Below are 288358 nucleotides of genomic sequence, written 5' to 3'. Positions count from 1 at the left end.
AGTGGTGGTTTTTTTTTTGGCTGATGCTGAATAAGCTTGCTTTCTTGCATCATATGCTAATGCTAATAAGACAGTTTTCATCCCGGCAGTACAATGTACTTAATAACAGGGCACGGATTTCAGTGCAAAGCTCACTGGCTTCAGACTCACAGAAAACCTACATTGCACTTGCGGAGAGATAGAAGACTGGAACCATCTTATGTTTTACTGTCCCGTCTACGAAGACCTAAGATGTATTCTGATTACAAAAGTGGGATATCTTCCAAGAGGACAAGAATTTCTCCTCCTTGAAACGGAAGATTATGAAGCATTGTCACGATTCGCCCAGGACCTCTTTGTGAGAAAAAGGGCACAAATTGCCATACACTTAGGAAAAGAGGAAATGCCACCCAACTATGACAAGACAAAACATATCACCAACCAGGACTTCTCCTTGGAATGGAAGATTATAACCAAAAACTTGATGACAGACTGCAAGAGCAACCTCAACAACCTGAAATGCAAGGACGGGATTTGTCCCAGGAATGACTCACAACCGTAGAAGTTGACGTCTTTTTAGAAGAACTAGAACTTACAAGACCTACCATGGACTTGACCTCATTGCAGCTCTGCTGCCAACACCACAGGAGATCCTATACCTGTGTGCTCTCTTGCATGGTACTTTCTTTCCACTTCCCTGGGGAGGGGAGGAGTGGTTTTACTGTCTTCTCCCCCCTTTTCCTCATGGACCTCTGCCCCACTGACCACAGGAGTCACATCCTCTATTGACCCCAGCCTTCTGCCTCTCCCCTACTCTGTTCACTTTCACAGTGTAACCCCACACAGTGTAAATTTAAAACTTTCAAATTCCATTGTAAAAGTATTCCTCTTGGCCTCTAACCTTTTCAGTGCTCAATCCTAGTGTTTTTTTTTTTTTTTTTTTTTAGGTCCTAGCCACTGAAATCTCAGGAAACTAGGTAGCAGGGCCTTCCAGAGTACTTACTTAAAATACTGGTGTACCTGGTCTGCCCTCCACAGGGCCAAGTGTGGGCCTCAACGGCTAAATGGCCAGATAAACAACAGTACATGACACTACACTTAACAATATCCATACACTTTTAAATCTCTGGCCTTTACAGTGTACTGTAACACACAACAATGCATACTACGCGGAGATGGCGGAAACCCCCGGTGCTGTCATACCCTAAACACACTTTACCGCTGCAGAGCTCGTCGAAACTGCTGCCATGAACATGTGACTTGGTGCCCTAACAAATGGCTTAGCTAAATAACGAATGGCACTTCTGTTCTCTGATGAGTCCTTTAGCCCACAAACAGATTCTAGATGTTATTTCATCTGAAGACAATGAGAATGCAGTATAATTACTCCTATGTCAGAGAAAGGAACGCTTATGGTGGAGGCAGTGTTCTCGTGATCAAGTTTGTTGAGCAGCGTATTAGTCTATGTATCCCCCCCCCCCACAAGCTGGCAGTTTTAGCAAGGATACATAGATTTGATCTGTTAACAGGAGAGGATCCTCCCAGTGCATACATTAACATGCAGCTAATCTCACAATACTTGAGCAACAACTGTGGAATCTGTAATGAACTTGCACAAGTTGATAATAAAAATAATGTAAACCTGACTAACTTTTTTAATTATTTAAAATAGATTCACTTATAAATTGCAAATTCATGTAGCACTCTTCAGAGAAGAAACCAGTTCTACTTGAACTGGTTTCTTCTCTGAACAAAATGAATTTTAACAGGTAAACTCTAAGCAAGCACATCTTGGTTATAGTATCCCTTGTACCGAAAAACAACTATACCAACAACAATTAACAGATTCAGCAGTTGCTGGAATGCTAGTGTCTAATGCTGATACTGAAAATTATTTGATATTCTGTCTAGGTTTTCACATAGCAACTCCAGATGAGTTTCAATTTGTCAAATTTGCAAATCTTTCAGATACCAAAAAGAAACAGTGAGGGTAACACCAAGTTGTACCACACTATTACGGAACTGAATTTAACAAAGTTTTCTAAACATTGAAACTTGCTTACAATTATACTTGTGACTGATGTTAACAAAGTAGTGGACATTATTAGAGTGAAAAATTTCTTGTGCTCTTCCATGTTTCTTTTTTGAGCATTGAAAACTTTAAGAGTGAATTTTGTTACAATTAAAGTTTGGGGGTGGGGGGAGTTGTTTCACAAAAGTGGTTGTTAAAATTGGATGCTGCCAGAAACCTGATGTGCATCAGGTTTCTGGCAGCATTGGCATGTAGGAGCCTGTCAGTAGCATGGTTTGATGATGGATGGAAGGCGCCTGAAATATCACCTTAAATGTATAGTGGTTTAGGCAATTAGCTTAATAAACTATATTATTAATTTCATGTGGTATATGAATGGTTGTTAAATATAATAATTAATCTTAATGTAAAACAACCATGTGACATCCTTCCCAAACTGTTGGTAGTAAGCATTATTACTCTTTTTTTTTTTTTTTTTTAATTCTATGTTATGTTTCTGGAATCTTGCCAACTCTACCTTATTGCATACAGAACTTTAACTACACTTTCAAATGATCAGACATATCTAGATCCAGCCCATAGCACTGTAATGCTTTTGCTAATGTGTAAAGAAATATTTAATATCTGTTTCAATATTGAAATAAGAATATGAGACCAACTCAAAAAAAGTATGAGGAATTTATTGACAATACATTTTAAAAATTATAATGTATTATGACTTGTTTAAATTACAAATGTACAAAGATTATTTATTATGTACACATATGCACAAATATGAATCACAGATATTGAAATGGAACATTCAAAATACATGAAATTTAATTTACTACCTTACAAAAAAAAAAAAAAAATTAAATACATTCCAATTAATAAAACGGCTATTTCAGCTTATGAGATTTCTATTTTGTAGTCAAATACATGTGTATAATATTCATCTCTTCTAAGGATGCTTCTAAACATTTAAAATTTATAAAAGTATGGTAAGGGATTATCTCTCTATCACACTGAAACAGAAATGGTTAATATACTGTATGTTTAAAAATTTTCCGAATTAAGATCGTATTTACCCCTTTCAAAATAGACTGATTTTTAACAGAGAAATGGGGAATATCTTTCTTAAAAACAAGAGGTGTGAATCAAAATTGAACTCCATACAGGTACAAAGCAGGTTAAAACATATTTACCAATATATACCATAGCATACATAGGGATACCAGCAAAGCATAGCTAGCAAAAGCTTCAACTATCACTATTTCCCGGCTCATGATGAGTCACCAACAGTAACTCTTTAATAGAATCACTTGGAAATATATACATTTAAGATTTTCTAGTACAGATAAGATGTGTTAACTTCATTGTCTAATGAAGCTGAGCACTGGTATTTTTGTGCATATAGGAATTAAACATTCCTTAATGGTTCTTTAGGTAAGTCATTGCTATTTTTCAGTACTAATGGTTTAAAGTAGGTAACTGCTTCAGAAATGAAACAGAACAAATGGATATTACAGATTTGTGAAATGTGACAATGCTAAAGTATGTACACAGCAATGTGAAATTTATGATAATTATTTCATATTTAGTTAAAAATGAGCTTTTATGACAAAGTTGTTAATTTTTAGCTAAATATGAAATAATTAGCTTAAATTTTGCATTGTTGTGTATATAAAAACTTTAACTATAAATAAATTAAGTACAATGACTTGCTAATTTTCATACATAATCATTATCAAAAAAGCAGCTTTAATATGTACATAATAAAAATACTATTTATATGAATTGCTTTCTTTAAGTCTGATTAATGTCTCCCTCACAAAAAAAGAAAGCAGGACTAGTACATATTAATTTATGTGGAATGAGTGAATGTCCTTTGAGCTATCCACTTCACACCCATTAGCTAAGTGCCTTTCTTAGGAATACAACCAATCTGTTGATGTCTTTCTCCAAAGTGTACAGCAGTTATAAATATTCATAGAAGATATCTTGTTAAAGATGCAGATTATGGTTTAGTTTCTGTGGTTATCTGTTTATGTTCGATTAACAACATCCTAAAAGGATATCAATATTAGCTTATTACTGAATATTGGAAAAACAGGTAGCAACTAATACGCATTCCATATTTTGAGTGTAATTTCAATTTGTAGTAACACACTTAAAGATAAAGTTCAACTGGTTTTTATTTTAAAACTAAACTTGAAAAATTTATTCCCTTATTGAATAATGATAGTTTTCATTAGAAAACAGTACAGGGAAGAAATTTATGCAACACAATTTATTTCCTTGCACAATCAGTAGATAGTTATAAGAAAGGGTTTTTATCTGAAACTTTTTTAAAAAACAGTGCATTAAATTTGTTGAAACAAAGTTTTCTGGCAAAAAAGTGACCTGTTGTTGCTTTGTAATTAATATTAATTGTAAATGATCTAATTTTAATTACTCCCATATTATTTAAAGTAGAAACTTTTTCAGAAATGACTATTACCTTAGTACAAAATTTTTCAGCTATAAGAAACTTTATCATTCTTCAATACAGCTTATAAAATTACTCATTTTCAAATTTTATATATCTGAAAGTGGTGTAATATTTCCAATATGCTTGGCTAGTGCACATTACCTATAATTAATACCAGAATTTTGCAAATAGCATATTTAAGTTTAAAATTAATAATCAATTAAATATACATTAATTAAAATTAAGTTTATATTTTAAATTATGGGATAATTGAGATGTGAATATTAAGACATTATTTGCAGATAATACAATTAATAATAAAAAAATTATTGGTACAAGCATTTTTTTTCTTATACTATTTAATCTCGGTTCATAAACTGATAAAAGCAGAATATTCTTATTTTTTTCTAATTGTAGCTTTAATTTATTAACCAAGGAGGATCAAAAATAAATTTGTTCAGACTATTCAAAACCAAGAAGACAGTTTGCCTACAAATACAGTTAATGTTATATTTAGAGTATGCAAACAACAATAATAAAAAGTATGTCTGAAACACGGTTACCATTACAGGCTTAATTATACATTAATAGATAAATGAGTTTTCAGCCCAGTGAGAATTGGAGATATGAGACCATATTTGCACATTTTCAAATTTACATTTGAGGTGAGGGGTACTAGGAAACTGGTCTGCTTGTTTGTTTAGAATTTAAGAAGGATATAGAGCTGTTGGAACGAGTACAGAGAAAGGCAACAAGATTAGTGAATGGAACAAAGGGTTGCTCTTACAAAGAAAGAGTTTAAGTTTTGCAAATTACAGCGTCTGGAGACTAGGCACATGCAAGGTGATCTGACTGAGGTGTATAAAGCCTTGAATGATTTGAGCATGCCCAATGCTGATGGGATTCTTCCTCTTGCTCAGAATAATCACCTGAGAGGGCATAGATTAAAATTCAGGAAAGACTGTTGTAGGATGGATGTGCGGAAGTTTGTCTTTATCCAGCAGGTGGTTGATTGCTGGAACAAACTTCCATCTGTCGTTTTAGAAGTGTTTTTTTTTTTTTTTTTTATGAAAACCCCAAACACGAGAGATATTAGTACCTATATTACTTAGTACTGTGCTTGGGTTGAAGGTTGAGAAGACGAAAGAAGATATTTGTTGACATTGGACTTGAACTTCTGTAGACTGTCATTTTCAGAAAATACATATGAAGGAAGGTTGTTCCAGAAAACGGCAGTTGAATGAATAAACGAGGAAGATGAAAAGTTGGTTCTGTGAGTTTGAAGTTGGACAGTAAATGGATGTTGACGGCACGTGTTCGGACTGTTTTGAAAGAGAGAGCGGGAATTATAGAAACCAATTCAGAAGAACAATGCCCATGGAAGTATCTGTAGAAGAGGCTTGCAGCAGAAACAGTGCATCTATGACAAAGTGGGTGGAGAGACTCTGTTAGAGATGAATCATTAATTAACTTAACTGCCCTCTTCTGAATGGAATCAAGAAGCCTGAGAGAGGTTTTGGGGGCACCACCCCAGATGTGGGAACAATATTCCATGGCAGGGTGGATTTGCGATTTATACAGAGTGAGCAGCTGTTTGGAAGAAAAGTAATGGCGAGAGCGAAAGAGAAAACCAAGTTTTTTAGATGCAGAGGAAGCAATATTTGTAATGTGCTTGTGCCAAGAGAGATTAGAAGTTAGGGTAATCCCCAAAAGCGATATATCATTTTGCCTAGAAATCAGAGTGTCACCAAAGATAAGCATGGGAGCAGAAGAATCCTTTTTGCGAGATATAAGGCGAGATATAAGACAAGACTGAGTTTTAGAAGGATTGAAATCAACTAAGTTGTCTTTGCCCCACTGGAGAATTACCTGGAGGTCGGCATTTATAAGTTGAAGCTGATTGAGCGGGGCAAGGTTTCTCAAGCGTTAGTGGAGAAGTTAGAAGACAGATAGCCATCTACCATCACCCTCAGTGAGTGATCAGAGAGAAAACTGGATAACCAATTACAAAAAACAGTTGGCAAACCATAAGATGGAAGCTTGTTTATAATACCTTTATGCCAAACATGATTGAAAGCCTTTGAGATGTCAACAGCAACTGCTTGTGTTTCACCGAACTTTTCCATTGAATTAGTCCATAAATGGGTAACACATAAGCCAGAATATCACCAGTGGATATTCTGGCTTATGTTATCACCACTGACGGAATCCATACTGGTGATCATTGATCAGACGGAAGATTTATAGGTAGTTTAAGAGTTGGCGGTTAATTGATTTCTACATTACTTTAGAAAGAGTAGAAGTAATTGCAATGGGACGATAAATGGACTGGAGGGATTTGTCACCCTTTTTAGGAATTGGCTGGATATGAGCAAATTTTCAAGCAGAAGGAAAAACACTTTGAAATAAAAAAGTGAAAAAAGGCAGCAAAGAACAGGAGTAAGTTCAGGAGCACAGGTTTTGAGAACAAGTGGAGAAATACCATCGGGACCTGGAGCTTTCTTAGCATCAAGATTCGTAAAAATCCTTTTGATGGAAGACCACAGGAGGCATTGAATGGAGCGTGTTGGGAATGGTGGGAGGTGTTTTACCAAGATCATTGATACATGAGTTGGAAGAGAAATGGGATGCTAGAAGGTCAGCTTTATCCTTGGCTGAAGTGATAACAGAACCATCTGGTTTTGACAGAGGAGGGAGCAGAGATGGGAAAAAGTTGCGGCCAATAGTTTTGGCAAGAGACCAGAATGCTCGGCTACCATTAGGGCAAGAAGCAAGTTTTCTACTCTTAGCCTGTTCAAACTCTAGTTTGGACTGATTAATAACTGCTTTACAATTGTTGCGAGCTTTGGTGTAGACAGAAAATGAAACTGAAGAATTAGAAACAAGCCAATTACGATATGCAACATTCTTCTCTTGAACAGCCTTAGCACATTTATTGGAAAACCAAGGTTTAGATAAAGGACGAGGTTTTAAAGTGGAGTGTGGGATAAAGGATTCCATTCCTACAAGAATAATTTCACTGATGCGATCTGAGCAAACGTTGCCATCAGAAGTTTTGAAACAGTAATCCGACCAAGGAAAGAAGAAAAGAAACCTTGCAGGTCATCCAATTTTGCATTCTTGTAATGCCAAACAGCACGAGGTTGGGAACAGCCATGAGATAAAGGCTTGAAGAAGAGACAATCACCAAGTTGTGATCTGAGGTGCCTAAAGCACATCTCACTTTGTACTTAGAAGGGTTGTTTGTGAGAAAAAGATCAAGCATGTTGGCTGTATGGTTAGAATTGTCCGGTATTCTTGTAGGTAAATGAACAATCTGTGCAAGATCATTAGTAATTGCAAAAGCCTCAGCATCTCGACGAGCTGGGTCGGTGTGACTAGAAAACAGAAGCCAGGTGGAGTTGTGAACATTAAAATCACCAAGGAAAATTACCTCACTGTAGGGAAGGTTTGACTGGAGAAAGTCAAATTGCAAAGAGAGAAAGTCAAAGAGCTCCAAGTGATTAGTGGAGTTGGGAGAACAATAGAGACAACAGATGAATTTGACACAATGAGGTAGAGAGATTTTAAGCCAGAGAAGATCGAAAAGAGGAGATTCCAAATTACGAAGTCTCTGACAGGAAATATCAGAACGGACACATGCATAAGTATCACCTTTGAGGCCAAAGGAATCATACAGCGAATAATTTCGGCAACTGAGATGAGCAGTAGTTGAATCAACCGATAACTGAGATTCTGTCAGAAAAAGTACAGGGGGTTTGGCAGACTGCAAGTGGAAATGGACATCGTTGAGATTAGAATTGAGACCGCGTATATTTGTGAAATGAATTAGGAAGTGTTTGGGAGGTTTAGATCTTTTCGCAGATACGCTTGCTCTATTAGTTTGACAATGCATGGTGTATTCAATAGTCGATAGCTTAAATAGATTCAGGGCAGAACTTGACAAACATTTGGAGTGGGTGGATGGGTAAAATAAGGGTGTTTTTTTTTTTTTTTTTTTTGGCTGATGCTGTATAAGCTTGCTTTCTTGCATCATGTGCTTTCTAATGCTAATTTGTACTGAAGCAACCAAGGTCATGGGACATTATCTCCCTGTATGTTTTCTATGTCAATTTTGTGGTATGATAAAACATGCAAGCTTTTCCGAAGACATGGCCATTGTGTGAAAAAACTCATGACAATTCCTCCTATCACTATTTTCCACAGTGTGTAAGAACAAAGATAAGATTACTCTCAAATGATATGCACTATCCGTGGAGAGCTTTTGTTTAAAGTACAGTAGGCTCTTGTTATAACATGGTTCACTTTACGCTGATTCGCTATTGTGATATTATAATCTGTATCTCACTGTAACACTTTTACCAGTGTACAGATTGAATATTTGGTGTTTAACAAAAACATTTCATCTAATGTAGTTGATAGCATGAGAATGAATAACAAAACAGCATTAAAAAGTTTCCCACACGTTTCCATCTGACTTGAGAAATTTTCCCATGCTTGAAATTTTCTCCCGCACTAATTTAATTGCAGTACATTGATAAGGTAGTTCAGAGATCAACATTTGAAAAAAAAAAACTATCAGGTTAAGAAATATGCAGTATTGCTTGTAATATTTGCATTATATGCATTTATCCAGTCTAGTCATCATTCAGTACAGAGTAGGACTTCTTCCATAATGCGCATTTTACTCAAAACATTGTATCCTAATTAATGCAATGCAGCTACATTTTTGAAGAGTTAATAATGGCAAATAAGAAGAATGAAAAAAAAAAAAAAAAACAATGTGAACCCTGTACACACGAAAGATGTTTTATTTTATGTGAAAACATCTATGGCAGCACTAGAGTAAAACCGTTTAAATTTTTTAATGGTTACTTTTTTAATTTACTTACTTATGCCACTTAGAAAGTTGATGTTGATCAAAATCTTGAGTAGCAGATTTTATTAAAGTCTGCATTTTTTCGTTCTCCATGCTTTTGAACTCATTCATTTTCAACACGAGAGGCTTCTTCAATGGCTTTGAAGCTTTTATTCTTCCATAATATTACTACCCACTGCTTACTCTATTGAATCAATGTTAGTGACTGAGTTGGCATCATTTAGGAAGTGACGTCATTTTCTTATCTTAGTATGAACGTACTCTACTGAATCAACTATTTACTCTACTAAATCAATGTTACTGACAGAGTTAGCATTGTTAGCACCATTTAGGAAGTGACGTCAATTGCATCATTTCCTTAAAAAATTTCGTTAACAATCAGTTTTACTCCAGTGCTGCCATAGATGTTTTCACATTGAAAGCAACAATGTCTGGACACAGTACAAAGACTACAAAGGTAAGAAAATGACTGAGTTTGAAAATTAAATTAGGCATTTTGAAGCCAATCGATTCCAGGCAATGACAAGTGGATGCATGCAATAATTTAGGAAGGATAGGTTCAACTGTAAGAACAATTATAAAAAATAAAGAATTAATTTTAGTGGCAGAAAAGACAGCTGTTACACTGCAGGCAACTAAACTGACTAGGGCTAGACTGGCTATTATGATTGAAATGGAGACTTCTAAATAGTTTTATTGAAGATAATATCCAATGCAGAATTCCATCAAGTTCAATTATTAAAGAAAAAGCAATTAGCCTATATGAAGATCCGAAGAAAGCTCACCTCAAAAAAAATGTGGAACCATTTAACGCTAGTAAGGGTTGGTTTGATAGATTTAACAAGCACTATAACCTACTTAACATAGCAATTCAGGGAGAGGCTGCAAGTGCAGATCAGGGAGCCAAAAATTTCAAAAAAGAACTTGTTAAAACTATTGAAGAGGAGTGTTATACTGCTCAACAAGTTTTTAACATAGATGAAACAGGACTTTTTTGTAAATGAATGCCTAAAAGAAGTTTCATATTGTAAGAAGAAAAAACATTTCAGGTTTCAAGGCTGCAAAGGATATGTTGATTTTGTTGGGTGGTAATGCTGTGGGGATTTTAAATTAAAACCCTTTTTAGTGTACTATTCAGAAAATCCAAGGGCTTTTAAAGGTTTTGCTAAATCAAACCTGCCTGTAATTTGGAAGGCTAATAGAAAAGCTTAGGTAACCAGACTTCTTTTTGTTGATTGGTACGCTGAATTGTTCTGTCCCGCAGAGGAAAGATAGTGTGAAAAATAAATCTTGATTACAAAGCAATTCTGATCATGGACAAAGCACCAGGACATACAAGCAAAGAGAGCTTAGAAGACTTGAACAATCATATAAAAATGTTTACAAGTCTCCAAGCACTACATCTCTGATCCAACCAATGGACCAGGGTGTTATTGCCACACTTAAAGCTTACTACATAAGGAATGCTTATAACTTTAATGAATCACTTATAAGTTTATCAAGTGGAAATCTGCAGTGTACTGATGGAAACAGTGAAAAGAGTGAAGGTGGAGTTGGGGGTTTGGTCCACAAGGTTATAAAAAAAAATGTTTGGAATTAAAAAGCACATCATATGGGTGTCAAGATTACTACTCAAGATTTCTAAGAGGTATAAACTAAAGGTTATAATGATATATGCACCAACATCAAGTTACGACGATGAAGAGGTTGAAGAAATGTACAATGAAATTGAGAGACTTCTAGATGAACACAAAACTCACTACACCATCATTATGCGGGACTTCAAGGCTAAGGTTGGAAAGAGACAAAACAGCACAGAAAGGGAAACTATAGGAAATTTTGGAATTGGTGAAAGTTGCAGAATCTCAAGGAATGTCAGTAATGAACACTTTTTTTTCAAGGAAAGGGTGAACATCAATTGGACATGAAAAAACCCAAATGGATTAACAACTAATGAAATTGATGTCATCCTCACTAACAGAAGAAATATTGTGAATGATGTTACCGTCCTGAATAAGGTAAATGCTGGAAGTTATCACAGAAGGGTAAGATGCACACTTCATATAGATAAAAGAAAGGAAAGGAAAAACTGGCTCGAGTAAATAATACGAAGGTCTTGGAGATAACAGAAGTGGTGAAAAAGCAGTATGTATTGTAACTTAAGAACAAGTTGGAGCTTCTGCAGACATTTCAGGCCAAGGAATGCAACAACATTCTGAAAGTAATAAAACCCGAGAAACGTATAGGTAAAAAGAAATCCAAAGAAGAAAAAATTAGTCAAGAAACACTTGTCATAATGAACCAAAGCCAACAGATGAAGAGTAAGATAAACATGACAAGGACAAAATTGAGTATCAGGCCTGACGTAGCCCTGTGGTCAGGAGCGAGAGTGCATAGCACGCGTTCCTTGAGTAGACCGGGGTTCAAGCCCGTGACTACTAAATACGATAAATATTTGTATTGACGATTTATTGTAAACTCTACTGACTTGGTTGTCATGCTGGAGTATAAACAGAAAAATTTATTTTTATTTAGAGTATACCGAGTGATGCAAAGCGATTAGAAAAAGACTTGGAAGGATACAAGAAAAGTAAAACAGGCATTAAGGGAAAACAAAGGACTTAAATCAGCAGTAATACAGAAAGACAAATGATACTGAAACTGACGAATAGTGATTATTATCAGCCATATGGTGCAAGGAAGCCTGAGGCTTATGCTGCACCGGCCAAAAAAAAATTCCCTATTACCCTGAGAGAGAAAGAAGTAGCAGGAGCGGATTAAGGTCGATTGAGGCCCCGGGCGCAGAAGAAAATATTGGACCCCTTAAAAAAAAGAGAGACAGGGAAAATAAAAATACATGTTAACCATTTTTTTTTAAATAAATAAAAAATATTATGTACTATTAATGTTTTATTTCCAATAAAATTTGAATATAATATATGTATAATATAATTAATAATAGCATAATAATAATCCCAAAGTTTTGAACTATATGTTCAACTAATTTGTTGGGGTTTTGCGTGGGCCCTTCAGAAGTCGGGGCCCAGGGCGCGCGCCCGGTGCGCCCGCCGTTAAATCCGCCTCTGAGAAGTAGAAAGGAATCACCAAGAAAGAGAAGAATGATGATATCCAGCTCAGGACCCTGGGTGTGCCAAGCCCATACCAGATGTGAGCCCCTGGTGGTGTACTTATATATAGCAGAGAAGGCATAATTCAAATATCAGAAGCAGTGGCGTAGCTACCCTTTTTCGGGCCCGGAGGCAAAGAACACGTTCGGGCCCCTACTTAATGAAAATTGCAAAAACAGGAGTAAAAAATATAAACACGAGAAGATTTTAAAAAATTGAAACCATCATAATTCCTCCTCTGCCTCTGTAGACACTGTAATAAAAATATAATGAATACATTTTTGAAGGTACTGTATAAATGATGTATTAAAAAACAAATATCGAATTTATATCAAACCCTATTTTTTATTATTGTAAAACAAAACCCAATAGCTTTAATTACAGATTAAGATCAACAGAAATACATACAAAACGATCGATGAAAAAAAATTTACTGTATATCTACGAAGTAAATAAAGCTAACTAGGTAGTAAGCAATTTTTATTCACATTAACAAAAATTCAAGCCTTAAGTAAATGAATAATATCTATAAATAAGATTTGAATTAAAATATGCATGAACATAAAACCTAAGTAACAATAATAAATATATACATGACATGTATTACATGCAGATATAAATGACAAAAAAAAAAAAATATAATAATACTGTACGTAAAAAAAAAATACATAAAAGGTAAATAAACACCGCAGGAAAAAAATACACATACACACATAATAGTTTTGGAGTAATTTTAAAACAAATCATTGTAATACGTAACCAACTGTATATGTTAAATCTAGTCTATATACACAAAAAAAAAGTTTTATAACAAATATTTTAAACTTTAATGAAAATTTTGTCTCCTAGCCTTTTTAGTCGAAAAAATATCTATAATTTCGTTGAAATCGACAGAATTCGCTACACCGTTTTCTATGCTTAATTAAGACGGACAAATCGCTAAGTCGATATTGGCCTATTGTGTTCCTTACATATGTTTTAATTTTGAAGAACTTTTGAGCACCAGCCACAGTAACCGGTAAGTCAAGAATATAAAACATGCCGTTATAACGTCTGTAACGAATGCAGATAACGACATGTTTTTAATTAAAATAATGCTGCACAAGTCCCGAATTGAATTAATTTTTGAAATTTCTTGTCCTAAAGATGATCTTAAATTTAATAGCTGCTGTGGAAAGTAATCAGAAATATCTTTATTGTATCAGTTTTGAAATTCTACAGCCGCTTGTTGCAGAGCTTCGTCACTAAAAGGTAAGTGTTTCTGGTTGCAAAATTTTAAAACTATCTACGACATTTTTTGTATTAAGAAATCTAGATTTTAATTGATGTATCACAATGTCTATTGTTGCATAGTATATATCAACTTTAAACCGTCTGAAAGACGGTTTAAAGTTGATATATACTTTAAACCGTCTGAATTAGCATAGTATATAACTTTAATATAACTTTGATATATACTTTAAACCGTCTGAATTAGCATAGAAAATGCATAGTATATATCAACTTTAAACCGTCTGAAAGACGGTTTAAAGTTGATATATACTATGCATTTTAGTTCGTCTTGAGTTAAATCTTCAAACTTTTTTTTAACTTTCCTATTGCGGTTGTTACTAAAATTTAAATTTATTCCCCAAGATCTTGCTAAAGAAAACGCAAAACGTTTACTTTCTTCATAATTATCTCTTAGCAAAACCATAGAATTTAAAGACGCCTCTAAATGACACATTGCCTGACCGAGATCTAGATTTTTTTTGTTGCAGTAACTTTGAAGTGAAATTAATTGATTCCAATATTTTGTAATTTAATACCAAAAGGAAAACAAATTCTAACGTTTCCATTTTTTTTGCAAACCAATTGCTTGGCATATTTCGTCTTTTTTTTAGACACTAATATTATTTTTGCTAACGTTTTTAGGACATCTATAAATCTATAGCGCAATGCTAGTAAACAATGAAATCTTGATGACCAACGCGTTGGACATAATTTCTTTAGAGTAATTGCTGATATAGCGCTGCCGACCGGGCTAGCTGGTTGGGTAAAGCGCCTGCCTGGCAACCCAAAGGTCGCGGGTTCGAATCCCGCCTCGGGCTTGGATCAAAAGTACTGCAAAAAACCTTGGGAGGTGCATTATGGCCACAGAAGCTGATGCACCAACAACTATCAATATATATATATAGCGCTATCATTTGCATCTACATACTGTTTCAGATTTAATAGATCCCATCGTACAATACCATCCGCAAAAAATGAGTAAATATTTTCAATTGTGTCATAAAATAAAGACACGTCAGCTACTTTTTTCACAGCATCATTAATTACTAAGTTTAAGTTATGTGCCGCGCAATGAACATAGTAGGCATTTGGAACTTTTTGTAATATTCTTGATTGCACACCGCTATATGCCCCACTCATTGTTGCGGCACCATCATATCCTTGACCTCGGGAGTTCTGTAAATCTAGCCCTTTGGATTCTATACAGTAAATAATATATCACTTTCAATTTTGCTAGCTGATTGATCTTTTATACTATAAAATCCCAAAAATCGCTCATTTATAATGATTTCTGATGGTATATTATTTTCTGTTTTTACAGTAACATAACGAAATGTTTGACTCATCTGATCAGTTTTTGTGACATCCAGGATAGTGTCTAAAATTATGTCTTCTGCATTTTGTTTAATTGTTTCGGTGGTTTCCCTTACTTTTTTTCGTTTTTCTGCACCGCTAAAGTATTTAAATACATGGCCAGACATCTGCAATTTATGGAGTAAAGTAAAAAAAAAGAACGATAACTGTAAAAGTATGTTACCATAAAAGTTTCAGCCGTATTTTAAACACTAAGAATAAAATACTTTATTGAAAATTCGGTAACCCCCGCAGAACGAAACCACTACAAAAAATTATTTAACATCCCTTTAATAAAAAATAATTAAATTTTTGTTCTATAAATAAAAATGATTTAACAACCCACCCCCCCCCCCCCCCCTTTAAAAAAAAAAACTGTAAAATTTTTATGATCACCCGGTATCTCCCGGGGGAAGGGCTTACCGAAAATTCAAATGAATAAAATAAATATTGTTATTTTTGATACACGTACAGTGTTACAGTGAAACTAGGGTAAATAATTACTATTTCAATAATTATAAATCAACAGGTATTACCTTTATTTTAGATATAGGAAGCTTCTTTTCCAACTCGCTAATAATTCTTGAGGATGGCGATATCAATTTTGCGAAACAGGTGGGACAACTTCCCCACTGTCAGAACCGTAGTATTCAGACCGTGCGGTCTCAACAATGAGCACTCAAGACTTCTGTCTTCAAACACCTCTATTCCTGTAATATCCCCCCCCCCAATATCCAATTTTATTAAACACCTAAATTTAACTTTAAATTCTAGCTACAGGACCAAAAGAAATAATCGGTCCATATTTCTTAAACAGTTTAGACCTTCAAAATCTAATTTTATGCCAATCCACGTAATGGTTTCCTTGTTGCCAGAGGTATGGTGTTTGAAGACAGAAGTCTTGAGCGCTCACTGTTGAGACCGCAAGGTCTGAACACTACGGTTCTGACAGTGGGGAAGATGTCCCACCTGTTTCGCAAAATTGATATCGCCATCCTCAAGAATTATTAGCGAGTTGGACTAGGCGAGTTGGAAAAAAAGCTTCCTATATCTAAAATAAAGGTAATCCCTGTTGATTTATAATATAATCGAATATAGGAATTATCGAGCACTTAATAGCTCTCAATTAACAAGTATATAATAATATAATATATGTATAATGCATGGTGTATCAAACTACATTGACCAAGTGATCTTTAAATATTTAAATTATAGGGGGAAAAAATGCTTTCAGGCGTAAATTGATTAAAATGGCCGGTTGCACCAATGTAACTTAATTTTAAGTGTTCCTGGGCCAACACTGGACCCGAGGAGATAAAAATTGACAATATCATATCGAAACGGCAAATGAGTTATTGAGTGTTAAAGTCAAAATTTTGATGTGCAGATGATTTTTGTTTAAGTCTAGCTTAAAATTTAAGTCTCATTGGTGCAGCTGAGCATAAAAAATAATAACTTATCCTGTTAAGCGTGGTGTTTCGAAAACAGCTTCATAAGGATGAATAATAATAATTTAAATCATATAAGATAAGATTCAATAGCGTCGCTAAAGCCTATTCAGTTTAAAGTGTAGCGTAGCTTGGTATAGGGTGCAAATTTGACGGCTTGTGATTGGTGCAGACGGGAGACAGGTGCAGACTATCCTAATGTTTATATTTATGTTAACCATTGTTGGCACTGATCAATCCGACTTACGTCCTTCGCTTACTGCACACGATTTATGGTTATGACATATTGGTCTTCTTTCCTGAATACGAGTATCTGTTTACGTCCGCCCCCTAAGCTCTAATTTTTAACCCTAACTTGAAAGTTGTCCCTCCCCTGAAATAAACTAATAATTTCTACTCAATTTACAAAATTGAAACTTTCAATACAGTAACCCCCCGCTATTCGAGGGGGTTACGTTCCTGAGAAATACCGAAAACGCGAATACTGAGTTATGGCTCCCATAGTAATAAAGGGGTTCCGTTCCAAAGTATGAAATATATAAGAAAAACTAGTCTAAAATTTTTTCTATGTATGTATTATATGTACCTTCATAATATGACTATGTACATAGTGAAATGCAAGTATATGGCATCGAAATGAAAATAAGAAACGATTTAATATTAAAAGTAATATTTATTAGAAATTTCAAACAAATCTTTCAAACCAGCGCCTTTGCTAGCTAAAAAACTTATCCCGTCAGTGCTATCACCAGTTTCGCTAAAGTGTTGATAAAGGAGTTTTGCCTTTTCACGAATGATAAGTGAACTTAACGGAATTTTATTTTGAGTTCGGTCTTCTATCCACAGATTTAAAGCCTTTTCCATTTTTTCTAATTTAACATCACGAGTTACAGAGCAAATTTTTGAAGCAATTAGCGCGTTTTCACCGACACTACGCGGGATTTTTTCTTCCGATTTCTTGATTGATCGTATCGTTGATTCATTGATTTTATAATGTTTTGCCACTGAGGAGACACTTTCACCATTAGAAATTTTATCTAATAACTCAATTTTATTCGCTAATGTCATCACCTTCTTTGATCTTTTCACATATCCCTTGTTATTCGTAGGCATATTTTTGTACGGGTTAGAAAGAACTTGTCCACAATAAAGTCACTTTCTTCCATTAACACTCGAAAAAGTCTGTTCTACACCGCAAAAAGGTAGATTTATCACTTTTGTAGCATATAAATTTATAAATTGATAAATTTATTCAATTTATAAGCATATAAATTAAAAGCAAACGACGAAACCTTCCATGAGAAGAGCATAACACATATTGAACAAGGATTAGCGAGAAACATCCACGCTCGCGATTTTGTGACCCCCCCACCCCACCCATCGGGCGCTTTTTTGACCTGTGAAGGTAATTTTAGCCACGCCCATGTTTTTTTATGGCGGAAAATGTTCACGGCGCTTTAAAATTCACATTTTTTTAGGTTTCATTTTATATTAAATCAGAAACCGCGAATCCTACGCCCAAGCGCTGAGGACAACTCCAAATACAACCGCAAACATCAAACCACCATCAACAAAAAGAAAACACTACTCAGCACGCCACATCTGGTCATAATAAAGCCAGTGGAAAACTCGACTATAGACAGTAGCGAAGCAGTAAAAACTACCGTTGTCCAGAAACTGGCCAAGGACTTTAAAACCACAATAATAAAGTCCATCCGAAAAACAAGAAATGTTGGAGTAATCATTGAAACAACCAAGCAAGAGGCTCACTCTATCATCACTAATCCAACAGTCAGTACCCTAGGTCTTACAGCAGAAATCCCTAAAAAGAGAGGCCCATCCATACATATATTTGATGTGGGCAAGGATATCATCACAGATGAACTCTTCAACAGAAACTTCCAAGAATTAACTGACATAAGTAATGCCAAGGAACACATCAAACCAAAATATCACATTAGCTCCAAGTCTCCCCAGCTATACAATTGGGTGGTGGAGCTTTCTCCACAGGCATGGAACATCCTCAAACTACAGGACAGAGTCTTTATGGGTTGGAGCAGTCACCGCTTCAAGGAGCACGTGCCTGTTCCAAAGTGCTTCCAATGCTGCCGTTTTGGGCACACCACCCACACATGCATGCAAACCGTGTCTACCTGTGGGCACTGTGCCCAAAAAGGGCATGACTATAATTCTTGCCCAAACAGATCCACAGATGCAGTTTGTGCAAACTGCAAAGCTCGATGCAGTACATTCTCTCAGGGACAGTAAGTGCCCTGTTTATCTAAAAGCTAAGAGGAACCAACAAATAAAGACCGATTATGGCAGCACGCCCTAAATCATTCAACAGCAATATCATAAAGTTTATCCAACTAAACGCCCAGCGAGCCCGTGCAGTAAGTGCCCAGATTAGAATCAGGGCCGAAGAGGAAAATGCTGACATATTAATTCTACAGGAACCATATACCCATTCAAAGCTAGTCAGGGGATACCCCCTGACTTTCAAAATCATACATACAGATGAAGACACGCCCTGGGCTGCCATAGCTGTCCGTAACCCTAACATCATGGTTACAAGGATTTCCTCCCTATGCACTGAATGGGCGGTGTGTGCCCATGTAATTTGCTCGTTGGGAGCCTTCTACCTCATCTCCCTCTACTGCAGACCTGGCCAAGATATCACTCCAACAATAAATTATCTACGCACAGTCCTTGCTACACTTCCCAACAGCAAGATGATCCTTGGGGCAGATGTAAATTGCCACTCTCCTACCTGGTACAGCCTGACCACTGATCGCTCTGGGTGCCACAATGGGCAGCTTCTTGAAGATTTCCTGGCCACTTCTCCCTTCCTGGTTCTGAACAAGCCCAATAACCTGCCTACCTATTCCAGCACTGTGGGAATCCACAATAGATATCTTCATAGCTACACGATCCATTTCCAGCAAAATTTCTGGGTGGCAGGTCAATGAGGCCTGGACCACCTCAGATCACAGAGCTATTACATTTCAACTCACAAGATCCATTGATCCAACTCCACCACAATATTAGTATTAGATCCACTACAATATTAGTCGCTATGCCATTAACAAGGCCAATTGGGAAATCTTTTGCTCGACGCAGCAGACCATGATCCAGAACCACAACTCTTCTGATCTTCCAGCACTGGACCCCGACCAACATCAAAAGCTCACAACAGAAATCATCATCCAGGCCTACAATCAATCAATTAGAAAGAAAAGACCAATGCCTAATGCCGTCCCATGGTGGTCCCCAGAGCTGGAGCACCTTCGCCGAATTGTACACTTCAAAAGAAAAGCCTTTCAGAGAGCTCGTACCTCTTGGCCCCCCACATGAAGTCAACACCATCCGTGAAGAATATCGAAGAGTGAGAAACGACTACACCTCCCTTATAAGGCAGCGTAAAAGATCATCTTGGGAACAACTCGTGAAAACGACTGGCAATACTGAACCCTGGGGGAGGGGGTGGTGTACCGCATCACCACCAACAAGCTCCCGAGGGGCGAAGTTATCCAATGGAACGAATTATATTGGGAATCAGACTGTTAGATAAGAAGAGAAACACATGGATTAAGCAGCAAACTCAAGTAAAGGACATTCTTATCAAAACTAAAGAACTAAAATGGTCTTGGGCAGGACACATAGCTCGAAGACATGATGACAGATGGACTAAGAAAATAACAGAATGGTTACCAAGAGGAGCTAGAAGAAAACCTGGAAGACAAAGGCGGAGATGGATAGATGAAATTCATGAGTTTTTGGGTAGTAAATGGATGGCCAGTGCTCAAAACAGAAGGAGCTGGAAAGTTGCTGGAGAGGCCTTCATCCTGCAGTGGATTGAAAATGGCTGATGATGTATTCCTTCACAGCGAACATATGGCGCAGATGTGGGAAACCACAGGTGGCGCCTGACCCTAATACTATGCACACTATACCGCGAATAGCGGGGTTTACTGTATACATAAACCGAAGTACATTCTTTGATTTCCTATCTTTAAATTGCAGCAAAAACTATTAATTCACTCGAGCTTACGTCATTAGCGTTACCAAGGTGATCCAAGGAGAAAATAAAAATGTAAGCAACTTTCTTCTGAAAAGCATCATTATTTGCGAACAATATTTTGCATTGTCGTTCTGTCACAACATTTTGCTTTTACTGCTTTTCGTAATTGTTGTACGAAAGAATTGCAACGAATTGTTTTTGAAAAACAAAAATATCGCATTTCCTTTCTTCAGTATATATTGTATCTACTAACAAAAAAATCAAGGAAATTCATCTATTGGAAACCACAGCGGAAACGGAAGGGGGGAAAAAACTGTCGTAAAACTGATCACCACAATGAGCATTTCATAAAAAAAAAAAGTTCGCTTTATTGTAATTGTTTTTAGAGGGCTAAATCGGAACAGCAGTTTCATGGATGTATATTTGATCTTACGAAATTTCAAGAAAATATTTCTATTGATAGCTGCGTTATTAACTTCGAAAACTGATGTCGAAGGAACTTCGCATGCATCTCACCTGGTGTGCAAACGAAAAAAAAAAATAAATAATAAATAAATATATATATATATGCTATGTAACGAGTAACAGATTGTTTCCACAATCCGTTACTCGTAGTGACGGTTGGAAAATTGTAATTGTTACCGAATACTTCGATATTTCCTTGATATGCATTTGATACAATCAAAAAATTTCAAGAGAAAAATTTAATTTTCATTATCACACACACGCCGAAAAAATTCACCATAAAGTGTCATGTTTGGATGCCTGCATTTCATTCTGAGCTGCAAATGTAATTTCACTTCTCTTGCGCTGACAGAGTACTGTAGCTGTTTACCGAATGAAAGAAAACAGGGTTAATTTTCCTGAAATTTGCAGTTCCTTTCATTCACTTGGGGGAAAAAACTCCTTAGGGGAGGGAGTTCGCCCTTTCTAGTCCGACCTTAGGGGGTGTGAGAGAGAGAGAGAGAGAGAGAGAGAAATAAAAATACCCTTTTGGTGGGGAGACGGCCAAAAGGTTGTCAAAGCTCCAGAGCTCTAACTTTCATCAGAGATGCTGAAGTTCTAATAAATCAGAATCATCGCGGATGCGGAAGTTCTGTCTATTTCTTTATTGCATTCAGTTTCACAACAGATGCTAAAAGTTTTAATAAGTCAGCTTCATCCTAGCATTAGGCTGTGGCTCCCCAGACCAGGCCAGCTCCTCTCTCACCCTATATGTTTTATTTATTTATTTTTTGCTTGTTGTTGTTGTTCTAGCAATTCATCCTGGATTGGGACTTCTCTGGGCCGAGATAGTCCTTCTCCTCTTTTCTTCTTCCCTCTCTTCATCTTATACAAGTTTTTCTTTCCTCCTCCCTGGGAAACTCGTTCCCCAGGGAGGAGGGCAATGACCACTGCTTCCAGGTAGCCAAAAGGCCAAAACATAACATCACACTACAGAACACGCACACATAAGCTCACAAACACGGTTTTTCTTTCCTGTCACTTTCTCCCGTGCGGGATGAAAAATTTTTTTTTTTTTTTTTTCTCTCTCTCACCTTCCTTTTCGTCTGTTTTCATCTAGCATGGGATATTCCTATGTGCTATATGGAATGATTTTTTTTTTTTTTTTTTACACGACACACTGACCTTATCTTGAAAGAGTCTGTAAAAACTGAACAGAGCAACGAAGCAGAGATGAACTTTTGTTCTAGGAGCCGCCCATACAAAGACAAAAATAAAAATAAAAAAAATTAGCATTATTGCTCTAAGTCAGCTTCATCCTAGGATGCCGAGGTTCTAAGGCCGATTTTAGTCCGGTGCGAATTTGAGAGAAAAATCCACTTTGCTTTACTGTAATTGTTTCAGGAACAATATTTAGTATTTTTACTTTCTAACAATATTTTACATTATTGCTCTGTTACAATGTTTTGCTTTGTTCCTTTACGTAATTGCTGTAGCCAACAATGTCGGTGTGCAGGATGTTTCATCACAGATGCTGAAGTTCTAATTAGTCAGTTCATTCTAGGATGCGGAAGTACTAATAAGTCCGATTTCGGTCTGGTGCGAATTTGAATGCAAATGACTACGGTTACTTTCTTTCGAGTGACCACATGTTTTCGTCTTGTGGATACTTCCAGTAAAATCATTAGTACATACAAATCATTAGTACATCATTAGAAAATACAGCTGCAAGTTACAGGCTCCGAAAAAAACGATAAGTTTTTGCTTTTTATTTACATAATTCTTATTTTATATTGTACTTAATACGTAGTCTTATAGTTGTAATTACGCTGGTTATTTTTATTTAAATTTGTATAAACAGTTTTGGTAGATATACGTAATACTTTATAAAACCGTTATTTCATTCGAATATTGCAGACATTGTTTTTGTATATAGTGATAGGGAATTCAAATTTTAATTGAGGTAGTTAGGTAGCTCTAACGTATAATTATAGAAACAGTAATACGCTTCACTGTTTCTATTAGACAGCGTAGTATTGACATTTAATTTAATTTATTGATCTTATTAATTTAAAATATCATGCCCCAAACTAGAGCAGCAAAGCAACGGTCACAAAGTGGCAGGAGTGCTGTGACTCGGGGAAGAACTGCGGGGGGCGATTCTCCAACGCATCACAGCCTAAAAAAATGTGCAACTTGTGAAATGTTTGCCGAACTATCTGGAACGGAACATGATATTGCCATGGGGGATGTCTTTGTGTGTGCGCGATGTAAGAAGTGTAAGGAAATCAGGCGACAACTCAGCGTTGTTATGGGCCTATATGAGAGTTTGAAGGACAGGGTGGATGCCCTCGAAAGATCTAAATTGAGGGGCCAATCAGGCTCTCAGCTGCCCACATCAACGCCAGAGCTTGCACTTGGTCATCACGCAACACAGCGGCAGCCCCCAAGGCAGATTGCGCTGGTCCCAAAGGAACTAGTAGTTGTTGGTGGCTCTATTGTCAGGGAAACGGGAAATATATTGTGTAAAAAGAATAGGTGGAACAGGACCAGGGTATGTCTGCCAGGGGCAAAGGTTGATGACGTTGTAGAGCAGATATCATCTTTTAAGGGCACAAAAGGTGATATAGTTGTACACGTTGGCACTAATGATATCAAGAGTAGGAGACCGGCAGAATTACTTAACAACTACAGGTCACTGTTGAAAAAAAGCCGTGAAGTAGGGTTGAATTTGAAAGTGTCTGCAATTCTGCCCAGACACGATAGGAGGGAGTATATGATGAGAGCCTTGTCGATCAATTCGGCCCTGGAAAGATTGTGCAATGCTCAAGGGGTAGAATTTTTTTCAGCCTGGACTGTACTTGTTAACAGGAGAGATTGCTTCTACAGGGACAGGATACACTTAAATAGAAAGGGTGCAAGAATATTTGCTGATGCTATCGAGGCAGTGTTAGGTGGGTCGGAAAACTGATAGCTTGGGGGGATACAAGGACTAATAGTTTAACAGTAGCTGTAGGCAGAGGTGAAGGTGATTCTTGCACAACATCTATTAGAATAAGTAGCGACCTGGAGCGAGGGGTGTTGGGGGTTTCAGGGACGGATGTCAGTCATCGTGAAACAGGTGGGCATATGGGATGTGTTAGAGTGGCTGGGAATAGGAATACGTGCATGTATACCAATGCTAGAAGTATAGTAAATAAATTTGATGAATTTCAGGTATTGCTCAAAGCATCAAAGGCGGAGCGGATATTGTTGGGATATCAGAGGCGTGGTGTCACCCTGATATAAGGAATGCCGAACTGGAATTTGGGGAGTACAATGTGTACAGAAAGGATAGAAAGGGAGGAGGTGTTATGCTGTTAATAAAGAAAAATATATAGCATCAAAGGCGGAGCGGATATTGTTGGGATATCAGAGGCGTGGTGTCACCCTGATATAAGGAATGCCGAACTGGAATTTGGGGAGTACAATGTGTACAGAAAGGATAGACAGGATAGGAAGGGAGGAGGTGTTATGCTGTTAATAAAGAAAAATATAAAATCAAAAGAAGTGCATCCAGTTGATATAGATGAACAGTGCACTGTCGAGTCAGTTTGGTGTGACATGAGCACTGCGAAAGCAAAAATTAGAGTAGGAGTGTGTTATAGGCCTAATGACTCGAATGAGTACAATGAACAATTGTACAAAGAAATAGAGTGGGCTAGTAAATCGGAATGTCTTATAATGGGGGATTTTAACTTCCCAGATATTCACTGGAACTTGTGGGCTGGGCGCTCACACACTAGTCAGACTTTTGTGGATTTATTGGATGATTCTGTTTCTGCAGCAGCATGTTCGAGAGGCAACCAGAGAAAGTAATACTCTTGATCTGGTTATCAGCAGTGATCATTCATGTATTAGGAGTTTGCAGATTAAAGAACCACTAGGAGGCAGTGATCACAGTGTACTGACGTGGGATTTACTTAAAGATTTAATTACCATCAGGGGTAAAGGAAAGGGTTTTTGCTTCCGTAAAGGCGAGTACAGTGGTCTCCGACAGTTTTTAAATTCTGTACAGTGGGATCAACTGACGATGTTACCAACAGTAAATTCTAAGTGGGAAGCATTCAAGGAATTAATCGTGGAAGCTACTAAAAGTTTCATACCTATTAAGAAATATTGTTCAAGGTTTAGGCCTAAATGGTTGTCAAATGAACTAATGAGACTCGTAACAGAGAAGAAAAATGCATGGGATGCATATAAATTTTCAAGCGACTCAGAAGCCTATGGCAGATATAAGTTAATCTGTAATCAGGTCACAAAGGAGGTTCGGCAGGCGAAGGCAGATTACGAGAAATCCTTGGCAAAAGATGCTAAGAAAAACAGCAAGGATTTCTTTACTTATATAAACTCTAAAAGGAAGGGGATGAATCTGATTGGTCCACTTGACATCGATGGTTCGACTGTTGATGATCCTGCTCAGATAGCAAACAAACTGAATGAGTATTTTGCATCTACATTCACACGTGAGGAATTATTAAGGTTTGAAAATGGCAGGTTATCAAATTGTAGCAGGGTGCTTAATGATCTTGTAATAACTGAGAGCAAAGTGGAAGAGAAATTGTTGAAGTTAAACGTAAGAAAAGCACCTGGGGTGGATGGGATCTATCCAGTTATATTAAAGGAGGCGGCAAGGCAACTAAGCAAAACCTTAGCCATAATTATGAGAGCATCCTTGGACTCAGGGGAGGTTCCCACGGACTGGAGATGTGCAAATGTATCCCCAATTCACAAAGGAGGTTCGAAGGGTGACACGAGTAATTACAGACCAGTTAGTTGAACTTCTGTTCCGGGTAAAATAATGGAGTCGCTGGTTAAAGATGCATTGCATGATCATCTAGACAAGACTGCAGCAATAATTCAGACACAGCATGGGTTTGTTCAGGGAAAGTCTTGTCTGACAAATTTGATAGGATATTATGATGTGGTTACAAAGGAACTGGATGCAAAAAACAATTTTGATATCATATATTTGGATTTCAGGAAAGCTTTTTACACTGTTGCGCATGGAAGACTATTGTACAAATTGGAGCAGAATGGTATTAAGGGTAAGTTGCTACAATGGATAAAAGGATGGTTAAGTGCAAGAAGACAGAGGGTGGTAATCAATGGGTGCTGCTCTTCTTGGACTAATGTTATTAGTGGAGTCCCACAGGGTTCGGTGTTAGGTCCACTGTTGTTTTGTATATTTATCAATGATATTGATGAAGGTATATCAGGCTTAATGTCGAAGTTTGCAGATGATACAAAGGTTGGCAGGGTTGTTAATGACAGTAATGGCAGTCTGCTACTGCAACAGGATCTAGATAATTTGGGCAGATGGGCTAAGAAGTGGCAACTGAAGTTTAACCTTGACAAATGCAAAGTACTGCATATGGGTAGAAATAACCCCAGAGAAACGTACCAACTGTGTGGTACTACACTTAAGGTGGTAGAAAATGAAAAAGACCTGGGAGTAATTGTGCAGTCAGATATGAAGTTCTCTGAGCAATGCAGACAGGCTGCCAGGGCAGGTCATGGGGTTTTGTCAATGATATATAGGAATTTTGCTAGCAGGGAAAAGGAGGTGATTATCCCTCTGTATAAGGCAATAGTCAGGCCACGCCTTGAGTACTGCGTACAGGTCAGGGGGCCTCATTTTAGGAAGGATGTAGATTTACTTGAGCGGGTACAGAGAAGGGCAACAAGATTGGTGAGGGGAATGAAGGGATCCTCTTACCAAGAGAGGCTTAAGTTCTGCAAATTGCAGTGGCTGGAGACTAGGCACCTGCGCGGTGATCTGATTGAGGTATATAAGGCCTTGAATGGATTGAGCACGCTGAATTCTGATGGGATCCTTCCACTTGTTCAGATTACGAACCTAAGGGGGCATAAATTCAAATTAAGAAAAGACAGATGTAGAATAGATGTGCGGAAATTTGCCTTTAGCCAGCGGGTGGTTAATTGCTGGAACAAACTTCCATCTGTCGTTGTGGAAGTTGATAGCTTGAATAAATTTAAGGAGGAACTGGACAGGCATTTGGAGGGAATGGTGTGATTTTTTTTTTTTTTTGGCTGATGCTGCATAAGCTCATACATTTGCTTTCTTGCATCACATGCCACTACTTCTACTACTACTACTACTACTACTTTATTGTACTAAAGTAATTCGTTATGTTGGGGGAAACGGTTTTTGCTCCTAATTGATGTAACACTTTAATTTTCGCAAAGTGGGCGGCTCCGTAGCCAGGTGGGGAAGAGCAGCAGTGCGTAGCACACGCTTCTTGATTAGACCGGGGTTCGAGCCCGTGACCACCAAATACGGAGAAAGCGGAAAGATCAGGGAATAACCACCGCATATCCCAGGAGCAATATGGCCTTAGTTGCTAATGCTCCTAAAAACTCAACAACAACTTTCGAATTTTCGCAAAGTGGATCATCTGAACACAATGTAAATTAGAAGGCAGTAAAAGAGTTGATAATTGGTACCATTGGTGGGCAGCATTCCGACAAATTTTCTGTTTATACTCCGGAACGTCCCCGGTCAGAGGATATCCCAAAATAGGGAGAGAATACAAGAAACCGCACCGTGTTTAGCAGTCACAGATTGATTGTGTGAAATTACACAATCTGCCAAAAATCACAGTAAAACAAGAGAAGTGATGGGGAGAAAATCTATTTTTCAGCAGGGTTTTTCTTTTTATTTCAGCTCAGAACCGCATATGACCGTGGATTTATTCGGCTTCTGTACTAAAACTGAATTTCCCCCTTTGCGATGACATCAAAGCGTAACAAGCAAATATCTTCTAACAATACGTTTTGAGCAGCCGTTAGTCGCAATCTATTAGTTTTGTATTGTTAGAAATCTTGCAGTTTTGTGAAGATGACACATTTCAAGAAACAATCCGTTATTCAGAGCGGATGATTTTTTCTTCTTCTTTTGCACACCAGTTTATAACGCAGCTATAAATAAAAATATTAAATATTTTCTTGAAATTTTGTTAGAAGATCAAATATACATCCAAGGAAACTGCCGTTCCGATATTGTTCCTTAAAAACAATCACAATAAAGCAAACTTTTTTTTTTGATCAAATGGGCATTGCAGTGTTATCAGTTTTACACCACTTTTTCCCGTTTCCAGTGTGGCTTCACTGGAAACGGGAAAAAGAATTTACTTGATTTTCTGTTAAATACCTTTCCTATTTGTTTCCACACATAACTAAGGAGGTCACAAATTAATATGAAAACAATTAAATAAAATTAGCCAAAGACGCTGTACCCCTAAACAGCCCAGGCCCAGAGGCAATTGCCTTGCCTGCCTACATGGTAGCTACGCCACTGATCAGAAGATTACTATAAAGTATTATATAAGGAGCAAGAGAATGATGCCAGCAGTGGGGAAGATGGATCACATATTTGCAACACATACGACATACCCGATATCCTTCCTGAGGTAGAAAGTGCATTGAAGAAAATGAAGAATCAAAAAGGCCCTGTAAGGAAGACGAAGTTACTGTAGAGTTTTTAAAATTAGGAGGAAGAGACGTGACAGAAACTAGCACGACTCTTCACAAAATACATTAGGAAAGGCATGATGCCTAAGGAGTGGAATAATTTTGCTGCAAAAGAAAGGAAACAAATCAGAAATTGGAAATTATAACCCAATTAGCTTGTTGTCCCACATCTACAAGTTGTTCACAAGGGTCATCACTAACAAATTAGAAAGAATACTTGATGAGAATCAGCTGAAAGAGCAAGCTGGCTTTAGGACAGGATTCTCAACTATGGATCACCTTCACATAATATCACAACTAATGGAAAAAGCAAATGAATATAAAACAACATTATGCCTGGCCTTTGTGGATTATGAAAAGGCACTAGACTCTATACAGCATAAAGTAAATGTTTCAGGCACTGGAAAGACAAGGCATACACACCCCATCATGATTTTGAAGAAAATATATGAGAATGCTAACTCCTTTATTAGACTAGACAAAGACAGTAGCAAATTTAAAATTGAGAAAGGAGTTCAACAAGGAGCACAATATCTCCGAATTTGTTCACTGTTGCCCTCGAGGAAACTATCAGAAGATTCGACTGGTTGCAGAAAGGAGTCAATGCGAATGGAGAGTACCCAAACCATTTACAATTTGCAGATGACAATGTGATCATAAGCCACGATCCCAAAGAATTAGAGGAAAACCTTAATCAGTTTTGAAGAGATAGTAAGGATTTTGGACTAAAGATGAATATGGCTAAAACAAAAGTAATTAACAAGTGTGCCACAGAAAGGACATAATTATTGAAGGAATAGAAATCGAAAAGGTGGATTCATATACTTAGATGGATTCATATTCATATACTTCCAGCCATTTAGCATTGTTACAACAATGATAAATGGCTGGAAGTCAATTTTGGATAGATAGCATTCAGGAAATATAGTCACATATGGAGGAGCAATATCTCAATTTGTCTGAAACGTAAAATAATCAACTAATGTACATCATGACTTATGGAAGAGAAGCTGAGAACGAAACGGTGAAGAATGGAACGAATTATATTGGGAATCAGACTGTTAGATAAGAAGAGAAACACATGAATTAGGCAGCAACCTCAAGTAAAAGACATTCTTATCAAAACTAAAGAACTAAAATAGTCTTGGGCAGGACACATTGCTAAAATACATGATGACAGATGGACTAAGAAAATAACAGAATGGTACCCAAGAGGAGCTAGAAGAAACCTGGAAGACAACGGAGGAGGACAGATGAAATTCAAGATTTAGTGGGTAGTAAATGGATGGGCATTGCACAAAACAGAAGGAGCTGGAAAGTTGCTGGAGAGGCCTTCATCCTGCAGTGGATTGAAAATGGATGATGATGATGACATAAGGAACACCTTTTCCTAAGCTATTAAATAAATTAAAGGAGAAACTGGAGAAACTTTTAGAGGGAATGGATGTGTGAAATTGTTTTTTTTATTATTTTTTATTTTTTGGGCTGAAGCTACATAAGCTCATACGCTAATATTCTATGGCATAGACAGCAACTCACGATTATATGTTACCTTATGGGGAAACAGTCCTCACCATTTCACTTAGCACTCTGTTTTTCACTTAGCACTCTGTTTGATTCACTTAGCACTCTGTTTGATTCACTTAGCACTCTGTTTTTCCAGAACGAATTATCAGCATCAGAAAAAAAAAAAACAATTTCATACATCCATTCCCTCTAAAAGTTTGCCCTGTTCCTCCTTGAATTTATTTAAACTATCATCTTTCACAATGACAGATGGAAGTTTGTTCCACCAATTAACCACCTGCTGTCTAAAGGCAAATTTCCACACATCTATTCTACAACTGTCTTTCCTCAATTTGAATCTATGCCCCCCCCCCCTCAGGTTCGTAATTTGAGCAAGCTGAAGAATCCCATCAGAATTCGGCATGCTCAATCCTTGAATGGATTGAGAAGCCTTAAACATGCCTTAAACACCTCAATCAGATCACCTCACATGTGCCTAGTCTCTGGCAGCTGCAATTTGCAGAACTTAAGCCTTTCTTGGTAAGAGGACCCCTTCGTTCACCTCACCAATCTTGTTGCCCTTCTCTGTACAAGCTCAAGCAACTCTACATCCTTCCTAAAATGAGGCCTCCAGACCTGTGTGCAGTACTTGAGGCGTGACCTGACAATTGCCTTATACAAAGGGATAATTACTTCCTTTTCCCTTACAGAAAAATTCCTGTATTAGTATTGGTAATGGCTGCATGGTGCAAGAGAGCCTATGGTTTATGCTGCACTGGACAAAAAAAAAAAAAAAAAAAAAAAAACCCCGAATAAAACAATGATAAAAAAAATAATAAAATAAATAAATAATAATAATTAGTAAAAGAAAAGGAAATTAAACCTATCATACTATGTGCTTCCCTCACCCGAAGGTACTATCCAGATGACCTTTGAATTTCTCCAAAAACTGTCAGCCTCTACCACCTATGTAGGCAACTTATTCCAGTAATTTATAACTCGCTGGCTAAAATAAAACTTCCTGCAGTGCAATCTAAGCATTTCCCCCCGTAACTTGAATTTATGTCTCCTAGTTCATTTATAACCTTGAAAATTTTGTCCTCATTCATTTTACTGATGCCTCTCAGAGCATTAAACACCTCAATCAAATCTCCTCTAAGGTGTCTAGTTTCCAAACTCTGCAACCCACATATTCGAAGTCTTTCTTCATAAGGACACCCTTTTGCCGATCTCACCAGGCGAGTTACTCGTCTTTGCACCCTTTCAGGAAGCTCGATGTCTTTCTTTAGGTGCGGTCTCCATACTTGAACACAGTATTCCAAGTGTGGTCTAACAAAAGCCTTATATAATGGGATTATCACGTCCCTATCTCTACTTGCAAAAGTTCCATAGATCATCGATAGAACACCATGGGCCTTCCTTGCAACCTGTTTACAATGCTCAGAGAATTTCATGTCTGACCCTATCGTAACACCTAAGTCCCTTTCTTCCAGTACCGCGTTTAGTTGAACTCCACCAAGTGAATAAGTTATTTTAGGATTACTATTTACCAGGTGTAATACCTTACACTTTGTTGGATTAAAGCATAGCTGCCATTTTCTAACTATTCCTGAAGTCTATCTAGTTCTGTCTTAAGAAGCTCAGCTTGACAGTGATCATTAACTACTCTACCAATTTTAACATCATCTGCAAATTTAGACATCATGCCCTCTATCCCGTCATCGATGTCGTTTATGAAAATTAAAAACAACAGTGGTCCTAATACTGATCCTTGGGGAACTCCACTTCTTATATCAACCCAATCTGAGGAATAGTCATTTATCACAACCCTCTGCCTCCTGCCCTGAAGCCATCCTGCTTCACAGGATTCTATCTTCACAGGATGCTATCCATCTAAGGATTTTATATTTTTCAACTTCGCTCCCACAATTTCCCATTGCCACAAAAGGTTTTTCATTTGTAAATATTGAAGCAAAATAACTGTTGAGTTCATCTGCAACGGCCGCTGGTGTATTTAATACTATCCCCTTTCCCTTACGTAAACATCTGATCTGGTTTGTCCTGCTCTTCTTGGCATTTATATACGTGAAGAATTCCTTATCCCCCCCCCTGTTTGCTCTGTTTGCTAGTGATTTCTCATAAACTGCCTTTGCCTGTCTAACCTTTTCTGTGGCTCTATTCCAGATCACCTTCTAGCTGTTATAGGCTTCAGTACTTTTTATTGCTCTGTAACTTTTCCATGCCACCTTTTTCTGCTCAAATAATATGGCAACTTCACTATTCTTCCAACTTGGAACCCTGCTCGTGGAGTAATTTTTAATGGTATATACGCATTCAAGGCATCTGTGATTAATGTTTTAAAAGCATACCACAGTTCAAATGTATTCATTCTCTGCACGATATCTACCCAGTTAATAGAGGCCATGTAGTATCTTAAGGCATTGTAATTTCCTTTTCTGAAATTAAAACCCATTCCTTTGCCTTTTACTGCTGCTACCTCTCTCATCATCATCCACCGTAGAACTCCGTGATCACTTCCTGGTACTGGTTCCTCTACTGTCAGCCCTGTTATGTCATCTGATTCATGGGTGATGATGAGGTCTAGGATATTTTTTTTTCTCTGGTACTTTCCATGACATGTTGATACAAATAACAGTCTAGTTGATTTAAAAATTTTTTTCCCCATGTCGAGTTTCCTTCCCATCTCCTCTAATCAATTAGAGGCAAATCGAAATCACCCACAATAAGATATTGACGCTTACTTGCCCATTCCATTTGCAAGTAGAGGCTTTCGTCATAATCTTCACAATCACCTGGTCTGTAGATTACTGCTACTCGCATTGTACCTGTTTCCTACTATCTCACACCATATAGATTTTATACTAGCATGTGAAAGTCTGAATCCGGGAAAGCTATCTTCGCACTCAGGCTGCTTCTGATAAGAAGCATTATCCCACCACCCCTTCTATCTACCCTATCTTTCCTAAATACATTATACAAGCCGCAATGAAACTCATCATCCCCAATTTCTGGGTGGCCCCACGTCTCCGTAAGCCCTATTATGTCCGCGTTACTTGTTTTAACCAGTAGTTTGAATTCGCTCATTTTATTGACGACACTTCTAACATTACTGTATAAACAATTAAGACTTACTGTTCTTGTATATTTAACAACCCTAACACAACCCTTGAAGTTTTTTAGGCTCTCTTCCCTGGCATTAGCTACCTACTCACTTGAAACGTTTCTGCCCCCAGAACATCTAGATAATATGTCCAGTTGGGGTAATAGATAAGAACTCTTGAGGTATGTGCAAGAGTTACTGTGACCAATATTATCAGATAAATGCATGTCAGTATTACCCACATCCCCCCTAACTAGCAGTTCCCCTGAACCTTTAAGGTATCCTCAATAATACTGGCAAAAACGTTTGCACTACCTTTGTTTAAGTGTATCCCGTGTCTACAAAACAAATTCCTTCTACCTACAAGTGTGGGCCAAGCTGATAGAAATTTCCCCCCTAAAGCCTTGCAGAGTTCTTCAAGTCTTGAGTTAATCCACAAGGCTTTTAACATATAATCCTTCCTATCGTGTCTGGGCAGAATTGCAGACACATAGACATTGTGGCCTAGCTCGCAGCATTTCATCAGCATGGTCCTGTATTTTTCCAACAAATCGTCAGATCGTGTGTGTTTAATGAATAATAATATTCTCTTTACCCCCCCATAAAATCTGACAATCTGTTGGGCACATCATTAATAGTTGCTCCCGGCAGACATACCCTGGTTCTACCCCACCTATCCTTATTACAAAAAATATTCCCCATTTTCCCGACAATGGAGTCTCCTAATAAAACAATGTCCTTTTGAACCAGAGTAGTTTGCACTTGGTTTTTCTGTTTTGCGGCCCGAATCGGGTGTGCATCACTTGGTAGATTGCTGGAGTCTTGAGTCCCTGACGAGCTCCCAGATGCATTATTCTCGAGGGCAAGCACCCGTTTTTTCAGGGACTCAAATTGTTCCATCACTGCACCAAATTGTAATTTAAGAACAGTGCACTCCTTACATCGATCACAAAGAAAAGAATCTCCAGGTGAGCTATGATTAGTCACCAGGTCGACCTTGGAAAACATTCCACAGGTTCCGCAACAGATTAAATCATGAATCACCCGTAAATCGACATCGGTTATTTCTGTGTGAGTCACGATACCCTGTGACATGTTTAAGTCAGATCTCGTAACTACCATTATAAAATTAGCTAAATATCAATGAAAATTAACTTTAAAAAATCATATCTATAATATTATTAAAATCAAACTGTTACAGGAAAACCTATAACAAAATAATCCAACAATATCTAAATAAATCAAATATTTAAAAGCACTAATCAACAATCCACTTAACTGAGGAGCCCTGACAAAGCGTGTCCGCTCACCTCGAATGCCAACACTGGAATCATTGACAATACTCCATGACCTGCACTGCTCAGAAAACTTCATATCTGACTGCACAATTCTCCCAGATCTTTTTCATTTTTCATCACCCTAAGTGTAGTACTACACAGCTGGTATGTTTCTCTGGGGGTATTTCTACCCATATGCAGTACTCTGCATTTGTCAATGTTAAAACTTCAGTTGCCACTTCTCAGCCAATCTGCCAAACTATTCTAGATGTTGTTGCATTAGCACACTGTCATTAACAACTCTGCCAACATTTGTATCATCTACAAACCGGAACATTAAGCTTGATATACCTTCATGAACATCATTAACAAATATAGAAAACAACAATCGGCCCAACACTGAACCTGGGGGATTCCACTAATAATAGTCCATGAAAAGCAGCATCCATTGATAACCACTGACTGTCATCTTCCACTTAACCATCCTTTATCCATTGTAGTAATTTGCTCTTAATGCCACAATGCTCTGCTCCAGTTTGTATAGCAGTCTTCTCTGTGGAACAGTATCAAACTTTTTCCTGAAATCCAAGTATATAATATCAAAATTATTTTTTGCATCCAGTTCTGCTGTGACCACATTGTAGTACCCAATAAAATTGGTCAGACAAGACTTCCCCTTAAAAAGAGTCATGCTGTATCTGAACTATAACTGCACATCTCATGTAGATAATCATGCGTTGCTTCTTTAACCAAGTAAACTAATAGGTGTATAATTACTTATGTGACCCTTTGAATCCACTTGTGAATGTGGAATACATTTGTAAATCTCCAGTTTGTGGAGACATCCCCAGAATCAAAGTATGCTCTTATAATTATGGCTAAGGGTTTGCATACCTCCTTTGCTGCCCCCCCTATAACTGGATAGATCCAATCCACCCAAGGCACCTTCCTTATATTGAACTTCAACAATTTCTCCTTCACTGGGCTCTTAGACATTACAAAATCATTTAGCTCAATGTTACAGTTTGATCTCTACTTCCCTCATGTGTGAATGCAGATGCAAAATACTCATTGAGTTTGTCAGCAACCAGAGCAGGATCGTCACCAGTTGAACCATCAATATCAAGTGGACCAATTCCATTCATCCCCCTCCTTCTAGTTTACACAAGTAAAGAAGACTTTTCTGTTTTTCTTTGCATCCTTTACTAAAGATTTCTCGTAATCTGCCTTCGCTTGCCCAACCTCTTTTGTGAATTAATTACAGACTAGCTTATATCTACCATATGCTTATGTGTCGACTGATAATTTATATGCATCCTGTACATTTTTCTTCTCTGCCACAACTCTAATCAGTTCATCTGTCATCCATTTAGGCCTACACCTTGAAGAAGATGTCTTAGTTGGTATGAATGTATGTGAATACAATGAAGAAGAAAGCTTATCAGATTGGAACATTTTCTACTGGTTCTGGAAAAGTCTTAAATAACCTAGCTCATATTGCAAATCAAATGAATACATTATTTGCATTAGTCTTTACTGACAAAAGACCCTTTATGCTGAGAAGAGACTCTGTGAGTGAGGCTGAGCCATGTGAAATTAGTGATTTTGTAATTACAGATGACTGTTTATTAGAAAAACTTTTGAGCATAAACAAGTAAGGCTCCTGGAGTTGATGGCATATACCCAGTAGTTTTGAGGGAGACTGCCAGAAGAGATTCCTTTGGCTTGGAGAGTTGTGGATGTATCGCCAATACATAAATGCAGTTCTAAGAGTAAAGTTGGTAACTACAGACTGATTAACCTGCTTTGATGGTAGGAAAAATCTTAGAGGCAGTGATTAAGAGTGCAATCCAGGACTATTTCAATAGAAATGGCATTTTGAAGAACACACAATATGGTTTTGTTAATGGAAAATCGTGTTTAACTAACTTAGTAGCACAATTTTTGCACAGTTACTCATGAACTGAATGTAATGAATTGAACAATTTTTATAGGGTTTTTTTTTTTTTTTTTTGGATTTTAGTAAAGCATTGGACTAGGTACCTTATGAGAGGTTACTGTATAAGCTGGAACAGGTTGGGATTACTGGGTGGCTGCAGGGCAGAAAGTTGTGAATAATGGATATTCTTCAGATTGGTCTAATGTCAGGGTGTGGTCCCCAAGGATTGATTCTTGGAACATTGTTGTTTCTCATTTTTATAAATGGCATTGACGAATAGATAGAAAGCGTGATGTCAAAATTTGCAGAAAGCATAAAGATTGGTAGAGTCATTAATGATCAGTGCCAAGCAGCACTCCTTCAGGATGACTTCAAAGATGGTCAGAGAAGTTGCAGCTAAATGCAAGGTCTTACACTTCGGAAATAGCAACCCAAAAATAAATTATACACTTGGTGGGGTTGAATTAAAAACAGTGGAGGAAGAAACAGATCCAAGAGTTACGATAATGGCAGATATGAAGTTTTCTGAAGAGTGTAAACAGGCAGTCAGGAAAGCCCATGGTGTCCTAATGATTTATCAAATGTTATCCTGTAGAGATAGGTATTTATCATAATCTCACTGTATAATACAATTGTAAGACCAAATTTGGAATACTGTGTTCAAGTATGGAGACCTCATCCAAAGGGTCTTTGGACCCTTTCAAGAATCAAATGGTAAGGTCGACAAAAGGACAACCATATGAGGAAGGACTGATTATGTGGGCTACAGAGCTTAGTAACCAGGCACCTCAGAGGTGATCTGATTGAGGTTTATAAAGCTCTGAAAAGGATTAGTAAAATTAATGAAGGTGGAATTTTCACTGTTATAAAGGATTCCAGAACTAGGGGCCATAAATTCAAATTACAGAGGTTCAGGTTTAGATTAGATTGCAGAAAGTTTTATTTTAGCCGGTAAGTTTGATTTGCTGGAACAAGTTGCCCTTGCAGGTAGTTGAGGCTGACAGTTTGAATAAATTCAAAGGTCAACAGGATAGTTATCTATATGAGGAGGGAAGCATATAATTTGTATTTTCTTATCTACTTGATGTTTTTTTTTTTTGCCAGTGCAATCAAAGCTTGTGGCTTCCTTGCAATATATGGCAAATACTGTTGTTATTATTATTAAAATGAAAAATTTAAGTAAATAAAAGAAGGCTAGATCTCATGAAGTTTACCTTTGAGCAGTATGTTGTAGCTCATTGCAATTGCCTGTCACAGTGGTCATGCTTATATGTACACTGATCAAAAAAACATAGCGGATCAGAGCATGTGCAAATGATGTTATACAAATGCAACATAGTTCAAACTATGTTCCAGTCAGTGTATGATGAAAACATTCAATGCAACTATGAACAATAATTGCAAAGCAAAGAACAAACAAAAACAAAGAACAGTTTTTGTCAATGTTGTGGATAGCATGTGCACAAACAACTTTAGGGTTTTACTCCAAGAGGTATTCTGAGATTCCAGCCTGCACTAAGTGCATATCAGCTTGTAAACATACACTTCTGGGCCATTAATAATAATAATATACCCCCTTCCATGACAGGGTCTATTGCACTGTGCATTCTGATATACCCCTTTGCATACTGCACTGTCATTTGACTGATTATGGCCTGTCTGTTTGCCTGGCTACTTTAACTTTCATCCAGTGTGTGGTCTTAGAGAACCAACATGAACTTCAGTAATGTCATGCCCTTTGTTTACTCAGTCCACACGGCTAAAGTTCCCAATATCTTTAAAACAAACCTGTTTCCCTCAATTTCGCCACTGAAAATTCTAGAAATTTCAGTTATTTATCATGCGAACAGAAAAATGCAGGATCAAGTTAAACATTCATCAATAATTATATGCACGCACTGAGAAACATGAATTTAAAAATAGTGGCATCTAGTCATTACATTCTCCAGCTTTGCATCATGGAAGAGTCTGGCTGGCACCCAGTTGTTAAAGCATGAGATTTTGACTGACATCTTGTTCACTTTCAATTAAGATAAGGCAAATAATATTCAAAACTCAAAAATATCCTATGTGAAACTGGTAAGGGAGATGAAGTATGTCTTGACAGGTTTGCGAAATATTTTGCTAACATTTTCAATAAAGTTAATAAATTTTCATAGTATTTTCATTTTGGCTTTTCAAGATCCTTTCAAGTCTGACAATGATATGGTATAAAAACTAAACAGCTATACGATATATTTTCAGAGTAAGTGGTAAAGAAAGTCATGAAATTTTGTTAGTGGAAAGTGAAAAAAAAACAAAAAAAAAAAAAAACACATTTGGGAACCACTAATCTACAGCACTGATTGTGCCATATGCTATTCAGAAATAAAATTTAAAATACAAAAACAAAAAACAAGCAGGCTGAAAATGAAAACAAAATTAATACAAAACCAAATGATAAAAGTAATGTTTTAGTAAAAATTTATAAAAATGTCAAATAACATGGGAACCAAATATTCTGATACTAACCTCTATCATTATTTATTTCTTTATTGGCTTGGTCCTGTGTATTGGTTATTTATTTTTTTTGTGGAGTGTTTTCACCAGATCTTTTGACTTGATCTTCTGCACTGGTTTCTGCATTTGAGGTGGGTGCATCGGTTGCAGGATTTTCGACCACTTTCATAGTCTATGGTATATTTGAAACTTAAGAGTTGGGTAAAATTTTATTTCAGGTAAAAAGCTCTGTACCACTAATCATCAATCAAATATTTAATCCACTAGCAGGTGCATGAAAACTTGCATGTCCATAAGGGTAATTTTGACTATCTTGAAATTTTGACTATCTTTGACTAATCTTGAAAAGTACTATGAGTTGCTGCTGGGCATGAAAAGGAGTGCAAAAACAAAAGGAATCAAAATGGCCCCATGCACCTGCCAATTGATTAAAACATTAAATATTTATTTTATAGTTTTGTTGATTAACATGTTTTCTAAGCTCAATTAATACCAAATAAGATGTTACATAAAATATCTATTTATCTGACAAAAACAGCACAACATGGAGTCTAACAAATCTCAGACACCAAACCACCATTGTCATCTAAAATTTTGTCTTGCAGCCTTACAACATTTTGTCTACACTTTGTTTTAACTTCTAATACACAATAAAAAAAAATACCCCCATGTGCAAATGATCAGCATCTGTAACATCCATAGATACAGGTAACACAGTAAAAGTTAGTCTAATTAATGTTTTATTTATCAGCTCAAATTTTTCACTAGAATCCATATGTGCTTGTAGTTATAGTATAAGTTTAGCAAGTAAAGACTTACCCAATCTTCTATTATTACGTAATAGAGAATAGAAAGATTGTCTTTGAAATAATGACTTCGAAAAACATCATAAAAAGTTGAAAGTTTAAAAAATTATTGAAGAAATGGAAAGTATGTACCATTAGGATACCTTCCCCCCCTCCTTGTTTATAATGCTCATAAAGATAGACCTCTGGCCTTTTCTCGAATTATTGCTAAACTCAAGGTTAAAATGGTAAGAAGTTTTTCAACATTGGCAATAAGCCTTACTCACTGCTCAGTTAAAACTGTTGCTTACATTGAAACAGATTCCTTAACATAATCCTTAATTTATCTTTTATTATTGTCACCACTGACATACAAGGGACATCCAGAGTCCAATTGATGTTGCAGGTGTCTCACTTTTATCAGAATATTTTATTATATCAATCTTCTATGTTTTCTTTATTTAAAACATTTTCAGTATTTAATTTTCTCTTATCAGCCATTTATACGGGGCAGATATATTTAAAAAAATTAGATAATAAAGCAAACAGTTTTCCATGATCACACTAATATCACACAACACAGACTAAATGACTTATGGTTGAGAACTGCAAATAAAAAAAAGTAGCCATTTAGTAATTAATCACTGTTATCTAATCACAACTTTCCATAGATTTAACCCTAAAGCTGCAAAAAGCTAAATTATGCATGCACAACTATTAAAATATTTTGTCTAATGAATAAATAATAGAGAAAAGAAAATATTTTATGTATCGGCTAGCCAACTGACCAAGCCCTGTAAGTGTGGAGCGACACCTAAACTCCCAAATAAGTTACTTAACCCTGACTCAGGCACAAGAGGGAGGTCTCCAAGACCCCACACAACCTTCAGCAATGTTGTTCTTTTTGTCTAATCAGTCCACACAGCTGAAACTATTACCTTCCAATGAAAGTTCTTTCTTTGATTTTCCATTGAAAATTCTAGAAATCTTTGTTATTTATCATGCAAAAAAGTAAAAATGCAGAAAAAAAAATCAAGCCTAGTTTTGATAATTATATGCATGTGCTGAAAAACAAATTTAAAATTAGCACATGCCTCAGATCTAATCAATACAATTCTTAATGCTTTAAAGCATTAAAGTTCTTAATGCTTTATGGCAGAAAGTCTAGTTGTTATGCTCTCTTGCTTTGTGTCATGGATGACTGGCTATCACCAAATGTTTGAAGCATGCAAGTTTTTTGATTGACATTTTGTTTGCTGTTAGTCAAAGATAATAATGGAGATAACATACAAATAAGAGAAGGAAAATATGTCTAAAGCATTGGAGAGGTATTTCATTTTAAAAAAATAATTAAGAATATTTGTTTTAATATAAAAAATTAATTTTATTTTTTTCAGTTGTGTTCATAACAGATTAAAAAATTTTTAATCAAAAATTTTCAATTATTATCACCAATTTTAAACACACACACCAACCGTTTATGACTGATTGAATAATGAAATAAAATAAAATAAAATGATAGAAAAGACTGTAAAATAATATTTGCAAAAAACTTTTAATTATTTACAAAAAACTAAACTATAACAAAAGTAAAAAAGTTAAAATGCATTAAAATATAAATATAAAAGCGATAAAAAACACTACTAGAGCTTTCGGAGGTGTCTTCCTCCTTCCTCAGTAATAGTGAGACTTGAACGACACATCCTTAAATACCAGGTTCACGGCACACGTGGATGACCAGGCGCATACTCAGCATTCTTTTTACTTGTACCAGAACCGGAAGTGGTCTGGACACGTGGAAAATTAAAACGTTTATCTCTTGTCAAAACCACCGCCTCAAAAAGGGGGTGAAGCCTAACTCCCCTGTCTCTGTTTATACTATTGTTACCAGAGGATCCAATCCACAGACTTTCCAGCCACTTGCGGTCCCAGAATCTATGCGCCCGGTCAAGGATGACAGCATTGTCGGGGGAGATCTGGTGTTGTTTTCCCAATAGTGCTCGGCAATGGTGGATTTATTGAGCTCTGCGGTCCGTATCGCTCGTGAATGTTCCCCCAGACGGTCCTTGAGACGCCGTCCTGTCTCCCCCACGTAACATTCCCCACAATCCGGGCATGTGATCTCATATACGACCCCACTACTAGAATCCCTAGTAATGGGGTCTTTGACTTGTGACACTACTGTGTGCAACCTCTGGCCCGGAAGCTGCACACAGCGTGTCTGAAAGTCGCGAAGCATCCTCGCAATGCGATCTGACAGGCCCGGATAGTAGGGAACATACACTGTGGTAAGCGGTACAGGCGGAACTACCCGATTGGGCTCTTCCTCTCTGTTGTATTCATCAATGACCCTCTGGGGGTTACCGCACCTCATAAGATCCGTCGTGATATGCCTAATTTCCTTCTACCCCTCCTCAGGGGTACTGCAATGTGTTCTCACCCTACCCAAAAGTGCTCTGGCCACACTATTTTTATGTTGGACAGTCTGTGCCGTCCTATAATGTGTGTACTGGCCCCTACACATTGGTTTCCTAAAAGCCTTAGTTCTAAGTCTGGGGCCTTCCCTATATACCATTATGTCCAGAAATGGGACTGTCCAACATAAAAATAGTGTGGCCAGAGCACTTTTGGGTAGGGTGAGAACACATTGCAGTACCCCTGAGGAGGGGGAGAAGGAAATTAGGCATATCACGACGGATCTTATGAGGTGCGGTAACCCCCAGAGGGTCATTGATGAATACAACAGAGAGGAAGAGCCCAATCGGGTAGTTCCGCCTGTACCGCTTACCACAGTGTATGTTCCCTACTATCCGGGCCTGTTAGATCGCATTGCGAGGATGCTTCGCGACTTTCAGACACGCTGTGTGCAGCTTCCGGGCCAGAGGTTGCACACAGTAGTGTCACAAGTCAAAGACCCCATTACTAGGGATTCTAGTAGTGGGGTCGTATATGAGATCACATGCCCGGATTGTGGGGAATGTTACGTGGGGGAGACAGGACGGCGTCTCAAGGACCGTCTGGGGGAACATTCACGAGCGATACGGACCGCAGAGCTCAATAAATCCACCATTGCCGAGCACTATTGGGAAAACAACACCAGATCTCCCCCGACAATGCTGTCATCCTTGACCGGGCGCATAGATTCTGGGACCGCAAGTGGCTGGAAAGTCTGTGGATTGGATCCTCTGGTAACAATAGTATAAACAGAGACAGGGGAGTTAGGCTTCACCCCCTTTTTGAGGCGGTGGTTTTGACAAGAGATAAACGTTTTAATTTTCCACGTGTCCAGACCACTTCCGGTTCTGGTACAAGTAAAAAGAATGCTGAGTATGCGCCTGGTCATCCACGTGTGCCGTGAACCTGGTATTTAAGGATGTGTCGTTCAAGTCTCACTATTACTGAGGAAGGAGGAAGACACCTCCGAAAGCTCTAGTAGTGTTTTTTATCGCTTTTATATTTATATTTTAATGCATTTTAACTTTTTTACTTTTGTTATAGTTTAGTTTTTTGTAAATAATTAAAAGTTTTTTGCAAATATTATTTTACAGTCTTTTTCTATCATTTTATTTTATTTTATTTCATTATTCAATCAGTCATAAACGGTTGGTGTGTGTGTTTAAAATTGGTGGTATGAATAATCCCAACCTCAGAGGCCTTATTGCCGATTCAATTATTATTATTAGCCATATGGTACAAGGAAGCCTGAGGCTTATGCTGCACCAGCCAAAAAAAAAAAAAAAATCCCGAGTTACCCCGAGAGAGAGAGAGAGAAAGTACAAAGGAATCACCAAGAAAGAGAAGAATGATGATATCCAGCTCAGGACCCTGGGTTTGCCAAGCCCATACTCACCAGATGTGAGCCCCCGGGGTTAGATCTTTGGTATCAAAAAAGTGAACAATTATGAATCATTTTTTTGCAAAAAATTGCTCACTCAACAACCAAAGCTAGGTTATTTAGTAAATGTTATAAGAATGGAATATCATAAGTGGGACTGCTGCAAGTTGAGGACTGGCTATATATTTCCATGTTTCTTCAGAATTTATAATTGTTTGTAGTGATAACTAGTTTTATTTTAATTTGTTTACTATGTAAACAATCATGAAACAAAGTAACAAGTGATATGAAGAAAAAGAAGTTTATATAAAGGGTAACTGGAAGAATGCACTTGAAATACTGTATCCATGTATGGAGACTGCATTAAAAAAAATAGAGAGAAAAAAAAAAAAAAGATAGCAAGCTTCTTTAAAAAGGTCCAAAGATTAGCAGTCCACTTGGTGAGATCTTCAAAAGAGCAACCATATGAGAAGTCTTCATATAAATGGACAACAAAGCACATTAAACAGGCACCTTAGAGGGACCTGACTGAAGTCTGTAAGGCTCTAAGAGGGGGAAAGCAAATGAACGTAGGAAAAATTTCTTACAGAACCAGGGGCCATTGATGCAAATTATCGGGAGAAAGAGGTTTAAATTGGATTGTAGGAAGTTTTCTTTTAACTAGTGAGATGCTAATTATGGAATAAGTTACCTCTGTAAGTTGAGGCTGACAGCTTGGAAAAATTCACAAGTCGGCTGGATAGGTACCTAATAGGAGGAGGGAAATATAGGTAATTTCCCTATGATGTGAAGCAAATTACTACAAGTTGCTTCAATATTGCATCTGCACTTCAAATAAGAAGCACTGTTCTCAAAGAAGTATGGAAATACATTCATTTTTTGAATATTTCTGGGTTATCAGATCTTTCACTGACTGATCCAGACTCACCAAATAAGTACCAATAAGCATCAAAATGGCTGTATGGGGAAATGAAATACATTTCAAATAAATAACAGTCTATGTATCTTCAGGGCAGCACTTTTTATTTGAAGTGCAAATTGCCATGCAAAGTAATATGTGATTATTTGATTCTTGCAATATGAATAAATCATCACCTATTAATGATTAAATGGTATGACATCTGCTTTTTTTTTTATTTTACTGCTATTAATAATGTATAACAGTAGTATAATAATGCATATAATAATACATTAATGTACTTCTACTTGAACTTTTTCTAAGCATGAACTTTTGAGTTTTTTTATCATAAAGATTTTTTAAAAAAATAGTGGTAAAATTTATGCTCGTACTTTCTTGAAAACATCCCTGACCCTTCCTTTGTGGAACCATCAATTTATAGTTTGCTCTAGAAGTACAGTAATTACTGATAAGATTCATCATCATAAGGAAAAAATTTTCACATTTACTCTCCTCCAACATAAAGTTGAAAAGTAACAATGGCATTCATGCTTATTAAATGATATGGGCTTAGTTTTCTTTATTTCATGAGGCCTTGTGGTTCCTTACAAGATGGAACCCTTGCTTTACATAATTTTTGGCTTGCATGTAGATTTATTACTTTCATTAAGTTTGGCTTTTACACTTCCCAGGGTTTCCTAAGTAACTAGCAAGATAGGTAAATGTCTTGACAAGTAGGTAGAACCGTCTTTTGGTTTTCATTTGACTTATTTTATTTTATTTTACAAATATCTGCACTCTTATGCTAGTTAAAAGGGCAAAAAATTAGCCTAAGAGCAAATGCATTTGTCCTTTTGGTGGTGCTTACCAAAATGTAATTTTGACAATCGAGAGCTATTAAATGCTCAATTATTCGTATATTCTATTATCTTACAAAATGCAACAGGAATTACCTTTATTTTTTGCTACAGGATTGCTTCTTTCGACCAACTCTCCTAGTCCAATGTGTTAACGATTAATTTGTAACAATGATATAATTATAAGATTAATTAAACTTCTTCCCCACTGTCAGAACAGTAGCGGGACAACCCCATGGTATCAATATTGGATGCCCAACTCAATCCATGGTTCCAACCACCACCTCCCTGCCAGTAAGAAAAACATCAGGTTCAACATCATTAAAACTAAATATAAAATTTTAAATTAAAATTAAAATTGATATAAAAAAGCTTAACTGCGTATAGAACAATATTCTCTTCATTCCTTAAGTTGGACTAAGTCTTTTTGAAACTACTATAAACTACTTATTGCGGAAACCCTCGAGATGAAGGTATGTATAAATTCAATTAATAGTAAAAAAGGCCTACGTGCTCTGGATTCATTACGAAAACTTTTTTATTTTTGTTGCTCAGAGCAAAACTGTAAATACAACTAATGAGCTTTCGGCTGGGAGGCAGCCTTCTTCAGATTGAATACATGAATGGCAGTTGGAATAGAGATGTGCACTGCCAGGATGGTGCGTGAGGCGCGTGGTTAATTGTTTGATGCTTGTGGCTGTGACATATTGTGGTGACGTGGCCAGCGTTTGTCTATGGATAGAATTACTGCCTCTGTGATGGGGTTAACTTGGCAACCACTGTTCCTGTTCAAGGAGGCATCCGAGCATTTTATATTTAACGATTCCAACCAGGTGCACTTTAGATAATGGTGGGACCTGTCCACAACCACGACATCGCGGTGTGGGTTGATGTCGTGGCGGGTTGTCCAGACATGCTCGGCGATAGCTGAGTGTTCTATATCTGCCAAGCGGATCGCCCTTTTATGTTCTGAGAGACGTTTCTCGAGTCGACGTCCAGTCTCTCCAAAGTAGCAGCTGGTGCAGTCACGGCAAGAGATGCGGTAGACCAAACCGCTCTGTAGAAGAGTGGGGACGGGTGTTTCAATTAATACGGGTGTTTCAATTCAATTAATATTCGTAGACCATTCCTACAATCTGATGATTGGTCATTTATGCACATGCGTGAAGAACAAAAAAGTACTACATAAGACAAATTTTTCTGGTTTTTTTTTTGGGTTGCTCTTATTCTTGTGAACATGTAGTTTCAAAAAGCCTTAGTCCAACTTAATTAATGAAGAGAATACTTCTCTATATGCAGTTAAGCTTTGTTATATCAATTTTAATTTTAATGATGTTGGACCTGATGTTTTCCTTACTGGCAGGAAGGTGGTGGTTGGAACCCTGGGTTGAGTTGGGCATCCAATATTGATACCATGGGGTTGTCCCACTACTGTTCTGACAGTGGGGAAGATGTATAATTAATCTTATAATTATATCGTCATTAACGCATTGGACTAGGAGAATTGGTCGAAAGAAGCAATCCTAAAGTAAAAAAATAAAGGTAATCCCTGTTGCATTTCATTACCAAAATGTAATATATTGCACAGAGTAAAAATGTAAATTTATATTTTCAGCATTTATTACCCTTTGCCTATGTATTTTTGCATAAAAAATTTTCATAATAAACTCACGAAAAACTGAAAAAAGATATTTTAAAATTTGTTTAATCATTAATAATTAGATTTGCTGCAGAAAGATTCTATAAAAATTGAAATGAACTGCTGAAAGTATAGTATGTGCATACACAGTAATCTGTAACTTTTATGCAATTAAATGGAATTTTTTTTTTTGAATTACAATAAATATTATGCATACCATGGCAATCTCAAATAAAACAGTAATTTTCACATATATGGGATAAATATGTGCAAATTTGTATATTGATTCCAATAAGACCTTCCACACACAGGGGGGGGGAGCTACAGAAAAGCTACCATCAGGAGGGAAGTGAGAAAGCCAAAAACTAGGTTATCTTGCCTACCTACATCCGGAGAGTTGGCAGAGCTAGTTTTTTTAAATCCTGGTTCCATTCATATGATTACAATGAGAAACATCAATAATAAATGGCATGTAAAAAATAAGGAAAAATATATAAAATATATTATAATTTAGTTTTATGGAATTATTAATTAATAGATAACAAAAGATACAATATATAATTTCTGATTTCACCATAATATACTTATATAATTTGTATCAAGTCATTCATAATAACTGGTAAATCATATTAAAATAATAACTTTCAATAATCATATTGGGCAAAGATTTTGCAGTAGATTTCACATTCAGATGTTTCATTTTTGAGTTATATAAATTATAAGAACACAATGTTATTTGTTTTATGGGTAAAAAAGGTTTTAGGACTATACAAATAATTCACATTACAGTAAAACCTGGTTAATTCAAAGTTTACAATTTAAATGGGTTCAAAGTATCCAACAAAGTTCAGAACATGTTAGTACTAATTAATCAAGAGAAATTTTGAGTCAGATACTCAAATTTTGCAGTGTTACTTCTTAACACTGCAAAATTTTTATAATTCTCATTTAAAATATTTTAGTTTTGTTGTTTTGACATTCATGAATACGGTTAACACATTAATTTAGTCAATATAAGGATAACAATTGTGCTGTGGTGTTCTAGGGGAAGAATTTACACCTTGGTATATTATGTGCTGTTTAATACTTGTAATTCAGACAGAGAAAGTAACATATATTTTTTTTCCCTCTCTCTCTCTCTCTCTTTGCATTATCATTTTCAGTAAACTTCCTAACTAAGCACAAATCTAAGTACTCTTGCTATGTAAGTTGGTGATCAGCTTGACATCACTTTAGAACAGCTAAAATGGGTACATAGAAAATGCCCCAGTGCAGCTGAAAAAATGATTGCAATATTTTAAATTGGTTGTGGCATTAGCATTAGTAGAGGCATTTGATGCAAGAAAGAAAGCTTATGCAGCATCAGCCAAAAAAAAAAAAAATAAATAAAATAAAATAAATAAATAAAAAATAACCACTGCCACTTCACCCCTCTGTTCATTCAAAATACCTGTCCAACTGAGCCTTAAACTTATTTAGGCTATCAACTTCCACGACAAGGGATGGAAGTCTGTTCCACCAACCAACCACCCGCTAGCTAAAGGCAAATTTCCTCACGTCTATCCTACATCCGTCTTTCCTCAATTTGAATTTATGCCCTCTCAGGTGATTATTCTGAGCAAGAGGAAGAATCCCATCAGCATTGAGCATGCTCAAACCATTCAAGGCTTTATACACCTCTATCAGATCACCTCGCTGGTGCCTAGTCTCCAGACACTGTAATTTGCAAAACTTAAGCCTTTCTTCATAAGAGCACCCCTTTGTTCCATTCACCAATCTTGTTGCACCTTTTCTGTACTCGTTCCAGCATCTCTACATCCTTCTTGAAATGAGGCCTCCAGACCTGTATACAGTACTCTAGGTGTGGCCTGACCATTGCCTTATACAAGGGAATAATCACCTCCTTATCCCTGCTAGAAAACTTCCTATATATCATCGACAATACACCATGAACTACTCTTGCAGCCCGTCTGCACTGCTCAGAAAACTTCATATCTGCCTGCACAACCACCCCCGGGTCCCTTTCATTCTCTACCACTGTCAGTGTAGTACCACAGAGTTGATATGTTGCTCTGGACATGCTGTTTCCCATATGTAGTACTTTACATTTGTCAATGTTAAACTTCATTTGCCACCTCTCAGCCCATCTACTCAACCTTTCCAGATTCTGTTGCAGTAGCATAGTGTCAGTAGTGTCCTTGACAACCCTGCCAACCTTCGTATCGTCTGCAAACTTGGACATTAAGCTTGATATACCATCATCAATATCATTTATAAATACAGAAAACAATAATGGACCCAATACTGAACCCTGAGGGACTCCCCTAATAACATTAGTCCACAATGAGCAGTGTCCATTGATTACCACTCTCTGTCTTCTCCCCCTCAACCACCCCTTTATCCATAGCAGCAATTTGCCTCCAATGCCACACTGCTCCAATTTGTGCAGCAGTCTTCCATGTGCAACAGTATCAAAAGCCTTTCTAAGATCCAAGTATATAATATCAAAGTTATTCCCTGCATCCAGTTCTTTTGTGACTGCATCATAGTATCCAATCAAATTGGTCAGGCAAGACTTCCCCTTAACAAAACCATGCTGTGTCTGAGCTATAACTGAAGTCTTGTCTAGATGATCCTGCAGTGCTTCTTTAACCAGTGCCTCCATTAATTTTCCAGGAACAGAAGTTAAACTAACAGGTCTATAATTACTTGTGTCGCCCTTTGATCCTCCTTTGTGAACTGGGGTCACATTTGCACATCTCCAGTCCATGGGTACTTCCTGAGTCCAAGGAAGCTCTCATAATTATGGCTAAGGGTTTGCTTACTTCCTTTGCTACCTCCTTTAATATAACTGGATAGATCCCATCCACCCCAGGTGCCGTTCTTGTATTTTTCTTCAAAATACAAGAACTAGCTCAGAGTAAAGTTGAGAATTTCTTCTCCACTTTACTCTCAGTTATTACAAGATTCTCTAGCTTACTGCCAGAGTTTAATACACCTCTGGCATTCCCCTTGCTGAATAACTCCTCATGTGTGAATGTCAATGCAAAATATTCATTTAGTTTGTTAGCTACCTGAGCAGGATCATCAACACTTGACCCATCGATATCAAGTGGACCAATCTGATTCATCCACTTCCTTCTAGAGTTTACATAAGTAAAGAACTCTTTGCTGTTTTTCTTTGCATCCCTTGCCAAAGATTCCTCGTAATCTGCCTTCACCTGCCTAACCTCCTTTGTAACTTGGTTACAGATCAACTTGTAACTATCATAGGCTTCTGTGTCACATGTTAATTTGTATGTATCCCATGCATTTTTCTTCTCTGCCATATGTCTCATTAGTTCATCTGACATCCACTTAGGCCTAAACCTTGAACAATATTTCTTAGTTGGTATGTAAAACCTAGTAGCTTCCAAGATAAGTTCTTTGAATGCTTCCCATTTTGAATTTGCTGTTGGTAACATCATCAGTTGGTCCCACTGTATAGAATTTAAATACTGTCTCAGTCCATCATAGTCACCTTTACCCCTAATGGCAGTTACCTCTTTGAGTAAATCCCACTTCAGCACACTGTGATCACTGCCACCTAGTGGTTCATTTACCTGCAGATTCTTAATGCATGAAGAATCACTACTGATAATCAAATCAAGAGTATTACTCCCTCTAGTTGCCTCCCGAACATGCTGATGTAGAAAACAATCATCCAATAAATCCACAAAAACCTTGCTAGTGTGTGAGTGACCAGCCCCCAAATTCCAGTCAATATCTGGGAAATTAAAATCCCCCATTATAAGACTCTCTGATTTACTGGCCCACTCTATTTCCCTGTACAGTTTCTTATTATACTCATCAGAGTCATTAGGCCTATACCACACTCCTACTCTCAATTTTGATCTCCCAATGCTTATGTCACACCAAACTGACTCGACACTGCACTGTCCAGCAATGTCGACTGGCTTCACTTCCTTAGATTTTATGTATTTCTTAACTAATAGCATAACCCCTCCTCGCTTCCTATCCTGTCTATCCTTTCTGTAGACATTGTACTCCCCAAATTCCAGTTCTGCATTCCTTATATCTGTGTGACACCACGTCTCTGAAATCCCCACAATATCTGCCTTTGATGTTTTGAGAAATACCTCAAATTCATCAAATTTATTTACTAAACTCCTAGCATTGGTGTACATGCAAGTATACATGCACCTGTTCTTTTTCTTAGCTATCCTAACACAACCCATGTGTTTACTTGTACTCCAATGATTCCCAGCAGTCTCTGAAATATCCTGCATCTTATTTTCCAGGCTGTGGCTCATTCCAATAGAAGCAGTGCAAGAATCACTTTCACCTCTGCCAGTGGCTACTGTTAATCTATTAGTCCTTGTATCCCCCCAATCTAGCAATTTTCCGACCCACCTAACACTGCCTCGATAGCATCAGCAAACATTCTTGCACCCTTTCTATTTAAGTGTATCCCATCCCTGTAGAAGCAGTCTCTCCTGTTAACAAGTACAGACCAGGCTGAAAAAAATTCTACCCCTCTTTTTGTGCATGTAAATAAATCCCAAGTATAGAAAAGACTAACATGAGTCCAACTCTTACATCCTGAGGACAGATTTCCATCTTTTGAAAATTTTTCTGTCCTGAAAATTTCAAATGATTTTTTTAAAATAAATACAAAGAATTCTTATTTTTCCATTGCTGAAAATTGGCAATTGGGGACTTGCTTCGTAGCAGTAGTTATGCAAAATACTCTTGGCAGTTCTGAAATATGCAATGTTCATTAAGTGCCAAAATAAAAAGAAATCAGTGTATTTTGGTTGCAGCAGGCCTGAAGAAGCATGCTGCTCGTGATGCTGAGTGCAGTTTCAGCTGTAAGCTCATTTGTGATGTCATGTAATGCTGAATGTCCCGCATACACCTTGCATTGAATTAATTGGTCCTGTAGCTTTCTCCTGGCAGACTGCAAAATACGACTCAGAGAAGTCAGTGGCATCAGCTGGAACAAAATTCACACTTGATTAGCATTCATTCTTTGTTCTTCACCTTAAGAACTGGAATTTAAATAATGTGGTGAATCTGCCAAGTGTATGACAAACTTTTAACCTTGTTAGCCAATAGCAAACTTAACATAACTTTTTCATTTCACTGCTTTTCGTGGCTGAGCTTATAATGAACTTGGCACATCTTTTTGATATCAATGCTTTTCGTGATCTCAAACTTAATCACAGTGGAGGTATTTTTAGAGCTTGCGAAAGAACTTGGCTCACATTTTTTTACAAGTTTTTTCCTGTTGAGATATAAAATATTTTTTCAGAGTTATTAAATTTTTAACACATTAACATGCTAAGCTATATTGGCAAATAATAATTAGCTGGATACCATTTCTTCTCTGGGCCGTGCAAACAAATAATCCACGTTTAAACAATGGCAGGTACAATAGTAATGCAGAGTCGCAATCGCAAATAATGTTCTGCAGAGTCACAAATAATAGTCTGCAGTGTATCAAGGTGCACACAAACTAACTGCACACTTAGTTTTTAATTAATGCAAATGGATCATTTGTATCACTCTGCTGTTATTTTAATGCACTCAGCCCCTCGATAACTTGTCGTAGTTTTACTAATTTTCCATTACCAGGAAAGACTATCCTATAACTGTACCAAATTTCATATCTCTAACTTAATCAGAAATATGTTAGAATATTGATGAGTCAATTAGTCAGACAGCAGAAACTACCATCTTTGAAGCCCTCTGGAAGAACAGTAGTTCATCCCAGAGAAATAAACTTTTGGTATATTTTGTCTCAAGAGTAAATTCTTTCAGAAATCCAAGATTTCAATCTTTTGACTTTTTCAAGCTCAGAGATTTTAATCTTCTGGCTTTTTCATGTTCATACAGAGGCATGAAAACAGGTATTTGTTGGTTCGAATAAAGGTGCAAGCAGCTAGGTGTGCTGCTGCACACCTTGATCTTTCAAAAGGAAAAACTAAGTGAGCTCTTAAAAGAAAATGGACTCGAATTCACTCAAGTTATCAGTTGCCTTTTTTGATAACTGTGCAACTATGAGCAAAAATGGAATTGAAACTCTCATTAGAATAAAAATATAAATTTTCTGAACATAGATGGAGGTACAGTTCAAAATTATATAATTCAACCAAACTTTTCTTTAATTACTTCAACAAAGTTATTGAAAACTTTGCAAATGATGGATTCTATGATATAAATGAGTTGTTCAAAACTAAGCAGTTGTTTTCTGAAGTACAAAGTATATTAAATTTCTTTGAAATTTAACATACTTTCAGACTATCAAATAATTACAGAAATTTCTTAAGGTACCGAATTGATTTGACTCAAATTTAATAGCAATGCTTAATTTAGCGGTACTCACTTTAGTATGATCTGCAATGGATGCTTAGGGTAGGAAATTAAATAAATTGGGGTTGGGGTAATGAATTGAAATTAAAATAATTTCAAAACTATTGTTTCTAAATTCTAAAACTATTGTAATGATAATATGCTCGTGTATTAGGAGTTTTTGTGGAACCGTATTTGGTGGTGGTACTTTCGATATAACAGGTATTGCAATTTTGTTGACATTTTATTAGGTATATGATGTTATTCATGTCATTAATTTGAACAGGACAATCAAATACCGAACTCACACAACACGTACATTCCAATAATCACAACCCCCTAATCGACTCAGCCATTACTATCATTAAATTAAGAATTAAAAATCTTAATTACTGTGTTGCTGAAGAAATGTTGGATGTTCCTGGTAATGTTCTGGATGATGAATCAATAAGAAAGACCATAAATAAAACAATAATCAAGCAGCAAGGTGGGAAACATGTAAGAAATCCAAATGACTGGTTATGTAACAAATGCAAAGAAAACTATGTTGCAGGGAAAGCTTACTTCAGTAAAAAAGGCAAGACTGTATCAGCCAGAGTTATAAAACCACCATGTTTTTGCCTGATGAAATGCCATTAAAAACTTTCTGAGAACGAAAGAATTTTTAATACATACTGGAATGCATAGAAAAGTAATGTTAAAAAACAGCTTTTGTTCATGTGTGAAAACCAAACCAACAACACATTCCAGGAGCAGAGAAAATACTAAACCAAAAGTAAATTCTTTAATATACAAATTTACTGTTAATAAGAGGGTAGTAAGAGTATGTATGTGATGTTTCTGAATGCACTGTATTTCCAAAACAGTGTTAATACTCTGAATAAAGACAAGCAAGATGGGTTGGTAAAAGCAGATCAGAGAAGGAAGCATACACCAAGTAACAAAACTGCAAAAGTGGTAATTGACTATGTTATAAGTTACATTGCTTTTTTCCCAACATTTAATAGCCATTATAGCAGGGAAGGGGCTGGGAAAAAATTCTTAGGACCAGAGCTGACTACTGAGAAAATGTATTCGATCTACTTATTGCTCTGTTCTGAAAATAATATTGAATCTGAGAATGTGGTGGCTATATGTTGGCTTTTTCTGCCTACACCAAAGCCCGCAACAATTGTAAAGCAGTTATTAATCAGTCCAAACTAGGTTTAGAACAAGCTAAAAGTAGAAAACTTGCTTCTTGTCCTAATATAGCCGGCCATTCTGGTCTCTTGCCAAAGCTATTGGCCACAACTTTTGCCCATCTCTGCTCCCACCTCTGTCAAAACCAGATGGTTCTGTTGTCACTTCAGCCAAGGATAAAGCTGACCTTCTAGCATCCCATTTTTCTTCCAACTCCTGTATTAATGATCTTGGTAAAACACCTCCCACCATTCCCAACATGCTCCATTCAATGCCTCTTGTGGTCTTCCATCAAAAGGATGTCAGAAGGATTTTGAAGAATCTTGATACTAAGACAGCTCCAGGTCCTGATGGTATTTCTCCACATGTTCTCAAAACCTGTGCTTCTGAACTTACTGCTGTTCCTTGCCGCCTTTTTTCACTTTCTTATTCCCAAGGTATTTTTCCTTCTGCTTGGAAATTTCCTAATATCCAGCCAGCTCCTAAAAAGGGTGATAAATCCCTCCCACTCAATTATTTCTACTCTTTCTAAAGGGTTTTTTTTTTTTTTTTTTTTTTGTTCTTTGAAGCATTAGCAACTAAGGCCATATTGCTCCAGGGATATACGGTGGTCATTCCCTGACCTTTCCGCATCCTCCGTATTTGGTGGTTACGGGCTCAAACCTCGGTCTAATCAAGAAGCGTGTGCACACACTGCTGTTCCTGCCCACCTGGCTATGGAGGGGCCTCTTTCTAAAGTAATGGAGAAATCAATTAACCGCCAAATCAAACTACCTCGAAACCTTCCGTCTGATCAATGATCGCCAGTATGGATTCCGACATAAGCCAGTGATATTCTGGCTTATGTTACCCATTTATGGACAAATTCAATGGAAAAGTTCGGGTAAACACAAGCAGTTGCTTTTGACATCTCAAAGGCTTTCGATCGTGTTTGGCATAAAGGTCTCCTAAACAAGCTCCCATCTTATGGTTTGCTAACTGTTCTTCTCTCTGTGGCTCTCTGTCTTCTAACTGGTGTTCCCCAAGGTTCAGTTCTTTACCCCACTCTTTTTCTCTTGTATATTAATGACCTTCTTCCATTGACTGGAAATCCTATCCATAGTTTTGCCGATGATAGCACATTGCATTCCACTTTCTATTTTGAGAAACCTTGTCCTGCTCAATCAGCATCAATTTCTCGAAAATCTGCTACCAATTCCTTAAATGCTGATCTCCAGGTAATTCTCCAGTGGGGCAAAGACAACTTAGTTGATTTCAATCCTTCTAAAACTCAGTCTTGTCTCATATCTCGCAAAAAGGATTCTTCTGCTTCTATGCTTATCTTTGGTGACACTCCAATTTCTAGGCAAAATGATATATCTCTTTTGGGGATTACTCTGACTTCTAATCTCTCTCTCTCTCTTGGCACAAGCATATTACAAATATTGCCACCTCTGCATCTAAAAAACCTGGTTTTCTCTTTCGCTCTCGGTGTTACTTCTCTTCCAAACAGCTGTTCACTCTGTACAAATCGCAAATCTGCCCTACCACGGGATATTGTTCCCACATCTGGGGCGATGCCCTCAAAACCTCTTTCAGGCTTCTAGATTCCATTCAGATCAGGGCAGTTAGTTAATTAATGACTCCTCTCTAACAGAGTCTCTTCACTCGCTGTCTCATAGACATACTGTTTCTGCTGCATGCCTCTTCTACAGATACTTCCATGGGTACTGTTCTTCTGAATTGGCTTCTATAATTCCCACTCTCTCTTTCAAAACAGTCAGAACACATGCTGCCACCAGCCAACATCCATTTACTGTCCAACTTCAAACTCACAGAACCAACTTTTCATCTTCCTCGTTTATTCATTCAACTGCTGTTTTCTGGAACAACTTTCCTTCGTACGTATTTCCTGAAAATTACAGTCTGCAGAAGTTCAAGTCTAATGTGAACAAATATCTTCTTTCGTCTTCTCAACCTCCAACTGAAAAAAAATTTACATATTTTTTTTCTTTTTTTTTTTTATGAAAACCCCAAACATGAGAGGTATTAGAACCTATAGTACTTAGTACCGTGCTTGGGTTGGAGGTTGAGAAGATGAAAGAAGATATTTGTTGACATTGGACTTGAACTTCTGTAGATTGTAATTTTCAGAAAATACGTATGAAGGAAGGTTGTTCCAGAAAACGGCAGTTGAATGAATAAATGAGGAAGATGAAAAGTTGGTTCTGTGGGTTTGATGTTGAACAGTAAATGGATGTTGGCTGGCGGTCGCACGTGTTCGGACTGTTTTGAAAGAGAGAGCGGGAATTATAGAAGCCAATTCAGAAGAACAGTGCCCATGGAAGTATCTGTAGAAGAGGCATGCAGCAGAAACAGTACGTCTATGAGACAGCGAGTGGAGAGACTCTGTTACAGATGAATCATTAATTAACCTAACTGTCCTCTTCTGAATGGAATCAAGAAGCCTTAGAGAAGTTTTGGGGGCACCACCCCAGATGTGGGAACAATATTCCATGGCAGGGCGCATTTGCGATTTATACAGAGTAAGCAACTGTTTGGAAGAAAAGTAACACCGAGAGTGAAAGAGAAAACCAAGTTTTTTAGATGCAGAGGAAGCAATATTTGTAATGTGCTTGTGCCAAGAGAGATTAGAAGTCAGGGTAATCCCCACAAGAGATATATCATTTTGCCTAGAAATCGGAGTGTCACTAAAGATAAGCATAGGAGCAGAAGAATCCTTTTTGCGAGATATGAGTTTTAGAAGGGTTGAAATCAACTAAGTTGTCTTTGCTCCACTGGAGAATTATCTAAAGATCAGCATTTAAGGAATTGGTAGCAGATTTTCGAGAAATTGATGCTGATTGAGCAGGACAAGGTTTCTCAAAATAGAAAGTCGAATGCAATGCTATCATCGGCAAAACTATGGATAGGATTTCCAGTCAATGGAAGAAGGTCATTAATATACAAGAGGAAAAGAGTAGGGGAAAGAACTGAACCCTGGGGGACACTGGCATTAGTGGAGAAGTTAGAAGACAGAGAGCCATCTACCGTCACCCTCAGTGAACGATCAGAGAGAAAACTGGATAATCAATTACTAAAAACAGTTGGCAAACCATAAGATGGAAGCTTGTTTAGAAGACCTTTATGCCAAACATGATCGAAAGCCTTTGAAATGTCAAGAGCAACTACTTGTGTTTCCCCGAACCTTTCCATTGAATTAGTCCATAAATGGGCCAGAATATCACCAGTGGATCGACAATGATGGAAGGTTTCTAGGTAGTTTAAGAGTTGGCGGTTAATTGATTTCTCCATTACTTTAGAAAGAGTAGAAGTAATTGCAATGGGACGATAATTGGATGGGAGTGATTTGTCACCCTTTTTAGGAACTGGCTGGATATGAGCAAATTTCCAAGCAGAAGGAAAAACACCTTTGGAATAAGAAAGTGAAAAAAGGCGGCAAAGAATAGGAGTAAGTTCAGTTTTGAGAACAAGTGGAGAAATACCATCGGGACCTGGAGCTTTCTTAGCATCAAGATTCTTCAAAATCCTTCTGACATCCTTTTGACGAAGACCACAGGAGGCATTTAATGGAGCGTGTTGGGAATGGTGGGAGGTGTTTTACCAAGATCATTAATACACGAGTTGGAAGAAAAATGGGATGCTAGCAGGTCAGCTTTATCCTTGGCTGAAGTGACAACAGAACCATCTGGTTTGGACAGAGGTGGGAGCAGAGAGATGGGCAAAAGTTCGTGGCCAATAGCTTTGGCAAGAGACCAGAATGCTTGGCTACCATTAGGGCAAGAAGCAAGTTTTCTACTCTTAGCCTGTTCAAACTAGTTTGGACTGATTAATAACTGCTTTACAATTGTTGCGAGCTTTGGTGTAGGCAGAAAATGAAACTGGAGAATTAGAAACAAGCCAATTACGATATGCAACGTTCTTCTCTTGAACAGCCTTAGCACATTTATTGGAAAACCAAGGTATAGATAAAGGACAAGATTTTAAAGTGGAGTGTGGGATAAAGGATTCCATTCCTGCAAGAATAATTTCACTGACACAATCTGAGCAAACGTTGACATCAGAAGTTTTGAAACAGTAATCCGACCAAGGAAAAGAAGTCTCGCAGGTCATCCCATTTTACATTCTTGTAATGCCAAACAACATGAGGTTGGGAATAGCCATGAGATAAAGATTCCATTGGAGAAGAGACAATCACCAAGTTGTGATCTGAAATGCCTAAAGGACCTCTCGCTTCAACCGTGTACTTAGAAGGGTTGTTTGTGAGAAAAAGATCAAGCGTATTGGCTGTATGATTAGGATTGTCCGGTATTCTTTTAGGTAAATGAACAATCTGTGCAAGGTCAATAGTAATTGCAAAAGCCTCAGCATCTCGACCTGCTGGGTCAGTGTGACTAGAAAACGGAAGCCAGCTGGAGTTGTGAACATTTAAAATCACCAAGGAAAATTACCTCACTGTTAGGAAAGTTGGACTTGAGAAAGTCAAGTTGCAAAGAGGAAGTCAAAGAGTGCCAAGTGATTAGCGGAATTGGGAGAACGGTAGAGACAACAGATGAATTTGACACAATGAGGTAGAGAGATTTTAAGCCAGAGAAGATCAAAGAGAGGAGATTCCAAATTGCCAAGTCTCTAACAGGGAATATCAGAACGGACATATGCACAAGTACCACCTTTGAGGCGAAAGGAATCATACAGCAAATAATTTGGGCATCTGAGATGAGCAGTAGCTGAATCAACCGATAACTGAGATTCTGTCAGAAAAAGTACATGGAGTTTGGCAGACTGCAAGTGGAAATGGACATCGTTGAGATTAGAATTGAGACCACGTATATTCAATAAAAAGTTTATATTTCAAACTGCCAGAAATAGACACCTGTGATACCTGCAACTCATACACAACTGAAGGGTAACTTAACCCAACTGGAAAAAGAGCATTAAACCTGATTACAATTTACATTTTTTGGAATCAAAGCCAAGTATGAAATAAAAAGCAGAGACATGAAAAATAGCAAAAGATAATCCAAAACAGTTTTGATAGCTGTCCCTCAAGTGTCTACCTTCTCCCCTTTTGCCTAACAACTTAAGTTTTTAAAACTAAAAGCTTTGAACCCTCAATTTTGCTATGCAATGTTTCTTCTGATTAGCCTGCTCATTGTATGATGTGGGATGAGTCCAAAGAAAGCCAAGGTGGCAATGAAATAGCTTAAACTATATTGAAATTTTTATTCAGAACATTACATAACTATATTCAGAACATTACAAACTCAAAAGTGGCAGAAATAACTATGGTCTGATAGTTATGGGCAAAATAAGAAAGTGTCAGTGATAATGTGCTTTTTTGAGATTCTACTTAAGTATCCTCAAATTAAAATTTATAATCAAAAATTTTTACTCAAGGGGCACACATATGGAGGCTGACACTGTGCATGCAATGATTAAAAGAAAAAGAAAGAAAATCAAAGCTATGACTATTTTAACACCTTGGGACTGGCAGCAATTAGTTTGCCAATGTTCCATCAGATATTATGTGTACAATATAAAACTACAGGATTTCAAATACTTTAAATCTCGTGATACTCTGCCACATACATCACCTCTTTTATTTAGAAAGGTGGATATGCATAAACAACCAGTCTTGCTTTCCAAGTGTGTTCACCTGTAAGTCCAACAGGACTTACAGGTCTTGCACTTCAAGATATCTTTTGATGAAAACTGCAATTTTAGGGAAGTAAATCTTAACAGAAATGTAAGATGACATGAGGTTGAATTCCCAGTAGCTTTAAAAATAATTAATGAATCGCCAAAACCAATTTCCAACAAGAAATATAATGATATTATGTCACTCCTACTTTTTGTACCTACAGATTGCTATGCTTTTTACAAAAGCCTGGGACATGCAAGTATTACTCTGGACTACCCATGTGATGATGATATTGATGGAGACTGACTGAATTTTGTTGCATAATGTCATAATGTTTAATTTACTTAGAAATATTATGGCTTGGATGATACCATTTTATCATAATCCACTGAAGGATTAATTTTGTTGTTTATTTTTAGTTTTCATTGCAATGTTTTGTATTATTAAACATAATTTTTGTAAGTTTTGATTTATAAGGTAGTTTGGATGATGTGATATTTTCATTATAATACAGATTTAAAAAAAAAAAAATGGCAATTTTCCATTGTAATGTTTTTGTGTTATTAAACATAATTTTTGTAATTATAGTTTAGTAATAAACAATAAATTTCAAGTCTCAGTAATTTATCTGATTGTTAAATCACAATCAGAAAAAATTTAACAATTGTTAATTGTTACATTTTTATTTTATTTCAGAGGTACAAAACAGCAAGTCCATTTTTAAAAATATAAACACAATTCCCATTTAATTTTTTAAACCTGTATTTCTATGTTGACCAAAATACAGGAAGGCCTCGCATAATGCGAGTTCGATTAACGCGATTTTCAGTTAATGCTATTTGAAAAATTATACCACTTTTCACTTTACATGATGCAAATTTCCAGTTAACGCGATCTTTTTTTTTTTTTTTTTTTTTTATGCAATAGTTGAAAAAGATTTGAATTGTGTATTTAGCTTACCGTGAGTAGTAACGGTCAATAAATAAACGTTTGCCTGCTGTCTGCCTCGATGTGTTCCATTGGAAGGAGACGTGTTACTTGTTTGTCTCCTGCTAATAAAGTCAATGCACACTTGCATAAAAATTCAAATTTTTAAATGAGCCAGATGAAAATGTTACTGCGAAGGAGTTAACGGTAAAAGAATTAGATGAAATCTTTCATATCGTGTAGAACCTCAAACAAAAGGTTTTATGTTCTCTGCGATATTTATTTCGCCAGGGCCCAGAGAAGATTGTTGTCGGTTATCGGAAATTGATTGATGAAAAGAGAAAGTCAACACTGTTCAAATATTTCTGCAACAGTCATTTCTTCATTGTGTATTTTATGTCAGAGGTCCCCAAACTTTTTCAGTTCATGCCGCTCTTAGGGTCTCAGTAATTTTTTCAAGGCGCACTCAGACCAAAAGAAATACCTAACAGTTCCGCTTAGTAGTTAGGTCCAAACAACTTAATAAGAAATGTTGAAACTGTGAACTACCTCAAGCTAGTAGTTCGCGCGGTGTCCGACAGATGTCGAGTATCGCTGTGTTTCCCTCAAAAATTTAAAATATTCCGCGGAGCGCAGTTTGGGAACCGCTGTTTTATGCAATAAACATTTAATTCCATAATTATTTTCATTATCTTTTACATTGTATACAGTCAAAAAGTTATTTAAAAGGTATTTTTAAAATTCTTTATGGACATTCCAGAAGGTCAAGGACCAATTATAATTTTTCGTATTGGTTATTATATTTGATTAACGCATTTCCGTTTTGCGCGATGCGCTCGCGGGACGAATTAATCGCATTAATCGAGGCCCTCCTGTATTATACTTAAAAAAAAGTAGTGAAATAATTTAAGTGTACAATTGAGAAAAAATAGTTTTAAAAAAATCTTCATTCAGCTGACCACAAATTTCATATTTGTGATATGGTGTGTATGCCTCCAAGGTACAAATATTTATCTGCATTGGACCCAAAAGCACCAGGAATGAGATTAGTTGTGTAAGAAAGTAAGTTAAGTAAAAAGATAAAAACCTATGTCGTATCTGAAAATTCTGATTAAGCAAAATCTGAAAAAGAGAACTGTTCAGAAAAAGAAATTGTAAAATTATATCAAGGGAAAATAACAAGATTTTTCCCGAAAAAAGCTGTTTTATGTTAGATTTAAAAACAGACTTTGTTATTGTTATATTGACTTGTTTTCCACAACGTTCAACTGATTTCAAGAGAATTTTTGTGATACTTTTCTGTTTTATCCTCTGACAATTTCTTATCCAAAGTAAATTTTTACAACTACTAATATATTGATATATTTTGTTTAAAACAGTGTAAATATATTACCATGATATTTTGTTTAAAACTGCAAAATTTATTCAAAAATAAGTGATGAATCCGCAGGTTTTGTTTATCTGTGATATTTTCTTTTATCTCATAAAAATAAATTAGTTAGTGAGAAACAAATTGGGTAAAATAAATTTTATGTTAAGAAGGTTAAATTTACTTTGCTGCTTTAAATATTCTGATTTATTTTAAACAGTACTATTGAAATAATACATTGTTGATTATATTTATAACTGAAATGTAATTCTACTGGCTAAACATACTCTGTGTCACTTTTGAGAGGGAGGGAGGGAGGGAGGGATTTTTTCATTTATTCAAGTGCTGATGATGGTGAAAATTGGTTGGATATTTTTCAGTCTTGGTGAATTTCTGAGAGTGGCACGCATAAAAACTAATCATGAAACACACATGAAAGAAAATATCACACGTAACTACTGTACATACCAAAATAAATAACACGTAACAAAAAAAAAAAAAGAGAAAAAGACATTAGAACTGTTCAATTCAAATGTAAAGCTTCTATATCCTTTTAACCGACTTGGCAAAGTAGTATCAAAAATGAAAGAAAAGTTCCCGAAGCAGCTTTAAGGTTAATCTCTTAGCAGACCTAATTTACACACATAAAAATAGATTTAATTCCACACAACCGAGTTAAAATTTGACAACTATAATTAAATGTGTATTTTTAAAGCTTCACCCACACATTAGACACCCATGCTTGCTCGCTCGCTCGCTCGCTCTCTCTCTCTCTCTCTCTCTCTCTCTCTCTCAACTACTCTAAAAAAAGTTTGCCAGCGGGTGGTTGGTTGGTGGAACAGACTGCCATCCCTTGTGGTGGAGGTTGATAGCCTAAATAAGTTTAAGGCTCAGCTGGACAGGTATTTTGAACGAACAGAGGGGTGAAGTGGAAGTGGGTTTTTTTTTTTTTTTTTTGGCTGATGCTGCATAAGCTTGCTTTCTTGCATCAAATGCCTCTACTAATGCTAATGCTAAAAACATCAAACTGATCAGAGTTCATGCAAGTGCTCTATGACCAGTTTATGTAGCTGTAATTAGCAAGAGTAGTTTTGCACTATGTTACAAAGTTTATTCAATGATTGGCAGTTCTGGAGAAGAGAAATGTCACCCTTATTTGTATGGATTAAAGAATTAAATAGCAATAACATTCCAAAATTGGATACTCTTTCATTAGAGGGCATGTACAATTGCATATGATAAATGACACAGTGGTTTTAATGGCAGCAAAAACAAAATGCAATGATCTTTTTTTATTACATGCAGAAAAATTATTTCTGCATACTCTGTTGCAAATTCCTTAAGAAGAATTGCTAATTTCTTCAAAAACTCCAATGTAGAAGTATATTTATTATCTTTCGCTCTCAAATTGAGTGCATACATGGGAACACTTGAAGATTCACTGCAATTGCATTGGGAAATCATTTTTTTATTATTAATTAATGATCAATATATTTTTTTCTCCCAAAGCGTGTAGACAAAATAAGTCTCGTGCACCCATAATGCAAATTATCGTTACATAAATTCTCTGTGATTCTGAATGCCGTTTTTGAGGAAGTGAACAGAAATTAAAAAAAAAGTCATACTTGTATAATGATACTACAATTGAAGCTCTATATAATGACCCTTCCCCCAGGGAATAAGAGAAACAGTCGTTATACCAGAAAGACATTATATTGATCGTTCATAAAATCAGCAATAAAAAAATAGAAGCTTGAACATTTAACATAATTCTACTAATACAATATAGTATGATCTTATTTATAATATGTACTACAGCATTAAACAAGACAATTATGATTGTAAATTCTGCCAGATTGTAGGGTGCAATAAAGTTACAATTAAATAGTAAATTTCACTACAAGACCTATCAACAGATTTGCTTCATACTTTAAAATAATCTGTCAAAACATGCTGTTTCAATGGTAGAGCATATTTTAAAAGAGAATTATGAAGGCGTAAGACAGCAGTTATTTCACTTTTGCAGTTAGGCTGCACTTGAAAAAAAAATCGACATACAAGTTCTAATCCTTGATGAGCACCTCTCACTAAAACTTCTTGTTCAACCACAGTAGGTTCCTCATCTTCATCACTACAAATTTCAAAAGAATTCCATTACTTCCGCAATGAGTTTTTCTTCATTCGAGCATATCCTGAAACATTCAATGTCCGTATCCACTTCTGCATAATCTTTGAAGATTAAGTTTACCTGTAAGTTTAGGTGATGAAGCACACGCTCAAATATTTCTTCCATATTATCACACCGTTCTTCACAATTAATAGAGGAAAACGCATGCAAACTTCACACATTGCATCATCCAAGGCAGTAAATCCAGCACTTTTGAAGCAGTTAGCGATCACTTAAATTCTATACAGTGGGACCAACTGATGATGTTACCAACAGCAAATTCTAAATGGGAAGCATTCAAGGAAGTAATCTTGGAAGCTACTAGGCTTTTTGTTCCAACTAAGAAATACTGTTCAAGGATTAGGCCTAAATGGATATCAGATGAACAAATGAGACTTGTGGCAGAGAAGAAAAATGCACGGGATGCATATAAATTATCAGGCAACACAGAAGCCTATGGTAGATATAAGCTAGTCTGTAATCAAGGCACAAAGGAGGTTAGGCAAGCAAAGGCACATTACAAGAAATCTTTGGCAAAGGATGCAAAGAAAAACAGCAAAGGATTTCTTTACTTATATAACCTCTAGAAGGAAGGGGATGAATCAGATTGGTCCACTTGATAACGATGGTTCAACTGTTGGTGATCCTGCTCAGATAGCTGACAAACTGAATGAGTATTTTGCATCTACATTCACACATGAGGAATTCTTTAGAGAAGTGGAGGACAGAAGCTTATTAAACTCTAACAGTGGGCTTAATGATTTTGTAATAACTGAGAGCAAAGTGGGGAGAAATTTTTAAAGTTAAACACAAGAAAGGTACCTGGGGTGGATGGGATCTATCCAGTTATATTAAAGGAGGCAGCAAAGGAAGTAAGCAAACCCTTAGCCATAATTATGAGAGCATCCTTGGACTCAGGGGAAGTTCCCACTGACTGGAGATGTGCAAATGTATCCCAAATTCACAAAGAGGGATCAAAGAGTGAAGAGTAATTACAGACCTGTTAGTTTAACTTCTGTTCTGGGGAAAATAATGGAGCCACTGTTAAAGAAGCATTGCAGCAGCATCTAGACAAGACTGCAGTAATAATTCAGACACAGCATGGGTTTGTTAAGGGAAAGTCTTTTGACACTGTTGTGCATGGAAGACTACTGTACAAACTGGAGCAGTATGGTATTAAGGGCAAGTTGCTACAATGGATAAAAGGGTGGTTGAGTGTGCGATGACAGTTGAGTGTGAGATGACAGCCTTTCTTGGTAAGAGCTCCTCTTACCAAGAAAGGCTCAAGTTCTGCAAATTGCAGCAGCTGGAGACTAGGCACCTGCGAGGCGATCTGAATGAGGTGTATAAGGCTTTGAATGGGTTGGGCAGGTTCAATTCTGATGGGATTCTTCCACTTGCTCAGATTACAAACCTGAGGGGCATAAATTGAAATTGACGAAAGACAGTTGTGTAGAACAGATGTGCAGAAATTTGCCTTTATCCAGAAGGTATTTGATTGCTGGAACAAAGTTCCATCTGTTGTTGCAGAAAGTTGATAGCTTAAATAAATTCAAGGAGGAACTGGACAAACTTTTAGAAGGAATGAACGTGTGATTTTTTAATTGTTTTATTTTGGATGATAAGCTCATTCACTTGCTTTCTTGCATCACATGCCTGTACTACTACTACTTTTTCATCAACTCCGTTCCATGCTGAAACATATAAATACATTGCCTGCAGGATGTCGATTTTGCGCTGAATTTTTTTTTCAAGGCATAACACAATTTTCTTTAATAGCATTCTTCTGTAGTTTTTCTTAAAACTCTGGATTATACCTTGATCAAGTGGCTGAAGAATTGATGCCTTATTTGGTGGCAAGTACTGAACAGTGACTGCACATAAGTTATTTACTTGACAATGAGGGGTGCAGTTATCCACAAACAGCAAAATCTTTCTATTCTTCTCACTCATCCTATGATCTAAGTCTCTGATCTATTCTTTGTAGATTTGTGATGTCATTCATGGCTTTTGGTTTGCATGATACATAGTTGGTAATGTCTACAAACCTTTAAAGCATTGAAGTTTCTGGGCTTTCCCACTGATTAAAAGAGGAAGCTTCTCTGTGCCAGACACGTTTGCTGCTAGGAGAATGGTAATCTATTGTTTGGCCTTTTTCACTTTTAAATGTGTTTTATCTGGTAGAAAATTTAAAATAAAAGAGTCCAGTTTCATCAGCATTGAAGACGTCATTGTGGTCAGCAAAACATTTTTTAAACGATTTTCCTTCCATTCCTTTGTAGTGTCAATGTCTATGGCTGCACTTTCACCACATACATTTTTGAAAGACAGGCCAATCCAAGTCTTAAATTTCTGGAACCATCCATCTGAACTTTTTAAATTCTTCAATATCCTTTCAATGCAAAAACAATTCAGCCTTAGCTGTTAAAAAAAATTACCATCTACGGGAACATATTTTGCAAACATCATCATTAGCCATTCTAAAAGTACCTTTTCAAGATCCAGATATTTTGTCTTTCGTGCTCGAGTGCTGGTGCAGCAGATTTCTCTAAACTTTCAATCTTTTTCCGATCTTTCAGAATAGTGAACACAGTAGTCTTAGGAATGGCAAACTGTTTGGCAATGTCAGTCTTAGAATGCACACCATTATCTACAGCTTGCAAAATCTTAATTTTATCTGTGATTGGCAAAGCTTTCTGCTTTCTTGGGGCCATGCCAATAAACATACACTCTAACTAATGAAATTAACTTCTAGACAATGTTCATTTCATTACCGCACTGCAAGAAAAGACCATGGGAGATCTTAACAAATGATTTCTCATAGTCAGGCTGCTAGCTCATCAATTACCTCAATATACATGAAGCGTTCTGTCATTTTTAAATGTGAATATTGTAATAAAAAAGTAAAAACTCAGATAAAGAAGTAAAAATTTATGGTCACTATAGAGAGATCCTTTTATTTTTAATGTTATTATACCGAATGTAAAATAGCATTAGGTTAATGCTATTTTACATATTTATTTTCAAATTATACAATCCATTCACAAGTCCAGGACCCAAATTCAGAATTTCATTGTAGACGTATTTCGACTAATCCATACAAAAATGTTTAAAAAACCCTATATTTAGTTGGGAAATGGTAATGACTTTGAAATGCATCATATATGAATAATCTGATATCGAATTAACGAGAATACACTGTATTATAGCTATACATGATCAAGTAAACCAACTAAAACTTATTTTTACATAAAACAGCATATGACATCACAGATACAAACATTCACTGACATTAACATTTAAAAAAAAATAATAAAAAACTTCACAGTCCATGGTGACACTTTATATTGCTTCGCTTTGTTTTTTTAATCTTCAGACTGTTTTGAAGACATTAACGCAGACAGTAACAAACATACAGAATTATTGAAACAAACCCACAACAGAATTTTCTAGCATACAGGTGTTCAGGCACAATGATTGTTAATTAAACAAACCACAAAATTAGTAGACAATCTACTTTGTAGGCAGAAGCTGGTAGACAGCAGTCCGTGATCTTACATTATACTTCCAGAGCAAAACTGAGAGGGATACAACCAAGAAGATCACAACAATTGCCAGTACACTTATGACGGCAATAGCTGAAAAGAGAGAATAACTCTTTAATATACTAATCAAAGACTTTTCCTTGGTATTAATATACTAAAAGAACATAACAGAAAAATATATAAATACAAAATTTCTTAGAAAATCTAAATGTTTCATTGTAAGCAATATACTTCAGATAACTGAATACTTAGTTAATATCCAATACTCTATTTTTTATCTTGGTCCTTGCCAAAATATCTAGAGAGTTGTTAAACATTTTATAATGAAAAGGGAACTTGCATCAAATTAAGTTAATAAATATGCTGCACCTACAAATACAGTAAATTACAGTGGACCCGCACTTTATGATATTAATCCATTCCAGAGACAAATAAACACAACACAAAAAATCACTTCAACTAAGGGTTCCAAAAACAAAACATGTGCCGACATGGTTACAAATGCTGCTGTTGGCTGAGAAGAAGGACTATGTGATCCAGTTGGAAACAACTGTAAGCCCATTGTAAAGTGAAATAAGTAGATGCCAGTTAACATGATCACTAGTTATTATTATTAGCTATATGGTGCAAGGAAGCCTGAGGCTTATGCTGCACCAGCCAAAAAAAAAAATTCCTGAGCCACCGAGAGAGAGAGAGAGAGAGAGAGAATCACCAAGAAAGAGAAGAAGCTCAGGACCCTGGGTGTGTCATGCCATACTCACCAGATGTGAGCCCCTGGGGTAGTAGAATCAGTCGCTTTATAGAATCAAATTTCAAAAAACCAATTCAAATCATTTAAATGAACAACACTTTCATTATCATATGTTCGGTTATAAGAATCAATTTTGAATGCCTTTGTGATATTTTTATAAAGCACATTTCTGGAGGTCAATACCAATATGGTATTGACCTCCACAGATTAGACAATAAAAACAATTTGCAGTTTCTGGTTTATTGAACTTTTCTGATAGTGCAATCAGAAAAGTGGTATTATAAATGGGTAGTAAACGTGGTCTTATTGCATTTGTGATAATACCAATAGCTGGAATTCTGTGGATTTTTACGTCATTATGGTGAAATGTGTTTCCCCTTCGTGAAATAATCAATCATATAAAAACATAAATAACTTTTCAGAATCTTCTCTTCATTCCTATTTTTTAAGCTTCATAAACTCGTTACTCCATATCTCACTTGAGCATATTGTGTTAGTTGCAATTTGTGTGTGCCATGTTCTTTCTTACTGATTGCTTATCTTTTTTAAATTTTAAATTTTACAACCAAAAAAAAGAAAGAAAGAAAAAAGTTAGTGAACATAAATATAAATTAGTTAGTATGTACATATTAAACTACATATTAATTAAGTTATGTACGTAAGCATACGTACATAACTTAATCGCCACGAACGTTGTGGCGAGATCCAATATTCTTTACATTTCGAGGGTACAGCTCTAAAACTGTGTTCGCAGGCCAGCCGCTAGTTAGTACACCGGACCGAACCTATTGGTAACTCTCTAGGAGGCTTCCAGATCAGCTAGTGTATAATCTTGCTACCTCTACTCTGCCAGATAGTGACTGGAGGGAGTCCGAGTAGTGTGTATGCGGGGAGCATTGTCGAGGCCACGTTATGTATAGGATCTGGGCATATTCTTACCAAGTGCACGCCATATCCAAAAATTTCATTACTTCATACAGCATGTCCTACCCACTTTTTCTTACTATTGAATACACAATGAATTGTGTATTCAAGGTGAGGTCGAGGATTTCCTGTGCGGACGTGCCTTTCTGCCGCTCTTGGAATAGAGAAGTTTTTTCTGATTTATTTTCTGCTTTATTAGTTTAAATTGACATATTAACTTATTTCTAGAGTAGCTTTATATTCCTATTTACGGTACTTAAAGTTAAAATAACTTAGATAGAGATTTTGTAGGTATTACTTAGTATCGGAAAGGGTATCAAATCCACGTGTTTACCGTTCATAAACGGCCGCCATTGCTACGTGAAAATTAATCAGTAAAATCTATTAATCTTGTCGAACTTCATTGGCAATTAAATTGTAATTTTAACTATACATATAACCACTTAGGTTACGGAACATAAATAATTAGTAAAAATAAATAATTAATACATAACTTGATACAGAAGTTATATAAAGGGATTTCGTAGATAACACTCGTTACTGAAGCGCGATACAGCATATCCGGAATTCGATAGCATTAGCTTCGTATAGTATAGTGCATAATATAATATTGTCAATTAATCAGTACATCTATTAATCTTGTTAAACTTCATTGTCAATTAAATTGTACTTTTAACTATATATATATAACGACTTAGAGTACAAACGTAGCAAATAATTAATACATACTTGATACGGAAGTTATATAAAGGGAACTCGTAGATAACACTCGATACCGAAAAATAAATATAGCGTTATAACTGTGTTAAGATACAAGTTTAAGGTTTTAATTTTGTTCTGAAATTGTAATTTTATTGACATTTAAATCGAAATCATGACTCTGACCAGAGCAGCAAAGCAAAAGGCTCAAGCTAATGGGAGTGCTGTGACTCAGGGGAGAACTGAGGGGGGCGGTTGCCCCCTGAATCATGGCCTTTTAAGATGCACTGTTTGCTTGATGTTTGCGGAGCAATCGGGTACGGGACATGATACTGCCATGGGGGATGTCTTTGTGTGTGCACGATGCAAGGAGTGCAAGGAAATTAGGCGACAACTCGGCGTTGTTATGGGCCTATATGAGACCTTGAAGGACAGGGTGGATGCCCTCGAAGGAAATAAATTGAGGGGCCCATCAAGCTCTCAGCTGCCCACATCAACACCAGAGCTGGGACTTGGTCATCTTGCAACACAGAGGCAGCCCCCAAGGCAGAATGCGCTGGTCCAACAGGAACTAGTAGTTGTTGGTGACTCAATTGTCAGGGAAACGGGGAACATGCTTTGTAAAAAGGATAGGTGGAACAGGACCAGGGTATGTCTGCCAGGGGCAAAGGTTGATGACGTTGTAGAGCAGATATCATCTTTTAAGGGCACAAAAGGTGATATAGTTGTACACGTTGGCACTAATGATATTAAGAGTAGGAGACCAGCGGAATTACTTAACAAGTACAGGTCACTGTTGAAAAAAAGCCGTGAAGTAGGGTTGAATTTGAAAGTGTCTGCAATTCTGCCCAGACACGATAGGAGGGAGTATATGATGAGAGCCTTGTCGATCAATTCGGCCCTATAAAGATTGTGCAAGGCTGAAGGGGTAGAATTTTTTTCAGCCTGGACTGTACTTGTTAACAGGAGAGATTGCTTCTACAGGGATGGGATACACTTAAATAGAAAGGGTGCAAGAATATTTGCTGATGCTATCGAGGCAGTGTTAGGTGGGTCGGAAAACTGCTAGCTTGGGGGGAGACAAAGACTAATGGATTAACAGTAGCCACGGGCAGAGGTGAAAGAGATTCTTGCACTGCTTCTATTGGAATGAGCAGAAGCCTGAAAAACAAGATGCAGGATATTTCAGAGACTGCTGGAAATCATTGCGGTACAAGTAAACACATGGGTTGTGTTAGGGTAGCTAAGAATAGAAACAGGTGCATGTATACTTGCGTGTACACTAATGCTAGGAGTTTAGTAAATAAATTTGATGAATTTGAGGTATTACTCAAAACATCAAAGGCAGATATTGTTGGGATATCAGAGACGTGGTGTCACAAAGATATAAGGAATGCAGAACTGGAATTTGGGGAGTACAACGTCTACAGAAAGGATAGACAGGATAGGAAGGGAGGAGGGGTTATGCTATTAGTTAAAAAACACATAAAATCCAAGGAAGTGAAGCCAGTTGACATCGCTGGACAGTGCAGTGTTGAGTCAGTTTGGTGTGACATAAGCATAGGTAAATCAAAATTGAGAGTAGGAGTGTGCTATAGGCCTAATGACTCTGATGAGTATAATAAGATACTGTACAGGGAAATAGAGTGGGCCAGTAAATCAGAGAGTCTTATAATGGGGGATTTTAATTTCCCAGATATTGACTGGAATTTGTGGGTTGGTCACTCACACACTAGCAAGGCTTTTGTGGATTTATTGGATGATTGTTTTCTACACCAGCATGTTCGGGAGGCAACTAGAGGGAGTAATACTCTTGATCTGATTATCAGTAGTGATTCTTCATGCATTAGGAATCTGCAGATAAATGAACCACTGGGTGGCAGTGATCACAGTGTGCTGAAGTGGGATTTACTCAAGGAGGTAACTACCATCAGAGGTAAAGGGAAGGGTTTTTGCTTTCGTAAAGGAGACTATGCTGGTCTGAGACAGTATTTAAATTCTATACAGTGGGACCAACTGATGATGTTACCAACAGCAAATTCAAAATGGGAAGCATTCAAGGAACTAATCTTGGAAGCTACCAGGCTTTACATACCAACCAAGAAATATTGTTCAAGGTTCAGGCCTAAATGGTTGTCAGATGAACTAATGAGACATATGGCAGAGAAGAAAAATGCATGGGATACATACAAATTAATGGGTGACGTGGAAGCCTATGATAGATATAAGTTGGTCTGTAACCAAGTCACAAAGGAGATTAGGCAGGCAAAGGCAGATTATGAGAAATCCTTGGCAAAGGATGCAAAGAAAAACAGAAAAGAGTTCTTTACCTATTTAAACTCAAGAAGGAAAGGGATGAATCAGATTGGTCCACTGGATGTTGATGATTCAACAGTTGAGGATCCAGCTCAGGTGGCTAACAATCTAAACGAGTATTTTGCATCTACATTCACACATGAGGAGTTATTCAGGAAGGGGAATGTCGTAGGTGAAGTAAACATTGGCAGTGAGCTAGATGATTTTCTAATAACTGAGAGGAAAGTGGAGGAGAAATTGTTGAGGATAAACATAAAAAAGGCACCCGGGGTGGATGGGATCTATCCAGTTATATTAAAGGAGGCAGCAAAGGAAGTAAGCAAACCCCTAGCCATAATTATGAGAGCTTCTTTGGACTCAGGGGAGGTACCCATGGACTGGAGATGTGCAAATGTAACCCCAATTCACAAAGGAGGATCAAAGGCTGACACAAGTAATTATAGACCTGTTAGTTTAACTTCGGTTCCAGGAAAATTAATGGAGGCACTGGTTAAAGAAGCACTGCAGGATCATCTGGACAAGAATTCAGTTATAGCTCAGACACAGCATGGGTTTGTTAAGGGCAGGTCTTGTCTGACCAATTTGATTGGATACTATGATGTAGTCACAAAAGAACTGGATGCAGGGAATAACTTTGATATTATATATTTGGATCTTAGAAAGGCTTTTGATACTGTTGCGCATGGAAGACTGCTGCACAAATTGGAGAAGTGTGGCATTCGAGGCAAATTGCTGCTATGGATAAAGGGATGGTTGAGTGGCAGAAGACAGAGAGTGGTAATCAATGGACACTGCTCAACGTGGACTAATGTTATTAGTGGAGTTCCTCAGGGTTCAGTGTTGGGTCCATTGTTGTTTTCTGTATTTATAAATGATATTGATGATGGTGTATCAGGCTTAATGTCCAAGTTTGCAGACGATACAAAGGTTGGCAGGGTTGTTAAGGACACTACTGATACTATGCTGCTGCAACAGGATCTGGAAAGGTTGAGCAGATGGGCTGAGAGGTGGCAAATGAAGTTTAACATTGACAAATGTAAAGTACTACATATGGGAAACAGTAACCCCAGATCAACGTATCAACTCTGTGGTACTACGCTGACAGTGGTAGAGAATGAAAAGGACCTGGGGGTAATTGTGCAGGCAGATATGAAGTTCTCTGAGCAGTGCAGATGAGCTGCAAGAGTAGCTCATGGTGCCTTGTCAATGATATACAGGAATTTTTCTAGCAGGGACAGGGATGTGATTATTCCCTTGTATAAGGCATTGGTCAGGCCACACCTTGAGTACTGTATACAGGTCTGGAGGCCTCATTTCAAGAAGGATGTAGAGCTGCTGGAACGAGTACAGAGAAGGGCAACAAGATTAGTGAATGGAACAAAGGGTTGCTCTTACGAAGAAAGGCTTAAGTTTTGCAAATTACAGAGCCTGGAGACTAGGCATCGCCGAGGTGATCTGATAGAGGTGTACAAGGCTTTGAATGGATTGAGCATGCTCAATGCCGATGGAATTCTTCCTCTTGCTCAGAATAATCACCTGAGAGGGCATAAATTCAAATTGAGGAAGGACGGATGTCGGATAGATGTGCGGAAATTCGCCTTTAGCCAGCGGGCAGTTGGTTTGTGGAATACACTTCCATCGCTTGTTGTTGAAGTTGATAGCCTAAACAAATTTAAGGCTCAGCTGGACAGGTATTTCGAACGAATTGAGGGGTGAAATGGGAGTAGTGGTTGTTTTTTTTTTTTTTTTTTTTTTTTCTTTTTTTTTTGGTTGATGCTGAATAAGCTTGCTTTCTTGCATCATATGCCTCTACTAATGCTAATGCTAATTGTCAAACTAATAGAGCAAGCTTATCTGCGAAAAGATCTAAACCTCCCAAGCACTTCCTAATTCATTTCACAAATATACGTGCTCTAAATTCTAATCTCAACGATGTCCATTTCCACTTGCAGTCTACCAAACCCCATGTACTTTTTCTGACAGAATCTCAGTTATCGGTTGATTCAACTACTGCTCATCTCAGATGCCCAAATTATTCGCTGTATGATTCCTTTCACCTCAAAGGTGGTACTTGTGCATATGTCCGTTCTGATATTCCCTGTTAGAGACTTGGCAATTTGGAATCTTCTCTCATTGATCTTCTCTAGCCTAAAATCTCTCTACCTCATTGTGTCAAATTCATCTGTTGTCTCTACCGTTCTCCCAACTCCACTAATCACTTGAAGCTCTTTGACTTCCTCTCTTTGCAACTTAACTTTCTCCAGTCCAACTTTCCTAACAGTGAGGTAATTTTCCTTGGTGATTTTAATGTTCACAACTCCAGCTGGCTTCCGTTTTCTAGTCACACCGACCCAGCAGGTCGAGATGCTGAGGCTTTTGCAATTACTATTGACCTTGCACAGATTGTTCATTTACCTAAAAGAATACCGGACAATCCTAATCATACAGCCAATATGCTTGATCTTTTTCTCACAAACAACCCTTCTAAGTACACGGTTGAAGCGAGAGGTCCTTTAGGCACTTCAGATCACAACTTGGTGATTGTCTCTTCTCCAATGGAACCTTTATCTCATGGCTATTCCCAACCTAGTGTTGTTTGGCATTACAAGAATGCAAAATGGGATGACCTGCGAGACTTCTTTTCTTCTTTTCCTTGGTCGGATTACTGTTTCAAAACTTCTGATGTCAACATTTGCTCAGATCGTGTCAGTGAAATTATTCTTGCAGGAATGGAATCCTTTATCCCACACTCCACTCTAAAATCTCGTCCTTTATCTAAACCTTGGTTTTCCAATAAATGTGCTAAGGCTGTCCAAGAGAAGAATGTTGCATATCATGATTGGCTTGTTTCTAATTCTTCAGTTTCATTTTCTGCCTACACCAAAGCTCGCAACAATTGTAAAGCAGTTATTAATCAGTCCAAACTAGAGTTTGAACAGGCTGAGTAGAAAACTTGCTTCTTGCCCTAATGGTAGCCGAGCATTCTGTTCTCTTGCCAAAGCTATTGGCCGCAACTTTTGCCCATCTCTGCTCCCACCTCTGTCCAAACCAGATGGTTCCGTTGTCACTTCAGCCAAGGATAAAGTTGACCTGCTAGCATCCCATTTTTCTTCCAGCTCATGCATTAATGATCTTGGAAAAACACCTCCCACCATTCCCAACACGCTCCATTCAATGCCTCCTGTGGTTTTCCGTCAAAAGGATATCAGAAGGATTTTGATGAATCTTGATGCTAAGAAAGCTCCAGGTCCTGATGGTATTTCTCCACTAGTTTTCACCTGTGCTCTTGAACGTACTCCTATTCTTTGCCGCCTTTTTTCACTTTCTTATTCCAAAGGTGTTTTTCCTTCTGCTTGGAAATTTGCTCATATCCAGCCAGTTCCTAAAAAGGGTGACAAATCCCTCCTATCCAATTATCGTCCCATTGCAATTACTTCTACTTTTTCTAAAGTAATGGAGAAATCAATTAACCGCCAACTCTTAAACTACCTAGAAACCTTCCGTCTGATCAACGATCGCCAGTATGGATTCCGTTAGTGTCGATCCACTAGTGATATTCTGGCTTATGTTACCCATTTATGGCCTAATTCAATGGAAAGGTTCGGTGAAACACAAGTAGTTGCTCTTGACATCTCAAAGGCTTTTGGTCGTGTTTGGCATAAAGGTCTTCTAAACAAGCTTCCATCTTATTGTTTGCCAACTGTTTTTAGTAATTGGTTATCCAGTTTTCTCTCTGATCGCTCGCTGTGGGTGATGGTAGATGGCTCTCTGTCTTCTAACTTCTCCACTAATGCCGGTGTCCCCCAAGGTTCAGTTCTTTCCCCCCACTCTTTTCCTCTTGTATATTAATGACCTTCTTCCATTGACTGGAAATCCTATCCATAGTTTTGCCGATGATAGCACATTGCATTCCACTTTCCATTTTGAGAAACCTTGTCCTGCTCAATCAACTTCAACTTTTCGAAAATCTGCTACCAGTTCCTTAAATGCCGATCTTCAGGTAATTCTCCAGTGGGGCGAAGACAACTTAGTTGATTTCAACCCTTCTAAAACTCAGTCTTGTCTTATATCTCGGAAAAAGGATTCTTCTGCTGTTATGCTTATCTTAGTAACACTCCGATTTCTAGACAAAATGATATCTCTCTTTTGGGGATTACCCTGACTTCTAATCTCTCTCTTGACACAAGCACATTACAAATGTTGCTTCCTCTGCATCTAAAAAACTTGGTTTTCTCTTTCGCTCTCGGCGTTACTTTTCTTCCAAACAGCTGCCCACTCTGTATAAATCGCAAATCCGCCCTGCCATGGAATATTGTTCCCACATCTGGGGTGGTGCCCCCAAAACCTCTCTCAGGCTTCTTGATTCCATTCAGAAGAGGGCAGTTAGGGGTTCACATAAAAAAAAAAAATATATATATATATATATATATATATTTTTATTTTGCTAACATGTGAAAAATATTCTTCTGATTTTTCACATATCATTTACTTTTGTTAATTGGTAAGGTAATAAAGTGTAAATTTGTGCTTTATACTTTAATAGAATTAAAATTCAATTCGCAAACATGATCACAATGAATGGCGATTACTTTTTTTTTTTTTTTTTAATGAGAACCCCAAACACGAGAGGTATTAGAACCTATAGTACTTAGTACCGTGCTTGGGTTGGAGGTTGAGAAGATGAAAGAAGATATTTGTTGACATTGGACTTGAACTTCTGTAGATTGTAATTTTCAGAAAAGATGTATGAAGGAAGGTTGTTCCAGAAAACGGCAGTTGAATGAATAAATGAGGAAGATGAAAAGTTGGTTCTGTGGGTTTGATGTTGAACAGTAAATGGATGTTGGCTGGCGGTCGCACATGTTCGGACTGTTTTGAAAGAGAGAGCGGGAATTATCGAAGCCAATTCAGAAGAACAGTGCCCATGGAAGTATCTGTAGAAGAGGCATGCAGCAGAAACAGTACGTCTATGAGAAAGCGAGTGGACAGGCTCTGTTAGAGATGAATCATTAATTAACCTAACTGCCCTCTCTGAATGGAATCAAGAAGCCTGAGAGAGGTTTTGGGGGCACCACCCCAGATGTGGAAACAATATTCCATTGCAGGGCGGATTTGCGATTTATACAGAGTGAGCAGCTGTTTGGAAAAAAAGTAACGCTGAGAGCAAAAGAAAAAATCAAGTTTTTTAGATGCAGAGGAAGCAATATTTGTAATGTGCTTGTGCCAAGAGAGATTAGAAGTCAAGGTAATCCCCAAAAGAGATATATCATTTTGCCTAGAAATCGGAGTGTCACTAAAGATAAGCATAGGAGCAGAAGAATCCTTTTTGCGAGATATGAGTTTTAGAAGGGTTGAAATCAACTAAGTTGTCTTTGCCTCACTGGAGAATTACCTAAAGATCGGCATTTAAGGAATTGGTAGCAGATTTTTTTTCGAGAAGTTGAAGCTGATTGAGCAGGACAAGGTTTCTCAAAATGGAAAGTGGAATGCAATGTGCTATCATCAGCCAAACTATGGGTAGGATTTCCAGTCAATGGAAGAAGGTCATTAATATACAAGAGGAAAAGAGTGGGGGAAAGAACTGAACCTTGGGGGACACCGGCATTAGTGGAGAAGTTAGAAGACAGAGAGCCATCTACCATCACCCTCAGTGAGCGATCAGAGAGAAAACTGGATAACTAATTGGTAAACCATAAGATGGAAACTTGTTTAGAAGGCCTTTATGCCAAACTAATATCGTATAGTAAAATCTCAATAATAAAACGGTATTTTATTATTGAGAGTCTATCGTAAAGTGAACCAATCAGAGAGTGGGGGTCCATTGTATAAGGATTTTTCAAATGAAAAGAAAATATGTATACTTTCTTTTCATTTGAAAATAAATTATACATATTTTGACACTAAATTATATATTTAGAGTATAATTATACATTATATCTCATATATTTTGACACTTATAAAAGATTCTACAAAACTGTTTAAGGCTTTAAATGGGTTGCGTAAATTGCTGTTATGCCTTTTTAGACAACAAACAAACATAACAGGACATAAATTTAATCTGAAAAGGGATGGATGTGGATAGATGTGAAAAAATATACTTTCAGAGAGTGATTGATTGTTGGATCAAACTTCCATCTGGTGTTCTTGAAGTGAGTACTTCGAATAGATTTAAGGGAAATGTTTTTTTTTTTTTTTAATTATTATTATTACTGTTATTTTATTCATTTATTTTTTTTGGATCATGCTGTAATTGAAGCTTCATTGCAATGACACATTGCATAGACAAATCCACTCTCTTGACATTGAATTCATGTAACTGCTGTTTAAATCACTTTGTTTCTATAGTTTTCAGATAACTATAATTACAGCACATATATTTTATTATTATTTAAGAAACCCTTTATTAAATTTTTAAAAAATCTTGTTATTGTTAATAAAAAAAATTAAAATGAATGCATTTTGTTAAAATGCAATGCTTTTACTTGCATATTTACAGGAGTCAACAGTTCTTGGGGGAAATTTAATTCTGATTTTTTTTTTACTATACTTGTACATAAAATTGTTGTTTTTATAAGAAAGCAAGTACATACAGCATCAGCCCAAAAAAAAAAAAAAGGAAACCCTCCCATTTCACCCATCCATTCCCTCCAATAGTTAGTCCAGTTCTTTCCCGAATTTATTTAATTTATCAACTTCCACAACAACAGTTGGAAGTTTGTTCCAGCAATCAACCACCCACTGGCTAAAGGCAAATTTCTGCACATCTATTATGCAAACATACTTCCTCAATTTGAATTTGTGCCTCTTCATATGCATAGTCTGGGCAAAAGGAAAAGGGCCATCAGCACTGAGCTTGCTTAATCTGTTCAAAGCCCTAAACACCTCAATCAGATCACTTCACAGGTGCCTACTCTCAAGGTACTGATATTGCAGAACTGAAACCATTCTTGGTAAAAGCACTCCTTTGTTCCCCTTACCAATCTCGCTGTCTTTCTCTGTACTCACTCAAACAAACTTACATCCTTCTTAAAATGAGGCCTCCAAGACCTGTATGCAGTACTCAAGATGTGGCCTGACCATTGCCTTATACAAGGGGACAATCACTTCCTTATCCCTGCTAGCAAAATTGCTGTATGTCATTGACAAGACACAATGAACTACTCTTGCAAACTGTCTGCACTGCTCAGAAAACTTCATATCTGATTGCTCAATTATCCCCAAGTCTTTTTCATTTTCCACTACTCTGAGTAGTACCACACAGCTGGTATGTTACTCTGGGGTTACTGCTACCCATATGCAGTCCTTTTTCATTTGTCAATGTTAAACTTCAATTGCATTTCTCAGCTCTTCTGCCTAACTTTTCTAGATGCTGTTGCACAAGCATACTATCATTCCTATTATTAACCACCCTGCCGACCTTTGTATCATCTGCAAACTAGGACATTAAGCCTCATATGCTTGTGCAACTTGTGCTTGCTAATAGGAAAGACTACTTCTACAGGTTTGGGATACACTTAAACAAAAGGATGCAAGCATATTTGCTGATGCTATCAAGGCAGTGTTAGGTTGGGTTGGAAAACTGCTAGCTGGGGTGGGGGGGGATTCACAGACTAAAAGATTAACAGTAGCTGCAGGCAGAGGCGAAAGTGATTCTTGCACTGCTTCTATTGTAATGAGCAGCAGCCTGGAGAACATGTTGCTGAGGATTTCCAGAACTGCTGGGAGTCATAGTGAAACAAGTAAATACATGGGCTGTGTTAGGGTAACTAAAAGTAGGAACAGGTGCATGTATACTTGCATGTGCACCAATGCTAGAAGTATCAGAGCCAGATTTTAATGTTTGCCAGCCCTAGGCACTTTTATTCTGAAAAGTGGGAAAAGAGGAATAAAATATTTCTTATTATAAATTATACTGTATTAACACACTGACTGCGAATTAAATCTTTTGATGTATTGCAAGTATGAGCAATTGATCAGCGCAGCAACGCATGCATGTGTATAAATGTCTATGACTGTTGTCTCATGCTTATCTTGTTAAACTGACTTGTTTTGCAGAGAGTTAAATGTGCATTCTCCTGTTAAAAACAGTTGTATTCACAAATATGTACATGTCAGTTATATGTAAAGAGAGAGGTAGTAAATAGCGGAATAAGTTTGTGGTCTGACAATTTAAGAAAATAGTCTGAATTTTAAAAGACAACTGGTGAGCTATATTTTCAATTTTTCATATTCTGATCCTAGAAAAATTTGTGTTAACTGTGTTTGATGTGATTTAAAATGTCTGAGAGATATATGCGAAAAGAGGAATCTGGTTATGAAAAAAGAAAAAGCTTTCCATAAAAAATGAAGATTCAACTCCTGATATAAGTCACACAGATCAGTTGTTGGTCATTATTCATTATGTATCAAAAGATGAAGTACATGAACGTTTCTTGATGTTTGTTCCCATTGAAAAGCATGATGCAAAATATCTTTTTGACATGGTGGCATTTGTTCTTGATAAAAATGGAACAGATGTAGCAAACTGAAGATCTCAGCCACATGACAATGCTGCTAATATGAGTGGGATGTATTCTGGAGTCCAAGCCAGATTCAAGTCCACAAACTAGTAGTATGGGTTCCATGTGCTTCAACACACTCTTAATTTAGTAGGGATCACATCCACAGAAAACTGTTTGGCTTCCGTTAATTTTTTCGGCATTTTATAGTGGTTCTATACATTCTTTGCAACCTCACCACAAAGATGGTCTGAATTGAGTATGATGGAGAATACAATCTCAGTCAAAAATCTATCAGACACAAGATGGTCATCACGTTACGATGCTGCGAGATCATCAAAAAAAAAATATTTCAGTAAAATTCGTGCAGCACTGGTTGATATCTCAGAATGCAAAGAACAAAAACCGGCAGTGGTTCATGAAGCAAAAGCTTTGATAAATAAACTGAACAGGTTAGAAACAGCATTAATGACTGTCATTTGGAAGATCTAAAAAAATATAGATAGAGCAAATAAAGCAATTAAAGAACCTGGAATTGAGTATGCATAATTGTGAAATTATACGATGCTCTTCTGGATTATTTGATTGATGCTCGAGACGAAGACAAATTTGATGATTTTGAAAAAAATGGCAAAAGAATTCATTCCAAATTCTGATTACAGACAATATGAAGACCGAATGTGGAAAAGGAAGAACCATTTGATGAAACATCGGAGGAATTGGTACCAGCAGAACTGAGTGCAAAAGATACATTTCGAATTCAAATTTTTTATCGTATTGTAGATGTACTAACCTCCATAGCCGAGTGGTCAGGAGCGGGAGTGCAGTAGCAGAAACTTTTGTGATCTTAAGAAATGTTACAAGTAATCTAGATATTGATGATATTGTAGATTTTGTTTCCTTTTAATTTCAAGTATAATGTTGGAATTTTATAACTGCATTATTTTTAAATCTGAAAACCTTTTCCTCCCTATTTTTTTTACTTTTTTCCTCTTCCTTTGTAGGACCTAGGCACAGTGCCTACAGTGCCTAAAGAGAAATCCAGCCCTGAGAAGTATAGTTAATAAATTTGATGAGTTTAAAGTGCTGGTCAAGACAACAAAGGCAGATACAGATGGGATATCAGAGACCTGGTGTCACACAGATATAAGCAATGTAGAACTGGAATTTCGGGAGTAAAATGTGTACAGAAAGGATAGACAGGACAGGAGGGGAGGAGAGGTTATGCTGTTGGTTAAGAAATACAAAATCTAAGTAAGTGCATCCAATTGAAATTGGTGGACAATGCAATGCTGAGTCAGTGTGGTGTGACATGAGCACTGGGAAAGGGAAAATGAGAGTAAGTGCGTGTTACAGGCCTAATAAGTCTGATGAGTACAATGAGCAATTATGCAGAGAAATAGAGCGGGCTAGTAAATCAGAATGTCTTGTAGTGGGGGATTTTAACTTTCCAGATATTGACTGGAACTTATGGGTTAGTCACAGGCCCGCTAGCAAGACTTTTGTGGATTAATTGGATGACTGTTTTCTACATCTATTGGATGACTGTTTGAGGGCAACCAGGGAGAGTAATCACTACTGATTATCAGTAGTGTTACTTAATATTGGAGGCTACTAAGCTTTTCATACCAACTAAGAAATACTGTTCAAGGTTTAGGCCTAAACGGATGTCAGATGAATTAATAAGGCTCGTGGCAGAGAGGAAAAATGCATGAGATGCATATAAATTATCAGGTGACAAAGAAACCTATGGCAGATATAAACTAAACTGTAATCAAGTCACGAAGGAGGTCAGGCAGGCAAAAGCAGATTACAAGAAAGCTTCGGCAAAAGATGCAAAGAAAAACAGCAAAGAGTTCTTTACTTAAGTAAACAAACTCTAGAAGGAAAGGAATGAATCAGATTGGTCCACTTAACATAAATGGTTTGACTATTCATAATCATGCTCAGGTAGCTGATAAACTGAATGAGTATTTTGCATCTACATTCACATAAGGAGTTATTCAAAGAGGGCAATGCCAGAAGCTTATCAAACTCTAACAGGGAGCCAAGTGATTTTGAAATAACACAGAAAAGTGGAGGAGAAATTGTTGAAGTTAAATATACGGAAGGCACCTATCCAGTTATATTAAAGGAGGCAGCAAAGGAAGTAAGGAAACCCTTGGACTCAGGGGAGGTCCCCATGGACTGGAGGTGTACAAATATATTCCCAATTCACAAAGGGGGTTGAACATGTGACAGAAGTAACAATAGGCCTGTTAGTATAACTTGTGTTCTGGGGAAAATAATGGAGTCGCTGGATAAAGAAGCATTGCAGGATCATCTAGACAAGCATTAGCATTAGCAGAGGTGTTTGATGCAAGAAAGCAAGCTTATGCAGCATCAGCCAAAAAAAACCACTTCCACTTCACCCCTCTTTTCGTTCAAAATACCTGTCAAGCTGAGCCTTAAACTTATTTAGGCTATCAATTTCCACAACAAGGGATGGAGGTCTGTTCCACCAGCCAACCTCCCACTGGCTAAAGGCAAATTTCCGCATGTCTATCCTACATCTGTCTTTCCTCAATTTGAATTTATGCCCTCTCAGGTGATTATTCTGAGCAAGAGGAAGAATGCCATTAGCATTGAGCATGCTCAAACCATTCAAGGCTTTATACACCTCTATCAGATCACCTCGCTGGTGTCTAGTCTCCAGACACCGTAATTTGCAAAACTTAAGCCTTTCTTCATAAGAGCACCCCTTTGTTCCATTCACTAATCTTGTTGCCCTTCTCTGTACTCGTTCCAGCAGCTCTACATCCTTCTTGAAATGAGAACTCCAGACCTGTATACAGTACTCTAGGTGTGGCCTGACCATTGCCTTATACAAGGGAATAATCACCTCCTTATCCTTGCTAGAAAAATTCCAATATATCATTGACAATACACCATGATCTACTCTTGCAGCCCATCTGCACTGCTCAGAGAATTTCATATCTGCCTGCACAACCACCCCCAGGTCCCTTTCATTCTCTGCCACTGTCAGTGTAGTACCAGAGAGTTGATACGTTGCTCTGGGGTTGCTGTTTCCCATATGTAGTACTTTACATTTGTCAATGATAAACTTCATTTGCCACCTCTCAGCCCATCTGCTCAACCTTTCCAGATCCTGTTGCAGCAGCATAGTGTCCTTGACAACCCGGCCAACCTTCATATCGTCTGCAAACTTGGACATTAAGCTTGATATACCATCATCAATATCATTTATAAATACAGAAAACAATAATGGACCCAACACTGAACCCTAAGGGATTCCACTGATAACAATAGTCCACAATGAGCAGTGTCCATTGATTACCACTCTCTGTCTTCTCCCCCTCAACCAACCCTTTATCCACAGCAGCAATTTGCCTCCAATGCTACACCACTGCTCCAATTTGTGCAGCAGTCTTCCATGTGCAACAGTATCAAAAGCCTTTCTAAGATCCATGTATATAATATCAAAATTATTCCCTGCATCCAGTTCTTTTGTGACTGCATCATAGTATCCAATCAAATTGGTCAGGAAAGACTCTCCCTTAACAAAACCATGCTGTGTCCGAACTATAACTGAAGTCTTGTTTAGATGATCCTACAGTGCTTCTTTAACCAGTACCTCCATTAATTTTCCTGGAACAGAAGTTAAACTAACAGGTCTATAATTACTTGTGTCAGCCTTTGATCCTCCTTTGTGAACTGGGGTCACATTTGCACATCTCCAGTCTGTGGGTACATCCCCTGAGTCCAAGGAAGCTCTCATAATTATGGCTAAGGGATTGCTTACTTCCTTTGCTGCCTCCTTTAATATAACTGGATAGATCCCATCCACCCCAGGTGCCTTTCTTGTCTTTATCTTCAACAATTTCTCCTCCGCTTTACTCTCAGTTATTACAAGATTCTCTAGCTTACTGCCAGAGTTGAATACACCTCTGGCATTCCCCTCGCTGAATAACTTCCCATGTGTGAATGTCGATGCAAAATATTCATTTAGTTTGTTAGCTACCTGAGCAGGATCATCAACAGTTGACCCATCGATATCAAGGGGACCAATCTGATTCATCCCCTTCCTTCTAGAGTTTACATAAGTAAAGAACTCTTTGCTGTTTTTCTTTGCATCCCTTGCCAAAGATTCCTCGTAATCTGCCTTCGCCTGCCTAACCTCCTTTGTAACTTGGTTACAGATCAACTTGTATCTATCATAGGCATCTGTGTCATGTGTTAATTTGTATGTATCCCATGAATTTTTCTTCTCTGCCATATGTCTCATTAGTTCATCTGACATCCATTTAGGCCTAAACCTTGAACAATACTTCTTAGTTGGTAGGTAAAGCCTATTAGCTTCCAAGATCAGTTCTTTGAATGCTTCCCATTTTGAATTTGCTGTTGGTAACATCATCAGTTGGTCCCACTGTATAGAATTTAAATACTGTCTCAGTCCATCGTAGTCGCCTTTACGAAAGCAATAACCCTTCCCTTTACCCCTAATGGTAGTTAACTCTTTGAGTAAATTCCACTTCAGCACACTGTGATCACTGCCACCTAGTGGTTCATTTATCTGCAGATTCTTAATGCATGAAGAATCACTACTGATAATCAAATCAAGCGTATTACTCCCTCTAGTTGCCTCCCGAACATGCTGATGTAGAAAACAATCATCCAATAAATCCACAAAAGCCTTGCTGGTGTGTGAGTGACCAGCCCCCAAATTCCAGTCAATATCTGGGAAATTAAAATCCCCCATTATAAGACTCTCTGATTTACTTGCCCACTCTATTTCCCTGTACAGTTTCTTATTATACTCATCAGAGTCATTAGGCCTATAGCATACTCCTCTCAATTTTGATCTCCCAATGCTTATGTCACACCAAACTGACTCGACACTGCACTGTCCAGCGATGTCGACTGGCTTCACTTGCTTGGATTTTATGTGTTTCTTAACTAATAGCATAACCCCTCCTCCCTTCCTATCCTGTCTATCCTTCCTGTAGACGTACTCCCCAAATTCCAGTTCTGCATTTCTTATATCTGTGTGACACCACGTCTCTGATATCCCAACAATATCTGCCTTTGATGTTTTGAGCAATACCTCAAATTCATCAAATTTATTTACTAAACTCCTAGCATTGGTGTACACGCAAGTATACATGCACCTGTTTCTATTCTTAGCTACCCTAACACAACACATATGTTTACTTGTACCGCAATGACTCCCAGCAGTCTCTGAAATATCCTGCATCTTGTTTTTCAGGCTTCTGTTCATTCCAATAGAAGCAGTGCAAGAATCTCTTTCACCTCTGCCAGTGGCTACTGTTAATCTATTAGTCTTTGTCTCCCCCCCAAGCTAGCACTGCAGTAGTAGTTAAGACACAGCATGGGTTTGTTAAAGGGAGGTTTTGTCTGGCCAATTTGATTGGATACTATGATGTGGTCACAAAAGAACTGGATGCAAAAAATAATTTTGATATCATATACTTGGATTTCAGGAAAGATTTTGATAATGTTGCAAATTGAAACTGCTGTACAAATTGGAGCAGTATAGCATTAAGGGCAAGTTGCTACAATGCATAAAGGGATGGTTGAGTGGGAGACAACAGAGAGTGATAATCAATGGACACTGCTCTTTGCAGACTAATGTTATTAGTGAAGTTCTCCAGGGTTCGGTGCTTGGCCCATTATTGTTTTGTGTATTCATCAGTGATATTGATTAGGGTATATCAGGCTTAATGTTGAAGTTTGCAGATGATACAAAGGTTTACAGGGTTGTTAAGAAAGTAAAGACAGTATGCTATTCCAACTGGATCTAGATAACTTGGGAAAATGGGCTGAGAAGTGGCAACTGAAGGTTGTTGTTGTTGTTGTATTTGGGTTTTTGGCACAAGGGCCTCTTGGGCCATATTGTGCCTGTTAAATTTTTGCTTATCACAAATTTCTCATGTTATTGTGATCATAGGCTATTTACTATAAAGATTTATCTGTTTCAAATAAGTAAACAGTTCCTCCAAATTTGCGTCATTGCCAAGAATCTGCAATAAGGTTATCGGTTCCTTCAAGTGGAACAGGGAGGTAAAGTTTGATTTTCTGGTAGTTGAAAGTTGGGGACATTCAATGAGAATATGATTTATTGTCAACTGCGACTGGCAAAAGAAACACTGAGGAGGGTTCTCTCCCATAAGCAAATACAGATGAGTTGGATGTGAATGACCGATGTGGAGCCTTGCCAGAATTACTTCTTGTCGCCTGCTTTTCCTGATACTAGATGTCCACAGTTTTGGCTCTTTTTTTTTTTTTTTTTTTTTTTATCTGCAGCAGTTTATTATTTATTTGAGCTTTCCAGAGGTCAGACCATTGCTTCCTACATGATGTTTCAATGATGGATTTGTAGTCAGTGTAGGGCACTTTTTGTTGCCTGGAAGAGCCTGAGTCAGGGTGTATAGTGGTGGCGTCCGCTTGTTCATTACCTGAAATGTCTACATGACCAGGTATCCAGCAGAAGGTAACCTTCTGGTTGGCTTTTTGACAGTAAAATAACTTAGACCGTATCTCTTTAAGAATCGGATGAGAGGGCGACATGGTAGTTTGAATGGCAGTGATTGTGCTTAAGGAGTCTGTGTATATCAGAGATTGCTTTATACGGCTGGTGTGTATTCTATCTAGAGCTAGTTTAATTGCAAATAATTCTGCAGTATAGATACTGCATTCCGTAGGAAGAGATGCAGCAACTGAGAAGGTGGAAGAAACTGCTGCAGCACCAACGGCTGCATCTGTTTTGGAGTCATCAGTATAGATAGGTACTTTATCTGAGTTTTCCAACAAATGAGTTTTATGGAGCTGTTGATAGTTGATATTTGCCAGAGAGGATTTTCCCCATCTTAAAAAGAAATTGTCGCAGAGAGGTGAGAATTCAGTCCAGGGAGTTTCAGGAGTAGCACATGTTGTGAAATTTAATATCCCAACTGATCATGAATTCTTGCAGTCGAATCTCTGCGGGGCGGTTTTCATTAGGCTTATTGATATAATTCAGCATATTGAGAATCAAACAGGTACTGCCTGTACCTGTTTGATTGTACCTCCTGAGATGCAAAGGGGGTTCATTTGCCTCAATATACAGGCTGTGGACCAGAGATGTTCTGAAGGTTCCTACAGCTATCCTAAGAGCACTATGCTGTATGGTGTTCATACGTAATAGTGAACTTTTCCTGGCGGAGTCATAGACAGGTGATCCATAATCTAAGCGTGATTTTATTAAAGCTCTATAGAGATGAAGGAGAGAGCTTCTGTCAGCACCCGAGGACTTAGCAGAGACTGCTCTTAGGATGTTCAGTTTTTTAAGATATGTAGTTCGAAGGAAAGCAATATGGGAAGCAAAATTAAGTTTATTATCTAAATATAACCCCGACAGACAAAAATTGTTAGTGACAGGAATCAGGTTGTTTTTTAAAAATATTTCTGGATCCGGGAGAAGTTTGCGTTTTTTACAAAAATGAACTGCACCAGATTTCTTTTCTGATAGGGAATAGCCATTCCGCAATGCCCATGATTTGATTTTAGTGATGGAAATTTAAAGTTGTCTTTCAATGGTGTTCATGGTTTGGGATTGACAAGAAACAATGAGGTCATTAGCGAACATATACGATTCTACTGTATTCGGTACATCCTGTGTCGTGTTTGTAATTCTTATTGAAAATAATGTCGGACTAATAATGGACCCCTGAGGAACACCCTCCTCTTGTTCAAATGATTTGTATAAATTGTTCATGTATCTAACCTGAAATGTTCTGTGGCATAGGAAGTTTTGTATAACGTGGGGTAAATGACCTCTCAAGCCAAAAGAATGAAGATCTTGAAGTACACCATATCACCAGGTGTTATCAAAGGCTTTTTCAATATCGAGATTGATCATGACCAGATGTTGTCCCCTTATGAAGGCATTTCGGATGTTTGCTTCTGCTTTTATCATTACATCTAACGTGGACCGGTTCTTTCGAAACCCGTACTGATTGCTATTTAGCAAGTTGTTAGTTTCCAGGAACCACGTTAGCCGCCCGTGAACCATTTTTTCCAGGACTTTGCCTAAACAGCTGGTCAGTGAAATTGGCCTGTAATTATGCAAATTAGCATAATTACAGGCCAATTATGCAAAGCTGTAATTAGCAAAGCTGTGATCCTTTCCTGGCTTTGGAAAGGCAAGTATAATTGAATGACGCCAGGAGTTTGCGTAAGTATTTTTTAGAAATATTCGATTGTAATATTTTAACAATGCCCTTTTTGTTATGTTGTTTAGTTGCCTTATCATGACGTAGTAGATCCCATCTGGACCAGCAGCACTACTAGATGTTTTATTGAGTGCCCCTAAAAGTTCTGTTAATGTAAATGGGTGTGAAACTCTAGTAGAGAAATTGATCTTATGCTGCTCTGATGATTCTTTAATTTGCTGAAAGATTGGGTGGTGGATACGCCTGATATACTGGCAAATGATTTGGCTAAGGCATTTGCAATTTCTGCCGGAGAGGACAACTCCTTTCCTTTCCAGTTTAATATTGAAGCCGGGGACTGGACATATTTGCCATCAAGTGTTTGTATTTTCTTCCAGATGAGTCTGATATCTGTGTCCTTGTTTATACTAAAGGAAAAGCTAATCCATGCTTATTTTTTTGTTTTCCTTCTTATTTGGCGGAACTTGGCTTTCATTCTTTTAAACTAATTAGGTTACTGGTTGTGGGGAATCTGCAGAACAAACTCCAAGCCCTATTTTTTCCTGTTTAGCGTATGTACAATCCAGATTCCACCAGTAATTATTGCATTTGCGTTTCCCAGGCAAGGACTTCGGTATTGTAGAGTTGGCAGCTTGTAATATTTGTTTAGTTATATGTTGTGTGACATAATCTATGGGCTGCAGTTGAATTATTTCATCATCTAACTGAACATTTGAATCGTATTCATTCCAGTGTGCCCTATGAAATTTCCATTTGGAGCGACCCGGCAAAGGGGAGTTTACCCGTGTTTGCAGAGAATTGGTAGATGATCACTATTTAGTGGATTTTCAAGAACAGACCACTCCGCATTAGTACATATGGAGGGAGAGCAGACTGAAAGGTCTATTGCACTCATGGATCCTGTATAAAAATGAATATAGGTAGGCTCACCAGTGTTCAAAAGGGTAAGTTGACACACATCGAGAAGAGTTTCTATTAGTTTACCTCTTTTGTCGATTGTTGGAGATCCCCACAGCGAATGATGAGCATTGAAGTCTCCGAGCAAATAGAAAGGAGGTGGTAGCTGGCCTATTAGATTTTCTGAGGAGAATGAGGAATTTGGAGGAATATATATAGATGTTATTGTAATAGTCATGCCAATTTCTGCACGCATTGCCACTACCTCAAAAGGAGTCTGAAGAGCAACAGGTTTAGATGGAATATTATTTCTAACAAGAACCGCCACGTCGATACTCCTATCTCTTCTGAACATGGTATAATTTTTAATGGTAGGACACATTTGTGGATTTATATAGGTTTCTTGTAGGGATATACATGCTGGCTCACAGTGGTTGACGAGATCATGCAAGTCATCTTTTGCATTACGAAAGCCTCTACAATTCCACTGAAGAATTCTTTCCATTATGCATTCTTGTTAGTTGTTTTAGACTGTTTTTTGGTTATACCTCTTTATTTTTACTTTGGCTTTCTTAGGAAAGAAAGGACGTGTCATGTCCATCTCATCAGTTGCGTGAAGTTCTAAAATTCCATCATCTGAATTATTCTGCTGATCAATATCCATTTCCATTGAAATCCATGGATGCACCATTGGGGTTTCTGTAGCTTTTGGTTGAAGATGCATCATCTGGATGCATCATCTGGATGGATCATCAGTTGAAGATGCATCAGCTGGAATGGAGATTGGAGTATTGCCGGCTTGTTCAGTTGTTTGTTGACACTGTTTGGAAAAAGTGAGTATGGATCGCGCCCAATTCACGATAGATGTATTAGGAGGAACTGTAACATCTGTTTGGATACTTACTGATTGGACCTGTTTAGCAGCTGTGGCATATGTTTCCTTTGGCTCCATTTTGATTATTTCTCTTCTCACCTCTGAATAAGTGACTTTGTTCTCCACTTTATATTTCTGTATTTTTTTCCCTTGCTTCCATAGTTCGCATATTTCATAGTTCGGGAATTCAGTACCTGGAGACTAGGTGCATGCGAGGTGATCTGATTAAGGTGTATAAGGCCTTGAATGGGTTGAGCAAGCTCAATGCTGATGGGATCCTTCCTCTTGCTCAGATTAAGAACCTGAGGGGGAATAGATTCAAACTGAGCAAAGCCAGTTGTTGAATAGATGTGCAGCAATTTTCCTTTAGTCAGCAGGTAGTTGATTGCTGGAACAGACTTCAATCTCTTGTTATGGAAGTTGATAGCTTAAATAAATTTAAGGCTGAACTGGAACTTTTTTTTGATAACCTTGCTTTCTTGTATTGTATGCTAATGCTAATCTTAATGCCTAAGTTTTCAGATAATATAAAGATTGGCAGGATGGTTAATGACAGTAATGGAGGTGTGCTGCTGCAACAAGATTTAGAAAAATTAGGCAAATGGGCTGAGAAATGGCAATTGAAGTTTTACATTGACAAATGAAGGTACTGCATAACTGAAAGGTAGCAATAATCTCACAGTAACTTACCAACTGTGTGGTACTATACTTAAGATAGTGGAAAATGAAAAGAACCTTGGGGTAATTGTCCAGGAGATATGAAGTTCTCTGAGTAATGTAAAAAAGCTGCCAGGACAGCTCATTGGGTTTGGTCAATGATATACAGGAATTTTTCTAGCATGAATAAGGAGTTAATTATCCCATTTTATAATGCAATAGTCAGGCCACATCTTGAGTACTGTATACAGGTGAGGAGGCCTCATTTTAGGAAGATGTGCAGTTGTTGAAATGGGTAAAGAAAAGGGCAATAAGACTGCTGAGGGGAACAAAGGGATATTCTTACCAAGAAAGGCTTCAGTTGCAAATTGCAACATCTGGAGACTAGCACCTGCAATGTGATTTGACTGAGATGTTTAAGGCTTAAGGAAACTCAATGAAGATGGGATTCTTCCTCTTGCTCAGCCTATGCACATGATTGGACATAAATTCAAATTGAGGAAGGACAGTTGCAGAATAGATGTGCAGAAGTTTGACTGCAGCCAACAGGTGGTTGACTGCTGGAACAAGCTTCCAGATGTTGTTGTGGAAGCGGATAGTTTGAATAAATTCAAGAAACAACTAGACAAACTATTGGAGGGGATGGATAGGTGAAATTATTATTATTTATTTATTTTTTTTTTACTGATGCTGTATAAGCTAACTTTCTTGAATCATTTATTATTTATTATTATTATTAGTCATATGGTGCAAGAAAGCCTGAGGCTTATACTGCACCAGCCAAAAAAAAAAAAAAAAAAAAATTTCTGAATTACCCCGAGAGAGTGAGAGAGAATTTGCTACTATTAATTCTAAAAGAAAATATCAACAAACACAGAGAAGATAACAATGTATTGTTTGATTTTCTGGGACCAAATCAGTTACGTTTTTGCAACATTGCTAATAAACTTGTTCCATCTAGTATCTATCAAGAAGAGTAACCATTTTTAACAAGAACAATTTGCAGAAACAATTTCATATTACCTGACAAAAGTTTGATTGGGAGATGGACAGAACCAATATTACAAGCCAGAATGTCAAAAGATCTAACCCCACTACTATACACATTTTCTTGTGGACCAAATCAAAAGCTGCATTTTTCTGCCCACTACTTCAAAAATTCAAAAATTACAGTCATAAATCTGTAACAGTTGGTGATGCAGAAAAGAGTGAAAAACATCTCAAAGACAGTGAGATTATGGCGACATTCAATGTTATGTCCCTGTTTACATCGATTCCAGTCCAAGAGGCCATAAAATGCACCAAGAGGCTTCTGGAGAATGACTCAAATCTACCAAGCAGAACATCACTATCCACAGAGGACATCTGTACCGCCCTCAACCTATGCTTATCAGGCAGTGTCTTTATCTTCAGGGATTCCTTATACAAGCAGGTGCAAGGTACTGCCATATGAGTGCTCCTGTTAGCTCCATCATGGCCAACATTGCCATGAAGGAATTAGAAGAACATATTCCTGAACCCACCTGTGCTTATTACAACATGGTGCAGATACGTCGGTGACATCTTCACCATCATTCCAAGTGGTTCTGAAGCAATGTTACTGGAGTACTTCAATTTGTTGTCAGTGTTCATCCAGTTCACTTTAGAGTTAGAAGTGGATGGGTCCCTTCCATTCTTAGATGTCCTGGTAAAACACGTGGGCCCACACCTGGAAACCTTGGTATACCGTATGCTGTAAGCCAATGTGGTGTGGGCAGTTTACCAACTACAAATTGGACCACGCCCCTAAGTGCTGTTGAGATGGCCCCTAGCCATCTCAACAGCACCGCCTGCTTGGAACCATTCCAGCTCAGATGAAGCTAGGCGCACTGAGATTTCCAGAGTGAGAATGGACCTGGTCAATTATGGCTATCCAACCCACATATTAGACAAGTGCTTATTGCAAGGGCAAGAGCTCCTGATCCACCTGAGACTGTCATCGACACATGACAATATGCCTACCGCCTACATTCCCTACTATCCAGGCATGTCAGGCCAGATTTCAAATATCCTCTGGGAATACCGCATAAAATGTGCAACTACCTGGTAGGAGCTTGCATTCTCTGGTTTCTAGCGTGAAGGCTCTGGTCGCCCCTCTTTTGTGTAGAGGTGTGGTATACTGTGTAACTTGCAAAGATTGCAACAGCTGCTACACAGGAGAGAGCTCGAGATGCCTTCAAGACCGCCTTGAAGGTGTCAATTCGCGTCAACAGGTCAATTCGCCTTGGTGAGACTGACCAATCCTGGACGACCCACAATGACCTTAACCCCAAGCGTGATCACGAAGTGATTGACCAATCTCAGCACTTTCGCCACCACCTCTGGCTAGAGTCGCTTAACATTTCATGCAATTCAAGAACTATGAATCGTTGCAAGGGCACAAGGCTATGCCCTATCTTGAAACTGGATAAACGCTGGCAGCAAATCCACACATGTCCACGTAACAACAATGAGCAGCAATCTAGTAGTTGAATGTTTAATCCCATGTCCATGTAAGCATCACTGCGCACACAACCCTGTATCTATTAAAATTTTGTCTCTAACGTCTTTATCCTGTTAGAATTTTCCAATGAAGGGGCCCATTTAACCCTGAAAGCTTCATGTCATTTATTATCAAAACTTTTCTGGATTATATAGAATTCGTCTATCCTTAAACATCAAGTATTCTTTACATTACTATCGTTATTGTTTTTCTACTACACACACGTATGTATGTATATTTTGAAATTAGTATTGTTATACTTTATTAATCCTTTTATGATTCCAAAGATCTTCTAGACACACTGCTACAACCATACTAGTCACATTGTCCATCTTTGGAACTTCTCAAGAATCTACTTGTCTTCTTTCTTTCTTTTTTTTTTCCTATTTTTTTTTTTCTTAACTGTGGCCTCCATATATTTGAGACACTGTATATAACAACTATGTTCTGTGGTAACTGTACCATTGAGGAAAAAAAGATCTGCACTCCCTTAGATGTATACCTCTCCACATAATCTCAGGGTTAAACTTTTTTAAAAATTTGAATATGAGGATTTTTAGCTGCCTAATATAAAAAATTATGGTAATTAACATATACACATATTTTGAACTCCCCATCATATCAAAAAATCTGATTGGGAAAAATGTTGTAATCACTCATTGTACAAAACTTTTTCTACAAATTCCTTGCACCTTATCAAAACAAAAAAAAAAAAAAAAGACATTATTATTTGTAGGATATTTATATTTATGAGAAATAATTATTATTATTTATATAGCATATTGGTGTCTAAAGACATAAGTGATAAGTGTGTGTATTGGCTGTGCAGATCAGCTCACAAAAATATGTAGGAGATCATACCCCACCCCCTGAGATCTGAAAACTACAGTCCTGATTGAAGAAGTCATTACGAATTCCTCTAGCCTCAACAAAAATAAAGTTGTTCAGTACAACTTTATTTTTGTACATAAAGTACACATAATGACAGAGACTGGTTGAACCTGTTAGCATTTTTACCTGTTGCTCTGATCCTTTTTGAAACTCCTGAGACTTGTAGGAAGTCATAAACTGCAGTATATAAAATTAGATTACTGTCTAAGCAAAAGAAATATCTTTTTTATACAGGTTTTTTTGCAGAGAACTGTTATCAAGCAACAATTTTCTGAATGCTAACACTCAATTCAGAATATACCAATCATCCATGTGTAGTGAATCTATTCAAGTATTAATGTTATGTGAAATGTATCAGAAAGAATCAGAGCCCCACACTTTGTATATCTCCCATGCAATTTCCATAACTTTGGGCCTCTTTGAAAAATGAGGTGAAAAGGTGCTAATTCCAGTCTGATGCTGACTTACTGCAGACTATCTGTAATTGATTTCATCAGAAGTGAGAGATTCTATGAGGAAGGTATTCCAAACTTGGAAATAACAGGATGCATATCTTAATACTAAGAGTGACTGGGTGCATTGACCTAACAGAACAGATCACAGGCAAGTGCACTTACACAGATTTTTACTAAACATACTTGAATATCAGTTTATTTATATGTGAAATCCTAAAGTTGCTCCCACACTCCCCCAGTAAAGTGACAAGGCACCAATTACAAAGTTTGGCAAACTACTCTAACAATGTATTTGAACAGCATCAATAACAATAGCATAACACCTCCTACAGCAAATAAATTATATCAGCAATACTTTAATTTTCTTTCATTTAAGTTAATTGGTCTATTGTTGATTTTGTTACATAATAGGAACAAATCCTTCAATCTTCCAGACACACTACTGATCATGCATTCGGCTTATACTAATATATGCATAGAAATTAATGTAAAATAAAAATAAATAAAATAATATTCAACATGAAGATTCAACTGCAAAAATTTGTTTTTTCCTTTGGACATGTACAGTTCTCATATATTACAGTGATATTTCAAAGTCAAGTTTATTCTTATAATATTTGTCTACTTTTGAGTCAAGAAAAAACTATGCTGCTTAGAAACTCAAATCAAAACTGAATGGTGGGAACATGGTCAGAGCCATAAACACCGATGCAGTCCCAGTACTAACTTCAGGATCACAGATTGGACCAACACTGAGATGAAGAAGATAAGAATGAGATTATGACAGTGGTCAGGATAATGATGACAAAGAGCTGCCAACACCATCCGAAGTCAGCAATTGAGTCCTGACTATAGCCCGGGAGGGAAGTTTGACAGATTTCACTGAACAACAGAAGAAGGTGATTACTTGAGGAATTACTTCCAGGAAAACACAGCACCAATCTACTAAGCCATAAGGAAGATAAACAAACAGCACACACTGCTCAACCTCAACAATGAGACCTCACTTACACAGACAGAAGAAACAAAGACAGAAAGATGGGAAAAGAAGGCAGGCATTCCATGGCAAACGCTAAAATGACGTCCATCAAGACTACATTGATAAGATGACTTCGAATGCATGGCTCACAAGTGGGAGGCTCTTCCCTGAGATTGAACGATCCATGTTTGCCATCCAAGACCACATAATCAACACCAAGAACTACAGGCAATACATTGCCGAGGACCCTGGAGTGACAGATGACACGTCAATGATGTCACCTGGCTCCAGAAACAAAGCAGCACTATCACTGTGGGATGCAAGGTAATCACCCAGATAGAGTACACTCATAGACATAACCAGGTTGCCAGGATAATACATCAGAATCTAAAGCAAAAATACCAGTTGATCAAAGAAAGTGTACCATATTACAAGTACAAACCCTAGGCCATACTAGAGACCCCACTCACAAACTAAACTGGGAATGCACCATAATAATGGACAAGATGATCCTGCACTATAGACTAGACATAATCCTCATCGACACAAAGGAAATGGCTACATACCTGGCTGACATAGTGGTGCCCAACACAGCAACTTCCAGAAAACCTATAAGGAAAAGATCAGGAAATACACAGACCTAAGACAGGAAGTCAAAAAAATGTGGCATATGAAACAAGTAATGACTATTCCAATTATTGTGTCAACCTCTGGCATGGTGCCAAAGAGCATCCTAAAGAGCTCATTGCAATAGGCCTCCCAGAGAATACTCACATGGAACTCCAGAAAGTTGTGATCCCAAACACGTGTAGGATAGTTGGAGAGTTACCCGATTAACAGTAATAATAATAATAGTAAACAGACACAACCAATCACCTGCACTAGGTACCAGTACCCATCACAGGGGTGGAAAAAAATCCCATAAGGACAAAAAGTTATAACAATAATAAAAGGTTGTCTTACCTCCAACTGGAAATCTTCTTTCAGGTCTTCCACATTCCCAAGCCCAATCCTCTGGAACAATATGCTGATAAATATAAATAAATTTATTAACAGGGCAATATTCTTCACAGAAAGGGAGAATAAGCAAATATGGTGTTTGATCTGGTTCAAGGTGAGGAGAACTAGCATTTAAATAGAGCATACGTATGGAATATGTCTTATTAACACCTTCATGAAGTTCCAGAATAAGTGTAGCACAATATGGAGGTTGCAGATAATTAAACACACCCAATGCATTCAGTAATGCTGCTAATACAGCATCATGCTGAAAAAGATAATAAAACTATATAAATAAATAACATGTGTACACAAATGTGTTCACACAGCACACAATAATAATAATTCAATATAATACATATTCAAATAATAAATTTTTATAAACCAAAGAATATACAAAAGGAGTAGTTAGCTCCTTATCAACATTTTAATTGTTCAAGTAAATTGAAATAAACACATTATACAAGATAAAGGAGGGGGGGAGGAATAAACCTCTTGATTTTATCTTACACAGACAAAATAGAAAAAAAGAAAAAAGAAATTACCATTCTATAAGTTCATTTTGGATAATACTTTCTTATTAAAATTTTGAGCTTTCTAAAAGAAATAAGCAATAAGCATTTTTAATCTTAAAATTCAATTTGCTTAATATAGTATTAATAATATAGGTCTTTGTAAAATCATATTTGTTCATAGGTGTGAGATGATCTAACACAGGAGCCCTTTGTACTCTTGTAGAGCGCATTATAGTCTTAGTTGCTAATGCGCCAATAAAAACCAAACCAAACTCTTGTAGAGCACAAAGAGCTCCTGTGCTCTATAAGAGTTATGGGAATGGGTTTATTAACTGTAGAAAGCATACAATCTTTATTATTAAGGATTAAATTTAATTTAAAATTTTGAGAAGGGTACATAGGTTTAAACTTGGGAAAATAATTGGTTTCTTAAATTAGGATTATTCCAAATTTGCTTAGGCATAAGTACTTAAATATTATGTTCAAAAAATTATTATTATGCTGTGTTGGCTCTGGTCCAAATATTGATAGCATAGTTTAGAACTGAATATATTAAAGAAAACTGCCAACTTGTCCTTAAAAAATAAAATTTGAAGAAGGGAGCTCATCTCTAAGTGGCACCATATCGCAGTACGCCTAACGTATATTAATATTAGATGACTTGATGAAAGGCCCAAATTCATTTCATTTGTTTATAATACCCCAGGCATTACTGTACAGGCAAATTAAGTTTTGTACTTTACTGCTTTTACAATCCTGATATACCCTTTACACAGAGGCGGATTTAACAGCGGGCGCACCGGGCGTGCGCCCTGGGCCCCGACTTCTGAAGGGCCCACTCAAAACCCCAACAAATTAGTTGAACATATTAGTTCAACTAATAGTTAAACTAATATGTTCAACTATTAGTTCAAAACTTTGTGGTTATTATTATGCTATTATTAATTATATTATACATATATTATATTCAAATTTTATTGGAAATAAAACATTAATAGTACATAATATTTTTTACTTATTTAAAAAAATGGTTAACATGTATTTTTATTTTCCCTGTCTCTCTCTTTTTTTTAAGGGGCCCAATATTTTCTTCTGCGCCCAGGGCCTCAACCGCCCTTAATCCGCTCCTGCCTTTACAGTTGTTTAAGTGTTTTTTCCATGTAGTCTGAGACTGTTGGGGGATTCTGAATCTATTACAGGAATACCTCGCATAGCGCAGTTAATTTATGCCAAAAAAAAAAAAAAAAAAAAAACGTGCTGATTGAGGTATTATTAGTATGCATTCTGACAATTTGATTATATGGGTCGAGTTGCAAAAATATATCGGTGTTTGTTTACTATAAATTGATGCACACGAAGTTCTTGCAAAAAAAGGAACTAAAATGATAAAAATGAAAAATACTAGTAAGTAGAGTACAAATGATTTTTTTGCAGTATGTACATACCAAAAGAATATGTGAAGTATGTAGTGTATTTTTATTTTGAAAAATAACTAATCAGCTTAGTTTGCACAGTTTTTTTTCTTCTTTTTATCTGCATACATCTCTTTATAACATCGAATGTCATTTTGCAAAGCCTGCTTTACTTTCATACCTCGTTCGATGTTTGGATCTGCTGTCATTATCAATTCACAAACTCCATCTACTTTAGCAATCAATGTTGATGATTCATCAATTGTGAAATCTTTCATGGATGTAACATTTTCTTCTTCTTCTTCTTGATTTTTTCTTTTTCCTATAAGCGTTGCTACTCCATTTCCAGAAGTGTTTCATCAGCGAGGTCATCGGAACGAGATTCAATGCATTGATGCACACTGTCACAATCCAAGATGATCTTTCCGAAGCTGCACAATGTTTTCAGAAACTATTTTGATTTGAGATTCGAAACTGTTACAATTAACATTGGCGCAATTCGGTAAAAGATTTTTCCAAACAGCTCTCATGTTGTTCGCAGTTACTTCAAGCCATGGTTCACATATGTTTTCAATGGCATTTCGGATATTGTAACGTTTCCAAAATTCACATAAAGATATGGCATTTTCTCCCATTGTTACATTAATGGCTTGCCCAAAGGTATGTCTCAAATAAAAAGCCTTAAATGTGGCAATGATGCCCTGATCCATTGGTTGTAACAAAGAAGTTGTATTCTGTGGCAGAAAAATAACATTGACATTTCTGTTCAGGTCCGTAAGATAAGTAGGATGACCTAGCACATTGTCTAATAGTAACAGAATTTTAAAGTCCATATTATTGTCTTTGCAATAACGTTTAACAGCAGGGCAAAAATAATTTACAAATCAATCTTCAAAGAGCTGTTTCGTTACCCAGGCTTTCCTATTTGACCGCCATATAACAGGAAGAGTATTTTTTGAAAAGGTTTTTAGAGCCCTTGGATTTTCTGATTAATATATCAGCTTAGGCTTTAACTTAAAGTCGCCAGATGCGTTTCCACCTAGTAAAAGGATTAATCGATCTTTGGCGGCTTTATATCCTGGTTGAGTTGATTCTTTTTCTGCCAAATAAGTGCATGACAGCATCTTCTTCCAAAATAATCCTGTTTCATCCAAGTTGAAAATTTGTTCATCCTTGTAACCATTATCTTCAATCAGTGTTTTTAGATCATCATAAAATCTTGCAGCTTCTTCATTGTCAGCACTGGCACTCTCACCACTAAGTCGAACATTATGGAGCCCATATGTTTTTTAAATCTGTAAAGCCAACCACAGCTTGCACAAAAGCTTTCCTCTTCCTTGCCATTTTCTTTTGTTAGTAGTGAATAGAGGCTGCTTGCTTTAGCTTGAATCATCATCTGACTTAAAGGAATTCTTTTCTGGTTACAGTCGTCAATCCATAACATTAACAGACATTCCATATTATCCATTTTAGAGCTACGATTTTTAACAATAATTTTTGACATATACGATGCTGTTGCCATTCCATGTTCTTTTATTTTATCTTTATTCTTTAGAAGTGTTCGTACTGATGATTCGTTCATATTCTTGTCCCATGCTATCTTAGCATATGATGCACCATTTTCATATTGTTTTATAATTTCTAGTTTATCATCTAGTGTCAACTATTTACGTTTAGAAGAACACTCAGCACCATTACATTTCTTCTTCCCACTCATATTTGCGTATAAAGGTGTAATGTTTTTAAAAAATAATCTTTAATAAAAATACACAGCGAAAAATATTTGTACAACTTACGCACAGCCAACGACCTCACCGCTCAGAATCTAGAATGTTTACTAATGTATGAATTCTAGCAGAGTTTGTATATAATGGGAGTTGTGACAACAGTCAGCGTGACCTTGAACCATTATGCATTTGCCTACGTGCTGGCATTATAATACATACATACATATCAAATGTATTGGTGCATAACGCAGTTAATTTTTTTCAATTTGTAAACCGCGCTGTTCAAAACCATGCTATGTGAAATATTCCTGTAGTTTTCTTTTAAATGTTTAGGAAAATTAAAGGTCACAAAAAGCACTCTCAGAGTGCAAGTGTAATTTTCTCCCATACCACTGACTTGAATTTATTGTGTGCTGACTTTCCTAATTTCCTTTCCTCAGATTACCATTTTTCCCAAAACCTTAATGTCTCCTCAAGAAATTAACAAAAACCCTTGTATCTCCTCTGTTAAAGTGAATACTATATTTACAGAATAAATTCCATCTACCATATAAGCTGGCCATGCTGAAAACAATTTCCCCCAAAAGCCACAAGACTTAATCCAAAAGACTTTCATCATAAAATTCCTTGTCACGTCTGGGCAGAATTGCAGACACAATGAAATTATTTTTCTACCTTGCAACATTTTTTCAATGTGGCCTCATATTTCATAACTAATTTATCAGTTCATTTGAGTTTTAAGTCACTGGTCCCTATGTATATTTCAATGCACCCACTAGTAACATTCTGGAAGACATACTCTCATTTTATGCCATCTGTCTTTCTTACAGAATGTTTCCTTAATCATGATTAAGTTAAGGCTACTTCTTGTAGAACCAAAGCATTCTGTATCAGCTGATCTATTTCTGGGAAATGTTCTCCTGAATTCAGAAATGGATACAGGAGAACAATCCCCCAGAGCATCAGATACCTGGATCTACAAGCTGCCAAACTGAATTTGCTCTGTGGCATCAACTCACTTCCTCAATCATGCCCAACAGCATGTGAAGTTTTGAAATTCAGGCCACTGTATTCCTGACATCTGCACAAAGGAATGACTTGCCATCAGCTAGTGACAGCTCGACAAATACATGACAAAGAGGAGAAGCAAAGAGGGCCATAATTCAAGGGAGAATCAAGTAACAATTCTGCTATCAGTCAAAACACAATTTGGCATGTTATGCTTAACTTATGTCTTTTAAGTTTTTAATATTGTATATTTCCAAATTTTAATTGTACATAGTTTTATTGTACATTTTATTTTATAGTTTTTATCTTATGCCCTATTCTCATTATATATTTTTATATATTCTTTATAATATTTTAATTTGCAACCATTACAGTACGGTATACATTAAATTTATTTTGAATAAAGGCTAATATTTTAAGTTACAGTTCTGTTATTGATTCACAGATTAGAGTGTGTAAACTGTTACAAATCAAGCATTAACCACAGCAATGGATTAATAACTCCAGATAAAAGAAGAGAAAAGTGGCTCTGATGAGATTTTATATCAGTTGCTCACATCCAACATACCTCTATTTACTTATAGGAGAAAGTCCTCATCAAGAAAGGACTTGAACTGTTTAATTTTTTTTGAATTTCACAGTATATGAAATCAAAACAATGGTCAAATGCTGCTCATTCACTGTTCTCAAAAGTCAAAAAAACATAGAAAGCTACTTTTAGGCCTCTGTAAAGCTTGTAGTAGCCTTAAAATCTGTCACAGCTCTGCAAAAGATGCAAATTTTGATGAACAGTTCCAAGTTCCACTAGTTGAAGTACATACAGCTATATTATCATCTCTAACCCTTATAATATCTAAAGAAACATAGTACCTTTTCTGTGCCACAAAAAATTGCATGAATAAGCATAATTTAGCCCAAGAGGTACTCATGCCAATAAATAAATTTCCATTTATTCTCTAAACAGATGAGGCTAGAAGAGTTTACAAATTCATTATGACTGCATAATACTGAATTATTAATAGCAACTGGATTTGATTTTCAGTGTCATAGTCACAATGGGTCATGCATTTTTTTTGCAGTGAAATACCACGAACCCACAACCTCTTTAGTGTGGCTTTGCATACTAACCACTAGACCACAGCCAGCCCAAAATACAACAACAGGGAGAGAGAGAGAGTCATCATCCCACCACCCTGTAACAGGTTTGTCACATATAATCACATAGGAACAGTTCTGGCCATAACTTCCCAGTTTCACATGGCATGCACAGGCATGCGATGGAGCATGACATAAACATGACCATATCTCCATGTTACTTAGCATTTAGAAAAGATACCCAGCTCATCATACCCAAACTGTCCATGGCTATCTCCTCTTCCTTCCTTCCTTCCTTCCTTCCTTCCTTCCCTCCCTCCCTCCCTCCCTCCCTCTCTCTCTCTCTCTCTCTCTCCCTCCCTCCCTTTCAAAACAGTTTAGGGGTGAATGGTATTTCACTGCAATGAAGAGCAAGAGGATTTGCCCACAACATATGGCCTTCCCAGTTTCTCATCTAAATTATTTTCTCGTTATTTTCATTGTTTTTTAATTAATTAAACTCGAGCACCACAGTCTTTTCCCAAGAAGTTATTAATATATTTTTAAATTTAAATAGATATTAGCAACTTAGGCACAAATGTGGATAATGTAATTTTATCATAAGCCCAAGCTACAGGGTTGAATATTCTGCTTTTGGTCTTCAGCAAGAGCAGAAAATCTCTCTGTGACCAAAATCAAATGTAGATAAAAGTGTATGAATTTTGACTTTATTTCAATTACTGAAGTGAAAAAATCCTGCAATCCTATAGAATAATTTGTTGTTGTTGTAGTTGGGGTTTAAAGTGCAATGGCTACTTAGGCCATATTGCACTTACGGAAGTGGTGCATACTGCCTATGTTTGTTGATTTAGAAGCAGTTAAAAACGGTTATACAATCCTATTCGTTTTAGGAAGGAGAAGAATTCTGTGAGATTTGAATTTTCGCCTATGATATGGCTAAGTGACAACGGTTCCTTTAAATTTGAAAGAGAATTGAAAGACAATAGTCGAGCATTATTATATAGAGTACAGTCCAGAAGTATGTGTTTGACTGTGAGTGGTGTATGACAATGACTACACTGAGGAGGATCATTTCCTGATAAAAGAAACAGATGGGTTAAATGAGTATGGCTGATTCTGGCTCTGGCTAGAATTACTTCTTCTTGTCTGTTTGCTATGGAGCTAGAAGCCCATAATTTTGGTAAGGGTTTTATTTGGAGTAGTTTATTATGGAATTGCGTTTGCCACTGAAGAGTCCATTGATCTTTACATATTCTTTGTATATTCATTTTATAATCTGTGACCGGTACTATGGAATTCATTGTGGCTGAGCTGGATGGATTTTTGGCAGCATCATCTGCAATTTCATTTCCTGGTATTCCGGTATGGCCTGGGATCCAGCAGAAGATAACCTTTTGCTGATGTTCTCTAAGACGTATCAACTGTGTTTTGATGAGCTTTAATAACGGGTGAGTAGGCGAGGTTGTTGGTTGTTTTGTTGTTTATTAGCGCATTGACAACGGAGATCATAGTGCGCCAGAGTAGGCGGGGAGTTGTTTTGCAATGCTAATACGGAATCTTGTGAATCTGTATATATTATGCTCTTTTGGATTGACATTAGGAAGACATTTTTTAATGCAAGCTTTATAGCATATAATTCAGTCGTGTAGCTACTGCACTCTATCGGAAGAGATAGAGAAATGATGTTATCAGGGAGTACCACTGCTGCACCCGATCCACTCTCAGACTTCGATCCATCTGTATATATTTTAGCGAAGTCAGGATAATGTTGAGTATGTTCAATATGTAGCTGTTGGATGGTAAATTCTGATAGAGAGTGTTTTCCCCACTGATGGAAATAATTGTCACAACATGGCATGATGACCGACCATGGAGGATCGGGATCTATAGGATCTTGCAAGATTTTATCGAAATGTATATCCCAATCTTCTGCTAGATGTTTTAGCCTAATACCAGCAGGCTGAACTGTCTGTGGTTTGTTTCTATACAGCGGATTATAAAGTATTGACCAATTAGGATGGGTCACCTGGCTTTGGATCTTGATTGCATAGTTCAACAGCAACATTTTTCTCCTGATATTTAGAGGAGGTTCATGGGCTTCAATATACAAACTTTGCACTGGAGATGTTCTGAACACACTTAATGCTGTTCTAAGAGCTGAATGTTGAATTGAGTTGAGGCGAGATAAAACACTCCCCCTAGCAGAATTGAAAACAGGTGCCCCATAGTCCAGGCATGATCTAATTATGGTTCTGTATAGGTAAAGCAGGCTGTAACGATCTGCTCCCCATGTTGTCGCTGATAAGACTCTGAGTATGTTCAGTTTCTTTTGACAATTTGTCCAGAGATATTCAATGTGCTTTTGGAAGTTTAACTTTCTGTCGAAAAATAATCCTAGTAGACGAATACTATTAGCTATGGGAAGAGGATGGTTGTTCAAGTGGAGCTCGGGTTCAGGATGCATATTGCGTCTGGTACAGAAGTGAATGGCAGCAGATTTCTGGCTGGACAGTCTATAACCATTTTGTGTCATCTATGTCAGGATGCGATTAATTGATATTTGTAGCTGGCATTCAATATAATGCATGTTTTGAGAATGACAGGATATTGAGAGATCATCTGCGAAAAGGTACGAATCTACAGTTTTTGGAATGAGTTCAATTATATGGTTCATTCTCATTGCAAATAAAGTGGCACTGAGAACCGACCCTTGCGGAATTCTTTCTTCTTGGGTAAAGATCTTAGAGAGGGTTTCCCGGTAACGAACTTGAAAGGATCTCTGATGAAGAAAATTTTGGATAAAGTACGGTAAATTACCTCTCAGGCCAAGAGAATGCAGGTCTTTTAAGAGGCCGAAGCGCCAATGAAGATCGATTTTTCCAGAATCCAAATTGGTTGTTGTTAATCAAGTTTTGGGACTCCAGGAACCAAGTGAGACGGCGATGTAACATTTTCTCGAGGGTTTTGCTTAGACAGCTGGTAAGGGATATCGGTCTGTAATTTCGTGGAATAGAATGATCTTTACCGGGCTTTGCAATTGCTAGTACATAAGAATGATGCCAGGAACTTGGGAAGGTATGTTCAGAAAAAATTCGATTGAAAAATATGGGCGGTAAGGAGAGTGATCTTTGATCCAAATTTCGGAGCATTACATAGTATATATCCCATCTGGGCCAGCAGCACTGTTTCTTGAGTTGTTAAGGGATTGTTGTAGTTCAAGCATGGTAAATGGTTTATTATAAGGTAAAGCGGAATTGTCAGTGAAATTTAGTCTGGATTTCTCTGCAATTATTTTCAGTTTTTGAAATGTTTAATCATAGGCGATAGAAGAGGACAACTGAGAAAATATGGTCCCCAGTGCATTTGATATTTCTGTAGGAGTAGTAAGCTCCTGTCCATTCCAGTTCAGTAGTGGGGTGGATAAAGGAGGGAATTTACTGTTTAAACATTTTATTTTTCTCCAGATTAATCTGATATCGGTATTTTTATTTACTGACGAGGCGAATTTAATCCAATTTTCTTTTTTCGCTTTACGTCTGATGTAACGAGCTTTTGCTCTAAGACGTTTATAACTAATAAGATTGGAGGTAGTTCGGTGTTTGCGGAAAAGGTTCCACGCTTTGTTTTTCTCTTTTTTCGCATGGTTGCAGTCTTCATTCCACCAGTAATTTGTTTTTTGTCTATGTCTTACTTGATATTGAGGAATGGCAGCGGATGCGGCTGTCAGAATTTGATTTGTGATGTGTTCAGTAACACTGTCGATTGAACAGGACAGATTGATGTAGTTGTCAAATGATATGTGCGTTCTGTATTTTGTCCAATCAGCTCTTGAAAATTTCCATTTAATTGGATTTTCTGTTGGGAAGGAACAGGATGTTTGAATTTTGCAGATTATGGGATAGTGGTCGCTGCTATATGGATCGCTTAGAGTTACCCAATCTATACTTGGAAAGAGGATTAGGGAACAAATGGTAACGTCTATTGCAGAAGTTGAACCTGTAGGGAGATGGATATATGTGAGTGCCAGTATTTAATAAAGTTAAATTCTGCCTGTCTATCAACATTTCAATAAGCTTCCCTCATCTGTCTGATATAGGGGAACCCCATATTGGATAGTGGGCATTAAAGTCTCCCAGTATACAAAATGGAGATGGTAACTGCAAACCAAGATCATCGATTTCCTGAATGGTATATTGATATTTTGGTGGAAGATAGACTGAAACCAGTGTCAGTGTAATACCATTTACAACACGAGTGGCAACAGCTTCTAAGGAGGTTTGTAGATGGATGCGGTCTGGAGGGGGTGCTTCAATCCACGAGTACTGCTACTCCTCCGTGAGCACTGTTAGTGCCAGCTCTGTCTTGTCTGAACATAGAATAATTTTTGATTTTGATTGAGAAATGAGGTGTCAAATTTGTTTCCTGCAAGCAAATTGCAAGAGGTCTGTAGTGGTGAATTAATTCATGGATATCATCGATGTTACTGCGAAGACCTCTACAGTTCCATTGAATGATCTGTTCCATTATTTGGATTTGTAAGAGGAGAGATTGCTTAATAGCAGATTGTCTCTCCTGTTAATTGTTAACAGGAGAGACTGCTTCTACAGGGATGGGATACACTTAAATAGAAAGGGTGCAAGAATGTTTGCTGATGCTATTGAGGCAGTGTTAGGTGGGTCGGAAAACTGCTAGATTGGGGGGATACAAGGACTAATAGATTAACAGTAGCCACTGGCAGAGGTGAAAGTGATTCTTGCACTGCTTCTATTGGAATGAGCCGCAGCCTGGAAAATAAGATGCAGGATAGTTCAGAGACTGCTGGGAATCATTGGGGTACAAGTAAAGTAAAGAAAAAGAACAGGCGCATGTATACTTGCGTGTACACCAATGCTAGGAGTTTAGTAAATAAATTTGATGAATTTGAGGTATTGCTCAAAACATCAAAGGCAGATATTGTGGGGATTTCAGAGACGTGGTGTCACACAGATATAAGGAATGCAGAACTAGAATTTGGGGAGTACAATGTCTACAGAAAGGATAGACAGGATAGGAAGGGAGGAGGGGTTATGCTATTAGTTAAGAAATATATAAAATCCAAGGAAGTGAAGCCAGTCGACATTGCTGGACAGTGCAGTGTCGAGTCAGTTTGGTGTGACATAAGCATTGGGAGATCAAAATTGAGAGTAGGAGTGTGCTATAGGCCTAATGACTCTGATGAGTATAATAAGAAACTGTACAGGGAAATAGAGTGGGCCAGTAAATCAGAGAGTCTTATAATGGGGGATTTTAATTTCCCAGATATTGACTGGAATTTGGGGACTGGTCACTCACACACTAGCAAGGCTTTTGTGGATTTATTGGATGATTGTTTTCTACATCAGCATGTTCAGGAGGCAACTAGAGGGAAGAATACTCTTGATTTGATTATCAGTAGTGATTCTTCATGCATTAAGAATCTGCAGGTAAATGACCCACTAGGGGGAAGTGATAACAGTGTGCTGAAGTGGAATTTACTCAAAGAGGTAACTACCATTAGGGGTAAAGGGAAGGGTTATTGCTTTCGGAAAGGCGACTACGATGGACTGAGACAGTATTTAAATTCGATACAGTGGGACCAACTGATGATGTTACCAACAGCAAATTCAAAATGGGAAGCATTCAAAGACCTTATCTTGGAAGCTACTAGGCTTTACATACCAACTAAGAAATATTGTTCAAGGTTTAGGCCTAAGTGGATGTCAGATGAACTAATGAGACATATGGCAGAGAAGAGAAATGCATGGGATACATACAAATTAACACGTGACAGAGAAGCCTATGATAGATACAAGTTGATCTGTAACCAAGTTACAAAGGAGGTTAGGCAGGCGAAGGCAGATTACGAGGAATCTTTGGCAAGGGACGCAAAGAAAAACAGCAAAGAGTTTTTTACTTATGTAAACTCTAGAAGGAAGGGGATGAATCAGATTGGTCCACTTGATATCGATGGGTCAACTGTTGATGATCCTGCTCAGGTAGCTAACAAACTAAATGAATATTTTGCATCGACATTCACGCATGAGGAGTTATTCAGCGAGGGGAATGCCAGAGGTGTATTCAACTCTGGCAGTAAGCTAGAGAACCTTGTAATAACTGAGAGTAAAGTGGAGGAGAAATTGTTGAAGATAACTACAAGAAAGGCACCTGGGGTGGATGGGATCTATCCAGTTATATTAAAGGAGGCAGCAAAGGAAATAAGCAAACCCTTAGCCATAATAATTATGAGAGCTTCCTTGGACTCAGGGGAAGTCCCCATGGACTGGAGTTGTGCAAATGTGACCCCAATTCACAAAGGAGGATCAAAGGGCGACACAAGTAATTATAGACCTGTTAGTTTAACTTCTGTTCCCGGAAAATTAATGGAGGCACTGGTTAAAGAAGCACTGCAGGATCATCTAGACAAGACTTCAGTTATAGCTCAGACACAGCATGGTTTTGTTAAGGGGAAGTCTTGCCTGACCAATTTGATTGGATACTATGATGCAGTCACAAAAGAACTGGATGCAGGGAATAACTTTAATATTATATACTTGGATCTTAGAAAGGCTTTTGATACTGTTGCACATGGAAGACTGCTGCACAAATTGGAGCAGTGTGGCATTGGAGCCAAATTGCTGCTATGGATAAAGGGGTGGTTGAGGGGGAGAAGACAGAGAGTGGTAATCAATGGACACTGCTCATCGTGGACTAATGTTATTAGTGGAGTCCCTCAGGGTTCAGTATTGGGTCCATTATTGTTTTCTGTATTTATAAATGATATTGATGATGGTATATCAAGCTTAATGTCCAAGTTTGCAGACGATACGAAGGTTGGCAGGGTTGTGAAGGACACTACTGACACTATGCTACTGCAACAGGATTTGGAAAGGTTGAGCAGATGGGCTGAGAGGTAGCAAATGAAGTTTAACAATGATTGATTTGAATTGTATTGGCGCATTAGCATCTAAGGCTATAATGCACCTTTAACAATGACAAATGTAAAGTACTACATATGGGAAACAGCAACCCCAGAGCAACGTATCAACTCTGTGGTACTACACTGACAGTGGTAGAGAATGAAAGGGACCTGGGGGTGGTTGTGCAGGCAGATATGAAGTTCTCTGAGCAGTGCAGACGGGCTGCAAGAGTAGCTCATGGTGTATTGTCGATGATATATAGGAATTTTTCTAGCAGGGATAAGGAGGTGATTATTCCCTTGTATAAGGCAATGGTCAGGCCACACCTAGAGTACTGTATACAGGTGTGGAGGCCTCATTTCAAGAAGGATGTAGAGATGCTGGAACGAGTACAGAGAAGGGCAACAAGATTAGTGAATGGAACAAAGGGGTGCTCTTATGAAGAAAGGCTTAAATTTTGCAAGTTACAGTGTCTGGAGATTAGGCACCAGCGAGTTTTTTTTTTTTTTTTTTTTGTAGTTGTTGGCGCATTGGCTTCTGTGGCCATAATGCACCTATCAAGGTTTTTTTTTTGCAGTACTTTGATCCAAGCCGAGGTGGGATTCGAATCCGCAACTTTTGGGTTGCCAGGCAGGCACTTTACTCACCCGGCTAGTCCGGTCGGCCACCAGCGAGGTGATCTGATAGAGGTGTATAAAGCCTTGAATGGTTTGAGCACGCTCAATGCTGATGGGATACTTCCTCTTGCTCAGAATAATCACCTGAGAGGGCATAAATTCAAATTGAGGAAAGACGGATGTAGGATAGACGTGAGGAAATTTGCCTTTAGCCAGCGGGTGGTGGGTTGGTGGAACAGACTTCCATCCTTTGTCGTGGAAGTTGATAGCCTAAATAAGTTTAAGGCTCAGCTGGACAGGTATTTCGAACGAACAGAGGAGTGAAGTGGAAGTGGTTATTTTTTATTTATTTATTATTATTATTATTTTTTTTTTTTGGCTGATGCTGCATAAGCTTGCTTTCTTGCATCAAATGCCTCTACTAATGCTAATGCTAAAGAGGGAGATGAATCTGACTGCTTTTTATAAGTGGGTTGTTTGTGACGATCTAGTTTAGGTTTTTCTTTTCTGGGGAAGTTGGAGCGTGTTGAATTATTGTTATCTTCCATTTCACCATCTGCATGTAATTCAAGAAGGTCTTGGGTAGTCATATCATCAGTATCCATCCTTGTTGAGGGTGGTTGATTAACCTCGACAGGATCTGATTTTTGCAGTTTTTCTGTTACTTTACCGTGGGTTATGATTTGGGTTGGAACTGTGAGAGGTGTATTCATACTTTGATCTACTGTGTTTGGCTTTGATGTAAGCTGGGTCAATAGAACTGATCGAGCCCAGTCTCCGATCGATTTATCTGGAGAGAGTGACACTTCCATCTGACATGCTACTAATTGGTGAGAGTGGATAACCAAGGCATAAGAGCTATTTGGCATGATTAGTTTAATTTGTTTCCTAGCTTCTTGATAGGAGACTTTATTTTCAGTCTTATATTTTTGTATTTTTTTGCCTATCTTCCAGAGATCACATTCTTTAGAGTATGCTGGATGGCTTCCCATGAAATTAGAACACTGCGGAGTTTGTGCTTTGCATTCTGACTGGGTATGAGTTGTGGAGCCACCGTTTGGACATGTTGAAACGCCATGGCATGCTGTCTGGGAGTGACCAAATTTCTGGCATTTGTAGCATCTTAGGGGATTTGGGATAAAGGGTCGAACACGGCAATTTAAGTAACCTGCTTTGACTGATGCTGGTAGGTTCGATGTATTGAAAGTTAGAATTACGTTACGTGTTGGGACTAAGGTACCATCTTTTTGTATCATGATTCTTTTTGCTTGAGTTACATTTTATGTCTTTAGTTCCTGTACCATTTCTTCTTCAGACACGTTCAGTAGATCCCACTCAGTAATCCCTCCCTTGGACGAATTCAGGGCGTTATGTGGAGTGACTTGTATTGGAATTCCGCTTAAAGTGGTGAGTTTTAATAGTTGTTCAGAGTGTTTTGGGAGAGAAGTCTCTATTAGCAAGTCCCCGGATTGGAGACGTTTCACCATTTTTGGTGATGCCGCTGCATGTTCCAGGCATCGTTGTATGATGAAAGGGGAGAGCTTGCTAACAGGCTGTGCCGACAGAGAATGGATAATCAGGAAGGCTGGTGATTACTGTCTGCCTGCATCTTTTTTTCATTCTCTTCGAGGTAGAGAAGTCATGGTCGGTTTCATGATTTTCATATTGAGCACTCTTGGGCTCTAGATGTGGAAATTCATTGGTTTCCATTACTGCTCCTTTTAGCCCCAAGGGTTGATTTATCCCCCAGGTTACCGGCCCCGCCATGTGGAGGCAGGAGCGGTGCCACCAGTGACCAAGCGATAAAAGGTTAGAGGTTAGTGTGTTAGAAAAGTAGTTATATATACAAAAGAAAGGTGTCTTTCCTTTCTTATAGGAGGCTTCCTTCTTTATTTACAAAGAGCCAGAAAATAAATAACTTTGAAAGTAAAGCCTTTGGAAATCTCTTTAACAAATTCTCTTTAGAAAAACGCTTTCAAATTCACTTTGTAAATCGCTGGATCACTCGCTTGGCACTCAGGGCCCCTACAGCATAATACAAAATAACTTACTTTACAGAATTTGAGTAGGCTAACCATTAGAAGATAGTTCAAATAAGCAACATTTTATTGATCCTACATTAGAAAGCTTAAAAGTAAATAAACAGAAAAACTTAAGAATTACTATTAAAAACATGCCTTATAAAATTGGTTAACTTACAGTAGAATAAGTTATGATTTGATATTCTTTGTTTTTATATATTTTATCCTTTATATTCTGTATTAGGGAACCAATAAGAGGTCCTGAAAATTAAATTGTACAGAAATTAATAAACTGCTATTTAATATGCATGAGAACTACTTCACAGATATCCAATAAATTTATCAATCAGTTTCTAAGGAAATAAAATATTATGACAGAAGTGCAATTAAAGAGCTGCACTCCTTTCATAAAGTGTTATGAAGAATACAATAAAAAAACAATTTTAAAAATATTTTATAGCTTCAATGGCCATCATCTTCCAAAGAAGTTTCACTACTGAAATATCTCACTAATGAAACCACTATACCTTTTTTTTTTTTTTTTGCAGTTACTTAGGAAGCATATAAGTAAATGCAAATAAAAATTAAATTATGACTATGGAGGGGGAGAGAGAGAGAGAGAGAGAGAGAGAGAGAGAGAGAGAGAGAGAGAGAGAGAGAGAGAGAGAGAGAGAGAGAGATACAATTACATAGTTACAAAATTTGTAAAAAAATCATACTACAAATTATCAATGACCTGCTGAAATGTCATCTCTTCTGCAATTTGCATAAAAAAACACTCAGTAAGTGCCATGCAACTCAAAGCTGAATCTATAAAAAAGCACAAAAAAAATAAACTGCATTTGGAATTAAGAGAATTTTCACAGGTTTGTTCTGGGTTAACTGCTATTGGAAAAACACTTCTCGAAATGAGAATTTGGGGGAAGACAGGCCAGATAATAATTAAGAGTAAAGGATGATTAATAAATAAATTACACACATTGGTTATTTAGCATTAGCATTAGTAGAGGCATTTGATGCAAGAAAGCAAGCTTATGCAGCATCAGCCAAAAAAAAAAAAAAAAAAAAACCACTTCGACTTCACCCCTTTGTTCGTTCAAAATATCTGTCCAGCTGAGCCTTATACTTATTTAGGCTATCAACTTCCACGACAAGGGTTGGAAGTCTGTTCCATCAACCAACCACTCGCTGGCTAAAGGCAAATTTCCGCACGTCTATCCTACATCTGTCTTTCCTCAATTTGAATTTATGCCCTCTCAGATGATTATTCTGAGCGAGAGGAAGAATTCCATCAGCATTGAGCATGCTCAAACCATTCAAGGCTTTATACACCTCTATAAGATCACCTCACTGGTGCCTAGTCTCCAGACACTGTAATTTGCAAAACTTAAGCCTTTCTTCGTAAGAGCACCCCTTTGTTCCATTCACTAATCTTGTTGCCCTTCTCTGTACTCGTTCCAGCAGCTCTACATCCTTCTTGAAATGAGAACTCCAGACCTGTATACAGTACTCTAGGTGTGGCCTGACCATAGCCTTATACAAGGGAATAATCACCTCCTTATCCCTGCTAGAAAAATTCCTATATATCATTGATACCATGAGCTACTCTTGCAGCCCATCTGAACTGCTCAGAGAACTTCATATTTGCCTGCAACAACCACCCCCAGGTCCCTTTCATTCTCTACCACTGTCAGTGTAGTACCACAGAGTTGATACGTTGCTCTGGGGTTGCTGTTTCCCATGTGTAGTACTTTACATTTGTCAATGTTAAACTTCATTTGCCACCTCTCAGCCCATCTGCTCATCCTTTCCAGATCCTGTTGCAGCAGCAACAGGATCTGGAAAGGATGTCAGTAGTGTCCTTGACAACCCTGCCTACCTTTGTATCATCTGCAAACTTCGACATTAAGCTTGATATACCCTCATCAATATCATTTATGAATACAGAAAACAATAATGGACCCAACACTGAGCCCTGAGGGGCTCCACTAATAACATTAGTCCACGACGACCAGTGTCCATTGATTACCACTCTCTGTCTTCTCCCCCTCAGCCACCCCTTTATCCACAGCAGCAATTTGCCTCCAATGCCACACTGCTCCAATTTGTGCAGCAGTCTTCCATGTGCAACAGTATCAAAAGCCTTTCTAAGATCCAAGTATATAATATCAAAGTTATTCCCTGCATCCAGTTCCTTTGTGACTGCATCATAGTATCCAATCAAATTGGTCAGGCAAGACTTCCCCTTAACAAAACCATGCTGTGTCCGAGCTATAGCCGAAGTCTTGTCTAAATGATCCTATCCTGCAGTGGTTCTTTAACTAGTGCCTCCATTAATTTTCCTGGAACAGAAGTTAAACTCACAGGTCTATAATTACTTGTGTCAGCCTTTGATCCTCCTTTGTGAATTGGGGTCACATTTGCACATCTCCAGTCTGTGGGTACCTCCCCTGAGTCCAAGGAAGCTCTCATAATTATGGCTAAGGGTTTGCTTGCTTCCTTTGCTGCCTCCTTTAATATAACTGGATAGATCCCATCCACCCCTGGTGCCTTTCTTGTGTTTATCTTCAACAATTTCTCCTCCACCTTACTCTCAGTTATTACAAGATTCTCTAGCTTACTGCTAGAGCTGAATACACCTCTGGCTTGCGCCTCGCTAAATAACTCCTCATGTGTGAATGTCAATGCAAAATATTCATTTAGTTTGTTAGCTACCTGAGCAGGATCATCAACAGTTGACCCATCGATATCAAGTGGACCAATCTGATTCATCCCCTTCCTTCTAGAGTTTACATAAGTAAAGAACTCTTTGCTGTTTTTCTTTGCATCCCTTGCCAAAGATTTCTCGTAATCTGCCTTCGCCTGCCTAACCTCCTTTGTAACTTGGTTACCGATCAACTTATATCTATCATAGGCTTCTGTGCCATGTGTTAATTTGTATGTATCCCATGCATCTTTCTTCTCTGCCATAAGCCTCATCAGTTCATCTGACATCCATTTAGGCCTAAACCTTGAACAATATTTCTTAGTTGGTATGTATAGCCTAGTAGCTTCCAAGATAAGTTCTTTGAATGCTTCCCATTTTGAATTTGCTGTTGGTAACATCATCAGTTGGTCCCACTGTATAGAATTTAAATACTGTCTCAGTCCATCGTAGTCGCCTTTACGAAAGCAATAACCCTTCCCTTTACCCCTAATGGTAGTTACCTCTTTGAGTAAATCCCACTTCAGCACACTGTGATCACTGCCACCTAGTGATTTATTTACCTGCAGATTCTTAATGCATGAAGAATCACTGCTGATAATCAAATCAAGAGTATTCTTCCCTCTAGTTGCCTCCTGAACATGCTGATGTAGAAAACAATCATCCAATAAATCCACAAAAGCCTTGCTAGTGTGTGAGTGACCAGCCCCCAAATTCCAGTCAATATCTGGGAAATTAAAATCTCCCATTATAAGACTCTCTGATTTACTGGCCCACTCTATTTCCCTGTACAGTATCTTATGATACTCATCAGAGTCATTAGGCCTATAGCACACTGCTACTCTCAATTTTGATCTCCCAATGCTTATGTCACACCAAACTGACTCGACACTGCACTGTCCAGCGATGTCCACTGGCTTCACTTCCTTGGATTTTATGTATTTCTTAACTAATAGCATAACCCCTCCTCCCTTCCTATCCAGTCTATCCTTTCTGTAGACGTTGTACTCCCCAAATTCCAGTTCTGCATTCCTTATATCTGTGTGAAACCACGTCTCTGATATCCCAACAATATCTGCCTTTGATGTTTTGAGCAATACCTCAACTTCATCAAATTTATTTACTAAACTCCTAGCATTGGTGTACACGCAAGTATACATGCACCTATTTCTATTCTTAGCTGCCCTAACACAACCCATGTGTTTACTTGTGCCACAATGACTCCCGGCAGTCTCTGAAATATTCTGCATCTTGTTTTTCAGGCTTCTGCTCATTCCAATAGAAGCAGTGCAAGAATCTCTTTCACCTCTGACAGTGGCTACTGTTAATCTATTCGTCTTTGCCTCCCCCCAAGCTAGCAGTTTTCCGACCCACCTAACACTGCCTCGATAGCAATAGCAAATATTCTTGCTCCCTTTCTATTTAAGTGTATCCCATCCCTGTAGAAGCAATCTCTCCTGTTAACAAGTACAGTCCAGGCTGAAAAAAATTCTACCCCTTGAGCCTTGCACAATCTTTCCAGGGCCGAATTGATCGACAAGGCTCTCATCATATACTCCCTCCTATCGTGTCTGGGCAGAATTGCAGACACTTTCAAATTCAACCCTACTTCACGGCTTTTTTTGAACAGTGACCTGTACTTGTTAAGCAATTCTGCCGGTCTCCTACTCTTGATATCATTAGTGCCAACGTGTACAACTATATCACCTTTTGTGCCCTTAAAAGATGATATCTGCTCTACAACGTCATCAACCTTTGCCCCTGGCAGACATACGCTGGTCCTGTTCCACCTATCCTTTTTACAAAGCATGATCCCCGTTTCCCTGACAATAGAGTCACCAACAACTACTAGTTCCTTTGGGACCAGCGCATTCTGCCTTGGGGGTTGTCGCTGTGTTGCGCGATGACCAGTGCAAGCTCTGGCGTTGATGTGGGCAGCTGAGAGCTTGATGGGCCCCTCAATTTAGTTCCTTCGAGGGCATCCACCCTGTCCTTCAAGCTCTCATATAGGCCCATAAGAACGCTGAGTTTTTGCCTGATTTCGATACACTCCTTGCATCGCGCACACACAAAGACATCCCCCATGGCAATATCATGTCCCGTACTTGAATGCTCCACAAACAGCATGCAAGCTGTGCATTTTAGAAGGCTGCGATTCAGAAGGCAACTGCCCCCCTCAGTTCTCCTCTGAGCCACAGCACTTCCATTAGCTTGAGCCTTTTGTTTTGCTGCTCTGGTCTGAGTCATGTTTCTTTTAATTTAAATAAAATTTCAATTTCAGTTTATAACCCTAAATTATCTCCCAACACAGTTATAACGGGATATATATTTTTTAGTGTCAAGTATTAATTATCTCCGAGTTCCCTTTATATAACTTCCGTATCAATTATGTATTAATTAATTATGTTACGTTTGTAATCTAAGTCGGTATATGTATTTAGTTAAAAGTACAATTTAAATGCCAACGAAGTTCAAGAAGTTTAATAGATTTTACCGATCACTGAAAATATTATAACCTATACTATACTAACGCTATCTAGGTTCGATATATGACGATCGTATGACAAAGACAAAGGCGGGAAGTTACAAACGGTAATCTATGGACACTTAAGTATTAATTAACTTTCAAATCTCGCTGTCTCAATTCAGAATAAACTAACGATCCTTACTAGGTCTATAAGCTACTTACAAAAAATAATTTGATGTAAAAAATATTCAATAACCGGCTAAATATGGCTAAAAAAAAAACTTCTCGTTCAGCGGAGTTGCGACTTGTAACACGTGTATACGCTTACCGATACTTTTATGCAATTGCAAGGCCGAGTAAAGAATAAATACACCAAATTAATCAGAAAATCACAAAATAATGCTATACTGCTAAATTTAAATCAAAAGTTTTTAAAAAAACAATAATTTCAAATCAATAAATAAGAAAAATCCACTTAGCAGCTTTGAACACGTCTGGCCCCTACTAGCCTCATCAGCAGACTCAACAAATTTCAATACACTTGAATTCCTAAATGTTGAAAGTACCTTAAGAAAGATTCTTAAAATAGGCCCAGGGAATTGGGAAAATAATCTCTTGAAATAACCACAATAATATAAGCCAACCCAAAAAAGATAGAATAATTTCTATACAGGTTAAAATTTACACAAATATATATTTAAAATACAGTGCAATCTCAATATAATGAGGGGGTCAGGTTACAACTTTAATAGCTGCGTTATAAGCAAAGCTGGGGAAAAAATTTTACCATTTTTTTCCCAAGCTTTTTTTTAAACATAAATACACTTTACTTAGTAAATAAATACATAATGCTGGGACTTACAATTTACGCATTATTATGTAATTTAATTTGCTGAAACTGATGACAGTGTTTTGATATGAAACATCCTTGGGGATACCTCAACCAAGTAAATCTGATTGGTCACGAAAAATGCGATGTGGAAGTGACGCCATCTGCAGTTTTTGGCAGAGATGTTGTATTAAGCAATCATACTATTCAACAAAGGTCCTGAGCTGGATATCATCATTCTTCTCTTCCTTGGTGATTCCCTTCTACTTCTGACTCTGCGCTCGCTCTCTTTCTCTCTCTCTCCCTCAGGGTACTCTTTTTTTTTTTTTTTTTTTTTTTTTTGGCTGGTGCACCGAAAACCTCAAGCTTCCTTGCACTATATGGCTAATGATAATAATAATCAAATGGTTAATTAGGCTATTGGCTTGGCTTCTGCTAATCTTGTTTGTGACCGATCAGATTTACTTGGTTGAGGTGCCCCCTAGGATATTTCACATAAAACCATCTACTGCGCATGCTCATCACATGCCCATTTTTTTTTTTTTTTTTTTTTTTCAGTATGTAATTCTTAACAGTGGTCAGATGCAATAAATGAAGATGTTCACTATCACTTAAACATTCTAACTACAACATCACCTCATTAATTTTTTTCAAGCATTTTGTTAATTTCTACTGCTTTTACCCCCACAAGTCATTCACATTATCTTCTGAGTCACTCCTTATGTCACTAGGCTTCCATTTGTCTATTGTCTTCCCACTGTTCACAGAGGCTGCAATTTCTTTCTCACTTGGGTAATGCACAACAGAAGCTTCTGCATCCAGCTCAATCCAAGCAGCCAGGTCATTTGCTCCAAGACTGCCACCAAGTATGTTACAAGCGGACTTTAGGCGCCTCCGTAGCCAGGTGGGAAGGAGCAGCAATGCGTAGCACACGCTTCTTGATTATACCGGGGTTTGAGCCTGTCACCACCAAATACGGAGGATGCGGAAAGGTCAGGGAATGACCACCGCATATCCCGGAACAATATGGCCTTATTTGCTAATGCTCCTAAAAAAACCAAATAAAAACAACAACAACAAGCGGACTTTGCTTCTTGTTCTGAAAATGCTGCTAATTCAAGGTTAATATTAAAAGAAAGATTCTTTTAATATACCGATATATATTTTTTAGTGTCAAGTATTAATTATCTCCGAGTTCCCTTTATATAACTTCCGTATCAGTTATGTATTAATTAATTATGTTACGTTTGTAACATAACTAAAAATGCTGCTAATTCAAGGTTAATATTAGTGATTGTTCTGAAAATGCTGCTAATTCAAGGTTAATATTAACGTCTTCAGCAATTCTAGAATTGAATTTGAGTTCACAACACTAGCACATTGCTCACCATGATAATAGGCTTTGAAGGTTTGAATAATGCCCTGAGACTGGGCACCTATGAGATGATCTGATCAAGGTGTTTAAGGCTTTGAATGGATTGAGCAAGCTTAATGCTTCTTCCTTTTGTCAGACCACTTGCAAGAGGGGGCATAAATTGAAACTGAGGAAGGATGATTGTAGGATAGATGTCAAAAGGTTTGCCTTCAGGCAGCAGGTGGTTGACTGTTGGAACAAACTTCCATCTGGTGTTGTGAAGGTGGGCAGTTTGAATTAATTCCAGGAAGAACTAGATAAATTATTGGAGGGATGAACAAGTGATGTGGGAGGTTTTTTTTGTTTTCTTTTTGATTGATGCTTCATAAGCTTGCTTCCTTGCATCATATGCCACTAATAATAATAATAATAATAATAATAATAACAACATAATGGTACCCAACACTGGCAACCTGCAGAAAACTCATGGGGAAAAAATCAGGAAGTACACAAACCTAAGACAGGAGATCAAAGAGATGTGGTATGCAACAAGTTATGACCATCCCGATCATCGTGTCAACCACAGGTATGGTACCAAAGACCCTACATAACAGCCTAGCAGAAATAGATCTCCCAGCGAACACCTAAAAGGAACTCCAGAAAGTCGCAATCCTGAACACCTGTAAGATAGTCAGAGAGTTCTCGACCAACACCAGACATAACAACAACCACCCTGTGTACTTGGTAGCAATACCCGTCACGAGGTGGAACCCCCGATCAGGGAGAAATAATATAACAGCAATAATAATAAAATTCATTAAAAGTACCACTAGGGAAAAGGAGGCTAAATTAAATCTCAACAAGCCCAGAGAAGAACCAATCAAATTGCAATTCAAGAGAAAAATCAAGACAGAATTGTTAACATTAACAAAGGAAACAAGTCCATCTGGTGTTGTGGAAGTGAGTAGTCTGAATAAATTTAAAGAAGAATTAGATATAATATTCAAGAAGATGGTCAGATAAAGTGCAGTAATAGGGACATTTCTATGAACTATTTATTAACACTATTCAATAATGAGGGAAGAGAGAATGGAAACCCAGAGAAAATAAGGAAAATATGAAAATAACATTTCAGAGGCCTATTTTCTGATAATCATTGAAAACAACATTCATTTGGAAAGACACAATTAAAAACACAAAGATGCTGAGAGAAGTGAAGTGTTCAATAGACCTAAGAAAGCAAGGTAAAGCTCTCAGAATAGACAAGATCCCAAACAAATACTGGAGGGCTGGAGAGGAGGGTTATGATATACTTTCTAACTGATCTCTACAACAGAATCCTAGAGACAAGGGAAATGCCAAAGATCTAGCAGCATAATCTCAATACACAAAAAAAAAAAGAAAAAAAAAAGTATTAAAAAATATAGAAAACATTAGAGATCAACAAACCGCCTCACAGTCATGCATATAAAATCTTCATGCGTATCCTGAAAAACAGAATAAGATGAATTTACAAAGAAATTTTAGAGTAAGAACAAGCAGAATTCGAGTAAAATAGATGAAATTTTACTAAATGTTTACAATATTACAGGGCACCTCCGTAGCCAAGTGAGAAGGAGCAGCAGTGCGTAGCACACGCTTCTTGATTAGACCGGGGTTCGAGCCCGTGACCACCAAATACGAAGGGTACGGAAAGGTCAGGGAATGACCACCGCATATCCCTGGAGCAATATGGCCTTAGTTGCTAATGCTCCTAAAAACCAAATAACATAACATAACAATATTACAGATAGCAGAACTACAACAGGAAAAAAAACAAAGATTTATTCTGTTGCTTTATTGATTTTAAACAAACTTTCAACTCAATAAGTAAAGGAAAACTAATGGAAATCCTAAACCAAACAGGAATAGACAAACAAATAATAAAATTTCTGAACTATTATTACAAAGATACTGCAGAAATCACCCAAAAGAGAAATATAATAACAGAAAAAATTAGAATGGAAAAAGATGTCATGGAAGGCTATCCAATTACTAAATTGGCCAACTATGACAATGAATATTAACAAAACTAAAGTAATGAAAACGAAAAAGAGAAGAGAAGATATAAAGATAATACAGACTATATGGATACAATTAAACAAAGAACAGCTATTATATGGATGGTTGTTAATGAATAGAATGAATCAAATTTGGAGAAGCAACAAAATTAAAGATAAGACTGGACAAAACTGTGCCAGTCACAACATATGGAGCAGAGATTTGGGAAACAAAACAGAAAGAAGAAAAGAAACTAATGCCCTGCAATGTGAAATAGGAAGATAAATCAGACACAATGAACAGAGAAGAGAAATGAACAAGTCAGATAGGAAATGAATAATTAAGAGACAGTGTTGGTACACAAGGAGATAGTCAAAATGAGATAGCTTTAGTGGTATAAATGTATGGAGAAGAACCAATCAAACTGCAATTAAAAAGAAAAATCAAGACAGAAATGTTAACATTAACAAAGGAAAACAAAAGAATACTGAAAATGTGGAAAGAAAATAGTTACAGACACAGCAAACAATACACTGAAAAAATATCAAAGCTACCAAGGGAAGTCCTAGGATGCAATAGTTGGCAGAAGAGAAAATTGGGATGCAGAAGAACTACATGGATTACCACTATCAAGAAGATTGGTTGGTTGTTTTGTTGTTTATTGGCACATTGACAACGGAGATCATAGTGCGACAGTTCTTTGTTATATTATGTCTTTGTATGGATATTCATTCTCTATATCTTGGTCGAAAGCATGGGAGTAAATATTTTCTGTGATTATATACCCTGTCATTATTTACAGTAGATGGTAGACGTTGATTATCTGCATGAATCTGAAAATATCTGATATCCGTTCCTTGTCACCTAGGATATCTCTGAGGGTGATGTCTTGATTTTCTTTATATAATGATGAGAAAATCTTTCGTCGATCATTTTCATAGGTTGGGCATTCTATGAGTATATGTCTGATTGTTTGGGTAGTATTGCATGTTTGACATCTTGGAGGTTCTTCGGCACGTAGTAAATAGCCACGTGTAATGTGTGTATGTCCAATTCGTAGTCTGGTCAGAACGACTTCCTCTCTCCTTGATTTCCTTGTGCTTGTTTTCCAAAGTTCAACTTTTGGTTTTATTTCATATAATTCATTTGAAGTTTGTTTTTGCCAGAGTTCTTGCATTGTGTTAGAGAGCAGTTTTCAGTGATTGGTTTGTAATCCTGATACGGCACTGGGAAAGGTTGTTTCTGAAGGTTAGTTGTTGATTTTGCAATTCTGTCAGCTTCTTCGTTTCCTTTTATCCCTTTGTGTTCTGGTATCCAGCAGAAAAGTATTTCTTGTTTTTCTTTTGTTAAGTCTGTTAATATCTGTTTAATTTGGACGAGAGCTGGATGGGTTATATTGGTCTTGGTTTGAATGGCTTGTATTGCACTTAATGAATCAGAATATATTACTGTTCTCAAATGATATGCGGTTCTGAAGTACTCCAGGGCTATCTGAACTGCTACTAATTCTGCAGTGTAGACACTGCATTCTTTTGGAAGTTGGCGTGCCAGTGTAGTGTCTGGGAATACTGCCGATGTTGCTACATGGTTCTCTGATTTTGATCCATCTGTATATATTGGTACATGGTTGAGATATTTAGTTCTATGTGCTGCATGCAGTTGTTGAAAGTTAATGTCTGACAAGTTATTTTTATTCCATGTTTGTGTGGAGAGTTCACAAGTTGTGGAGTGGTTTATCCATGGTGATATTATGTGCCTTTCAAGATTTGCAACATTATCTACGTTAAGATCATATGTTGTCAGCAGTTCTTGTAGTCTGATTCCTAGAGGCTTGTTTGCACTTTTGCGATTCTTATATATGTTTTCCCATTTTGGTGAGAATAATGATGTCCAAGTCGGATGGTTTCTTGAGGATCTTATTTTGTATGCATAGAGTAGGGCCAGCTGTTGTCTCCTGAGGAACAATGGTAGTTCATTAGCTTCTGTATAAAGACTATATGAAAGTGATGTGCGAAAGGCTCCTGTTGCTATTCGTATTGCACTATGGTGAATTGGATCTAACCATTTGAGGGCGCTCTTTTTTGGTGGAAGCATAAACAGGTGCTCCGTAATCTATTATTGATCTTACTAGTGTTTTGTACAGATTGAGCAGGGTATAACGGTCTGCTCCCCAAGATACTGATGTTAAGACTAAGGATGTTAAGTCGTCTCATACATTTTATTCGTAATTGCTTTATATGCTCTACGAAAGTTAACTTGTTGTCTAAAACGAGTCCAAGAAATTTTACGCTTTGTTTGACGGGTATTTTGTGACCTTCTATTGTTAGTTCAGGGTCGGGATGTAAGTTTCTTTTTCTACAGAAATGTACGCAGATTGTTTTTTGTTGTGAAATTCTAAATCCGTTTTTCTGGGCCTAACTACTGATTCTGTTAATTGCACATTCTAGTTGCCTTTCTATTGTTCCCATATTCTGTGCTTGATACGATATACTGAAGTCATCTACATATAGTGCATGCGACACCGTGGATGGCAGTTGTTTTGTGATGCCATTTATTTTTATGACGAATAGTATAGCACTGAGGACAGACCCCTGGGGAACTCCTTCTTCTTGTTTATAGGTTTCTGACATGGTGTTCTGTACCCTGACCTGAAATGTTCTATTTTTCATAAAGTTTTGGATGAAGTGCGGTAAATGTCCTCTGAGGCCTGCATCATGGATATCTTTTAGTATACTGTATCTCCATGCTGTGTCATATGCCTTTTCTATATCAAAAAATAAGGTAACCATATGTTTTGAACTTATAAATGTATCTCTTGTGTCTGTTTCTATTCTTACAAGGTGATCTAAGGTGGATCTATTACTTCTAAACCCACATTGCATACTGTTGAACCAGTTGGTTGTTTCTAAAAACCAGATCAATCGTTTGTTGATTATTTTCTCCAAAACTTTGCTCAAGCAGCTAGTGAGCGCTATCGGTCGATAGTTGTTTGGGTTGTTCTGATCTTTATTGGGTTTTTGGAAAGCTAATACTATTGCATGATGCCATGCTTCAGGATATTGCTCTTCTTGGAAAATGCGATTGTACAGTTTAAGAAGGTTTTCTATTTCTTTTTGCTTCAGATGTTTAAGCATATCATAATGTATGTTGTCTGGTCCAACTGCACTTGGTTTTGTTTTTGATAATGCTTCACGTAATTCATGCAATGCAATTGGTTGGTTATAGGATTCAATATGTTTGGTGTTAAAATTAATTGTTTTTTTCAGTTTTCTCTTTATAGGTCAAAAATTCTTCACGATATGATTGTTTTGACGATACTCTGGCAAATGTTTCTCCTAGTATATTAGCTGTCTCTGAAGGTTCAGTAATGCTTTCTCCATTCCAGTGTAATACTAAGGATGGTTGGTTTTTGTATTTCCCGTTCATTTTCCGTATTTTATTCCATATTGTCTGTATATTTGTTGTTCTATTTATTGAGGAAGTAAACTGGATCCAGGAATTTTTTTTGGCTTGTTTCCTGGTATACCTGGCTAACGCTCGTGCTTGTTTATATTTTAGGAGATTATCCGTTGTAGGACATCTCCGGAACTTATTCCATGCTTTGTTTTGTTGTCTTTTTTTTGTCATGCAGTCTTCATTCCACCAGGATTTTGGATGTAGTGGAAAACGAGTTGAAGTTCTGGGTATTGTTTGCTCAGCTGCCTGTATTAAGGTATCCGTGACGTATTTCACAGCTTCATCGACTGATTTTTCTTGAATGCTTTGTGGATTAAATATTGCGAGTTCTCTAAATTTTTCCCAGTTGCCCTTTTCTATTTTCCAGCGGGATGGTCTGCTGGGATGGCAGGGAAGGTTCCTGATCAGTGTGGTGATTACTGGGTAGTGGTCACTGCTGTATGGGTTTTCTATTACTTGCCACTTTAATTCTGGTAGGAGTGAAGGGGTGCATATGGTTAGGTCTATTGCTGAGGTTGTACGACTAGGAAAGTGAAAATAAGTATGTTTACCATTGTTAAGTAGAGAAAGATTATGGTGATCTATTATTCTTTCTATTATTCGTCCTCGTCTGTTGATGTCAGTGTTTCCCCACAGATGACTGTGCCCATTCATATCTCCCATTATACAGAAAGGTGATTGGAGTTCGGAGATTAGTTGGTCTATTTCTTCAAATGTTATATCTGGTCCTGGTGGAAGGTACACTGAACAGATGGTTACCTGAAATCTTAGTTTTATTCTTGCAGCTATCACTTCGAGGTTGCTGTTTAAAGGAATGTGTTCAGTTGGCATGTGGTTATGAACCAAGATGGCCTCTCCTCCATGTGTTGGCCCATCTCTTATTCTGTCTTTCCTATACATTGTATAATTTTTTACTGAAAGAGTTTCTTGTTGTCTAAGGTATGTCTCTTGAAGACAGAAGCATATTGGCGTATGGTGTGTAATTAGATACTGGACATCGTCGTAATTGGTTCGTAGTCCTCTACAGTTCCACTGGATGAACTGATTCATTATTGGGTTTTTCTAGGGCTTTCGGGTTGCTTCCGAAATGGAACATTCTTATATTTTGTCTTATCTTTTTTAGGGTATTGAGGCCTGTCCATGTCCATATCTTCTTCTGTGAATATTTCTAGTACTGGTTCTTCAGATGTGTTTATTTTTCCTATGTCCATCTGTTCGGTTGCTTTGGTGTTTGTAGGTTTACCTCGGTCTTTGTTGTGGTGCTGATTTGTTGGTATTTGTTCTGTGTGAATAGAAATTGGAGTACTCACTATTTTCTCCTGTTTTTGTGCCTTCATTCCACTAAGTGATTCTTTTGGCAGCATGGAAATTTCGGTTTGCACTTCTACTGATTTGTATTGGATCACTGCTTGTGCATATGATGGCTTGTTTGTAGGCCATGGCTGTATTATTCTTCTTGCTTCTTGGTACGTTGTGTTGTGTTCTGTTTTGTATTTCTGAATTAGTTTCTCTTGTTTCCATTTTTCACATGTTTTTGAGTAGGCTGGATGTTCCCCTTTACAGTTTGTACATATCAAGGTGTTGACAGAGCAATCTGTAGTCTCGTGTTCTTTAGAACCACATTTTGCACAAGTAGCCGAGTTTCTGCATGCCATTTGCGAATGTCCAAATTTCTGACATTTGTAACATCGCAATGGATTTGGTATGTACTGTCTTACTTGGCAGTTCAGATATCCTGCTTTGACTGTTGTTGGAGGTTTCGGAGTATTAAAGGTTATGATTAGAGTTCTTGTTGGAATTATATTTCTATCCCTTCGGATATTAATTCTCTTCACTGCTGTTATCCCTTGGCTTCTTAATTCTTCTGTGAGCTCTTCTTCTGACACATTTAAGAGGTCCCACTCGGAGATCACTCCTCTGGAAGAATTCAGCGTGTTGTGTGGTGTTACAACTACTGGTAATCCTCCAAAGATTGTCGTAGCTAGCAACTTCTGGGAGTGATTAGGACTTGCTGTTTCTACTAGTATGTCCCCGGATCTCAGGCGTCGAACAAACTTGGGAGATCCTACTAGACCCTCTAACGTTTTCTGAATTACGAAGGGAGACATACGTCCTAATGTCTGATCTCCTGTCGCATGTATAACAATGTATGTCGGTATTTTTGGTGGGTCCATATCAGTCCTCTGTCTCTTTGCCTTTGTCTTTTCTGTATCTCTACTTGGTAGGGCTTTCTCTTAAAGCCCTGTAGTATCAGTAGTTATTTTACTACTCATGTTTGCTCTTTTGGCCCTGGGAGTGTTACTTTCCTCTCCCAGGTTACCAGCCCCGCCACGTGGAGGCAAGAGCAGTGCCACTTAGTGACCAAGCGGCTACTGTGTTAGGTTAGTAAAGTGAGATTAAGAGAAAAAATAAGAAAGGTGAGTTTCCTTCCTGTGTCTTCACTTACTGCTTGTAAGACAAAGAGCTGTTTCGCAAAAAATGAAAGTAAGTTAACGATGAAAATTAAAGAAACTGATATTTTTTTTCTAACTCTCTATAAATAGCTGGGAATCGCTTAGTCACTAATAAATCGCTTGGCACCTGGGGCCCTATTAAGAAGAAGTCTAGATTCTGGTTGTATAGAAAATTGTGGCTGGCTGCAAAGGTGGAGGCTGTTGAATCATGAGGGACTCAACCTGTCAACAATGAAAGAGAAGGAATAAGTGAGTTCTGAATCATTTATATAAGAGCCTCGTGGACCTTAATCAGGTACTCTCTAAGGGCACAAAGATGGGCAACCAGCTCTCACGAAGCAGGTTGCCTATTGTTGGACCCCTCTCTAAAAGCCTGTCTTTTTTAGGTTTGGTCTCCATACCTGGGCACAGTATTCCAAGTGTGATCGTATACAGTGGGATTATGATAAGCAAATACTTGATAAATAAATCAAAATGATAACATAGGCCTTTCTACACTACTTAGAGAACTTTCTGTCAGCCTGTGTCACAACCCAAATCACTTTCTTACTCTACCATTTTAAATTCAACACTACTAAGTTTATAAGTTATTTTTTTGCAGTTGCTATTCCCTTGCATTTTGCTGCACTGAAACATAAATGCTACTTTTCTAACCACCCTTGAAGCCTATCCAAGTCATTCTGAAGTAGTGCCACTTGGCACTGATCAATCCCAATCTTCATATCATCCGAAAATTTTTAAATTGCACCCTTTTATCTCCCTTCGTCAATGTAATTTAAGAAAAACAGAAACAAGGGTGATCCAAGAACTTGGGGAACTCCACTTTAAACATCACTAACATACAGTGCAACAGTTATCAATGGGCCATTCATCTTTTGTAGCAGCAGCATACAAGCATGATCTCACAATGTGCATGCCTGTGTCCATGACATTATCAGAAAGTAGGCAGCACCTTCAGAAAAATTAAGTACTAGACTGAATATTAGAAGTATTATTTTTTATTATTATTATTATTAGCCATATGGTGCAAGGAAGCCCGAGGCTTATGCTGCACCAGCCAAAAAAAAAATTAATTTACCCTAGGACCCAGAGAGAGAGAGAGAAGTAGAAGGAAATCACCAAGAAAGAGAAGAATGATGATATCCAGCTCAGGACCCTGGGTGTGCCAAGCCCATATTCACCAGATGTGAGCCCCTGGGGTAAAATCATATGAAAAAAAAAAAAAATAATAATAATAAATTGGCATAATAAAAAAAACAAACTAAAGATTATGATAAAGATTATTGGGAATAAAGCCCTGATTAAATTACAAATGAAATTTCATCAGTTATGACACTGGTCAATCAAAGTAATAAAATCATAACAATACCTAAATCATATTATAACTAATCTGGGTACTAAACAAGTTTTTAACATACATAATAATATGGATTGTCAAGCCAGTTCCATCAAGCATGTGCATATCTATTACATAATAATAATTTACAAAAAAAAAATTAAAGTAAAAATAAACAGATAATTAGAAACTTACCAGCTCTCAACCTTTGCATTACATGTGTCTTGAAGTTCAAATAAAATGCATAATTAGATAATGCTCTTAAATCATTCCATATTGCATAGGTCCATGAAAATACCTTCATGCCTTTATCTTTCTGGAAGAGATAAAATTCACACTTGTATAAAGCTAAAATACTGCATTAAAGATATATAAAATTTTGTTTTTAATTGTTATTTGAACATTTATAGCTTTTAAATATGTTGTCTATTTTATATGTGTTTGGTAAAGGAATGTGCATTTAGGCACTGAAGAATACTAATCAAGGTGGCTTACAGGGACATGATTTCTGCATCTGGGAAGAGATTAACATATTACTTTATTATTATAAAGGTACCCTCCTCGCTCTACAGTTAATAAGGTAATATTACCATTTTTAAAAATTATTTTCAAGGCAAACAAAGAAAATCACCTTCATCTAAAAATATGTGTTTTGTAAGCAAATATAATATATGTGAACATACATTCATAATTATACGGGATAATCATTTTAAATGAGGACCCATGAAAATGAGAATAATTTCAAATAAAGGAGTGCCAAAAAACTTGGAATTAAGTAATAATCTTAAATCTCTGTATGAATAACAGATGATACCATTTGTTGACATTTTTTAAAACTACAAATCTGCATGCACAGTTCATGCTGTAAATGAGCATCTTATTCACTATAGAGGACAATGTCTTCATAGTAGAACATTAACTCAAAATAGAACCTTTAAAACTACTCAATGTGAATTTTGTATGCAATTTCAATTCCTGAGACACCATCAAAACCTGCAACATGAAAGATTGTGAAAATGTTCACATAGACTGGGAATGTGAACGTCACATTCTGTGCTGAAGTTGTTTTGAAAAACACTTAGTTGTATTGTGATGTGATCACAATGGTAATCATTTTCAACTTTCTTGTGACAAATGTCAGAAAATAAAGAATATTATTTGTAAATGTCATACCTCTAGCACTCTTTCTCATAGTTATTCATATTTCTGTGGATTCTAATTTAAAATGATCACGCTGCATGTACATTTATAAGTTAGGGTAACTAAGAGTAAGAACAGATGCATGTATGCCAATGCAAGAAGTACAGTAAATAAATTTGATGAATTTGAAGTGCTGATCAAGACATCAAAGGCAGATATTGTTGGGATATCAGAGACATGGTGTCACACAGATAAAAGAAGTGGAGAATTGGAATTTGGGGAGTACCATGTGTACAGAAAGGATAGACAAGGTAGGAGGGGTTACCGCTGTTAGTAAAGAAACACATAAAATCTAAGGAAGTGCATCCAGCTGATATGGATGGGCAGTGCAATGATGAGTCAGTTTGGTGTGACATAAGCACTGGGAAAGAGAAAATGAGAGTAGGAGTGTGTTATAGGCCTAATGACTCTGATGAGTACAACAAACAATGTGCAGAGAAATAGAGTGGACCAAAAATCAGAAAGTCTTGTAATGGGGAATTTTAACTTTCCAGATATTGATTGGAACTTGTGGATTGGTCACTCGCATGCCAGCAAGATGTGGATTTAGTGGAGGATTGTTTTCTGCAGCAACATGTTCGAGGGACAACCAGAGGGAGTAATAGTCTTGATCTGATTATCAGCAGTGATTATTCTTGCACTAAGAATTTACAAATAAAGGATCCACTAGGTGACAGTGATCACAGTGTACTGATGTGGGATTTACTTAAATATGTAACTACCATCAAGGGTAAAGGGAAGGGTTTTTGTTTTCGTAAATGTGACTACAGTGGGACAGTTTTTAGACAGTTTTTAAATTCTCTCAGACAGTTTTTAAATTCTATACAGTGGGATCAAATGAGATGTTTAAAAGAGCAAATTCTAAATTAATTTGCTGTTCAAGGAATTAATCTTGGAAGCTACTATGCTTTTCATATCAACTAAGAAATACTGTTCAAGATTTAGACCTAAATGGATGTCAGATAAACTAGTGAGGTTCGTGGCAGAGAAGAAAAATATGTGGGATGCATATAAATTATCAGGCGACACAGAAGACTATGGCAGATATAAGCTAAACAGTAATCAAGTCACAAAGGAGGTTAGGCAACAGAAGGCTGATTACGAGAAATCCTTAGCAAAGGATGCAAAGAAAAACAACAAAGACTTCTTATATAAACTCTAGAAGGAAGGGGATGAATCAGATTAGTCCACTTGATGTTGGTGGTGCGACTGTTGATGATCCTGCTCAGATAGCTGACAAACTGAATGAGTATTTTGCATCTACATTCACACATGAGGAATTCTGTAAGGAAGAGGAGAACAGAAGTTAACTAAACTCTAACAGGGAGCTAAATGATTTTATCCAGTTATATTGAAGGAGGCAGCGGGAAGTTAGGAAACCCTTAGCCATAATTATGAGAGCATCCTTAGATTCAGAGGAGGTCTCCATGTACTGGAGATGTGCAAATGTATCCCCAATTCAAAAAAGGGATCAAATGGTGACACAAGTAATTAACAAACCTGTTAGTTTAACTTCTGTTCCAGTAAAAATAATGGAGTCACTGGTTAAAGAAGTGATGCAGGATCACCTAGACAAGGCTGCAGTAATAGTTCAGACACAGCATGGGTTTGTTAAGGGAAAGTCTTGTCTGACCAATTTTATTGGATACTACAATGTGGTCACAAAGGAACTGGATGCAAAAAATAATTTTGATATCATATTCTTGGATTTCAGGAAAGCTTTTGATACTGTTGCATATGGAAGACTGCTTTACAAACTGGAGCAGTATAGCATTAAAGGCAAGTTGCTGGAATTGATAAAGAGATAGTTGAGTAGGAGAAGGCAGTGAGTGGTAATAAATGGACACTGCTCTACGTGGACTAATGTTATTAGTGGAGTGCCACAGGATTCTGTGCTGGGTCCATTGTTGTTTTGTGTATTCATCAATGATATCGATGAAGGTATATCAGGCATAATGTCTAAGTTGGCAGACGATACAAAGGTGGCAGGGTTGTTAATGACACTAATGATAGTATGCTGCTGGATCTAGAAAAGTTGAGCAGATGGGCTGAGTGGTGCAACTGAAGCTTAACATTAACAAATGTAAAGTACTGCATATGGGAAGCAGTAACCCTAGAGTAATGTCTCAACTGTGTGGTACTACACTGACAGTGTTAGTTGTCTGACTGCACCAGGGGTTTTTGGACTAATGTTATTAATGGAGTCCCACAGGGTTCGGTGTTGGGCCCACTGTTGTTTTTAGTGTCGAAGTTTGCAGATGATACAAAGGTTGGCAGGTAAAGACAGTATACTACTGAACAGGATCTAGAAAAGTTAGGCAGATGGGCTGAGAAGTGGCAACTAAAGTTTAACATTTACAAATGCAAAGTACTGCATATGGGTAGCAATAACCCAAGAGAAACATACCAACTCAGTGGTACTACACTCAGGGAGGTGAAGAATGAAAAAGACCTGGGGGTAATTCTGCAGTCAGATATGTAGTTCTCCGAGCAATGCAGACGGGCTGCCAGAGCAAGTCATGGAGTTTTGTCAATGATATATAGGAATTTTGCTAGCAGAGACAAGGAGGTGATTATTCCTTTGTATAAAGCAATGGTCAGGCCACACCTTGAGTACTGTGTACAGGTCTGGAGGCCTTATTTTAGGAAGGTTGTTATTGTTGTTGTTATTTGATTAGCAACTAAGGCCATATTGCTCCCGGGATATGCAGTGGTCATTCCCTGACCTTTCCGCATCCTCCGTATTTGGTGGGCACGGGCTCGAACCCTGGTCTAATCAAGAATATTTTAGGAAGGATGTAGAGTTACTAGAATAAGAGCAGAGAAGGGCAACAAGATTGGCGAGAGGAACAAAGGGTGCTCTTACCAAGAGAGGATGGCCTTAGCTGCCAATGCGCCATTAAAAACCAAGAGAGGCTTAAGTTCTGCAAGTTGCAGCATTTGGAGACTACGCACCCGTGAGGTGATCTGATTGAGATGTATAAGGCCTTTAATGGTTTAAGCAGACTCAATGCTGATGGGATACTTCTGCTTGCTCAGATTAAGAACCTGAGAGGGCATAGATTCAAATTGAGGAAAGACAGTTGTAGAATAGATGTGGGAAGTTTGCCTTCAGCCAGCAGGTAGCTGATTGTTGGAACAGATTTCCATCCATTATTGTGGAAGTTGATAGCTTAAATAAATTTAAGGCTAAACTAGACAAACATTTGGAGTGAACAGATGGGTGAAATGGGAAGGTTTTTTTTTTTTTTTTTTTGCTGATGCTATATAAGCTTGCTTTCTTGCATCATATGCCTTAACTAATGCTAATAATAATGCTAATATGAATGAAGCAGACAAGTATGCCATATGCATATACATTTGTAAATATGAGGTTCCATGCCTTAACAGTGCTCAACATGTTAATCACTATGTTTATGAAATGATATTTTTTCCTAAATAGCAAGTAACACAATTAACTTGTACCATAAAATGTAGAACTAATATATATATATATTAGTAAAATAATAATAACAAGAGTTTACCTCAATATAGTACGTAGAACACTTCCGTATGATACCCTCCAGAAATTAAAACGGAAAAACCGAAAAAAATCGACAACTTACCAGTACAAACTTTTTCAGTTTTTCCGTTTTAATTTCTGGAGGGTATCCATACGGAAGGGTTCTACGTACTATATTGAGGTAAACTCCTCTTATTATTTTACTAATATTATTATCAACGTAGAACATATTGAGTATTACAGCTATGTTTGTTTGGTTTTTAGGAGCATTAGCAACTAAGGCCATATATTGCTCCGGGAACATGCGGTGGTCATTCCCTGACCTTTCCGCATCCTCCGTATTTGGTGGTGACGGTCTCGAACCCCGGTCTAATCAAGAAGCGTGTGCTACGCACTGTTGCTCCTTCCCACCTGGCTACGGAAGCGCCATTATTACAGCTCTGATTCATACTATCTAATATATAATATTAGTATTAGTAAAATAATAAGAGGAGTTTACCTCAATATAGTGTGCAGAACATTTCCGTATGATACCCTCCAGAAATTAAAAAGGAAAAAATGAAAAAAAAATCGACAACTTACCGGTACATTAGAATAAAATACAAATAATTAAATAATCAATTTAACACAATTCAAATCAATTAAAACAATTAAAAATCAAATTAAAGCAATTAAAAGAATCTAACGAAGATGTTCAAAACGATTTTCCTTCCTGAAGCTGACAACGCTTTTCGACCGTATGTCATGATCACAGGAATGAAAATTACCGAATCAGGTTAAACCTGATATTTAAATAGAGATTATTTGTCTTCGCGCATGCGCATAAAGGTCCACGCATCAGAATTCTCGTGTAATTTAATTTCAACGGTTTCTGCAATTAATAGTCGCGTATAATTACGTTGAACGTTAAGTATTTTGGCCTCGTTAAATAAAAAAGTATGATTTTCGTTAATGGCATGAAAGGCTAATTCTGACGCTGCTGAACGAGAAGCACGAACTGAGGCTTCATGTTGATTTACACGAATATTAAGAGAAAATCAGGTCGAACCTTGATAAGATGAGTCGCAATCACCGCAAGAAATGTTGTAGACCAGATCATTAATTTGTGTTGCGAACGCTGAAAGAACCGAGCAATTGTTCAGTATAGTGTGTAACTTCCGTATTGGCCTAGCTACAATTTTAAATTCGGTATCTTTAAAGAATCTGTTAAGCTGTTTGTGCCACCTTTCAACATATGGGACAGAAATAAAGTATTTTTTGATATTACTATTGTTGATTGGTGTAGTATTTTGTATCCTATCCTTAGCTTGTGCCCTAATTCGGTTTATTGTGGTAATGGAATAACCCCTGTTTAAGAATCTCCTAGTTAATATTTGTATTTCTGAGTCCAAAGCAGAATCTGTCGTTGAATATTTATAGGCATTAAGAAATTGATTAAAGATAATCGATCTTTTGTAGGTGAACGGGTGATAGCTATTATAATGTAGAAGCATACCGGTGTTTGTAGGTTTTTGATAGATGCTAAATTGTATTTTATTCGAGTCCCGGGTAAGCGTGAAATTTAGGAAGTTTAATGACTTCGCATCCGTATCCTCCCTTTCCAATGTAAATTTGAGTCTAGAATGAATAGAAAAGAAATTCTATTCATTCTAGAATTTTAGAAAAGAAATATGGTAACTTTGGGCCGAGTACGTTCGTGTAGATTTAATGTAATTTTGTACCAAGCCATTCAAAAAATCTCCCATAGTTGTGTGTATCGATTGTTTACTGCTGGAGAGACAGGAAGTGAATGAAATAGTCAATAAGAGTTTAAAAATTAAAATCTTTTCTAAAATATTGCCTTCAAAACAACATCGTTCCGAAGTTTGCCAGAGTGAATTTAAATCAAAAAATTTCAGGCATAAAACAACTAACGCTGGCGACATCGCGTAATATTCTTAAGCTTGCCTTAAAATCTCGATATTCGAATAAACAAAAATACCTTTCTCAGTTTAGGAAGCTTCGCGATAAATTAAAAAATTATCTACATTCGAACGATTGGTCTGTATTGAAGACCTCCATAGATTTGCGACGGGAAGCACAGGCTTCAGAAATAAAAAAACAGACAAATTAATAAGTTGCAAACATTATCGGATAGGTCAAGAAACGTTCAGGCAAATTCTAACACATTGTCGCGGGCTTGCGACCAAGTTCATACGAGTTGGGTGACATCTCCCCCACAAACACACAATGTGCTACCACAGAATATGTCAGCTAGTTCACGAACACACCCGCACCTGGTATCCAACGAACTGACATATCAACAGGTTACAAATCTTTCCTCGTGTACACTGTCGCAGGACCAGATTTCGCTTTTATCCAAAGGACTAAATTATAATTTACCACCTCGAAAACTGCCTAAAAAACAATGCGTAATTGATATTGAATTTGACTTCGTAATGTTCCACAAAAAGATGTATTTATTCAACAAGTTAACCAAGTAGTGAATAACATAAAAGAAACGCGACTTCCTAAATTGAATACACATGACAGTTCAGCTTTACGAGAACTTCGAGGAAATAAGGACATTATTATACAGAGGGCAGATAAAGGAGATACAGTGGTAATGCTAGATAAACATGATTATATTAATAAGTTAGATTCAGTTGTGTCAGATACCTCCACTTATCGTGAAGTAGACCTGGCACTGTTTACCAATTTGGTCAATCAATACAATAAAACATTAACCACGTATCGAAAAAACGACTACATTACTATGGTTCAGTTAAAGGAATTGAAGTCCAGAACATACAATATTCCTGCACTTTTCGGTCAGGTAAAATTACACAAGACTGGGTTTCCTATTCGACCTATTGTTTCCCACAGGAACTCGGCATTTTCATCCTTAGCCACACATGTCTATAACATTATAAAACCCTCTAGACAGGTAATACAATTTGGGATTAAGAACTACGATACATTATTTAATAAGCTTAAAGACTGTAGACTCGGCGACAATGACAATTTATTCTCGCTAGATGTTACCTCATTATATACGAATGTAAACGTTGAATACACATTAGATATTATTTGGGATATGTTAAATAAAATCTCGACACCGATTAATTATACGAAGCTACCTATTAAGGAAATTTTTCACTTAATTAAACTGTTAGTTGAGGCTAACTACATCACCTTTCGCGACAAGGTGTACAAACAAATTTTTGGATTACCAATGGGTTTGAGCCTGAGTGGCTTAATGTCAGAGATCTATCTCTCAACGATTGAGCAGATACATTTGACACCTTTTCAAACCCGTATCACATACTATGGGAAGTATTTAGACGATGTTCTAGTTATTACTGATAGTAATACTATCCAAGACATTTTACATTCGTTTAATAATATTCATTCTAGACTCAAATTTACATTGGAAAGGGAGGATACGGATGCAAAGTCATTAAACTTTCTAAATTTCATGCTTACCCGGGACTCGAATAAAATACAATTTAGCATCTATCGTAAACCTACAAACACCGATATGCTTCTACATTATAATAGCTATCACCCGTTCACCTACAAAAGATCGATTATCTTTAATCAATTTCTTAATGCCTATAAATATTCAACGACGGATTCTGCTTTGGACTCAGAAATACAAATATTAACTAGGAGATTCTTAAACAGGGGTTATTCCATTACCACAATAAACCGAATTAGGGCACAAGCTAAGGATAGGATACAAAATACTACACCAATCAACAATAGTAATATCAAAAAATACTTTATTTCTGTCCCATATGTTGAAAGGTGGCACAAACAGCTTAACAGATTCTTTAAAGATACCGAATTTAAAATTGTAGCTAGGCCAATACGGAAGTTACACACTATACTGAACAATTGCTCGGTTCTTTCAGCGTTCGCAACACAAATTAATGATCTGGTATACATTTCTTGCGGTGATTGAGACTCGTCTTATCAAGGTTCGACCCGATTTTCTCTTAATATTCGTGTAAATCAACATGAAGCCTCAGTTCATGCTTCTTATTCAGCAGCATCAGAATTAGCCTTTCATGCCATTAACGAAAAACATACTTTTTTATTTAACGAGGCCAAAATACTTAACGTTCAACGTAATTATACGCGACTATTAATTGCAGAAACCGTTGAAATTAAATTACACGAGAATTCTGTTAATGTTCGGCGGCCATATTTGATCTCCGATGCGTGGACCTTTACGCACATGCGCGAAGACAAATAATCTCTATTTAAGTTTCAGGTTTAACCCGATTCGGTAATTTTCATTCCTGTGATCACGACATATGGTCGAAAAGCGTTGTCAGCTTCAGGAAGGAAAATCGTTTTGAATATCTTTGTTAGATTCTTTTAATTCTTTTAAATTGATTTGAATTGTGTTAAATTGATTATTTAATTATTTATATTTTACTCTAATGTACCAGTAAGTTGTGATTTTTTCATTTTTTCTGTTTTAATTTCTGGAGGGTATCATACAGAAGTGTTCTACGCACTATATTGAGGTAAACTCCTCTTATTATTTTACTAATATTATTATCAACGTAGAACATATTGAGTAGTACACCTCTGATTCATACTATATAATATTAGTATTAGTATTTAGTATTAGTAATGGCCGCATGGTGCAAGAAAGCCTATGGCTTATGCTGCACCAGCCAAAAAAAAAAAAAAAAACCCCGAATAAAACAATGATAACAAAAAAATAAAATAAAAAATAAAAAAAACAATAATTAATAAAAGAAAAGGAGATTAAACCTATCATCCTATGTGCTTCCCTCACCCGAAGGTACTATCCAGATGACCTTTGAATTTCGGCAAACTGTCAGCCTTTACCACCCATGTAGGCAACTTATTCCAATAATTTATAACTCGCTGGCTACAATAAAACTTCCTGCAGTCCAATCTAAACATTTCCCCCCCCGTAACTTGAATTTATGTCCCCTAGTTCTAGCATCATTTATAATCTTGAAAATTTCGTCCTCATTCATTTTACTGATGCCTCTCAGAGCCTTAAACAGCTCAATCAAATCTCCTCTAAGGTGTCTAGTTTCCAAACTTTGCAACCCACGTATTTGAAATCTTTCTTCATAAGGATGCCCTTTTGTCGATCTCACCAGGCGAGTTACTCGTCTTTGCACCCTTTCAAGAAGCTCGATGTCTTTCTTTAGGTGCTGTCTCCATACTTGAACACAGTATTCCAAGTGTGATCTAACAAAAGCCTTATATAATGGGATTATCACGTCCCTATCTCTACTTGCAAAAGTTCGATATATCATCAATAGGACACCACGGGCCTTCCTTGCAACCTGTTTAGAATGCTCAGAGAATTTCTTGTCTGACCGTATCATAACGCCCATGTCCCTTTCCTCCAGTACCGGGTTTAGTTGAACTCCACCAAGTGAATAAGTTTTTTTGGGATTACTGTTTCCCAGGTGTAATACCTTACACTTTGTTGGATTAAAGCATAGCTGCCATTTTTCTGACCATTCCTGAAGTCTATATAGGTCTCTCTGAAGAAGCTCAGCTTGACAGTGATCATTAACTACTACCAATTCTAACATCATCTGCAAATTTAGACATCACGCCCTCTATCCCTTCATCGATGTCGTTTATGAAAATTAAAAACAACAGTGGTCCCAATACTGATCCTTGGGGAACCCCACTTCTCACATCAACCCAACCTGAGGAATAGCCATTTATCACAACCCTCTGCCTCCTGCCCTGAAGCCATCCTGCTATCCATCTAAGGATTTTCCCAGTGATTCCAACCTGTTCCAGCTTATAAAGCAACCGCTCGTGTGGGACTGAGTCAAAAGCTTTGCTGAAATCTAAATAAACAATGTCGAAATTATTCCCTAAATCCAGCTCGTGAGTGACCCTTTCGAAATAGCGAACCAGATTTGTTAAATATGATTTTCCCTTTACAAAACCATGCTGAGTATCCTTGAGAATTTCAATTCGATCGAAATGATCCTGAATTCCACCCTTGATCATTGCCTCCATGATTTTTCCTACCACTGAAGTCAGACTGACAGGTTGATAATTTCACACTTCACTCTTAGAGCCACCCTTATGTATGGGAGATACATTGGCACTTTTCCAATCCAACGGAATCTCTCCAGAGTCTAGTGATGCTCGCATAATTAGCCTCAATGGTTCAATGCACTCACTTGCAGCCTCCCTTAAGATTATAGGGTATATTCCATCAACTCCAGGAGCCTTACTGGCCTGTAGGCTCGTAAGTTTTTCATTAAATAATTTTGCGAAATTTTAATATCATTAATTACATATTTTTCAACTTTGCTCCCACAATTTCCCATTGCCACAAAAGGTTTTTCATTTGTAAATATCGATGCAAAATAACTGTTGAGTTCATCTGCAATGGCAGCTGGTGTATTTAATACTATCCCCTTTCCCTTACATAAAGGTCCAATCTGGTTTGTCCTGATCTTCTTGGCATTTATATATGTGAAGAATTCCTTATCCCCCCCCTTTGCTAGTGATTTCTCATAAACTGCCTTTGCCTGTCGAACCTTTTCTGTGCCTCTATTACACATCATCTTGTAGCTGTTATAGGCTTCAGTACTTTTTATTGCTCTGTAACCTTTCCATGCCACCTTTTTCTGCTCAAGTAATGTGGCAACTTCACTATTCATCCAACTTGGAACCCTCCTTGTGGAGTATTTTTTAATGGTAAATATGCATTCAAGGTATCTGTGATTAATGTTTTAAAAGCATACCACAGTTCAATTGTATTCATTCTCTGTGTGGTATCTAGCCAGTTAATAGAGGCCATGTAGTACCTCAAGGCATTGTAATTTCCTTTTCTGAAATTAAAACCCATTCCTTTGCCTTTTACTACTGCTATCTCTCTCTCTCTCATCATCATCCACCGTAGAACTCTGTGATCACTTCCTGCTACTGGTTCCTCTACTGTCAGCCCTATTAAGTCATCTGCTTCATGGGTGATGATGAGGTCTAGGATATTCTTTTCTCTAGTACTTTCCCTGACATGTTGATATAAATAAGTCATCTAGATGATTTAAAAATTTTGTTCCCCATGTTGAGTTTCCTTCCCATTTACTCCAATCAATTAGAGGCAAATTGAAATCACCCATAATAAGACATTGACGCTTACTTGCTCATTCCATTTGCATGTAGAAGCTTTCATTAGCATTATCATCCACCGTAGAACATTAGTAGAGGCATTTGATGCAAGAAAGTAAGCTTATGCAGCATCAGCCAAAAAAAAAAATAAAATAAATCTGTTCATTCGAAATACCTGTCCAGCTGAGCCTTAAACTTATTTAGGCTATCAACTTCCACGACAAGGGATGGAAGTCTGTTCCACCAACCAACCACCCGCTGGCTAAAGGCAAATTTCCTCACATCTATCCTACATCTGTCTTTCCTCAATTTGAATTTATGTCCTCTCAGGTGATTATTCTGAGCAAGAGGAAGAATCCCATCAGCATTGCTCAAACCATTCAAGGCTTTATACACCTCTATCAGATCACTTCGCTGGTGCCTAGTCTCCAGACACTGTAATTTGCAAAACTTAAGCCTTTCTTTGTAAGATCACCCCTTTTTCCATTCACCAATCTTGTTGCCCTTCTCTGTACTCATTCCAGCATCTCGACATCCTGCTTGAAATGAGGCCTCCAGACCTGTATACAGTACTCTAGGTGTGGCCTGACCATTGCCTTATACAAGGGAATAATCACCTCCTTATCCCTGCTACAAAAATTCCTATATATCATCGACAATACACCAAGAGCTACTCTTGCAGCCCGTCTGCACTGCTCAGAAAACTTCATATCTGCCTGCACAACCACCCCCAGATCCCTTTCATTCTCTACCACTTTCAGTGTAGTACCACAGTGTTGATACGGTGCTCTGGGGTTGTGTTTCCCATATGTAGTACTTTACATTTGTCAATGTTAAACTTCATTTGCCACCTCTCAGCCGATCTGCTCAACCTTTCCAGATTCTGTTGCAGTAGCATAGTGTCAGTAGTGTCCTTCACAACCCTGCCAACCTTCGTATTGTCTGCAAACTTAGACATTAAGCTTGATATACCATCATCAATATCATTTATAAATACAGAAAACAATAATGGACCCAATACTGAACCCTGAGGGACTCCACTAATAACATTAGTCCACGATGAGCAGTGTCCATTGATTACCACTCTCTGTCCTCTCCCCCTCAATCACCCCTTTATCCATAGCAGCAATTTGCCTCCAATGCCACACTGCTCCAATTTGTGCAGCAGTCTTCCATGTGCAACAGTATCAAAAGCCTTTCTAAGATCCAAGTATATAATATCAAAGTTATTCCCTGCATCCAGTTCTTTTGTGACTGCATCATAGTATCCAATCATAATAATCTTCACAATCACCTGGTCTGTAGATTACTCCTACTCGCATTGTACCTTTGTTTCCCACTATCTCACATGAACTTGATTCTATACTAGCATGTGAAACGTCTGAATCTGGGAAAGCATCGTCGCACTCAGGCTGCTTCTGATAAGAAGCATTACCCCACCACCCCTTATATCTACCCTATCCTTCCTAAATACATTATACAAGCCGTACTGAAACTCATCATCCCCAATTTCAGGTTGGCACCATGTCTCCATAAGCCCTATTATGTTTGCGTTACTTGTTTTAACCAGCAGTTCGAATTCGCTCATTTTACTGACGACACTTCTAACATTACTATATAAACAATTAAGACTTACTGTTCTTGTATATTTAACTACCCTAACACAACCCTTGAAGTTTTTTAGGCTCTCTTCCCTGGCATTAGCTACCCGCTCACTTGAAATGTTTCTGCCCCCAGAACATCTAGATAATATGTCCAGTTGGGGTAACAGATAAGAACTCTTAAGGTATGTGCAAGAGTTACTTTGACCAATATTATCAGATAAACGCGTGTCAGTATTACCCACATCCCCCCCCCCCTAACTAGCAGTTTTCCTGAACCTTTAAGGTATCCTCAATAATACTGGCAAAAACCTTTGCACCACCTTTTTTTTTAAGTGTATCCCGTGTCTACAAAACAAATTCCTTCTACCTACAAGTGTGGGCCATGCTGATAGAAATTTCCCCCCTAAAGCCTTGCAGAGTCCTTCAAGTTATTCTAACATTCATAATATTCAATACACTGAACACCATGCATTCAAAAATTAAAGGGAAAATCTTACCTCAATTTTCAGTGTGTCATATATCTTTTCAGCATCAGACCAATCTGATATTCGAAGGTGGGTTTCCTTTTCAAGGACCTTAAATATATTCTGCAATATCAGAACAAGAAATTTTAATAAATCTTTCAGAGAATATCTAATTAATAAATATAAAAAAATTAGTAATACAAAAAATAATTACCGCATTAACTGAAGGAAATGAACTAAGTATTCAACTCACAACTGAATTCTAGTTGAACAGAATTTAAAAATACTGTATATATTTAATATATAGTATTCAGCCTGATGTATTGTTGGAAGTTATTTTATTTCCTTCTTTAGAGGCAGGAAATAAAGTTAAACTTTTAACACCGAAAATATGATATAAAATCAAATGGAATATATAATCACTGTTCTCTGGGACAAGTGAGTAATGTACATACTGGCCTTACTGTTAACTTAAGAAGATTCCATGGTATAGTGGTTTGTCACTTGTCAACTGTTCGAAAAGATCTGGGCAGGTATGAGGAATTTCAGAGAAGTTTTTTTACTTGAGACTGTAGTTGGTTCCCACAATATTTTGTGGTATGTTTGATTTTCATTGTTAACTTGAGTAAATTGTGTTCCTATATATGAGAACTTTCATATATTGTAAGCCTTATGCCTCGTCCTCCAATGCAAGCTTTTGGAACTATATATTGTGTAATATGATATGTTTTGTTTTCTTATGAGTCTTACATTAATGGTCTTAATATGTTGTGTAATTATATTTGATTATGAATTTTTTCAAATTATTTCTAGCTATAAACCAGATGTTAATATAGCTTTTGTAATTATGTAAAGATATATCTTAGAGTGTTATCTTATCCCTTCTGGGATTATCATATTAAACCCGCTTACTTAAACATTGCCAGATGGTTTGTTGCTCTCTGCTCAGGTTGGATAGATGGCCCCTCTCCCTTGAACTTTCAAGGATGTACTTATGTTGGCTATTTATTATCTCTCTGGCTGTTTAGTTTTGTTTTGGTGTTTTACTACCCTGGTTAATTAATCCCCGACCTATTTTGATACAAGAATTGTATACTGATTTTGTTAATTTTATACTGCATACTGTCTTTGATGTTATCTTGGCATTATTAGAATTACAAGATCATATGACAATGTATCTAATATGAATTAATTTGTATTGTATAGTACTTGTTCCGGCCTCGCCCTACTTATTGGTTTTCTTCAGTTAGGTTCGGAACATAACATGTAATTAATTGATTTTGACACGTATATAGATGATATAATGTACTGTTAAGTATTATTTTAGTTTAGTATCGTATAGTATGATGCTATTGTATAATACTATCATACAGTCTGATGCTATTGTATAATACTATCGTACAGTCTGATGCTATTATAATACTATTTTTGCTTAAATCTTGGTTGTTCTAGTTGGCCTGCCTGGATTTGAAATCATGTATTTCTTCATGTACTGACTTGTAATTAAAGTTGTACATTAATGAGGTTATTGTTTTGTGTTAGGTGATTTTCTTTGTGAGGTCAGGTTGGCAAATATATCATGTTTCCACTCTCCATATCCTCTTTTTCTTTACTAAGTTTTCTTCTCTTTTCCTTTTATGATGAATCCATCTGTGATTCCTCACTTTACTATTCTTCACAAACCCCTTCCAGTTCCCATACTTCTCCCTGCTGATTCCCTATCCTTTTTCTTCTATTCCCATTCACTTGAGTTTCCTAAGTGAATGTGGGCAAGATGATTAGTAGATCCTGGTTGCCTCCTCGTGGCAACCGGGTGTTTCTGTTTCTCATCTACCAAGAGCCAGGTGCTGGTCGCTACACAACAGAACCACATATTCACACTACAACACTCTATATAAAAAAGGCTGGCTTTGGCGTTTTAGCTCCACCACAAGAGGAATAACAGCAGCTAATGGGGGAACCCTGGGGTCTGCTTCTCAACACTTGAATACTTACTTACTTGTAGTTAGTTGGTCTAAGGCAGAGGTGGAGGGTTTTCTCCTTGAGTTATTCCAAGTTTTTTCTCTCCTGCAAAGCATGAAAACTGACCATAAACACATGCAATTTATATAATGTAATGGAATGGTGCTGTTTGGGGATCAAAGCTGATTTATCTCAGCCTCACAATCAATTTCCACATGCATTTTTATTATTATAATAACAGAATAAAAATTTAATACAGAGTTAAAATATACACAATATACCATGTTCTTAAGTAATTTATTCTATGAAAAACTGTACATTAAAACACAAGTTTAAAAAATACATGGAATCTATACCAATCCCCTGATCATATTCAGTATAACCAACATGTAGTACAAACAAGAAAACATTAATGACTGCCTTTGATGACTTATTGACTTATTGATTTGATGAATTAATGACTTATATGCATAATGATTCAAAAGGAAACTAAACACTTTCGGATGTTCATGAAATACTAATCATACAATATAAAAGTAAATTCTCAAATACCAAATGAGAGATAAACTCTAAATTTTTTTAAAAATCCTTGCAAATGTAATTTTCGTTACATACATCAGGAAGAAAACATTAAAATGGCTTCAATGTGGGGGAAAAAATAAAAAGGATTTCATGTCATTCAGTTTGCAAAGACAAATTCAGCAAATATCATGCACATGACTTTGGTACATACTGCAAAAAGGACCTGTTACAACTCATGTAAACTTACAACTGGTGTAAGCATTTTGAAATTAGAGGCTGTATCTACAAGGCAAAGAGTTTTGGCAGTGTTGTTCCCACAACACTGAAGACATTTTTCATACTACAATAGACCATCCTCAGTTTGAATTTATGTTCCCTCATGTGTGTAAGCTGAGCAAGTGAAAGTTTGCCATCAGCAGTGAGCTTACTCAATCCATTCAAAGCCTTAAACACCTTAACCATATCTCCTTGCAAGTACGTAGTCCCCTTTTGATATGTATATATATGAACTTTTGACAAGTTCACCGTTTTTAAAGGTTACCAAACTACTTATCTTTTTTGAATTTTAAAATCTGTCATGGCACAATATAACCTTGTCATTTTTGTGCCATAAAAAATCAAAAATCATCATCACATAGTCTTCAGAGCTGAAATTTCCAAAACTGAAGTCTTTCTTGGTAAGAGTACCTTTTTCTTTCCCTCACTAATCTTGCTGCTCTTCACTACACTCATTTCTAACAAATCCACATTCACCCTAAAATAAGGCTTCCTGACCTGTATGCGGTACTCAAGATGTGGCCTAACCATTGACTTATACAATGGGATAATCACCTGCTGACAAATTCCTGTAAATCATTGAGCAAACACCATGAGCTGCTCTAGCAGCCTGTCCAAAGAACTTCATTTCTGACTGCACAATTACTAAAATGCCTTTTCCATTCTCCACAGTATGTTATCCATATGCAGTACTGCACATTTTGTCAATGTTAAAATTCAATTATCACTTCTAAGCACATTTAACTAATTTTTCTAGATACTGTTGCAGTAGCATACTCAGATTGCTGTTATTAACCTCACTGGCAAACTTCGCATCATCTGCAAACTCAGACATTAATCCTGATTATGCCTTTGTCAATATCATTAATTAATATAGAAGACAACAATGGGCCCAGCACTGAACTCGGGGAAATTCCACTAATTGCAATTGTCTAAGGAGAGTAGTGCCCACTGACAACCATTCTGTCTTCTCCCAATCAGCCATCCCCTTTATTCACAGAAACTTGTCCCTAATGCCACACTGCTCCAATTTGCACAGCAGTCTTATGTGGAACAGTATCAAAATTTCCTGAAATCTAAGTATATATGTCAAAATTTTTTGCATCCAGTTCCTTTGTTATTGCATCATAGTATCCAATAACCACTTCTGTAGTTATTGTTATATATAACTATCCACTTTTTTAAATATTTTCTACAGTGGCTAACAGGAATTTAGCAAATCACTGAAACTTACATTAAACAATAACTCATTAATTTTCCTGACATATCATCCATAGTAAATTCCTTCAAAATTCATCTCTTCACTAAACTCAGAAAAAACTCATTTCTTCCTCAGAAATATCTCACAAAAACAGGTAATAAAATGCATTTTTGTGACATACAAGTATCAATCAATTTTCCTTAATGAACAGAACCTGTGGTCCCTTCTGTTTTTCAATCCGTATATAAATCATCTCTTTGGATGATGTGTTGTATTTAACCCTTCAGCAGTCATGTAAGACCTGGAAAGTGACCTTTGAAAATCTGTTGAACATTAATTAACAATTACATTAATTAATTATTAAAAATATAAATTTTTGACCCTTCTGTTTTTCAATCCGTATATAAATCATCTCTTTGGATGATGTGTTGTATTTAACCCTTCAACAGTCATGTAAGACCTGGAAAGTGACCTTTGAAAATCTGTTGAACATTAATTAACAATTACATTAATTAATTATTAAAAATATAAATTTTTGACTACCTTCCTAAATATAGTCAAACATTTATATGAGCTGGAAGTTAAAAATTTATTGGAATTAAAAATGCAAAGAACCTGTTGGGTACTGTGTGACTATTTCCTATTTTTGCCTTTCACTTTAACATGCTAGTTCATTTTCAGCATCTTGTAAACAAAATTCTGCTCACATATGTAGTTGATATGTTGGTTGAGGTGTGGCAGAGGCATCTGTTGTGGAGAGTAGTTCCTCTGTTTTATATTTAATTGTTATGTAAAATATGCTTTTTGTCTTGATTATAATTATTAGCCATATGGTGCTAGGAAGCCTGAGGCTTATATTGCACCAGCCAAAAAAAAATTTTTTTAATTACCCTGAGAGAGAGAGAGAGAGAGAGAGAGAGAGAGAGAGAGAGAGAGAGAGAGAGAGAGAGAGAGAGAGAGAGAGAGAGAGAAGGGAATCACCAAGAAGAGAAGAATGATGATATCCAGCTCAGGATCCTGGATAGTGTGCCAAGCCCATACTCACCAGATGTGAGCCCCTGGGGTTATTTTTTTATTTGCTTGACAAAACAGCGCAATTGCAAATTTCACGTTTATATTTTATGACTGTAACTCTGTTTGTTTTTTTTTTTCATTTTTGGTAGTATTACTATATATTTTTGAAATATTTAAGCTTATTTTTAGTAATAGGTACAACAATCCATTAAGAAAAGAAAAGATATTGGTATATCACAAGCACAATTTACAAAAAAAAAAACAAAAAAAAAAAAAAAAACTTTTTCCCAGAAACAAAAAACAAAGTTGGGCAAGTGTCAGGTTCTGTGCAACTGTGTTCATTACAAATAGTGGCACAGCTACTGCTGCTGCTGAGTTAAACAAATTAAGGTAATTATTACCTTTCAACATAGAAATATCAATGATGGAAATTATTGGAATTTTACTTAAAAAGCAAATAAACTGTTGCTAACAGTTACTTGCAATTAACACATTTAAGAAGAAAGAACAAAAAGTAATATATATCTATTCATGTGACCTATAACAAAAAAAAAAAAAAAAAGAAAACATCTTTCAAGAACAAACAAAGTAAGGTTCACATATGACCTAAAGTTTCTTGTGATTTACAGTAGTGGTTCTAAACCTTTTTTGCTCGTGGCCCACTTCAGAGTTTCATTCACCTCTGTGGCTCTGCCCCTCATATTATTTAATTATAATAAATGTAATATTTATGATAAATATGTACTTTATCAACTGCACTTTTTATTTGTTTATAATATTCCTTATATTATAAACAAATAAAAAGTGCAGTTGATAAAGATTGTAGTTAATAAACTACAATCTTTATTTATAATAGAATTTTTACTCGTATAATATTATTTATCCACAATATACAATTATTCTCCTAACAAAAAATACTAAAATAATATTATTGTTCCTTAGTTTAATGAGATCCGCAAGGATCTCATTAATTTTTTTGTATATTAGTAATAATTTTATTTTAGAAGAGAACTTTTCGTGACCCACTTAACAGTATCTATGGCCCCCAATTTTATGACTTTTACCTGTGGCCCCTCAGAAATATGGTATTGCCCCATTCAGAACCATTGATCTAGAAAATAATTCATCCTGATCAAACTTAACCCAGCAGCAATAATGCTAGACCTGTGTAGTCAAATTTAAAAATAATGAGTCTGCATCAATTGTTGGATGAAGACAAAATTTTCTGTACTTTCCTAAATATAGGCAAATTTTTATTTGGTTATGGCTTTTAAATTTTTTTTTCATTTATAATTTCTTTATAGTGTGAGAAAAATTTGTCAGGTCTAATACTATCATGTTTGGTATTAGTTATTTTACAGTAGACTGGAAATCACACTCACTCACTACAAAATATTTCTCACATGTTTGCTGCTACCTGTTCAAGTTACTTTCTGTATTCTAGCTTGAGAAATATTTAGTCTTGAAGAGACATTTATTATTTATGAAAAATAATATGAAAAAACATGATTTACTCTTTGAGGAGGGGTTGTTTGTGCAAATAGTTTTTAAAAACTATTCTTGTTTCAGAGTGCACTGAATGTATATCATTGCATTTATTTCAGTGATTTCTATTCAGAGATGGCTGGATATTTCTCTCCACCAAGTTAGATACTATGTGATGTATTATTTTAGGATGAACTCTTCAATCACAGTACATGAACATATTGGAGAATGGTAAGAATAAAGGAAATATGATGATGATGATGATGCTGCTGCTGCTATAAGTTATATATAAAATAAGTTTATAAGTAACTAATATATACACCCAGTGATCACTGAATTATGACCACCCCCCATCCACAATGGAATACACTGCATAGCTTGCAGTATAAAGAGGTGAACAGTTTTATACTCTAGCGCAGTGGTAATCTGCATCTGGTGATGCAAGTCAAAGGATAAAGTAGCAGTTATGGGATGTAGTAAAGATATCATGGAGTTTCAATATTTGAGGAGCATGATTGTGGGAGCTCGTGTGCAGATGCTCCCATAATGGAAATGGCAGTAGATTGCTCACGTCCCACTGTGGTTAAGGTGTACAAAGAATGGCATTGAACATGTCAAACCACCTCCCACCAAAAGAACTGTAAAGGATTAAGCAAGGTGGATGTTCATGATGAGCAAAGTGTGCAGAGCATTGTATGGGCTCAATGACAGGCCACTGCGTGACAGCTGACACCCCATTACTATATGGAGAATGCAAGAACAAAATCCCCAATGATGATGTGCCACAAACTCAGATGTACGGAGTTCTACAACAGATGACCCAAGAAACACTCTCTCCTCACTGCTGATCATTGTCGACAGCAAATGCTGTGGTGTCAATCAGCAACACATTGGTTGGACACTGGAGGACTGGAAATGAGTGTGCTGGTCAGATGAGTCCAAATATCTGGTGCAACATGCAGACAGATGGCTTCATGTCTGGTACAAGCAACAGGAGTCCATGGACCCAATGAGCATGGTACTCGCTATCTAGACAAGTGGTGGTGGTGGTTGCTTAATATGAGGTATGTTTTGCTGGCAAGAACTAGGATACCTGGTGCATATGGACCAACATTTCACTAGTGACCATGTGCACCCTGCCATGTTGCATTTTTATCTGGACATAAATGAGATTTTCTATGACGATAATGCACCAAGTCATCGGGTCAACACTGTGCACATTTGAGGAAAACAGTGAAGATATCACACATCTTGATTGGCCTCCAAATTCACCTGACCTCAATCCAATTGAACACCTGTGGACTGTTTTGGAATGGGAAATGAGGCATATGGACAGGGCTGTGCCAGGCTATATAGCTGCCCTGGTGCAAACTTCTTATTGCCGCCCCTAATATTCCTTATATTATAAACAAATAAAAAGATGGTCTATGTGTGTGTTTGATAAAGTACAGTAAACCCCCGCTATTCGTGGTATCTGTATTTGCGGTTACGTGATTGCTGATTTAATATAAAAACGAAACCTAAAAAAATGTGAATTTTAAAGTGCCGTGAACATTTTCTGCCATAAAAAAACATGGGCGTGGCTAAAATTCTCTTTCCCGGTCAAAACAGTGCTCAGTGGGTGGGGGAAGAGGGGTGACAAAATCGCGAGCGTGGATGTTTCTTGCTAATCCTTGTTCGGTATGTGTTATGCGCTTGTCATGAAAGATTTCATTGTTTGCTTTTAATTTATATGCTTATAAATTGAATAAATTTATCAATTTATAAATTGATATGCTTACAAAAGTGATAAATCTACCATTTTGCAGTGTAAAACAGACTTTTTCGAGTGTGTTAACAGACTTTATTAAGAAAGTGACTTTATTGTGGACAAGTTCTTTCTAACCCGTACAAAAATATGGCTACGAATAACAAGGGAAATTTGAAAATATCAAAGAAGGTGATGACATTAGCGAATAAAATTGACTTATTAGACAAAATTTCTAATGGTGAAAGTGTCTCCTCAGTGGAAAAACATTATAAAATCAATGAGTCAACCGTACGATCAATCAAAAAATCAATCAAATACAAATATTTATCGTATTTAGCAGTCATGGGCTTGAACCCCGGTCCACTCAAAGAGTGCGTGCTACTGCACTCACACTCCTGACCACTGAGCTATAAAATTTAAAAACTATATAAACTTATAAACTATATATCACCACCATGGTCATTTTTCTTATATAATTTTTTTTTTTTTGGGGAATTTAAAAAAATATATTTCCAAAATAATATTATAACTTTATTTTTTAAACACAAAATAACATATACAACATCTTCAAAAAGGCCTCTGAGGTTGGGGAAATTCATGTTCACAATATTAAATTAATATTGTGAAATATTACTCATAGTCAGAAGAAGGCATTGAACGAGCTTAAAGGGGTTGATGAAATCATAGTCCTACCGGCTGATAAGGGTAGATTAACAGTAGTATTAAATAAAGAGGATTACCATAGGAAAGCCCTAGATTTATATTATTATCAAGAATAGGAGACCGGCAGAATTACTTAACAAGTACAGGTCACTGTTGAACAAAAGCCAAGAATTAGGGTTGAATTTGAAAGTGTCTGCAATTCTGCCCAGACACGATAGGAGGGAGTATATGATGAGAGCCTTGTCGATCAATTTGGCCCTGGAAAGATTGTGCAAGGCTCAAGGGGTAGAATTTTTTTCAGCCTGGACTGTACTTGTTAACAGGAGAGATTGCTTCTACAGGGATGGGATACACTTAAATAGAAAGGGTGCAAGAATATTTGCTGATGCTATCGAGGCAGTGTTAGGTGGGCCGGAAAACTGCTAGCTTGGGGGGAGACAAAGACCAATAGATTGACAGTAGCCACTGGCAGAGGTGAAAGAGATTCTTGCACTGCTTCTATTAGAATGAGCAGAAGCTTGAAAAACAAGATGCATGGTATTTCAGAGACTGCTGGGAGCCATTGCGGTACAAGTAAACACATGGGTTGTGTTAGGGTAGCTAAGAATAGAAACAGGTGCAGGTATACTTGCGTGTACACCAATGCTAGGAGCTTAGTAAATAAATTTGATGAATTTGAGGTATTGCTCAAAATATCGAAGGCAGATATTGTTGGGATATCAGAGACGTGGTGTCACACAGATATAAGGGATGCAGAACTGCAATTTGGGGAGTACAACGTCTACAGAAAGGATAGACAGGATAGGAAAGGGGGAGGGGTTATGCTATTAGTTAAGAAACACATAAAAACCAAGGAAGTGAAGCCAGTCGACATCGCAGGACAGTGCAGTGTGGAGTCAGTTTGGTGTGACATAAACATTGGGAGATCAAAATTGAGAGTAGGAGTGTGCTATAGGCCTAATGACTCTGATGAGTATAATAAGGAACTGTACAGGGAAATAGAGTGGGCCAGTAAATCAGAGTCTCTTATAATGGGAGATTTTAATTTCCCAGATATTGACTGGAACTTGGGGGCTGGTTACTCACACACTAGCAGGGCTATTGTGGATTTATTGGATGATTGTTTTCTACATCAGCATGTTCGGGAGGCAACTAGAGGGAGTAATACTCTTGATTTGATTATCAGCAGTGATTCTTCATGCATTAAGAATCTGCAGATAAATGAACCACTAGGTGGCAGTGATCACAGTGTGCTGAAGTGGGATTTACTCAAAGAGGTAACTACCATTAGGGGTAAAGGGAAGGGTTATTGCTTCCGTAAAGGCGACTACGATGGACTGAGACAGTATTTAAATTCTATACAGTGGGACCAACTGATGATGTTACCAACAGCAAATTCAAAATGGGAAGCATTCAAAGAACTTATCTTGGAAGCTACTAGGCTTTACTTATCAACTAAGAAATATTGTTCAAGGTTTAGGCCAAAATGGATGTCAGATGAACTAATGAGGCATATGGCAGAGAAGAAAAATGCATGGGATACATACAAATTAACACATGACACAGAAGCCTATGATAGATACAAGTTGATATGCAACCAAGTTACAAAGGAGGTTAGGCAGGCGAAGGCAGATTACGAGAAATCCTTGGCAAGGGATGCAAAGAAAAACAGCAAAGAGTTCTTTACATATTTGAACTCGAGAAGGAAAGGGATGAATCAGATTGGTCCACTTGATATTGATGGGTCAAGTGTTGATGATCCTGCTCAGGTAGCTAACAAACTAAATGAATATTTTTCATCGACATTCACACATGAGGAGTTATTCAGCGAGGGGAATGCCAGAGGTGTATTCAACTCTAGCAGTAAGCTACAGAATCTTGAAATAACTGGGAGTAAAGTGGAGGAGAAACTGTTGAAGATAAACACAAGAAAGGCACCCGGGGTGGATGGGATCTATCCAGTTATATTAAAGGAGGCAGCAAAGGAAGTAAGCAAACCCTTAGCCATAATTATGAGAGCTTCCTTGGACTCAGGGGAGGTACCCATAGACTGGAAATGTGCAAATGTGACCCCAATTCACAAAGGAGGATCAAAGGCTGACACAAGTAATTATAGACCCGTGAGCTTAACTTCTGTTCCAGGAAAATTAATAGAGGCACTGGTTAAAGAAGCACTGCAGGATCATTTAGACAAGACTTCAGTTATAGCTCAGACACAGCATGGTTTTGTTAAGGGGAAGTCTTGCCTGACCAACTTGATTGGATACTATGATGCAGTCACAAAAGAACTGGATGCAGGGAATAACTTTGATATTATATACTTGGATCTTAGAAAGGCTTTTGATACTGTTGCACATGGAAGACTGCTACACAAATTGGAGCAGTGTGACATTAGAGGCAAATTGCTGCTATGGATAAAGGGGTGGTTGAGGGGGAGAAGACAGAGAGTGGTAATCAATGGACACTGCTCATCGTGGACTGATGTTATTAGTGGAGTCCCTCAGGGCTCGGTGTTGGGTCCATTATTGTTTTCTGTATTTATAAATGATATTGATGATGGTATATCGGGCTTAATGTCCAAGTTTGCAGATGATACAAAGGTTGGCAGGGTTGTCAAGGACACTACTGACACTATGCTGCTGCAACAGGATCTGGAAAGGTTGAGCAGATGGGCTGAGAGGTGGCAAATGAAGTTTAACATTGACAAATGTAAAGTACTACACATGGGAAACAGCAACCCCAGAGCAACGTATCAACTCTGTGGTACTACACTGACAGTGGTAGAGAATGAAAGGGACTTGGGGGTGGTTGTGCAGGCAGATATGAAGTTCTCTGAGCAGTGCAGACGGGCTGCAAGCGTAGCTCATGGAGTATTGTCAATGATATACAGGAATTTTTCCAGCAGGGATAAGGAGGTGATTATTCCATTGTATAAGGCAATGGTCAGGCCACACCTAGAGTACTGTATACAGGTCTGGAGGCCTCATTTCAAGAAGGATGTAGAGCTGCTGGAACGAGTACAGAGAAGGGCAACAAGGTTAGTGAATGGAACAAAGGGGTGCTCTTACGAAGAAAGGCTTAAGTTTTGCAAATTACAGTGTCTGGAGACTAGGCACCAGCGAGGTGATCTGATAGAGGTGTATAAAGCCTTGAATGGTTTAAGCATGCTCAATGCTGATGGGATTCTTCCTCTAGCTCAGAAAAATCACCTGAGAGGGCATAAATTCAAATTGAGGAAAGACAGATGTAGGATAGACGTGCGGAAATTTGCCTTTAGCCAGCGGGTGGTTGGTTGGTGGAACAGACTTCCATCCCTTGTGGTGGAGGTTGATAGCCTAAATAAGTTTAAGGCTCAGCTGGACAGGTATTTTGAACGAGGGGTGAAGTGGAAGTGGGTGTTTTTTTTTTTTTTTTTTTTTTTTGGCTGATGCTGCATAAGCTTGCTTTCTTGCATCAAATGCCTCTACTAATGCTAATGCTAATGCTAATTTGTTACAAGATAGTGCTACATATAAGATCATCCAAAGAAATCCATTAGCCAACCTGGAACGGCTCGTCAACAAGGTTTTGCATCAGTGGTTGAAAACAGGGAAGATTTCTAGAGAGAGCTCTTTGTTATTTGGTTTTTAGAAGCATTAGCAACTAAGGCCATATTGCTCCAGGGATATGCGGTGGTCATTCCCTGACTTTTCCACATCCTCGGTATTTAGTGGTGACGGGCTCGAACCCTGGTCTAATCAAGAAGCGTGTGCTACGCACTGCTGCTCCTTCCCGCCTGGCTACGGAGGCGCCCATTTCTAGAGAGATGTTTTGGTCCATGCATGCTATGGGATGCATGTATGGACCTGGGAAACTTCCCAGGTTTTATGGGCTACCGAAAATGCATAAATAGGGGTCCCATTAAGATCCATTGTTTCTTTTATTGGTAGCCCTACCTATGCTATGTCAAAATTTTTTCTAGGCTGAATTCCCCTATAGTGGGATGGTCTATGTGTGTGGTTAAAGATAGTAAAGAATTTGTTAATTTTGTAAAGAGCCAAACTATAGGGGAGATGAGACTATGATTTCGTTTGATGTGGTGTCATTATTTACATGTATCCCTATAAATCATGGAGCCCAACGTGTTAAAATGGCCCTGCAAAAAGATGATACTTTAAGTGCTAGGTCTCATTTAAATATGGAAGATATCTGCTGTGGTGTAGAATTGTGCCTCTCGAGTACCACTATGGTATTTCAACGGGTGATGTACAAGCAGGTTCACGGCACAGCTATGGGTTCTCCCATTAGCACTACTGTTTTCCTCATTTGGATATAGCAGTGAGACCAAATGGTAAATCTGGCAGTGTATTCTAAAACAGTATGAACCATTTCCAGGTGGTGATTTAATCTCTGTGCCCATTGATGCGAACACCACTGCTGAGTTGTACTCTCATATATGTTCTCTGTAGTTATTTGCTTCACATATCCCCTGCAAGCAGCTCTCGTAATAGAGTAGGTGTCTCAGACAGCGGGTCAAGTGAAACCTTTCCATCATGACAGCATTTAATGTATTTATTCGATGAGTTTAACTTATGTACCCAATATCTTGCATTGCAATATTCACAGTTGTAACACACATTTCCTATGTCATGTTCTTCCACATTAATTACAGCTTGTTGATTATTCACATCCAGTACTTCTATTTGATTTGTCCTACATGGTCTTTTCATTTCCAATCTTCCTTCTCTTTCTTCAATGTTTTCTGTCCGTCTTCATAGTCGTAGAGTCTCGTTTTGGTCTCTCGGTCTATTAGATCTCTCCTCTAATGTTTCAATATCATTTCTTCTACATTTTCTCAAAGTTCTTACACATTGTTCAGCCATTTTTACACTTCTTAAAACTTCAACAGGTTTATTAAAACTGAAGATAGATAAAATAAACAGTTAAAAATAAACATACATTGATAGCTTTCAGGCACAGGTTGCCTTTCTTCAATCGAAAAATGTTAGTACAAAAATTAATAAAGAATGCCCAGTATGGTGGTAATGCGAGCTGAACCACGTGAATGGGTGTTGGCAACAATTAGCAGTTGCAAGCCAACCAGGCTAGCCGGGTGGGTAAAATGCCTGCCTGGCAACCCAAAGGTCACGGGTCCACATTGGGTGCAGCAACCCAAAGGTCGCGGATAGTGATGGATAGTGCAGGACCATCGCGATATACCGCCTCAGGCTTGGATATCACGATGGTGCTGCACTATCCCTTTGAATCTCACAGCCAGAATACACGAAGGAAGCAGGAAAAACCTGGTTCCTTCATGTATTGCTCACATCATACAATAAATAAATTTAAAAAAAAAAAAAAAAAAAGCAGTTGCAAAATTTGGGTAGCATATCAGACAATAAAATAAAACTATATATAAACTTAAAATAAAAATATAAATAAAACAATAACAAAATATATAAATTTAACTTCTCTTGCTTTGGCTGTAGCAAAATCAGTCATAATATTTTTTTTATATCTAAAGAATCGCAATTATGACTTTCTATAGATATTATTGCCAAATTATTTAATCTTTGTTGATGCACTGATGAATGAAGGTAATTTTTTATTAATTTTAATTTTGAAAAAGAGTGCTCACAACTAGCTACTGATACGGGCATTGTTAACATTATTCTTAATGAAATGAATATATTAGGAAGTAGAGTGGTTATATTATTTTTGAATGTAAAACTTAAAATTGATTCGTGGACATAAAATTTTGAAAACTTTGTATTTCATTTGCAAGATCAACAGCAACAATATCTTTTGGACATTCCTCACTGGTGGCATCTGATAATTGTAATTCTAAATCTGAACAATGTTTTAAAATTTCATCTTTTGACATTTTACTTAGCTCGATAAAACATTGTAAAAAATTAAAATTGTTATTATAAATCTTGAGCTGTTCAAAAGGTTCATCTATTGCATTTCTTGTAGTATCTAAAATGGCAAAAAAGAAGTTTATTTTAAAATTATCTTTTGGTGTTGGCACAAATTAATCTCCAGATTCATAATAAAATAATTTTTTTTTCCTTCCCGTTCTTAAGTTTTCTTTCAGAAAATCAGCATCAATTTCTAATTAGTTAGCAATTTTTGCTGCGTTTTCAAGTATACGTACAAAATGCTCATCTGTTCTAAAGTTTATAATCGTTTCCTTTAATTTTTTTTAAATGTATTAGTGATATTAATATATCAGATTGCGTTAGTTAGTTATTTGGTTTTTAGGAGCATTAGCAACTAAGGCCATATTGCTCCGGGATATGCGGTGGTCATTCCCTGACCTTTCCGCATCCTCCGTATTTGGTGGTGACAGGCTCGAACCCCTGTCTAATCAAGAAGCATGTGCTACGCACTGCTGCTCCTTCCCACCTGGCTACGGAGGTGCCTCAGATTGCATATTTTGTAATAATTTGCTTACAAAATTTACATTAGATAAAATTCAAACTAGATCACACAGATTTAAAAGATCTAATTTTATTTGACAATGACTGAGACTGATGTTTTGTTTTTAAATTGAATTTATTATCACAATCCAAATATACAGTGGTAGACAAAAAAACTGTATCACCTTAAAAAAAGTAACATTTGTAGTTATTTGTTTGTTGTTTGGTTTTTAGGAGCATTAACAACTAAGGCCATATTGCTCTGGTGATATGCGGTGGTCATTCCCTGACCTTTCCGCATCCTCCGTATTTGGTGGTCACGGGCTCGAACTCCGGTCTAATCAAGAAGCGTGTGCTACGGACTGCTGCTCCTGCCCACCTGGCAACATTTGTAGTGAAATGTATAAGATATTGTTTGATTACAGTCATTTTGTTTGTTGCAAAACAAAAGGTATTGCATCAGATAATGCTTCTATTGCATCAGACAGTAACTGCAAGGTATTACATCAGCTGTTTCTATAAATACGGCATTGGAAGTGTATACACGCTCATTAGTATCCTGTTTTGTGGAGGTGTAAGCATGGCTCCATATGTTTGGTGACACCAAGAAAAAAAAAGTGTAGCTGTTGATCTGCCCCAAGAGGGGCTTTCGATGTGTGCCATCACTGATAAAATAGGCTGCCACCAGTCAACAGTATTCTGGGTGCTGAAATGAAAGCGTGAAATCGGTGATGTGAAGAGAAGACCAGGATCAGGCTGTGAGAGAGTGACTATGCCTTCCCAAGATTGATATTTGAAATGGCTATGCCTTCATAATTGCCATGCTAGTGACCCTGATCTAAAACTGGACTTTGAGATGATCTCTAGTGTTTGAAACAAGTGTACGAACTATCCAAAGATGGCTTTCAGAATGTTGTCTGCATGCCTATTGGTCCAAGAAGAAGTCTATGTTGACCCAACAAATGAGGAAGAAGCGACCTGCTTGGGCTAAAACGCATGTTCCATGGACAAATGAGCAATGGGACACCGTCATCTTTTCTGACGAGTCGAAATTCAACCTGCATGGCTTGGATGGGAAGCGATATGTCAGAAGACAAAAATCGGAGGCATACCATCCTGACTGCATAACACTGACTGTAAAGTTCCCCACCGGTCAGATGGTCTGGGGATGCATAACAAGCAAAGGAGTGGGGTGAATTAAGTTTATTAACAGAATGGTGAATGCAGAAATCTACACTGCTATTTTGGAGGATTGCCTGAAACCCGTTATTAGCAATCACCACACAGACGTCCACAACTGCATTTTTCAACAGGGCTCAGCACCTTACCACACAGCAAAACTGATAAGTCTATGCTATTTAGATTTCATGATGAGTTTTTGCCTTCTTGCCTCACAAGACTTAAAACATACTTATACCAATGTTTTCCCTCATTTTCTCCCTTAAGGTGCAGTCATACCTCAGAAATGCTGGCATTACAGTGTTGACTGGCCTGGCAACAGTCCACATTTGAACCCTACTGAAAATTGCTGGTATATAATATCGTATAAAATTGCTCAGAAGAAGCCAACAAGTAAGAATCAGCTGCAGGAGAGCACTGTAAGGGTGTGGTACTCCCTAGACGAGTGGTCAGGAGCTTTGAGTAGACCAGGGCTCAAGCCCCTGACTGTTAAATACGGTTGATCTGCCAACCCGCACTGGACCAGCGTGGCAGATTATGGTCCATTTCACTCAGCATGAATTGCTGAGGAGGCTTCCATCCTGCAGGGGTAATATTGGTAATAATGCAGTGGTTGATAATGGCTGCAGTTTACCATTTTTACCATGAAATTGGGCAACTGTATATCCAGAAGTTGATTAACTGTATGCCAGATCGTTGCAAGTCTATAATTGCAGCTCAAGGAAGAACAACAAAATATTGAGGACTTATTTTGCTGATTTACAGTACATAATACTATTATGTTAACTTGTCATTTCAGTTTGTACACGTAAAATGCAATAAAATGTATGTTTGGTTGTCATGATTGCCATTTGCATCGTTTCTCATATTTCCATTAATTACGCATTTTACTCCTTGGGAAGATATTTACGGCAATTAGGTATATCAGGTGGAGCCTTTTTATTGAACTTCACTCACATAGATATGTATCCCATCCAACAAATGCATTTCGAACATTTCTGCAACCCACAATGCAGCATAAAACACATTATTTGCAAAATTCACAAGTGATGCTGTTTTTTTGTCCGCCATACTTACATGGCAGTATTTCATAAAGAGCATCATCAGTTTGTTGTAGATTGTATACTATAGGTTTTATGGCATCAATTCGACTTTCCCAACAAGTATCTGACAAAGGTTTCAGCAAAAGATTTGAAACTTTGTTTTTTAATATTGCCAACCATTTAGAAAAAAAAATTTAAAAGTTCCTGAATAATTCCAAAAAAATCAATTGTCTCAAAAGATATTTCTGCTGCATCATTCACCACTAAATTCAAAGTACGTGCAGCACAAGTTACGAAAAAGGCTCGAAGGTTTATATATAAAATTTTCCTGAAGACAGTTATGTTTTCCTTTCATATTAGCCCCATCGTCGTATCCTTGCCCACGCATATTTTGACTATTAATGTTATATTTTCCAAAAATTCTAAAATTAGCATTAGCAAGGGTACATGATGCAAGAAAGCAAGTTTATATAGCATCAACCAAAAACACACACACACCCTTCTCATTTCACTCATCCACCAGCTTCAAATTTGTCAAGTTCTGCCTTGAATCTGTTTAAGCTATCAACGACAAATAGAAATTTGTTCCAGCAATCAACCACCTGCTGGCTAAAGGCAAATTTCCGCACATCTATCCGACAACCGTCTTTCCTCAATTTGAATCTATGCCCTCTCATGCGATTATTCTCAGCCAGAGGAAGAATCCCATCAGCACTGAGCATGCTCAAACCATACAAGGCTTTATATACCTCAATCAGATCACCTTGAGGGTGTCTAAGTCTCCAGACACTGTAATTTGCAAAACTGAAGCCTTTCTTCGTAAGAGCAACCCTTTGTTCCATTCACTAATCTTGTTGCCCTTCTCTGTACTCGTTCCAACAGCTCTACACCCTTCCTAAAATGAAGCCTCCAGACCTGTATACAGTATTGCCTTATACAAGGCAATACTGTATAATCATTGCCTTATACAAGGCAATACTTGTATAAGGCAATGATTATAACCATTGCCTTATACAAGGCAATGGTTATAATCACTTCCTTTTCCCTGCTAGAAAAATTCCTGTATATCATTGACAAGATGCCATGAGCCACTCTTGCAGACCGTCTGCACTGCTCAGAAAATTTCATATCTGCCTGCACAATTACCCTCAGGTCCTTTTCACTCTCTACCTCTGTCAGTGTAGTACCACACAGTTGATACGTTACTCTAGGGTTACTGCTTCCCATATGCAGTACTTTACATTTGTCAATGTTAAACTTCAGTTGCCACCTCTCAGCCCATCAACTCAACTTTTATAGCTCCTGTTGCAGCAGAATACTGTCATTAACAACCCTGCCGACCTTAGTATCATCTGCAAACTTGGACATTAAGCCTGATATACCATCATCAATATCATTAATGAATACAGAAAACAACAATGGACCCAACACTGGGGGACTCCACTAATAACATTAGTCCACAAAGAGCAGTGTCCATTGATTACCATTGATTTCTCTGTCTTCTCCCACTCAACCATCCCTTTATCCATAGCAGCAATTTGCCTCCAATGCCACACTGTTCCAATTTGTGCAAAAGTCTTCCATGTGCAACAGTATCAAAAGCCTTTCTAAGATTCAAATATATGATCTCAAAATTATTCTTTGCATCCAGTTCTTTTGTGACAACATCATAATATCCATTCAAATTGGTCAGACAAGACTTTCCCTTAACAAACCCATGCTGTGTCTGAGCTATAACTGAAATCTTGTCCAGATGATCCTGCAATGCTTGTTTAACCAGTGCCTCCATTAATTTCCCTGGAACAGAAGTTAAACTAACAGGTCTGTAATTACCTTTGTCTCCCTTTGATCCTCCTTTGTGGATTGGGGTCACAGTTGCACATTTCCAGTCCATGGGTACCTCCCCTGAGTCCAAGGAAGCTCTCATAATTATGACTAAGGGTTTGCTTACTTCCTTTGCTGCCTCCTTTAATATAACTGGACAGATTCCATCCACCCCAGGTGCCTTTCTTATATTTATCTTCAACAATTTCTCCTCCACTTTATTCTCAGTGATTACAAGATTATCTAGCTTACTGCCAGAGTTTAATACACCTCTGGCATTCCCCTCTCTAAATAACTTCTCATGTGTGAATGTAGATGCAAAATATTCATTTAGTTTGTTAGCTACCTGAGCAGGATCAACAACAGTTGAACCATCGATATCAAGTGGATCAATCTGATTCATCCCTTTCCTTCTAGAGTTTACATAAGTAAAGAACTCTTTGCTGTTTCTCTTTGCATCCTTTGCCAAAGATTTCTCGTAATCTGCCTTTGCCTGCCTAACCTCTGTTGTGATATGCTTACAGACAAGCTTATATCTATCCTAGGCTTCTGTGTCACCTGTTAATTTATATGTGTCCATGCATTTTTCTTCTCAGCCACATGTCTAATTATTTCATCTAACATCCATTTAGGCCTAAATCTTGAAAAATATTTCTCAGTTGGTATGAAAAGCCTAGTAGCTTCCAAGATTATTTCTTTGAATGCTTCCCATTTTGAATTTGCTGTTGGTAACATCATCAGCTGGTCCGACCGTATAGAATTTGAATACTGTCCCAGACCACCGTAGTTACCTTCACGAAAGCAAAAACCTTCTATTTACCCCTAATGGTAGTTATCTCTTTGAGTAAATCTCACCTCAGCACACTGTGATCACTGCCACCTAGTGGTTCCTTTATCTGCAGATTCTTAATGCATGAAGAATCACTACTGATAATCAGATCGAGAGTATTACTCCCTCTAGTTGCCTCCTGAACATGCTGCTGTAGAAAACAATCATCCAATAAATCCAGAAAAGCCTTGCTAGTGTGTGAGTGACCAACCCACAAATTCCAGTCAATCTCTGGGATATTAAAATCCCCCATTATAAGACACTGATTTACTGGCCCACTATTTCTCTGCACAATTGCTCATTATACTCATCAGATTCATTAGGCCTATAATACACACCTACTCTCATTTTTCCTTTCCCAGTGCTTATGTCGCACCAAACAGGTGTGACATAAGACTGAACATAGCATTGTCCACCAACATCACTTGGATGCACTTCCTTAGATTTTATGTGTTTTTTAACTAACAGCATATCCCCCCCTTCTCCTTCCTATACACATTGTACTCCCCAAATTCCAATTCTGCAATGCTAATGCCTTATGTGACACCACGTCTCTGATATCCCAACAATATCTGCCTTTGATGTCTTGACTAGCACTTCAAGCTCATCAAATTTATTAACTATACTCCGAGCATTGGTATACACACAAGTATACATTCACCTGTTTCTACTCTCAGTTACCCCAACACAGCCCATTTATTTACTTGTTCCATTATGACTCCCAGCAGTCCTGCTTTCCAGGCTGCTGCTCAATTGCATTTTAATAAAAGCAGTGCAAGAACCACTTTCACCTCTGTCAGCAGCTACTGTTAATCTATTAGTCCATGTATCCCTCCCAAGCTAGCAGTTTTCCAACCCACCTAACTCTACCTCGATAGCATCAGCAAATATTCTTGCAGATGAATGTAGTTAGCTTACTACCAGTTGTATTTTCAATTTCACAGAAACCTAAAAATGTTCCCTAATTTCAATTTTTTGTGTTTCATCATTAGAAATTTCAAATCTTAAAATAATTGTCAATTGTTCCTGATGACTGGCATCAGGTGTACAATCTCAAATCAAGGAATAACATTTAGCTAAAATTTTTGTCATACTATTTCGTATTATGTTTAAATATCATTTTGAATTTTTCTCCTAAATAACTTGGCAAGTGAAGTTTATCAATCTGAATACGTTGGATGTGTTCCAATAAAGTGGAATCAAAATATTACAATTTGTATTAATTGCAAAAAAAGTTTCCGTTATTATTGAATAATTTTGAATTAGTACCCCTTAAAGCCAAATTTTGTTTTGCCAAATATTGAATGGAAAGAACAATTTTCTTTAATACTGATTGCCATCTTATTTTTTCTTGATTTATCAGACTTTGATGATGTACATCTACTGTATTTTGTAATTCTGAGTTTTTACACAAATTAATTAATTTGTTAGTGCATTCAGCATGCATATTGCTTTTTTCACGAATATTCAAATGTCGTGTTAAATGTTGCCAATCTTTGAATCCACCGTTTACAAGTGGAACTGAAACAGTACTATTTAAAAATAATTTACAATTATAACGAAAGACAGTATTTTGCAAAATCGAATACAGTAACCAGTTACACAAAAGTAATTCACTGTTTTGTAATTTTTTAGTGTAATATTCAATAGAAAAGTTTTTCTATTATTATCTTTATCTTTTGGAAAATCAAATTTTTTTAATTGTTCTAGTTTGTTTTCAACTAATATCATTTTTATTTTATTATTTAAAATTTGTGGCCATTTACTGGGATCACTAAGTGACATTAGTTGATATTGTATACCACTATTGCAATCTTCACTTTCATCTTCATCCAAATTGCTTCACTTGCACCTACTGTTTCTTGCTGAATTGGAATGTCAAAGTCTTCAACAGGTGATAATTGACGTGTTTCAGTAGGCGCCTCTGTAGCCAGGTGGGAAGGAGCAGCAGTGCGTAGCACACACTTCTTGATTAGACCGGGGTTCGAGCTCATCACCATCAAATACGGAGGATGCGGAAAGGTCAGGGAATGACCATCGCATATCCCGGAGCAATATGGCATTAGTTGCGAATGCTCCTAAAAACCAAAACAACAACAAACAACAACAAAAACAGTGTGTTTCAGTTTCTTCATCAATAGTAGTAAAGCTAGAGGAAATCGAAGTTGACGGACCTGGCTGTGGCTAGATGTCCAGAAACCTGGTAATCTAATTTATTGCTTTTTTTTTTATTTGGTTGCTTTTTGTTTTTTTTTTTTTTTTTCTTTTTCTGTATTTATAACGAGAGAGTTGTTTCCTTCTGTCAGACATCTGAGAAATATTGGAAAAAAAAAAGTTTTAAATTTAAAATTCATTATTTGCTAATATAAAATATGACAAAACATATTCTTCGATACATTGAACATTTAGTCTCCTAAGTCTTTGCCATCTCTTTTAGTGTTTACAGAACATTGGTCTTTACAGCCTCTTAGTCTCTGTCACTCTGGTGCAGTACACCACTTGCACCACCAGTTTGGCATGGCTTTGCATATGGACATGCAACCGGCATCTATTCTGACACTGTGAAAAGACTTGCAGGCCGCATGACTGCAAATCTCTAAGGACGTCTTCAGACATCTAGTAGAGTGAATAGCTAAGCGAATAGTGTGTGCTATCCATGCAAATGGTGGCCCAACATGGTATTAGATAGATAGTCATAATTTAATGTTCACCAAGTACCATATTTCCCTATTTATAAGACGCACCTTAATTTTCGGGCCTGAAATTTGAAAAAAAAAAATGTATTACATAAAGTTATTGAACTCAAGTTTTATTCATCATAAAATTCATACAACTCATCACTGTCAAAACTCCCATCCATTAGCTTGTTCTCATCTGTGTCTGATGACGAATCACTGTCTTCATATATTGCCTTGTCCTCAGTTCCATCTATGGCATTTGAAATGCCACACTTCTTAAATGACTTGACAATGATCTCAATCTTGATATTATCCCAGGATCTTTTCACCCAGTACAAACTTCTCCTATAGTTGGTTTCTTCACTCTTCCTTCTGGTGTCAAATTGTCCCCAGAAGACTTCATCCATTGGTCCCATTCGTCTCTCATGGCAGCTTTGAAGGGTTTGTTAATGCTGACATCAAGTGGTTGGAGCTGGGATGTCAAGCCTCCAGGTATGACGGCAAGTTTTGTTTTTTTGCTCTGCAGCAAACTTCTTTGTTTTTTGTTATGTGTGCCCTGAACTGATCAAGCACCAATAGGGCAGGTTTGCGTAAGAGCCCACCTGGTCTCCTGCTCCAAACTTTCTCAAACCAGATCTTCATCCCATCATGATCCATCCAACCCTTATCATGAATGTGGACAATCACTCCTCGAGGAATGTCTTCTTTTCGCATTGTTTTGCGTTTGAAAATCAGCATAGGAGGCAGCTTGGTTCCGTTGGCACAACAAGCTAGAACAACTGTATAATGGCTCTTTTCATGTCCACTTGTCTTCACAGTTACAGTTTTCACCCCCTTCTTATCAACAGTTCTGTTACTTGGGACATCAAATTGAAGGGGGACTATTTGCAATCTGTCCTAACTCAAACTGATGTGTCTTCTGACATTGAATGAAAAAACGATGAAATTCAAGGACCTTCTAATCACAGCTTTCAGGCATCTTTTAGGCAAGTCTGGTGCATGTACACATACTTAGTCCATTCCGTTTCATGAACCTGAAGCACCAATTGTGTCCTCCTTTGAAATCAGTAACTTCTTTTTCATCAGCAATTCTTCTTGCCTCATGCTAAACCATCTTTGTGGACACAGGAATTCCAACTGCCCTTTGCTCTTCAATCCATATCTTCAATTCCCTCTCTAAATCAGGCCGTTTTGCTGATTTGTCTCTCGTGGCCTTCTTCTGCCGTGGTGTTTTCAGTAGGGTTTTTTCTTCCCGTAGCCAGTCTCGGATTGTTTTCTCAGTTGGAGGAGGCCCAAACTTACGTTCAGCAGCACGATTTCCATTCACTTTTGCAAACTGGATCACTTTTAACTTGAATTCAGCACTGTACGAAAATCTTTTCTGAGCCATTTCTGTGCAGAACGTCGCAAAACGTAACCTAATATTCTGGTAACAAGTGCGAAAAAATGAGCGCAAAGACACAAGCGCGAAAAAGCGGGAAATGCAAGTAAAAAAAATCTACAACCACTGTATAAGACGCACCCAGTTTTTAGACCCCAAATTTTTCGAAAAAGGGTGCGTCTTATACATGGGAAAATACGGTATATACATATATATATATGTTACACTATTTATACATTAGTTACAATAAACATATATACAGGGTGTCTCAAAAATATTGGTACAAACGTTTAGGGGAGGTAGGTAACACCTAAAGGAATGTGAATCGCATAGGAATCCATAACCGGAAACGTCACCATAAGTTGGTATACGGTGCTGTTCATCAGTTTCCGAGAAGGGAAAATTTCTGGTACAAGCAGTAGTCGCCGCACGAAGAGCATGCATCAATATACAAACTGTGAGCTGGCAGACATGCACCTAGTGTATGGATTAGCAGAGGGAAATGGACGAGCTGCTCAACGAATTTATGGAGAACGCTTCCCAGACAGACATGTATAGGACCACCGTTTGTTTGCGCATGTGCATCAAAATTTGTGCGATTATGGGTCATTTAGAGGTAACAGGACTAGTGCAGCAGACCACGTTCGATGCGAACTCCCGCCATGGAATAAAGTGTGTTGAATGCCATCCAGAATAATTCTACTACCAGCACAAGCGCCACTGCCTCTGCCTTAGGAGTGTCTTTTTGCAGTGTACAGCATGTCTGGCACAATGATTCCTTACACCCCTTTAATCTCCAAAGGGTTCAGAAAGGACCTTCTGCTCATAGCTTTCAGGCATCTTTTAGGCAGGTCTGGTGCATGTACGCATACTTAGTCCATTCCGTTTCATGAACCTGAAGCACCAATTGTGTCCTCCTTTGAAATCAGTAACTTCTTTTTCATCAGCAATTCTCCTTGCGTCTTATACATGGGGAAATACGGTATATACATATATATATATGTTACAATATTTATACATTAGTTACAATAAACAATATTTAAACATTAGTTACAATACAGGGTGTCTCAAAAATATTGGTACAAACGTTTAGGGGACGTAGGTAACACCTAAAGGAATGTGAAGCTACTGCTCTCCCAAGATCATCCTGCACGTGTGGCTTTTGCACAATGGTTTCTCCAAGAAAGTGTTCAAGACTTGAAATTTCCAGCCTATGTTTTGTTCAAGGATGAGGCTCATTTCACTTGGGAAGGCTTATTCAATCAGCACAATGCTCATGTGTGGGCTCACGACAACCCACACGGTGTGCGCCCCCATGAGACACAACATCGCTTCGCAATAAATGTGTGGGCAGGTATGGTCGGTGACTGCATAGTCGGCCCATACCTGTTACCATGGCGCATGAACTCCACTAAATATCGAATTTTTCTTGAACAAGTTCTACCAGGGTTACTTGACGATGTCAAGCAAATATGAGACGCAACATTTCATTTCAACATGACGGGGCGCCTGCCCATTATGGAAGGTGTGTTCATGACCATTTGAACAGGTGTTTTGGGCGTCGATGGATTGGCTGTGGTAGACCCATTGCCTGGCCCCCACGCTCACCTGATTTATCAAGCCTTGATTTCTTTCTGTGGGGGGGCCCTCAAATCTATCGTGTATGAATCACCTGTGGAGATGGAAATGGATCTCGTGGCAAGACTCGTCTGCGCTGATGCTACTGTCAAAGAAACTCCAGGTGTGTTTGACCGTGTCTGCCAATCCATGCTGCGTCAGTGTCACGCATGCATCGCGTCTCATGGTGGAACCTTCGAGCATCTGTTGTTGTTGTTGTTGTTGTTGTTATTTGGTTTTTAGGAGCATTAGCAACTAAGGCCATATTGCTCCGGTGCGGTGGTCATTCCATGACCTTTCCGCATGTTCCGTATTTGGTGGTGACGGGCTCGAACCCCGGTCTAATCAAGAAGCGTGTGCTACGCACTGCTGCTCCTTCCCACCTGGCTACGGAGGCACCTGCATCTGTTGTAACATCATGTAATGCATCCATCTTGTACTCCTTTGTTAATATTATGTCAAATAAATGTTTACCACTAATTACTGTCTTGTGTCATTTCTGCTTCTTGCGACTCTGCTACTACTTTTCCGTGACATTTCCGGTTATGGGTTCCTATGCGATTCACATTCCTTTAGATGTTACCTACGTCCCCTAAATGTTTGTATCAATATTTTTGAGACACCCTGTGTATATTAGCTTTAGCATTAGTAGAGGCATTTGATGCAAGAAAGCAAGCTTATGCAGCATCAGCCAAAAAAAAAATAAAAAATAACCACTTCCACTTCACCCCTCTATTCATTCGAAATACCTGTCCAGCTGAGCCTTAAACTTATTTAGGCTATCAACTTCCACGACAAGGGATGGAAGTCTCTTCCACCAACCAACCACCTGCTGGCTAAAGGCAAATTTCCTCACGTCTATCCTACATCCGTCTTTCATCAATTTGAATTTATGCCCTCTCAGGTGATTATTCTGAGCAAGAGGAAGAATCCCATCAGCATTGAGCATGCTCAAACCATTCAAGGCTTTATACACCTCTATCAGATCACCTCGCTGGTGCCTAGTCTCCAGACACTGTAATTTGCAAAACTTAAGCCTTTCTTCGTAAGAGCACCCCTTTGTTCCATTCACTAATCTTGTTGCCCTTCTCTGTACTCGTTCCAGCATCTCTACATCTTTCTTGAAATGAGGCCTCCAGACCTGTATACAGTACTCTAGGTGTGGCCTTCCCATTGCCTTATACAAGGGAATAATCACCTCCTTATTCCTGCTAGAAAAATTCCTATATATCATCGACAATACACCATGAGCTACTCTTACAGCCCGTCTGCACTGCACAAAAAACTTCATATCTGCCGGCACAACCACCCCCAGGTCCCTTTCATTCTCTACCACTGTCAGTGTAGTACCACAGAGTTGATACGTTGCTCTGTGGTTGCTGTTTCCCATATGTAGTACTTTACATTTGTCAATGTTAAACTTCATTTGCCACCTCTCAGCCGATCTGCTCAACCTTCCCAGATACTGTTCCAGTAGCATAGTGTCAGTAGTGTCCTTGACAACCCTGCCAACTTTCGTATCGTCTGCAAACTTGGACATTAAGCTTGATATACTTTGCACATCTCCAGTCCATCAATATCATTTATAAATACAGAAAACAATAATGGACCCAAAACTGAACCCTGAGGGACTCCACTAATAACATTAGTCCACGATGAGCAGTGTCCATTGATTACCACTCTCTGTCTTCTCCCCTTCAACCACCCCTTTATCCATAGCAGCAATCTGCCTCCAATGCCACACTGCTCCAATTTGAGCAGCAGTCTTCCATGTGCAACAGTATCAAAAGCCTTTCTAAGATCCAAGTATATAATATCAAAGTTATTCCCTGCATCCAGTTCTTTTGTGACTGCATCATAGTATTCAATCAAATTGGTCAGGCAAGACTTCCCCTTAACAAAACCATGCTGTGTCTGAGCTATAACTGAAGTCTTGTCTAGATGATTCTGCAGTGTTTCTTTAACCAGTGCCTCCATTAATTTTCCTGGAACAGAAGTTAAACTAACAGGTCTATAATTACTTGTGTCGCCCTTTGATCCTCCTTTGTGAATTGGGGTCACATTTGCACATCTCCAGTCTATGGGTACTTCCCCTGAGTCCAAGGAAGCTCTCATAATTACGGCTAAGGGTTTGCTTACTTCCTTTGCTGCCTCCTTTAATATAACTGGATAGATCCCATCCACCCCAGGTGCCTTTCTTGTCTTTATCTTCAACAATTTCTCCTCCACTTTACTCTCAGTTATTACAAGATTCTCTAGCTTACTGCCAGAGTTGAATACACCTCTGGAATTCCCCTCGCTGAATAACTCCTCATGTGTGAATGTCAATGCAAAATATTCATTTAGTTTGTTAGCTACCTGAGCAGGATCATCAACAGTTGACCCATCGATATCAAGTGGACCAATCTGATTCATCCCCTTCCTTCTAGAGTTTACATAAGTAAAGAACTCTTTGCTGTTTTTCTTTGCATCCCCTTGCCAAAGATTTCTCATAATCTGCCTTCGCCTGCCTAACCTCCTTTGTAACTTGGTTACAGATAAACTTGTATCTATCATAGGCTTCTGTATCACGTGTTAATTTGTATGTATCCCATGCATTTTTCTTCTCTGCCATATGTCTGATTAGTTCATCTGACATCCACTTAAGCCTAAACCTTGAACAATATTTCTTAATTGGTATGTAAAGCCTAGTAGCTTCCAAGATAAGGTCTTTGAATGCTTCCCATTTTGAATTTGCTGTTGGTAACATCATCAGTTGGTCCCACTGTGTAGAATTTAAATACTGTCTCAGTCCATCTTAGTCGCCTTTACGAAAGCAATAACCCTTCTCTTTACCCCTAATGGTAGTTACCTCTTTGAGTAAATCCCACTTCGGCACACTGTGATCACTGCCACCTAGTGGTTCATTTACCTGCAGATTCTTAATGCATGAAGAATCACTACTGATAATCAAATCAAGAGTATTACTCCCTCTAGTTGCCTCCCAAACATGCTGATGTAGAAAACAATCATCCAATAAATCCACAAAAGCCTTGCTAGTGTGTGAGTGACCAGTCCCCAAATTCCAGTCAATATCTGGGAAATTAAAATCCCCCATTATAAGACTCTCTGATTTACTGGCCCACTCTATTTCCCTGTACAGTTTCTTATTATTCTCATCAGAATCATTAGGCCTATAGTACACTCCTACTCTCAATTTTGATCTCCCAATGCTTATGTCACACCAAACTGACTCGACACTGCACTGTCCAGCAATGTCGACTGGCTTCACTTCCTTGGATTTTATGTATTTCTTAACTAATAGCATAACCCCTCTTCCCTTCCTATCCTGTCTATCCTTTCTGTAGACACTGTACTCCCCAAATTCCAGTTCTGCATTCCTTATATCTGTGTGACACCACGTCTCTGAAATCCCCACAATATCTGCCTTTGATGTTTTGAGCAATACCTCAAATTCATCAAATTTATTTACTAAACTCCTAGTATACACGCAAGTATACATGCACCTGTTCTTTTTCTTAGCTACCCTAACACAACCCATGTGTTTACTTGTACCCCAATGATTCCCAGCAGTCTCTGAAATATCCTGCATCTTATTTTCCAGGCTGTGGCTCAGTCCAATAGAAGCAGTGCAAGAATCACTTTCACCTCTGCCAGTGGCTACTGTTAATCTATTAGTCCTTGTATCCCCCCCCAATCTAGCAGTTTTCCGACCCACCTAACACTGCCTCGACAGCATCAGCAAACATTCTTGCACCCTTTCTATTTAAGTGTATCCCATCCCTGTAGAAGCAATCTCTCCTGTTAACAAGTACAGTCCAGGCTGAAAAAAATTCTACCCCTTGAGCCTTGCACAATCTTTCCAGGGCCAAATTGATCGACAGGGCTCTCATCATATACTCCCTCCTATCGTGTCTGGGCAGAATTGCAGACACTTTCAAATTCAACCCTAATTCACGGCTTTTTTTCAACAGTGACCTGTACTTGTTAAGTAATTCCGCCGATATATATATATATATATCGGTTTAAACAGAACAGTGACAAAAAATATATTTTGCAATGTCTGGTGTACATGTGATAATTTTTTCACACACAAGAAAACACAAAAGATGATATTCACTTGGGCAAGAACACATTTGAAATTTCACGTTTAGAAGTTTTTTAAACTGGCAAATGGAAGGGCTAACCGTTTCAGCTTTATGTTTTATACCTATAATGTTTTTTTTTAATTCTCAGCAGAATTAATTTGCTTTTTTTAAATAATAGGCATAATAAAACAGTTTTCAAATATTTAATTTTTAATTAAAATATTAAAAAATGCATACAATAAATATTCCAATCTATTTAAAAAAGATAAAATCTTAGTATACTCCAAGCGGAATTTAAAAACCCATAAACGTTTTCCAGAAATTAAGAAGAAAATTCAGACCTGTCACGTTGTACGTTATCATTTTTGTTACAACTTGGGGAGGGGGGGAGGCTACCACCGCAAGATTAAGAAAAGCTGTGTATAAATTGAAAAAAAAAAAAAATAAAATAATCAGATTATTTAAAATGACAAAACAGTATTCGAAGTAAGTATTTCACATATAAATAAACATACCAGGAACTTGTTAATAATTTTAATATACACTTAATTTATTCAGTTCATATCTTTACAACAAAAAAATTTGTAGCATTCATTAAAATTATCCTTAAGCTTTATATAACCAAATATTCAATCTCTTTATTAGGTAGTCTTTCATTTAGTTATTTGTAAAAGCAATCAGAATTCAAAAAAATACCTCATATATCTTGTCAAAAGACCTTCCTTCATCTGACATAACTATTCTTTCAAGTTCATTCTTTGCTTCAGGGCATTTGTCATTTTTGTGAGCTTTCATCCCAAGTCGCCACCCGGGTTTTCACCCATATGTAACTTGGTTCTCATTCATGTTTCTTCTTCTAGCAGGTTATTCAAGAAAAACACAAGCCAACTGGTCAACTCAAATAAACAAAAAACAGTAAATTTAACAGCAATTTCGACCATTTGGCCTTGTGGCAGGGACGAGCCCATCACACCACGAGTTACTGTCCCCACCACGAGGAAGTAGGTTGCCACTGCTAGCTGGGCATCACCCTACTTCTTAAATAAACGACTCTAACAAACTCTAAAAAGTAACTAAAACTTACAACCAGTAAACAATTCCTTTAAATTAGAGACAGTGAGAGCGAGCATCCCTCACTCCAACACCATAGGGAGGCTAGTCTCTGGCTCTCCGCAAGTACATAGCTCCATCAGGGACAACCCCAACCGAAACAACCTGACTTCAGGCCGTGTCCAGTGAGAACAACACAAGCCGCAAGCCCAAACTGGAGCCAGGAATGTCGTTCCCGGCTCACAGTACAAACCGAAGGCATGAAGGTGTACAAATGATGACCTTTCTCAGAATTGGTCCACTGCAATTGCCAGATGGCCTCCAATTCATCATTGATCAGCCTTCATTCAAATGGTAAATCGAACATTAGAGCAGCCTGCCCCACTAGGCACAACCTGATGCCAAAAATCTGTCTACACATTCCTCTCTTGAGGGCAAACTGCAAATTATACCGAATAAACAAAGTAAACTTTATTAATCCAAATATTCAATCTTTTTATTAGGGAGTCTCTCAGTTTGTTATTTGTAAAAGCAATCAGAATTCAAAAAAATACCTCATATTTCTTGTTAAAAGACTTTCCTTCATCTGACACAACTATTCTCTTAAATTCGTTCTTTGCTTCAGGGCAGGAAGCATTAGGATTCAGGTACTTGAAAAGATAAAAGTTCAACACATGATTACTCAACTTTTATATATGTGTGTGTATATATATATATATATAATTATAGTAGCAGCCACATAAATTGCATTAATATATTTCTTAAAATGATTCATTAGAACTGGAAACTATCCCCACAGACATTAAATACTGTATTATACTGATAATCAAAATTATAAAAATAACAGCAGCACACATAAAGCTGGGATAAGTCTACAGGTCTTTTACGAAAGATTAATATTTTACTGATCTGCCATTGGTTTTAATTATCATCTTTTACCTGTCAGGAGTGTACCTAGAGGTAACATCATCCAATTCAAGGTATCAAACACAAACAATAGTTTTTACCTTGCAGTGTTATTTTGCTTGATGGCTTCTTTGTAACAATTTTCTGTCCCATAATATATAATTTTAGTGGGTTTAAATCTGCTATTTCCTTGCCATGATAAGCATTGGATATTAATGTTAGTATTGGAAAAATGATGCCTGGAAATAAAGGTTATACAGCATCAGAAAAAAAAAAAAAAAAAAAGGAAGGAAAAAACCAATCTTTTTAACCTACTTGATTTATTCCCAAATAAATATGCCTAATTCTTTTAAACTTATTCAAACTGCCCACTTCCACAACACTAAGTGAAAATTAATTCTTACAATCAATGAAGGTCAAAGGCAAATTTCCAAACATGTATTCTGCAATAATATATTTTAAATTTAAATTTAAGCCCCTTGTGTATGCAATTGTCTGAAAAAGAGTAAAGATACCACTAGCATTCAGTTTATTCAACCCTAGTAAAGCATTAAACACTTCAATCAGGTCAGCAGCACACAGATGCCTGGTTTCCAGATGCAGTGATTTAAAGAATTACAGTCTTTACAAGTATGGGCATCCTTTTCAGCCTCTAACTAATCTCACTGACTTTTCCAACAGATCTATGTCCTTCCTAAAATGAGGTAGTATAGTGTCTAAAGGTTAAACAATCAAGATTATGGTAAGAGAATCCCACCCTGTATTCAACAGTGATAGGTTGGGGGGGGGGGAAGAGAAAGAGAGAGAGACGGCCAGGAATTTGGCTCAAAATTAGACATTCAGTCCATATTGTTAAACAAACTCCTCCAAAAAACACAAGAATATCTCCTAGTTTGAATAAATTTAAGGAAGAATTATGACCACTCTATGCCTAATCCTTTTAAACTTATTGAAACTGCCCACTTCCACAATACTAGGAGGAAATTCAAACCTGCAATATTAACATTTTCATATCATTTAGAGTAGTAGTAGTAGCGGCAAGTGATGCAAGAAAGCAGTGTATGAGCTTATGCAGCATCAGCCAAAAAAATTCACACAACCATTCCCTCTAAATGTTTATCCAGTTCCTCCTTAAATTTATTTAACCCATCAACTTTCACAACGACAGATGGAAGTTTGTTCCAGCAATTACCCACCAGCTGGATAAGGGCACATTTCCCCACATATATTCTACATCTGTCTTTCCTTAATTTCAATTTATGTCCCTTAGGTACATAATCTGAACAAGTGCAAGAATTCCATCAGAATTCAGTATGCTCAACACATTCAAGGCCTTATACACCTCAATCAGATCACTGCATGGGGGCCAAGTCTCCAGCCATTGCAATTTGCAGAACTTAAGCCTCGCTTGGTAAGAAGATCCCTTCATTCCCCTCACCAATCTTGTTGCCCTTCTCTGTACACGCTCAAACAAATCTACATCCTTCCTAAAATGAGGCCTCCAGACCTGTACGCAGTACTCAAGGCATGGCCTGACCATTGCTTTATACAGAGGGACAATCACCTCCTTTTCCCTGCTAGCAAAATTCCTATATATCATTGACAAAACCCTATGACCTGTCTTGGCAGCCTGTCTGCATTGCTCAGCATTAGCATTAGTAGAAGCATTTGATGCAAGAAAGCAAGCTTATGCAGCATCAGCCAAAAAAAAAAAAAATAAATAAATAAAAAAAATAACCACTTCCACTTCACCCCTCTGTTCGTTCAAAATACCTGTCCAGCTGAGCCTTAAACTTATTCAGGCCATCAACTTCCACGACAAGGGATGGAAGTCTGTTCCACCAACCAAAACTGCATATCTGACTGCACAATTACTCCCACGTCTTTTTCATTTTCTACCACCTTAAGTGTAGTACCACACAGTTGGTACGTTTCTCTGGGGTTACTTCTACCTATATGCAGTACTTTGCATTTGTCAAGGTTAAACTTCAGTTGCCACTTCTCAGCCCATCTGCCCAAATTTTCTAGATCCTGTTGTAGTAGCACACTACCATTACTGTCATTAACAACCCTGCCAACTTTTGTATCATCTGCAAACTTCGACACTAAGCCTGATATACCTTCATCAATATCACTGATAAATATACAAAACAGTGGACCCAACACCGAACCCTATGGGACTCCACTAATAACATTAGTCCATGAAGAGCAGCATCCAATGATTACCACCCTCTGTCTTCTCCCACTCAACCATTCTTTTATCCATTGTAGCAATTTACCCTTAATACCATTCTGCTCCAATTTGTACAGTAGTCTTCCATGCACAACAGTGTCAAAAGCTTTCCTGAAATCCAAGTATATGATATTAAAATTAATTTTTGCATCCAGTTCCTTTGTAACCAGATCATAATAACCAATCAAGTTTGTCAGACAAGACTTTCCCTTAACAAACCCATGCTGTGTCTGAATTATTACTGCAGTCTTGTCTAGATGATCCTGCAATGCATCTTTAACCAGTGACTCCATTATTTTACCTGGAACAGAAGTTAAACTAACTGGTCTGTAATTACTCATGTCACCCTTTAATCGCCCTTTGTGAATTGGGGATACATTTGCACATCTCCAGCCCATGCAGACCTCCCAAGTACAAGGATACTCTCATAATTATGGCTAAGGGTTTTCTTGGTTCCTTTGCTGCCTCCTTTAATAAACTGGATAGATCCCATCCACCCCAGTTGCTTTTCTTAAGTTTAACTTCAACAATATCTCCCCCTCTGCTCTCAGTTATTACAAAATCATTAAGCACCCTGCTACAATTTGATAACCTTCTGGCATTTTCAATCCTTAATAACTCCTCGTGTGAATGTAGATGCAAAATACACATTCAGTTTGTTTGCTATCTGAGCAGGATCATCAACAGTCGAACCATCAATATCAAGTGGGCCAATCTGATTCATCCCCTTCCTTTTAGAGTTTATATAAGTAAAGAAATCCTTGCTGTTTTTCTTAGCATCCTTTGCCAAAGATTTCTTGTAATCTACCTTCGCTTGCCTAATCTCCTTTGTGACTTGATTACAGACTAGATTCTATCTGCGATAGGCTTCTGTTTTGCCTGATAATTTATATGCATCCCATGCATTTTTTTTCTCTGTCATGAGTCTCATTAGTTCATTTGATAACCATTTAGGCCAAAACTTTGAACAGTATTTCTTAGTTGGTATGAAAAGCCTAGTAACATCCAAGATTAATTCTTTGAATGCTTCTTATTTTGAATTTGCTGTTGGTAACATCATCAGTTGGTCCACACTGTACAGGATTTAAAAACTGTCTGAGACCACTGTGGTCACCTTTACAGAAGCAAAAACCCTTCTTTTTACTTCTAATTATATCTTTAAGTAAATCCCGCACGAGTACACTGTGATCATTGCCGCCTAGTGGTTCCTTTTTCTGCAAATTCTTATTGCATGAATGATCACTGCTGATAACCAGATCAAGAGTATTACCCTCTCTGGTTGCCTCTCAAACATGCTGCTGCTACAGAAAACAATCATCCAATAAATCCACAAAAGTCTTACTAGTGTGTGAGTGACCAATCCACAAGTTCCAGTCAATATCTGGGAAGTTAAAATCCCCCATTATAAGACATTCTGATTTACTAGCCCACTCTATTTCTCTGTACAATTGTTCATTTTACTCATTTGAGTCATTAGGCCTATACACACTCCTACTCTTATTTTTGCTTTCGCAGTGCTTATGTCACACCAAACTGACTCAACAGTGCACTGTTCATCTATATAAACTGGATGCACTTCTTTTGATTTTATGTTTTTCTTAATTAACAGCATAACACCTCCTCCCTTCCTATCTTGTCTATCCTTTCTGTACACATTGTACTCCCCAAATTCCAATTCTGCATTGCTAATATCTGTGTGACACCACATCTCTGATATCCCAACACTATCTGCCTCTGATGTCTTGACCAACACTTCAAATTCATCAAATTTATTTACTATACTTCTAGCAATGGTATACATGCAAGTATACGTATACAAGTGTGCATATCCTGAAGCAATTAAGTGACCTAGTCAATAGATCAAGAACTTAACCAGCATTATTTAATCTAAAAGCCTAACCAAGGTAGGATTTTTTGAGGACAGGTGATAAAATTCACTAAAAGCGTGAAAAATTAAAGCATGAAAATATCATATCCTGTCTGTGATATTTTCACTCTTGCAGTGAAAGAACCTCACCTCATTTAATCTCTTTAGAAACCTCAGGGGTAGGATTAAACCACAGGATTCTAATCCTATCATGCTGAAGAGTCAACTGGTGCTGGTTGGAAGTGGGGATAGCAAAAAAATAATAAAAATAAAACTGATATATTGATCAGATATGATAACTGAAAACTATATATCAGTATATTGAAAATTTATTTATTTTGCTGGTTAAATCAGATATGATAACTGAAAACTATATATCAGTATATTGAAAATTTATTTATTTTGCTGGTTAAATCAGATATGATAACTGAAAACTATATATCAGTATACTGAAAATTTATTTATTTTGCTGGTTAAATCAGATATGATAACTGAAAACTATATATCAGTATATTGAAAATTTATTTATTTTGCTGGTTAAATCAGATATGATAACTGAAAACTATATATCAGTATACTGAAAATTTATTTATTTTGCTGGTTAAATCAGATATGATAACTGATAACTATATATCAGTATATTGAAAATTTATTTATTTTGCTGGTTAAGTTCTGACCAACATATAAGGTCACTTAATTGCTTCAGGGTATGTGAATGGTAATTGGTACAAAGATGTTAATCACAAGTGTTAATCACAGGTGGCCTTTATAGACAACTGTTAAGAAGAGATGGGCAGATGACGCTGGATTTTTTTTTTTTTTTTTTTTTTAAGCTGGTGCTGAATAAGCTATCTTCTTTGTATCATTTGCCACTATTAATACTATATTACTAATAGATAAATTATTAGTTTTTCTATGATAATTTTTATTAATTAACAAATTGAGTTTGCCGTCTTTTAAAAAATAAACATTCAAACATCTTTATATACATATCCTCAAGCATAAATATAACAGTAAAAGTTGAAGTTAAGGATCACAATAGATATGCTAAGTGATTTGGAAAGATCACAGCAAATGTGTGAGCTAATTTTAAGTCTTGGCATAAAAATGTTTGTGAACCTGGTATAAAGAATAAAACTTATATAAATATAATTATTCTATTAAGGAATAATTACAGAGGAATTCCTATTTGCAAATCGTTTACAATAATAAACAATTTACAGTATTTAAAAGAAAAAAAATCATTAAAATTACAGTATAAATATCTGTGATTTCATCAATTAAAACCACAATTTTTGTAAAAATAGATTTATATAACTAAGGTTGAACTTATAGACATTTCCTTTAATATATATATACAAAAAAAAAAAAACATCAAAGATACCAATTATATATAAAATTTAACCTTATCATCTGCTTCAGGAATTGTATGAACTGGAATGGGCTGCCACTTCATATCTGGATTCCATTCCCATTCCTCAACTGCAGTAAACAACCCGGCCAAGTTACTCTGTGCACTTTCTATGCACCTGTCCACATCAGAGCTATAACTATTAACCTATAAATAAATTATAAATTTTAAATGGGTAATGATCGAAGAAGTTTCAAAATGAGTTTTATATAGCAAAAACTTTTAAAAATATCATTCTGACATAAAAAGAAAAGAAAAAAAAAAAGAATTCAATAAGAAAATAAAAATAACTGAAAGTAGTTTGTTTCTAAAGCACACCGTGTGAGGGAGTTGGAAATTTTTTTTAAAAAATAATATAGAAGCTAGTTTACACATATAAAATAAAATTTTAGTCTATTCATAGTTACTTCATATATAATTTTGAATTTATAATAAGTTTTGCATATAGAGTACTGCTGTAAGAATGCTCGGGTTCTCGGAGAAACTCTCGCTCAGAGTACTGCTCAAAGAACCCTCAGGTCCTTGAGGTTGTCACAGACATTCTCTCAGATATGCCAGACAAGCTGTACTTGCTACCTGGGAGTCTAAAACACTGATGGAATTGATATTCGAGTGACACTCAAGTCAAGTGGACCCGATTTCAGTGAAGTCCGGACTATCTGTGACAGCCAAATCCTCTGCTTGCACTTTCACGATGGTGGGACTGTTAGTAATCCTAGGTATAACCCCCATGCACAAGCACACTATGGGTGACCACCCAGGTGTGAACCAATGTACGCAGAGGTCAAGGTGTAGTGCCCACACCACATGGATGAATGCCGCCCCTCTGTGTTACCAGGCAATACTAGGTGGTAGATGACTCTCATCAACCAGTGCAATACCACCACTTTGCTTATTGAAGGCTTGAAGTGGTGGAACCCATGTTTAGTCTCCAGAGCTAAGTTCCGGCTAACCCTTCCCCATCTCTTTCATCATGCAATATGACTGATGACTTTTGAGGTTATGATGGACATCACGGCAAGGTCCAATCTTCCTTACATTTCAAGAGTACAGCTTTAAAATGGTGTTCGCAGGCCGGCCGCTAGTTAGTTAGTACACCGGACCGAATCTACTGGTAACTCTTTAGGAGGCATCCAGATCAGCTAGTGTATAATCTTGCTACCTCTACTCTGCCAGATACAGCATGTCCCTTCCATTTTTTCTTACTATTGAATATACCATGAATTGTCAAATTAATAGAGTAAGCTTATCTGCGAAAAGATCGAAACCTCCCAAACACTTCCTAGTTCATTCCACAAATATACGTGATCTCAATTCTAATCTCAATGATATCCATTTCCACTCGCAGTCTGCTAAACTCCATGTACTTTTTCTGAGAGAATCTCAGTTATCGGTTGATTCAACTACTGCTCATCTCAGTTGACGAAATTATTTCTGTACGATTCCTTTCCCCTCAAAGGGTACGATACGTGTGCATATGTCCATTCCGATATTCCCTGTCAGAGACTTGGTAATTTGGAATCTCCTCTTTTTGACCTTCTCTGGCTTAAAATCTCTCTACTTCATTGTGTCAAATTCATCTGTTGTCTCTGCCATTCTCCCAACTCCCCTAATCACTTGGGGCTCTTCGACTTCTTCTCTTTGCAATTTGAATTTCTCCAGTTCAACTTTCCTAACAGTGAGGTAATTTTCCTTGGTGATTTTAATGTTCACAACTCCAGCTGGCTTCCGTTTTCTAGTCACACTGACCCAGCAGGTCGAGATGCTGAGTCTTTTGCAATTACTAATGACCTTGCACAGATTGTTCATTTACCTACAAGAACACCGGACAATCCTAATCATACAGCCAACACGCTTGATCTTTTTCTCAAAAACAACCCTTCTATGTACACGGTCGAAGTGAGAGGTCCTTTAGGCTCCTCAGATCACAACTTGGTGATTGTCTCTTCTCCAATGGAGCCTTTATCTCATGGTTATTCCCAACCTCGTCGTGTTTGGCATTACAAAAATGCAAAATAGAATGACCTGCGAGATTTCTTTTCTTCTTTTCCTTGGTCGGACTACTGTTTCAAAACTTCTGATGTCAACATTTGCTCAGATCGTGTCAGTGAAATTATTCTTGTAGGAATGGAATCCTTTATCCCACATACCACTTTAAAATCTCATCTTTTATCAAAACCTTGGTTTTCCAATAAATGTGCTAAGGCCGTTCAGGAGAAGAGTGTTGCATATCGTAATTGGCTCGTTTCCAATTCTTCAGTTTCATTTTCTGCCTACACCAAAGCTCACAACAATTGTAAAACAGTTATTAATGAGTCCAAACTAGATTTTGAACAGGCTAAGAGTAGAAAACTTGCTTCTTGCCCTAATGGCAGTCGAGCATTCTGGTCTCTTGCCAAAGCTATTGACAGCAACTTTTTCCCACCTCTGTCAAAACCAGATGGTTCTGCTGTCACTTTGGCCAAGGATAAAGCTGACCTGCCAGCATCCCATTTTTCTTTCAACTCATGTATTAATGATCTTGGTAAAACACCTCCCATCATTCCCAACAAGTTCCATTCAATGCCTCCTGTGGTCTTCCATCAAAAGGATGTCAGAAGGATTTTGACGAATCTTGATGCTAAGAAAGTTCCAGGTCCTGATGGTATTTCTCCGCTTGTTCTCAAAACTTGTGCTCATGAACTTACTCCTGTTCTTAACCACCTTTTTTCACTTTCTTATTCCAAAGGTGTTTTTCCTTCTGCTTGGAAATTTGCTCATATCCAGCCAGTTCCTAAAAAGGGTGACAAATCCCTCCTTTTCAATTCACCTTTCCATCCCCTCCAACACTTTGTCTAGTTCCTCCTCCTGCAATTTATTCAAATTATTCACTTCCACAGCATCAGATGGAAGTTTGTTCTAGCAAACAACCACCCAATGGCTAAAGGCAAACTTCCACACATCTATTCTTTACCCATCCTTCCTCAATTTATATTTATGCCATCTCATCTGCATAGTCTGAACACGAGGAAGAATCCCATCAGCATTGGGATTCTTCCTCGAATCATTTCAATCAAAGCCTTAAACATCTGAATCAGATTGCTTCCATGTGCCTAGTCTGCAATTTACAGAACTGAAGCTTTTCTTAATAAGGGCAATCTTTTTTACCCTTGACCAATCTCATTGCCCCTCTCTGTATCCACTCCAGCAGCTCTACATCCTTCCTAAAATGGCACCTCCAGACCTGTATGCACTACTCAAGATGGGACCTGACCATTATCTTGTACAATGGAATAATCACCTCATTATCCCTGCTAGCAAAATTCCTGTATATCATCGACAAAACCCCATGAGCTGTTCTGGCAGCCTGCCTGCACCATTTGGAAAACTTCATATCTGACTGCACAATTTCCCCCGTCTTTTTCTTTCTCTACTATCCTGAGTGTAAAACTACACAGTTGATAAGTTACTCTGGGGTTACTGCTACCCATGTGCAGTATCTTGATTTGTCAATGTTAAACTTCAACTGCCATTTCTCAGCCCGTCGACCCAATTTTCCTATTTCTTGTCACAGTGGCATACCGTCATTATCATCTACAAACTTAGACATTAAGCCTGATAAACCATCATCAATATCATTACTTAAATACAGTTCCTTTATTACTGCATCATAGTATCCAGTCAAATTGGTCAGACAACGTTTCCCCTTAACAAACCTATGCTGACTGAGTATAATTGCATTATTATCTAGATGGTCCTAAATTACTTCTTTAACCAGTGACTCCATTATTTCTTTGGAACAGAAATGAAGCTAACAGGTTTGTAATTAATTATGTCACCCATTATTCCCTTTTGTGAATTAGAAATACAGTTGCACATCTGTAGTCCATGGGTAATTTCCCTGAATCCAAGAATGCTCTCATAATTATGGCCAAAGGTTTGCTGACCTCCCTTAATATAACTGGATAGATCCCATCTACCTCAGGTGCCTTTCTTATGTTTAACTTCAACAATTTCTCTTCTATTTTCTTTTCAGTTATTACAAAATCATTTAGCTCCCTGTTACAGTTTGACAAACTTCTGGCATCCACTTCCCTAAAGAATTTCTCATGTGTGAATGTAGATGCAAAATACTCATTCAGTTTGTCTGCAACCTGAGCAGGATCATGAACAGTTGATCCATTGATATCAAGTAGACTTATATCATTGATCCCTTTTCTTCAAGTGTTTACATAAGAAAAGATGTTTTTGCTATCTTTCTTTGCATCCTTTGCCAAAGATTTCTCATAATCTGCCTTAGCTTGCCTAATGTCCTTAGTAACTTAATTGCAGAATAGTTTATATCTACCATAGGTTCTGTATCACCTGATAATTAATATGCATGCCATGCATTTTTTTCTCAGCAATGAGTCTGATTAGTTCATCTAACATCCTAAATGGGTTAAATGGGTATTAGATCCATCCTAAATGGTCTAAGCCTTGAATGGTATTTCGCAGTTGGTAGAAGTCCAGTAACTTCTATGATTATTTTCTTGAATGCTTCCCATTTAGAGTTTGCTGACAGTAACATCATCAGTTGGTCCCACTGCACATAATTTGAAAACTGTCTGAGACCACTACAATCACCATTACAAAAGCAAAAACCCTTCCTTTTACTCTTGATGTTAATTGTATCTTTAAGCAAATCCGACATCAATACACTGTGATCACTGTCACCTAGTGATTCTTTTATACGCAGATTTTTAATGCATGAATAATGACTGCTGATAATCAGATCAAGAGTATTCCTCTCTTTTGTTTCCTCTCTAACATGCTGCTGTAGAAAACAGTCATCCAATAATTCCACAAAAGCCTTACTAGTCTGTTAGTGACCAACCCACAAGTTCCAGTCAATATCTGGACAGATATTGACTGGACAGTTTATCATTGTACTCATCAGTCATTAGGCCTATAACACCCTCCTACTTTCATTTTTGCTTTCCCAGTGCTATGTCACACCAAACTGACTCAATATTGAACTAGCCACCCATGTTAACTGGATGCACTGCCTTAGATTTTAACTATGAGCATAAACCCTCCCTCCTATCTTGTCTGCCCTTTCTGTACTTAGTACAGTTACAAGAATCGTTACTACTGTAAAGATAACCCGGACACATATGGACACTCACCAACAATGACAAAGACCAAAGCATGATGCCAAGCCGAAGAATCCTGATCAGAACCAATGGGTTTCACTGTCTTAACTCTATTTTTTTCAAGGAATGCCTCTCTCTTCCATCCCCTATTCCTAAAACTTTACCCCTCCCTGACACCTGACTTCTCCCACTAACATACAATCTTCCTTTCACTTTTTTTTTTTCTGGACACCCCAGGGGAGCTCCTCTCTGGGGGAACCTCTTCCTGGGCGTAATGTCAGTGCAATGTGGACCCTGATGCACCTCCACAAGGTGAAAGATGGGAGCCAGGGGGCAGCAAACAAACTCATTCTATGCTCATGTCTGCAAAGACACCAGAAAGCAGATAAGTAACATTCAGCAGAACAAACACACCACCCCATACACCCACAATTACAACACTGCCCACATTGGCACATACCTCTTTTTTTTTTTTTTTTTTATGAAAACCCCAAACACGAAAGGTATCAAAACCTATAGTACTTAGTACCATGCATGGGTTGAAGGAGAAGTATGGGGGGAGGGGGATGCCGGAAACTTTGCTCTAGAGACTAAACATGGGTTTCACCACTTCAAGCCTCTAATAAGCAGAGTGGGGGTATTTCACCGGTTGATGAAAGTCATCTACCACCTACCCCTTTACTCCTGATAAATACAATCAGAGGTAAAGGGAGAGTTTTTGCTTTCGTAAAGGTGGCTATGGTTGTCTGAGACAGTTTTTAAATTCTATATGGTGGGACCACCACTTGATGATGTTATCAGCAACAAATTCAAAATGGGAAGCATTCAAAGAATTAACCTTGGAAGCTACTAGGCTTTTCATACTAACTAAAAAATATTGTTCAAGGTTTAGGCCTAAATGGATGTTAGATTAACTAATGACACATGTGGCAGAGAAGAAAAATGCATGGGATACACATAAATTAACAGGCGACACGGAAGCCTATGAGGCCTGATGAAGCCAAGTGATCAGGAGCACGAGTGTAGTAGCACACGCTCTTTGAGTGGACCGGGATTTAAGCCTGTGACTGCTAAAAATAAAATTAACATTTGTATTGATTGATTTATTGTAAACTCCACTAACCTGGTAGTCATCCAGGAGTATAAACCAGAACTTTTTTTTTTTTTTTTTTTTTTTTATAGATATAAGCTGGTCTGTAACCAAGTCACAAAGGAGCTTAGGCAGGCAAAGGCAGATTATGAGAGATTTTTGGCAAAGGAATCAAAGAAAAACAGCAAAGAGTTCTTTACCTTTGTAAACTGTAGAAGGAAGAGGATGAATCAGATTGGACCACTTGATATCGACGGTTCAACTATTGATGATTCTGCTCAGTTAGTTGACAAACTAAATAAGTATTTTGCATCTACATTCACACATGAGGAGTTATTAAGGGAGGGGAATGCCAGAGGTGTATTAAACTCTGGCAGAAAGTTAGATGATTTTGTAATAACTGATAGCAAAATGGAGGAGAAATTGTTGAAGATAAACATAACAAAGGCATCTGGGGTGGATGGGATCTATCCAGTTATATTAAAGGAGGCAGTAAAGGAAGTAAGCAAACCCTTAGCCATAATTATGAGAGCTTCCTTGGACTCAGAGGAGGTACCCATGGACTGGAGATGTGCAAATGTGACCCCAATTTACAAAGGAGGATCAAAGGGTGACAAGTAATTACAGTCCTGTTAGTTTAAGTTCTGTTACAGGGAAATTAATGTAGGCACTGGTTGAAGAAGCGCAGGATCATCTAGACAAGACTTCAGTTACAGCTCAGACACAGCATGGGTTTGTTAAGGGGAACTGCTATCTGACTAATTTGATTGGATACTATGATGTGGTCACAAAGGAACTAGATACAAAGAATAATTTCGATATCGTATATTTGCATCTTAGAAAGACTTTCGATACTGTTGCACATGGAAGACTGCTGCACAAATTGGAGAAGTGTGGCACTGGAGGAAAATTGCTGCTATGGATAAAGGGATGATTGAGTGAGAGAAGACAGAGTGGTGATCAATGGACACTGCTCTTCGTGGACTAATGTTATTAGTGGAGTCCCCCAGGGTTCCATGTTGGGTCCATTGTTGTTTTCTGTATTTATTAATGATATTGATGATGGTGTATCAGGCATAATGTCTAAGTTGGCAGACGATACAAAGGTTGGCAGGGTTGTTAATGACACTAATGATAGTATGCTGCTGGATCTAGAAAAGTTTAGCAGATGGGCTGAGTGGTGCAACTGAAGCTTAACATTGACAAATGTAAAGTACTGCATGTGGGAAGCAGTAACCCTAGAGTAATGTCTCAACTGTGTATTACTACACTGACAGTGTTAGTTGTCTGACTGCACCAGGGATTCTCTACCACTGTCAGTGTAATATGCAGAGAGGGGGGTTCCCCCCCCCTCTGCATATTACACTGACAGTGGTAGAGAATGTAAAGGCCCTGGGAATAATTGTGCAGTCAGATATGAAGTTTTCTGGTGAGTGCCTATGGTCTGCAAGAGTAAGTCATGGTGTCTTGTCAATGATATACAGGAATTTTTCTATATATAGGGATAAGGAGGTGATTATCCCCTTGTATAAAGGCAATGGTCAGGCCATACTTTGAGTACTATATACAGGTCTTGAGGCCTCATTTTAAGAAGAATGTAGAGCTGCTGGAATGAGTACAGAGAAGAGCAACAAGATTAGTGAATGGAACAAACGGTTGCTCTTATTAACAAAGGCTTAAGTTTTGCAAATTACAGTGACTGGAGACTAGGCACCTGCGACGTGATCTGATTGAGGTGTATAAGGCCTTGAATGGTTTGAGCATGATCAATGCTGATGGAATTCTTCCTCCTGCTTAGAATAATTGCCTGAGAGCTCATAAATTCAAATTGAAGAAAAACAGTTGTAGGATAGATGTGCGGAAGTTTGCCTTTAGCTAGTGGGTGGTTGATTGCTGGTACAAAATTCCATCTGTCGTAGAAGTTGATAGCTTAAATCGATTCAAGGCTGAACTAGACAAACATTTGGAGTGAGTGGATGGGTGAAATGAGAAGGGTTTTATTTTTTGCCTGATGCTGTATAAGCTTGCTTTCTTGCATCATATACCTTTACTAATGCTAATTTTAGATTGCTTTAAATTATCAGTACAAAGTCTATTTACACATTTGATTTTTCAATATTGTATAACAGTCTATATTCACAATCACTTGCACCAATTTCTTTGAATGCACTCCTCAGGACCACTATAGCTTCGCGAGTTTGCTGTTTTGTAACTGGAATTCATTTGGGTTCATCTTCATTTTACTCCTCCTCGGCGAAATTATCAGTAACTGACTGGGCAATTCAATTTCTTCACCTGTTAAAGCTGTAGTAACTTGTAGAGAACCATCTATGTCCACCCAATCATTAAACTCTTGTTCACCCTTGTCTTCAGGCTTTTCAACGTGACTGACATCGTGATTTAGTTGACCATCATGATTAATTAATCCACATTTTTTGAAACAATTCTAATGAAGGTTTCAGAAACTACATTCTAGGCACTTGTTGTCATATGAAGCTCTGGATCACTTAAGTCACATTTATAAATAACAGAAAATTTTATAATATTGTGAAGCATTACACTTCCCATCTGGCTTCTTCATAATGCCACCTGGATGGCAAAATTTTCTGGTGAGAACACTGAGGTGCATGCATACTTACATGTACACTAATGCTAGAAGTACAGTAAATAAATTTGATGAATTTAAAGTGCTCGTCAAGAACAGTTCTAGAACAGTTATCTATTTCGTGATATTGGATGATGTTCTCAAACCCTGGATATATCTACCAGGGGCAAAATTTGATGTTGTAGAGCAAATATAATCTTTTAAGGGCAAAAAGGGTGATATTGTTGTACATGTTAGCACTAATGACATTAGGAGTAGGAGATCTGCAGATTTACTTAAGAAGTACTGGTCAATGTTGGAAAAAAGTCATGAGTTAGGATTAAATTTGAAAGTGCTTGCACTTCTGTCAAGGCACGATAGGAGTATGCGATGAGAGCCTTGTCAGTCAATTTTCCCTGGAGGGATTGTGCAAGACACTTAGGGTAGAATTTTTCTCAGTGTGGCCTTTGCTTGTAAACAGGCGAGACTGCTTCTACAGGGATAGGATACGCTTAAATAGAAGGGGTGCAGTAGTGTTTGCTAATGCTATCAAGGCAGCATTAGATAGGTCAGAAAACTGCTAGCTTGTGGAGATTCACAGGCAGAGGTGAAGGTGATTCTTGCACTTCTTCTACTAGAATGAGCAGCAGCGTTGAGGGCAGGGTACTGGAGGTTTCGGGGACTGATGGCAGTCATCATGAAACAAATATATACAGGGCTGTGTTAGGGTAACTAAGAATAAGAATAGGTGCAGTGTTCTTCCCAAGACCTAACGAATGGGCGCACCGCTCAGTGAATTTAACTGACCACCCGGGTAAAATTTAAGTGATTCTTGTGGTACCATATGGTACTGTTCACTGATCTCGCTTATTATTAATTCAAGCACACTATGCGATCAAGTTCAATGCAACAGGAGCATATAATGTTAAATTATGCAATTAATTTTTGCTCTGGATCACTTAAGTCACATTTATAAATAACAGAAAATTTTATAATATTGGAAAGCATTACACTTTCCACCTGGCTAATTCATAATGCCACCTGGATGGCAAAAAATTCTGGGGAAAAAACTGAGGTGCATGTACACCAATGCTAGAAGTATAATAAATAAATTTGAAGTGCTGGTCAAGACATCAGAGGCAGATATTGTTGGGATATCAGAGACGTGGTGTCACACAGATATTAGGAATGCAGAATTGGAATTTAGGGAGTACAATGTGTACAAAAAGAATTATATATTATATATATATATAATTCTATAAGAAAGAATTATATATTATATATATAATTCTTTATATGTGAATCTTTATATGGGTAAACTATAGTGTATCTACACTGATATTATATAGTTAATTTAAACCCATGTCATATTGTGCCTTGCGCATTTCATCTTCAAGTACAGAAAGAATAGGGAGGAGGGATTGTGATGTTAATTAAGAAAACATAAAATCTAAAGTGCATCCAGTTGACATAGATGGACAGTGCAATGTTAAGTCTGTTTGTTGTGACATAAGCACTGGGAAAGCAAAAATAAGAGTAGGAGTGTGTTATAATCCTAATGATTCTAATGAGTACAACAAACAATTTTACAGAAAAATAGAGTGGGCCAGTAGTACAGAATGTCTTATAATGGGGGATTTTAACTTCTCAGATATTCATTGGAACTTGTGGATTGTTCACTCGCACACTAGCAAGACTTCTGTGGATTTATTGAATGACTGTTTTCTGCAGTAACATGTTCGAGAGGCAACCAGAGAGGGTAATACTCTTGATCTGGTTATCAGCTGTGATTATTTGTGCATTAAGAATTTGCAGATAAAGGAACCACTAGGTGGCAGTGATCACAGTATACTGAAGTAGGATTTACTTAAAGATATAATTACCATTAAAAGTAAAGGGAAGGGGTTTTGCTTCCGTAAAGGAGACTACAGTGATATCAGACAGTTTTTAAATTCTGTACAGTGGGACAAACTGATGATGTTACCAAGGGCAAATTCTAAGTGGGAAGCATTTAAGGAATTAATCATGGACGCTACTACGCTTTTCATACTGTTTAAGAAACATTGTTCAAGGTTTAGGCCTAAATGGATGTCAGTTTGTTTGTTTGTTTGTTTGTTATTTGGTTTTTAGGAGCATTAGCAACTAAGGCCATATTGCTCCGGGATATGCGGTGGTCATTCCCTGACCTTTCTGCATCCTCCATATTTGGTGGTGACGGGCTCGAACCCCGGTCTAATCAAGAAGCGTGTGCTACGCACTGCTGCTCCTTCCCACCTGGCTACGGAGGCGCAATGGATGTCAGATGAACTAATGAGTGGAAGAAAAATGCATGGAACTAATCCATGCATTTTTCTTCTCATGGCACAGAAGAAAAATGCATAGATGCATATAAATTATCAAGCGATATAGAAGCCTATGGCAGATATAAGCTATTAGGCAAGCAAAGGCAGACTGCAAGAAATATTTAGCAAAGGATGCTAAAAAAAACAGCAAGGATTTCTTTACTTATATAAACTCTAAAAGCAAGGGGACAAATCAGATTGGACCATTTGATATTGATGATTCACTGTTGATGACACTGCTCAGAAAGCTGACAAACTGAATGAGATTTTGCATCTACATTCACACATGAGGAGTTATTAAGGGAGGAAAATGCCAGAAGTTTATCAGACTGTAACAGGGTGCTTAATGATTTTGTAATAACTGAGAGCAAAGTGGAGGCAGAGGAGAAATTGTTGAAGTTAAACATAAGAAAGACACCTGGGGTGGATGGGATCTATCCAGTTATACTAAAGGAGGTGGCCAAGGTATAGGTATAGGTATATTTGAGTCTAACGGCTCCTGGGATTTCTCCCATCTCCACATATGTACACTGTATCAGACAAGCCAGGGATTTAAAAGTATATGGGTCATGTGGTATTTAGCATGTTGTGCCCTTGTTCATCCCTCCTGTTAGCCGCCGGGCCCCTAATGGGACCCAATGTTACCATACCTCGCCACAGGGAGGCCGGCCGGGTGTTACCTTTATAGTACACTGGCGGGTCCTGCCACCTACTTTCCTGGGATTTCAGTGGCTAGAACCTAAAAAAAAAAAAAAAGTGCTGCTCGCGGTTAGTTATTAGCGTTTGTTAGAATAATTTAGATGCTTGCGAGGGGCTATACGCTGAAATAATATTTTCTATATGCCTAAATGGGTCGGGCAGGAAATTTTGATGTAGTTAAATTTGGATGCGTAGGGCTGAACATACTGTAAAAGTCAACAGTAAAGGAGGTGTGAAGATTGGAGGGAAGAAAAGGAAGTAAGGGGGCCGAAAGAGAGGATGGCCCCGCGATTGCAGTGGAGCAGGCTGGTGCTCCACCAGAGGGAAGAGATTTGGGGAAGGGAAGGAGTGGGGGCAAAGCCCCCTCTCCTCACGGGAAGGGAAAGAAAGCACCGTTCAAGAGAGAAACAGTGTATGTTGAGTCATATGACAACCTTGGATGTGCTTTAGTCCAGGTGCCCAACAGGGCAAGATGGGGTTCTTCTGGTCTTCTATGGTGTCGTTGAACAAGTTGAGTCAGAGTCTTAGTTGTGTTTCCATTACTCTGGGTCATTGAGGGATGGCTGTTGTCTCGTGATTGATATTATCCTATTCATGGATTTGTGAACTTTTGGAATACCTCCACTCAAGGGAAGGGTAGGATCCGTTGTCTTGTGAACAGATTTTGCGAAAAAAGTGTGAATGCTTTGTAGGTCTCTTCCTCTTGTAGAACGATGTCCTCCTGGTTTCGAAGAAGCGAGTGAATCTTGGTGTATAGTTGACATCTGAGGTCCTTGTATTGGTCACACTCGTATACCAGGTGCTCCCAGGACTCCTCTGTCCACAGGAGCACCGCGGAGTAGCTGAGATTCCAAAGTCATATAGCCTCTTTCTAAATGAGCCATGTCCGGTCAATAGGTAGGTAGCTTTGAGTCCGGGCAAAAACCAGGCTGGGGAGAGTGGATAAACTTGTCCTACATCTGGTATAAACTTCTTAGTAATGGAGCCTTTGTTAGTGAGGTTCCAGCGATTTTGCCATAGTGATTCAACGTGTTGCAAAATCCGTCTGTTCTCCACGGTTTTGGAGTTTGTTGGGTCTGTGGTGAATCCTATATGAGAGACTATTTTTCCTTTGGAATGTTGGTACAGCAAGCCCCAGCACACAATCTCCAAGTCCAGGGGAAGGCATCCAGCCAGGACCTGGAGCGCGTGGGTGCTCACAGTGCAGCAAGCTCTTGTCATTATGAGTAATATCGATCGGTGTGTCATCTCTAGTTTTTTCTTGTTGACAGCTGTGCTAGTCTTTGTGTACCAGGCCCCAGCTGCATAGGCTAGTGCTGGGATAAAGAATGCCTTATAGAGGACGCCAAGGGCCCTCTTCTTCAGGCCCCAATCTTTCCTAGTGACTCTGGCCAGTAGGCTTGCATATCTTATTTTTGTTCTCAGGTAGCAGAGATGTGGTGTGAAGCTAAGGTTTCTGTCAAGTATCACTCAGAGGTATTTTATTTCTGTTAGCAACTTTATGGTTTTCCCATTTATCTTAATCTGCGGTGATCTTCTAGAGTCAAGGAATCCTTTGGGAAGTATTGAACTTGTTTTTTCTGAGGAGATAGTAAGGAGATTTGTACTAGCCCAATTTTGCAAGTCGCTAGTGGCCCGGTTCGCTATGGTCTCCAGTCGTGCCCTGCTGTCAGCCTGCAGCATCAGAACCAGGTCATCCGCATATGCCTGGGTTTTAACATTTGGAATATCCAAATTAAGGAACTCGTCTAGGACCAGGTTCCACAAGAGCAGCCCCAGGACAGAACCCTGAGGGCAGCCCCTGTGGACTGGCCTAGAAACAGAGGCGTATGGAGTGGTAACAGTGATTCGCCTGTTTTCAAGATAGGATTTGAGGCATCGATATAAGTCTCCTGTGATATGAGCCTTCCGGAGCCTGGCCAGCAGGCCACCAGAGGCCAGCAGAGAGAATCAAAGGCTCCTGCAAAGTCAATCGATATTAGGAGGAAGTATTTTGTGTTGCAGTTTTTAGCTGTTTCAATAATATTTTCCAGAGCCTCTACAGCCGAGCGCCCCTTCCTAAAGCCATATTGATTAGGCGACATGAGGCTTGATTCTTGGAAGTGGTTCTCGATTCTTTGGTAGAGGAGGCACTTGAAGAGCTTGCTGAAGATTGACAGCAAGGCGATTGGCCTATACGACCCTGGCGTTCCTTGTGGTTTCGTTGGGTTTTTTAAAATGAGTTTTATTCATGCCATTTTCCACAAGGCCGGGAAGTGGCCCACTGAGAGACATCAGTTGAGGAGTCCCAATATTGTGTTCGGTATAGTTTCTACCACCACCTTGAGCATCTCGGGCTCAATTTGATCTATACCAGGGGTCTTTCTATTTTTCATTCTCGCTGCCGCAAAGGTAATAAGCAAACCCCTTAGCCATAATTATGAGAGCATCCTTGGGCTTAGGGGAAGTCCCCACAGACGGGAGATGTGCATATGTATCTCCAGTTCATAAAGGAGGATCTATGGGTGACACAAGTAATTACAGACCAGTTAGTTTAACTTCTGTTCCGGGGAAAATAATGGAGTTACTGGTTAAAGATGCATTGCAGGATCATCTAGGACAAGACTGCAGTAATAATTCAGACACAGCATAGGTTTGTTAAGGGAAAGTCTTGTCTGACAAATTTGACTGGATACTATCATGTGATTACAAAGGAACTAAATGCAAAAAATAATTTTGATAACATATACTTGGATTACAGGAAATCTTTTGACACTGTTGTGTATGAAAAATTACTGTATGAATTGGAGAAGTATGGTATTAAGGGTAAGTTGCTACAATGGATAAAAAGGTAGTTGAGTGGGACAAGACAGAGAGTGATAATCAATGGATGCTACTCTTCCATGTTATTAGTGGAGTCCCACAGAGTTCAGTATTAGGCCTGCTGTTTTTTGTATATTTATCAATAATATTGATGAAGATATATCAGGCTTAGTATCGAAGTTTGCAGATGATACAAAGGTTGCCCGGATTCTTAATGACAGTAATACCTGTCCAGCTGAGCCTTAAATTAATTTAGGCTCTCAACCTCCACAACAAGTGATGGAAGTCTGTTCCACCAACCAACTACCCGCTGGTTAAAGGCAAATTTGCACACATCTAACCGACATCTGTCTTTTCTCAATTTGAATTTATGCCCTCTCAGGTGATTATTCTGAGCAAGAGGAAGAATCCCATCAGCATTGAGCATGCTCAAACAATTCAAGGCTTTATACACCTCAATCAGATCACCTCGACAGTACCTAGTCTCCAGACAATGTAATTTGCAAAACTTAAGCCTTTCTTCGTAAGAGCAGCCCTTTGTTCCATTCACTACTCTTGTTGCCCTTCTCTGTACTCGTTCCAGCAGCTCTACATCCTTCTTGAAATGAGGCCTCCAGACCTGTATACAGTACTCAAGGTGTGACCTGACCATTGCCTTACACAAGGGAATAATCACCTCCTTATACCTGCTAGAAAAATTCCTGAATATCATTGACAAGACACCATGAGCTACTCTTGCAGCCCGTCTGCACTGTCAGAGAACTTCATATCTGCCTGCACAATTACCCCCAGGTCCTTTTCATTCTCTACCACTGTCAGTGTAGTACCACAGAGTTTTTATTATTATTATTATTATTATTATTATTATCCATATGATGCAAGGAAGCCTGAGGCTTATGCTGCACCAGGAAAAAAAAAAAAAAAAAAAAAAAGTTCCCGAGTAACCCTGAGACAGAGAGAGAGAGAGAGAGAGAGAGAGAGAGAGAGAGAGAGAGAGAGAGAGAGAGAGAGAGAGAGAGAGAGAGAGAGAGAGTCAAAAGTAGAAGGGAATCACCAAGAAAGAGAAGAATGATGATATCCAGCTCAGGACCCTGGGTGTGCCAAGCCCATACTCACCAGATGTGAGCCCCCGGGGTTGTTTTGATACGTTGCTCTGGAGTTGCTGTTTCCCATATGTAGTACTTTACATTTGTCAATGTTAAATTTCATTTGCCACCTCTCAGCCCATCTACTCAACCTTTCCAGATCCTGTTGTAGAAGCATAGCGTCAGTAGAGTCCCTAACAACCCTGCAAACCTTTGTATCATCTGCAAACTTGGACATTAAGCTTGATATACCATCATCAATATTATTTATAAATACAGAAAACAATAATGGACCCAACACTGAACCCTGAGGGACTCCATTAATAACATTAGTTCACGATGAGCAGTGTCCATTGATTACCACTCTCTGTCTTCTCCCACTCAACCATCCCTTTATCCATAGCAGCAATTTGCCTCCAATGCCACACTGCTCCAATTTGTGCAGCAGTCTTCCATGTGCAACAGTATCAAAAGCTTTTCTAAGATCCAAGTATATAATATCAAAGTTATTCCCTGCATCCAGTTCTTTTGTGACTGCATCATAGTATCCAATCAAATTGGTCAGGCAAGACTTCCCCTTAACAAAACAATTATAACAGTTATAGCTCAGACACAGCATGGTTTTGTTAAGGGGAAGTCTTGCCTGACCAACTTGATTGGATACTATGATGCAGTCACAAAAGAACTGGATGCAGGGAATAACTTTGATATTATATACTTGGATCTTAGAAAGGCTTTTGATACTGTTGCACACGGAAGACTGCTACACAAATTGGAGCAGTGTGACACTGGAGGCAAATTGCTGCTATGGATAAAGGGGTGGTTGAGGGGGAGAAGACAGAGAGTGGTAATCAATGGACACTGCTCATCGTAGACTAATGTTATTAGTGGAGTCCCTCAGGGCTCAGTGTTGGGTCCATTATTGTTTTCTGTATTTATAAATGATATTGATGATGGTATATCAAGCTTAATATCCAAGTTTGCAGATGATACAAAGGTTGGCAGGGTTGTCAAGGACACTACTGACACTATGCTGCTGCAACAGGATCTGGAAAGGTTGAGCAGATGGGCTGAGAGGTGGCAAATGAAGTTTAACATTGACAAATGTAAAGTACTACACATGGGAAACAGCAAACCCAGAGCAACGTATCAACTCTGTGATACTACACTGACAGTGGTAGAGAATGAAAGGGACTTGGGGGTGGTTGTGCAGGCAGATATGAAGTTCTCTGAGCAGTGCAGACGGGCTGCAAGACTAGCTCATGGAGTATTGTCAATGATATACAGGAATTTTTCCAGCAGGGATAAGGAGGTGATTATTCCATTGTATAAGGCAATGGTCAGGCCACACCTAGAGTACTGTATACAGGTCTGGAGGCCTCATTTCAAGAAGGATGTAGAGCTGCTGGAACAAGTACAGAGAAGGGCAACAAGATTAGTGAATGGAACAAAGGGGTGCTCTTACGAAGAAAGGCTTAAGTTTTGCAAATTACAGTGTCTGGAGACTAGGCACCAGCAAGGTGATCTGATAGAGGTGTATAAAGCCTTGAATGGTTTAAGCATGCTCAATGCTGATGGGATTCTTCCTCTAGCTCAGAAAAATCACCTGAGAGGGCATAAATTCAAATTGAGGAAAGACAGATGTAGGATAGATGTGCGGAAATTTTCCTTTAGCCAGCGGGTGGTTGGTTGGTGGAAGAGACTTCCATCCCTTGTGGTGGAGGTTGATAGCCTAAATAAGTTTAAGGCTCAGCTGGACAGGTATTTTGAACGAACAGAGGGGTGAAGTGGAAGTGGGTTTTTTTTTTTTTTTTTTGGCTGATGCTGCATAATGCTGATGCTGATGCTGATGCTTGCTTTCTTGCATCAAATGCCTCTACTAATGCTAATGCTGAAACCATGCTGTGTCCGAGCTATAACTGAAGTCTTGTCTAGATGATCCTGCAGTGCTTCTTTAACCAGTGCCTCCATTAATTTTCCTAGAACAGAAGTTAAACTCACAGGTCTATAATTACTTGTTTCAGCCTTTGATCCTCCTTTGTGAATTGGGATCACATTTTCACATCTCCAGTCTATGGGTACTTCCCCAAGGAAGCTCTCATAATTATGGCTAAGGGTTTGCTTACTTCCTCTGCTGCCTCCTTTAATATAACTGGATAGATCCCATCCACCCCAGGTGCCTTTCTTGTGTTTATCTGCAACAATTTATCCTCCACTTTACTCTCAGTTATTACAAGATTACAAGTTATTATCTAGCTTACTACCAGAGTTGAATACACCTCTGGCATTCCCCTCGCTGAATAACTCTTCATGTGTGAATGTCGATGCAAAATATTCATTTAGTTTGTTAGCTACCTGAACAGGATCATCAACAGCTGAACCATCGATATCAAGTGGATCAATCTGATTCATCCCCTTCCCTCTAAAGTTTACATAAGTAAAGAACTCTTTGCTGTTTTTCTTTGCATCCTTTGCCAAAGATTTCTCATAATCTGCCTCTACCTGCCTAACCTCCTTTGTGACTTGGTTACAGACCAGCTTATATCTATCATAGGCTTTTGTGTCACGTCTTAATTTATCTGTATCCCATGCATTTTTTTGCTCTGCCATGTGTCTCATTAGTTCATCTGACATCCATTTAGGCCAATGCTTCTCAAACTTTTTTGGATCACCGCCCCCCTAAAAAAAGCACTCGCCAGGGCTTTTTTTTTTTTTTTTAAATAACTGAAATGAATATTTGTCTGTTTGCCTCCAAAAACGTAAATACAGTTCCGCATGTATGTGTGTGAATTATAAAGAAAACTATTTACTGCATCGTAAAAAATTACAACTATATAAATAAAGTCAGTTATAGTCACTTAAATTAAGTCATAAAAATTAAAGTTAATCACATAAATAAGTCATGATATTAATGGAAATAGTTAATTATATTTTAATATTTAATGCGATGGATGAGCTTGATGGAGATTTATTAGCTTATAAATATTAGGTTTAATATCTGTAAGTAGAAGTCGTAAATCGCCACGTTTAACAACATCCAGACAATTTATCTGTTTTGTTAGCAACTGAGATACAGCACTGAAACCGGTTTCAACTAGATATGATGTTGGAAAAGAAATAAGTAATTTTTTACAATTCCCCACAATGCAGGATAATGGTCAGGGATTTTCTTTTGTAACCAAAATTCCTGATATGAATTTTGGTTTCAGTTCAACTTCATTTTGTAACTCAATCAATTCTTCTTCTACAAAAGGTTCACCATCATCACTGTTTAAAAAAGGATTTATAACACCATCTGGTATTTTCAAATTAAGGAGATCTTCGAACCTTTCCTGCATATCTCTGTGCAACATTTCTAGATGATTACAAAAAGTTAGTAGAGTTTCATCAGCTATTTTTGATTTTTTCTCTATTTCCAACAGATTTGGAAATTGATACAATTCACGTCATCCTACGTTGTGCATAAAAAGCTTTAATTTTAAATGAAATGCTGAAATCTGAGTTTTTGCCTTAATAAGAGTTACATCTTGTCCTTGTAAATGTAAGTTCATTGAGTTGAATCTAGTAAATAAATCTGCAAGATAAGCAATATCAGTTTTCATTTTCTTGAGGTCATTACTAAGGTCGTTGTTCCTATCTTCAAAAAACTCAACAACAGTACCAAAGAGTTCATAAAATCTGTTGAGACAGTTGCCTTTTGACAGCCACCGAACCTCGGAGTGAAGTAGCAATCATTCAAATTCACTGTTTTGATCACAAAGCTTTCGAAATAAACAATCATTCAAAGAATGTGCTTTAAATTTGTTTGTAGCAGTAATAACAGTTTGTGCAGAATTGTGCAGTTGATCACCAAGGTTTTTCACAACTAAATGCTGACGGTGAATGACACAATGAACAGTAATAATATTTGGCACAGCATTTTTTAAATAAGTCATAAAACCCTTGTAATGGCCAATCATTGATGGTGATTGGCCATTACAAGCCAATCCACCCCCTGTCGCCCCCTTTCATGCCTATCGCCCCCCCTGTTGCCCCTTTCATGCCTAACGCCCCATGGATAATTCAAATTCCCCCAGGGGGTGATATCACCCACTTTGAGAAGCACTGATTTAGGCCTAAACCTTGAACAATATTTCTTAGTTCGTATGCAAAGCCTTGTAGCTTCCAAGATAAGTTCTTTGAATGCTTCCCATTTTGAATTTGCTGTTGGTAACATCATCAGTTGGTCCCACTGTATAGAATTTAAATATTGTCTCAGACCATCGTAGTCGCCTTTACGAAACCAATAACCCTTCCCTTTACCCCTAATGGTAGTTACCTCTTTGAGTAAATTCCACTTCAGCACACTGTGATCACTGCCACCTAGTGGTTCCTTTATCTGCAGATTCTTAATACATGAAGAATCAATACTGATTATCAAATCAAGAGTATTACTCCCTCTAGTTGCCTCCCGAACATGCTAATGTAGAAAACAATCATCGAATAAATCAACAAAAGCCTTGCTAGTGTGTGAGTGACCAACCCACAAATTCCAGTCAATATCTGGGAAATTAAAATCCCCCATTATAAGACTCTCTGATTTACTGGCCCACTCTATTTCCCTGTACACTTTCTTATTATACTCATCAGAGTCATCAGATATAGCACACTCCTACTTTAAATTTTGATCTCCCAATGCTCATGTCACACCAAACTGACTCGACACTGCGCTGTCCAGCAATGTCGACTGGCTTCACTTCCTTGGATTTTATGTGTTTCTTAACTAATAGCATAACCCCTCCTCCCTTCCTATCCTGTCTATCCTTTCTGTAGACGTTGTACTCCACAAATTCCAGTTCTGCATTCCTTATATCTGTGTGACACCACGTCTCTGATATCCCAACAATATCCGCCTTTGATGCTTTGAGCAATACCTCAAATTCATCATATTTATTTACCAAACTCCTAGCATTGGTGTACACGCAAGTATACATGCACCTGTTCCTATTCTTAGCTACCCTAAACTAAAAACAACTCGTGTTTACTTGTACTGCAATGACTCCCAACAGTCTCTGAAACATCCTACATCTTGTTTTCCAGGCTTCTGCTCATTCCAATAGAAGCAGTGCAAGAATCACTTTCACCTCTGCCAGTGGCTACTGTTAATTTATTAGTCCTTGTATCCCCCTTCTCCAAGCTAGCAGTTTTCCCTTTCTTTCTTTTCTTTCTTTTTAAGTGTATCCCATCCCTGTAGAAGCAGTCTCTTCTGTTAACAAGTACAGACCAGGCAGAAAAAAAAATTCTATCCCTTGAGCCTTGCACAATCTTTCCAGGGCTGAATTGATCGACAAGGCTCTCATTATATACACCCTCCTATCGTGTCTGGGCAGAATTGCAGACACTTTCAAATTCAACCCTAAAGCTCTATTTGAAGGAGATTGATAGTTATGATAGCTCGCATTGTTTCCACTTTCAGCTGTGATTTTTCATCGTTACAAATGTAGTTAATGCAAGAAAACACTTTCAACAAAAGTGTTGCTTCCAGGCAGGCACATCACAATACTAACAACTTTCTTCATGTTAGCATGCGGCACATTATTTTCTTTCATATGAAGAAGAGCTTCGCACCATTTCTTAGCAAGGGCTGTAGAATTGAACCATTCATTATCTCTTCCCAATAAATATGTTTGCAAGTAAATTCATCAAAAAGCTCATCGCGATTGATATTTAGTATTTGACACTCTGACGACAATAGATCAATTGCCATATCAAAATTCTCTCTCAGAAGAACCCGATTCAGAAGAAAGCAGCTTAAATCTGATAAATCTTAATTGTTTTTGTTCCAAGCTTTTAAATAAGGCCGTATCATAAAATTCTTTTGATGTTTCAAAATAAATCTAAATCCACTAAATCTATTAATTGTTTCTTCATCATGTGTGGAATAAAATTTTCATCTCGTTGTGTCTCCAGTTTTGACCATAGATTTTTTCAACTAATGCCGATTCCGTAGCTTGTTTGTTTGTTTGTTATTTGGTTTTTAGGAGCATTAGCAACTAAGGCCATATTGCTCCGAGGATATGCGGTGATCATTCCCTGACCTTTCCGCATCCTCTGTATTTGGTGGTCATGGGCTCGAACCCTGGTCTAATCAAGAAGCGTGTGCTACGCACTGCTGCTCCTTCCCACCTGGCTACGGAGACGCCTCCGATTCCGTAGCACACTTATCATTACCTTCAAGCATCTCGACTGTATCGTGAAAAGGAGAAGCTTGGGAATGAGCAAAGGTTCGACGGTTCTGTGTCACTTCTATCAAAAATTTGTTTCAGCACTTCGAACACTGGTTTTCTGACATAAAAAAGGACTTCAGTGCCGGGTAAAGTAAAGTTTAACCCAATATTTTTTTGTATTTCTGTCCAACAAAATCACAAAAATCTTTTAAGCATTCTATGCGAACTGTGTATATATGGAAATACCCAAATATTTTCGTAACAAGTACAGCCAGGCCTCGCATAACGCTAGTTTGATCAACACGGTTTTTGGTTACCATGATTTGAAAAAATTATACCACTTTTTACTTTACGCGATGCAAATTTCCAGTTAACGCGATCTTTGATTTCTGATAGTTGAAAAAGATTCAAATCATGCACTAAATGTCTGACTGCCAATAAACAAGCGTTTGCCCACTGCCCGCCTCAGTGTGTTCCATCAACCAAGTAGACGTGTTACTTGTTTGTCTCCAGCTAATAAAGTCACGTGCAGACGTATTTAAAAATTCTAATAGTAGTAGTAGTGGTGGTGGTGGTGGCATGTGATACAAGAAAGCATGTGTATAAGCTTATGCAGCATCAGCCAAAAAAAAAAAAATCACACCATTCCCTCCAAATGCCTGTCCAGTTCCTCCTTAAATTTATTCAACCTATCAACTTCCACAACGACAGATGGAAGTTTGTTCCAGCAATTAACCACCCGCTGGCTAAAGGCAAATTTCCACACATCTATTCTACATCTGTCTTTTCTTAATTTGAATTTATGCTCACTTAGGTTCGTAATCTGAACAAGTGGAAGGATCCCATCAGAATTCAGCATGCTCAACCCATTCAAGGCCCATTAATTTTCTACCCCTATTAATTATGGATAAAAGAAAGAGCGAAAAACAACATGATTGTAATAAAAAAACCCGAAAAGTTATTACTTTAGCTGATAAACTTGAAGTTATTAAAAAACATGAAAGTGGTGCAAACCATGCAAAAATCGTAAGAGATCTAGGATACGGTGAATCTACCATACGAACTATCTTGAGTCTTGAGCCGCAAGGACGAATATAAAGAGAAAGGTAAAGTTTCATCATCTTCTTTTGTTTTACAAAATACCAGAAACAGAACTTCAATAATGATTGAAATGGAAAGTCTTTTATCAATTTGGATAGAAGATTGCAATCAAAAAATAATTCCATTATCTAAGGACAATATTCAGAGCAAAGCTATTAACATTTTTACTAAGCTCAAAGAAACAAAATATCAAGGGGAGACTGAAACATTTGTTGCTAGTTCAGGGTGGTTTGGACGTTTAAAAAATCGAGCATGACTGCATAATGTTAAAGTAACAAGGGGAAGCTGCTAGTGCTGATGAAGATGCTGCAGCCAAATTTCCTGCAGAATTGCAAAAAATCATTCAGGATGCTGAATACGATGATCGGCAAATATTTAATGTAGACGAAACGGGCATATTTTGGAAATGGATGCCAACTAAAACTTATTTGGCTGCAAATGAAGCATCACAACCTGGGTATAAAGTCTCAAAAGATCGGCTAACACTTTTATTAGGAGATAATGCTGAAAGTGATTTTAAATTGAAGCCTATGCTTGTGTACCATACACAAAATCCTAGGGCTTTAAAAGGATACAGCCATCGCACTCTTCCAGTCATTTTGCATTCAAATAAAAAAGCATGGATGACCAAAGCCCTATTTGAAGACTAGTTTACGTCTTATTTCTGTCCAACAGTTGAAGCCTATTGCAAGAAAAATAATCTTACTTTTAAAGCTCTGTTGCTTTTAGATAATGCACCTGGACATCCTTCTGCACTTAGCGACTTAAATGAAAATGTGAAAGTTGTTTTTTAGCCGGCGAATACGACTTCGTTATTGCAACCCATGGACCAGGGGACGATTGCAACTTTCAAGGCTTACTATCTCCGTAGAACCTTTGCACAGGCACTTGAAGCTACAACAGGAGATAGTGCAATTTATGTACCAGAATTTTGGAAAAAATATAACATACGAGTAGCCATTGAAAACATTTATGCAGCATGGGAAGAAGTAACAGCCAGCAATATGAGAACAGTTTGGAAGCATCTTTAACCCCATTGTGCAAACGAGTTTACTGGCTTCAAAGATGCAGTTCAAAAACCTTGGTTTCAAATGCTTGGATGCGGCTAACATTTGAGAATCACTGAATTCGCATTCAGAACAGCTAAATGACAATGATCTCCTTCAAATAGAGCAACAGCGTGTGCACGAAGAAGCTGAAGAAAAAGAGTGTGAGCCAGATAAAAATGTTACTGCAAAGGAGATAACGGTAAAAGAACTAGGCAAAATCTTTCATATCACAGAGAACCTTAAACAAAAGGTAATGGATGTTGATCCTAACATTGAAAGAAGCATGTTATTTCGCCAGGGCCTAGAGAACTGGTTGTCGGCTATCGGAAATTGTATGATGAAAAAAAGAAAGCCAAAACTGTTCAAACGACTGTGTTCAAATACTTCCGTAGCAAATAGTTAGTTTCTCCATTATATATTTTGAGCAATAAACATTTAATTCTATTATTTTTATTATCTTTTACATGACATGCAGTTAAAAAGTTATTTAAAAGGTATTTTTAAAATTCTTTATGGACATTCCTGAAAGTCACGGTCCAATTATAATTTTTCCTATTGATTATTATATTTGATTAATGTGTTTTCGTTTTGCAAGATGCGCTTGCGGTACAAATTAATCGCATTAATCGAGGCCAGCCTGTATTTCAATATCAATGGGCATTGAATCAAAATCTGCCTTAGCACAATTATGTACAATATGTGCATTACAGCCAAGACCAATTATGTTTCTGTTTAATTGGGTTTTAAGTTTAGTTATAACAATTTCTTTGCCTCTTCATAGAAAACCTCCAAAGTTTTGTTCATGTTATTGGCCAAAAGTCTGATTACCTTATTATCCAACTCAAGATGCAATTGTTTTCATGATTTCTGAAGAAATAATGTCAGCTGTTTCACCTGATATTTCAACAAAGGTTAAGACTTTATTATTGATCGGAGCATGCATGTTGTATCCATCAAAATAACGTACAGTAATTGGAAGTAACTTTAAAAATTTTTGATTCAAAGTATCACAAGAAAAGGTGACAAAAATCAGTGTTTTTAAGTTCATTTTTTATTTCTTATAGCGACCAAAGGTAAAATATTTTTTTTACAATTGCCTCGCACTTTGTTCTTGAGCATTAAAACTTTTTGTCTGAAAATTTCTTTTGTAAACTCATTGTGCAGTCCATGCTTTGAAAATTTTCGAAGCATGGACTGCACAGCCCTGAGCCAATAGGCGTAAGTACCTTGATGAATAGCTAAATCACATTTGGATTTTGGTGGCTCAAGTTTGCAATAATAGTTACTGATACTTCCAGAATGAGATTTTGCTTCCAATTCAGTTTTGTGCTTTTGTGTTTTCATGTGGCCTTGTTATTGAAGAATTTCCACCACTGGCTATAAAAAATGTCAAATTGCACACAGTGCACTGTACTGAAGTGCTTTCATTGTTAACTGTAAAAATAAATGAAAATTGGGCTTGTAATGATCTGCTGAAGTGAGCCTTTCACTTTTTTGAACTCATAATTCTAAAATAACAAGTATGTAATTAATTTAAAATTTAAACATACAAACCAACATACAAACAGTATCAAAAGCCTTTCTAAGATCAAAGTATATAATATCAAAGTTATTCCCTGCATCCAGCTCTTTTGTGACTGCATCATAGTATCCAATCAAATTGGTCAGGCAAGACTTCCCCTTAACAAAACCATGCTGTGTCCGAGCTATAACTGAAGTCTTGTCTAGATGATCCTGCAGTGCTTCTTAAAACTTTACTAGTTTTCTGCAGCAGCATGTTCGAAAGGCAACCAGAGAGGGTAATACTCTTGATCTGGTTATCAGCAGTGATCATTCGTGCATTAAGAATTTGCAGATAAAGGAACCACTAGGTGACAGCGATCACAGTGTACTCATGTGGGATTTAAACCAACATACAAACTTACAGTTTTAATCTTGCATAATTTTTTTATTTAATAACACAGTAAACACACATAGTAAATAGAAAGTCAATTGTTCAACGCTACGAAAATACACCTACGAGAAACCTGTCATTCCACCAGTTTGATGTCTCATTCATCACTGATCACAGCCCTGGGCCAAATGTTCGAGTTGAGACCGTGGAGATTCACAGTACGGTTACACTGTTGCCAGATTAGCAGAATTTTAATAGTTTTAATTTTAACAGCAAAATCATGGCTCCAGTCTCATATTCATTGTTTTATAACTTTAAGGAAGAAATACAGAATCGGAAACAAATTCGGGTAGGAAAATAATTCGGGACACAAGTCTTGTTTCAGGGACTGTCCCAGAAAATCAGGGATGAATGGTCACCTTATGTTAAGGTAACTAAGAATAAAACTAGGTGCATGTATACCAATGCTAGAAGTATAGTAAATAAATCTGATGAATTTGAAGTGTTGGTTTAAGACATCAAAGACAGATACTAAGATATCAGAGACGTGGTGTCACACGGATAGGAATGCAGAATTGGATTTTGAGGAGTGTGTACAAAAAGGATAGATAGGATAGGAAGGGAGGAGGGGTTATGTTGTTAATTAAGAAAAACAAAATCAAAGGAAGTGCATCCAGTTGACATAAATGGACAGTGCACTTTGAGTAAATTTGGTGTGACAAAAGCACTGGAAAGCAAAAATAAGAGTAGGGGTGTGTTATTGGCCCAATGACTCGAATGAGTACAATGAACAATTGTACAGAGAAATAGAGTGGACTAGTAAATCAGAATGTATTATAATAGGGGAACTTCTCAGATATTGACTGGAACTTGTGGTTGGCCACTCGCACACTAGCAAGACTTTTGTGGATTTCTTGTATGATTGTTTTCTGCAGCAGCATGTTCGAAAGGCAACCAGAGAGGGTAATACTCTTGATCTGGTTATCAGCAGTGATCATTCGTGCATTAAGAATTTGCAGATAAAGGAACCACTAGGCGGCAATGATCACAGTGTACTCATGTGGGATTTACTTAAAGATATAATTACCATTAGAAGTAAAAGGAAGGGTTTTTGCTTCTGTAAAGGTGACCACAGTGGTCTCAGACAGTTTTTAAATTCTGTACAGTGGGACCAACTGATGACGTTACCAAAAGCAAATTCAAAATAAGAAGCATTCAAAGAATTAATCTTGGAAGCTACTAGGCTTTTCATACCAACTAAGAAATACTATTCAAAGTTTTGGCCTAAATGGTTATCAAATGAACTAATGAGACTCATGACAGAGAAAAAAAATGCATGGGATGCATATAAATTATCAGGCAAAACAGAAGCCTATCGCAGATAGAATCTAGTCTGTAATCAAGTCACAAAGGAGATTAGGCAAGCGAAGGTAGATTACAAGAAATCTTTGGCAAAGGATGCTAAGAAAAACAGCAAGGATTTCTTTACTTATATAAATTCTAAAAGGAAGGGAATGAATCAGATTGGTCCAATTGATATCGATGGTTTGACTGTTGATGATCCTGCTCAGATAGTAAACAAACTGAATGAGTATTTTGCATCTACATTCACACATGAGGAGTTATTAAGGTTTGAAAATGGCAGAAAGTTATCAAATTATAGCAGAGTGCATAATGATTTTGTAATAACTGAGAGCAAAGTGGAAGAGAAATTGTTGAAGTTAAACAAGAAAGGCACCTGGGGTGGATGGGATCTATCCAGTTATATTAAAGGAGGTGGCAAAGCAACTAAGCAAACCCTTAGCCATATGAGAGCATCCTTGGACTCGGGAGGTCCCCACGGACTGGAGATGTGCAGAAGTATCCCCAATTCACAAAGGGGGATCCGAAGGGTGACACGAGTAATTACAGACCAGTTAGTTTAACTTCTGTTCTGAGTAAAATAATGGAGTCACTGGTTAAAGATGCATTGCAGGATCATTTAAACAATACTGCAGCAATAATTCAGATACAGCATTGGTTTCTTAAGGGAACGTCTTATCTGACAAATTTGATTGGATACTATGATGTGGTTACAAAGGAACTGGATGCAAAAAATTATTTTGATATCATATACTTGGATTTCAGGAAAGCTTTTGGCACTGTTGTGCATGGAAGACTACTGTTCAAATTGGAGCAGAATGGTATTAAGAGTAAGTTGCTACAATGGATAAAAGGGTGGTCGATTGTGGTAAAAAAAGGATGCTGCTATTTATGGACTAATGTTATTAATGGAGTCTCACAGGGTTCGGTGTTGGGCCCAATGTCGTTTTGTATATTTATCAATGATATTGATGAAGGTATATCAGGCTTAATGTCGAAGTTTGCAGATGATACAAAGGTTGGCAGGGCTGTTAATAACAGTAATGGCAGTGTGCTACTGCAACAGGATCTAGAAAATTTGGGCAGATGGGCTGAGAAGTGGCAACTGAAGTTTAACATTGACAAATGCAAAGTACTGCATATGGGTAGAAGTAACCCCAGAGAAACGTACCAACTGTGTAGTACTATACTTAGGGTGGCAGAAAATGAAAAAGACCTGGGAGTAATTGTGTAGTCAGATATGAAATTTTCTGAGTAATATAGAAAGGCTGCAAGAGCAGGTCATGGGTTTTTGTCAATGACATACAGGAATTTTTCTATCAGGATAAAGGAGGTGATTGTCCATTTGTATAAGGCAATGGTGAGGCCACGACTTGAGTATTTTGTGTACGGGTCTGGAGGCCTCATTTTAGGAAGGATGTAGATTTGCTTGATCGTGTACAGTTGTTGTTGTTTGTTATTTGGTTTTTAGGAGCATTAGCAACTAAGGCCATATTGCTTGGGGAATATGCAGTGGTCATTTCCTGATCTATCCGCATCCTCTGTATTTGGTGGTCACAGGCTCGAACCCCGGACTAATCAAGGAGCGTGTGCTAAGCACTGCTGCTACTGCCCGCCTGGCTACGGAGGTGCCAGCGTGTACAGAAAAGGGCAACAAGATTGGTGAGAGGAATGAAGGGATCCTCTTACCAAGAGAGGGTTAAGTTCTGCAAATTGCAATGGCTGGAGACAAGGCACCTGCATGGTGATCTGACTGAGGTGTATAAGGCTTTGAATGGGTTGAGCATGCTGAATTCTGATGGGATTCTTCCACTTGCTCAGATTACGAACCTAAGGGGGCATAAATTCAAATTGAGGAAAGACAGTTGTAGAATAGATGTGCAAAAATTTGCCTTTAGCCGGCAGGTGGTTATTTGCTGGAAAAACTTCCAACTGTCACTGTAGAAATTGATAGGTTAAATAAATTCAAGGAGGAACTGGACAAACATTTAGAGGGAATGGTTGTGTGAATTTTTTTTTCTTTTTCTGATGCTACATAAGCTCATAAGCTTGCTTTCTTGCATTACATGCCACTATTACTATTATTACATGGAAAGTACTGCATATGGGTAGAAGTAACCCCAGAGGAACGTAGCAACTGTGTAGTACTACACTTAGTGTGGTAGAAAATGAAAAAGACCTGGGAGTGATTGTGCAGTCAGATATGAAATTTTCTGAACAAAGTAGACAGGCTGCCAGAGCAGGTCATGGGGAATTGTCAATGATATGCAAGAATTTTGCTAGCAGGGAAAAGGAGATAATTATCTCTTTTTATAAGGCAATGGTCAGGCCAAGCCTTGCATACAGGTGTACCTTGACAAATGCAAAGTACTGCATATGGGTAGAAGTAACCCCAGAGAAACATACCAACTGTGTGGTACTACACTTAAGGTGGTAGAAAATGAAAAAGACCTGGGAGTAATTGTGCAGTCAGATATGAAGTTTTCTGAGCAATGCAGACAGGCTGCCAGGGCAGGTCATGGGGTTTTGTCAATGGTATATAGGAATTCTGCTAGCAGGGAAAAGGAGGTGACGTGGCCTGACCAATGCCTCTGTATAAGGCATTGGTCAGGCCACGACTGAGTATTTTCTCTACAGGTCTGGAGGCCTCATTTTAGGAAGGATGTAGATTTGCTTGAGCATGTACAGAGAAGGGCAACAAGTTTGGTGAGGGGAACAAAGGGGACCTCTTACCAAGAAAGGCTTAAGTTCAGCAAATTGCAGTGGCTGAAGACTAGGCACCTGCAAGGTGATCTGATTGAAGTGCATATAAGGCCTTGAATGGGTTGAGCACGCTGCATTCTGTTGGGATTCTTCCTCTTGCTGAGATTACGAACCTGAGGGGGCATAAATTAAAATTGAGGAAAGACTGTTGTAGAATAGTTGTGCAGAAATTCGCCTTAAACCAGCGGTTGGTTAATTGCTGGAACAAGCTTCCATCTGTCGTTGTGGACATTGATAGCTTAAATAAATTCAAGGAGGAACCGGACAAACTTTTAGAGTGAACGGTTGTGTGAATTTTTTTTTTGGCTAATGCTACATAAGCTCATATGCTTGCTTTCTTGCATCACATGCCTCTATTACTATTACTAACCATAATCTACAGACTGGATGATTCTTCATCTCACATCCAATCTATAAAAGGTCTTAAAGGTTTTTATTGTTCGGTCAAGAGGTTGAATGAGTGATCATGGAATTTGAAGGTGGAAAAACTAATTCAATGTTTTTGAAAGTCAACTTTGGATTAGCTGGGCAGTTGTCCAAAACCAATGCAATTTTTTTGTTTCTCCTATCCAACTGCAATTCCCATTTACAAAGATAACCTTCAATTAAAGAAGCTGTCAACCAAGTGCTTATTGGCACACTGAACAGCAGCTGTTTTACTACTTAAAAACAGCTAGGTGATTATCCCTTACCTAAAACTAACAGATTCACCTTGATTGTTCCCGTCATGATGCATATTAAAACAACTATAATCCTGTCTTTGATCTTCTTTCCTGCAGACACAGAGGAATTTTTAAATATCATGCAATGGTTTGGGGTAGCCCTTTAATAAAATCCTGTTTCATCTGTATTAAAAATGCCTTCTAGATTATAAGTGCTTAAAACAGTTTGCCAAGAGATTTTCAACCAGTTGTCAGATGCAGAACTATCGGAATCCTATTTTTCTCCATGACATTTTTTGTAAACAATATCATGCCTCTCCTTCCATCTTATTAGCTATCTGTCTGTTGCCTTAAACACTTTGTGTACTTTTTTCAGCAAAATCATTAGCTTTTTGAAGAAGAATGCTACAATTGGTTGGTGCATTAAATGAGATAGCCTGTTTGAACCAAACAAACAGAGCTTCATCTACTGTTTGGCATTTCCCTTCACACTTCCTTTATCTGGTTTCACTAATCACATTAGTGTTTAATGTGTGATGTGATTTTAATAAATTTAATAAAGATGACTGAGGCACTCTTAATTTTACTGCTGCTTCCCTTTCAGACATATTGCTTAAGTTTAAATTGTTGTATGTATACTTGAATATACACACAATGTTAGGAGTATAGTAAATACATTTGATGAATTTGAAGTGCTGGTTAAGATATCCAAGGCAGATATTGTTAGGATATCAGATACACAGTGCCACCGAGATATAAGGGATGCAGAATTGGAATTTGGGGAGTACAGCGTGTACAGAAAGGATAGACAGGATAGAAAGGGAGGAGGGGTTATGCTGTTAGTTAAGAAACACATAAAATCTAAGGAAGTGCATCCAGTTGACACAGATGGACAGTGCAATGTTGAGTCAGTTTGTTGTGACATAAGCACAGGTAAAGCAAAAATGAAGGTAGGAGTTTGTTATAGGTCTAATGATTCTGATGATTACAATGAACAATTATACAGAGAAATAGAGAGTAAATCAGATTGTCTTATAATGGGGGATTTTAACTTCTCAAATATAGACTGGAACTGGTGGGTTGGTCACTCATACACTAGCAAGGCTTTTGTGGATTTATTGGATGATCGTTTTCTACAGCAGCATGTTAGAGAGGCAACAAGAGGGAGTAACACTCTTGATCTGATTATCAGCAGTGATTATTCATGCATTAGGAATTTAAAGATAAAGGAACCACTAGGTGGCAGTGATCACAGTGTACTGATGTGGGATTTACTTAAAGATGTAACTACCATCAGGAGTAAAGGGAAGGGTTTTTGCTTTCAGAAAGGCAACTACAGTGGTCTCAGAGATTTTTTTAGGTTCCATACAGTGGGACAAACTGATGATGTTACCAACAGAAAATTCTAAATGGGAAACATTCAAAGAATTAATTTTGGAAGCTACTAGGCTTTTTGTTCCAACTAAGAAATACTGCTCTAGGTTTAGGCCCAAATGGATGTCAGATGAAATAATGAGACTCGTGGCAGAGAATAAAAATGCATGGGATGCACATAAATTGTCAGGCAAAACAGAAGCCTATGGTAGATATAAGCTAGTCTGTAATCAAGTCACAAAGGAGGTTAAGCAAGCAAAGACAGATTATGAAAAATATTTGACAAAGGATGCAGAGAAAAACAAACAGCAAAGACTTCTTTACTTATAATAACTTTAAAAGGAAGGGGTTAAATCAGATTGGTCCACTTGATATCAATGGTTTGAATGTAGATGATTATTCTCAGATAGCTGCCAAACTAAATGAGTATTTTGCATCTACATTCACACATGAAGAGTTATTCAAGGAGGAGAGGGCCAGGTGTTTATTCAACTCTAACACAGAGTTAAATGATTTTGTAATAACTGAGAGCAAAGCGGAGGAGAAATTGTTGAAGTTAAACATAAGAAAGGCACCTGGGGAAGATGGGATCTATCCAGTTATATTAAAGGAGATGGAAAAGGAAGTAAGCAAACCCTTAGCCATAATTATGAGAGCATCCTTAGACTCAGGGGAAGTCCCCATGGGCTGAAAATGTGCAAATGTATCTCCAATTCACAAAGGGGGATCAAAGGGTGACACGAGTAATTACAGACCTGTTAGTTTGACTTCTGTTCCAGGGAAAATAATGATGTCACTGGTTAAAGAAGCATTGCAGGATTATCTAGACAAGACAGCAATAATAATTCAGACATAGCATGGGTTTGTTAAGGGGAAGTCTTATCTGACCAATTTGATTGGATACTATGATGTGGTCACAAAGGAACTGGATGAAAAAAATAATTTTGAATCATATATTTGGATTTCAGGAAAGATTTTGAAACTGCTGCACATTAGTATTATTATTAGCCATATGGTGCAATGAGGCTTATACTGCACCAGCCAAAAAAAATTTTGAGTTACCCTGAGAGAGAGAGAAGTAGAAGGAAATCACCAAGAGAAGAATGATGATATCCAGCTGAGGACCCTGGGTGTGCCAAGCCCATACTCACTAGATGTGAGCCCCTGGAGTTACATATTCTTAAGTAATAAATTTTAATGTTCAATTTTCACTGGAATATTTTTTATAAAAATGAAAAAATAAATAAAAAAAAATACTGAATACTGATGTTCACAGCTGGTTTTAAACCCAGTGGGGAAAAAAAATAACAAAAACATGATCACTGAGCTCTCCATTTAAATTAAACAAATACTGCTAAGCTTTGTACATATGTTTCAGCTTCCTTTTTTGAACTTTCATTGATTACCCACTTCTTATTAAAGCTTTTGGGACTTTGAAGTCCTGGTTTATTTCCAAAGGACACAAATGCAGATTCAGTGCAGAACTCCATAGCAGATAATGAATGTAGTACAATGTATGTTGCTTATTGTAATCATGAATGTTATCACTTTTTTTGAAGTCCCAATCAGGTGTATACTAATAGAGAGAGGATATACATAAAAATAAAATACACAGAAAAAGATGTTTATTGTAATCACTGCTTCAGTTCGTGTTACTGCTTTTTTGCCCAATTGTGGTTTATGCATATGCAGTGGAAGTGATTATGTAACAATTTATTTATTCTTGAACTCCGACACGTTGCATGTCTAGTTACTGCTGTTGCTTCATACAGTTTATGACTGTTGGTATTGTTACTCTGCGAAAGAAAGTACTGTATCTGCACTCGTACCAGTCTGACTATTTTTCAGTAGAGCATTAAACCTTAATAATATAATTCTTTATTTTAATATTTTATTTATTTATTTTTAATGGTTTTTATGGATTTCCAGAAATACTGACAGTTTCATTTTTATTGATGTCTTTCTTGAAGGAATAGTGAACAGTCAAATTAAAGTATTTTATATTCCTTGATTTTTATTTTCTTTCTGTCCACTTCCACCTTTTTATGTACACATTTCCACTCTGCATAATAAACAGTGCTGAACGGCTGCATTCTTGTTTCATCGGTTTTTGTTATCAATTAAGCTATGTCCCAAAGTGATCATATAAGTGGTGTCCACTGTACATGTTTTTAGTATAGTAGCCGTGTATGGTATGTATGGTATACTTTTTAGTATACCATAAATAAAAATACAACACATACAAAGTTAATGAGATTGATTTGCTGAGGAGTGGAAACCTATTTCAGGTTTTTTTTTTTTTTTGTTTGTTTGTTTGTTTGTTTGTTTGTTTTTAAGATATAAAATATAATAATAAGCCACAATTATTATTTATGTATTATATGTTTCTAAAATTAATTTCGTGTTACACTGACATAAAATCTTCCATGATTTTAACTGTTGCCTGAAGAAAGCTATGTAAAAGGTATTAAATCATTGCAAAACAGCTTCTTTATTGAGGCATATGAGGTGTTACCAACAAGTCTGGATTATGAGATAATACTTAGGAAATGATGATGCTTATCAGCTATTTGGATGGATCTCCTTAAAAGTAGTCTCCTTGACACTACATACAGATTTCATGTGTTGGTATCTTCTGGAATTGCTATTAGTTTCTGTGCTACGCTGATTTCCTCAGTCATTTCAAATCTGTGACCTTTTTAAAGAAGTGTTAAGCTCTGGAAACAAAAAAAAATATCATAAGAAGCTAAATAATGTGAGTATGGTGGATGGGAGACAACAGTGATAGTGCTTTGAAGGTAACTCTTGAATGGAAAGCACTGGGTATGCAGGGGCATTGTCATGATGCAAGTGCTAATTCCCTGAACCCCACTTTTCTGGCAGGTTCATGATGAACAATGCTCTCCAAGTCAAAAATATAACAAGTGTGACCTTCACATTCAATCAAGGCTGCCTTGCTTTTTATATGCACCTTGGAGAAGACAGGAAGGAGAATTGAGAGGACTGGACCTTTGTTTCTAGTCACAATCACACATGTGAGACACAAATTAGACTGAAAAATTGTTGCATTCCCAAGTCTTGTGTTAATTATATTGCTTCCTCTCACACTTTTCCGTAATTTGAAACAAAATTTAATGCAAATTCACTTCTCAGCAAGATCATTCAATTTAAAATGCAATTAAACACAAAATCCTGTCTATTCAACACCCACTAATTCAGACTGACTGCACATAAAGATTCATGCTTTACTGTCTATGTGAGTTGCTAAACATGTTTTAACAAGTCATCACTTGCTACAACACTGCAATTTCAAGATACAAAGTCAGTCACTGAAATTTTTTCATCACACTTTGCAGATCCCTTCACAAGAGGCAGCACAGTAGTTATAGAAATGGAAATGTCTGGATACCAGAAAGAGAGTATGTCTAAACTCCTAGAAGTATCACATGCCACTGGAACACGAGAGGTGGTGCAACCATTCATTCCAAGCAGGAGGCCACTATTATCATCTTTTAAGGGGACAAAAGGTGATATAGTTGTACACATTGGCACTAATAATATTATGAGTAGGAAACCGGCAGAATTACTTAACAAGTACAGGTCACTGTAGAACAAAAGCCGAGAATTAGGGTTGAATTTGAAAGTGTCTGCAATTCTGCCCAGACACGATAGGAGGGAGTATATGATGAGAGCCTTGTCGATCAATTGGGCCCTGGAAAGATTGTGCAAGGCTCAAGGGGTAGAATTTTTTTCAGCCTGGACTGTACTTGTTAACAGGAGAGATTGCTTCTACAGGGATGGGATACACTTAAATAGAAAGGGTGCAAGAATATTTGCTGATGTTATCGAGGCAGTGTTAGGTGGGTCGGAAAACTGCTAGCTTGGGGGGAGACAAAGACCAATAGATTGACAGTAGCCACTGGCAGAGGTGAAAGAGATTCTTGCACTGCTTCTATTAGAATGAGCAGAAGCCTGAAAAACAAGATGCATGGTATTTCAGAGACTGCTGGGAGCCATTGCGGTACAAGTAAACACATGGGTTGTGTTAGGGTAGCTAAGAATAGAAACAGGTGCAGGTATACTTGCGCGTACACCAATGCTAGGAGTTTAGTAAATAAATTTGATGAATTTGAGGTATTGCTCAAAACATCAAAGGCAGATATTGTTGGGATATCAGAGATGTGGTGTCACACAGATATAAGGGATGCAGAACTGCAATTTGGGGAGTACAACGTCTATAGAAAGGATAGACAGGTTAGGAAGGGGGGAGGGGTTATGCTATTAGTTAAGAAACACATAAAAACCAAGGAAGTGAAGCCAGTTGACATCGCTGGACAGTGCAGTGTTGAGTCAGTTTGGTGGGACATAAGCATTGGGAGATCAAAATTGAGAGTAGGAGTGTGCTATAGGCCTAATGACTCTGATGAGTATAATAAGGAACTGTACAGGGAAATAGAGTGGGCCAGTAAATCAGAAGTCTTATAATGGGAGATTTTAATTTCCCAGATATTGACTGGAATTTGGGGGCTGGTGACTCCCACACTAGCAGGGCTTTTGTGGATTTATTGGATGATTGTTTTCTACATCAGCATGTTCGGGAGGCAACTAGAGGGAGTAATACTCTTGATTTGATTATCAGCAGTGATTCTTCATGCATTAAGAATCTGCAGATAAATGAACCACTAGGTGGCAGTGATCACAGTGTGCTGAAGTGGGATTTACTCAAAGAGGTAACTACCATTAGGGGTAAAGGGAAGGGTTATTGCTTTTGTAAAGGCGACTACGATGGACTGAGACAGTATTTAAATTCTATACAGTGGGACCAACTGATGATGTTACCAACAGCAAATTCAAAATGGGAAGCATTCAAAGAACTTATCTTGGAAGCTACTAGGCTTTACTTATCAACTAAGAAATATTGTTCAAGGTTTAGGCCAAAATGGATGTCAGATGAACTAATGAGGCATATGGCAGAGAAGAAAAATGCATGGGATACTTACAAATTAACACATGACACAGAAGCCTATGATAGATACAAGTTGATATGCAACCAAGTTACAAAGGAGGTTAGGCAGGCGAAGGCAGATTACGAGAAATCCTTGGCAAGGGATGCAAAGAAAAACAGCAAAGAGTTCTTTACTTACGTAAACTCTAGAAGGAAGGGTATGAATCAGATTGGTCCACTTGATATCGATGGTTCAACTGTTCATGATCCTGCTCAGGTAGATAACAAACTAAATGAATATTTTGCATTGACATTCACACATGAGGAGTTATTCAGCAAGGGGAATGCCAGAGGTATATTCAACTCTAGCAGTAAGCTACAGAATCTTGAAATAACTGGGAGTAAAGTGGAGGAGAAACTGTTGAAGATAAACACAAGAAAGGCACCCGGGGTGGATGGGATCTATCCAGTTATATTAAAGGAGGCAGCAAAGGAAGTAAGCAAACCCTTAGCCATAATTATGAGAGCTTCCTTGGACTCAGGGGAAGTACCCATAGACTGGAAATGTGCAAATGTGACCCCAATTCACAAAGGAGGATCAAAGGCTGACACAAGTAATTATAGACCTGTGAGCTTAACTTCTGTTCCAGGAAAATTAATGGAGGCACTGGTTAAAGAAGCACTGCAGGATCATTAAGCAAGACTTCAGTTATAGCTCAGACACAGCATGGTTTTGTTAAGGGGAAGTCTTGCCTGACCAACTTGATTGGATACTATGATGCAGTCACAAAAGAACTGGATGCAGGGAATAACTTTGATATTATATACTTGGATCTTAGAAAGGCTTTTGATACTGTTGCACACGGAAGACTGCTACACAAATTGGAGCAGTGTGACATTGGAGGCAAATTGCTACTATGGATAAAGGGGTGGTTGAGGGGGAGAAGACAGAAAGTGGTAATCAATGGACACTGCTCAACGTGGACTAATGTTATTAGTGGAGTCCCTCAGGGCTCAGTGTTGGGTCCATTATTGTTTTCTGTATTTATAAATGATATTGATGATGGTATATCAAGCTTAATGTCCAAGTTTGCAGACGATACAAAGGTTGGCAGGGTTGTCAAGGACACTACTGACACTATGCTGCTGCAACAGGATCTGGAAAGGTTGAGCAGATGGGCTGAGAGGTGGCAAATGAAGTTTAACATTGACAAATGTAAAGTACTACACATGGGAAACAGCAACCCCAGAGCAACGTATCAACTCTGTGGTACTACACTGACAGTGGTAGAGAATGAAAGGGACTTGGGGGTGGTTGTGCAGGCAGATATGAAGTTCTCTGAGCAGTGCAGACGGGCTGCAAGAGTAGCTCATGGAGTATTGTCAATGATATACAGGAATTTTTCCAGCAGGGATAAGGAGGTGATTATTCCATTGTATAAGGCAATGGTCAGGCCACACCTAGAGTACTGTATACAGGTCTGGAGGCCTCATTTCAAGAAGGATGTAGAGCTGCTGGAACAAGTACAGAGAAGGGCAACAAGATTAGTGAATGGAACAAAGGGGTGCTCTTACGAAGAAAGGCTTAAGTTTTGCAAATTACAGTGTCTGGAGACTAGGCACCAGCGAGGTGATCTGATAGAGGTGTATAAAGTCTTGAATGGTTTAAGCATGCTCAATGCTGATGGGATTCTTTCTCTAGCTCAGAAAAATCACCTGAGATGGCATAAATTCAAATTGAGGAAAGACAGATGTAGGATAGACGTGCAGAAATTTGCCTTTAGCCAGCGGGTGGTTGGTTGGTGGAACAGACTTCCATCCCTTGTGGTGGAGGTTGATAGCCTAAATAAGTTTAAGGCTCAGCTGGACAGGTATTTTGAACGAACAGAGGGGTGAAGTGGAAGTGGGGTTTTTTTTTTTTTTTGGCTGATGCTGCATAAGCTTGCTTTCTTGCATCAAATGGCCTCTACTAATGCTAATGCTAATTAATGATGCACAAAGAGGATATCAACAATTGAAATGAAGACTGAGAACAAATTGCAAAAGCAATCTTAATGAGCTCCCTTGAGAGGATGGTGTGTTTGTGTAAGCAACAGCACCCTGACATAGGTCCAGACATGCAAAAACTATCCACTCTGTGATCTGTTGTGCTGAAACTTGTTGTGTTCCTGAATCTTGTGAGAGAACTGGGAAAGTATAGAATCATCAGAAAACCACTTCATAAAATGAGTTACCATAGTTGTACAGTGGCTCAAAGCTGAAGCTGTCCCTCTGTAATGCATGTCATTGCCTATCTGGATAGAGACAGTAGACACTGGATATAACGGTAGTAGTAGAACATACGTCGAGTGGACACTTCATTAAGTACACAGCCATTTCACGAAATGGAATGCTCCTTTGGTTACACCATCACATTTGCATTATGCAATATAAAGCAGCTAGGCAGATATGTAGGATGCATGCAATTCAGTACAAGAATGGGTAACTAGAAAGATTTAAGGGATTTCGAAGGCAGTATGGTAGTCAGCTGCACCAGTATGAATATCTCCGAACTGTAACTCTGCTAGGATTTTCCCATACGACTGTATCTCAGGTGTACAGAGATTGGTCCAATAACCAAATAACATAACCCCGGGGGCTCACATCTGGTGAGTATGGGCTTGGCACACCCAGGGTCCTGAGCTGGATATCATCATTCTTCTCTTTCTTGGTGATTCCCTTCTACTTTTGAACCCCGGGGGCTCACATCTGGTGAGTATGGGCTTGGCACACCCAGGGTCCTGAGCTGGATATCATCATTCTTCTCTTTCTTGGTGATTCCCTTCTACTTTTGACTCTCTCTCTCTCTCTCTCTCTCAGGGTTACTCGGGAACTTTTTTTTTTTTTTTTTTTTTCACTGGTGCAGCATAAGCCTCAGGCTTCCTTGCATCATATGGATATTAATAATAATAATAAATAATAACATTCAGCCAATGATGATCCTGTAGTTCGAAACAGCTTGTTGATGTGAGAGCCCAACAAGGCTGATAAAACTTGTGCAAGGTAACTGAAAGGCAACAGTCAGCCAAATAACAATCTAGTACAAGTGGCAAAGAGGCATGTCAGAATGCACAACTCATCATACCTTGTCATAAATGGCTAGTGCAGCAATGACTGAACTGGATTCTACTCCTGTCAGCAAAAACAGAAAGATATGGTTGTAGTGGACACAGGAGCACCAATACCAAGCAGTGGAGGATTGGGAAAATGTTGCCAGGTCTGAAATGTCCTGGTTCCTGCTGTTTTCACACTGATGGGAGGACAACAGAATATGGCAAAAACAACAAGTCCATAGACCCATCCTGTTAGTAGTAATCTCAGGATTTTCTATGAGGATGAGGAAACTAAAGCAGTGTTTCAAGGAATCATTAAGCTTTAATCGCCATGCAGCAGTAAAAAAAATTCACTTATTTTGAATGTGTGGGAGAGTATTTTCATAGTGCACATTGGATCCCTTGATATTAGTGCACATTTTAATGACACAGAATTGATAATGAATTAATAATTAATTGTTTCCCAGCAGGTAGATCCCTTTGTAGCTACAGAGTATTCATTTGTGAATGGGTTCTTCCAATAGGATAATGCACCATGTCACAGGTCCAGAATCACATTCCAGGCATGCATTGTATGTATCTGGGTGTGGTGTATGTTCAAAGAACAGTTTCACCCAGCTTGTATTGCATTACACTAATAATGCAATTCAGTGATGGTAGTGGGTATGGACTTGGTCCACTGGTTATCACTGATGAAACCATGAATGCAGCTGCCTATTGTGACATTCTTAACAATTCTGCCTTACCCACATTGTGGAGATTCTTTGGAGAGGGAACCATATTTGCATCAGAATGACAATCCTCATTGTCACAAAGTACAGTAAATAAAGCAATGATTTAGGGAGAATAATAATGTGAACCTGCCATTTCCAGCAACAGTGCACAGATCTGAATCTAAATGAACACCTTTGGAATGTTGTTGAAGAACTGAGAGCCAGAATAAGATATATCGTAGTTCAAGCAGAGAACCAGCTGTAGCTTTAAAGGAGAGATGGAATCTAATTCTCCATACACCAAAACCTTGTAGGTGTCCTCCAAGATGATACGGATGTCATTAAAGCTCATGGACCATACTCATTATTAAAAATTTCTTTTTTCTAAACAGATATTTTTAGATTTAGTGTCCTAGAACATGGCAGACAGTGCATGCTAATAATTTTAATGACATTGATATCTAAGGAATAAAATTATAAAAAGTTAAAGATTTTTGTAATTAATAATTAACTATGAACTTACCAAACGCGGACTTTTACCAAGAAAATCTGAATAGCGACGTCTTAAATATTTACCTAAGACATAGTTCTGCTGCTTACCAATCTAAATAAAATATATAAAGCATTTAGGGCTGAAGCCTCAAGCTATGGAAAAGTCTAGACTATGTATAAGTATAGTGTGAAAGCATCAATAATACATAGCCAAATCTGAATTAACAGAATGTTAGCAAAACGGCATCATTTTAAGTTATATCTCATATTGTAAATACCTTCACAACAAGTTGCCATGATATTGCACTACTTCGAATAAGTAACGCTTCGCCTGAGGAGAAGACTAATGTTACTTATTTTCAGATGAATACCCCCACCCATATGGCACCATTTCAGGGCTATTTTGTATTTGTGTGGGATAATAACTTGACTATCCAGCTGTCCCTATTAGATTTAGAAAAGCAAAAAGGTAGAGGGAAAGTAATAGTAGGAGTGGAAGAGGAAAAGAAACAGTGTAGAAGAATGAAAGGGACAGTAACTCCTTCAACTCACACCACTCAAACTCTTCGAATAGGCAACGCTTCCCCAGTGGAGAAGGCTGTTGTTACCTATTCTTGGAAACTCCGGACATCATCAGGCTCCCCCTGGTGCCGTTTCAGGGATATTTTGTATATGTGTGGGATAATAACTCGACTATCCACTTGTCCCTATTAGACTTAGAAAAGCAAAAAGGTAGAGGGAAAGTAATAGTAGGAGTGGAAGAGGAAAAGAAACGGTGTAGAAGAATGAAAGGGACAGTAACTCCTTCAACTCACACCACTCAAAAACTCAAAACTCCTCGAATAAGCAACACTTCCCCAGTGGAGAAGGCTGTTGTTACCTATTCTTGGAAACTCTGGACATCATCAGGCTCCCCCTGGTGCCGTTTCAGGGCTATTTGGCCCTTCTTCGGTGGGTGGGTAGGTACCCGAGTGATGCAATGATGGCAAAACAGTTATGAAGTATAACTCCACAATATGAGAGATGCCTGATGGTGTATGATGTGTTTAGACTATAAAGCGTTTAGGGCTGAAGCCTCAAGCTATGGAAAAGTCTAGACTATGTATAAGTATAGTGCAAAAGCATCAATAATAAATACATAGCCAAATCTGAATTAACAGAATGTTAGCAAAACGGTATTGTTTTAAGTTATATCTCATATTGTGAATACTTTCACAAGTTGCCATGATATTGCACTACTTCGAATAAGTAACGCTTCACCTGAGGAGAAGACTAATGTTACTTATTCTCAGATGGTGAAGTGTTACTTATTCAAAGTAGTGCAATATCATGGCAACTCGTTGTGAAGGTATTCACAATATGAGATATAACTTAAAACGATGCCGTTTTGCTAACATTCTGTTAATTCAGATTTGGCTATGTATTATTGATGCTTTCACACTATACTTATACATAGTCTAAATAAAATAATAAACCATTAAAACTGCAACAATAAAAATTATATTCCAAAACAAAAGGAGTCAAAATTTATGACTGGCATTGATTTTTCATTCCCTATTAAAAAATTGCCATCAATATTATGAAATTATCTCTTTTCTTAAATAAATAAATTATTTGTAAGCCATTTAGTCCTTGGATATAGCACCATCATAATCCTCAATAGTGTTCATGGTACTATCATGAATGAATGCAAGAATATTTTTTATTAAAATAATTTTTTTGATCAAAACTATTCAAACGAAATCTGACTGACTGATTTATTTATGCTGGCATATTAAAAAAAATTCTCAAAGGAGTGATATCACTGTCAGATGCACAGCATTCTGCTACTCTATTCCATTCCTCTACTAATGTTCCACATAATAGAAATATAAAATAGAACCATATAACTCCATATGTAATTGCAATGACCTATTATTAAACCATCATTCTTAAAAGGATCTAAAGAATGGCAATTCATCCTGTGCTGGCTACATAATAATAGCAGAGGGGCATCTACATAAGGAGAGATTACAAAGGTGTGTATTACAGAGCTGTGAAATGAGGCATGTTGGGGGCAGGGGAGTCTCACTGAGGTGCATAACACTCTGAAAGGGGAGGACAAACTGATGACTGAAAATTTCGCATTGAAATAGGCCACAAAAACTGCATGGGCAGCGCTGTGTTGGCTACTGGAATAAATTTCTTTCCTAGGTGGATGAAGTTGACAATTTTGGTGAGGTTTAAGAGGCAACTGCATACCTTTGGCTTTTACTAATACTAATTCACAAAGTCAAAGAACAAACAAACCTTACAGTAACACTAAAATAAAAGATGGAAAAACACATTAAAAAGAAAGTGATATTAAAGGTCATGCAGGGGTTTTGCAATACTTTGCTTCAACTCTCCACTAAAACTAATCCTACTAATAGCTAATCGGTGCCTCCGTAGCCAGGTGGGCAGGAGAAACAGTGCGTAGCACATGCTTCTTGATTAGACCGGGGTTCGAGCCCATGACCACCAAAATACAGAGGATGCGGAAAGGTCAGGAAATGACCACCGCATATCCCCGGAGCAATATGGCCTTAGTTACTAATGCTCCTAAAAACTAAATAACAACAACAACTAATAGCTAATCCTCCTGCCGTGATGGTATCATCACAAGATAGTGAAGGTCACAGCAGAATGAAAACAGAAAATCTTTTAAGACCTATGGGATGTAATAACATCTCCCTAACCTCCCACCAAAATGCTGTCTTATCTTGTGAATGGAACCTTATTCAAAACTGGCAATCTTTATTAGATTTTTTTTTTTTTTTTTTAAATGCAATGACTGAGCAAGCAAAATCAAACCAAATCAAATTTCAATAGCTAATTATTATATAGATTAGAGAAATACAAACACTTGCATATTTGTATTTCTCTAATCTATATAATAATTAGCTACTGAATTTTGATTTTGTTGGTTATGAAATTTATCTGAAAAATATGGTATCCATATATTGCTATCCTGTAACTTGAAATCTAATATTTAATTAGATTCTGTGTTCATATTATCATAGTAGGAGCATATTACCAAATGAAACCAACTGCAATCATGTTGATACCTAGGAGGCAGGAAATATATGATATTCTTATGTAAAATCTAGTAAAAGCAGAGTTTAAAGGGAAAATGCATAACTGGTATCTGGTGTTCTTTAAATTTTATAAAAGTATTAGCAGTGGTAAATGGTACAGCAAGTTTATACAGCATCTGCAAAAAAAAAGAAAATATTGTCCGCTCATCATCTCTTATAACATTGGTCTCTTATTATAACATTGGTCTGTAAAAGATGTAAACACATCTTTCTAAACCAGTTTTGCACATTGATTTCAAATATGTTCTCAGTTTTTTGAGCACAGTTTTTTGCAGGTTTCATAATAAAATCTGCTAATGATATCAGTTTAAGTTAATTAGGATGATTTCATTATAAAACACAAGACCAGTTACAATTACATTTTTAACACTTTCATAGTTTATACTTAACATACCCATAGGATTTATGGCTAAAAAGCCTCAGACTGTCGATAAAGTTTACTCTCATACAGGTTAGTGCATTATCATCAGTTCTATATACAGTAAACAAACGGAAGTTGTGCAGTGGCATCATTACATCTCATACTGTGAATTCCTTCAAAGCTGCCTATCTCATTATACCTTGAATAAGTAACAACTCCACAGTAGAGAAAACTATTGTTACTTATTCTCAGTAGGCACCACCACACAGATGACTGTTTAAAGGCTATTTGGCCCCTCATTGATGAGAGGGTAAGTACCCGATGATATAACAGCTGACAACCTTTTAGACCCCACATGTATTAGACCAGTGGTTGAAGCTAATAAAGATAGCTGTTAATTAGCTTCAACTGGCTTTAGCCAGTTGTCTGATATCTTCGGCATTTTTAATTTCTTTTCTCATAATTGAACAGAAGCTAACCATTTGTTGAGGAAAAGAATCCATGGGTCACTTAAACATTTTGATAAGCAGTAAAGCTCATCGTCACTAACTCTGTCTAAAATTTTGGGACTCAAAACCTCAAATTTGTTCATTATTTGTCTGAAGGACTCAAAATGTTCTCTCATTCAGGAAATTAGAATGTTCAACACTTTAAAATAAACCTCTATTTTGAACTTCTTTTCATTATCTTCAATTTTTTCATCTTGACTAAGTTCGTCAAAGTGCTTTTTTACTCGACGGAGTCTCTTCTTTTGAAAGTTAGGATCTATTCCCCACGAAAGTGCAAGTTCTATACTTGAGTCCTTAATTTCTTGAAAAGAATCCCTTAATTGTCTTAGCTCCTCATAAATGTTCTTGAGGTAAGTTTAGGCGTCTTTTATATCAATAGACTTTGACTGAAGGTACTTAGTGGGGTTACAAAGGAAAATATTTTAGGAAATATTACAACTAAAGAAATAAAATTGAAATCCTCAAGTTGGCTTTTGAGACCTTGGGCTTCTGCTTCTTCTTCATGGTTTTTTGATTTTAAAATAATTTCTGTTAATGATTTTATGACATTTTTGTACCTAAATCGAACCGTTGTCAAAGCTTTGTTTTTTGAAGTCCATCTTGTTCAGCACAACCATTTGAGATTCCGTGAAGGAATCTCATTTTCATGAAGTAATCCCCATCTGTTAACACTGGCATGAAAAAAAAAGTTGTAGAAACACTCCAGGGTGTCAAAAAAAGCAATGACTTCAGGAACCCCTTTTACAGCATCATTCACAACGAGATTGATATCGTGAGCTTCAACAATGAACAAATTTTGCATTTTCCTCTAGCTTCAAAATTTGTGCTTGTAGTCCGTTGTAAGCACCTGCCATAACACTTGCGCCATTGTAGGCTAGTCCCCTGCGCTTGTTTAGGTCTATACCATATTTTTCAAAAAAATTAATAATATTATCTTTTAGTCCAGATGCTGAATGGTCACGCACAGGGGAAAAACCCAGAAATGATTCTTTTACTTTCAGGTGAACTGGATTCCCCTTCTGATCAACTATAACTTTAATGTACCGGAAAACAATGCTTAGATGGTCAACTTTGGTAATATCTGGAGTGGTGTCAACTACTATTGAAAAAAAAACAAAGCATTTTTGAGCTCATCCAACAATGTTTTTTTAACACATTCTGAAATGAGATTTATGAGCCCGTTCTGCATATCATGACTCAAGTATTTGATTTCTCCTTCAGGTTTTTCTATGAGCTCCTTCATACGTTGCTAAAAGTCCAATCAAAGACAAAAAGTTGCCTCCTTCCACTTCTCCATGCCAAATTCTGAACGCCAAATTTTGATGAGCAAGGAAAAGGGACACATTTATTAAACGATGAAGGACTTGCCTCCAAAAGTTTGACTCTTTTCTTATTTGGGACTCTAGTGCTCATCATCAACTGTGTTCCCTCTTTTCCAAGAATCGTAGACAGCACATGACTCTAGGTGCATGAATTATCAACATTGATAATTCATGCGTATTTATTTTCTTACTCAGACCTTTCCAGTCATTTATATCATCAATCCAAGCATAAGAATTCAATTTTCTCTTGTAAGCGAACAACCAGCAAGGTTCACAATAACATCGATTCAGCTTCAGAGAGTAACAGAGCCAGGTTTTTTGAAGCTCTATCCCAGCTTTAAATTTAATTGTGTAGTAGTAATCACTAAAAGAATGTCTCTCGCTAGTTTCGTCAGCAGGGAAAGGTCTCGGTTGACATGGCCCACACTCTATGATGAATTTTTTTAATCTTGAATTTTCTAGGTTTTTATGACAGTGACCTCGATCACTCGGATATTTTTCATTTGCTACAACACAAACATTCTTTTACTTCTTCCTCCTCAGCTGAATCCCCTCGAAATCAAACTTGAGGGTGTAGCAGATGAGCCTGCAATGTTAATACTGTTGCCATCACTGAAAGAACTTGCTGATATGATGGTAGTTGTTTTGGCAGGTGTCAAACGAGGGCGCAGTTATGTTTTTGCAGAAGAAACAGTGGAATCAAGTGAATCGGTCTTAATTTTAAGAGTAATGGCAGTTGTTAATCTTTCTGAAGATCCACTGATGTCTTTTTTTACGAAAAACCCACTAATTTTTGAAAGTTTTGCAGTTTGTTCATCTTTTTCTTTTTTTCTGTTGTGAAACTCGGCCCCACTGAGTTTCTTTTTATCTGACGTTTTCTTATTGGGTGAACAATTTTTTCTATGTGCAATATTATACAATAATAATTGCATAAGCAATAATAAATTAATGATGTTAAATGTCCACAATTGTATATAAACTAACAGATAACTGTCCACAATAGTGAATAATAACAGCTAGTAATATTTACATAAATTCACACTGAAAGAGGAAACAAAAGAGGAAAAACTCGTTTGTACAAAAACACAGCACACAAAGAAAATAACTTATCACTATTCAAAACCAAACTAAACTGAACTGTTCCCGCAAGACGGTCTGTCTTATATAGTCCTCTTGGCCCGATCTAGAATAGTCTGTGGCTCCCCACCAGCTCTAAAAACTAATGCCCCAACAAACCCTCTTAGCATTGCATTGCACCTCCATATCCCTCCAAACCTCCCCCCCTGCAGTTGTGTGTGGTGCAGGTCCATGGCTCAGCCACTGGGTTGAAGATTGAGAAGGTGAAAGAAGATACTGTGAGATATAAGAAGGCAGGACTGAGTTTTAGAAGGAATGAACTTAACTAAGTTACCTTTGAAATTAATGAAGTCATCATTGGAGAATTATCTGGAGAATAGCATTTAAGGAACTGTGTATATTCAAGATGTTGAAGCTGTTTGTGCTGGGCAAGGTTTCTCAAACTGGAAGTTGGAATGCAATGTGCTATCATCAGCAAAACAATGGATAAGATTTCCGGTCAATAGAAGGTCATTAATATACAAGAGAAAAAGAGTGGGAGAAAGAACTGAACCTTGGGGAAAACCAGCATTAGTGGAAAAGTTAGATGACAGAGAGCCATCTACCATCATGTGCAGTGAGCAATCAAAACTGAATACCAAATTACAAAAAATAATCGGCAATCCATAAAATGGAAGCTTATTTAGAAGACCTTTATGCCAAACATGATCAAAAGTCTTTGAAATGTCAAGAGCAACTGCTTAAGTTTCACCAAACTTTTCCACTGAATTTCTCCACAGATGGGTAACATAAGCCAGTAATATCACCAGTGGATTAACACTGATGCAATCCATACTCTTGATCATTGATCAGATGAAAAATTTCTGGATAGTTCAGGAATTGGCAGTTAGTGTATTTCTTCATTATTTTAGAAAAAAAAAATAGATGAGCAATGGGATGATAATTGGATGGGAGGGATTTATCACCCTTTTTATGAATTGACTGAATATGAGCAAATTTAAAAGCAGAAGGAAAAACAGCAGTGGAATAAGTGAGTTTAAAAAGGCAACAAAGAAAAGGAGTAAGCTCAGGATTATAGGTTTTGAGAACAAGTGGAGAAATACCATCAGGACCTGGTGCTTTCTTAGCATAAAGATTGTTTAAAATTCTTCTGACATTTAATTTTGACAAAGTCCCCAGGAGGCATTGAATGCAGTGTATTGATAATGGTACATGGTGGTTCACCAAGATCATCGATACAAGATTTAGAAGAAAAGTAGGAAGCTAGTAGGTAGGCTTTGTCTTTAGCTGAGGTGGCAACAAAACAATCAGATTTTAACAGAGATGGACAAAAGTTGGGACCAACAGCTTTGGCAAGAGACCAATATGCTTGACTACCATTTGGACAAGAAGCAAGTTTTCTACTCTTGGCCTGTTCAAAATCCAGGTTGGACTGATTAATAACTGCTTTACAATTGTTGCAAACTTTGGTGTAAACAGAAAATGAAGCTAGAGATTTGGATGCAAGCCAATTGTGATATGCAACATTATCTTGAACAGCCTTAGTGCATTTATTGGAAATGGAAGGTTTAGATACAGGATGAGATTTTAAGGTGGAATGTAGAATAAAGAATGTCACTGACATGATCTGAGTAACATTGACATCAGAAGGTTTAAAATGGTAATCCAAACAAGGAAAAGAAGAACAGAAATCTCGCTGATCATCCCATTTTACCTTCTTGTAATGCCAAACAACATGAGGTTGAGAGTAGCCATAGGAGAAAAGCTCTACTACAGAAAAGACCTTCATCATCAAGTTGTGATTTGAGGTGCCTAGAGGATTACTCACCTCAATTATGTACTTGAAAGGAATCTTCATGAAGAAAATATCGAGTGTTGGCTGTGTGATTGATTAGGATTGTCTGGTATTCTAGTAGGTAAATGAACAATCTGGGTAAGGTCATCGGGTAACTGTAAAAGCCTCTACATCTTGCATAGCTGGGTCTGTGACCAGAAAATGGAAGCTAGCTGGAGATGTGAAGTTGTGAATATTAATATCACAAAGGAAAATTACCTCACTGTTAGGAAAGTTGGACTGGATAAAGTAAAGTTTCAAAGAAAGGAAATCAAAGAGTTCCAAGTGATTAGTGGAGTTGGGAGAATGATGGAGGCAACATATGAATTTGACAGAATGCAATAGAGAGATTTTAAGCCAGAGAAGGTTGGAAAGAGGAAATTGGAAAGAGTCTCTGGCAGGGAATATCACAGCGGACATATGCACAGCACCACCTTTGAAGTGAAAGGAATCATAAAGCAAATAATTAGGACAACTGAGATAACCATTGGTTGAATCAACTGATAATTGGGATTCTGTCAGAAAAAGTACATGGAAATTTGCAGAGAGTGAGTGGAAATGGACATCATTGAGATTGGAACTTAGATTATGTATATTTGTGAAATGAATGAGGAAGTGTTTGGATCTTCTAGTTCAGATCTTTTTGGAAAAAAATTTGAATATGGCATACAGATGGTAAGAATATACCCAGCTCCTTGACCTCAATAATGATTCCCTTCCCCATATACACGTTACTTGTTACTTGGACTCTCTCCAGTCACTATCTGGCAGAGTATAGGCAGCAAGATTATACACTAGCTGATCCAGATTCTTCCTAGATAGTTACCAACAGGTTCAGTCTGGTAGACTATCTAGCAGCTGGCCCACAAACACCGTTTTAGAGCTGTATCCTCAATATGTAAGGAAGATTGGATCTCATCATGATGCCATCATAATCTCAAAAGACATCAATCATACTGCATGATGGAAAAGATGGGGGTTGCTGAAGCTTTGTTCTGGAGACTAAACATGGGTTTCACCATTTCAAGCCTCTCCAATAAGCAAAGTGGTGGTACTGCACCAGCTGAGGAGAGTCACCACTTAGTATTGCCTGGTAACACAGAAGGACAGCATCTCTTTGTGTAGTGTGAACACCACACCTTGAACCCTGCTTACATTGGTTCACACCTGGGTGGCCACCTCCAGTATACTAGGTGACACATTCAGGAGATGCACATGGGGATTATACCCAGGGTTACAAACAGTCCCAACATTGTGAAGGTACAAGTGATTGGACTTCCTCCAGTCACTAGCTGGCCAAGTAGAGGTGGCGAGATTACACACTAGCTGATCCAGATGCCTCCTAGGGAGGTACCAACAGGTTCAATATGGTGGACTATCCAGTGGCTGGCATGTGAAACCTGTTTTAGAGCTGTACCCTTGAAGAATAAGAAATCTGGATCTCACCATGATGTCCATCATAACTTCAAAAGACATCACTGATACTGCATGACAGAAGCAGTGTGGATTGGTGAAGCTTTATTCTAAAATTAAATGTGGTTTTTGCCACTTCATGCCTCTAATAAGCAAAGTGGAAGTACTAAACCAGATGATGAGAGTCAATGGCTTGTGACAGAGGGGCAGCATTCCTCTGTTTTATGTGGATGTCGCATTTTAACTGCTGAGTACATTGGTTCACACCTGAGTGGTCAACTGCAGTATACTAAGTGCAATAATATTTCAGACCATGTATATATGGGGAGGAAGGTGTATTTACTAACAGTCATGCCACAAAGGTGTTAGTAGAGGACCCGATTGTCACAGAATGGCAATGACTGAACTTCACCGAAATTTGGCCCATTTGATTCAGAAGAGGTACCTGAATATCAGTTCCATTAGCATTTTAGACTAACATATAGGGAGCCTTAGCTGTCATACTTGGAAGAATGTCTGTACCAAGCCTCAGGAACTTAATAAATATAGTATTTATATTTTATATAAATAAATAAGTAAATAAATTTATTCTTACTTTTTACCTTTTTTATGGTTTGGTTAACATGAGACATAACTCCAATGTACGAGTTGGATTATGTTGGTTAGAACATGCACTAGTATCTGTAAATTGCATATATTCCATAGGTTCCCAAACCTCTGGAATATATGCCTTAAGTTCCCTTAAAATGTTTCATAAATTTCATGCACCCCCGCCCAATTTCCAGAACGAGTGCAAATAAACAGATTTGACCTAAAATTTAGTTATGAATATACAGTTGGACCTCTATACAATGAAATTAATTGTTTGCTTTAAAAAATTCTTTAAACAGAAATTTAGTTATAAAGAAATATGACCATTTCAACAATGAAAAACATTAATTCAACATTCAGAAAGATAGTAAAAGATGGAAAATAAATTAGAAATAAGTGGGAATGAATAAATTCTCTAACATTTTAAAACAATTAATTTATTAATACATATATATTAAGAAATGGCTACTTACATGATGTGCACAATATATTAGTACACTTTTAAGAATTATTTTGTAAAATATTTGGTTATTTTTTGTTGTACATTGGATTTCAATGTACATCATTCATAAAAATGGTTGCATTTGTTTAAACACTCAAATATATTTTATGGCACATTTTCTTCACACTAAAAGCCTCAATGCAGAGTTTAAAATGCTGCCAACATTTCATGTTTGGAAGGTTTAATATTGCCTTCGTTGTCTTCATTTTCATCCAATTCATCATCGATATTGTCACTAGTTCTCTGAATACTCTCCAAAATGTTGGAGTCCCTCGATATTCAACTATTATGACCTCATTATTAACTCCTAAAAATTCATCAAAGAACAATTTCCCACTGATCAAACCTCTCACATGCAGTTCTTCCCAAAATTGCTCAATATCTTGTAGTTCATCCCTCTCATCACTGCTAATTGGTGTTTTAGCAAAACCTGATTTTGCAAAACAATTCTTAATCATTGTTTCCATCACATCTTGACTCCACACTTTTGGCAACTCTGATATGCACATCTGCAAATCTATAGCAGAATCTATAGATTGGTTGGTTTCTATTCTCAGTTTTTTATTTGAAAATGCACACCTTCAGTAGTGCATTTTGAAATTCTTGGTAATGCCTTGGTTCATTGGCTGCAGTTTAGATGAAGTATTCAGAGGGAAGAAATCAAGCTTCATACTTGTAAGTTCCAAAATTATCGAGTAAAGATAGGCAGGGCAGTTGTCGACGATCAATGTGATTTTTCTGTTTTCCTTCATCATCTTTCTATTGGAATTTAAAATCCACTGTTCAAAAATTTCACTTGTCAGCCAAGATTTTTTGTTGTAGTCCACCTCTAATGACTTTACTCCTTTGAAACCTTGGAATTATTTAATTTTTCTTATTACCAAAAGCTTCAGTTTTTCATTACCAGCTATATTTGCACCAACCAAGACTGTAATTCACCTTTAAAAGTCAGTTTCTTGTTTGGCAAACATTAAAAAAATAGACCTGTTTCATCAATGTTAAATATGTCTTTGGGTTCATAGTCCTCCATAATTTTTTTTTTTTCAAAACTTTTTCTTTCAAATGGGTACAGCCTTCTTCGATTACAACTCCACTTTCACCAGAAATAACTTTTTTCAGTTAGCCATGGTGTTTTTTAAATTTGTCCAGACAACCAGAACTAGTCTGGAATGTTTTACACCCCAAGAAAGATGCGTAGCCTTTGCTTCTCCATGGCCTTTTCTTTTATTAATGGCCCTGACATTGGCATGTTTTGGTCTCTAATCAATAATTTAAAAACAGCATCTACATCTATATCTTCATAAAGGCATAATTTTGCACGCTTCCAACTGGGTCCCATTTCTTCAAACAGTTTGAGAATCGAAACACAGTTTTTCTGAATAGTTGAAACACTACTAGCAGGGAAACCAAATTTTAAAGCAATTTCTTTTTCCCCTTTGTGAATTGGGGACACATTTGCACATCCCCAGTCCATGGAGACCTCCCCTAAATCCAAGGAAGCTTTCATAATTATGGTTAAGGATTTGCTTACTTCTTTTGCTGTCTCCTTTAATATAATTGGATAGATCCTGTTCACCCCAGGTGCCTTTTTTATGTTCAATTTCAACAATTTCTCCTCCACTTTGCTAGAGTATGATAAGCTTCTGGCCTCCACTTCCCTAAAGACTTCCTCATGTGTGAATGCAGGTGCAAAATACTCATTCAGTTTGTCAGCTACCTGAGCAGGTTCATCAACAATGTACTACAGTCAAGAATTTCCTCTTAGACATTCTAAGGTTACTTGCAACCTTAGTAAAACAAAACTGATTTAGGGACCACTTGTACCCACCAACAGACACAGGTGAAATTTAGTGAAAGTGTGGAGACTCATATCTGTGAAACAATAGATGAATTTCCAGGATAAAGGAAAATCACTCTCTTCTAAATTCACTAATGGGGTACTTTCAGTAGAAACACATTGACCAGAGTCAATGTCCATGTCGGAAATATGCCTTAATCTTTATCAATGGCTGTGGACACAGAGATAGCAGTTGACCAGCATGACTTCTCAGTATGGTAGAGGCAACTGCATAGGTTTTAGGGGGGCCACTAAATTGTGAAATGTTTTAGCTCCTAATTCATGCTCTTAAGAATTAATCCCTTTAGCACTTAATTTGTGCTTTCTACAGCATCAGCTCTATTGCCTAAAGGCCAGAGGTGTGAACAATGCATACCCAGGTCTCTCGAAATCAGTTCATTATATAGAAATTTTCTTTGTTATACGGAAACTATTTTCAATGTAATGACCAATGGGAAATCAAAAAAAATTCCCTAAATAGAAAAATTCACTATATGGAAATTCGTTAAAGAAAGGTCCAACTGTATATACTTTGTTATTAATTATTAAATGTTATTTAATATGTTAATAATAATAATTATTATTAACTAATAAATAATAATTGTATTATTTAATTATTAATTATTAGATTATTATACTTTTAATTACTAGATGACTCATCAATCAGTGCAATACCACCAATTTGCTTATTGGCAGCTTGAACTGGTGGAACTCAAGTTTAGTCTCCAGAGAAAAGCTTCGGCGAACCCTCTCTCATCTCTTCCATCATGCAGTATGATTGATGTTTTTTTTGCGTTTATGATGGACAGACATCACGGCAAGATCCAGTCTTCTTTACATTTTGAGGGTACAGCTCTAAAACGGTGTTCGCAGGTCGGCCCCTAGGTAGTTCACTGAGTAGTGTGTGTGTGTGCAGGAGGCATTGTCAAGGCCACATCATGTCAAAGAAACAGATATATTCCTGCCATGTGCATGCCATATCCAAAAATTTCATTACTTCATACAGCACATCCCCTCCCCACCTTTTCTTACTACTGAATACATCATGAATTGTCAAACCAATGGAACAACCTTATCTGCAAAAAGATCCCAAACACTTCGTCATTCACTTCACAAATATACATGGTCTCAGTTCTAATCTGAATGATGTCCATTTCCACTTACAGTCTGCTAAATCCCATGTACTTTTTCTGACAGCATCCCAGTAATTGGTTAATTTAACTACTGTTCATCTCAGTTGTCTGAACTATTTGCTGTATGATTCCTTTCACTTCAAAGGTGGTACTTGTGCATGTGTTCATATACACCGCTTCTTGGTTATAACACCATTATTTATACTGCGGATCTTTCTGCCTCACCCTGCTTTTGAAAGAAAGTCTGAGAAAAATATTAATGTTTCTTCTGCAAACCTTGCACTGCAGGAGGCTTCCCCCACTCAAATGACCCAGTTTTGGTGAGGGAGAGAAAAAGGTGATTTTCTTGGAAATCCCAGAGACATATATCTTCCTGCCAAGCTAAGAAGCAAAAAGGATGTTTATTGAACAAAGCAATTCCTGTTCATTTTGAACTTTTATCATGCAATGATATCCTCTCCTACCTTATCTATTCTTTGAGTGGAGGATTTGCTAATCTTCTTCAAGGTCACTAACCACTGCACCCATAGCTTTAAGTGGTGCGATTTGCTTATCTCCTCCAAGGCTACCAAAAAACAGTTTTCTCGAACATGAAACAGAGAGGAGCAGTGCATTAGAAAGATGTGAGGTTGTTTTAGCACTGCAGTTAGTATCGAGCATCTATTGCTTGTGTAATGGTTGTCGCTGCAAATGGAAAAAGGCAATCCATGGTTTGAGACCTTACCGGTTGTCTTTTTTGCAACTGTTTGGTGTATATCAGTGAAATTTTACATTTTTGCGAGCTTTACAGATGTAACTATTGTTTTTAATAAATTAGAATTGATTTCATGGATTATGTGGCAAACGTTAAAAGAAATGTCTTACACCAGGGGTGGCCAACAAGTTGAAATTAAAGTGGCTTTAATTTCGGTCAATCATGACGAATTTTAAATATATATAAAAAATAGATTGGTCAAAATCTAAATATTATTATTATGCACTCCACTGCATACGCTAATTACAAATCAGTTGAACTATGTAACTGCTCTTTTTGCTGCACAGCCGCTAGGCTTGTCTAATGAAAATTCACGCAGTTATGTGGTGGAGAGCATATTGTATGCGTCGAATTCTTATTAATAACTGGGCAGTACTTATATGTTAATTTAATACCCTTTGATTTAAAAGGAATACTATGAAAAAGAGCAAAACTTATCATTTTCATCAAGAGTGGGAACTAGAATACTTTTTTTTGTAATGATAAAAGAAAAATTCTGTTGTTTGATTTGCAATGCTTCCGTAGATATACCCAAAAAAAGGAAATTTAGAAAGGCACTTCAACGCACTGATTAGTAGTATTTTTGCATATAAATATCAATTTTTGGCAATGGCTAATGATCTCAAAGGGAAAAAATCCGACCATTTTGCAAATATGTAAGATCATTTGCAAAAATATCCTGTTTCTGAATTTAATAGTGAGAAATATGTTTTGGAAATTGAGAAAGTTGTGGATGATTTTGAAACCAGATTCAGTGATTTTAAAACAATTGAAGACATTGTCAATATATTTCTTGTCCATTTAATGTCGACTTAGATACGAAAAAAATTGCAAAAAAAAATCACTGAGGTTTTTTCAAATGGAGAAAATATTACTTGAAAATGAAATTATACTACATTGCAAAACAATATCTTCCTAAAACCCAGATCATCAGAAGAAGACTTTTGAAAATATGTTTGCCGAGAAAAGTACCCAAATATAAAAAAATTAAGTGAACTTTTCAATTCCTATTTTGGTTTCACATATCTACGTGAATCGGCCTTTTTGTATTTGAAACAAACAAAGACGAAGAATCTCTTTACTCTTACGGACTTGCATACAGAAGATTTTTTACGGTTGGCCTTATCCCGATTTTGAAAGCTTGGCAGATGACATGAAGACACAAACTTCGCATAAATTAAAATTTTAAATACGTGTGAATTTAAAATAAGAATTCTGAATTCTATTTAATTTTTAAATTTATAAACAACATTTTTCAGTATGTGTTGATTAACTTTTTTAACCATGTGCAATGAAATTCTTGAGATGGTAGATCACAGCACATTTTGAAGAAAAAAAGTAGATCGCATCATAAATTAAGTTGGCCACCCCTGTCTTACACCATCAAGGAAAAGCTGACTGTAATTGAAAGAGTAACGTGTCACTTATTAACAGACGAAAGCATTGTTGAAAGCATCACTGACAAGAAAAGGATAGAGGGAAGTGATGTGGAAATGGAAGAACTAAAGGAGGAGCCTGTCGATGTTCCCAGAGTTCAGGAAGCACTACAAGGCTTAGAGACTGTGATTGGGTGATTAGAAGCACAGCAGGAAGTTGAGAAAGTAAAGATTTTGCAATTAGTATCATTAAAAAATATGATCTTACAAAAAAGATTTTCCCATAAAAACAACAAAAAATAACTTTTTAAAGAAGTGACAAAATAAATTGCTTAGATTTTTTTTTCATGTTGACTTATCACAAAACATTTTTTGTGAAAATAAAGGATTTTTGAAAATTCTGTTTGCTCATACATAAGTATAAAACAAATTTTTATATTTGTTTTAACAGTCACTTTCCCAGTAACCTGCGTATTCACTGTTGCATAAAACGTAAATATGAACAGTATATGTCATAAACAACAAATTCATGTCACGCAGGGCTAGTTTGCTATTCACTTCATTTCACGTGAGTTTATTTTTTAGTTGTTAAAAAATACTGAATGCAAAGCAATGTTTATCATGCTCAATAGTGTGCAACATTAAAAGGATTCTTAGACTTTTAGAGAATCAATGAATTAGAGAAAACTCATAGACATCTAAAAATTCATAGACACACTCGCAGACAACACAGGTCCCAGCCCCCTTCCCCAAAACCTTGTGGTATAATTGAGGAGTGGTGTACTTCAATACATTTAATATCAAAGAAATAAAATAAGAATAATAAATAAAAAAAATTATACTTCATACCTGTATATATTAGTGGGATGGTTTGTCCATGTTTTGTTAAAAAAGTTTTGTGAAAACAATTGTCCGCCCCCCCCCCCAAAAAAAAAACAAGTATTTCCTCCTCCCAGGGTAGGGACACCTCACACTTTGGTATAGTCTAAGATCAGCATATCTATTTTGCAGGATGAAAAACTTAAATTTCCAGAAGAAAAATCTATGCACTTCCTGTCCAAGACTGATTACATCCAGCAACAGGAACTGCACCCAGATCTTTTTAAGATGATCAGGAAGGACAACAATACTATCCACTATATTATTCTAAAGACAATACCAAGGAAGCTTAAGATGATGTGCCAATATCATGTTTGCGAATTGCACATACTCTATTGTCAGTTTGTATACTTTTGGTTGAATAATCTTGGCCCAAGTTACCTGCCTTTGCAGTGAGAAAAAAAAAAAAAAAAAAAAAACCATAAAAATTTCTCCTGCTAGATACGGGATTCAAATTCAAGCCTTTTCTACACAGTGTAGAAGAGCATTGTTACAGTCACTGCAAGGATTAAGAAATGATGGCTTATGTTTTCCAAATATAATTTTTATATTTGGAAAACAAGCTATAATGATACTTTGAAATGATGCCTTCAATAACCTCTTAAATATAAATAATAAAATAAATATTTACTTTAGTCAAGTGTCCTAAACCTTCTAACCAAGAAAAATTCATATTTGGATCAGTTGGAAATAATGCAATTGGATTACGATCACCATGCCGATAAACCTAAAAAATGAAAAGAATAATTCATTCATAAGCAAAATTTAAAAAATATATAAATTCTTAATAAAAAATATAATTAAATGAAAAACATTTTCAATATTATTTGCATGGTTAAATGGCACAGAATAATGCAACTAGTTTAAAATAATTACAAAATTTAAAATAATTTCAAAATTCCAAAATTATTTATATTTACTAGAAAAAAAAATAAATAAATAAAACTGGATATTCTTCAGAAATTAATTCGTAATTCAATATAAACTAAACTGTTTACTTACCATTCAACAGACGCAAGTACCATATTGCAAAAAAAAAGAGAGAGAGAGAGAGAGAGAGAGAGAGAGAGAGAGACAGAGAGAGAGAGAGAGAGAGAGAGAGAGAGAGAGAGAGAGAGAGAGAGAGAGAGAGAGAGAGAGAGAGAGAGAGAGAGAGAGAGAGAGAACCGAAAAGGGATATAATGTCCTCCGTGATGGTAAAGTGGTTTTACCATTTGGCACTAATTTGGAGAGATCATTCAAGTTCCATAGATAACTTCTTTAGTTATATAAACTCTAAAAGGAAGGGGATGAATCAGATTGATCCACTTGATATCGATAGTTTGAGTGTTGATGATCCTGCTCAGATAGCTGACAATCTGAATGAGTATTTTACATCTACATTAACAGATGAGAAGTTATTAAGGGAGGAAAATGCCAGAAGTTTATAAAACTGTAACAGGGTGCTTAATGATTTTGTAATAACTGAGAGCAAAGTGGAAGTGGAGGAGAAATTGCTGAAGTTAAACGTAAGAAAGAAACCTGGTGTGGATGGGATCTATGCAATTATATTAAAGAAGGTAGCAAAGGTAGTAAGCAAACCCTTAGCCATATTTATGATAGCATCGTTGGGCTCGGGGAAGTCCCCACAGACGGGAGATGTGCATATGTATCCCCAATTCAGTGAATGGAACAAAGGAGGATCGAAGGGTGACACAAGTAATTACAGACCAGTTAGTTTAACTTCTGCTCCAGAGAAAATAATGGAGTTACAGGTTAAAGATGCATTGCAGGATCATCTAGACAAGACTGCAGTAATAATTCAGACACAGCATGGGTTTGTTAAGGGAAAGTCTTGTCTGACAAATTCGATTAGATATTATGATGTGGTTACAAAGGAAGGACGCAAAAATAATACTGATATCATTTACTTGGATTCCAGAAAAGCTTTTGACACTGTTGCACATGGAAGACTACTGTACAAACTGGAGCAGTATGGTATTAACGGTAAGTTGCTACAATGGATAAAAGGGAGGTTGAGTGGGAGAAGACAGAGTGGTAATCAATGGATGCCGCTCTTCGTGGACTAATGTTATTAGTGGAGTCATCCAGGGTTTGGTGTTGGGGCCACTGTTGTTTTGTATATTTATCAATGATATTGATGAAGGTATATCAGTATTAATATCGAAGTTTGCAGATGATACAAAGTTTGGCAGGGTTGTTAATGATAGGAATGGCAGTATGCTACTGCAAAAGGATCTAGAAAAATTGGGCAAATTGACTGAGAAGTGGCAACTGAAGTTTAATATTGACAAATGCAAAGTACTGCATATAGGTAGAAGTAACTCCAGAGTAACATACCAACTGTGTGGTACTACACTTAGGGTGGTAGAAAATGAAAAAGGCCTGGGAGTAATTGTGCAGATATGAAGTTTTCTGAGCAGTGCAGACAGGCAGCCAGAGCAGGTCGTGAGGTATTGTCAATGATATACTGTACAGAAATTTTGCTAGTAGAGAAAAGGAAAAGGAGGTGATTATCCCTTTCTATAAGGCAATGGTCAGGTCACACCTAGAGTACTGCGTACAGGTCTGGAGGCCTTATTTTAGGAAGAATTTAGAGTTGTTTGAGTGAGTACAGAGAAGGGAAACAAAATTAGTGAGGGGAACAAAGGGGTGGTCTTACCAAGAAAGGCTTAATTTCTACAAATTGCAGAACCTGGAGACTAGGCACCTGTGAGGTTATTCGATTGAGCTGTACAAGGCCTTGAATGGGTTGAGCATGCTGAATTCAAGATGCAGGGGATTTCAGAGACTGCTGGAAGTCATTGCAGTACAAGTAAACACATGGGCTGTGTTAAGGTAACTAAGAATAGGAACAGGTGCATGTATACTTGCGTGTACACCAATGCTAGGAGTTTGGTAAAAAAATTTGAGGAATTTGACGCGTTGGTCAAAACATCAAAGGCAGATACAGTTGGGATATCAGAGACGTAGTGTCACAAAGATATAAGGAATGCATGGAATTTGGGGAGTACAATGTATACAGATAGGATAGGAAGGGAAGAGAGGTTATGCTATTAGTTAAGAAACCCATAAAATCCAAGGAAGTACAGCCAGTCAACATGGGTGGACAGTTCAGTTTCGAGTAAGTTTGGTGTGACATAAGCACTGGGAAATCAAAATTGAGAGTAAGGAGTGTGTTATTGGCCTAATGACACTGATGAGTATAATAAACAACTGTACAGGGAAATAGAGTGGGTCAGTAAATCAGAGACCCTTATAATGGGGACTTGAATTTCCCAGATATTGACTGGAATTTGTGGTTGGTCACTCACACACTAGCAAGGCATTTGTGGATTTATTGGATGATTGATTTCTACAGCATCATGTTCACGAGGCAACTAGAGGGAGTAATGCTCTTGATCTGATTATCAGTAGTGATTCTTTAGGCATTAAGAATCTGCAGATAAAGGAACCACTAGGTGGCAGTGATCACAGTGTGCGGAAGTGGGATTTATTCAAAGAGGTAACTATCATCATGGGTAAAGGGAAGGGTTTTGCTTTCGTAAAGTGGCTACGATGGTGTGAGACAGTATTTAAATTCTATAAGGGGGGGACCAACTGATGATGTTACCAACAGCAAATTCAAAATGAAAGCATTCAAAGAATTAATCTTGGAAGCTACTAGGCTTTTCATACCAACTAAGAAATATTGTTCAAGGTTTAGGCCTAAATGGATTTCAATGAACTAATGAAATATGAGGCAGAGAAGAAAAATGCATGGAATACATATAAATTAACAGGTGACACAGAAGCCTAGAATAGATATAAGCTGGTCTGTAACCATGTCACAACAGAGGTTAGGTAAGCAAAGGCAGATTACGAGAAATCTTTGGCAAAGGATGCAAAGAGAAACAGCAAAGAGTTCTTTACTTATGTAAACTCTAGAAGGAAGGGGATGAATCAGATTGGTCCACTTGATATCGATGGTTCAACTATTAATGATCCTGCTCAGGTAGCTAACAAACTAAATGAATATTTTGCATCTACATTCACACATGAGGAGTTATTTAGCGAGGGAAATGCCAGAGGTGTATTAAACTCTGGCAGTAAGCTAGATAATGTTGTAATAACTGAGAGTAAAGTGGAGGAGAAATTGTCGAAGATAAACATAAGAATGGCAACTCGGGTGGATGGAATCTATCCAGTTATATTAAAGGAGGCAGCAAAGGAAGTAAGCAAACCTTTAGCCATAATTATGAGAGCTTCCTTGCACTCAGGCGAGGTACCCTGAGTCCAAGAAAGGTACCCTGGACTGGAAATGTGCAACTGTGACCCCAGTCCACAAAGGAGGATTAAAGGGAGACAAAGGTAATTACAGACCTGTTAGTTTAACTTCTGTTCTAGGTAAAATAATGGGGACACTGGTTAAACAAGCATTGCAGGATCATCTGGACAAGACTTCAGTTATAGCTCAGACACCACAGCATGGGTTTGTTAAGGGAAAGTCTTGTCTATCCTATTGAATGGATACTATGATGTAGTCACGAAAGAACTGGATGCAAAGAATAATTTTGAGATCATATATTTAGGTCTTAGAAAGGCTTTTGATACTGTTGCACATGGAAGACTGTTGCACAAATTGGAGCAGTGTGGCATTGGAGGCAAATTGCTGCTATGGATAAAGGGATGGTTGAGTGGGAGAAGACAGAGAGTGGTAATCAATGGATTCTGCTCTTCATGGACTAATGTTATTAGTGGAGTCCCTCAGGGTTCAGTATTGAGTTCATTTTCGTTTTCTGTATTTATTAATGATATTGATGATGGGATATCAGGCTTAGTGTCCAAGTTTGCAACGATATGAAGGTTGGCAGGGTTGTTAATGACAGTATGCTGCTGCAACAGGATCTAGAAAAGTTGAGCAGATGGGCTGAGAGGTGACAACTGTAGTTTAACACTGACAAATGTAAATTACCGTACATGGGAAGCAGTAACCGCAGAGTAACGTATCAACTGTCTGGTACTACACTGACAGTGGTAGTAAATGAAAATGACGGGTGGGGGGTGCAGGCAGATATGAAGTTTTCTGAGCAGTGCAGACGGTCTACAAGAGTAGCTCATGGTGTCTTTTCAATGACATACGGGAAATTTTCTAGCAGGGATATGGAGATGATTATCCCTTTGTATAAGGCAATGGTCAGGCCACACCTTGAGTACTGTATACAAGTCTGGAGGCCTCATTTTAGGAAGGGTGTAGAGCTGCTGGAGCAAGTGCAGAGAAGGGCAACAAGATTAGTGAATGGAACAAAGGGTTGCTCTTATGAAGAAAGGCTTAAGTTTTGCAAATTACAGTGTCTTTAGACTAGGCACCTCGATTGATTGAGGTGTATACAGGTTATGAGGTGTATCTGATTGAGGTGTATTGATGTGTATGAGGTGTATTGAGGTGTATCTGATTGAGGTGTATAAAGCCTTGAATGGTTTCAGCATACTCAATGCTAATGGGATTCATCCTCCTGCTCAGAATAATTGCCTAGGAGGGCATAAATTCAAATTGAGGAAAGACAGTTGTAGGATAGATGTGTGAAAGTTTGCCTTTAGCCAGTGTGTGGTTGATTGCTGGAACAAACTTCCATCTGCCATTGTAGAAGTTGATAGCTTAAATAGATTCAAGGCAGATATAAACAAACATTTGGAGAAAGTGGATGGGTTAAATTAGAAGATTTCTTTTGTTTTTTTTGGCTGATGCTAAATAAGCTTGCTTTATTACATCATGCGCCTTTACTAATGCTACTTCTGATGGGATTCTTCCTCTTGCTCAGATTACGAACCTGAGGGGGCATAAATTCAAATTGAGGAAAGGCAGTTATAGAATAGATGTGCGGAGATTTGCCTTTAGTCAGTAGGTTTTTGATTCCTGGAACAAACATCCATCTGTCATTGTGGAAGTTGATAGCTTAAATAAATTCAAGGAGGAACTGGACAAACAATTAAAAGAAACGGATGTATGAAATAGTTTTTTCTTTTTTTTTTTTTTTTTTGGTTGATGCTACATAAGCTTGCTTTCTTGCATCATATGCCTCTCTGCTAATGCTAATTGGAGGAATTTCTAAAAGTCTTATCAATCTGGATTGCATCTGACTGTGCAGTTAACTGACGGGAGACAATTTTAACACCCATGTTATAAGCGAAGCATGTTACAATCAATAATAAAATTTATTCAATTTTTTCTAACTTTTAAACACAAATAAACAATGACCAAAATAAACCTATTAAGCAAGTGTTTTCATATAAGCAAATTTCATTTCACAGTTATTCTGGATTTTTCAGCCTGCACAACATGCAAATTGACCCCAAGACACACTTGTTCAGACATAATACAAAATAGAGCAATATGGGTTTAAATTGCTACACTCCAAAACCTAACAACAGATGTAATAACATCAACTAAGAATTATAAAATTCTTATAAAGCAAAGTTTTTCCTAGAAACTATACCTTCCCTTTCTCAGCATGCTTCTGAATGAACTACTGTGCTTCTGACTGTGCATAAATTTAAGTCAGTGTGAGTGCGCGCCTAACCACTAGGCCGCCGTAGCCTAGTGGTTAGGCGCGCGGGTGCATAAGTACACGTGCCTTGAGTGACCGGGGTTCAATCCCATGACTTCTGAATACGGTGCTGTTTCTGTGTATCTTGTAAACTCCTCTGACCGTTTGGTCGTCTCGGAGTATAAACAGAAAATTTATTTATTTATTTTATTTGGACATTCAATAGAGCTCCAAATGGCAAGCTCCAAAACTAATGGTATAAATGTTATTAATACCATTAGTTTTCTAGAAAAAACTTTAAATTTTTTTCTAGAAAACTAATGGTATTAATAACGATAAAATGATACAAGGAAGCCAAACTTATTAGAATCAGACTCATAAGAAAAATAATAAATAAAAACACTCAACATGATTTTATCCAAGTATTTGGATAAAATCCCCTGGCATTGCTGCTGTGAAGGGTCTATTGTATATACCACATTTGTATACAATAAAGATTATATATATTTGTCCAACCCCTCCTTAAATCTTTAATAGCTCCAGTTCTGTAAGATTAGGTGACAACAGTAAATACCTATATGTCAAAAGGAAAACTTTCTTATAACCAGTCCACAACTATCCTTTTTTTTTAATTAACTCCACGCTATCAAGTTTATGCTGCCTGTAAAAGAAAAAAGATATCTGCATTACGTAGTTTACTCAAACCTTTCAAATACTTAAACATCTTGATCGATTCCTAGATGGTGACATCTAGTCTCAAGCCTTCTAAACCAAATCTGGTTTAAAAGACTTTCATTGTCTTCTCACCTCTCTACAGAAATACAGATAATTCTTGTTCGTTTGTTTGCAGATTTCTATGGCTAGCAAACAAGATTCACTTGCTCTTGCACTGCTACATTTGTGAATATTATATATGTCTACAGCAGCTGCAGCATAATACTATGAGTGGCACCAAGTTATGTAGTGCATATGAAGCCTATTTTGACTTTCCTGTAGGTAATTAAAACAAGTTCAAGGTACCTCATTTCTCTCTGGTGGTTGTAGGTCAACGTCAGTTTCATGCTAGTCATAAGAATGTCTTTTGTCATACCTTGAATACAGAGGGAGGAAGGGAGTTTGTTTGTTGTTTGTTATTTGGTTTTTAGGAGCATTAGCAACTAAGGCCATATTGCTCCGGGGTTGTTTGTTATTTGGTTTTTAGGAGCATTAGCAACTAAGGCCATATTGCTCCGGGGGGGATATGCGGTGGTCATTCCCTGACCTTTCCACATCCTCCGTATTTGGTGGTCACAGGCTCGAACCCCGGTCTAATCAAGAAGCGTGTGCTATGCACTGCTGCTCCTGCCCACCTAGCTACGGAGGAGCCGAGGGAGGGAGGGAGGGAGGGAGGGAGGGAGGGAGGGAGGGAGAGAGAGAGAGAGAGAGAGAGAGAGCCACAAACCATCATGACAACTGCTATTTTTGTATGGTGGAAATGTCATGTTTAAAACTGTGGATTAAAAAGCTGTAATCAGTGGCATAACTATGCCAATGCAGTGCATTGGGCCCACGACTGAAAGGGACCCACAGCCCTCCTGCCCGAGGCCCACTGCCCTCTTGCCCGAAACAGAAAAAAATTTAATTGAGTAAAACAAGTTTTTTAGTTATATTTATGATAAAATTTACCGTCTACAAACAATAATTTTTTTTACATGAAGCATGTTTATTGTTAACTAGCTGCACAGCACAAGCAAAACTGCAGTGAATAGAGGTGAAATGGTATTAATCATAGCTGGGAATACCAGGGCTATTTTTAAGGATTTATGACTGCGGGGGGCCAAATTTGAATATGGGCCCACTTATTCGAATTGGATTAAGGGTTGTATTCTGGGGAACTCTAAGTAAGTCGAATTTTACATAAGTCGGAATTTCTCTAAATTGCTTATACAGTATTCGCAACTATACACGCTGAATTTCATTGAAACAAAAAAGAAATGTTTAATGAACATGTAAATAGAATTCTTTATTCAATTTTTTGATTTCACATGCAGGAAAAATTACAAAAGTGTGCTTCGAAATGTACAATAAAAATATTAAGACAAGTGCCAGTACAAGCACCTCAGGAGTGCTCGCTTCTGAATCTGATTTTCCATCCTTATTATTAATAGCTTTCCATCTCCAATATAGCACCTGAATGCTGTTTTGTGACACTGTTGATCCTTTAACATATTCTTTTATATATGCACTGTCCTTTAAAATAGTATACACTGTTGAAGCAAAGAGACCTAATTTCCGTGCAACAGATAACAAACTTTTCCCTGCTTTGTACGTCATCATTTTCACCTTTATTTCTAAATCAATTTTGCTTCATTTCTTAGCATTGCCACCACATGCACTTTCTTTTAGTGTAAAGTGACCAGACGTCCCAGATTATGCGGGACAGTCCCAGATTTCAGTCGTTTGCCCCGCATTGCAAACTGTCCCCTGAAAATGTCCCGGATTGGACATGTAGCCTCCATACTTAATGGCAAACATAATGCAAATCATTTACATTATGTTTGATGAGAACAAATGGTACAACGGAAAGAATTTTTTCAGTAGTAAATAAGTTGTGGACGTCAACAAAAAAAAAACAAAAAAACTGACCATAGAAACGCTGGAAGCAATAGTACAAAATAATGAAGAATTATTAAGAAAAATTCCCTCAGCAGAAAAATATATTTAATTATATTATTTAGTTTCTCTTGTTTTTATTATAAAAGAAGTATGTATTTTTATTATTAGTATTATTTCACAGAAAAAAAACCATTTTTCACCAAACAATAATGAAAGTCAATTAAAAACATGACCCCTCTAATAAGTGTTTTTTGTTCCCTTCTAATGACAACTATTTTTCTCAGTTCATGTCCTTCATGCAACCTTCTGTTCATCATGTAGCGTAACATGAGGGGTACTTTTCCTGACTTAAATATAATATTTCAAAATTTTAATATTTCTTAATATCCTGTACATTATATTTATTATCCTATTTTTATTTGGTCTAAATTCAAATCATCGTTTTATATTCAAAATGAAGACACAGCTTCTCTACAAGAGAAAAATCACAATAAGTCAGCATTTGTCCGATTTTATGAATATTACTGGGTCTCGATCACACAAGTTGTGTGTCCAATATGAGAGGTACCTATACTGAATTTCAGCCTTTCCATGAAAAAAAAAAAAAAAATATATATATATATATACATATATATATATATATAGACTATATTTGTTTTTTGTTAAGAATTGTGATTTTTTTTTTTATAAGTTTAGTCCAAAGAAGTATAGGTATTTAATTTATATTTTGTATATGGTTTTTTTTTTTTTATAAATAAAAAAATAAATTTTAAAAAAATGTGTATATTGTTTCTAGAGGGTTGTAAAATTCTTCCCCCCAGATGTCCCGCATTGGAATACCAAGGATCTGGTCACTTTACTTTAGTCACCTTTGCTTCATCATTGTAATAAGTAAATAGGAATGAAGAGAAGATTCTGAAAATTTAATTGTTTCTTATATTATTGAAGATTTCGATGAAGGGGAAACATATTTCACCATAATACCGTAACGCAAAAACCCACACAATTCCAGTTATGTGAATTATTGTAAATGCAATAAGATCGAGTTTACTAACCATTTATAATAGATTGCACTAACAGAAAAGCCCAATGAACCAGAAAGCGCAAATTGTTTTTATTGTTTTATGGTAGTGACCACGAGAAATGTGCTTTAGAAAAATATCACAAAGGCGTTTTAAAATTGATTCTTATAACCGAACATATGATAATGATGAAAGTGTAGTGCATTTTAATTATTTGAATTGGTTTTTAGAAATTTTATGCTGTAAATTAACTGGCGTCTACTTATTTTACGTTACGATGAGCTTATGACTGTCTCTGACCGGACTAAGTAGCCCTTCCTCTCAGCCAATAGCAGCGTTTGTAAACGTGTCAGCTGCGTATTTTGCTTTTGCATCCTTTAGTTAAGTGATTTTTGTGTTGTGCTTATTTGACATAAATTTACATAAAACTAATACAATTTCCATTATAAAAATGGCCTTTTAGAGAGATAAATAGCTTAGTTATACAGAGAAAATTTTAATTTCTGAGGTCTTGGAACAAATTACCAAAAAAAAAGAAAATTATGTCATTACCTCCATTTATTCCCTCTCCCAACCTTCTCTCGTAGTAAGGTAGGGGATTCATGATTTTCGCTCAATGTGTTATGTTTATATAGACATATCCCTGTATCCCACCAGTGCGATTTTTATTTATATAAACAAAGGTGAAGTTGCTAAGTTTAAGGTGCCAAAAAGGTAAAGCAATTAATATTACTGCTGTTTGTTTCAGTTAGATCCAAATCCAAACCAAAACTAATGTATCTAAAGGTAGCAGTTTCCTTTGTTCTTTACTTTCCCCCAATTGTCTCATAAATGACTCATGATGTTATAACTCACATGGTAGTTTGCATCCATTTTTAAAACAGTAATAGATCAGCAATAGTGGTGGTAAAGTGTAGGTTATTGAGATTAGGAGCAATGTATTCTGCTAGGTAACGGGTGACAACATAACCGGAGTAAGCCGTGCTGAAAGTCTATAAGTATAATTTTAGATTTGTGCTAATATTGTGTTATTTTGTTTTCTATTAGTATTTTGTTATTTAGTTCAGTATAAAAATTTTATAATTATTTTTCAAATTAACCATCGAGAAAAAGCTTTAAAACGGTACTTTTAAATGTAAAATAAAATGTGCTGCTCTTGAAGCTCCAACAAAAGAAGTTAAAAAAATTCCAAAATTGACTTTGTATTTCACTCATCCAGAAACAGAATTAACATCAACAAGTCAATCTGCAACTTTTGACATCAACAAAATGGGAAAAGAGCCATCGATTGAAGTTAAGCAAGAGAATGGCATTCAAAACACACCTGAAGATGAATAATCCTCAAATAGACCATCTCCTTCCGCAGAAGAGAATGAAGTTTTTTAAACGTTGAAAGAAACTGAAAATATCAATATTGAAAATCTTAAAAAAGAGAATTACCCTACTGTCATTACAAACTATCCAGAGAATTTAACAGCAGATATGAAGATATGAAGATATTTATTATAAAATACGGTGCAGCAAGTCAAAACAACCATTTTCGAAAAATAACAAAAATAGATCATTTTCTGTGTGATCGGCTGGATCGAGTGGTTGGAGTAGCTCAACCACTAGTAAATCTGGATTAAAAATGAACAGGCAATGTTCTATGCTGCTTAGCATAGAAGCTCAAGAAGCTAAAAGAATGGATGTTTCTACTCCAAAAAACTGGATTCTGTATATTGCGAGCCAGGCTGGATGTTTTCGGGAAGTAGATTTTTTTTTTTTTTTTTTTTTTTTTTTGGTAGTTGTTGGCGCATCGGCTTCTGTGGCCATAATGCACCTTCTAAGGTTTTTGCAGTACTTTGATCCAAGCCCGAGGCGGGGTTCGAACCTGCGACCTTTGGGTTGCCAGGCAGGCACTTGACCCACCCGGCTAGCCCGGTCGGCTCTGGAACTAGATGTAACTGGACGAAAGGCATCAATGATCGGCAAAATTTGTCTACTAAAATTAAGGATTATGAAAACAGCTGTAAGTACATAGAAGCATACATCATGAAAGAAACATGGAAAAGCAATACAGGACTTGACAGAATTATGGAAGAAAATTTACATGAACAATGTAATTTTTGGAGAAAAGTGAGAATGGTGATTAAAATAATCCTAAAATTGTCGAGAAATTCATTACCTTTGAGGGGTCATCAAGAAAATTTAAGTGATACCTATGTTGGAAATTTTTTGTTGGATATAAAGTTTTAGCAGAATATGACCCAATTATGAGACAGGTTGTGGATTTACCGACCGGAAACGATATTTATTTAAGTCTCAAAATCGAGAATGAAATTATTGAATGCTTGGCCCAACATTTAAGAAAACAATTAACTAAGGATATTAAAGAAGCCCCATATTTTTCAATTATTGCTGATACAATGTAAGATATTGCAAAAATGGATCAACTAAGCTTGGTGTATCATGTCCATATCGTAAAACATCTGTATTATGACAGAACTACCCATATAGATGTCAGAGAAACGTTCCTTGGTTTTCTAACTGTTACTGATGGATCAGCTGCTGGAATAGTATCAATTATTTGGTACTCGATAAATTCAAATGATCTGGATCTTTCAAAAAGTCGTGGGCAAGGGTACGATGGAGCAAACACAATGAGTGGTGCATATTCAGGAGTACAATCACACCTAAAAGAATTACAACTAAATGTGATGTACGTATATTGTGTGGCGCACAATCTCAATCTAGTTATTAATGATGCAGTAAATAGAGTACCTGAAATATCCAACTATTTCAGCATTGTTCAAAGTATATACATGTTTTTTGGCTACAGTATCAACCATTGGGACTTGTTATCTCAAATTACAAGTGCATTCGATATTGTATTAAAGAAATTAAATCCAACTCATTGGTCTAGTCAGCTTGCATCTATAATTGCTAGAAATTTGAGATTTATAGATTTGCTAATGGCATTATATAAAATTATCTTACAATTGCCAAAAAAGCAATGAAAAGTCGGAAGACGTCCGGATTAAAAATAATATTGAAAATTTTGATTTTGTGTTAACCACTGTACTGATAGAAAAAATTTTATAAAGTATTAATTCAACATAAACTATTTTGCAAAGAATGAATATGGATATTGGTCAAGCTGCATTGGTCATAGAAACATCATATAATCAAGTGAAAAAATTAAGAAATGAATTTGAAAATATTGTCAAGGAAGCATCATCTATTGCGCAGAAATGGGGTATACCTTGTCAATTTGCAAATAAACGGAGGCAATTTATTAAGAAACATTTTGATGAACTGACAGGGGACTATTGATTCGAAACTGCAGAACTGCTCTTTAAAGTTAACATTTTTTATCATGTAATTGACTTAGTGACAATGGAACCACACACAAAAGGTTTCAAGGACTAAATACATTTTCTGACTTGTCTGCATTTCTTACTCCAACTCAATTAATCCAAATGAATGACAGTTCCATTATAAAAAATGCAGAGAAGGTACAAAAGAAATTTTCAAGTGACTTTTCAGAATCATTTTCAATGCAATTACTACTTTATATAAAGTCAATAAAAAGTGAAATTGCAAAAATTAAAACCATTCATGAATTTGCAGAACTAGTCATAGTAAAATACTACAATATGAGTGCTAGTTTTTCAGAAGTATGCTCCTTATTGATATTATTTTTGACAATTCTGGTTACTGTATCAACTGCAGAACGCTCTTTCTCAAAATTAAGATTAATTAAGAATTATTTGAGAAACACCATGGGACAACAACATCTATCAGTGCTAGCACTGCTTAGCATAGAAGCTCAAGAAGCTAAAAGAATGGATGTTTCTAAATTAATTAATGGCTTTGCTAATGCTAAATCTAGAAGAAAACCATTCTAAATCAGGTAAATCAATATATTACTTCATTTAATTTTCAGAATTTATTTTTCATATTTATATTTACAGAATTTAATATTATTTTTGTTTTTATATTGTATTGAAAAAGATTTTAAATACACATTTACCGTAGTATTGTTAATTTTTTATTTTTACCAAAACTAAAGTGACCCCATATCCCGGATTATGTGGGACATAATCCCGGATTTAAGTTGTTTGCCCCACATTGCAAACTGTCCCGGAAAATGTCCCAGATTGGACACGTAGCCTCCATCCTTAATTGCAAACATAATGCAAATGATTTGCATTATGTTTGCCAGGAACCAATGAAGGAACCAGGAACGTCTAGCATGATCACGCCAGAACAAAAGTTCTGTTACGTATTTTAGTACAGTTGATTCCGGTTATATGGGACACATCAGGACCAGTGCATTTTGGCCCGATTAAGCGGCTGCCCCAATTATCCGAAGTTTCACGTAAAAAAAGTTAAAAATACAATGGACTCCCCGATTTATAATTGCCTCACTGTACAATTAAATCACGTTACAATGGAGTCACCACAGTAAAGTACCGTTCACTATACAATATGTAGTAAGCGTCGGTCATCGTGATCCCGTTTGTGAATTGAATTTTAATTCTATTAAACAGTGATTCTAATTACAGAAAATAGGAGGAATATTATCCACAGGCCATAAAAGTAAAGATATATTAAGCACAAATTTACCCTTTATTACCATACCTTACCAATTAAAAAATTAAATGATATGAGAAAATCGGAAGAATATACGTGATAATCAGAATAATTAATATGTACTGTAATATGTACATACTAACTAGTTGACATTTGTGCGTGGGAGTTAAAATTTAAAACAGCAAAATGATAAGCAATCAATAACAAAGAACACGGCACACTAAAATTGCAAGTAACACGATACACGCAAGTGAGAACGGAGTAACAAGTTACGAAGCTTTAAAAATAGGAATGAAGAGAAGATTCTGAAAATTAAATTTTTTATATGATTGAAGATTCCATGGAAGTGTAAACACATTTCACCATAATAACCCACAGAATTCCAGCTGTCGGTATTATCGCAAAATCAATAAGATCGAGTTTACTATCCGTTTATGATAGATAGCACTAACAGAAAAGCCCAATAAACAGGTGACTGCTAATTGTTTTATTGTTTTATGGTTGCGACCTCCAGAAATCCGACTGTACGACGTGGTATGGTTGGAGACAATCGTAGGGTAATCTCCAGTGCTGCGGTCTTCTGCCGCGATTAAACGGCATGTTGTCCCAATTAAGCGAAGTAAACCCTGGCTATTTTCTCGATTGGCTTCTGTTTTTTAAGATTTGCCACAAATAAACGGCTGCCCCAGTGGCCCAAATAACTGGAATCCACTGTATTTGTTACGTATTACCACGTAACCCGCATCTCTCTTCTCCCATTGGCTGAATAAATATCACTAGGAGGAAAGTTATATTAATGTATAAAAAGAAATTTTTGCATTAAATTTGTATGTTTATGTCACATCTTCTCATGTTATTAATAAACTAAACATAAAAATTGTGAATTATCACAACAGCAGACTCCTGATTATCTAAGGTAGATGGAAAGTAAATTTGTCTAGACTCCTGATTATCTAAAGGTGGATGGAAAATAAATGTCTAGATAATCCACAAAATGAAAGAAACCCACGTTGTGTGGTACAAACATATTTATGTAAATAAATTTAAATTTATAAATATAAATACAGTATGTACATAAAATTATACTTAATAGATTACAGGAGCAAAGGAGCAATATGATCTACGTTATATATCATAGAACATATTGAAAGAAAAGGAAGAATTACCTCTATGGTGTCTTGTAGGTGTCTATGGTGTCTTCAGTGCTGATACACTCTGTTGTTGAATCAACTATACAAACAGTTTACATATATTCCAAACCCTCATACACAAAATCAATGATCGAAATGCATCACGGAATAGGAGGCCCACGGACCCCAAGCCCGACCCCAAAATACATCTTTGCGTGAGAGAATACAATATGTCCTTATTTTTAAAAACAATTTAAATACTTTGAAACCAAATAAATGAATCCATACTTTTAACACTTTGAAAACAAATATTGAAACAAAAAACATTAAGAATCCTCGAAACATTAAATTTGGGGTCAGCGGGCCTCCGATTCCATGGTGCATTGGATCATTGATTTTATCTACGAGGGTGTGGAATACATGTAAACGATTTGTATATCAGCATTGAAGTGTTCTACAAGACATCATAGAGGTAATTCCTCCTTTTCTTAACTAATTAATAAAATTACTAGGAGGCTCCACCCCTCTGCTCACTTTGCTCGCCAACCCCTACGCACGCTTTTCTATGTAGAAGAAGAAGAAGAACTCTTTATTGCATACAGAACGCACATGCCATACACAATACCCTTCACGGCTACAAGCCAGGGGTTAATATGTAATATGTAGAGGTATGACGGAGCAAGTAAAATCTTTTCTACGTAAAAGATACACCTGTCGAAATGCACTGATCAATATCTAATCTAATATATAAAAGAAGATAGAAAGTGTAGGAAAAAACTAAGTAAAATTGTGTGAATGTTGAGTGAATGAAAGTTATTAGTAATTGCATGTTCTATCTTAGCCTCTTTACTGGACAGACTGATGGCTATGCAAGGATAACTGTGAGACCTCTTAGGGGCCTCACAGTTATCCATGCTGTTTTTTTTTTTTTTTTTTTTGGTAGTTGTTGGCACATCGGCTTCTGTGGCCATAATGCACCTCCCAAGGTTTTTGCAGTACTTTGATCCAAGCCCGAGGCGGGATTCGAACCCGCGACCTTTGGTTTGCCAGTCAGGCACTTTACCCACCCGGCTTATCCATGCTGTAACTTTTCCTAGCTGGCATGGTGTGGGATGCTGACACTGGACATAGGGTAACTCCCAGGCCAGTGTGGGACAGAGATGCAAAAAGGCAGGCTCCACCATAGGAATCTCTTTCCCTATGTTCTTTTATTCCTTCCACCTGGGATGGTTGAGTCTCGTTCCCCAATCCCCTTCCCCACCATGTGTGGCCCCTAGCCCCTTTTGCCTCGTGGTTCACCCCCACCACCCAATCTCAACTCCCACCCTCTGGACAGGATGGGCATCCTGTACCAGGGGTCCCCTTACAGTCCCCCCTTTTAAATCAGGCAAGTGCCTCAACACTGTCCCTTTTATCCCTTCTCTTCCCTCTCTTCCTATCTCCCCATTATCTCCTTTCCAATATTTTTTTTTGGGGGCTCTCCTTGGATGCTTAGGCTACCCCAGGGTTCACCCTGCCAGGTGGAGAGCCACTAACAACCCCAGAAACTGGGGTTGTTAGTGGCTCTCCACAGTCCCCCCTAGGCTAAGTAGCTAGAGGAACAACACAACCCACACTAATACTTCACAAAACACACCCTGGCCGGCCTTATGAAGAGTATTGTATTCTACACAGAGTAAAATCACGGAGTTGGAGGAGACCCCCCTGGTGCTGCTAGACAAAAAAACACTATGTCACTGTGATCAATATCTAATCAGAAAATGACCTATGTAATTATTTACCTGTGAATTTGTATAGCATGGCATTTTCAAGGTCAAATAACTATCACTATGTAAATATTTACCTGCATTCACATAGGTCACTTAGGAAAAGGCCTTTTGCTTCGGGTTCCCATAATGCATGAGGAATACTGTTGCATCCGAAAGAGCAGGACTAAAATATTTACAAATTACTAAACTATTTTACAAATATACAATGTTCATTAATATACAAAAAACGTTACAATGGAACATCAAATGTTAGACAGTGAATCACGTGCACAAGGTTGGTGAACGTTATGGAGGCAGTTGTCAATAATTAATTGCATTTGTAGTGACATAATTGCCTCGCTCTCTTCTCCCATTGGCTCGAAAAAATATCACTAGGAGGAAAACTTTTTTAAATGTATAGAGAGATACTACAACATGAAAAGATTTCACACAAAATTTAATACAAGCAGATTTATTTATTTTTTTATTTTTTTTTAAAAAGGAAAACAACAGAGTTTGTTTATTCCCTTGGTTTGCCTTCCAAATGAATGGTACTTTGAAGCATCACCTTGTCAGAAATCTCTCCTTTTTTGTTCCCTACAGCTAAACAGACTCATTGAAGTTGATGCATTAGCACCTTCTTCATGTTTGTTAATGAACTGAAGTTGCACTGTTCAGTAGAAAAAACAATCCTTTTCCATTTTAACCTGAGAGACACACATGGACTCAAAAAAAAAAAAAAAAAAAACTTTGCTTTTTGCCCATCAGCTGATGGGCAAAAAGCAAAGGTAGGGATGAAGTTTTTAAGAAATTAAAGGTCTACAGGAATATACAAAATGCAGCCAAAAATTAAATCTATTACAATGCCCGTAATGGATTTCACATATGTCGTTTTTTTTAAAATCTGACATTGCCTTCTGTGGCTTGTAGAGATCCCAATTAATTCACACAGCAGAAAAATGAAGTGTTATATATATATTTTTTTTTTTTATGAAAACCCCAAACACGAAAGATATCAAAACCTATAGTACTTAGTACCGTGCATGGGTTGAAGGAGAAGTATGGGGGAAGGGGGATGCCGGAAACTTTGCTCTAGAGACTAAACATGGGTTTCACCACTTCAAGCCTCCAATAAGCAAAGTGGTGGTATTTCACAGGTTGATGAAAGTCATCTACCACCTATCAGGAGAAAATGAATAAAGCATATAATAAAAATGTTGACTGCATACTATAATCTAAGGAATGTGGTCCTATTTTTTCATTTAATTAAATTGCAGATCAATGAAATGCATGTTGAATTTCAATTTTTGTTAAAAATTCAGAAGGAAATAAGTTATACATTTAAAATGATGAGTGAATATACACTTGTCAGGTATGTACAGTCAAGTGAAATAATTACTTTTATGTTATTAATTAATTAGTATGGCATATGAAGTAAGAAAGCAAGCTAATAAAGCATCAGCCAAAAAAAAAAAAAAAAAACCTTACCACATTACCTCTCACCCAATCCAATAATTTGTCTAGTTTTTCCTTCAGTTTATCAAAACTATCCACTTCCACACAACAGATTGAAGTTTGCTCCGACAATCAACTGTCCACTGACTGAAGGCAAACTTCTACACACCTATCCTAAAACCATCCTTCCTCAATTTGAATTTGTGCCACCTCATGTGTGTAGTGTGAGCAAGAGGAAGAATGCCATTAACACTGAGCTTGCTCAATTCATTCAAAGCCTTAAACGCCTCAATCAAATCACCTCACAAGTACCTACTCTCCAGACACTGAATTTGCAGACCTGAAGCCTTTCTCAGTAAGAGCACCCCTTTGTTCCCCTGGCCAATCTCATTGCCCTTCTCTGTATTCATTCCAGCAACTCTACATCCTGTCTAAAATGAGGCTCCAGACCTGTATTCAGTACTCAAGATGCAGCCTAACTATTGCCTTATACAATGAGATAATCACCTCCTTATAACTGCTAGCAAAATTCCTGCATTTTATTGACAAAACATCATGGGGTGTTCTCAAAACCTGTCCACACTGCTCAGAGAACTTCATATACTGTACATGCAATTACCCCCAGGTTGTTTTCATTTTCCACTACCCTCAGTTTAGTATGTTAATCTGGTATTACTTTTGTATCATCTTTTTTTTTTTTGTACCAACCTTTGTATCATCTGCAAACTTCTTCCTTCTACTGTTAATAAGTAAAGAAGTCTTTGTTGCTTTTCTTTGCCAGAGACTCCTTATAACCTGCTTTAGCTTGCCTAACTCCTTTTGTGCTTTGATTTCAGATTAGTTTATATCTACCATATCATCTGATAATTTATATGCATCCCAGTAATTCTTATTCTCTGCCACAAATCTCATCAGTTCATCTGACATTCAATTTAGGTCTAAGCTTTGAACAACATTTTTTATTTGGTATGGAAGCCTAGTAGCTTCTATGATTACTTCTCATTTTGAATTTGCTGATGGTTTCATCATCAGCTGGTCCCACTGTATTGAATTTAAAAACTGTCTAAGACCACTACAGTCACTCTTACAAAAGCCCTTCCCTTTACCCTTGACAGTAGTTATGTCTTTAAGTAAATCCCACATCAGTACTGTGATCACTGCTATACAGTGGATCTCTTACCTGCAGATTCTTAATGCATGAAAAACTGCTGCTGTATCAGATCAAAAACATTGCTTCCTCTTGTTGCCTCTTGAACATGCTCCTATAAAAAAGTCATCCAATAAATCCAAAAAAGTCTTACTAATGTGGGTGACCAACCCACCAACTGCAGTTAATATCTGGAAAATTTAAATCTCCCATTATAGGTTATTCTGAATTACTGACCCACTATATTTCTGTAGAGTTGTTTGTTATACTCATCACAGTCATTAGGCCTATAAAACACTCCTCTCATTTTTGTTTTCTCAGTGCTTATATCACATCAATTTGACTCAACATTGCACTGGTCACTTTTGTCTACTGAATGCACAGCCTTAGATTTAATATTATTCTTAACTAAGAGCATAACTCTTTCTCTCCCTCCTTTATTGTTTGTCCTTTCTGTACATATTATGTTCCCCATATTCAAATTCCACATCCCTTACGTTTGAGTGACACTGTGTCTCCGATATCCCTACAATATCTGTGCATTTGATGACTTAATCAGTACTTCATCAAATTACTATGATGCTATCATTAGTGTATATGCAAGTATTCATGCACCTTTTCTTACTCTTAATTACTCACACAGAACCCATGTATTTAACTGTTCCATGTTGACCTGCACAGGGCTTGAAATCCCTGACACCTTGCTTTCCAGGCTGCTGCATGTTCCAATAGAAGCAGTGCAAGAACCACTTTCAGAATCATTTTCATCAGTTATTTAATTAATAACAAAATAATTAGCTGTTTACTTTTCTCCTCAATAATCACAAAGAAAATAATCAATTAATTTATGAAGTAAAAATCATATGCATTACATACACTACCTAACTTGTATTTTTTGATGATGATCCAAAACATGAAAGGAAATGGAATCTATATTACTTTAGCACTGTGTAGAGTTGAGAGTTGAAAGGTGATGGAACCTATATTACTTTAGTATTGTGTGAGAGTTCAGAAGACAGAAGATATTTTTTGACATTGAAATTTCTGTAGATTGCAGTTCAAAAAATACATACACAAGACAGCTGGTTGTTCCAAAGAATAGAAGTAATACATATAAATAAAATGATGGGCATTGAAATCTATTCAACTCTGGATAGATTTCAATGCCCATATGCAGATTTGTTTGGAAAAAACAGGTGAAATTGTATATTCTAATTCAGAAGAATAGTGCCCATGTAAATGTCTGGAGAAAAGGCATGAAGCAAAAACTAAACAACTGTGTGATAGGCAGTGGAATGGTTTTGTAAATGAGGGAGAATTAATTGACCTGACAGTCTTGTTTTGAATATGTTATAACTGGAGCTCACTTGGGCTCCAGTTATAACCTATTCAAAACAAGTTGTGCTGTTGTGCAGGGTCAACAACTGTTTAGACGAAATTGCAAGGGTGAAAGAGAAAGTTCCAATTTTTTCAGTGGAAAAAGAAATATTTCTGATCAACTCACCCTACAAAAAGTTTGAAGTTAAGGTTATGAATGTGAGTGATAAGTGATCAAAGTCAATCTGCAAAATAAATACATTGTTCTAAGAAATCCCACTGGGCAAAAATTACAGAGTGACAATGATAAATTAAAAAAATAAATAAAATAATAATAATGCACATTACAATTAGCAGCAATGAATGATTGGGCTGAACTCCAGATTATGGGTACGCCTTGTCACCGCGTTGCGAGCATGGCCAAATTCGGGACGGATTCAAGCAAAAGAAGTGTGGGTTTTTTAATTGACTTTCATTTTTGTCTAGTAAAAAAAAGTTTAGGTTATGTTAGTTTGCACCAGCAATTATTCAAGCAAAAGAAGCCACTTCCTTTGGAGGTATATCCATAATCTGGAGTATAACCGAATATTGTGATACTATGCACTACAAAGTGAATTAAGTACATTTATAATTTAGAATAACATGTGAACATAACTTTCGCGCAATCTGTACTTACAGTTTGTAGCAACCTGAGGGTAGTTAAATTTGTTGTAACTTGTGAACTAATCAATACTTTGGACAAGATGAGTGTTATTATAATAATCATGACCAAATATTAATTCATACTTTGAAAATTTTCTATATACATACTCCTACTTATACATAAAATTTATTAGAACCACTGCTAGTAGAATATCATCACAGCGCATATTTATAACATATGGTGAAATTTTAAGTTTGAATGTGACTAAACAAGCCGGCGACTTATTAGCAGCGACATCACCAACGTGTTGCTATAACTACCAAATATATGATGTCTAAACACATGTTTTCGTTTTCCATGATTCTTTTTCTTTTTTTAATTTTATTTTATTATTATTATTTATTTGTTTTTTGTTTTTTGTTTTTCCCCGTTACTCTGGAAGTAGCTGCAAGCAAGCTACTTTCAAAACGCGACTGGATTGGAATAAGAAATTCCACTTCTCACTACACCGTAATGTAAAGTAATGTTCATTATTCAATACCAATCTGGCAGATTTTGGCCTCAGTGGTTCTTAAAAATTTTGATACCTTCAGAATCATTTGTCATGATGATTAATCCATGACCCAGATTTGCTGTCGATCACTGTGGCGATTGAGCAAATCACCGCTCAATCGCCTGGACCACTCCTTTCCTGTTCATTTATGTTACCCTTGAGATTTGAGTGGTGTGTTTGTTTGTTTTGTTATTTGGTTTTTTAGGAGCATTTTTAGCTAAGGCCATATTGCTCCGGGGATATGCGGTGGTCATTGTCTGACCTTTCCGCATCCTCCGTGTTTGGTGGTCACGGGCTCGAACCCCGGTCTAATCAAGAAGCGTGTGCTACGCACTGCTGCGCCTGCCCACCTGGCTACGGAGGCGCCCCGAGTGGTGTGTGTGTGTGTATGTGTGTGTGTGTGTGTGTGTGTGTGTGAGAAAGAGAGAGAGGGAGAGAGAGCCAAAGCAACAAATAAAGGCTGTGAGGTGACAGTATACTTACTGTGTCTGTAATAGCGCATATTCTTTGATCAGTTTGTCCAAGGCCAGTTTTCTGTAGGGTACTGAAGCCCAAATGCATACACTGGTGTCATGTCCCTTTAACGATTTTGATATGTTTGTTTCTATATATATAAAGGGCACCGTTTAAATAGTCCAAGAGACCCTCCCCCACTCAGTAAAGCAACTACAAATTCTATCTCCAAATCAATCCAAACCAACTGTTCGAGCTTTCCCGCAGTGGTGGACTTGGCAGTATTGTAGTTCCGATGCTGCATCTTCTTCCAAGGCCAGACCCTGAATTTTCCTGCTTGCTGGACAGATTACCTAAAGTTTCTGAAAATAAATCCATGTGAACTTCCCCTGACCGGAAACCGACTGGTAGTCCACGATGTGCAAAAAAAAAAAAAAAAAAGTAGATAAAGGTTTCTTTTCGTCGAAAACGAATTCGAATCCAGGCCTTTCGTCGCATTACATTGAAGGATGGTTATTTAAAATACACTATCTCTATTCTCAGATCGGTGTCACTGTGTGAAAAATTTCCCCAGGTTCCCTTGACGGGACCATGTACGGATATTTGTCTGGGTCCCTCATATTTATAAATGAACCCCCGAATACAGTTCCTTGAATCTGGCAACTTTTCACAATACCTTCGAAACCATATCACTACGACCAAGATAAGGTGTGCTAGAGTACAGCGGTACTACTCAGTTAGTTTTCAATGATTTGGTACCAATTCTTCGTAATTTAGGACTGCTCTAAAAGAGCCTTTACAGTTAGCACAGCAGACATAACCACTATAAGTCATTTGGCAGGGTTAGACTTCATTCAATGACAAGGGCAATTTTTATGACTTTTTCTCCTGAAAATTGGATTTCTCTTCTAGTAAACAGGCAAATCGACCACACACATTTACAGACACAACATGTATTGCAACACCTCCTTAGTTTCTTTGGCTCACACTTGCTCCCTCTCGACTCTAAAAGAATAATTTAACCTAACGGGATATTAACAAAAAAACTGTGATGACAACGCTGCTGTTGTATGCGAAATGAGACTTGAATACATACTTCATGCCCTCGTGGGTAGCACAGTTGGTAGGATCGCCGGGGACGGCGATCCTACCAACTGTGGAAAAGACTTCAGTTCGAATCCCATCGATGATAGGAGGAATTTTTATGAGTCTTTTTTACAACGTAGCTAAGGTAATCGGTCTCAGGCGAGGGTAGCATTTTCTACCGTTAACCCTGGTTTTTCGTCCAGCAAACAGAACATTGACCTCAGAACACACGCAATTTGCAGAGGATTACACCGAGCAACATGGCTTTAGTCGCCGATGTTCCTAAAACCCAACTACAACCAACATACTCCATAAGTCAGGGCTGTAACAACTTAATTGGCTTCAGACAATTTATGGAGTCTCCACTCCATAAGTTGTCAAGGGCCCGTAACTTTTAAGTGGTTATGAGAACCCCTACCATGTTCTGCTGTATCAATTAGATTATATTTTTTAATTAGGTGTATGTTAATCAGTTATTTTAAACCATGGTACGGGCTGCAGTCATCATACTAATTTTATTTAAAAAATAACCAGAGATTATTGTCAAGCATCATCATGATTTTTATTTTTCCCATCAGACCTGTCCCCCTATAGACATGGAAATTTTATCAGGGGTCGGCAAATTTGTAAGTTTCTGCCTGTCCTGTGTTTCACAAAATATTAAATATGTGTAGGTCAGTAGACGTCATCACTCTTTTCTCAGACCGTGTAGAAATGGCTGAAGTCTGATTCCCATTGCTGCAGGCAGTGCTTGGTGAAAGGAGCAGCGTGTGTTGGATGTGAAATACATGTTTCAGTGTTGCTAAGTTACTAAATTTATGTACAGTCCGTAAAAATAGGAATGATAGCTACTTTAAAATAAATAAAGAAATAGAATTAAATAAAGACAAGGAACTCACAAGCACCACCTCTCCAATGGGACATCAGCGGTTGACTGTTATCAAGCCAAACGGTTTTCCCTATACAGTCCAGTTCTGCAAATTTCAGCGTCTGGAGAGTAGGCACCTGCGAAGTTATCTGATTGAGGTGTTTAAGGCTTTGAATGGATTGAGCAAGCTCAGTGCTGATGGCATTCTTCCTCTTGCTCAGACTAAACACGCGAGGTGGCTTAAATTTAAATTGAGGAATGATGGTTTCGGGATAGATGTGTGTGTGTGTAAGTTTGCCTTTAGCCAGAAGGTGGTTGATCGTTGGAACAAACTTCCATCTGTTGTTGTGGAAGTGGGGGAATTTGATTAAATTCAAGGAGGAATCGGAGAAATTATTGGGTATGATGAACAGTTATGTGAGTTGTTGTTTTTTTTTTTTGGCGGATGCTTTATAAGATTGCTTTCTTGCATCATTTGCCACTATTAATACTAATACTAATATTAGCACAAACAGAAAGAACACAAATAACGAACTAAACTAAGAATCATAAAATATGCCGTAGCCACGTCCTTTCTAGATTAAATAAGGAGACGTAACAAATATAAAGCAAATTTGAAAGTCACTTAACCAATATAGGTCTAAACCAAACGCAAATATGCAAATTATTGTTAAAAATTAAATCATAATAAACAGAATTAACGTATATAAAAAATCAAATATAATCAAATAAATAACATAAAACGGATTTCACGATAAATTAAAACATAATGAAGGATCAGAGAATTCAGAATAAAGAGAAAGTATGTGACATAAAAAACATACAGTCAAAGAAGTGATGGGAGGGGTACAACGGACGGTGATGTGGTTATGTGTACAAGACTATTATGGAAAAAGAAATTAATATATCTTTTAAGAAATTTGTGACCATTACGGTTTATTTTACCACAGCAGATAGATAACCACGTTTGTGTTTATAGGCGCTAGAAGCTGACGGAATATATTCAGTAATACTGAATTATTATTATTATTATTATTATTATTATTATTATTATTATTATTAGCTATATGGTGCAAGGAAGCCTGAGGCTTATGCTGCACCAGCCAAAAAAAAAAAAAAAAAATCCCGAATTACCCTGAGAGAGAGAGAGAGATCAAGAAAAGTAGAAGGGAATCACCAAGAAAGAGAAGAATGATGATATCCAGCTCACGACCCTGGGTGTGCCAAGCCCATACTCACCAGATGTGAGCCCCCGGGGTTAAATATGAAGCAGAAAAAAAGATGTAAGCAAGCCTTCAGCTATAATATTGAGAGCATCCTTGGATTCAGGCGATATTTAACACAAAGTGTGAAATGAGCAACTTCAGACCTCGCGTTACATTACTTCCCATTTACATTACTTTCCGTTAAATTCGTGTTACATTACTTCGCGTTACATTATATTATATTACTGAGTCCTCAGCCAGTAGCGGAGTAAGGTCGGTTGAGGCCCCGGGCGCAGAAGAAAATATTGGGCCCCTTAAAAAAAAGAGAGACAGAGAAAATAAAAATACATGTTAACCATTTTTTTAAATAAATAAAAAATATTATGTACTATTAATGTTTTATTTACAATAAAATTTGAATATAATATATGTATAATATAATTAATAATAGCATAATAATAATCACAAAGTTTTGAACTAATAGTTGAACATATTAGTTCAACTAATTTGTTGGGGTTTTGCGTGGGCCCTTCAGAAGTCGGGGCCCAGGGCGCGCGCCCGGTGCGCCCGCCGTTAAATCCGCTTCTGTCCTCAGCCCTCCATTGCTCGCGTCTTAAGTAGAACAAATATGGTCGGCTGGCGTCTGTAAGACAACCTTTTCGTTTTAATTTTATAATTTAAGAAATTATAAAACTTATAATTTATTAAGAAATTATAAAAATTATTATTTCAAAATTTGTAATATATTATTATTACAAAAAAAAATAATAATATTTTTTATCTTCTTTTAATGAATTGAAAACGAGGTTCTATTAATTATAATTTGTAAAACTCTATTCCACATTATCGAACAAAAATAAAGGAGACAAACTAATAATAATAATAAGAAGAAGAAAAATAAATAATCGTCATATTAGGTCAACCGAATATTAATTCATCTGCCGTGCCATATGTATATGTCTTGTGTTATATGGTCAATTTGCCTGCTTTTCTGGAAGAAAAACCAGAGTCTCCGTGGGGAAAAAAACTTGCTATCTATGCTTGAGACGGACTAACCCAGCCATGGAATAAAAAAAGCCCATAAAATTTCTCGCGGCATTCAAACCCGGGTCTTTTTTAACCGGTATCGGGAGAAGGGGTGACGATACCACTGTGCAACCCGCGAATAATAATAATAATAATAATAATAATACAATACAATACAATACAATACAATACAATACAATACAATTTTATTTATCAAGAGAATTCGTTTACAATCAGTTTGTAATTCTTCCTTTACGACAGTTTTGTACAAATTTGTTATCTTACAGAAAAGACCGTGAAGTCACTACACATAGTATATTCCGCACTGTAAACAGAGGTAATAGTTTATCCGCATATCAATTCTAATCTACTGTGTCATTGAGTATCAAGAATTTTCTTATTAGGAATTTTAATTTGGAGATGGGGTAACTTCTCCTAAGCCTGAAATCAACACTAGCCAACAAGTTGTTTATTATATTCACTGTGTGCCTATCTCCAAATCTATTTAGTATCCTAGGGTGAGGCAAAGTAATTGCTTTTGGGTTCCTTAAATTTTGTGAGACATTTCTTTGCAGATTCGACTCTTCAAAAAGTGTTAAGATTTTTTAAGAATAGATTTAACTTTAGTTTTTGAACTGGATACAGTATTTTGTTTCATTTTGAAGGTAAAAAAACCTTCCAAGAGTTTGCCCCCATTAAAAGTTTCAGAATTCTATTCATTAAGTTGTTTATTGCCCTTATTTCTGTTTTATTTGCTCGTGCCCATATATTTACTAAATAATTGAGTTGGGAGTCCACTAATACATAAAATAAGGTAACTTTTGTTCTAAAATTTAACTTATTCTTAATGTAGTAGAAAAAGTACACATAAAATCTCATTTTTTTGTATAAGTTTGTTATATGCATTACACAACTTAGACTGTAGTCAATCCATAACCCAAGGTAACAATGATTTGAAACTTCTTCCACATAATAATAATAATAATAATAATAAGAAGAAGAAGAAGAAGAAGAAGAAGACCCTAACAGAAATCGAGGAAATAGACTCTACAAAGACCCACGCCATACCGAACAGAAAAATAATAGAATCCTGTGGCAAGTCACAGACCACCTCAATTGGCAAATAACACCATATTACTTCCACAACAATGATGCAACTTTGGTGGTCAGCCACACAGCAGTACACTGTTCTGCCGTAACAGCTACTACGATCAACGGAAGAGAAACGAGAGACCAGAAGAAACGAAAAAACAAGGAACTGTCCGATTGGGAAAGAAAGCTTCAGCAGAAGATAGAAGAATTAAGAGTCAAGATAGGCCAATTGACTAAGTATCAAATTGGTAATAGGAGTAAGAAGTTGACTAGAAAAGTAAGGAGCATCCTGAAGAGTGAAAACGTGCACAGCAAACATGAGAGCAAAAATTAAATAATAGAAAAATACTTAGACGCCCTAAAGCAGAACCTCCTCGCACTCAGCAAGACTATGCTGATACAAAGAGGGCTCCTAGAGGAAAATAAACAACAGAGTCTTCGATGAAAACTATTGAGCCTTCTACAGGAGTATCAGACAAAGCGGGAAAGAAGGCAACGGACCTCGAACAGAATACGATCAAGGAGTTCTGGGACAACATATGGAACAGTGAAGTAATACATAACAGCAGAGCCCGCTGGACAGAACTAGAACGGAAGAAAACCAAGGACATACAGGAGTGACAGAATAGGAGTTTCGACGTCTTACATCTGATATCTGACGGCAAGAAATTGGTACATTATGCATTTATCTGGATATCAACAAAAGGTGTCAAAAATGTCTTCCATCTTCAAAGGCTCCTATGCACGCTGCAATGCTTCATGTTCTCTGCAACACGCTAAAGCATAATATACCACCTCCATATCATTAGCAGACTTGATAATGCTTTCCTGTAATTCCTGCAGGATGTGGGAATTATTTATACTGAATAAATATGCACCTTTACGTGTTACCACAGGAAGGAATCAGACTAAAGTAAGTCAGAAAGCAAGTCGTGTATCCCAAAGTTCCTTCAGAGTTACCCAATCTGCGAAATCAGATTTCACTGAAGCTCTGGATGTGTGTATAATGTAGCACCATTTTGTTGGAAGCAGCCTCCATTACATTTTTCGTCATCTCAAAGGCTACTACTCTCTTCATAGAAAAAAATATATATAATAATAATAATAATTAAAAAGAGGCCTCCGTGATAAAAGGGAGCAGGACCGTTCGCCAGACCTAAATATTTTGGAAGTAAGGCGACTGTGTTCAATATATGTGAGAATTTTCTGTACTGACATGCGTGTATTTTGTCGGCTGCCGGATACACTAAGATGAAACTGCGCAACCTCGTCTGTGAAAAATGTTTTGTCAAGAATCTCCTCGTCTGTGAAACATGTTTTGTCCAGAATCTCCTCGTCTGTGAAACATTTCTGTCCAGAATGTCCTCTTCGTTTCTGTGAAATATGTTTTGTCCGGAATATCCAATCCTAGCGATATGTGTTGCAGAAACCAATTGAAATAAAATACAACTTTTCTTCTTCTTTTTTTTTTTTTTTTTTTTTTTTTGTTAGATTCTTTAAAATTGTGCCATCTTCATTTTACTGTGTTAACACTTGATTTTTAACCGTTCTCTAAAAAGTGCTTTTGCAAACGGATTTTCATATTCTTCAATACATCCCATTGAAACACTGGGCCTATGGTTGCATTGTCGTCATCGGGTTTTTTGTCGTCCGAAATTACTTTATCAACTTCCAAGTGCTCTTCTTTCTTGGTGCCTTTGTCGTGTGAAAGTCATGTTAAACTTCTTCCTCGAATAAACACGATGTTGAATTAAAATAACTTTCTGTTGTATATCTGGGGATCTGTACACGCATCTGCACATGCTTTATGCCATCTCTACTTCATTAATGCATACTAAGCGTACATCATTTTTTTATGTTATTGTGTGTATTCATTTCTGGTTATGGCAAATGTTTTTGGAGGCTCAATTGAATTATCCTCCATATAAGATATACAAGCTTTTAATAAACTGAGAGTTGAAGCTCTTTAAAACAGGGGCACAGAATATGGACCAAAATGTAACGTAAAATTACTAAGAGGGAAAAATAGCAAAGAAATTTGAAGGAAGGAATCTAACTATCATTTAGTACAGCTGAGAGAGATTGTTATGCGTTTGTGATATACGAAGTACGAATAGCTGGAAAATCACGAAAAAAAATCTATTCAAAAATATTGAGGTTATATAATTATATGAAAACGAAATGAATAGATTAATGGTGAAAGAGCAGAATCCTTGTACACTTTAAATTTGTATTTATCTAGAAAGACTACTAAATGAATTTACAGAAAAGTCATGCTTATGGCTAATTGGCTTAGTTGCCTCCATGCATAATATTAGTGAAATAACACAACCAGGCTTAACTCCTGACTGAACATGTTGAATATGCGCCGGTAAATTTGTACTTAAACAAACAAGCCACCTCGAATATTTCAATACTGCTTTAATGATTAATGTGATAGAACTTGTGTCTTCCGTCATTAATTTTGAAAATATACAAGAATACATCTGCCATAACCAGAAATGAATACACACAATAACAAAAAAAATAATAAAAATAAAAAAATATGATGTACTCTTAGTACGCATTAATGAAATAAAGATGGCATAAAGAATGTGCAGATGCGTGTACAGGTACCCAGATTCAGTTCATAACTCAGACGGTAGTGTATTGCTACCATGTTATCATCCTGATAGTGATAAGAATGATCCAAAAATAGCGCTCATTCGTTTTATCTTAACCTTACTACACAAGAGTTCAAAGAAGATAGGGTTCTTGACTCCTGACAATCGGTACTTTTATTTGGGTTTCATTCTACAACCTTGATATTTTGGAATAGATTATTATTACTATTATTATTATTATTATTATTATTATTATTGTTGTTGTAATGTTGTTGTTATTGTAATGTTGTAATATTGTAATATTGTAAATTATGACTTACATCTTGTTGTCAAGAAATTCACTTTTCTTAACAAGTTCATTTATTGTAAACAAATTCTCTTGATAAAAATAAATTGTATTGTATTATTATTATTATTATTATTGTATTGTATTGTATTGTATTATTATTATTATTATTATTCATTTATTGTAAATATATTCTCTTGATAAATAAATTGTATTGATAAATTGTATTGTATTATCTTCCAGCTACTCATAATTCGAACATATGGACAAATGCATGATGATATCCCTATTTCGCGAAATATTCTTTTTATCCAGTTGAGGCTACCGTTCCCCATTTTTCCCTATTAGTATCGTAATGTTTCTGCTTTCCTTAAATGCGAATTAAATGATTTTTTTTTTTCTGCCCCGAGTATTAAAACCATAACGTTGGTTACTCGTGGTAATTAAAACCTGACTGGCCAAAAAAATGCAAAGAAAAGGAGAGTCCTAAAATTACGAATCAAGTTGTGAATTTACGAATCCAGTCTTTAAGAGAGAAAGATTATATATTAAGATAATTAAAACAGAGATTTTTTTCCTTGTGGGAAACAAATATTGTCCTTCAGTATTCTTCAGAGAAAAACCTGATATTCTTCTGCACTTGACTGTCTTGGATTAGAATAAGAATATATCATCCTTCTTGGGATGCAGTCACAACATAATAGATGATAATACTGAGCAAGATTTTCGTTAGTCAGGACTCGGTGAAAATTATTATCTTACAGTCTTCAAAATTTTGTATTAGACGATTTTAATCTGTGCCTTTTATGAAGAAAAAAGAAATAAAATAAAAATTGAATCTCAAAAGCTACACAACGAAGGCAGAAGAATTGAAGAGAAAGAAAGAAGTAATTTTTATTTTTTAAACTTGATCTTAGTATGGCTATGGCATCTTAATCTGTTCTTGAAAAAATGCATTGCGTTATAACCAATATATTGGTTATAGAGGTTATAACCAATATATTGGTTATAACCTCTTTATAACTAATGTATTGGTTATAAAGAGGACATGATCATGAGTATAGGTCAAGCAAAGTGAAAAATAAGATGGGAATTTGGTCCTGATATTAAGAATTGCAACAGAAATGTAAAATAACTGTAAGAAAATAACACATATAATGAACTACTCTTTTCACAACCAATCCTATACTGAACCTCGAAAGAGGAAAAGGAAAGTAGAAGGCGTGAGCATAAAACGCTACATCGTTTATACTAAATTTTTCGGACTGGAGTAAAACAGATTGGTAACGAAAATGCGAGACGCAAATGACGTCACTTCCTAAATGACGTTAATGACACAAACTCAATCACTCACGTTGATTTGGTAGAGTAAGTAGCAGGCGTGAGCATAAAACGATAAAACGTTAAATCATTGATAATTTCGGTTCTAGCTGTTCGATTTTAAAAATTTTAAAGGTTTTGATTTTCTTTCATCGTGTGCTATCTAACTGTGAAAAGTGTTGAAAATACAATCTCAAGTGTACGTTTCCTAAGGATGTTTTCACATAAAATAAAACATCTTTCTTGCGTACAGGGTATATATGCTGTTTTTTCTCCTTAAACCGCTGTTGCATTGAGCTTGCTTTGTAAACCAAAGTGTTGTCATGCTGCAAATATGGACCCTCTCCAAAGAATTTCCACAATGCAGGTAGTCAAAACTGTTCACCCGTGACAACCAGTGAATTGAGTCCAAACCGAGTTAAGCAGGCCAATGCCACACTACCTAATTTAATTGGGTAGTGTGGCATCAAATCACCACCTAATTTCATTGTTAATGCAATTCAATTTGAATGAACCAATTCTTTGCACATACGCAACGCTGAGATGCATCAATCTGACTCTAGGACTATGTAGCACGACTCATCCAGCCATATCTCTTAACAAGGTAGACGGTAACTTGCATTTTTGAGCGATGGCCTCGACTTACAAGCAGCTGCGAAATCACGGTAGCCCATTCAATGAATCATTTTTCTAATGAATTTGGTTCTACACTAATCCCAGTTCCGTCAATTGTCTTTAAAGGTACCTTTGCAATTTCCTCTCATTATCCGTTTCAACTCTCGAAATGCTCTGGAGGTCATTAATGATAGTCCAGGTGATTTTGGATGAATGGTCGCATTACCTCCTGTCTTCCATTGAAATACAATGTTTCAAACAGTTGATTTCTGGTGTCCTACTCTTTCAGCTACGTTACAGTGGACATTTCTTGTATGGAACAATTTCTATCGCGTCCCTTTTGAAGAAATCTATATCGTCTTCTCCTTCTATTCCATTCCTTCTGTGTGTCATTAAGTGAGCACGTGTTTTATATCCTACTTTTAACTTCTATCACCTCTCGTGTGAACTTTGTAATTATCTATTAACTTCCGGTAGTGAAATTTTCCAGCATGTGTATATACTGAGTATGATATATTAAAATACCAATGAATGGTATTTCTGTTCATTCGCCGGATTATTGGCGTAAACATTATCACTTGGGTATGGATTGCAAAACGATTGCCACTTAGTAGCGCAGTGCATTCTTTGTTAAACATATTTTCTATTGCCTTCGTGCAGACGAGAAAAGTGAAAAATTACAGACAAAAAATTTATCGATTTTGATATTTAGGATATATAAAAGGTTGAACAAGTGAAACATGCACAAGTTTTTCCTACTATATGTACGTGTAGGTATACAAGTTTATCTTCTACATCTGCTTGCTTACAGCATATAATTAAAGTATAAGGTTAACCCGTTTTATCTATTTAAAAGTAAACCAGCTGTAGATGAAGAAGCAAGAGTTTTCACCACGAAAGATGAAACGCATAAAATAAGTTAGCTAGGGGCAGAAAAGAGAAATAGAATTTGGGAAGTCTGAAGGGCATTCTGTTAAAGAAGTAGCTGAATTTTTCAGTGTTTTAGGCTCTCGTGGCGATCCTACCAACATTTACATTTCTAGTTTCGTTTGTGCCTCCTGGTTGTGGGGGGGAACTAAGGTTGGTACTGGGTCAATTGTCCTATATTGACTCTTAATTTTTCTATCTTCTGCTGAAGTTTTCTTTCCCAAGCTGGCGGTTCTTTCTGTTTTCGGTTCTTCTGCTGCTGGTCTCTCGTTTCTCTTCCGTTAATCCTCGTGGCTGCTACCGCAGCACAATATACGGCTGTGTGGATGGCCTCGAGTGTTGCACCATTGCTGTCAAGGTAATGCGGTATTATGTGCCGATTGAGGTGGTCTATGACTCTCCACAAGGTTCTATTCTGCCTCTGCTTCCGTATCACGTGAGTCTTTGTGGGGTCCATTCCTTCAAATTCTGTTAGCGCATTCTTCCAGTCGTCCTCTCTTCTGGATATCATGATCTCGTCTTTTTCCACTTCAGCTGCTGCGGGTTGTATTTCTTCTTGCTCTTCCTCCTCTGGTTCGGTGGTGGTATGGTCTTCCTCCTATGGTTTCGTATTCTTTATCCTTTGTAGTTGATCGCTGACGTCCTGCTTAATTTTTTCTAAGGTTGCAGGAGCTATCAGGTTCTTCGTGACGATGGTCCTTCTCTGGTCCGCTATTCGCTGTTCGGTGACCTGAATATCCGGAAATCGTTCCAACCACTTTGTATGGAGTCTCGTCCTGTAAGTTGTCGTATCGATCTCCAGCTTCGTTATTTCGTAGTATGCTTGCATGATGTACATATTCATTTCGATGCTCCACTTCATGCGTTAGCGTTTTCTCCCTTCCTGGGTGGTCACTAGCGCAGTTGCGTAGGAAGCACTTCCAGTTGGTGGGGCTGGATGGTCTTGCCCTTCTCTTGGGGTAGCCATATGGGGGACAGCGCAATTTGCACCACTATCTTCCTCGGGTGACCGTCTCTGATTTTCGAACCGAAAAATCAGAGAACTGAACGCGAATGACTTTATCCTGCGCCACACTCGATGCAGTATGATTAATATTTCTCTTATTATTATTATTATTATTATTATTATTATTATTAGCCATATGGTGTAAGAAAGCCTGAGGCTGCACCAGCCAAAAAAATTCCCGAGTTTCCCTGAGAGAGAGAGAGAGAGAGAGAGAGAGAGAGAGAGAGAGAGAGAGAGAGAGAGAGAGAGAGAAGTAGAAAGGAATCGCCAAGAAAGAGAAGAATGATGATATCCAGCTCAGGACCCTGGGTGTGCCAAGCTCATACTCACCAGATATGAGTTTGGGCTATAAGCTTTTTAAACTATAATAAACTATATTATTAATTTCACGCGGTATAAGAGTGGTTATTAAATATAGTAATTAATTTAAAATCATTAAAACGTTTTTTTTTTTCCTTTGATGTTGTTTTTTGGGAGGGGATCAACATTGCATATTCGCCTAGTGCTTCCATCCAGTATGCATTGCAGAAAGCCAGGCTTTCTGCCTCCTTTTGCATTGCAGAAAGCCACGAAGTGATGAAAAGAAGTGGAGATCTGCTCGGTTACAGGAGCATCGATGACTAAGGCCATGTTGCTCCGTGTATATTGTCTGTAAATTGCGTGTGTTCTGTTTGTTGGACTAAAAACCCTAGTTTCCGGGAGAAAAAACCATATACCCTCGCCTGAAACAGACGACTAACTCAGCGACGTTGTCGAAAGAACTCATAAAAATTCCTCCCGTCACCGACTTTATTCGAACGCAGGGCTTTTCCACCCCGTATGGAGAGGACGGCAATCCTACTAACATATGGGCAGAGAAGGCACTCCATGGCAGACACTACAATGATCTCCATCAAGATCATATAGATAAAATTGCTTCCAATGCATGGCTCACGAGCAGGACGCTCTTCCTCGAGACTGAAGGATTCGTGCTCGCCATCCAAGACCATGTAATCAACACCAGAAACTATAGAAAATACATCGCCAAGGAGCCCGGTGTGTCCGATGACACATGTCGACGATGCCCCCCTAGCCTCAGAAACGATTCCATATATCACCGCGGGGTGCAAGGTGATCACCCAGACTGAGTACATTCATAAACACTACCAGGTAGCGAGGATAATACATCAGAAGCTAGCAAGGAAATACCAATTGATCGAAGAAAGCGTACCATGCTACAAGTACGAATCCCAGGCAGTAATACAATGGGGCAATAAGAGAAAGAAATTAACAATTAGAAAAGTGAAGAGCATCCTCAAGAGAGACAGCGTCCACAGCAGACATGAGACAAAAAATCAGAGAATAGCAGAGTAGTTGGACACATTGAAGCAGAACCTCGTTGCACTGAGCAAGAGACTACGACGATACAACGAGAGCTCCCACAGGAAAATAAACAATCGAATATTCGATGATGACCAAAGAGGATTCTACAGGAGTCTCGGAGAAAAGGGAACGGACCACCCGAGCAGAAGACGATTGAGGAGTTCTGGGGAAACATATGGAGCAGGGAAGTAAGACATAACAGCCAAGCCCACTGGATAGAACTAGAACACAAGAAAACCAAGGACATACAAGAAATGAGAGGGTGAGACATTCGGGAAGAAGAGCAATAATAATAACAATAATAATAATAATAATAATAATAATTCCTTTAAAACGACGTTTCAGGAAAGTTACCGATACCCATCATGAGACCATGCTGCTGACAGACTCCTGCTTGCCGATGCCACTAGGACCTGATGTGCATACATTAGGCTTTTATATCACTTTCTTTTTATTTAGTACTTTTTGGAGCTAAACTACGGATATAAGTCACTTAAGTGTTTTTTTTTTTTTATAATGAAATTACATCAAAATCTGTTCGTAAAATCATATAAAAAATGGCAATCATGGTTATATACTCAAAACACGTCGTACATATTTTAGTACTGTATATGGTTAAAAGTCAGGAAAAGGCAGGGAGAGCAGGGAGATAATATTAATAAACAGAGTTTCTGCAATATAATATTCAAAATAAAATTTGACAATGATTTTATCGATTTTTCGTCTCAGTTGAAACGCTAGAAGGTCTTTCAAATTATCTATGAATAGTTTTAATTTAAAATATATCATTTGATGGCAATTATTATTACTTTTACATTTCAAGTGGCGCTGTAATATGTATATATTTTTTTTATGTAAAGTGTATTGGAGTGATCTTTTGGAAGCTGTTAGAGCGGGTATGTAAAAGTTGAATAATTGCTTGCGAAGTTTGTTAAACAGTGAAAAGAAAGTGCTAAAAGGAAGAATATTTCTTATATTTGTTTGATACTGCAGCAGCGAAGTTATTTGGTTTGATTCTGTTATTGGCTTTTGTTAAATGCATTTTTTGTATGCTGAGAATATTATGCGAGTAGTCGAAACTTAAGTAATTTGTCTATTTTCTCGTGAACGAAGTTGCTGTATGTTAAAACCTTCGCCCATCGCCATTTAGAATTAATTGCTTATTGTGTTCCGTTATTGTGAGTTATGGCATCAAACGTACGATTTTGCAAAAATTTTAGTGGCAAATGGATTCTAGAACTTTGTGGGATTTACGCCTGGAAGTTTAAGCTGCTCTTAATGAATGTAAGTCTAGATTTTTTTTTTTTTCGTATATAATTTACGTATTATCTGGTGTTTTATTGCATGCATAGACTTAATGCATCATTTAAAATTAGTGAAAACAATATTTTGAAAGTACTAAAATGCTTATTATAATAGAAAGATTATTATTGTGATAATATTATTACAGTATAACTAAAGTGATCAGAGGTCCTGGATTATGACAAACATAATGCAAATCATTTGCATTATGTTTTTCGGGAACAAATGGTACAACGGAAAGAGTTTTTTCGGTAGTAAATAAGTTGTGGACGTCAACAAAAAAAAAAAAAAAAAAAACTGACCGTAGAAACGCTGCAATACTACAAAATAATGAAGAATTATTAAGAAAAATTCACTCGGCAGAAAAATATATTTAATTATATTATTTAATTTCTCTTGTTTTTATTGTTAAAAGAAGTATGTATTTTTATTATTAGTACTATTTCACATAAAAAAACATAACCTTTTTCACTAAACAAAAATGAAAGTCGATTAAAAAAGTGTTTTTTTGTTTCCTTCTAATAACTATTTTTCTCAGTTTATGTCCTTCGCGCAACCTTCTGTTCGTCATGTAGCGTAACACGAATAGTACCTTTCCTGACTTAAAATATAACATTTCAAAATTTTAATATTTCTTAATATCCCATACATTATATTTATTATCCTTTTTTTTATTTGGTCTAAATTCAGAACATCGTTTTAAATTAAAAATGAAGACTGCTTCTCTACAAGAGAAAATCATAAGTTTAGCATTTGTCCGATTTTACGAATATTAGCGGGTCTCTATCACACAGGTTGTCTGCCCAAGATTAATGGGTACCTATACTGAATTTTAGCCTTTCTGTAAAAAAAAAAAAAAAAAATATATATATATATATATATATATATATAGGCTATATTTGTTTTTTGGTTTTTTTAAGAAGTGTGATATTTCATTTTATAAGTTTAGTTCAAAGAAGTATATGTATTTAATTTATATTTTATCTGTGAATTTTTTTATAAATAAAACATAAATTAAAAAAAAATATGTGTGTATATTGTTTATAAGGGTGTTGTAAAATTCTCCCCTTCCCCATTGGAATACTAAGGATCTGGTCACTTTACGTATTATCTGTATTGTCTAATAAGTTATCTATTTTCTATTACTCATTAAGTGAGCGGCATCTATTTTAGATTAGATTTTTTTTTTTTTTTTTTAATACTGCGGCCACTTTCTGGAGCCTTCTGTTGCTATTTTGAAATACTGTAGTTCATGATAGCGAGTTGCACAAGAATTATTTTGAAAGTATTTATAAATAATTATTACAAATGCTGAAAATTATATAAATATGTACGCATAAAATTTCAGTCTTTATTATTTTAGGATCCTAAATTCCTATTATGAACAGTGTGTTAATAGTGTGACAGTAATCACTTCGAAATGTATTGCTTTCTCGGTTGCAGTGGACATCCGTCAACATTGGCTATGATTCTTTTTCTGTTTCATTCTTTTTTAGGGTGCATTTTTCTTGGAGACCAGTAATCTTCTAACACTTACATGCAGTCATGTTTGCTCCTGGTTTGGGAATTTCGCAGCACACGATTTTATAAATTGTATCACAATTTTAAATATTTTTAATTAATAATATATTTTTTAAAAAATAACTGTAATATGTATGTTGTGCATAAATTTTGAAGCTCAGTTGTATCTTGGGTAGCACAGTTTGAAGGAGCGCTGTCGTCCCACACCGGGTGGAAATAACCTGAGTTCAAGTCCCGTTGGTGACGTGAGGAATTCTTATGGGCCGTTTTCACAAAAAGTACCATAAGTTTGGCTGAGTTAATCGTACTCGGAGAGCATGGTTTTTCTTCCTGAAACTCGGCTTTTTCGTCTAGCAAACAGAAACTCGGCTTTTTCGTCTAGCAAACAGAAACTCGGCTTTTTCGTCTAGCAAACAGAAACTCGGCTTTTTCGTCTAGCAAACAGAAACTCGACCGCAGAACACACGCAATTTACAGACACAATTGTAGGTGCCGTGGCCGTATCGTGATGTTCAAAAGACATGTAAGGCCACTTCTCAAATAAATAGCTTCTTTTTTCTATGTTAAAGTGATCGTTGCGATTCGAAAAAATTCCACGAAATTCTTAATTTGCAATAAGATGAGCTGGCCTTGTAAGGTACAGGAAAAGAGCTCTCTTTCTCATAGATTTCGTGATCTGTACTGGCTTACTAATTTTATTAATATGCTCTCTGCCCATGTCTGTACAATATTTTATAACCGGATGAAACCGTCCCTGGGTTCTCTCGTTGTTGTAGAGTTTTATGCGCATGAGTGACAGACTATATTGCGCCGTATATATTATATCCCCCAGGGGCTCACATCTGGTGAGTATGGGCCTTGCACACCCAGGGTCCTGAGCTGGATATCATCATTCTTCTCTTTCTTGATGACCCCCCCCCTCTCTCTCTCTCTCTCTCTCTCTCAGGGTAACTTGAATTTTTTTGGCTGGTGCAGCATAAGCTTCAGGCTTCCTTGCACCATATGGCTAATAATAATAATAATAATAATAATAATAATAATATCAGTAAATTTAGTGTGTTCTATGGTCGATTTACCTGTTTATTGGCCAAGAAACCCGAGTTTCCTAGAGTGAAAACCATGCAACCATCGACTGAGACCGACTCTCAGCTACGTAAGAAAAAAAGAGCCCATAAAGATTTCTTTATGGGCCCTTTTTTTCCATTCCCGGTGTGGAGAGGGACGCTGCCTTTTCACTATGCTACGCGAGGGCTCTGGATTCTCTCTAATTCTTACTTGTTTAGGCCCACCGATTACGGTTATGTCTTAACTGTTCAGCGAGGGATTAAGTCGCTTTTTCAATAGATAATGAAACTAAATTATATTCTATTTGCATACCGAAATAGCAAATTCATGAGAGTTTAAGCATCATAGCATGTACTGAATTGTAGAGAGCGCTTTTATGCAGCGTTAATTAATGAGATCCTTCGGACATTTCGGAGGAGTGTTGAGAATAATAAAACGCTAGGAGTTTGCAAAGTTTACAGAAACCTGTTGGTTGTTAACGTTTTGCGACAAAAAAAAAAAAAAAAAAACCATCAATTGTATTTATTAATAAATTAATTATTATATTAGTAAATTGTTCAGCAGAGGTTTTTCATTTGCTGGATGCAAATCTAGCTTATTACATTTCTCGGCAAATAATCATTGATATCTATTTCGTATTATAATACAAATGAATATTATAATGAATGAATGAATATAAATGAATATAGAAATGAATATTATTGCATAATAAGAAACAATCAGTAAATACGAATGCAGTATTTTAGACTGGTTGGCACTACAACTTTTTTAATCTAGGTCGCTACAGCAATCTCCCGATTTACGAACGTTCGATCTTGCAAACAAGAATTTTTGATACTATATTTGATTTTCGAACTCAACTGTCGATCTTACGAACTTCGGCCAAACTTCATAAATTGCACATTTATGTATTTATAAATACATAAATACAAACATTTATGTATTTAACTTACATTGTTAGATACGTTATCCTAAACGTAATAGGACACTTGCAGTTATGTATAAAACGTGTTCTTATTAAAATTAAATGCGTGTTGGTCCACCTTTGGCATGTTTGAATGAATGGTGAAATATTTATTAATTTCTGGCAGAAAGCTGGTTGATATATGTGTCCCACTCCTTTAAAACGTTTATGTCCACTAATGAAGCGTTGGCCTGGGGCCATGTCCTAATTGTGATTACGACATGATCCCAGAGAGGTCCAATTGGGTTGGGGTTAATTACTGTGATGGCTACTTCATTGCTGCAGTGTTATTTCCTTCAAAAACATTCACAATCCAAGTTTGTAACATGGACCACTATCGAGAAGCACCCGCTAGAGTCCAGTGGTTTTCAACCTTTTTTTAATAACGGCACCCATAAGTAATTTATTTTATTTTGCGGCACCCCTATTCAATTTTCTGCCTGTTAGATCCGATTCTCTCTGTGTGTGTATATATATATATATAATATTAAAAAATATATATGTTATATGATATTTATTATAATAATATAATTATAAAAAGTACATGTCATAATACAAATTATATATATATACAGTATATAATTTTATTCTTTATATAGAGGTACTTTTTATGATGAAATAAATATATAAATTTTAAAAAATTATAATAAGTTTAAGTAACTTAAACCCAAATTACGTGGCACTCCTGGAATGCTGTTGTGGCACTCTAAGGTGCCTTGGCACCCCGATTGAAAAGCACTGCAGCTAGACCATGGAACGTTTTCGTCCTTCCTTCCATCTTCACAGTTAGGTCAACACGCATTTAGGTAGCAAGTGTCCTTCAGATATCCTCCATTCATCAGACTATAAGAACGTGTACCATCACTTCAAAGGACCGATTTCCGTTCATCTACACTCTGGTTTCGGTGCGCCTTTAACCGTGCCAGTCGAGAATGCGCATTTGTTTTTGTTATCAAAGGCTTTTGGGCTACAGGCCTTCCATCAAAATCGTTGGCACGCAGTCGTGGAAACATTCACAAGTTCGCTTACAGATCCAAACAGTTTTCTAGGTCTTATGGCGAGATGAGGTAATCCGATATAGCTATCCTAAGGCAAGGCGGGTTTTTACGCCTACTTGGTCGTTTCTTACCCTCATTGTCACCTCTGGACTTCTCTTATCTTGGTACTTTGCCAACTGTTGACTGGAGAGTGTTTAATTTCTGAGCAATAGCACACATACATTTTCTCCACGTTACCAAATTCTCATTTCCCTCTGAACCTTTGTTACCTCCTTCCCTACTCATCGATCACCTTTGAAATGTACCAGTCTAATTGCTCATCACCTTTATAGACCAAAAGAGACACAATCTCTTGCAATCAGAGGGGATGTCCTGTAACTTTAGATTCGATAGTGTACTTTTAAAAAATACAATAGTACATTACATTTTTTTTTTTTTTTTTTGTAAAAGTCAGTGTTGCTTTTTTAATATTTATTTATTCTTTTATGCATCTAGAATTGACCGGTGAAACGTTGTGAGAAAATTGCATGAAAATTTGCGAGATCACAAGTCATAATCGTGTGTGTGTGCGTGCGTGCGTATACACAAAGTGTGGCAATAAACAACCATGGTACAAAAAAAGAACCCAAAGTGAAGGAGGCTCAAAAATGGTTTTATTTTTATTCAAAGGAATTCATCATCTGAAATTTTTTGTTCAAGGTAATCACCGTTATAAAAGTTTCTAGAAACTGGCAGGGAAGGCGGCCAAAGAGATAATGTTCAGTTCGACCATTACGGTGTTGTTTATGCCTTCAGCATCGTGAAATCTCTTTCCTTTGAGGGCAGTTTTCACCTTGGAAAGTGGCGCCTCCGTAGCCAGGTGGGAAGGAGCAGCAGTGCGTAACACACGCTTCTTGATTAGACCGAGGTTCGAGCCCGTCACCACCAAATACGGAGGATGCGGAAAGGTCAGGGAATGACCACCGCATATCCCGGAGCAATATGGCCTTAGTTGCTAATGCTCCTAAAACCCAAACAACAACAACCTTGGGAAGTCTGCGCAGTAGCACAGTGGTATTGTCACCGTCCTCCCCGCATCAGGTGGGAAAGGTCCTGGTTCGAATCCGGTCGATGACGCAAAGAACTTTAATGGGCTTTTTTCACTCAGTGGCTGAGTTAGTCAGTCTCAGACGTAGATATCAAGGTTTTTACCCCCAGAAACTGGGGTTTTTTTCGTCCAGCAAAACAGGCAAATCGATCAGAGAACACACGTCCAGTCATATTATTATGATCCCCCCCCCCCAATGCAGACATCACACACGCCTAGCGAATCATACAGCGCACGTGTCAAGTTCGCACACCGCAAGCATATAAGGCTTGACGTTCGACATCCGTGAACACCGTAACAGCCTCTGTCATGGGCAAAGCACGCGACCTATAAGATCTGAAAAAGGCATGATCATCGGCTATCGGGTCAGGGGTGCCAGCATTTCCGAAACAGCGGATTTTGTGAAATTCTCACGTGCTGCAGTTGTGAAAGTGTATTAAGACTGAACGAATGGGACAGTTTTGATGACCAGACGTGCAAATTGAGGAGCCCCATGCGCCATCATCCCAGAGGTGAACGTCGGCTGAAACGGTTGGTCAGAACCGATCGGCGCGCTACTGTTGTTCAACTGGCCGTCCAAATGAACTGTGGGGCCACCAGAAAGGTTTCTAACACGACAGTGCAGCGAACCCTATTGCGCACTGGGCTTCAGAGCAGGCGCTTGGTGACAGCACCCATGGGCTGTTCATCACAAACAACGCCGTCAGTTTGCACAGCAATACCGGCATTGGAACCCGGGCGATTTGCAACAGGTGGTCTTCTCCGATGAACCACGGTTTCTGCTCCACCAAGTGGATGGACAGTGGCGTATTAGGCGTGAAACTTCCGAGAACAGACTTTTTTTTCTTTTTTTTTTTTCCATTTTTATTTATACACACAATTTTATATACAGTCTCAAAATATATATAAAGGGTGTCTCAAAAATATTGGTACAAAGGTTTAGGGGTGGTAGGTAACATCGAAAGAAATGTGAATCGCATATAGAACCCATAACCGGAAACGTCACAGGAAAGTAGTAGCAGAAGCACAAGAAGTAGAGGGCGCCTCCGTAGCCAGGTGGGAAGAAGCAGCAGTGCGTAGCACACGCTTCTTGATTAGACCGGGGTTCGAGCCCGTCACCACCAAATACGGAGGATGCGGAAAGGTCAAAGGAATGACCACCGCATATTCCCGGAGCAATATGGCCTTAGTTGCTAATGCTCCTAATAACATAACATAACAAGAAGTAGAAATGACATAAGACAGTAATTAGTGGCAAACAGTTATTTGACATATTAACAATGGAGTACGAGATGGATGCATTTCATGATGTTACAACAGATGTTCGAAGGTTCCACCATGAGACGCGATGTATGCATGACACCGACGCAGCATGGATTGGCGGACACGGCCGAACACACCTGGAGTTTCTTTGACAGTAGCAGCAGCGCAGACGAGTCTCGACACGAGATCCATTTCCGTCTCCATAGGCGATTCATACACGATATATTTGAAGGCCCCCCACAGAAAGAAATCAAGGCTCGATAAATCAGGTGAGCGTGGGGGGACAGGCAACGGGTACACCACGGCCAATCCATCGACGCCCAAAACGCCTGTTCAAATGGTCACGAACACACCTTCCATAATGGGCAGGCGCCCCGTCACGTTGAAACGAAATGTTGCGTCTCACATTTGCCGGAACATCGTCAAGTAACCCTGGTAGAACTTGTTCAAGAAAGACCCGATATTTAGCGGAGTTCATGTGGGATGGTAACAGGTATGGGCCGACTAAGCAGTCACCGACCATACTTGCCTACACATTTATTGCGAAGCGATGTTGTGCCGCATGGGGGCGCACACCGTGTGGGCCCTCTGCTAATCCATAAACTAGGTGCATGTCTGCCAGCTCACAGTTCGTATATCTATGCATGCTCTTCGTGCGGTGACTACTGCTTGAATGACTAAACCAGAAATTTTCCCTCACGCGAACTGATGAACAGCGTCGTGTACCGACTTACGGTGACATTTCCGATTATGGGTTCCTATGTGATTCACATTCCTTTAGATGCTACCTACTTCCCCTAAACGTTTGTACAAATATTTTTGAGACACCTTGTATACAAGATTTATATACCGTAAAAATAAATCAGCAAAATAAACAGTTCCTCGAAGACATTCCTTTCTTCATTAAAGCACAAGTTCAAGAACGTCAGTGGTGTGTGTGTGTGTGTGCGTGTGTGTGTGTGTGTGTGTGTGTGTGTGTGTGTGTGTGTGTGCGTGCGTGCGTGCGCGCGCGTGCGTGCGTGTGTTTTACCTGTACCGAGGGTGGCTCCTAGGCCTAAGCCCATCGCCACCTTGTACGTCTGTGCTGGTGCAGAAACTCTGCAGCGCTTTCTGTATTAGTGTATGGTGTGTCGCTTGTGTCAGGCCACCAGAGAGCAGCCAACACCTAGGCAGCCGCTGCCCGGCGCTCGCCCCCAGATTTAAGAAGCTGGGTCTGGGTCTACTATTACCTTTAGTACCTTGTGCACAAATCCCGCACCAACCGGTGGGTGCCAGCAGTCCCGCTTCCATGTTGCCCAAACCTGTAAGCTAGCAAAAAAAAAAAAAAAAAGGAAAAATATCCAAGCCTCAGTAGATACAAACCAATTCGAAAAAATCCAATAAACTTAGCGAAGTAAATATTTATATTTGTATAAGATACTAGAATTTTAACTCTAAATCCTAGAAATACAATTAAATTTATACATCTTACAACAAGTTATTCGATTTATACTTAATGGGATACAATGATGATACATAAGTTGCCATGAAAACAATGACATTAGCATTAGCATTAGCATTAGTAGAGGCATTTGATGCAAGAAAGCAAGCTTATGCAGCATCAGCCAAAAAAAAAAAAAAAAAAAAAACCACTTCCACTTCACCCCTCTGTTCGTTCAAAATACCTGTCCAGCTGAGCCTTAAACTTATTTAGGCTGTCAACCTCCACCACAAGGGATGGAAGTCTGTTCCACCAACAAACCACCCGCTGGCTTAAGGCAAATTTCCGCACGTCTATCCTACATCTGTCTTTCCTCAATTTGAATTTATGCCCTCTCAGGTGATTTTTCTGAGCTAGAGGAAGAATCCCATCAGCATTGAGCATGCTTAAACCATTCAAGGCTTTATACACCTCTATCAGATCACCTCGCTGGTGCCTAGTCTCCAGACACTGTAATTTGCAAAACTTAAGCCTTTCTTCGTAAGAGCACCCCTTTGTTCCATTCACTAATCTTGTTGCCCTTCTCTGTACTCGTTCCAGCAGCTCTACATCCTTCTTGAAATGAGGCCTCCAGACCTGTATACAGTACTCTAGGTGTGGCCTGACCATCGCCTTATACAATGGAATAATCACCTCCTTATCCCTGCTGGAAAAATTCCTGTATATCATTGACAACACTCCATGAGCTACTCTTGCAGCCCGTCTGCACTGCTCAGAGAACTTCATATCTGCCTGCACAACCACCCCCAAGTGGGGGTGGTTGTGCAGGCAGATATGAAGTTTCATTCTCTACCACTGTCAGTGTAGTACCACAGAGTTGATACGTTGCTCTGGGGTTGCTGTTTCCCATGTGTAGTACTTTACATTTGTCAATGTTAAACTTCATTTGCCACCTCTCAGCCCATCTGCTCAACCTTTCCAGATCCTGTTGCAGCAGCATAGTGTCAGTAGTGTCCTTGACAACCCTGCCAACCTTTGTATCGTCTGCAAACTTAGACATTAAGCCCGATATACCATCATCAATATCATTTATAAATACAGAAAACAATAATGGACCCAACACTGAGCCCCGAGGAACTCCACTAATAACATCAGTCCACGATGAGCAGTGTCCATTGATTACCACTCTCTGTCTTCTCCCCCTCAACCACCCCTTTATCCATAGCAGCAATTTGCCTCCAATGTCACACTGCTCCAATGTGTGTAGCAGTCTTCCATGTGCAACAGTATCAAAAGCCTTTCTAAGATCCAAGTATATAATATCAAAGTTATTCCCTGCATCCAGTTCTTTTGTGACTGCATCATAGTATCCAATCAAGTTGGTCAGGCAAGACTTCCCCTTAACAAAACCATGCTGTGTCTGAGCTATAACTGAAGTCTTGTCTAAATGATCCTGCAGTGCTTCTTTAACCAGTGCCTCCATTAATTTTCCTGGAACAGAAGTTAAGCTCACAGGTCTATAATTACTTGTGTCAGCCTTTGATCCTCCTTTGTGAATTGGGGTCACATTTGCACATTTCCAGTCTATGGGTACCTCCCCTGAGTCCAAGGAAGCTCTCATAATTATGGCTAAGGGTTTGCTTACTTCCTTTGCTGCCTCCTTTAATATAACTGGATAGATCCCATCCACCCCGGGTGCCTTTCTTGTGTTTATCTTCAACAGTTTCTCCTCCACTTTACTCCCAGTTATTTCAAGATTCTGTAGCTTACTGCTAGAGTTGAATACACCTCTGGCATTCCCCTCGCTGAATAACTCCTCATGTGTGAATGTCGATGCAAAATATTCATTTAGTTTGTTAGCTACCTGAGCAGGATCATCAACAGTTGACCCATCAATATCAAGTGGACCAATCTGATTCATCCCCTTCCTTCTAGAGTTTACATAAGTAAAGAACTCTTTGCTGTTTTTCTTTGCATCCCTTGCCAAGGATTTCTCGTAATCTGCCTTCGCCTGCCTAACCTCCTTTGTAACTTGGTTGCATATCAACTTGTATCTATCATAGGCTTCTGTGTCATGTGTTAATTTGTATGTATCCCATGCATTTTTCTTCTCTGCCATATGCCTCATTAGTTCATCTGACATCCATTTTGGCCTAAACCTTGAACAATATTTCTTAGTTGGTATGTAAAGCCTAGTAGCTTCCAAGATAAGTTCTTTGAATGCTTCCCATTTTGAATTTGCTGTTGGTAACATCATCAGTTGGTCCCACTGTATAGAATTTAAGTACTGTCTCAGTCCATCGTAGTCGCCTTTACGGAAGCAATAACCCTTCCCTTTACCCCTAATGGTAGTTACCTCTTTGAGTAAATCCCACTTCAGCACACTGTGATCACTGCCACCTAGTGGATCATTTATCTGCAGATTCTTAATGCATGAAGAATCACTGCTGATAATCAAATCAAGAGTATTACTCCCTCTAGTTGCCTCCCGAACATGCTGATGTAGAAAACAATCATCCAATAAATCCACAAAAGCCCTGCTAGTGTGTGAGTAACCAGCCCCCAAATTCCAGTCAATATCTGGGAAATTAAAATCTCCCATTATAAGACACTCTGATTTACTGGCCCACTCTATTTCCCTGTACAGTTCCTTATTATACTCATCAGAGTCATTAGGCCTATAGCACACTCCTACTCTCAATTTTGATCTCCCAATGTTTATGTCACACCAAACTGACTCCACACTGCACTGTCCAGTGATGTCGACTGGCTTCACTTCCTTGGTTTTTATGTGTTTCTTAACTAATAGCATAACCCCTCCCCCTTCCTATCCTGTCTATCCTTTCTGTAGACGTTGTACTCCCCAAATTGCAGTTCTGCATCCCTTATATCTGTGTGACACCACGTCTCTGATATCCCAACAATATCTGCTTTCGATGTTTTGAGCAATACCTCAAATTCATCAAATTTATTTACTAAGCTTCTAGCATTGGTGTACACGCAAGTATACCTGCACCTGTTTCTATTCTTAGCTACCCTAACACAACCCATGTGTTTACTTGTACCGCAATGGCTCCCAGCAGTCTCTGAAA

The 288358-nt window shown here is 37.4% G+C and overlaps 1 protein-coding gene across 1 annotated transcript; it reads right to left on the bottom strand.

The window, feature by feature from the left end:
* Positions 1-67994: 67994 nt before the first annotated feature.
* On the bottom strand, positions 67995-261367 carry LOC150079447 (prostatic acid phosphatase-like). The gene is made up of 10 exons (XM_090383075.1): positions 261278-261367; positions 239714-239809; positions 222410-222490; positions 181004-181156; positions 175147-175242; positions 143663-143752; positions 129933-130053; positions 113277-113359; positions 97733-98036; positions 67995-68169 (listed from the first exon to the last, which is right to left on the bottom strand). Exons 1-10 carry the CDS (start codon positions 261365-261367, stop codon positions 68045-68047), a joined length of 1239 nt encoding a protein of 412 aa, XP_090239201.1. The 3' UTR covers positions 67995-68044.
* Between the last annotated feature and the right edge of the window lie 26991 nt (positions 261368-288358).

This window comes from Mastigoproctus giganteus, chromosome 10 (genome assembly GCF_048544385.1).
Source record: "Mastigoproctus giganteus isolate SK-2022 chromosome 10, ASM4854438v1, whole genome shotgun sequence".
Lineage (NCBI taxonomy): Eukaryota > Metazoa > Arthropoda > Arachnida > Uropygi > Thelyphonidae > Mastigoproctus > Mastigoproctus giganteus.
This window is presented reverse-complemented; position numbering and strand designations above follow the sequence as displayed.

Excerpts from the sequence above, each read along its gene's own strand:
- LOC150079447 (XM_090383075.1), bottom strand. The coding sequence starts at position 261,367 with ATGATTATTATAATAACACTCATCTTGTCCAAAGTATTGATTAGTTCA. Across the intron at positions 175,243-181,003 it reads TTCCTGAAGCAGATGATAAG|TACCTGAATCCTAATGCTTC; the intron begins GTTAAATTTTAT and ends TATCTTTTCAAG. Across the intron at positions 98,037-113,276 it reads AAATCATAACTTATTCTACT|CATGATGCTGTATTAGCAGC; the intron begins GTAAGTTAACCA and ends TATCTTTTTCAG.